Source organism: Mesoplodon densirostris, chromosome 10 (assembly GCF_025265405.1).
Source record: "Mesoplodon densirostris isolate mMesDen1 chromosome 10, mMesDen1 primary haplotype, whole genome shotgun sequence".
NCBI lineage: Eukaryota > Metazoa > Chordata > Mammalia > Artiodactyla > Ziphiidae > Mesoplodon > Mesoplodon densirostris.
In genome coordinates, this window is record NC_082670.1 from 14,088,574 (window position 1) to 14,303,916 (window position 215,343).

The 215,343-nt window shown below is 39.7% G+C and overlaps 1 protein-coding gene and 2 pseudogenes across 2 annotated transcripts; 2 read left to right on the top strand and 1 right to left on the bottom strand.

Annotated features, from left to right (window-relative positions):
• Positions 1 to 14,336: 14,336 nt before the first annotated feature.
• LOC132497832 (S-formylglutathione hydrolase-like) lies at positions 14,337 to 36,322 on the top strand (annotated as a pseudogene).
• Positions 36,323 to 45,121: 8,799 nt separating this feature from the next.
• Positions 45,122 to 182,504, top strand: CAP2 (cyclase associated actin cytoskeleton regulatory protein 2). Of its 2 annotated transcripts, XM_060110384.1 has the most exons (13): positions 45,123 to 45,519; positions 72,896 to 73,017; positions 76,547 to 76,647; positions 100,857 to 100,934; positions 144,110 to 144,253; positions 144,832 to 144,917; positions 152,493 to 152,598; positions 171,627 to 171,807; positions 172,895 to 173,070; positions 174,152 to 174,275; positions 174,368 to 174,450; positions 178,778 to 178,918; positions 182,039 to 182,504. In XM_060110384.1, exons 2-13 carry the CDS (start codon positions 72,897 to 72,899, stop codon positions 182,147 to 182,149), a joined length of 1,452 nt encoding a protein of 483 aa, XP_059966367.1. In that variant the 5' UTR covers positions 45,123 to 45,519; position 72,896; the 3' UTR covers positions 182,150 to 182,504. The 2 variants fall into 2 exon arrangements, with proteins under 2 accessions (XP_059966368.1, XP_059966367.1); XM_060110385.1 differs by lacking the exon at positions 72,896 to 73,017 and having other exon boundaries at positions 45,122 to 45,519.
• A 25,406-nt stretch (positions 182,505 to 207,910) lies between these two features.
• Positions 207,911 to 209,273, bottom strand: LOC132497118 (small ribosomal subunit protein uS2B-like; annotated as a pseudogene).
• Between the last annotated feature and the right edge of the window lie 6,070 nt (positions 209,274 to 215,343).

Below are 215,343 nucleotides of genomic sequence, written 5' to 3' on the forward strand. Positions count from 1 at the left end.
TAAAGCAGAGTATTTGAGTCCATGTGTTGGTGTGTGGTGTAAATAATTAAACCTGAATTGAATGTAGCATAAGGCAAAATTAGCTTAGATGAGACTTTGAATGCAGAGAGCTGTTTGCTTAATGATAATGCTTTACTGATGAGAAAATTAAAGCCTACGTAGAAGAGATGATTGGTCCCATGACATCATAAGAGTCAGTGAAGAAACTAGGCTTTCATTTTCCTAAATTGGTTCTCTTTCTATCATAACCAGAAGCCCCTTTGGAAAAAACAATACCACCACAATCACCACCTAGGTATTTACTTGATATTTATTTATAAAATACATATTCAAGGTAAAATTTGAAATAATAAAAAGGGACAAGCAAAATCCACCATCCCCATATCATGCCTCTACTTCATCTCCGGACAAGTAACCACTGTTGACACTTGCTTATGTATCTTCCAGAAATTTTCTATTCATGCACAAACATTTATATGTGATTTTTAAATACAAATTATGTGATATGTCATTTGCTTTTAAAATTTAAGAATATGTACAACAGAAATTAACACAATATTGTAAATCAACTATACTTCAATAACAAACAAACAAATAAATAAATAAATAGATTTAACAATATATCCTGAACATCTTTAGTATCAGCCTATGTGAACCTACGCCCTTGTTAGGCTACATGATATTCTACTATGAATACCACTGTTTATATAACTAGCTAGCTGTTATATGCATTTAAACATTTCATATATTTTAATATTACAAATGATGAAATATATCACCTACATGCTCAGACTCTCTGATTTATATCTCAAGCCCTGACCTCTCCTCCAGATTATTATACTATCTATCTACTTGGTATCTTCACTTTTAATATCAAATAGCTATCAAAACTGAAATGGTCAGAAAAGAGAATTTTTGTGTTCCCCCATCAAATTTTTCCTTTCCTAATCTTCTTCTTCTCAATTAATGACACCTCTATCCACCTAATAATACAGACTAAAATATTAGCAGTCATTCTTTTTTTTTTTTTTTTTGCGGTATGTGGGCCTCTCACTGTTGTGGCCTCCCCCGTTGCGGAGCACAGGCTCCGGACGCGCAGGCTCAGCGGCCATGGCTCACGGGCCCAGCCGCTCCGCGGCATATGGGATCCTCCCAGACCGGGGCACGAACCCGTATCCCCTGCATCGGCAGGCGGACTCTCAACCACTTGCGCCACCAGGGAGGCCCTAGCAGTCATTCTTATTCCTATCTTTTCTTCAACTGTTGTATCCGATTTCACATTGGCTCCAGCTCCAAAATAAATCATGAATTCAACCACTTTCCCTGACCTCCATTGCTGTTACTCTAGGCTAAGCTCTCATCATGCTTCACTTGATTCACTGCAATAGCCTCCTAGCTGGTTTCCCTTGACCCTTTTGGTCCATTCACATTCACCACAAAATAGCAAGAGTGATCTGTTGTTGTTTTTATTATCAAACAGAAATATATATTTATATGTGTATATATATGTGTATGTGTGTATATACATCCATAAAATTTAAATGAAATGAAATGCACAAATTTTAATTTTTCTGTTTTATGAGCTTTAATCCTATAAGATATAGAACATTAACATAATGCTGGAATGTTTTCTCATGACTCTTTAAAGTCAGTCCATGTCCCCTATCTCCAACTCTAGCGATATCAATTGTTCAGATTTTTTCCTCCTTAGGTAAGTTTAGCTTGTTCCAGAATTTCATATAAATAGAATCAACTGTGTTCTTTTGTGTGAATCTTCTTTCTTGAGATTTATTCATGTTGTTAAATGTATCATTAGTCTGTTCCTTTTTTTTTTTTTTTTTTTTTTTTTGTGGTACACAGGCCTCTCACTGTTGTGGCCTCTCCCGTTGCAGAGCACAGGCTCCAGACGCGCAGGCTCAGCAGCCATGGCTCACGGGCCCAGCCGCTCCGCGGCCTGTGGGGTCATCCCGGACCGGGACACGAACCCGTGTCCCCTGCATCGGTGGGCGGACTCTCAACCACTGCGCCACCAGGGAAGCCCAGTCTGTTCCATTTTATTGCTAGTTAGTATTCTATTGTATACATACACCACAATTTGTTTATCCATTCTTGGGTTAACGAACACTTGGGCTATTTCGAGTTTGGGGCTAAAGCTTCTATGAACATTTACATACAAGTCAATTTTTGGACGTATATTTTCATTTCTGTTGGGTAAAAACCTCAGGAGTAGAATTGCTGGGTTATAGGGTAGGATTAAACTAGGTTTTATAAGAAACAGCCAGACCATCTTCCAAAATTGTTATACTACTTTATACTCTCAGTAACAATGTATGGGAGTGCCTGCTTTCTCCTTCTGCACTGTGGTTTTATTTCTTGTTCACTCTTTAAGATCCAGCCTTTTGGGATCTGAGCTTTATCTAGGGGTTCCCTATAACACTCCCAGCTTGGGTGGACCCTAGACTTCATCTCCTTCTCTGTGCCCTGAGTATCGATCAAAACAGAGATTAAAGTTCACCAAAGCTGCAAACACCCTTAGGATAAAAGCCAGTTTCAGGCATGTACCAAGTAGGATTCCTAGTATCATTTCATTTTGGCATCTGCAAATTCCTTACTTATTTGCAAGATCCTGAAAGTGTTAAACATATAAAATTATCCAGAATTTTTAGTTGTTTTTAATAGGAGGGATTCATTTCGCATTTTAATCAGATTAGATTTCATTTAGGACATCTAGTCTGCCATGCTGTCATAATTGGAAGTCTCCAGAATGTGCTTTAAAAAATGTAAAGCAGATCACGTTACATTTCTGATTAAAATTTTCCAATGGTTTTGTATGGCACTTAGAACAAAACTTCAACTTCCTAAGTTGACCTTCAAGGCCCTAGGTTACATGACCTGTGCTTACTCCTGTGATTTCATCTTAAAACAGTACACTCCTGCTACATTGGCCTTCTTTCTGGTCCTCAGACACAGACAACTTTTCTCCATCTTAGGATATTGCTGATTCCTCCACCTGGCTACCTCTTTCATATCTTTAATATCTCAGAGAGACTTTTCCTGACTTTACCATCTGAAGTAGCCTCCCTCACTACAAATCACTCTTTATCCCCACAATCTTATGTTATTTTCTCATAGCTCTTATCACTATAAGAAATTGCATTATTATTTCCTTATTTATTTGTTTGTTGTCTGTCTTGCCCCGTTAGAGAATGTAAATTCCATGAGAGCAGAGACTGTATCTCTTTTGTTTCACTGCTGTTCTCCCAGTGCCTGAAATTGTACTGATAACCTAGAAGCACTTAGTGAAGAATAGTTAAATGAACAAATGAACTGGTCTGCAGGGTCTAACCTTTAACTATTTACTGTAAACGTAGCCGTGCCTAAGTATGTAAATATTAAATTTCCATTTAGAAAATAAACTACTTTCCTTTTATTTCTCCTTTACCTAGTGTTACTTGGATTCTTAAACAATTTACTATATGTGCGTATTATCTATGAATTGCAGGGGTATTCTTATATGTTAAATAAAGAAGATGTTGGTTTTCAAAGGGTTGAGAATCACTGTGCTACGAGCTCATGATTCCCTAGAGTCTAAGCACCAGACCCATATTTGTCCAGTATTCTACTGAACATCTTGTCCTTAGACACTGCATGGCATTCTAGACGTGTCCAAAGCAAATATCATCATCTGGCTTCACAAAACTTCCTCCCTGTGCTTGGTTCCTGAGTGCTACACTCTTGGTCACCATGCCCCCAGCCCCACCATCATTTAATTCATCAAAAGTATTATCTTTCTACCTCCTTGACATAACTAATGACTATCTATTCTTTTCCATCCCCATTTCCTTGCCTTAGTTTAAATGCTCATCATCTTACCCATGGAACCTTGAAACATTCTACTTTTGGGTCTTCTTGCAACCCTTCTATCACTCTTATTCATAGACTATATGAATATCAATCATATTATGGATATGGAATAAAAAAGAGGCTACTGTGCATGACATTGACCATATTACAAATTCACATTACACGACCATCTTTCTAACGTTTCAAATCTGATCACATCCCTGGCACCACATTGCCTGCCAAAATAAATCCATCCCCCTCGGCATGGTTATACTGCCCTGTGTTACCAGGCCCCATCTTAGTTCTTTAGCCTCTTCCCCAACTCCATCCATGTCCTATACTCCAGCCATACAGACCAAGTCTGCAGTTCTCAAGGCATGTTCTTATGCGTCTGAATGGATTTGGACATGTTTCCTCAGCCAGAGTCATTCCCGCCCCACCTCCTCTTATTTGCTGTTGATATCTATCATCATCCTCCAAAACTTAGCTCAGCCAATTGGTCCCACCATGGAGCTTTTCCGCATTTCACCAGGCTGGATTGCCTGGGCCTGAAATCTTCTCCTATATGTCCTTGAATCATCACACTTGCTGTGCTGTACTGTAACTCCTCATGTACATCCCCCAACTGTAATGCCAACTTCTCATAAAATCACAACCAGCCCCATGTTCATAAGAGACCAGACATAGGATTTCCCTGATGGTGCAGTGGTTAATAGTCTTCCTGCTAATTCAGGGGACATGAGTTCGAGCCCTGGTCCAGGAAGATCCCACATGCTGCGGAGCAACTAAGCCCGTGTGCCACAACTACTGAGCCTGCGCTCTACAGCCTGTGAGCCACAACTACTGAGCCTGCATGCCACAACTACTGAAGCCTGTGTGCCTAGAGCCCATGCTCTGCAACAAGAGAAGCCACCGCAATGAGAAGCCCACGCACCACAAGGAAAAGTAGCCCCCGCTCTCCTCAACTAGAGAAAGCCCGTGCACAGCAACGAAGACCCAACACAGCCAAAAATAAATTAATTAATTAATTTAAAAAAAAGAGACCAGACACATAAGAGATATGTAACAAACATTCCTTGAGTAGATTAATGAATCTTGCACTTGTATGGTATATTTCTTCTAAGGAATATCATTTCCAATGTCTGTTTTATGAGCTTGAATTAATATTTCCCCAAGGTACTTGAGGCTTCTTTTATACATCCTTAGATTGGAATTTAATTAAACCATACATAATATAATTACTGCATATCTGCCACAGGCAAAGCAATATGGGCTTGAATACAAACAAACAAAAGACAGAATCCATAGTGTTGTGAAGCTCACAATCTTATGAGGACATGATGGCCTCATAGAACTTTAGAGCTGGAAGAGATTTTTGCACTGTAATCCAACCCATCATTTTACAGGACAGGAAACTGAATGAGGAGCAGTCTGGAAAGCAGGTTGTAGTAGAATCAGACTAGAGCCAAACTTTCCTAGTGGGAAGAATACAACACACACACACACACACACACACACACACACACACACACACACAGAGGGAGAATGCTGTAAGTGCAGGAAACTTTCATATTTAGCCAGTAAATGACACCTATTTTAAAAATTGGAAATGCTAGTAAAGTGATGAGGCCGTTGTGTAGCCTCAGACAAGTAATTTAGACTCTGTGCCTCCATTTCCTCATTTATAAAATAGGGATAATAATGGCTACCTTCCGGAGTGTTGTGGGAATTATAAATGATGTATGTGAAACACTCGATCAGCTACGGATGCTTTGCAAGCAACGTAAAACCCAATCTACATCTTAAACAAATAAAAGGTTTTTAAATATATATTTTAAATGTATATTAAAAGTCTAGACAGAGGAATTTGCTGGCATTAATCCAGTGGAGGTGCATCCCTGAAAGTTTCTTGGCCTTTTCTTTATGTTTGTGGCCTCCTGGTGGCCACATAAGTGTTAAAGATCCTGACATCATGCCTGCATTCAAGACAGGAATGAGGGGGAAAGGAGAAAGGTCCTGCTGGACGTTTATCCCTTGTTATGGGGACAGCAAGCTCACCTAGAAACACCCAGCAGAATTCTGATTATCTCAATGCTATCATATCACCATCCCTTGTTAGACAAAAAGCTACAAAAGCAACTGCTTGGCTTTTAAGCATCTGTAGAAGGGATGTCAGGAGAAAGGGAGAGGGGAATAGCTTTTCAGCAGCCAAGGAACAAGACCTTCCACAGGAACCTACCATATGAGAAGCTTTCTAATGGGCAGTTATTGAAATTTTAAATGAACCTTCGAGGTTTGCTATGAATCTATGCAGTCGTCTTGATTTCTGTGCCCTAAAACAATGAACTTCTCATTCTAAAGAGTAAACAAGAAAGTACTGGCTGGCTTTGGTGTGTGGTCTGTGGCTCCACCATGCCACACCTTCTGCATTTCTTGAGATTGCCCTGGGATGATGGGGATTTGGTGACTTGCGTCATGAACTCCATTATTTTGTCATTAGCCTTCAAGGTAAAATTCAAATATTAAGCTGGTCTTTATTTTTAACATCTTGGATTTGGAGGTAGAGGAGATTAGTTGAAACCCCCAAAACACACTGAAGATTGTGAAGCAATGAAAATGTAAGTGGAAACATGAAGAATCAATGCGTTCTTTATCATCCTTAACAGCTTAAATAAAATGACTGACTATTCTCAGAGTCAAAAATAATTCAGGATTTAATTGGCAAGGGTATTTTAAGGTTCTGTCTTTTTCTATTTTTCTCCTGCCTTGGTGAAGCTATGAATTACGTTGCAGGCACTGAGCATCTTGAAATAGTAGTTACTAAGACAACGTCTTGAATTAAGAATTAATTGAATTTTTAAAAACTCCCCTCCATGCGCACACAAACATATTGGTATTGTGCTTCTCATTTTGCCTTTGCACAACATCTTCCTGAGAGGAGACTATATTCTTTAGATTCTGGAAGTTAACATTTTCACATCTCCATAAGTAAGTAGAGTCCTTTCAACATAACAGAGAATCTTTTTCCTAAAGGAAAGCTACTTACTATACAGAACGGAGTCATATTATATACTCAGTAGGTCTCCAGACTGGCTTCCACCAAATTATAGTAAATAGCTGCTATTATGTAAAAGTTGATTCCAGAGTTGCCATGATTATTTTTCAACAATGCCTGGGCTTGTTGACTGTTTGCTTTTCTTAATTTCTTGTGAGCACAAGGTTCCTCTAAAGTGGTAAACTATGCGCCTTGAATTTGAGCTATGTAAGAGCTGGCAGGTGCTACTGATGATATGAACTAAATATTCCAGCAGAATGTTTCCATTCTCTATGGAAACATAAGCCTTCCTGTAGACACGGAAGCTTAGGGGCAAAAGGCAAGAACACATGAGTCAACCTACTTAATGTTATTCATAGAGAATCAAAGCACAGATTAGGTAAGTCAGTTTCCCAGGACTGTAAGCTAGTGGCAGAGGTAAAACAAAATCCCAGGTCTTCATAAGCTTGAAACTCCTTCACACCTTTTTATGGAGATAATATGCCAATGGTCTTCTCCCCATCAGCTTCATTCCACACCTCCATGCTGGGTGTCAGCCACTGTACTAGGTGCTATGGATGCAAAAGGGATTGAGACATGATCTTGCCCTTAAAGAGCTCATAATCGTTAACATCTTTGAGAGGAATGAGAAAAATGGGAACGCCCTGATTTAAATAGAGTCATCTCTGCCCATATAAGAGAGGGAACAGCAGTGGTGGTAGTGATTTAAATTAAATGAAGCCTATTCTCTTACTGATTCTGTCTGCTCTAAAAAATCTTTCTCAAAAGGTCAGTTAATGGCTTTGTGTCCAGCAGAATGAGAAAACAAATCTTGGCTCAGCCTTTTACCTTTTCGCATCTCAATGTCTTTATAAATAAGGATGATGACAATGCTTAATCCCTAGACTTGTGACAATAATAACACAGAACCTCTAATGTGTGCATTAAGGGGAGAACTTACTATACACCAGGTGGCCTTCAGAGAATCTGATTTTCCTCTTATATTTATCCAGCCCCATTTTTCCTCCTTCAAACAATTTGCCCTTTGAGGCTACAAGAAAACTTTCCTCAGTACCCTTCCTTTTATGCCTCTTGGATCTGGTGACTCCCAAAACTGTTGGCAATGCAAAGCCCCTAGAAATTTACAAGAGTGACTGTGGGTTAGGGGTGGGGGTGGGGACAGCTGAGTAGGATGTGTGGAATGGGGAGATGGGAAGAGACTTGTAGCAGCAGCCACTGCAGACTCCTTAGCCATGATTGAAGTGTGGCTGCCAGACCTTCAATCCAAGCCAACTCTAGAGCAGCCGATTGAATATAGAGCCTTCAGCCCCAATGTTCAGGATTTCCACTCCATACTCATTTCTCACCCTCTGCCATATGGGTACCTAGAGGAGCTAGTTTAGCATGATTTAGGCAAATGTCATCCTCTACACTGGGAATAGTTGGAATCTTCCTAGGTTTTTAAAAAAATTATTATAAAATAATGATGGTTTTCTTTCTTGTAAAAAGAATACAAGTCATTTCTAAACATCAGAAAAAGAAAACTATTGAAATATAAACACTTAATATTTTGAAACTTGACCATCTTCTAAACACAAGCATGGCAGTGGATTGTTGAAAAAGGATTTGATGTGTGAATTTCAATATTTCACCACTGTTGCAGGAAAAATGCTTTTCTTAGCTTAAGCTTTTAAGTGTCACAATAATAATAAATATATTCAGAAAATTCATTTGCATCATTTCAGGTATCTTGATTGGTATGTATATTATTGGGTATATTTAGTATAATATGTATATTTTGTGCCCATAAATTTGGGAAACATAAGTGAATATACATATATCAAGGAATATTTGATCTGTAATTGTAGTAAATTAATACCTAATACTCTATGCTTTCTGGACATTGTGAAATACAAAACTAAATGCCCTCAAAGAGCTCAGAGTCTAGCTGGGGAAACAACCATTTCATTGCTGCCAGAAACTGACCTCATTGTCTTGCTAGCAGCTACGGACTGTGGTCCAAGATTCTAAAAAAAGACATCCCAACTCGCAAATCAACTCCAAGTTATAGAAGAAATACAGTTGCACATTTCAGTTCTCTTTCTCTTCTTTTTCTGTCTCTGGTGCTACCCCATCTACTGCCTACTCAAGGAGAAGTGTGTTGCTGAGACTCTGTCCTACTCACACATTAAAATGTAGGATGGAGGACATTTTTCACATGGGTCAAGCCATTTGGGTTTTTTAATTTTTAGATTATTCATAGAAATTTTTGCCCTGAATTACCTAAATATCTGCCTTAGTTCTTTAATTTTATAACTGTACTCATAGGATAAGATTGAGTCATATTCAAAAGAATGTTTGTTGATCTACTTATCTGGTACACCAGAAAAGAGAGCCATATTTATCCAAATCTGAGTTGCTTGGCAACTGCATCAGCTTTCCATTCTAGTTGTTTCCATTTCCAGCTGTGGATGGAGCTGTTACAGTGCAAGGATTGAGCTAACACTCACATATTCACAGGAGGCCTAGAACTAAGGCCAGCCTGAGCTATGCACTCAATAGAATCAATGCTTCTGGCATTTATAAGATAATAGGCTCCCAGATTTGAAAGGGGCCCAAAATGTTATTTAATCTAAGTGCCATCCTGTCTGTAACTTCACTGCTGAGCTCTGGACCAAGTGCTGCATGCACATCTGCCAAATTCACTGAACTATTAAACTCAAAACTTTTTTCAACAATGCATTAACATGCTTGAGTTTAAACAGATGGTGAGATTTCCAAATAATAACAATGTTTATATTTCAACATTTTTTGTTCTCTGATTTTCTTAAAAGGACATGCATTCTTTTTACAGTGAAGAAAACCATTATTGTTTATACCATCTTTGGACAGTTTTTACCCATAAAAATTCGTTCATAGACTGAGACAAAAATCTCTCTCTTAATTCTCCCCATTAAAGATAGTTTACCTGGGCTTCCCTGGTGGCGCAGTGGTTGAGAGTCTGCCTGCCGATGCAGGGGACACGGGTTCGTGCCCCAGTCCGGGAAGATCCCACATGCTGTGGAGCGGCTGGGCCCGTGAGCCACGGACGCTGAGCCTGCGCGTCCCGAGCCTGTGCTCCACAACGGGAGAGGCCACAACAGTGAGAGGCCCGCGTACCAAAAAAAAAAAAAAAAAAAAAAAACCCAAAAGATAGTTTACCTGTTGGTGCCTTATAGATCAAATCTAATTTCTATCCCATATGACAACCTAGCAACATTTTATCCTCATGTACCTTTTTCCTCCAGGCTAAATTCTCCTTTTCTTTTTTTTTTGTTTTTTTTTGTTTTTTTCTTTTTGCGGTATGTGGGCCTCTCACTGTTGTGGCCTCTCCCGTTGCGGAGCACAGGCTCCGGATGCGCAGGCCCAGCGGCCATGGCTCACGGGCCCAGCCGCTCCGCGGCATATGGGATCCTCCCAGACCGGGGCACGAACCCGTATCCCCTGCATCGGCAGGCGGACTCTTAACCACTGCGCCACCAGGGAGGCCCTCTCCTTTTCTTTAATCAAACCTCACACACATAGTGCCAAGTCCTTCATGATCTTGATCACTCATCTCTAAATTCAAACTAGTTTTCATATGTTGTTTTTAAACTGGGACTCTGAGAGTAGAACATAGACTTCCAGGAGTCACAGAGTAAATTGGGACCATGCCTTAACTTGACTTGATGCCATGCTTAGTTGATACCATGCTTCCAGTAAGGCAACTCAAAATTGCATGACCTAATTTTTTTTTCCCAAGGGATTTTTGCCCTGTCTTTTTAAGAGTCTTTGTGTACAGCTACCCTCAGTGGGATAGGGAGGGTGGGACGGAGGCTCAAGAGGGAGGGGATATGGGGATATATGTATACATAAAACTGATTCATTTTGTTGTACAGCAGAAACTAACACAACATTGTAAAGCAATTCTACTCCAATAAAGATGAAAAAAGAAAAAAATAATAAAATAAAATTTAAAAATAAAAACAAGTTTCCAATTTGATAAGCAAAAAAAAAAAAAAGAAAATTGCATGACCTGATTGATACGAATAACATTTGAAGTTCTAGGCTCTGGGGTTACACAGCAAAACATTTGTATTCCCATACATACAAGTATTATCCTCATTTTGCAGAGTAGGAAACTAACTCCCAAAGTGAACATATAATTCCCACCATTTATACACACACACACATAGAAAATGAGGTGTGGAAGAACACAGAGGTAACTACAATCAACAGTGTTTTCTGAGTGGCACAGAGACTTGGGAGTTTGGGAGGCTTCTTTTTTTTTTATTATATACCCTTTTTTTCTACCAAAAAATTAATCCAGTTTCAGTTATTATTTTTTTAATAAAAGTCTGATTCATTATGGTTTTAGTAGGGGGGAAAAGGATAATTGTGAAAGATTAAGGACATGAACTTAAATTTGTTACCTAAAAGAATAAAGACACATATAAGAGATTCTGAACTACGTTGCTGGTGTCTTTTGCATTAAATACAACATTAGTGTTCTCTTCGGGAACTGAGAGCTAGCACTGAACACCCTCAACCCTCATCCTCTTTTCCAAGGCATTACCTGGGGCTATGGTACAGTATATATAGATAGATAGATAGATAGATAGATAGATAGCGCTTTTTGTGTTGAAGCTCTTCCCATGTAAGACAGAGGAACTTGCTACATTTTTTTTTTTTTTTTTTGCGGTACACGGGCCTCTCGCTGTTGTGGCCTCTCCTGTTGCGGAGCACAGGCTCCGGACACGCGGGCTCAGAGGCCATGGCTCACGGGCCCAGCCGCTCCGCGGCATGTGGGATCTTCCCGGACCGGGGCACGAACCCGTGTCCCCTGCATCGGCAGGCGGACTCCCAACCACTGCGCCACCAGGGAAGCCCACCACATTCTTTTTAATACTTACATTGTATAGTTCTGCAGATGTACTATATCTGATTTAAGCAGCCTCCTGTTGATGGACATTTGTCTTGTTTCTAGCCTTCACAGTTGAGAGCAATTATTTTAACTTAATTAATTCAAAATATATAACATGTACCAAGTGCCAAGCTGTGTTCCAAGCACTTTACAAAAGTGAGCTCATTTAATCTCTAAAATAATCCATTGAGGTAGGCACTGATACTATCATCCCTGTTTTACAGATGCAAAAACAGAATAGAGCAATGAAGTGACCTGCCCCAGGTCACACAGCTGTAAAAGCCAGAGCTGGAATTCAAACCCAGGCTGTTCTGGCTAAGAATCCATCTTAATCTTTGATAGGCTTTGATTCCTCTCCATTGCTGCAACACAATTGTCTCTTCCTGAAGTAGATCGGTTGCTAGGCAGAAGGAATGAAAGATGCTTTTAGTAGCCAGCATTAGCATGTGAAAAAAAAAAAACTGAGAAGAGAAAAAATAGATGACAAAATACATCAAGAGCCACTTCCATTCCACTCTACCAGGCTTATTCCCAACAATTTCTGCAAAGCATTTTGAAAGGCAGACAGACCAAGCCCTCCCAAGTGATAAGTTCCCCTACAAGTATGAAGTCATTTCAACCAGACATTGAAGAAGTGGAAGTGACAGTCCAAAGATCATTAGGTTTTTTTTTTTTTTTTGAAGATGTTGGGGGTAGGAGTTTATTAATTAATTTATTTATTTTTGCTGTGTTGGGTCTTCTTTTCTGTGTGAGGGCTTTCTCTAGTTGTGGCAAGCAGGGGCCACTCTTCATCGCGGTGCGTGGGCCTCTAACTATCGCGGCCTTTCTTGTTGCGGAGCACAGGCTCCAGAAGCACAGGCTCAGTAGATGTGGCTCACAGGCCTAGTTGCTCCGCGACATGTGGGAATCCTCCCAGACCAGGGCTCGAACCCATGTCCCCTGCCTTAGCAGACAGATTCTCAACCACTGCACCACCAGGGAAGCCCCAGATCATTAGGTTTTAAACCCTGTAGAAAAACAGTACAGACACTAACACAATCTTGCATAAACCTTCATTGGAGTGCACAATTTTAAGTTAAGGGTAAACAGTCTAATTTAGATTTTTTAAAAGAAGAATTTGTCTCAAGAGATCTTTTTTTTTTTTAATCAGAGCTACAATTATAGCTTCTCAGTCAGAAGAGAAGTAATTCTGTTGTTCTGAAAAGCTCAAAAGCCAAAATGCACTCAATTCTTTTTCCCAGATGCAGCGCAATTGGTTCTCTGGTGCCAGTTTTTAAGTTTCTTAAAGATGACATTGCATGCTGCCAGTAGTAATACTATTTGAGTCATGATTATAAGTCTTGAGGGGAACCTTGTCAACGCTTTGGGTTTTAAACTTGACAAACTCCACCCTCCCATTCTCAAGTGGTAAATACAAAAAAATAACTGCCAGTTTCTTTTAGCACATACAACGTTAATTAGTTCACTGCTCTAATTTTACTTCTGGTCTTTGGTACAGCTGAAGCTTTGCTGGTATATTAGTAACGACATAAACGTTTGCACATCTTTGAAAGTTTGAGAATATGAATCACCTTGAGAGAAATAGCTTTGATCGGAACACAAGAGTTACACCTGAACAATTTCTTTGTTGTTGTTAATGGTGCTTGTAATGCAATTTGAACTTAAGAATGAAAAAAATTATAGAGAATAAATGAAGAGAGGGAGTTCATGCGAAGTATATGCAACTCTTGGTAATCAAAAGAGAAAAATTCAGAAAATGAATGGCTCATCTGGGAGATATGAATTAATTTGGTGTTCTGATAAAAGAAAAAACATAACATTTTCCAAGATTTAGAAGAATTAACAAATAAATTTCCAGAAATACTCAAAATCTTTGCAATGCTTCTTGGTATTTCCTTTGACAACCCCAGAGGCCAGACCCACCGAAGATTCAAAGTCTGCTGTGCCCCCAGCTTCCAGCTCCCAGTTCTGATGTGCCCCCATATCTGGTATCTCCCATTTGGCGTGGTCTCCTTACAAAAGGGAACCGTGAACCCTCAATGGCCATTTTAATCTGCTTCTGTTACCGACCCTCCTGAGTCAGTCCCCAACAAGGGTCCATCTGCCCCATGTCCTTGGAGCCAATAGAATGAGACCGAGTTTGGTTCAGAAGCAAAGAAAAGCTTTATTCTCTATCAAAAAACGGAGAGGTGGGCTTCCCTGGTGGCGCAGTGGTTGAGAGTCCGCCTGCCGATGCAGGGGACACGGCTTCGTGCCCCGGCCAGGGGGGATCCCACATGCCGCGGAGCGGGTAGGCCCGTGTGCCATGTCCGCGGGCCCTGCGCGTCCGGAGCCTGTGCGCCGCGGCGGGAGAGGCCACAGCAGTGAGAAGCCCGCGTACGGCAAAAAAACAAAAAACAAAAAAAATCGGAGAGGTGCGCGCTCACGCTCTAGAGAGCATGCTCTCCCCACAGGCTGTGGGCGGGGCTGCTTTATAGGGATCTCGTCTGCCGGGAGAGGGGCAGAGTTCTCGCGGGGATGGGCGCAGCTGCGCGGCTGACGCTCCAGACCGCAGTGCGGGGTGCAGCGTCTGTGCGCACGGCCTGCCGCTGCCATCTTGATTCCAGGCGTCGTGTTTACACACGGCCAGCTGAGCTGTGGAAAACACAGCCATTTCGCACTAGGAAATTTGGCCTGAAGTGCCGTGTGGAAGGCCTCTGTGCGCAGCACCCTGTAAGTGAAACGACTAAGAAAAAAAAAGGTTAGACTTTATTACCCAAATTCTGTTTTTATTTCCCAGGAATTGTTAATGGGCTTTGCTAATGACACTTACGCAAGTAAAAGATGAATCTTCACCATCCAAAAAATAGATGTAAACCATTGCTGTATGTATTTGGAATGAAATCAAACCTGAGAAGGCTATATCTACCTCAGAAATACTAAGAACTTTAGGTAGCCATAGGAATAATTATGTTTAATTTCATATCATCTATGTAGGAAAAATTGTGAAAGCCTTTGAAATGTACTGAAAGATTACTGGGGGTTTTCAGTGGAAAACTATGTTCAGTTTAGAGCACACTCTTTTGGATTATCTGGTTCTATGGGGCTCATGTCCTTCATTGCCTTTGTGCTATTTTACAACTGTAATTTGTAGATAATGAATCCAATGCAAATATTTTTGGGCAATAGTCCTGCAAATAAATTTCGGCTGGTGGAGAGACAATTGCTTTCTCTCCCTTATCCTGCAGACATAGCCAATTTTTGCCTCTATTTGCAGATTTATTTCATGATTTTCCTGTCTCCACCTCTTAAATTCTCCTTGAAACCAGCTGTAACGTCTTATTGGTTCCCTTATTAATTAATGAGTTAAATTCTTTGGTATTTGTTCATTTTAGATGTACTATATAAAAGTCATGATTTTCTCTTTTATGAAAATATTTTTAACGATTTAACAAATTGCTATATATTCCAATTTAATTAACTTTTAAAATTAGTTAAGCCATCACTTCATTTTGCAAGAGAACCTCTAGGTTCCATTTCCGAAGAAGAGAATATGGAAGTATGGCTATTCCCCCCAGCTCTGCTCATCATCCTTATCTTACAAGTCAGTTTTTTCCCATAATTTCATAAGATCTTTTGTTCCCCTTATAAATGTTTCATTCATCAACTTCCTCCGGGCCTTAATATAGGAAAACTCATCAAAGAAGAGACATTATAGCTATTCTGTTAGTGGAATAGGTTTCCTTTTTTTTTTTCCCCTTTTGTTGTTTTTGGTACTTTTTAATACATACTTTTTATATCAGTGCTATCCTTCTTTTTCTCTTTATTTTACAATGTCTAAGCCGACTGAGCCAGTGGAGTGCAACTAACTAATATTTATGTAGAAAGTATGTTTGTGACGGGACCCAAATTCAAGAAATGCCCCCAAGGAGGTCTTTAAGTTATATAGGTGTTGCATAATTTGTTCAGATTCTCCTGGTGCATAAATTAATGCTGAGAGTATTGAATATTTGAGAAAATAAAATCTGTAGCTTCCAGGAAATCTTTTAATGAATGAGTATCACAGTTCTTTCAGCAATAATTACTAAGGTCTTATATATTACGATAACCACACACACATATGCACTCATTCCCAAAGTACTGAAAAGGAAATATATATTTTTCATTGAACTTGATTTCAGTTTGAGACTTCCTTTAAAATTGCAATCAATATATCTTTGAAATAAGTGGAAACTTTTCCTGCTCCTGTATCAGGAACAGACAAACCAGCAGTTTGTAGTGATAGAATTTTATTAACAACTTAAAACTGTTCTTATGGAATCTACAGCTAAAGGGTCATAGAAGGGAGAGACTCAAGGCGGACTAGGAAGGTTAGGTTGGTTAACCCTAATAGTGAACCACGGTGCTCCTAGCATCCACAGCAGTCTCTGCAAGGGTTGAGAATCATGTTTATTTTTTTCTTTAATTTACTCTTTCAAAAAATCCAGAAATAGGAACTGTTGTCAACTCTGATCCTTAGGCTCCCCAGGAAACAGTATTCATGGGAATAAATAGACCCAAGAATGCTACTTATGTTTATAGATAAAGCAATTTAGTTTTAGTTTTATATTTACTAATGCTATAAATGACAGCACTGTCTATAATACTGTTTACTTAACAGCAAAGTGATGCTTTGCATAAAGAGTCCTCAGTTCTGCTGAGTCCCTTTCTGATCCTCCAAATAGTTCTGCTCCCCACCTGTAGGAAGTATAGAGTGGTATTTAAGAGTCAAGCCAGATCCCACCATTTACTTAATCATTTATTTCAGTCCCTATTTTGGAAAATGACTAATAATCGTGTCTGTATTAGAGGGCTGCTTCAAGGATTAAGAAAATTGATGTGTGTAAAACATGGTATCTGGGCTGCAGTAGGCACTCAATAAATGTTAGCAGTATAAAGGTCAAAGATTGACTCATAAACTGGTGTCGACAAAGGCGATCATCCAGGAACAATCCACTCCAATTAACAGGACTGCAGAAAGGAGCTCTCCGCTTTGAGATTTGGTGGGAGGTGGAAGACGGAGGGGGCAACCACCCCTGCACCCAGAGCACTTGTTAAAGGATCCTCTGAGGCTGTAGTTTTCAAAGCGGCTCACATATTTCTCTGATGGCGCTTCAGTATCCTCCAGGTGGTCTGTGAACGTCCTCCTAGATTTAAACACAAGTGAGAAGACTTTAAGAGAGAACCTCACTGCTCTAAATAAATTCAGGTCTCTCAACCCAGGTAAATTGCGCTCAGAAAACGGAGGCAACCAGCAGATGTATTTGTTAAATAATTATCAGTTGTTCATAAAAAATCTTGGAGCGGGGGCCTCCCTGGTGGCGCAAGTGGTTGAGAGTCCGCCTGCCGATGCAGGGGATACGGGTTCGTGCCCCGGTCTGGGAGGATCCCATATGCCGCGGAGCGGCTGGGCCCGTGAGCCATGGCCGCTGAGCCTGCGCGTCCGGAGCCTGCGCGTCCGGAGCCTGTGCTCCGCAACGGGGGAGGCCACAACAGTGAGAGGCCCGCATACCGCAAAAAAAAAAAAAAAAAAAAAAAATCTTGGAGCATGAAAGACATGCCAAAAGATTAGAGAAGGGGAAATATTATCTTTGTATTTATAATGGATGGATTCTGTGAATTATCAATTTATGCCTTTAGTAGAGATCCCAGACAAAATTCTAGGGAATGTTATTAAATAGTTTTTAAGTACTTGGGAGTAAAGGAGAAAGGGCAAACATTTTAAAGATTGATGATATTTTAGGGAGGAAAAGAAGATATAGAGCAGTTCTTATCAAACTTTAATGACCATGTGAATCACCTGGGAATCTTGCTGGCAAATTCTGATTGAGTGGTTGTAATTGGGCCTGAGAGTCTACATTTTCAAAAAGTTAATTTATTTGTTTTCGGCTGCGTTGGGTGTTTGCTGCTGGGTGGGGGGTTTCTCTAGTTGCGGCAAGCGGGGACTACTCTTTGTTGCCGTGTGCAGGCTTCTCATTGTAGTGGCTTCTCTTGTTGTGGAGCATGGGCTCTAGGTGCGCGGGCTTCAGTAGTTGTGGCATGCAGGCTCTAGAGCGCAGGCTCAGTAGTTGTAGTGCCCGGGCTTAGTTGCTCTGCGGCATGTGGGATCTTCCCGGACCAGGGCTTGAACCCATGTCCCCTACACTGGCAGACGGATTCTTAACCTCTGTGCCACCAGGGAAGTCCCGAGAGTCTACATTTTTAACAGAGTCCCAGAAGATGCCAGTTCTACTTGTCATAGGACCACGCTTGGCATAGCTAGCCTGTGGAGTACTATCACATACTCCTGAAAGAAATATAAATTGGAAAAAAATGTTTGTAGTATTCATTAGGATTTTTAAATAAAGACGCAGACGTAGAGAATGGACTTGAGGACATGGGGAAGGGGAAGGGTAAGCTGGGATGAAGTGAGATAGTGGCATGGACTTAAATACACTACCAAGTGTAAAATAGGTACCTAGTGGGAAGCAGCCGCATAGCACAGGGAGGTCTGCTCAGTGCTCTGTGACCACCTAGAGGGGTGGGGTAGGGAGGGTGGGAGGGAGACGCAAGAGGGAGGGGTATGGAGATATATGTATACATATAGCTGATTCACTTTATTATACAGCAGAAACTAACACAACATTGTAAAGCAATTATACTCCAGTAAAGATGTTTAAAAAAATGTGCATGTCTTTTAATATAGCAATTCCATTTCTGGGACTCTGTACTAATGAATTCTTTCTCATTTGTTTGAAGATAAAAAGATGTTCATAGCAGCATTGTGTATAAAAGCAAAAATTTGGCAACAACCTAAAGGTCCAACAAAAGGAGAGTAGTACAGTAAGTTGTGGTAAATTGAGGACTATTTTGAAGCCATTAAAGAGAGTGTGTACTGTCATGGAAGATCCTCAGTTTATTAAATGAGATAACATAGAGCACAATCCTATATATATTTTTAAGAAAGAAATATGTGTATCAATACATATACATGAAAATATATAAGAAAGTGTCTGAAAGGATCAATGTCAGTTTCACAGTGGTTTCCTCTGAGTAAAGGCATGGTACTAGAATAGGGGAGTGCAAAGGAAACTTTCAGTTTTCAGTCTTTTTCCTTCTATATTTTCTACACTTTAACAAAGAGAAGCATTTACAACCGTGTGACTGTTTTTAACAGAAAAGCAAGAGGTGGCCCGTGGAAGTTGCCACAGGCTCATCAGGGATATGTTCATGAATGAAGTCTTGAAAGAAAGCTTCTGTTTTCCTCCATTGCTCCTACTCCTCACCCCGCCTCTTACATCAGATGTGTGGGTTTTCCACACCAAGCAAGTCAGACATTAACTGCCTGGAGCTAGCACAGACCCCACGGGTTACAGGCTCAGCAAGACACTTTCCCCCACTTCAGATGCCAATTGCAAGTCCAGGCCTCCAGTACTTCTGACTTTAACTCAAGGGGCCCAAGACCCTCTCCTCAGGTTTGGTAATTTGCTAGGACAGCTCATAGAACTAAGGAAAGCAGTTTACTTACTGTTACTGGTTTATTACAAAGGATACAACTCAGGAACAGGCAGATGCAAAGATGCATAGCGCAAGATATGGGGAAGGGGTGCAGAGATTCCATGATCACCCTGGGTACATCACCCAGCACCTTGATGAGTTCACCAACCCAGAAACTCTCTGAACCCCTTCAGTTAAGATCTTTTACGGGGGCTTTATTACGTAGGAATAATTGATTAAATCATTGGCCATTAACGATCAACTCCAGCCCCTCTCCCCTCCCTGGAGGTCAGAAATTGCCAACTCTAGTCACCTGGTTGGTTCCCCTGCAACCAGCCCCCATCCTCACAAATTGACCGGGGCTTGTTATGAATAATAAAAGACACTCTTCCCTTTATTGCTTTGGAGCTGATTTCAGGAACTAGAGACAAACCCCAAATATTAAAACAAAAGATACTCCTACTGCTCTATTAGGAAGTTATCAATACAAGAGTTTTAGGAGCTCTGTGCCAAGAACTGGGGACAAAGACCAAATATATCTTTTTTATTACATCACAATGTCGTCATCAATGAATGGGATCCAAGGACTATGAAGTAGATTTGTAATTGTTAGAAACAACCAAATCCAGATCCCAATCACCATCGAGAGAGGTCTCTTGTGGTGTGTTTCAGAACTCTCTCTCGGCTCCTGTTTTAAAAATATACGTAGGGACTTCCCAGTGGTTAAGACTTCACCTTCCAGTGCAGGGGGTTCGATCTCTGGTCGGGGAGATAAGATCCCACATGCCTCGCAGCCAAAAAAACCAAAACATAAAACAGAAGCAATATTGTAACAAATTCAATGAAGACTTAAAAAAAAATGGTCCACATCAAAAAAAAAAATCTTAAAAAGTATATGTACCTGTGACCTTCATAGGAAAAGGAAAAAACACTTTATCAATTTTTCAAATGATGTGAGGCTAGAAAAATAGCTAATTCTTTTGGTGATAAAACCAGGAATTCAAAAATAACTCGACTATCTGGAAATGATCAAATCTAAGAAAATGAAATTGATTTGGGATAAACATAATGTCCTACCCTTAAATTAAAAAATCCAACAACACAAGTTAAAAATGGAGGAAACATGGTTTAATAAAATCTCATTTAAGAAGACAGGAATTTTTGCTGATTGACCCTCCAACTGATCTAAGAATATAATTTGGCTGCCACAGACATTTGATTACATAGTTGCAAGAAGGTTCTTCAAGATCCAAATTAGAACCAAAGAGGGGAACTTTCAACAAGATAAATCTCAGGTCAATATAAGGAAAATCTTTAGCCTGTCTAACAGTAAAATGGATTGTTTTGTGAGACTTGTATTCTCCATCCTTGGAGATGTTCCGGCAGAGACCAAGCTACCTCTTGCTCTAGATGAAGTAGAAAATCATCAGATAGACAACCTTTAAGACCAATTATAGAACTCTAAAAATGTATAATTTTATGACATGAATTAACAATTGACTTGAGATTTTTAACGTTTAAAAACAAGATGTGGTATCGTATCTTAAATATTCTTATTTGATCAATTCCATCAAAAATGATAGTCTTATAATCGGCATAGTAAGTACAATTGGTGTTCCAAGGGTTTTCTGTCTCACTGAATATGGCGCACAATTCTTTACTAAGGGTACCTCCGTAAATTCTCAACCTGAAAGAGATGATGAACATCTAGACTAGAACAATCTCATTGAAGATGAAATAGAATTGTGTGCCCGAAGCATATAGAATCCTTTGTGCTCAAATTCAGTCTCACCTCAAATTCAGTCTCATCTCAACCTGAAAGAGATGATGAACATCTAGTCTAGAACAATCTCATTGAAGATGAAATAGAATTGTGTGCCCGAAGCATATAGAATCCTTTGTGCTCAAATTCAGTCTCACCTCAAATTCAGTCTCATCTCAACCTGAAAGAGATGATGAACATCTAGTCTAGAACAATCTCATTGAAGATGAAATAGAATTGTGTGCCCGAAGCATATAGAATCCTTTGTGCTCAAATTCAGTCTCACCTCAAATTCAGTCTCATCTCAACCTGAAAGAGATGATGAACATCTAGTCTAGAACAATCTCATTGAAGATGAAATAGAATTGTGTGTCCGAAGCATATAGAATCCTTTGTGCTCAAATTCAGTCTCACCCCGGTGAGGGTGAGGGTGAGGGTGAGTAGAGCTCCTTTGCATTCCTTCCTCCTCTCTCCTAGCTGCAATCATGCAAGGGCACCTCGTGTCAAGGATGGCTGCTTTACCATTTGAGTTACTGGTAGTAGTGGTGCAGCAATTGCCCTGCCATATTTATACCCTCTGACAGTGGGTTTTGGTGATATTTAGGAAATAAAAGTCCTCACTCCTAGGCAATAATGTGAGCTTTCTGGCCAGAAGACTTCCGTGTTTCCCTTACACAAAACTACTGTGCCATGAATTTATTTTTTAACCATCCCCCCCAACCAAAAATGAAATTACCTCAGTATTTTCATGGCTTTATTTTTGTTGGCCATAAAATTGCTATTGGCTGCCTTGGTGTTTGTGTTGGCATCAGTGGGCACGCTGATGTCAAGTTAGGGAAGAAAATAAACCTTCAAAGGAAAAAACAAATTGACCCATTTTGGGGACTCATGTTGTATATGAGAGAAGAGGAATTTGTTTCTCTGTGTGTAATGTCATGCTAAAAATTGATGCAAGTGGGCAGAAGTATGCTCATAGTTGATTAACTGCTCTCCACGAAGACAAAGAAAACACTGATTTATATATAGCATTTGCCAGTTTCTATGGTGTAAATACTCCCATCATGGTTGATTTCAGTCTACCAAAATAGACCTCACTGAACTTGGGGTTGGAAAGAGATAGGCTAATAGGCTCTGAGTCAAGCAAGTCTCTTGAATTGGAAGTGGGGGAAAAAATTTATTTGGATATTTGGAGTAAAAAAAAAAATGCCTATAACATTTGACACCTATATTGAATCCTTCCTCATAAAAGATTTTACAGAGGTATTTTAGGTTGGTTTAGGCCTGGCACATTAAAGCCGTATTTGTTTCTTTTTCCTGTCCTTTTCCAACTATTTTGATCAGCTGTTTAAATTTGCTTTCTTACTAAAAAGTATTTTAATAATGAGAACTGCAGCTATTCTAATATTTATCTTGAGGTCCTTCCCATCATTGTGAAGTTTAATCTGTATTTTCATATCAAAGAAGAAACTTTAATAACAATTAAAACTATGTGGTTATAAGAAGAAACATAATTATATATCTTTAGAGTGATTCATATACCAGGGATACCCATTCTTGCATAAAATATATACGTAAATAGTTTGATCTCATTCAGTATAATGAAATCTATTATTAAGGTTGATATTCTTTGATGAAAAAGAAAATAGTGCCAGAAATTCTTGGCTGGATATCCTAATACCCATTCCCAATCCCTTTTCCTTCTCTTCCTGAAAACTAAAATGAACTCTTACCCAGATATCCTTGTAGCTAAGCTAGAAAATTTCATGTTTAACAGGTCTGTCTAATAGGATGTAACTTGAAGCCTACTTAGAGCTTATGGGAACAAAGGCATGGATACAACTTTCAGCATCCTCTTGCCTCCCCCACTTCTTTCTGAGTTTAATATGAATTAAATGCCTCAATGGCAGGCTATATTATGAGGCAACTAGCATGAGGATGAAAGCTACCATCATAAGGATAGCAAATTGGCAACGGAAAGAGATTAGATGAATTTTCACAACATGGTCAAACCATTGACTAGACCTGGAGTATATACCTCTAGATGTCTTGTTATATGAGAAAGCAGCCCTATCTTTTTATAGCTTCATGGAAGCATAATTTACATACCATAAAATTCACCTGCCATAAGTTACAATTCAATGAGTTTTAGTAAATTAGTGGAATTGTGTAACCATAATAATCCATTTCCCCCCAAGCTCACTTTCAATCATTCCCCATTGGTCCTTGGCAAACACTGACCAGCTTTCTGACTATAAACTTATCTTTTCTAGACATTTCATATAAATAGGATCATGCAATATGTAGTCTTTTGCATCTGGCTTCTTGCATTTACAATAATGTTTTTTTTTTTTTTTTTTTTTTTTTGCGGTACGCGGGCCTCTCACCACTGCAGCCTCTCCCGTTGCGGAGCACAGGCTCAGCGGCCATGGCTCACGGGCCCAGCCGCTCCGCAGCATGTGGGATCTTCCCGGACCGGGGCACGAACCCGTGTCCCCTGCATCGGTAGGTAGACTCTCAACCACTGCGCCACCAGGGGAGCCCCTGTCCATTTTTAATTGGGTTGTTTGTCTTCTCATTATACAATTGTAGGATCTCTTTGCAGATTCTAGGTACATGTCCTTTACCAGATATACAATTTACATATATTTCTCTGAGTCTGTGGCTTATCTTTTCACTTTCTTAATCTTGTCTTTTGAAGGACAAGTTTTTAATTTTAATGAAGTCCAATTTATCAATTTTTTCTTTTATAGTTTGTGCTCTTAGTGTCATGTCTGATTTAAAGAATTTATTTATTATTTATTTATTTATTTATTGGTTGCGTTGGGTCTTCATTGCTGCACGTGGGCTTTCTCTAGTTGCAGCAAGGGGGGGCCACTCTTCGTTGCGGTGTGCGGGCTTTTCATTATGGTGGCTTCTCTTGTTGCCGAGCACGGGCCCTAGGTGCGTGGGTTTCAGTAGTTGTGGCACGTGGGCTCAGTAGTTGTGGCTTGCGGACTCCAGAGCACATGCCCAGTAGTTGCTCTGCGGCATGTGGGGGATCTTCCCAGACCAGGGCTAGAACCCATGTCCCCTGCATTGGCAGGCGGATTCTTAACCACTGTGCTATCAGGGAAGCCCTGAATTCTTTGCTAACCCAGGGGCATGAAGATTTACTCTTATCCGCTTTTATTGAGGTTAAGCATTTTAGTTCTTTTAGCACTCAGGTTCCTTTGGAGCTAATTTTTGAGTATAGTGTGAGGTGAGATTCTATGTTGGTTATATCACTTACTTACTCAATATATTTCTTTTTTGCGTCTGAATATCCAATGGCCTCATCACTATTTGTTGAAAAGACTATCCTTTCTCTATTTAATTGTCTTGGCACGTTTGTTGAAAATCAGTTTACTACAAATGTAAGGATTTATGTTTAGACTCTCAATTCTATACCAATGATCTGTAACAGAGGTGGCAAAATATGGTCTGTGTGCCAAATACAGCTCACTACCTTTTTTCTGTTGTTAAAGTTTTATTGAACACAGCCATTCCCACGTGTTTACATCTTGTTTGAGCTACTTTTTTAGTATGATGGCAGAGTGCCGTCATTTGCAACAGAAACCAAAAAGTCTCAAATATTTACTATAGGGCACTTTATAAAGATTATTTGCTAACTCCTGATCTATATGTTTATCTCTCTGTCAGTACGATATTCTTGATCACTGTAGCTTTATAATAAGTCTTGAAATCAGGTAGTGTGAATCCTCCAACTTTGTTCTTCTTAATCAAAATTGTATTGCCTATACTAGGCACTTTGCATTTCCATATAAATTTTAGGATCAGCTCATCAGTTTCTGAAAAGTAGCATGCAAGATTTTGATAAGCGTTGTGTTGAATCTATAGATCAGTCTGGGGAGAACAACCATCTTGACAGTATTAAGTCTTCCGATCTGTGAAGATGGCATCTTTCCATTCATTAGATCTTTAATTTTTCTCAACAGTGCTTTTTACTTTTCAGTGTACGTGTGTTTGATTTCTTTTTGTTAAATGTATTTCTAAGTATTTTATTATTTGTGATGCTATTATAAATAAAACTTAATTTCATTTTCAGATTTTTTAATTGTCCCTATTGTTACAATTGTATAGATATACAATTGATTTTTGCATATTGATTTTGTATTCTGTGAACTAGCTAAAATAGTTTATTGCTTCTCATATGTTTTATGGATTTTTTAAGGATTTTCTACATACAGGCTCATGATATATGCAAATAAACAATTTTATTTCCTTCTTCCAAACCTGGACTGGATGCTTTTTTTTTTTTTTTTTAAACTTGTTACAGTGACTAGAACCTTCAATCTGATGTTGAATAAGCATGTTGAGAGTGGACATTGTGGCTTTTTTCCCTGATACTTGGGGGAAAGCTTTCAGTCTTTAACCATTAAGTATGGTTGTAGTTATAGGTTTTTCATAGATGTCCTTCATCAGGTTGTGGAAATTCCCTTCTATTCCTAGTTTAAATTTTTAAAATAATAAATGGATGTTGAATTTTTTCATATGCTTTTTCTGAAGCAATTGAGATAATCATGTAATTTTGGTTCCTTACTATTCTACTAATACAGTAGTCTATATTAATCCATCTTCAGTTGTCAAACCAACATTGCATTACTGGAACACACCACACTAGGAGGTGGTATATAAATTGTTATACATTCCTGAGTTAATTTTTCTAATATTTTATTAATGCTTTTTGCATGTATGTTCATGATATTGGCTAGTTTTCTTTTCTTGTGAGGTTTCTGTCTGTTTTGTTATCAGGGTAATACTGTCTCATAGAATGAGTTGAGAGGTGTTTCCTCCTCTGTTTTCTAAAAGTTGGTGAAAAACTGGTATCATTTTTAAATACTTAAATTCACCAATGAAACCAGCTAGACCTGAGCTTTTCTTTGTAAGATATTTCTAATTACCAATTCAGTTTCTCTTCTTGTTATAGGTATATTCAAATTTTCTATTTCTTCCTGAGTCTGTTTTCATAATTTGTGTCTCTCTACGATATTTTTCTGTTTCATCCAGGTTGTCTAATTTGTAGCTCTAATATTGTTTATAATAGTCCTTATAATCCTTTAAACTTTGATAGGGTCAGTAGTGATATCCCCTCTTTTGTTCCTGATTTTGGTAATTTGTGTCTTCTCTCTTATTTTCTTGGTCAGTCTATTTGTTTGTTCGTTTTATTGAACTTTTGGTTTAATCTATTTTCTTTATTTTTTATTTCTATTTCTGTGATTTTCATTCTAATCTTTATTATTCCCTTCCTTTTGCTTGCTGTAGGTTTAGTTTTCTTTTTGTAGTTTCTTGCATTGGAAGTTTAGGTTATAGATTTGAGAAATTTCTTCTTTTCTGAAATTAACACTGCTGTAGATTTGATGGTGTTCTTTAAGGAATTCAATTTAAAATTACTTACATGCAAAACTTATACTGGAGTGAAGTTGTTTGATAACAACTAATGTTGTTTAAATTACAAGTAAAGTCAAAATGTTTTGTTGACCTCCTTCTGGCAAAAGTTAAAACAAGAAAGAGGATCCCACAAGCCAATTTTCAGTGTGTCTATTTTCTGATCTTAAACTGTAAGAGAAGAATCTAATAGAATTCTATAAATGCCTTCTAAGGGATGAATATATTCTATTAAAATCATATGATTATAGTCTGATATCAACATTTGGTAGTACCTATCTGTTTAAAAGGACATTTTCAAAGATGAAATACAGAAAATCTCATTGCAGGTCAGTATTAACAGGTAAATATTTGCAATTTACTGTTATGATAGGAAACACTAAATTTAAACCTCAAACAAAATGGCATCCCCCCTAAAAGAAAATCCCCACATTCTTATTGCTAGACCGTATTACAAAAAAGTTCTCAATTATTGTAATTATATGTTGAATTTCATCAATAAAAATGTTTGAATTTTTTTCTTGTTATATACATACGTACACAATATCTTTGATTTTGTCTCTTAGACTGCAATACTATTTGGTTCCTTACAAAAAGTTTTCCAAACCCAGCAAATTAACATCTGATATCTGCCTAGCAAATTAAAGATTTACCCTCTTTGGAAGAAGATAACATCCCCAGAGCCTCTAGAATTTTTCATACATAGTATCTGGCATTCAAAAAAAAATTACTAGCCATTCCAAGCAATAGACATAAACAACTAAAAACTAGGAAAAAATGCAGATGGTAATAACAAAACTGGATGTGTTCCAGATACTGGAGTTACCAGGCAGGAATTTTATTCAGGCAAGAATTTTTTTTTTTTAAAGGTGAAAAGATGGAGAATTTCACTAGGTCATTGGCATATATGAGAAAATATACCAAACATCACAAAATCCAGAAAAAAAGCATACTACTTTTATTAATTTGTGACACATCGCCATAGTGCTTTTTTCCCCAAACTTTTGGGGCTGCTTACTCTTTTATGGCCTCTTTGCATAATAACAAGTCACATTACTATTTTATATGGAGACAATAGATATATTATTTAGTCTTTCCTTTAACATGTTGATCATTTGCTGAATTAGTAACAATTTGGGGTGCTTTTTCCTCAGAAAGCACCAGACTTTGTCAGGGTAAACTATGTGAGATATGCTAAAACAATCCAATATATTGGAACACATAAAATTTGACACCTGACGTAGACAGGGGTAGGTTTGTGTTCTATAAGTGAGTACATTTTCTATAAATGTTATTTTACACAATTCTCATCAGAAAAACATGCATGGTACATTTATAATTATATACACTGTGTTATTGAGTATATTCATGACAGAAGAGAACATTAGTTTTGGTCAGATATCAATGAGAATCACATCTTCAGTTTATAATTTTACATGTTTGATGTTTGGAAGAATTTTCCACAGGCTATTTTCAACTCTCTACATTTCAAATTTTGTTTCTCTTCCACCATACATGTTCTTCCAGTGTTGTATGAACTAATTCATGTTCATGTAGTGATACAGTCTCTGGTCCTGCATCTATGTATCATGAAGTGGGAGATTCAGCACAGTGGAGAGTAGGGATATTCCTAGAATCTCTTCTTATATCAGAACAGTTACCAATAAATTGACTATACATGAAAGTGACTATAAACCACATAATTATGCCCTTCTAAGCCTAAATTAAATGTAGCTCTAACTCAACTTCTCTTTGGCTAATTTCCAAAATTGGATGCAATCAATTCTGTCACCACTCAAATGAGGGAAGATACAGTGGAGGGAAAGTTGAGTGGAAAGAGACAATGGTCTTAACTTACTGAGTTGAAAATATCTTATTTTTGCAACATTTACAACAATAAATTTGTAAATAAAAATAAATTTTTATTTACAAAAATAGATTTCTTTGTGAACACATTGCTGGGACCCCCACCCAGGGCTTTGGAAGGGACCTAGGCAAATAGAGTGTTGTGAAGCTTAAGCTTTATTAGATAGAAGGATAAATGAGAAAAAAATAATAGTTATTAGGCACTGGAGATTTGGGAACTGAGAAAAATAGGGTGCAGGTATGAGAGAATATTTCCACTGTATGCCTTTTTATTATTTGGACATTTATATACCTATTAAAAATTAAAACGTTTTAATTGAGGCCAAATGTTATAAATTAGAAATGAGTGGCAATGACATTGAGCACTGAATACTGCCAGAAGCCTAACTTTCTGATAAAAAAAGGAAAAACATCAGGAACTGACAATGATTATGAATATAACAGTCTATCTAAGAACTCTTGAGGGCTGGCAATAAGCCCCAAACACTGAGCAAGTAGTGAGATAACCATTTCTCATCAACCCTCAGTCTCTCCCCTCTTCGAGGGCCTCTACAAATATTTTGCTGAGATGTAGCTAGGTATTGCATAATGTGATTTCATGTGTGCAAAAGCATGCTATTATAAATTCAGGAAGTGTAGAGTTCTAAGGTTGCGCTATAGCCCAAGCCACGTATGTCGATTGGGCACTTGAAATGTGGCAACTACAAATTGAGGTATGCTATAGGTATAAAATACATACAGTATTTCAAAGATTTAGTACAAATAATCTCAACTTTTTACTAAAAAATTAATTTGAATATATGTTGAAATAATATTTAGAATATATTGGGTTAAATAAATTATATTAAAACCAGTTTCGCCTTTTCTATCATTTAAAATGTGACTACTAGAAAAATTAAAATTACACGTGTTTCAACTTAAATTTCTATAGGATAGTGCTGCTCTAAAAGCACACTTTGCTTGCTCCTCCAGTTTGTAGGACTGCTGAGGATATAACTTGGCATACCTATGCCAGTTTTATCACTTTAAAAGAGAAAGTTAAATTTCAAAATATCAAGAGCTAAAAAACTTCCAGAATGAGAAAATTACATATCTATCACTACAATTGAATAGATCCATTGAAGTGTTATATAATCACATTGTTTCACAAGATTGAAATCGTCTCAAGAATTTTCTTTAAAGTAATAAGTAGTTTCTCCAAATAGTTCATTCTCGTTTTTTTAATTATGCCTCTCTAAAATATCTTCATTTCCATAAAATGAGAATGATGGACTTCCATAATCTTTAAAATTAATGTTATAAGGAAAAAGCTATAAGCAAGAAAAAAACACATACAAAAGAAATTACTCAGTTCTTCAATAGTCAAGATTATTTATTAAGGTAAATATTGTACTGGCTCATCCTTCAGTATCAGCCAGTCTACAGATCAAAACTTATGTGGGATGGTTCAACACGTGAAAATCAATTGGTGTAATACAGCACATTAACTGAATGAAAGAAAAATTATATGATTATCTCAATTGATGCAGAAAAAGCATTTGAAAAAATTCAGCACACTTTCATGATGAAAACACTCAACAAACTAGGAATAGAAGGAAACTACCTCAGCAACATAAAGGCCATATATGAAAACTAACAGCCAACATCATAGTCAAGGATAAAAGACTGAAAGTGTTTCCTCTAAGCTCAGGAACAAGCAAGGATACCCACTTTTGCCACTTCATTTCAACAAAGTACTGGAAGTTCTAGACAGAGCAATTAGGTAAGAAAAAGAAATAAAAGACATCCAAATTGAAAAGGAAGAAGTAAAATGATCTCTGTTCACAGATGACATGATCTCATATGTAGAAAACCCTAAAGATCACACACACACGCACACACAACTGTTAGAATTAATAATTTCAGCAAAGTTGTAGGATACAAAATCAACACTCAAAAATCAGTTGCATTTCTATACACCAACAATGAACAATCTAGAAAGATAATTACGAAAATAATTTCATTTGCTATAGCATCGATAATAATAAAATACTCAGTTATAAACTTAACCAAGGAGGTGAAAGACTTGTACACTAAAAACTACAAAATATTGCTGAAAGATATTAGAGAAGACAACAATAAATAGACATCCCATGTTCATGAATTGGAAAAATTAATATTGAGATGTCAATACTACCTGAATCGATCTACAGATTCAGTGTAATCCCTATCAAATTCCCAATGATAGCTTTTTCCAGGAATAGAAAAATTCATCCTAAACTTCATCTGGAATCTCAAGAAACCTAGAACAGTTAAAAAAAAATCTTGAGAAACACAGTGTTGGAAGTTTCACACTTCCTGGTTTCAAAACTTACTACAGCAAAGATACAATAATTAAAACAATGTGGTACTGGCATAAAGATAGACATAGATACTAGTAGAATAGAGCTGAGAGCCCAGAAATAAACCCTCACACATATGGTCAAATGATTTTCAACAGGAGTACCAAGACCATTCAATGGGGAAAGGACAGTTTTTTTCAAAAATGGTGCTGGGAAACTGTATAGCCACATGAAACAAAAAATGCTGTTAAACTTTTGCATTACTCCATATACAAAGATTAACTCAAAGCTTGCTAATTCTAGAATATTTTCATCAACCCCCAAAAGAAACCTCATACCCATTAACAATCATTCCCCATTTTGCTCTCCCGCTGGCAACCACCAATCAACTTTCTGCCTCTGTGGATTCCTATTCTGGACATTTCATATAAGTGAAATTATACAATATCTGGGCTTTTGTGTCTGGCTTCTTTCACTTAGCATAATATTTTCAAGGTTCATCCACACTGTATTTTGTGTCAGTACTTCATCTCTGAATATTATGTTGTATGGATATACCACATTTTGTTTATCCATTCATCCTTTGATAGATATTTAGGCTGTTTCCACCTTCTGGATATTATGAATAATGTTGCTAAGAAAATTAGCAAACAAGTTTTTATGAAACTATATGTTTTCATTTCTCTAGGAGTGGAGTGGCTGGATCATATGAAGAATCTGTGTTTAGCATTCTGTGGAACTACCATGTTTCCCAAAGTGACTGCATCATTTTACAGTCCCAGTAGAAATGTATAAAAGTTCCAACGTCCACACATCTTTACCACCACTTGTTATTGTCTGTCTTTTTTATTTTAGCCATCCTTGTGAGTGTGAAGTGGTAATTTTTTGTGATTTAATTTGCATTTCCCTATACAGTAGTGTCACTGAACATCTTTTCATGTACTTATTGGCCATTTGTATATCTTATTTAGAGAAATTGGCCATTTGTATATCTTATTTAGAGAAATGTCTACTCAATTTGGTTATTTTTATTTTGATTTGGGTTATTTGTCTTTTTATTGTTGAGTTGTCAGACTTATTTTTTTATCGAAGTATAGTTGATTTACAATGTTGTGTTAATTTCTGCTGCGCGGCAAAGTGATTCATTTATACGTATATATACATTCTTTTTTATATTCTATTCCATTATGGTTTATTACAGGATGTTGAATATAGTCCCTTGTGCTATACAGTAGGACTTGTTGTTTATCCATTCTATATATACCAGTTAGCATCTGCTAACTCCCAATCCCTCCCTCCCCCATCCCCCTCTCCCTATGCAACCACATGTCTATTCTCTATGTTTGTGAGTCTGTTTCTGTTTTGTAGACAGGTTCATTTGTGGCATATTTTAGATTCCACATGTAAGTGATATCATATGGTATTTGTCTTTCTCTTTGTGACTTCACTTAGTATGATAATTTCTAGGCCCATCCATGTTGCTGCAAATGACATTATTTCATTCTTTATTTATGGCTGAGTAGTATTCCATTGTATATATGTACCACATCTTCTTTAACCATTCATCTGTCAATGGACATTTAGATTGTTTCCATGTCTTGGCTATTATGAATGGTGCTGCTATGAACATAGGGGTGCATGTATCTTTTTGAATTAGAGTTTTGTCCAAATATATGCCCAGGAGTGGGATTGCTGGATCATATGGCAACTCTATTTTTAGTTTTCTGAGGAACCTCCATAGTGTTTTCTATAGTGGCTACCTAACTTACATTCCCACCAACAGTGTAGGTGGGTTCCTGTTTCTCCACACCCTCTTCAGCATTTATTATTTGTAGACTTCAGACGTCTTTATATATCTAGATACTAGACCTTTATCAGATATATGAGTTGCAAATATATTCTATTCTCTGAGTTGTCTTTTCATTTCTCAATAGCATTCTTTGAAGCACAAAACATTTGGATTTTGATGAAGTTTAATTTTTTTTTTTTGGTTGCTTGTGCTTTTGGCGTCATACCTAAGAAAACATTGCCTAATCTGACGTCTTAAAGATTTATGCTTATGAGTTCTTCTAATAGTTTTATAGCTTTATATATTATATTTTGGGTTTTGATCTATTTTGAGTTGCTTCTTGTATATCGTGTGAAGTGGAGGTCTAAATTCACACTTCTGCATATGTTTAGTTCCAGTTTCAAGTTTGTTGAAAAGACCATATTCTCTCTCTGTTGAATTGCGCTGTCACTCTTGTCACAAATCAATGAATCGTAAATGTAAAACTTTTTGTGGACTTTCTATTCTATCATTGGTCTATATATCTAGCCTTATGCCAGTACCATGTTATCTTTATTTCTGCCACTTTTTAGTGAAGTATTGAAATCAAGAAGTGTGCAAACTCCAACTCTGTGGTTTGTAAGATTGTTTTAGCTATTCTGAGTTGCAATTCTGTAAGAATTTTAGTATCAGCTTTTCAATCTCTAAAAACTAGACAGTTGGAATTCTGATAGGGATTATGTTGAATCCATAGATTTAATTGGGGAAATTGCCATCTTAACAATATTAAGTTTTTAAATCCATGAATATGGACTATCTTTTCATTTACTTAGATACTCTGTAATTTCTTTCAATAATGTTTTATAGTTTTCAGTATACAAATCTTATACTTCTTTTGCTAAATTTACTTCTAAATATTTTATTGTTTTTGATGCTATTATAAATAGAATTGTTTCCTTAATTTCATTGCTAGAAATAAAATAGATATTTTTGTATATTAATACTGTATCCTTCAACCTTGTTGAACTCATTTATTAGCTCTAATCATTTATGTGTGTGTATTTCTCAGGATGTTTTATATACATAATCATGTCATCTTCAAATGGAGATAGTTTTACTACTTCCTTTTCAATCTAGGTTTTTAAAATTGCATTATTGCTCTGATTATAACCTTCATTATAATAATGTTGAACAGAAATGGTCAGAACAGACATCTTTGTCTCTTTCTGATCTTAGAGAGAAAGCTTTCAGTCTTTCCCCATTAAGTATAATGGGAGCTGTGGTTTCTTGTAGATGTACTTTATCAAGTTGAGGAAGTTCCCTTCTATTCCTAGTTTGTTGTATGTTTTTATTATAAGGGGAGTTGGATTTAGTCTAATGCTTTTCCGGCATCTATGGAAAGGATCATGTGCTTTTTGTCCTTTGTTCTATTTATATGGTGTATTACATTGATTTTCTTATGTTGAACCAAGCTTGCATTCCTGGGATAAATCAACCAAGGTTATGTATGCTGTTAGATACAATTTACTATTTTTTTGTTGTTGTTGGGGATTTTTTAATCTATATTCACAAGGGATATTGGTCTGTAGATTTCTTGTTTGGGGGCTTTCTTTGTCTGCTGTTGGTGTCAGGTTAATACTGACTTCATAGAATGAGCTGAGAAATATTCTCTCCCCACCCTATTTTCTAAAAGAGTTTGTGAAGAATTTGTGTTATTTGTATTTGTATTTATCTGTATTTAAACTATTTGATAAAATTAATCATTGAAACCACCAGAAATTAAGCTTAATTTTCAGAGTTCTGAAATATTTTATTCTGAAAAATTTTCAAGTGTTCACATTGCTTTTATGGAGGAAAGGATTTTTGAAGGTCCTACTCTGCCATTGCCACTGGCATTCATTTCATTTTTTATTATGCTACAGAATCAGTTAACCAATGTCAAGTGTTTGAATTAGAAACCCACATTTCACATATTTAGTTCTAGATTTACTCCTCAAATTCCTAAAATATCATCCAAACCTCCTCAGTACTAAGATGACAAATGTACATTCCTTAGACATGGAGGTTTTCTCAAATGGAAATTTCTTTCTAGATTAAATTTCTTGAATCTTAAAGTGTGATGACTCTTTTCTAAATGTGTTACTTTTGTTACTTTTCATTTGAAAGCAAATTTTAAAAAACTTTTAAAACCATAAAACACTATATGAGATGATATTAACATCATCACCACTTATGTGATAGTCATTTCACTGCATCCTAGTTATATTGCTTTTATTTTTTTAAGAAAAATAGAACTTCACATTGGAGCTGAACTTAACAATCTGATTATCAATTTAGGGTCACCAATCAATGATCCAATCCATGTTTATTGACAGTAAGATAAAGCTCAGATGGACATTAAAATTTAAATATTCCTGAGTGACAGCATCCATTCACTTGACATAGATACCTATCTTTCTGTTGACCTCAGCAGTCTGAGTTTTAGCCTTCATCTCTGTGGCTTCCATTGCTGCAAAGTCTGCTCCCTGAATAAGACACGTATGAGCCAAATCTCTGAAATTACTCACAGTGGGAAAGGCATAGCTGTTCTGGAAAGGAGTTCTGATTCTGAGCTAAGATATTGCCATGTTTAGCCTCTCAATTTACCATTCTATTTTTCTCTTTTCTGAGTTCTTTTTACCTCCTGTCACCATTTTCTGACAATTCACTTTCCATGACTTTCTATAGGTTGAATTCTACCTCCTGTTCATCTTACCTTTGACAGTGCATAATTAAAAGGGATCTATTAATCACTTTAGTGATTAGTAAAAATTATAATAGCCACCTGTGTCTAGTGGCTACCATATTAGACAGAACAACTCTAGAACACTTGTTGCTAGAAATCTGTTTCATCTTCATTCTTTCCCTGTCTTATTGCTATTTTAGTTTTTCAGCCCTCACTGAAGGGTGACTGATAAAGATGATTCCTGGAAGTGGTAGTGGAGACTTCTGCTCTGGGAGTTGAAGCGGGTGGGGAGGGGGAGGGGAGCACACCTGAACTTTTAAAATCACACTTAGATGAACACCTCCATCATCAGAGAAAGTTCTTCTGGGCGGCACTGCTCTCTAGAGGGTTGCTGAAGTTGTTTGAACATGACAGGTTTGAACTAACGTGCAAAATGAAATTTGCTGTCTGCTTACTTCCAAAGCCAGGAACTGGAAGAGTTATTGAACTGTACTGGCTGCCTGTCTTAAAATACACAGAGCAAATGCTACAATGAATCAGCCATCCTGAAGCAGGGTCAAAACACAGCCTGGTCATCATTGCTCCAGACACCAGGGAAAGATGAGATCTGGGACCTTGGCACTCGGGCTGGATTTTATGTGGATAGTTGAAAAACTATCTACAGAATGTACTCTTACATAATGAATAAGCTTCCCTCACTGGTAAATGCCAATTTTCCAGTGGACCATGGAAAATTGGCTATTTTTTGCTACTCAGTGGGAGGCTGTGGTGCTCTTACTTGTGCTTTAAAGAACCCTGGAAAATGCAAATCTATGTCAGCATTTGCTCCAATTTGCCACCAGCTCTCTGTCTTTGGGTGGGTGGGTGGGAGGGCAAAAATCTCTCAATGGATATCTGAAATCAGAGCAAAATAAATGAAAAGCTTATGACGCTGGTGTTTTTAGTAAGTCTTATTCAGGTTCTGGTTAGACATGATCAAGGAGGTGTTGACTAAACATTTCAGCTGCACAGCTACTTCCTGACATCAGTTGTTTTTAGATTACAAGAGGGTTATGATTATAGTTACTTTTCTTTGCAATCTTTTTTAATGACCACATCAGACTTCAAGAAGGATTCCCGAATACAGGAAAAATCAGACACTAGAATCTTTTCTGAGTTATAGTAGTTAGACTAAAGAAAAATACAGTTATTCGATTTTAAAATGAGTTTTCATGACACTAAAAGAGTTTGATCGGGCTTCCCTGGTGGTGCAGTGGTTGAGAGTCTGCCTGCCGATGCAGGGGACACGGGTTTGTGCCCCAGTCCGAGAAGATCCTACATGCCGCGGTGCGGCTGGGCCTGTGGGCCATGGCCGCTGAGCCTGCACTTCCGGAGCCTGTGCTCTGCAGAGGGAGAGGCCACAACAGTGAGAGGCCCGCGTACCGCAAAAAAAATAAATAAATAAAAGAGAAAAGAAATAAAAGAGTTTGATCATGTAGTTGAAACATCTAAATACAAGAAAATACATAAAACAAGAAAAGTTCAAGTACATACCAATGATTGTAGAAGGCTTATCAAACATGTTTGAATGGCACCACACAATTATTCAGACTTTTCGGTAGTGACTTCTTTAACCATGTGAGCAGATTGGTCTTCTTTTACAGATCTCTCTGACACTTTTTATGACGTTGTAGTAAATCATTCGAGACTTGTCTGAAGATCACGTTTTGTTGAATGAAGAATGAATTTTCATTGCTACATCTGTGAGAAGTAAGAAATTCATCACTTTTTTCTCTGAAGTCAACTTAGAGTTAAGCCCCGCATCTTCTCCTTCCTCCTCATCATGTCAGAAACTGGAACTATAAACTATACTCCATTCTGTGCTGTAGAATCCTCCCCCTTCCTGTCTGTCACCCTCTCCCCACAGGTATTTGCAGAGGTTACATTGATCTTACTTCATCCACTATTATTTCATCACCACTGGGAGAGATTCACAAAATTATAGATACTTAGTCAAAAATGCAGAATTTCACCCATTAATGCTTTTATTATCCTTAAAAAATCGAAAATATAGCCCTTCTAGACTCTTTCCATTTAAATTCAGGACTACTTTCAGGGAGACCTGCCACATGGTCATGGGTGGTGGACGTGGAGCTTTTTATTTTTTTTATTTTATTTTATTTTATTTTATTTATTTATTTATTTTTTTCCTTTTTTTGCGGTATGCGGGCCTCTCACTGCTGTGGCCTCTCCCGCTGCGGAGCACAGGCTCCGGATGCGCAGGCCCAGCGGCCATGGCTCACGGGCCCAGCCGCTCCGCGGCATATGGGATCCTCCCAGATCGGGGCACGAACCCGTATCCCCTGCATCGGCAGGCGGACTCTCAACCACTGCGCCACCAGGGAGGCCCGGACGTGGAGCTTTTTATCCCAGGCATTGGTTCCACGTCCCCAAGACACCCACAGCCCAGCCAGCCAGGCCACCCTGGCACCACGGGCTGGTCCTAGCTCCGGCTTTGTCCGTTCTCTCTGCCCTGTACAGAGCCCCATGCCTTTCCTGCTACCGCTTCCAGGCCTCCCTCCATCCTCCATGCGTGCACTGCCAGATGGATCTACGAGTATCTTCGCCTTTCTCCTCTCTGTCACACACCTCCAGTGTCTCCAGCTTCCAACCCTATTGATTCTTGAAAAGTAGAAGCATGGACAAAGAGCCAACACTGAGCAAGGCCACAGCTCCTCAGTCAGAGCCTCCTCCCTTCCTCCCACCACTGGTCCACTATTCACTATTAACAGGTTCAACAGGACCCAGAGAATTTCTAAAATGGCAGAAAGTGAACAAAGTTATATTCTCTCTATATCATATAAAACCTGGTGGCCAGTGGTCCATGTGAGATATTCAAAAGGCAAGGCCAGTTATGCAAAAGCTAAAAGAATAATAACAACAACAAAAAGCTGAGTCTTTACTGTAGCTTCAGGGAGCACTGGTGGATGCAGGCAGAGGTACAACCCATGACCACCACCAGAAGCCCAGATGGTATAAACAAAAGTGTGCATGTTGACTGTCTTTCCTTAAGTCAGGAGTTTCCCTCTGCGTGATCAAGTTCTTGTGTTGGCAGCTGAGAAAGCCACTGACAGCTGGGGAGTTATTTTCTACTTTGGTCACAAGATGATGGAGATAATCTAGGGTGGGAAGTGTGGGGGAGAGGAGGAGGAGACAAATGCTGGCTCGTCTGACCAGAATTGGTAAGAAGGCTCATAGATCTTCCTTTCATGTAGATCAGACTCCTAAATAACTCCTGAGTCTACCCCTTACATTTGCTGAGAAGCAACCGGATCACATCAGCAAAACTCTTGAGGTGTCATAAAGAAGGATCAAGGTTTTAAATCAGCCTCTTTTTCTTTTCTTTTCTTTTCTTATTTTGGATCATTACAAAATATTTAATCTGGATTGTGTTGTTTCCAAAAAATGGAGGAATCCACAAAACTCAATAGAATACTATTTTCCAAGTGTGAGATCTAGCCGGGAAAATTATTTGAAGTTAATCCTTCCTGTTTTGTTGATGACTCTTGACCTAAAACAGGCAGAAACTTGGATAACTAGAGTTGTCCATTGTAAAATGTTTTTAGGTGCCCTGACTAGGAATATACCTGATTAGACGGAGTTATTGTTTTGGAATTTTCCACTTGCTGTCTTAGTGATTCCATGAAATTGCAGGTCAACCCACTTTTTATTTCATATGTATTAAACATACTCTGTATTTAATACATGCTAAGTATATAATACATATGTACAACATTAAATTCATGATAGACCACTGATTGTTATATTTACTGTTTAAAATTATTTTGAACAATGAAAGTTTCTTCTAGACAATACATATTTTCTAGGTGGTTCTCTAACTGAATGTTACGTGTCAAGCATTCAGTTCAACCAATATCAGTTGAGAGCCTTCTGTGCGCCAGGTGGGTGGTGGATGGATATTGTGTCATTTCCATCACTTAAAAGAGCGTTGTTAATTCTGGGTAAGTTCTAGGTAGACTTCTCCACATCCTTCAGTCTTTCTTTCTTCCCCATCGTTAGCTATTTCATCTTACAGCAATACTATATAAGTATTACTTTTGCTGTGATCAAATGAGAGAGGCAAGTGTGTTCCCCTTAAACATAATCTTAGTTTTTAAACTGAAATCTAATTCTCTATTTTAGCTATACATTTTGACTTTGCTTTTAACTTACAGCGACAAAGTATATCACATAGAAAACATGAAAAGAAATGAAAGAACATACAAATACTAGTGTGTCATGTTAGGATGAAATGATTATTTTTGTTCTGTATTTTCATTATTTTTTGTTTGTTTGTTTGTTTTGCCTGCACCGCGCGGCTTGTGGGATCTTAGATCCCCGAGCAGGGATCAAGCCTGGGCCCACGGCAGTGAAAGCACCGAGTTTTAACCACTGGACTGCCAGGGAATTCCCTATTTTCATTAGTTTTAAGATACTCCTTTCAAATGAAAGATAAATAAGTTTGCCTTATTACTAATAAACCCTTGTCTAACCATTGGTCTCAGGCAACTCACCTTCTCAGGCCTTCTTTACACTCAGAAGAATTAAATACCGTGTTGGCCCCTTTCTCTATACTCTTTCTGGATTCATATTGATACCACTAGGTCTCTTAAATTCTCTTGGATAATCTTTCTCCCTTAGACTGTCTCCAGACTTTGAATCTGGCTGTTATTAATTCTGTTTTTATTAATATGGCTGATTATTACAATTATTGGTTAATTTTAACTAATTATAATTAATCCTATTACTTCTCATATTAATTTTGTTTTCAAAGTCATCTTATTTCTTCCCAGTAATTAGAATTTTTAAAATATATATTAAACACCATGGGCAATGGTTTTATTTTCTATACTATTTCAGACACACTTGTCTCTTTCTCTGAGCTCTGACTTTAAATCTGGATTTGTTTCAGTAAGCAAACCAATGGAAACTACTTACTGACCATTGATTGCATGTCATGTTCTCCTTGGTTAGGGCCACTGTGTACAGCTGGGCAGGTGTCCCCGGCACAAGGGCACCTGGCCAACAGGTGAATGGAGGCTCTTTGTCAACATATGCCAAGAGGAAGAGACTATGGAAACTGATGAATTCATAAAAGTGCTAACAAAAAATTAAGATTAAAAAAAATTAATTACATGGGACTGAGTGAACTGATGAGGATGATAATAATTTTTGTGACTTTCTGTTTGAATTAAAAAAAAAAGACTATGGGCAGCACTTTCTTTAGCATTATATAATGACATAAAGTAAATTTGGACTATGGTCCTGCCATGAGGCATTTAAATATAGACAGGGGAGACTTGGAAAACAGAAAACGGGGGAAAAAATTTAAGAGTAATTTCTTTATATTGATATTTTAATGAATAAACAGTAAATTTATTCAAATTCCAAGGGATTCAGTGACAGAAGAGATGAATGTAGACTGGAGTATTTAGGTATAGCTCCAACAAATCAGTGGAATATAAAAAGAATCCTTAGGTTTAAGACCAGCAGTCTTATCTATTTCTAATGACATAAAATTTTCATGCAGGGACAGTTTTATCCACAAAGTGGATTATTAGAGACATGCCCAGTGGCCTGAATGGTGTCCACTAGCCCTTGTCATCTTCTCAAATACCTCTGAACCTTACCCCATTCCCCACCTCGGTGCCTGGGATTAGTGAATTATCCCTTTGAGTTAAAGTATGACCATCACAAGATGCCCTTTAAAAAGAGAAGATATTCCCAAAAGATTGAACATACCAAACATGATCTGCCTGGATAATTCTGTTCAGCAAGGCTGATCACACCTCTGTTCTGAAGAACCAAAGCCTCTGTTCACCTGAGCCTGAGATTCTGTCTTTGCGGAGGGACTTGGAAAGAAAAAGCAGGAAGGAGCCAGTTCTCTGTTTTGCACTTCCATAAAATCATTGATATCTCGGTCAATATTTTGACATAGATGACTCCAAAAAAATATGATAAAAGCTGTGGATCATCTCCTCAGATAAATGCACAAAACCTAAAACATAACACACGATTCATGGAGCTTACAGACTCCTGAAGCCTGTCTAGGGATCTCAGGTTAAGAATTCACTGAACAAATAAAAAGTGTCATTTTTAGTGTCTGCAGTGCTAGGGAAACTGGTATTGCTCACCTTTGCTTTCTTCCCTCTACAGTTCATCCACTCACCTTCCGTGCTCATCTTTCCCACCCCCCCACTCCCACCCCCATTTGTGGGTGGACAGAATTATCAAAATAATGACTGAGAATCCTCACCTTGGGCAACAGAGGGCTGTGTGCCGCTATCTCCAGTTTGTTTCCATGTGCCAGAGCTATGTAACCAAGAGCAAGGTGTAGCCAAAGGAGGCTGGGGCCATGTGCGGTGGTGGAGGAGAAGTGGGCAGTGGGGGTGGTGTTGCAAAGGTCATATCATGTGGCCAGCTCTGCCATACTTTGTAGCTGTCCCATCCAGTGAAAGCTCAGTATAATTCCTCCACGTCAGGGAAAATCAGACCACACAGTGTAGCCATCAAAGAATCCTCTCTCTTACGGATGCTGGGTCAGGACATACGGAAGTAAATCAGATAGAAATCTTTACTAAGGACCTTCACATGGCAAAAGTTTGGAATATTTTAAATTTGTTTTTAGAGCCTTTGACTTCTCGAGCACAAGCTTCCAATGAAGAGGAGGAGGGTCAGGATGCAAGAGCTGAGCTACCCCGGTTCCCTCTTTAAGAAGAAAGAATATAAAGGACTCATTCACGTGGTAAGTGCTCAGTCAGTTTTATCTACGATTATCATGCTCTGTTTGCTGAGAGTGTGGCATTCTCAGCACCCACAATGTGTGTATCAGCTGCTGATAAAATTACCATTGATAACTTTCCACTTGGGAATTATTGAAATGAAATGCCAACTCTCATGGGACATTGGTAACGTGTTCTTCAAAACTTTAACTCCTGAGAAGGCATGTTTGTGGAGGCATGTCATCATTCTCCTTTCCTCCTCATTGGCTGGGAGAAGCTCCAAAAAAAGGACACTGTGTTCATTGGCTGTTGCTGGTATGGTCTCTTACTGGAAAAGGTGAAAGGGGATTCAGGTAAAACAGCAAGGGGACTATAATCTGGTCTCAGTATCTCAGCAGTCATGAGGGTGGAATAGGCTTCACAGAGACCTGGGCCCCTAGCATAACTTCATTTAGGGCACAACTGAGAATCCAGGGACCCATTCTCTCTCCTTGCACCTCTTTGAGAAGCATGAACACTGCTTAGGAAGAGGGTATATTTGGGTTCGTTTGTTTCCATCCAATACATCCCTTTGGGGGAGAATTCTTCAGCAAGCCAGCTCAGAGATGGTTGGCCTCCTGCATGTCAGACTGCTCCGCAGGTGTGCGTAAAGCTCAGGAGCAGATTCTGGGAGAGGATCATGGAAGTCTGGATTTCACTTGATTCTTGTAGAAGCTTTATAGACTGTGAATTTCAAGGTCCTGAGTCACCTACTCTGTGTTGAGATCCTAGCAAAGCCCCTTCATATAAAATTGTCAATTTAAAAGTTTTACACTATAGTTTTACACTATAAGAAAGGTAGAACAGCACAACCATTCCAAAGATGGCCCCCCATCTCCCCCATGTGTCTACTGTGTTACCAGCTTTCTGGTACAGCCTGGCTGGTGGCAACTGGAATGTTATCCAGAGGGACAAAATCAATGGGGAGGAGGAGTCTCAGATGCAATGTAGAGGACCAAGGTGGAATAAGACAAGAATATTGTTAGCTTTGGCAACAAAGGGGACATTAGTTCAAATTAAGTGTAAGGAAAAGGTATAGAAGTTAACATGGCACCAGCCTCCTTGTACAGCAGATAATGAGATCGTCTGTTAAGGAGAAAGGCAAGGGTTTATGTGGGAATCTCAAGATCTGAAAAGATTTAGAAGAGCCCAGCATCTGTCCTCTTCTTTCCAACTCCACCACCTTCAGAACTAATCCTGTAGAAGAAAAATATCAATAAATATGTACTTAATGACTCTTCTCTGTGTCAGCCTCCAGAAAATAGCCTTGAACCGTTAAACAGAATTATCTTTGCTTTCTTGGAACTTTCAGGTCTAGTTGGAAAATATGGACGATAAATGCTAGAGAGTTGTGAGAAAGAAGAGTTCACTGAGGGGTAAGCCCCATTGGGCATCCGTCACATAGCAGACGGATGCTGTGTGAGATGGAATTAGTTAAGGGAAGAATTCAGGCACCGGCTTAAGACTCATTACTTTCCCCTCCAAACTAGTGAATTATTTCTTAGAGAATTTCCCTGTCTCCTATCTTTTTCCAATCCTAGAGAACATCACCAAATTAACTGTTATCATGATTCTGCTCCAAAACTGTCAACAATCCCCCAGTGCCTGCCCCTTAGGGTTCTAACAACTTAGGCTAAGATTGAAGGCCTCCATCTGCTGGGACCTATCCTTTCTTCCCAGATCTGGGTCCCACAGCTCTCCATTCCAGCAAAGCTCACCCACTGTCCTTCATACATGTCCCATCCTTTATCACCTCTCCATCTTTATCCCTGCTGTCCTTTCATCTTGAGTGCCCTTCCCCCACTGCCCATTCTTATTGTCATTTCTGCTTGAAGACTCAACTCTTACTTCCACCAGGATGCATTCTCTGGTCCCCAGCACTAGAAGCAACCTCCCTCTTCTGCACATCCACAAACTTTGTTCATATTTCTCTTAGGACATGTTTTATAGTCTTTCTTACACTGTAGTTATTTTTATACTCTCTTCATCTTCTTACTATCTTATAAACCTAAGGGGAGGATTTGTGCCTCATTCACCTTTATACTCCATAATACTTTATACTCCAGTGCAAAATATACTTAGCTGAAAGAAATGCTCTATTAATGATTGCTGAAGCTAATGCTAGAGAAAAATAAGTCATGTTAGACTGGATGCTTGGAAGTTTCCTTTGAACCTGTAAAAATTGGTTCTTACGGATATATTATTTTTTGCATCCCTGGAACATAAATGTATATATATAATTTCATGCATTCATTCTTCAGTATAAATGTATTAATTACCTACCAGATGCAAGGCATGTGCATGATAGGGACAGCACTGGCCCTGGATATTTGCAGTGTATGCATTCACTTAGCAGTGTTATCAATGACATAAGCAATGTCATTTTGTTTCCCTTTTTTCCAGACAAAGGGGAGCAGAGAGGCACTCCTCATCACCACTGTAGGACAAGAGCCATGTGTGATAGGAAAAACCTTCATTTAAGTTGTGACCTGTGGGGTTAGAATAAGCCTTGTAATGCACAGAACCAAATTACATGCAATCTAAACACTGACAGAGAATATTGGCTTTTTAGATACTCATCCTCGTGTTTGTTTGGAAATATTGCTTTAAGAAGTATCGATTACATCCCCCCTTCTCTCTTCTCTGTCATTATTTTCCTAGCATTCATTCAATGAAGAGCTTCAAGTCTACTTTTTCAGATGGAAATAAACTAATGAAAGTTGAAAATCAGTGTTTTCCTTCTAACAGTGTTAACAAAAAAGTAAAAATCTCCAACTTTGTAATTACAATCAACATATAAATAGGAATGGCCACAAATACGTACAATAAAAGTAAATTAATTGGTTTAGGGTACATTTATTTTTAAACAATCAGGTAATTTTTTTAAAAAGATGTATGTAAAATGCATTTAAAAATACATTTAAAAAATGTCGTTACAAAATATGAGCGCATCTCAACTTGATATCTAGCTAAAGTGTTGCTTGTCCACCTCCCTCTCCAGCCAGGACCTTTATCCCTATCCTGGGGTTGGGGAACACACAGGCCCGTCTCTTGCTTCTTAAGGACCCATCATTTCTCTGCACAAGTGTTTGAGGATCCAATCTGTGGCTCCTTCAGCCAGGAGCCTCCCGGATCTTTCCAGACTTCTTTGCAATGCTGCCTGATGCAGGAATTCATTTCTTTCAGAGCCTGCCGCCCTCTGCCTTCCTCATCTCCCTCTCTTTTCTCCCACGGCCCAGCTGCCCCTCCTTTCCTCCATCCCCCTCTCCTCTCCTCTCCTCTCCGCTCCCCTTTATTTCCACTCCCCACCCGCGGAGCTTGGCTCTCCTCCCTTCCTCTCTCTCCCTCTCTCTCCCCCTCGACTTGTCTGTATTTGGAGCTCCCGGAAGCCGCCGGCCACTCTCCCCAGGAGCGGCGTGACTGACACCGACTCCTACTCAGGGGGGAGGAGGAGGGGAGGAGGGCAGGCGGGAGGAGGGCGCGAGGGGCCGAGCAACGGATCGGCATCGCCCAGCACCAGACCGCAGGACCCCCAAGCAGGTAATCCGGAGCAGCCGGGCCGGGAGGGGCCGGCGGGCAGGTGCTGGGGGGCGCTCCGCGGCCGCGCTCGGAAGTTGCGCTCAGTGGGTGGGGTGCAGAGGGGCCGGGGCGGGCGGCGCACGAGGAATAAAGACCGGGCTGGTGCCTGAGGGCCCAGGATGCCGGGGACGCGGGCGAACTCGGGGCCTGGGTGCCGGGGACCCGGGCGCGGGCGGGCGGGCGCCCCATCTGGGTCAGCGCAGCGGCGCTCCCTGCCCCCGCCGCCTGCCCCGGCGCACGCTGGCCTGCCCGGAAGGCGGTGCGGGCGCGGAGCGGGCTTGGGGCTGGACGGACGGCCAAGGCCTTGCGGCCACGCTCCAGGCTGATCTAACTTTGGGGCTTCTCGCCAGTTTGGCTCTGAGCCTCAGAGGGGTGCAGGGTCGTTGGGGGGAGGGCTGTCATTGGACTGAATTTGACCCTAGCCAGGAAGTGCTGGAAAGGGACGGACCTGGCTTCTCTGCAGAAACTGACTTGAGGCCATGAGTCACTTTAAAAAAATGCGAAGGCCACTGAGGCATTGAGGGACAGCTCCGAAGAGGTCACCTCACAGCTAGGTCTCTGTCTCCTTTGGGTAGAGAGTTGTTTGTGGAAGTAGCCTCGTTGTCATCACTTTGGGGACTAATAATCACATATGCAAACGGCCTTGCCTTCATTGCCATCAGAGTGGTATCTGGCAACACAGATAGGTTTGCAAGTTTCAGCGATATTTGAATTGGTGCGTTCTCTAAAATGAGTGAATATGGGTGACTACATTTAGTATATTGAACTAGGATTAGGTCCAAACAGCCAAAGCGGAGATGAACACAGCAAAAAAGATCAAGAAGCTTTGATTACATGGTCATGGGAATGCAGAAGTTGCGGGACTTAAACCACCAAAGTTTATCTGAATTGTTTGCAGAGTACTATTTCTTTGCTGCTTATATAAGACTTCTTTTTTATTTAAGGAACATAGCTTAGAATTCTTGGTAAAATATCTACGACCACTTAATGTAAGATTCAACTGTGAAGTGATCTTTGGGGAAATTGTTCTTACAGTTACTAGAGTCTAATTAGACTGTAAGCCTCTTGAGGGCAAGGATGGGGTTTTGGGTAGTTTTTACTGCACCAAGAAGTATTTGACTCACAGCATGTAATAAGCAGGCAATAAAAGTTTGTTAAAATGATTAACCCAATAGTTTGAGTGTGGCTGGATCATGACTTTTTGAAGATACCACCTTATTTTACAAGGAAAGACTACTCTATGATCCCCAAATGTAAAAATCCTTAATAAAATTAGAATCGCAGTACTGTATAAATATTTATTAAAGAGAAAAAATTGACTGAGAAATCAAGAGGGTGACTGTCAAGGTGGTCTTGGCTAGTAGGAAATAGGGTTTTTGCTACTCATTGTAGAAGTGAGAAGTAATTTAACTTGTTGATATAGTAAGGTTTGGCAAACTTTTTGAGTAAAAGGCTGGATAGTAAACTTGTAGGTTTTCTTGGCTATGTGGTCTCTTTAGTAACTTCTCATCTGTGCTGTTGTAGCTTAAAAGCAGCCAAAGACAATACCTAAAGGAATGGTGTGGCTGTATTTCACTTTATTCATGGACACTGAAATTTGAAGTTCGTATAATTTTCAACAGCAATGAAGTAGTCTTCTTTTTTTTCAGGCATTAAAAATGTAAAATTCATTTTTAGCTTGGGAGAGGAGGAGGAGACACAAAAACAGGAGGGGAGAGGGGGCAGGTTTGTCCTGTTGTTAGTAGTTTGCTACTCCCCGCTACCATGTGGTAGAATTTGGAGAGGAACGTTTTGAAAGAATTAATGGGCCAGGTTCTCCAGGTGCCTAAGTCATACCCAGGCATTAAGTTAATGCCTTCAAGAGTAGCATTAGCTTATTCTGGGCATCACAGCATTTTGTTTTGTGTTAAATATTTCCTAACAGACATCTTTATTCATGAGGTTTTATTTATTTATTTATTTATTAACATCTTTATTGGAGTATAATTGCTTTACAATGGTGTGTTACTTTCTGTTTTATAACAAAGTGAATCAGTTATAGATATACACATGTTCCCATTTCTCTTCCCTCCTGTGTCTCCCTCCCTCCCAGCCTCCCTATCCTACCCCTCTAGGCGGTCACAAACCACCTAGCTGATCTCCCTCTGCTACGCGGCTGCTTCCTACTAGCTATCCACTTTACGCTGGGTAGTGTATACATGTCCATGCCTCTCTCTCACCTTGTCACAGCCTCCCCCTCCCCATATCCCAAGTCCATGCTCTAGTAGGTCTTTGTCTTTATTCCCATCTTACCCCTAGGTTCTTCATGACCTTTTTTTTTTCTTAGATTCCATATATATGTGTTAGCGTACGGTATTTGTTTTTCTCTTTCTGACTTACTTCACTCTGTATGACAGACTCTAGGTCCATCCACCTCACCACAAATAACTCAATTTCTTTTCTTTTTATGGCTGAGTAATATTCCATTGTATATATGTGCCACATCTTCTTTATCCATTCATCTGTTGATGGACACTTAGGTTGCTTCCATGTCCTGGCTATAGTAAATAGAGCTGCAATGAACGTTTTGGTACATGTCTCTTTTTGAATTATGGTTTTCTCAGGGTATGTGCCCAGTAGTGGGATTGCTGGGTCGTACGGTAGTTCTATTTTTAGTTTTTTAAGGAACCTCCCTACTGTTCTCCATAGTGGCTGTATCAATTTACATTCCCACCAAAAGTGCAAGAGGGTTCTCTTTTCTCCACACCCTCTCCAGCATTTATTGTTTCTAGATTTTTTGATGATGGCCATTCTGACCGGTGTGAGATGGTATCTCATTGTAGTTCTGATTTGCATTTCTCTAATGATTAATGATATTGAGCATTCTTTCATGTGTTTGTTGGCAATCTGTATATCTTGTTTGGAGAAATGTCTATTTAGGTCTTCTGCCCATTTTTGGATTGGGTTGTTTGTTTTTTTGTTATTGAGCTGCATGAGCTGCTTATAAATTTTGGAGGTTAATCCTTTGTCAGTTGCTTCATTTGAAAATATATTCTCCCATTCTGAGGGTTGTCTTTTGGTCTTGTTTATGGTTTCCTTTGCTGTGCAAAAGCTTTTAAGTTTCATAGGTCCCATGTGTTTATTTTTGATTTTATTTCCATTTCTCTAGGAGGTGGATCAAAAAGGATCTTGCTGTGATTTATGTCAGAGAGTGTTCTGCCTATGTTTTCCTCTAAGAGTTTGATAGTATCTGGCCTTACATTTAGGTCTTTAATCCATTTTGAGTTTATTTTTGTGTATGGTGTTAGGGAGTGTTCTAATTTCATACTTTTACATGTACCTGTCCAGTTTTCCCAGCACCACTTATTGAAGAGGCTGTCTTTTCTCCACTTTATATTCTTGCCTCCTTTATCACATATAAGGTGACGATATGTGCGTGGGTTTATCTCTGAGCTTTCTATCCTGTTCCATTGATCTGTATTTCTGTTTTTGTGCCAGTACCATACTGTCTTGATTACTGTACCTTTGTACTATAGTCTGAAGTCAGGGAGCCTGATTCCTCCAGCTCCATTTTTCGTTCTCAAGATTGCTTTGGCTATTCGGGGTCTTTTGTGTTTCCATACAAATTGTGAAATTGTTTGTTCTAGTTCTGTGAAAAATGCCAGTGGTAGTTTGATAGGGATTGCGTTGAATCTGTAGATTGCTATGGGTAGTAGAGTCATTTTCACAATGTTGATTCTTCCAATCCAAGAACATGGTATATCTCTCCATTTATTTGTATCATCTTTAATTTTTTTCATCAGTGTCTTATAATTTTCTGCATAGAGGTCTTTTGTCTCCTTAGGTAGGTTTATTCCTAGATATTTTATTCTTTTTGTTGCAGTGGTAAATGCGAGTGTTTTCTTGATTTCACTTTCAGATTTTTTATCATTAGTGTACAGGAATGCCAGAGATTTCTGTGCATTAATTTTGTATCCTGCTACTTTACCAAATTCATTGATTAGCTCTAGTAGTTTTCTGGTAGCATCTTTAGGATTCTCTATGTATAGTATCATGTCATCTGCAAACAGTGACAGCTTTACTTCTTCTTTTCCAATTTGGATTCCTTTTATTTCCTTTTCTTCTCTGATTGCTGTGGCTAAAACTTCCAAAACTATATTGAATAAGAGTGGTGAGAGTGGGCAACCTTGTCTTGTTCCTGATCCTAGTGGAAATGGTTTCAGTTTTCCACTATTGAGGACGATGTTGGCTGTGAGTTTGTCATGCATGGCCTTTATTATATTGAGGAAAGTTCCCTCCATGCCTACTTTCTGGAGGGTTTTTATCATAAACGGGTGTTGAATTTTGTTGAAAGCTTTCTCTGCATCTATTGAGATGACCATATGGTTTTTCTCCTTCAGTTTGTTAATATGATGTATCACATTGATTGATTTGCGTATATTGAAGAATCCTTGCATTCCTGGAATAAACCCCACTTGATCATGGTGTATGATCCTTTTAATGTGCTGTTGGGTTCTGTTTGCTAGTATTTTGTTGAGGATTTTTGCATTTATGTTCATCAGTGATATTGGCCTGTAGTTTTCTTTCTTTGTGACATCCTTGTCTGGTTTTGGTATCAGGGTGATGGTGGCCTCGTAGAATGAGTTTGGGAGTGTTCCTCCCTCTGCTGTATTCCTGAAGAGTTTGAGAAGGATAGGTGTTAGCTCTTCTCTAAATGTTTGATAGAATTCGCCTGTGAAGCCATCTGGTCCTGAGCTTTTGTTTGTTGGAAGACTTTTAATCACAGTTTCAATTTCAATGCTTGTGATTAGTTTGTTCATATTTTCTGTTTCTTCCTGGTTCAGTCTTGGCAGGTTGTGCATTTCTAAGAATTTGTCCATTTCTTCCAGGTTGTCCATTTTATTTGCATAGAGTTGCTTGTAGTAATCTCTCATGATCTTTTGTATTTCTGCAGTGTCAGTTGTTACTTCTCCTTTTTCATTTCTAATTCTATTGATTTGAGTCTTCTCCCTTTTTTTCTTGATGAGTCTGGCTAATGGTTTATCAATTTTTTTTAGTCTTCTCAAAGAACCAGCTTTTAGTTTTATTGATCTTTGCTATCATTGCCTTCATTTCTTTTTCATTTATTTCTGATCTGATCTTTATGATTTCTTTCCTTCTGCTAACTTTGGGGGTTTTTTTGTTCTTCTTTCTCTAATTGCTTTAGGTGCAAGGTTAGGTTTTTTATTTGAGATGTTTCCTGTTTCTTAAGGTAGGATTGTATTGCTATAAACTTCCCTCTTAGAACTGCTTTTGCTGCATCCCATAGGTTTTGGGTCGTCGTGTCTCTATTGTCATTTGTTTCTAGGTATTTTTTGATTTCCTCTTTGATTTCTTCAGTGATCACTTCGTTATTAAGTAGTGTATTGTTTAGCCTCCATGTGTTTGTAGTTTTTACAGATCTTTTCCTGTAATTGATATCTAGTCTCATAGCGTTGTTGTCAGAAAAGATACTTGATACAATTTCAGTTTTCTTAAATTTACCAAGGCTTGATTTGTGACCCAAGATATGATCTATCCTGGAGAATGTTCCATGAGCACTTGAGAAGAATGTGTATTCTGTTGTTTTTGGATGGAATGTCCTATAAATATCAATTAAGTTCATCTTGTTTAATGTATCATTTAAAGCTTGTGTTTCCTTGTTTATTTTCATTTTGGATGATCTGTCCATTGGTTTAAGTGGGGTGTTAAAGTCCCCTACTATGATTGTGTTACTGTCGATTTCCCCTTTTATAGCTGTTAGCATTTGCCTTATGTATTGAGGTGCTCCTATGTTGGGTGCATAAATATTTACAATTGTTATATCTTCTTCTTTGATGGATCCCTTGATCATTATGTAGTTTCCTGCTTTGTCTCTTCTAATAGTCTTTATTTTAAAGTCTGTTTTGTGTGATATGAGAATTGCTACTCCAGCTTTCTTTTGGTTTCCATTTGCATGGAATATCTTTTTCCATTCCCTCACTTTCAGTCTGTATGTGTCTCTAGTTCTGAAGTGGGTCTCTTGTAGACAGCATATATATGGGTCTTGTTTTTGTATCCATTCAGCCAGTCTGTGTCTTTTGGTGGGAGCATTTAATCCATTTATATTTAAGGTAATTATCGATATGTATATTCCTCTTCCCATTTTCTTAATTGTTTTGGGTTTGTTATTGTAGGTCTTTTCCTTCTCTTGTGTTTCTTGCCTAGAGAATTTCCTTTAGCATTTGTTGTAAAGCTGGTTTGGTGGTGCTGAACTCTCTCAGCTTTTGCTTGTCTGTAAAGTTTTTAATTTCTCCATCAAATCTGAATGAGATCCTTGCTGGGTAGAGTAATCTTGGTTGTAGGTTTTTCTCGTTCATCACTTTAAATATGTCCTGACAGTCCCTTCTGGACTGCAGAGTTTCTACTGAAAGATCAGCTGTTAACCTTATGGGGATTCCCTTTTGTGTTATTTGTTGTTTTTCCCTTGCTGCTTTTAATATGTTTTCTTTGTATTTAATTTTTGACAGTTTGATTAATATGTGTCTTGGCGTGTTTCTCCTTGGATTTATCCTGTATGGGACTCTCTGTGCTTCCTGGACTTGATTAACTATTTCCTTTCCCATATTAGGGAAGTTTTCAACTATAATCTCTTCAAATATTTTCTCAGTCCCTTTCTTTTTCTCTTCTTCTTCTGGAACCCCTATAATTCGAATGTTGGTGCATTTAATGTTGTCCCAGAGGTCTCTGAGACTGTCCTCAGTTCTTTTCATTCTTTTTCTGTATTCTGCTCTGCAGTAGTTATTTCCACTATTTTATCTTCCAGGTCACTTATCCGTTCTTCTGCCTCAGTTATTCTGCTATTGATCCCTTCTAGAGTATTTTTAATTCCAGTTATTGTGTTGTTCATTGTTGCTTGTTTCATCTTTAGTTCTTCTAGGTCCTTGTTAAATGTTTCTTGCATTTCCTCTATTCTATTTCCAAGATTTTGGATCATCTTTACTATCATTATTCTGAATTCTTTTTCAGGTAGACTGCCTATTTCCTCTTCATTTGTTAGGTCTGGTGGGTTTCATTTTGCTTATCTTACTGTGTTTGGGGTCTCCTTTTCGCAGGCTGCAGGTTTGTGGTTCCCGTTGATTTTGGTGTCTGTCCCCAGTGGCTAAGGTTGGTTCAGTGGGTTGTGTAGGTTTCCTGGTGGAGGCGACTGGTGCCTGTGTTCTGGTGGATCAGGCTGGATCTTTTCTTTCTGGTGGGCAGGTCCACGTCTGGTGGTGTGTTTTGGGTTGTCTGTGGCCTTATTATGATTTTAGGCAGCCTCTCTGCTAATGAGTGGGGTTGTGTTCCTGTCTTGCTAGTTGTTTGGCATAGGGTGTCCAGCACTGTAGCTTGCTGGTCGTTGAGTGAAGCTGGGTCTTGGTGTTGAGATGGAGATCTCTGGGAGATTTTCACCGTTTGATATTATGTGGAGCTGGGAGGTCTCTTGTGGACCAGTGTCCTGAATTTGGCTCTCCCACCTCAGTGGCACAGCCCTGACACCTGGCTAGAGCACCAAGAGTGTGTCCTACACACGGCTCAGATGTGTAGTACAGGGAACTCTACTCAGTACTCTGTAATGACCTACAAAGGAAAGGGTAAGAATTCTCTTCAGAAACCCTGCTAGCGTTGGAGGGTCTTCTGCCGAGGTGGGGGGCGGTTGAGGCTCACCGTGAAGACAAGGACACTGGCAGCACGAGGTTTTATTTTTAATTCATTAATTATGTAATATACATAATAATAATTTGCAAAGTTTATGTAAGCTAATAACATTATATTCAATGACCACCTGTAACCCTGTCACAGCTTTAAAAACTAGGGCATAAGAACTAGATAATTGTGAAAAGGTAACCCACAGAATGGGAGAAAATATTTAAAAATCCTATATCTGGTAAGGAACTTGTATCCAAAATATATGAAGAGTTCTTACAACTCAACAATAAAAAGATAATTAACCCAATATAAAAATGGTCAAGATATCTGAATGGCTATTTCTCCCAAGAATATATACACATGGCCAATAAGCATATGAAAAGATGTTCAATATCATTATTCATCAGAGAAATGCAAATCAAAACTACAGTGAGATACCACTTCACACCCACTAGGATGGCTAGAATCAAAAAGCCAGTTAATATGTGTTGGTGAAGATGTGAAGGAATTGGAACCCTTATACGTTGCTGGTGGGAATATCATCTGGTGCAGCTGCTTTGGAAAACAATTTGGCAGTTCCTCTAAAGTTAAACAGAGTTACCATATGATACAGCAGTTTCACTCTAAATATATATATCCAAGAGAAATGAAAGCATATGTCCACACAAAAACTATACACAAATGTTTATACTGACAACATTCATAACAACCAAAAGGTAGAAACAACCCAAATATTCATCAACTGATGAATGGATAAATATAATATGGTATATCCATACAATGGGATATTATTTGGCCATAAAAAGAATGAAATACTGATACATGCTACAACAAGTATGTACCTTGAAAACATTATTCTAAGTAAAAGAAGTTAGTCACAAAAGACCACACACTGTATGATTTTCTGTTCATATGGAAATATTCAGACCAGGGCAATGAATAGAGACAGAAAGTAGATTAGTGGTTTCTTAGGGATGGGGGTTGATGTGAGGGGTGGGTGGTGATAGTTAAAGGGTGTAGCATTTCTTTTTGAGCTGACAAAATGTACTAAAATTAACTGGTGATGGTTTTGAACATCGTCATATTGTACACTTCAAATGGGTGAATTGTATCATATGTGAGTTGTATGTCAATAAAACCGTTAAGGAAAATAAACAGAAGGCTAGAAAAAAAGAACTAGATTGTTACCTATACTGTTGTATCTTTCTTTATGCCCTTCTCCTATGCCATTCCTTGTGCCCCTCCCAACCCTGGATTTTGTGTTAACCATTACCCAATTTTATTGTAAAATAGTTTTATGACATATGTAAGTATTCGTACATAATTTTGTTTACCTTTGCTTGTTTTTTTTTGATTTATAAAAAGGGTATATATAACCTCACTTTTAAAAAACTCAAAATTAAGTTTTAAAGAATTATCCATATTGTTGTATGTAACTATATGTTATTTGTTGGCACATATTCCACAATTTATTTATCCATTCTCTTATTGTTGAGCATTAGGGTTGGTTCCCATGTTTTGCTGCTTTGGAGACTTTTTTTCCATGTGTCTTGACACATGTGCAAGTTCTTCTGTGTGAATGTGAATATACCATGTATTTTAATGACCCAAAAAAAAGTTGATTCTCCTTCTGACTTATACATTAATGGTATATCCCCAGCTTATTCATTCCCCCCAAACCACCAAGTGATTAGAACTGGTATCCTGACTTCTCATCCCATTTAAATTCTAGTTGTAATATCTATTTTCTCATGTCCTCAGAGGTGTGGAAAAATACTATTCTAAAATTTTACAACTGAATTTCACAGCAGCCTCACTTAACCCAGTCACTTACAGGCATCTTCATCCTCTTATGTCACCTGGATTTAGGATAGGACAGAGGACACCTTTATTAAATCCAAGGGATATTATTTTAAGCAAGGTACATAAGTGGTTACTAAATTTCACTAACATTTTTCTTTGTATGTGTATAGTACCGGGTGCTCTAGTGTTCCTTTTCTTTTTTTAAAAAAAGATTTATTTATTATTTTATTTATTTTTGGCTGCTTTGCGTCTTAGTTGCGGGCACGCGGGATCTTCACTGAGGCATGCAGCATCTTTCGTTGCAGCATGTGGGCTTTTCTCTAGTTGTGGCATGCAGGTTTTCTCTTCTCTAGTTGTGGCGCAGGCTCCAGGGTGCCTGGGCTCTGTAGTTACGGCGTGCGGGTTCCAGAGCATGTGGGCTTTGTAGTTTGCGGCATGCGGGCTTTCTAGTTGAGGCGCACGAGCTCAGTCGTTGTGGCACACAGGCTTAGTTGCCCCATGGCATGTGGGATCTTAGTTCCCTGACCAGGGATCAGACCCTCATCCCCTGCATTGTAAGGTGGATTCTTTACCACTGGACCACCAGGGAGGTCCCTGGTCTAGTGTTTCTAACATGATTTAGTTTTGTTATCCTGGTGAAAATAAGCCAATTGGAAATGCGGTGTTTTAGTCTCGGGCTCTTTCTAGGTCTGCCCTGATTCAGGCTATGAGCTTTTGCTGTTCATTCAGGAGATTTCTACTTGTACCTGGAATTGGGCAAGCACCCTAAGGTCAGAACAGGCCATTGTAAAAGAGTTTTAAAGTGTTTTTTTTTTTTTTTACTGTGGTAAAATATACATAACATAAAAAGTTATCGTTTTAACCATTTTAACATATACAATTAATTCAGTGGCATTAGGTACATTCACAAAGTTGTACAACCATCAGCACCATTCATCTCCAGAACTTTTTCATCATCCCAAACTGAAACTCTGTTCCCATTAACGATAACTCCCTGCTCCCCTCTTCCTCCAGCCCCTGGCAACCTCCATTCTACTATCTGTCTTTATGAATTTGCCTATTCTAGGTGCCTCATATAAGTGAAATCATGCAGTATTTGTTCTTTTGCCTGAGCTTTTATATCCAGGGGAATTCCATCTTGTTTTGTTTTTCTAAAGTATACCCTTTTCCCACTTATGGAAAACAAATTTTCTTTTACTGAGAAATTATGTAATAATTTATATTATTTCCCTTTCATTATACAGCCCTATATAGGAAGGGACATAGGAAGCTGTCTAAAACAAGAAGAAGAACTTTCAGTTGTTACGGATGTGACTTTCATCTTCCTTGTCTACTTAATTAGACATCTAATAATCCTCGCTTCTCATTGACCACTTAGCCAAAAGGAGAAGGTGTAATAGTCCCTAATTTAAAAAATTTTACACCTATGTGATGAATGGATGAATTAGGTAACCTTTGAGGTTCCTGATGGCTCCCAGCTTCCCAAAATTGAAAGGCCATTCTGCAATATAAAAGTCTAATCTAAAATAATTCTTGTTTTGTAAGAAGGGTATTAAAGAGCAGGAGAGTGGGAGACTGAAAGCAGAAGTGTGGTGGTCTAACTGGTAGTATTGGAGAGGAGGATGGTCCCAGAGGAGCTAGGTGCTTCTGCTCACCTCTGTCCAGGGGCAGAAAGCTCAGATATCTGGCATAGTGGGTAGGTTGATAGAAATGTCCATTTAATTAGTTGCTTGGCATTAGGTAGACTCAGTGCAGAAGTCTTTCCCCTGGCATCATCTTCTAGCATGAGAGAAGCAGTGGCGAGAGATTTTCGGGGGTACAGTGCAGGTTCACAAATATTTAGGCAAAATTTTTAGAGTTTGAGTATTGATCCTCCCTCTGTTTTCGTTTCTTATTTGTTTCTTAGTACTCTCATGGTGCCCTCTGACTGTTCAGAATTCCCACTGACTACCCTCTATTCCCTCTCCTTCCGCCCTGCTTCCAACGGCCTCTCTCTTCATTAGGACTCCTCCTTCTCAGTGTCTCTTATGAATGGAAGGTGGATGATTATCTAAATAAAGTTCTTCAGTAACTGAAACTTTAAAAAAGAAGTTTGTTAATGCAAATGAGTCTCTACGTATACAGAATTAGGGGTGAGGCTCATTTTTATGCTTCTTACTTTAGGCTGAGAGTCTTCAAACTGGGTGCATTTACTATATGCAAAGACTTCCCTAAGGTCCATGCACATGAGTGTTTAAAGAAAATAAATTCACAAATCTTCATCTTTCATAAGTGCTTTTTACCTAAGACTGATCTTCTAGAGAGTGGGTTTGTAATGGAGATGGAGTTTCCCTTTCACGCCTCCTTTTCTTTTACAGATCTGTGTTTTCTAAATCTTTGTTAAAACAAAACAAACAAACAAAACTAACCAACTGAAAATTCAATCTAATCAAATTGTAAACTGATTTTAAAGGATAAATTTTAAAAGACAATGAAGTCATGATTCTCATACATATAAAAAAATTAACATTTAAAAAAAATCTTAAAAAATGAGAGAGCGAGAAAGGTCTTACAATCAATTGAAAGGAGACCATTGATGGGAATGCTAAAATAAATTTGCTTAATAGATGTAAACAAGCTTCTTCCACAGTGGGAGAGGGAAGTCCAATGAAGTTCCACAGGATAAATTTATTTGCATGCCTATAGACAGTTATTACTTGCTTTACTGTCAGTTTTCTACAAGTTAACTTTTTAAGAATTTATTTACTTATTTGTTTTTGGCTGTGTCAGGTCTTAGTTGCAGCATGCAGGATCTTTCATTGCGGCATGCGGGCTTCTCTCTAGCTGTGGCACACGGGCTCCAGAGCACATGGGCTCTGTAGTTGTGGCACATGGGCTCACTAGTTGTGGCACGCAGGCTTAGTTGCCCCATGGCATATGGGATCTTAGTTCCCTCACCTGGGATCGAACCCAACATCCCCTGCATTGGAAGGCAGATTCCCAACCACTGGACCACCAGGGAAGTCCCTACAAGTTAACTTTGATCTCTACAGAGTTGTAAAACAGCCTGGTCATGGACAACAAATGGCTGAAATAACTCAGATGGATGAGTAGTTCGCATACTCACTAAGTTTCAGTCTTCCCCAATTTTTTCTTACACTGGTGATTTAAATGATTTTGATATTTCATCACCATGTGATGTTTAGAATATAACTCAAGGAGTTCAGAAAATTGAATGATATTTCTATTACAAAATTTCATCCATTTGCATCTCATTATGTGAACAGTTCCAGAATTTACATTGATAAAAACCAAAATTGAGAATCGATGTTCAAGCTTGACTCATTCTAGCAATAAGTATACTCATCCACATATGCATGAGATAACTGAAAAATAAAAGAGCTCAAAAGAGAGAGGTTTCCAATTAAAAAAAAGCTTTTTATCTACATCTACTAAATATTTGTCAACATTTGTAATATTTGTGTTGTTTTGATAAGTTCATTCTAATAAGAGTCGCAGTGGTAACAATTAGAAGAGCACTATTTTTACCATTGAATTTAAATAAATAAATAAATATATGCTTTTGATGCAGAAAAGTATGATAGGGTAATGAATAAAAGACATTAAATATGTAAAACTAGGATAAACTCTTATAAGGCAAAAAGAATGGAAATGTAAATTAAAGGAGAAATATAATCATGCAAAAATTTTTGACTGTCAGAGAGCAGCCTGTTTATGTATTCTTTTAAAAGGAATGATGATGAATTTCAATGGATGTATTTCAGCAAGTGATAAAATAGTTTTACTTTTACATGTCAATATTTACAGAGTACTGGAAATTACATTTTTCACAATAATAAACATTTTGGTGAAAGTTTTTACATGTCAACATAAAAATGTGCAAGAGGGATTTACAGATTTCTTTTAGGTTATATACAAGAAAGAATTTGAAAATCCCTTTGAGGCTCATCCTGCCTCTATTTTCTGACCAAAAATAAGAGTCTGATGTGACAAACCATTTCTGCAAGTTTAGTGTTGATAAATGAACCAGTTCATTGATGGATACAGTGAATCCTTGTTCTACTGGATTTAGAAAAGACATTTAAGAACTAAAGTTCGGGGCTTCCCTAGTGCCGGAGTGGTTAAGAATCCGCCTGCCAATGCAGGGGACACCAGTTCAAGCCCTGGTCCAGGAAAATCCCACATGCTGCGGACCAGCTAAGCCCATGCACTACAACTACTGAGCCTACGCTCTAGAGCCTGTGAGCCACAACTACTGAGCCTGTGTGCCACAACTACTGAAGCCTGTGCACCTAGAGCCCATGCTCCACAACAAGAGAAGTCACTGAAGTAAGCCCACGCACTGCAAGGAAGAGTAGCCCCCGCTCGCCACAACTAGAGAAAGCCCGCGTGCAGCAACGAAGACCCAATGCAGCCAAAAATAAAGAAGTAAATTTATTTAAAAAAAAAGAAAAGAACTAAAGTTCTTAATACTTGTGACAGCTCTCCAAAGAGAATGATAGCCCATCACATTTTATTTATTTCTTTTTAGGCAGTTATATCTTTACTCATCTTTCTTGTTCTTCCCTTGGAGGCAACTCACTGTAATACATTACGTGTTTATGTGTATAATAACCAGACAGATAGCACTCTTTGGATCTGTAAATGTATAGTTTTCACCAAGTTTGGGAAGTTTTTGGCCATTTTTTCTTCGAGTATGTTTCCTACCTCAGTCTCTTTGTCCTCTCCTGGAATTCCAGTGACATTAATATTAAACCTTTTAACGTTGTCCCACAGGCTTTTTAGGCTCTGTTCACTTTTTCCTTCAACCTTTTTTCTCTCTGTTCTTTAGACTGGATAATATCTACATAACTTTATTGACATTTTCCTTTGTCATCTCTGTTCTGCTATTGAACCCATCCCATGCATTTTTTACTGTTTATTGTATTTTTCAGTTCTAAAACATTCACTTGTTTATCTTTTATAGGTTTTCTGTCTCTGCTGAGAACTTCTGTCTTTCCATTCATTTCAAGAATGGTTACCGTTATTTCCTGGAGCATAGTTAAAACAGGTCCTATAAATCTATCGGATAGTTCCAACACCTGTGTCATCTTGGGGTTGGCATGTGTTAATTGTCTTTTCCTTTGAGGATTGATTACCTTTCCCTGGTCTCTTGCATGTTAGGTATTTTTTATTGAATTCTGGACATTTTGAGTATTATGCTGTGAGAATCAGGTCCTTATGAAATGCACAGTTTTTTATTTTACCACTCAATCAACCCAGTTCTGTCTTGCATTCTGTGGGCAGTGGTTCCAACATCATTTCATTTTTCAAAGTCTTTGCTCTGCTGCCTTGGGTCCCATGGAAGCACTATTTAGGGGTTAGCATGGGACTTGAGCAGTGGGGCTTGAGCAGAACTTACATTGTAGTTCAGTTCTCAAAGTCTTTGAATCTGTCCCACACATGCACAGCTCAGGGGCGAGACTGGGGTTTACTCTGGTTCATGCACAGCATCAAGGGACCCCCTTCTTTAGCTCTCTCCTCTCTGGAGTTCTTCCCACACTCTCCTGCCCCGTGAGCCTTTTTTTCCTGGTCTTCTGGCCAGAAAGACTGGGTTTCTTCTGAGGTTTTAGCTGCTCACGCTGCTGCAGTATGGTTTCCCCAAGATGGGGGCCATTCTCAGAGCAAAGCACTGAGAGAAAAGTAAGAGGGAAAAATGACAGGGATTCTGCCTACCCTCTTTGGATCACCAAGGTCCCTTTTCCCTGCTCCTCTGGCAATAAGACCAGGTTTTTCTTGGAGAAATTGTAGCTGTCTGTGCCGCTGCTTGCTCTTCTACCCTGCGTTCTGTGACTGCAGCCACTCTTGGAAAAGAAAAATGGAAAAAACAAAAAACAAAAACAAGAAAACAAACAACCCAGACTTCCCTTCACATTCTTCCACTTATAGGGACCCCCTTTCCAAGTCTTCTGGCTGAGAAGAAGAGGGTTCTCTTGGAGTTTTGTTGCTTGCACCCCCTGTGCAGTTCCAACCTCAAGTCAACTCTGAAGAGAAAAGAGGAGAAAGCCCAGAAATGCACTCCCAGATGGGTTCCTTTTTCAAGTTTTGATTGCCCTCCTCAATCCTCCTGCTGCTGTTTATTCTTCAGAGCCAGGAGTTTCCTCTTGCATTTTGAACACAGTTTAGAGGTAGGTGATAGTGAGCTTACTACTTCTGGACTGTCACTGGTAGCCCCTCCTCCTTCCCTATTCCCTTTCCCCTCTGTTTTCCCTGCACCCCACCATTCTTTCCTTTCTTCTTTGCCTTTTTTCTCTCTTTCCTCTTTACTTTGGGCTCCCAGGTCCAAAGAGCAAAAAAGAAGAACTTCTAGTCTTTTGGTGGTCCACAGCTCTAGTTGAAAACTCTGATTTCGTCACAAGTAATAAATCAAAGTTAAGTATGGAAGTAGACCCAGGAGGCTGGAGACACATGAAAAAGCAAGAAAAAAAAAAAAAGTGTTGAAGGAGAGCTCTTGGGCCAGATTCATCACCTGGCTCTTTGAAATCAAATGATCCCACTTGCATCTGTTGAAAATATCCAGGTATAAAATGGGCCCAGCACCTAAGAACTGATTCTCAGAGAGTTACTGGGTCTGTTATTCAGTTGTATGTGAATCCTACAATGAATGCTAGAATTTTGAGTTTAGAAGGAATTTCAGCAAACCTAGTGCCTTCATTATTCCAGAGAGACATGGCATTCTTAATGCAGAAATGACAGTTTAATAAAGTAAAACATTTCTAGTCATGTTACGAGAAACAACTGACTATATGAAATGATATCCCCTTTTATGCTTTCAATCAATAGTGTTTCTGCAGTCTATCTGCTCTATGGCATGGTCTTAGAAGTATAATGTTTGAGATGTTACCCTCATTGTGTTTGGGGGACAGGAGAGGTGGTAACACATGCAGTAACAGTTCACGGGTCGAGCACATAAATGAGATGTCACATTTATCACAGTGATAAATGCTGCGGAGCTTTCAGAGATAAATTATAAGAACGCTACCTGGGCATCACTTTGTAATTCACAAAGTTCACTTTATCACCTCCTTTAATCTTCCCAGGCATCCTGAGGAAGGTGTCATTATTATTAGGTAGAACTTCAGGTCCCTACTTGCAGCTGCCAGCTGTCATCTCATATCACTGTCTGCATTTCAAACTCAGATGTCGAGAACTGAGCTCCCATCTTCATTAGCTGCCTTCACTCCCTATCTCCATTTTTATTGGTACCACCCTATCCCGAAGCAAGACATCTAAGACATCCTACCTTCTCCATTTCCCTCTCAACCCCATTTAATCCTTTCTCAGATCTTGCCTAGTCTATACCTCAGATCTTCTTCAGTCCACTGTCACGTTCACGGTGAATTCCCAAGTCTCTTCCCAGCTTTATCTACCACTCGTTCTAACTACTCATCAATCCCTTGTTCCTTGTGCTTTCTTAGGTAGCTTCTGGCACATAGTGAATCCTCAATAAGTACTTTCTGGCTGTAATGCCTCCATATCTTTGCACGTGCTGGGCGTGGTCTCAGGAATGCCTTCCTTACCTTTCTTCTGAACACCACCTCCTCATCCTTTGAGATTTCGTTTAGCCTCCCTACTTCCCAGGGCTCAGTGAGTACACACCCTTCTTGACCCCCTGCACACATTCCCAGGTGCACCTGTAACGTTCCTGTGCAACTCTATTGTACTGTTTCCCAAAGCATGGGTCCTTGTACTCTGAAGTGTGCTTCTTAAAAATGTGTATTCCTGGGAATACCCAGAACTACTGAATTAGTATTGCTGGGAGTGGAGCCCAGGAATCTGCATTTAGGAGGCTCCATTTCTCCCCAGTGATTCTGACGCACAGAAGAGAGAGGAGCAGTGAGAACTGTGCTCTGTTCTGTCCCCTATCTTGGCCTGTACAGCTGGTTCCGGGAGCGAGGGGTGCGGCCATTCAGAGCAACCGCTGGTTAAGTTTAATTACCACCTGTGACTTCGTTGGGAGATAAGACTGGCAAAGTCCGTCAGACTTTACCGATTTTCAACCATATCTTTATAAAGAGGAACAGTACTTATTTTTATTTGTTTTTCATAACTTATTAAGGTACAATTTTGCATACCATACAGTCTGCCCATGTTCAGTGCACAATTCAATAATTACTAGTCCATACTGCAACTGCCACCACAATCCTATTTTAGATCATTTCCATCTCTTCAAATAGAAATTTTGTGCCCATTTGCAGTAACTCTCCATGCTTCTCCCCAGCCCTAGGCAACCACTAATCTACTTTCTGTCTCTATGCTTTTTCTAAATAGTCATATAAATGGAATCATAGAATACATGGTCTTCTGGTCTGGTTCTTTCACTTAGCATAGTGTTCTTGAGGTTCGTCCATGTGGTAGCATGTGTCTGTGCTTCATTCCTTTTTATTGATGAATAATATTCCACTGTATGGATAGAGACCACATTTTGTTTATTCATTCATCAGTTGATGGACATTTAGGTTGTTCCCATTGTGTGGGTGTGGGTGTGGGTGTAGGTGTGGCTATTGTGAACGATGCTGCCATGAACATTTGTGTACAAGTCTTTGTGTGTGTGGAAATATGCTTTTATTCCTATTGAGTAGGTAACTACAAGTGGAATGGCTGGACAGCATGGTAAATATGTGGTTAACTTTTTAAGGAACTTCCAACCTTTTCCCACAGCAGTTGCACCATTTTACATTCCCACCAGCAATGTAGAAAGGTTCCAGTTTCTTTACATCCTTACCAGCACTTGTTATTATCTGTATTTTTGGTTGCAGCCATTCTGGTGGGTATCCTCCCTTCACCTAGTGAATGTATGACCTGTTGGTTACAAAGAGAACAGGTAACCTAGTGGGCATCTCATCGTGGTTTTGATTTGCATTTCCCTGATGACTTGATGTTGAGCATCTTTACTGGCAGTGTTGGCTATTTGCATATGTTCTTTGGAAAAATATCTATTCAAATATTTTACCCATTTTTAAATTGGAGTACTTTTCTTCTTATTGAGTTTTAAGTGTTCTTGACGTATTCTAGATACAAGGTGAGCAATACTTTTACTTTATGGAGGGACAAAAGGTCCATGGAAACCCTGCTCAGGCTGTGGTAGCCTGGCCAGCAGGGACTCCATGGTTCTTCTTTTTCCAGTGCCAGGATGTGGCCCTTGAGGAACTCCTGGAAGCATCTCTTTGACCTCTGCCTCCTCCACGGCCTAAGCAAGAGCAAAAGGGCAGTGTGGGAGCACCGGAACAGAAAGAGTCCCCAGTAGCATAGGAGTGTAGAAAGGTGGTCAGAAGGGGGAAGGGATGGAGCTCCTTTTCAGTAAAGGGATCTTACCTCATATTTAGCTAAGGGAGTTCCCACTTCATGATGGGAATGTGACAGGGGTCTGTTCGGGTCCCAGTCAGCACTCAGAGTCTACAATTTTATGTCTTTGTCCTTACCCAGCCTCACCACCCCAAGTCAGGGCACAGCACCAGCCTTCAAGATATACTTAGATGTTCCCTGTGGTCTCAGATTCCACTGGACTCTCTTCTGCTGAAATAGCCCAGTCCCCTGTGTCCTGCTATCCTATAGGGCTGGCTGTCCCCAACAGCCAAACTGTCTGCTCCTCAAGGAAAGCATGGTCCTTGAGAATAGAGTCTGTGTCTCATCCACATGTGTAGCTCCAGCAGCCAGCACAGAACATGGCTCAAAACATATTTGCATACAGTTGTCTTAAGGCAGTGAATGAAGAAGAAGGAATGAGTTCATGTATTGGAAGTGAGAAAACTGATACTCAGACAGGTTAAGTGATCTGCCCAGAGTCACACGGGTTGTCAGTTAAGGGATTGGGTCTCAAATTAAGATTCTCTGATGCCAAAAATGCTTTTTCCACCACATCAAGCTATGAGTCGCAGCCTCTTATCATCAGAGATTCTAACTTAGAGGAAAAATATTTACACTACAAGACTGACCAGGGATGGTTCTGAGGAGTGATGCCAGCAGCATGGAGAGGGCAGATGGGATGAGGAGGTGATTTCTATATGTGGTTTGTTTATGTTACCCTTCTGTACTCTGCTCTTGATTTGATGGACATGACAGGAAGTAAATACCTCAAGGGGGGTTATCTCTGATTTGTGAGACAAGGGATGACCTCTTGGAGGGTTGGGATTCGGAAAATGGGTGCAGCAGTGCCTAGAAGGGCCCTGGAAGAAGTGGAAATGGCAGAACTGTGGCAGAGAAGAGGGATTGGGGGCCTTCCATTTGGGAAGGGGTGAGTTGTCTCTGTGACGGGCTCTTAGGAACCTGGTGAGGTGTAGAGCTGGGGTGAGGGCCTTTGAAAATCAAGATGAAGTTTGCTTTTTTCTCCGCAGTGGAACATAGATGCTTTATAGGAATCAGTTGTCTAATCAGGATCTCATATATATTTTCTCCAGTTCTGTGAAAAATTGAAAGTGTTCTTTTACTTGTATAACTCTCTGCTCTCTCCTATTCTGATTACAGTGTTTCAAAGCTCAGAGACTCTTGAAACTTCTTTGCAGTAAAAAAGAAAATGGTGGCTTTTTTTGCTATTTGTGAGAAGCGGGCACTAGAAATTCCTATAGGAAACTAAGGGAAAGATATGAAGGCGGGTACCTTGGCGATGTGAATGTGTCCCTTAGTGAAATAACTCCCTGGCTTGACTGAGCAGGACCTGCTTCCAGCCCCCTCCCACTACAGCTGGGCAGAATATGTATTTTAATCACTTTTGATTTTCTAGATTATGAGCATTTGCTTAGCAGATAGTGAGGAATAACTTAATGAATAAAACAGGCATATTCAATGAGCCAGTCAATGAACGAATGAATAAATACCATGGTTTGTTTCTTCTATACTGTATAATATTACCCTCATTAGTAATAGTGAATCACAGGATCACTCCCCCCAGTGATTGGTAGTTTCCAGAGAAAAGAAAGAAGGTAATTGATATAGTCTCAATAAAGACAAATAACAAACTAGGAAAGTCTGGTGTGATGATAGTTTAACAAATATTTTTGAATGTGGGTAGACTTATAGAGAAAGTCGTCCATTGTGATTATATTGTGCAGAGAGCTCACATATAAGCCAGCTGCCCCGCCTTACCATGAGACATTCTTCAATTTCCTGTCCTTCAGGTCTATTTTCTATGTAATCTTAGGCTTGTGATTTTTGGAATCGCTTGGATCTGGGTTTCCCTTACAGAACCAGGGGAGAAACTCACCACAATTATTTCTGTACCTTTGGCCTAGTGAGAACTTGAAACCAGCAACCTGGAAGACTTAGCTCTTTTATTAACCTGAAAATGTTACCAAAGGAGCATTTACCAGTTTTATGAATTTGCCATGGGAAATTTACAAAGCTCTTTGGACAATGTGGAGTTTTTAAAATTTTGAAATCCTAAAGAAAAAGGAGCTATGGAAAGCCCAAATGTTCACATTAGGGGGAGCAAGGGTGCTCTTTCAAATCACAGGAGGAAGCCACTGAGGGTTTCAGTGGGAAAAACTAATCTAGTGTCTCCTTTTATTTTTTTTTATTTTTAAATTTTTTAATAAATTTATTTATTTATTTGTTTTTATTTTTGGCTGTGTTGGGTCTTCATTGCTGTGCATGGGCTTTCTCTAGTTGCAGTGAGCGGGGGCTACTCTTCGTTGCGGTGCGTGGGCTTCTCATTGTCCTGGCTTCTCTTGTTGCAGAGCGTGGGCTGTAGAGCGCAGGGTCAGTAGTTGTGGTGCACGGGCTTAGTTGCTCCGCAGCATGTGGGATCTTCCTGGGCCAGTGCTTGAACCCGTGTCCCCTGCATTGGCAGGCGGATTCTTAACCACTGCGCCATCACGGAAGCCCTAGTATCTCCTTTTAAATGGAAATTTCTCCTGCGAAAATCTGGCTTTCCGCCTAATCTAGGATTATGCCGGTGAGTGGGCAGGTGAGGGGAAAGGCAGTGAGTGGTAGCCAATTAATTAGTCAATCAAAAAATATTTATAGAATTCTCCATGTGTGCGGCAGCATGCAGACTCAATGGGAGATACAAAGAAAGTAAGATACAGCCTCAGCCCATGAAAAGCTAGGACTGGTCTTCTTGGGAGGCAAGGTGTGCATGTGCTAGCAGAAAAGATGGCACGAGGCAGTATTTTAACTGGGCAGTCTGTCTTGTAGATACCAAGTGTGTAATACAAATAGGCTGTTATTCTGGGCTTATCACCATTTACTCTGTGCCATGGTGTGCCAACTGTTCAAAAGCAGCTATGAAAGCTGCTTTTATAACTGGTTAGACTGAGGAGTTAGGGCCTTAGCAGACCCCATATCACTGAGCATAAGATGGTTTGGTTGAGAAAGTATGAAGGATGAAGGAGTGTTTTTTTTTCCAAAAATGGCTCCACAGAGATTATGCTTGTGTCCTTCTCAGAGGACTATTTAAAAGTAAAAGAGTCATTATAAAAATGTTCAGGGGGGGAACTTTGTGACTACAAAATTACTAATTACCTAGCAAAATTTTTATTTTATAATAAACATTACACACGGACTTGAGAAAACTCTTTTAGAAATGTTGGAGGAATGAGTACATGGAAGAGGAAAGTGAAATGTTGAAAAAAATAATAATAAGGGTGTACTGACCTGAAGTTTTCAGCTAGTCATTTCCATTGGCCAGATCTAGATGATTGCTTAACGTTTCAAGTACACGAAAACTTGATGTAGTGGTATGTAGACCTAACTGTTCCCATAAGAGCAATGCAAGATGGGATATCTTCATGACAGTGGCTAACATGTTTGTCACTGACCACGTGCCAGATTTTTTATGTTTTTACATGCATATTTATAGCAATCCTATGTATAGGTAGTACAAAGCAAAACAAAATTAAGCTCTTTTCCCAAAGTCCCCTAGCTAGTAATTCCAAAGCCAGGACCCCTCTATACTACCCCAGTTAAATATAAGCAAAGCAATTGAGACCTTATAAAAAAGGTTTGAAAGTGTGGGGAACTCTCCCTTTCTGAAAACTGCTGTGAAAAAGGATAGAAATACTGTTTCTCTTCATGCTTTAAGTGTAGTCATTGGACATTGGACATAAAATTGGACAACGTTAGGGACTAAAATATCTGTAATTTAACAATGGGTTTTATAAGATGACCAGTGAAGCAAAAAGAAAAAAAATTTTTTTAAACAATAACAGCTACCTTTTTTCCTAGGAAATTGTTTCTAGAACACCTTATTATTACAAGACAGTATATGAGAAAATACTGATTGGCTATATTCTTATTGAAGTGTATGAAGTTTTTGTAAATGTATGCAGTTGATGTGAGAGAAGTTTGAATTCTAAATATTTAGAATGCTAACTTCTTTATTTGAAAAAAACAAACTTGTTTTATAAACTCACCCACAGACAAACAATATGCAATTGCCCGTTCTCCAATCTTTTCTACACTCTTGAAGATCACTTATAAGAAAATATTTGACCAACAACAAAACATATTACCTTGAAAGTTCAAAACACTGGGGATAAAGAGAAGATCCCCAAAACTGGGGATAAAGAGAAGATCTTCCAGAGAGGAAAACACAGGTTACATCTAAAGGTTGAAGAATCAGAATGGCTTTGAACTTCTCAACAGTTGCCTAGGAAGCTAGAAGAAAATGGAGTGAAGCCTTTTATTATTTAATTTTATTTATTTATTTATTTATTTTTGCGGTACGCAGGCCTCTCACTGTCGTGGCCTCTCCCGTTGCGGAGCACAGGCTCCGGACGCACAAGGCCCATCGGCCATGGCTCACGGGCCCAGCTGCTCCGTGGCATGTGGGATCCTCCCAGACCGGGGCACGAACCTGTGTCCCCTGCATTGGCAGGCAGACTCTCAACCACTGCGCCACCAGGGAAGCCCTGGAGTGAAGCCTTTTAAATTCTGAGGAAAATATCCGGCCTAGAATTCTACACTCAGCCAAACCAGCAGTCAAAATATAGATATTTTCAGACTTATAAGGTCTCAAAACAATTGACCTTTCATGTACCTTTTTTCAGAGGATAATACTCTTCCTGGTTGAAGTGCCCCAAGAAAGAGGATGATATAGAATCCAAGAAACAGGTGATCCCACACAGGAGGGAGGGCAGGTGGAGGCAGAGCCCAGATGACAGGCATGCAGCAGGCCTGCAGAGCAGTCTTGCAGTTGGAGTGATTCTCCAGGAGAGATGCCTCTGAGAAGAAAAAGCTAAGAGAATGCCAAACGTGTTTGGCCCTTTGGAAAGGAGACTTATACAACTGGGGGAAGAACTTGGAGATGAGTAATTACTTAAGTACAAAGAAAACTGAGAAGCTGAACGACATGGCTCTAGGAAAACAGGTTGTGCAAAACGTGGAAGACAATCGTAGCACACCTCATGACTCAGCTGTGAATAATCATAATTATGTTAACACTGATGATCGGTCACACAAAAATTGTGATATAACGCTGTTGGGAGGGGGGGACAAGAAGAAATATGCATTAATGTGCTGGTGGCGATTGGACAATAGAAAAGTATGCCCTCATGTTTTTGGTGGGAACTCAATGGATAATGCCTAAAACTGAAGAAAATAAGCAAGACAGAGATAGAACCATGCTATTCAGAGATAAGGAGGTAATTACTAAAAGAAACAGCTAAAATAATTGAACATGGTTGACTCTCAGACAAAGAATGAAAGGAGGCAGTCAGGGGACTGTTGTGTTTTTGTGATAAGCCTTGTAGAACTATTGACTCTGTAAATTCTGTGCATTCTTTGATTTAAAAAAAAACTTAAAAAATGAAAGGGGAAAATTCAAATAAAAAAATGACAAGGATGAGTTACACTTCCCATTAGAAAGAAACTCAAAATACTCAAAAATTAATACAGAACAAGGAATTAAGATTAATCTCAAAAATAATTTCCTAAAACATTAAAAAGAGAAAGTCATGAAATTCTATGTTCCTCTCCCTTTTTCTTTCCACCCATCCTCACACTCTGGTCAAATGTTTGTGTTTATTCTCGATTAGCTGTAGGTTATAGGGGAACCTCAGCTTGGGGTTGCCTTCTACTTGAATAGGACGACTAGGAAATCTGGAGGCCAAGTTTGAGCTGCATGATCTAACCCAGTCTCTTGATTCTCCTGCTGTGTATCTGGCTTCTCTTTGCTTCTCCTCAGATTCTTAGAATTTCTTACATCCAGCCATCCTGCCATATCCCCCTCCTCTGTTGGCTTCCTGATCCAAGCTCATCTGTCTGTCCACCTGGCCCTGACTCATTCCTTAGCCTGACCTTGCTGCCTACATTTGCTTTGACTGCCCTATCCATTTCCTCAGCCTAATTCTTCATTCCTGGCTCCCACCTCCTCATTCAAAGTTGGCTAAATCCACTTTGGAAAACCAAGGCGAATGGAACCGCCTGGGAAGAATTTGGAGAATCCACAGCTCTGTCCTTTCTTCATTCTTGAGAGCCTGGCTGGCAGCTGAGGGCACATGTGGGGGGAAGTGTGTGTGTGTGTGTGTGTGTGTGTGTGTGTGTGTGCATGTGGGGGGAAGTGTGTGTGTGTGTGTGTGTGTGTGTGTGTGTAGAAGAGGGCACAGCTGCCTTGGACTGTGTCATTTTCCCTGGGAATGCTAATGTGTATTTTTGATATCCTGGTATAGGCTTTCTTTTATTTGTTCTTCCGTGTCGCTTAGAAACTGTTCTAAAATTTAAAACCCAGAGGCATCTTTCCAACTTGCATGAGCTGTATTTTGACCTCTTAAGAGGCTGTTGCCAGACTTTAGCTCCTGGTGATTTTACATGAAGTGACATCTGATTCGCTTTTAGACTGCATTCCACCCCAATCTTCCCAGCCCTGCAGTTTATGGGCTCACTCCTGCTGTCTTTCAACATATGGAGCACTATTAGATAGTGTGAGTTTGAGTCTTGTCAGGGAGGCTGATTAAGCCACAGTCAGGGACAGCAGTCCTATGTGTGAAATGTACCAGGCCTTGCTGAACAGCTCTGGGAGTGGCTGGAGGTGGCTGGTGCTTCTCTGTTGGGGGACAGGGAGCTTGCTAACAAAGCAAACACATTTTTTTCTATCACGGGCTAGGTCTGTGGTGGTAACATTTGGCACGTTGAGTAACAGGGAACATAGATAACTGTGAACAGATGGGCAACTATTAAAAGATTTGAGGGGCTTTTATCATTTCTCAATTGGCCTTCACCTACCTACAGGATACCCAGTTCCCTTGTAAGATTACGTAAAGAATTCAATTAAATTTCTTCTTCCTTTTTTTTTTTTTTCAATTGCGATGGAAGCAGAAGCTCTGACGTTAAGAGGAAAAGAATAGATGAGAAACTTCTAATTTTGAATCCCCCTGGGATTAGATGCTGATTTCAGCTGCGCAGAGAACACTGCCCCATATTTTGAAAGAATAGCTGCTGGCAGTTTGAGAGGAGATGACTTTCCAAAATAGACAGTGAACTCCCCCATCCGTATCTGGTGACTATCTGACATTTGGACACAGAATTACAGAGCCATCCACATGTTTTGATATGTATAACCTTGCTTTTAAAAATGGCAATGGCAAGTCATTATTATGCTTAAGCTCAAAACTAGCGGAATACAAAATACAAAAGAGAAATGCATTACCTTGTTCCCAGCAGCAATAGAAAATATTTACACATCTTAGAGCAATAAAATTTCTCCATACTCTGGGGCAGTGTTGTCCCTGGTGCAGGAGCATGCTAGTCCTCTTTGGCTCAGAATATACTAGGAAAGTTTATAAGAGTGAAAAGGACTCTGGACACTGATTAAGATGAGGCATGTTTCCCTCTCTCTGGAGCAGCAGCCTGATTTGGCCCAAACCAGTCATAGGTTGGTATGGTCAGAGTTAGGATACCTGTACACTGGATCTCATGAACCTGGCCAAATTAGATTGGGTTCCATTCATCAGAGGTGGCCTTAGTAACATTACAATCGAGAGCCAATAATTTTAAAGTACTTGTCCTCAAGCTACTCAGTGTAGCTATCTATAATAAAATCTGTTTGGAAGCAGGAAGGATAGATACCCAGCCCCACTTTTATTCTCAGTCCCTTAGCTTCAAAACCCATTTATCCCAGCCAAGAGTGCTGGGTAAATGAAGATCCCTGTGTCCAAAAACAACCCCACCTAAGACTAAATTTTTTCTAGAAATAACTAGCAGCAAAATTTAAATTATTTTAAATTAAAACTTCCACCATTCAGAATAACTGTAATTTCATTCATCAACAAAAATGCTGGAACAAATTATAATTATAATAAGTAGAAGACAGCTCTTGGAGGGGCTGGTCTCTCTTGCCTGCTAAATGATGCAGTTTGATAAACTCATACTTCTGTGCTAGGCTCTTTGGTGTAAGGTAATTGAGTAAACAAGGATTATCAGTGGGTTTAGTGTCCCCTGGAGAATTATACTTTAACAGAAAGAATTATTGGAAATAGTTAAAATATGCTGTCACCATTTAGCACAAACGTTGGTAATATATGTTCAGAGCCTTTTAAGTAAATACTATGTATAAATTGTATCATAGAACAAAGAAGCATCCAAGGAGACGCTTGATCATGGTGTAAAGAGAATGAATATTTGTGTATTGCAATATGAGGCTTGTAAACATCGCTGAATTGAATAGAAAGTAAGCTCAATATAATTTGTTATTTTTTTTCTGCCCCAAGTTTTATGGGTTTTTGTTTTGAATTTCACCTGTTTTCCTGACATGTAGAAGTACTCTCTAGGTAATTAAAGCCATAGCCATTCTGAATAATTTCTGTTTTCCTTCTTGCTGATGTTAAGTTTAATGGTGTCAGCTTGCTAATCCTTCCTGATGCTCACATGGCCTCCATTTGTGCCGGTGTTTTCCTAGGATGGCAGAGATGCAGGGGCTTATGGAAAGACTGGAGCAGGCTGTTGGTCGACTGGAGTTGCTGTCTGCAGGGTTACACCGGCCTCCTGGGGACTGTGGGGAAATTAATGGTGTCAGCGGAGGTAGGGCCACAAACTGTTGTCATTACTGATCTCTATGTGGGTCACTTAATTTTGTCCCCATCATTTAGTTCTCATGAAATATTTCTATCAACTTTAACTCCCCTACTGCTTCCTTTATATGTGACCGTGACATTAACCAGATGCAAGCGATCCCTGAAAAAGAGAAAGAGAAAAGGAAAAAAGTCTCAACCCACAAGCCACAAAAATTTCCTGTATCTGCGCATGTTAAGAGCATAATCCATGAGCCAAATGTCATTATTCTTTTGTTTTAATGTTTATGCTGCTCTTCCACACTCAGTGACCAAATATATTATCTAAGTAATTATCAAAAAGAAACTAATGTTCCTTATTAGAATGTAAATTGGAAGGAATTATCATTCTGCACATTTTAATTTTAAAGAGAACAAGTCATTAAATTTAAGGACTGCAGTTTTAAAGGAAGAGAGTCTGATGTGAAGCCAAATATTACTTCGATGTAACATGACCACAGCACATTGTTTTACTTTTGCCTATTCCTTACCAAACACGTTTTTTAGATTATATGCTAATACCACACTTTTTTAAAAAGATTTTTAAAATTATGTGATCAAACATATAAAAAGTTAACTACTTCTTTAAAAAAAAATACCATGCATGGCCAGCTCTCTAAGTTATCTACAGTAATTTTTTCAACTTCTTCTTCTCTAAGGTTGCAGATTTAGCAAACAAAAATACAGGATATCCAGTTAAATTTGCATTTCAGATAAACTACATTCTTTTTTTTCTTTTTGATTAGAAGTGTGTTCCGAATACTGCGTGGGATATACTGCATGATACACACTTATTCAAAAATTTATTCACTATTTATTTGAAATTTAAAGTTAACTGGGCAATCTGTATTTAATTTGGCAACTCTATTCTTGTCTCACACACATTTCCTCCTTATCTGACCCATTTTGAATTTTGTCAGGCTTTTGGGGCTTGAGAAAAGCCTTGGGGAAGAGGGGGCTTCAAAAAGGCTTTCACCAGGCAAGAGCCACATTGGTGCTTCTAGAATTTCAGGCGTATTTGGAGCTGTGCCTTGTATTACGTGCCCTGGGACAAAAATTACTGTGTGAGCACAAATGCACAGGCTGGTTTTTTTTCTCCCCCGACTCTGAACATAATGCTTTGAATGCATTGAAAGGGGGTGTTGTTTAAAGGAAAGCTGCCAGGGGCCTGTAAATTTTTTCCACATCAAATGAGACATATCTATGATTTCATTTTAAGCCTCTTTTTGTTAACTATGGAGTTGGTATATGAGATTCAGTAGACTTTATTTGTAAGAAAATATTTTCATGTTCTCTTTAGTAACTTTGTTTCCTTATGCCTTTGGCATCAGGTGATCAAAAGACATTTCTCTGAGATTGCTGCCCACAAATATAAAGCCTGTGAATACATAAAGTTAAAATCCAACTCCCAGGAGACTGTGTAGTGTTCCTGAGTAAAAGGAAAAAAAAAAAACTCCAATAATTTGAACCTCACTTACATAAAGAGGTAAAGACACTTTGTACTTTCTTCAAAAAAAAAAAAAGAAAATTAATAAACTCAGCAAAATTGGAAGGCATATAATTAAATTACTTAAGTATTTAAACATATATTTTCTAATATAACAAATCATTCCAAACCAGTTATTAAAGTAAGTTATCTTAAAACAACTTAGCCAGCAATTTATGATCCTATTGATAATATGAAATGAAGAAGGATAATTAGTAAAATGTCTGAATGATATTCATCCTAAAACCTTTTACTTATCCTAAACAACATCACTTCCCGTTTCTTCTTAATTAGTCAGTTTTGGTGATTTCCTAAATTCTATTTTTAACAAATCCTTAAGGACAACCTCTCACCTTAAATGTAAACATCACCATTACAATGATGTTGTAACTAAAGTTAATTTTTTTTTAATTTAAAAAGAAACTTTTAGAAGGAACCCAATCCATTACAAATCCATAGTATGCACAGATCAAAGAACTGCCTTATGAGACTGTTGTTATGATGTGTTTTATAATGTGTTTTTCCCCAACCCTGACAATCAGGTGAGTTTGACTCAACAGTTGAAGAAATATTTTCATGCCTGCCAATTGACAAGCACTATGACAGGTGCAGGGGAATCTAAGATGAATTATACACAGTCCTAATCCTCCAGCATCTTTGGTCTCGATGCATTACTATTCAGGGCCTCAAGTGGTTTGACTAAGAGTTGCCCAAAGGATGCAGGCTGGGGAGAAAGACAAGTCATTAAAGGCTGCCCGGAGGAGGTGTGAGCAGAGCTGAGTGATGAAAGGCAATTGATATTCCCTTTTATCATTGTCCATTCTGCTATGTAGAGGCCTCCATCACGTTTGAAGAGCTTTCTCCCCCTTTAAACACCCAGCAGAGACCTCTCAGACCTCTCCCATGGCAACAAGCAGGTTTGTCTGTTTCCAAATGGATCCATAAGGAATCTTTGGGTTTACACCCCTTTTATGTTATAGGAGTTGGTACGTACTGCATTTTGAATAAGTCAGCTTCATTTGGATAAGTCAGCTTCAATATCCTGCTTAGAAGTTAGACCGTAGGTGCAGAGAACTGTAAACAACTGTTTCTGTCACTCTTTTGGAAGTGTTGAGTCAAACTCACCTGTGGAAATGGGCAAGTGGGAACCAGGGAAGAAGAAGGAAGCTTTATCCTACGCATTTATGAGCATGGATGTTCCTGTCCAGTATAAGAAAGGGACTCCTAAGTTTGGGTTTGGATTTTAATAGCCTGTACTGCTGAATTTCTCAATATTATCTTTCTCAATATTAGGGATATGCAATCAGGGACTTAGACAAAAATTTTTTTGTTAATTAAAAAGCAGGGAAAGAAATGCAGAGCACACCAGGTTGGGCCATTGTCAATTCAGCTTTTATAGTAATTTGGCAGATCAACATTCACTATGGATTAGCTCACCAGGCATTTTTATGCCCACCTTTGCTGTCTGTCCTCCCCTTGGGAAGTGAAGAAGGAACAAAATGTGTGAAATCAGCTTGCTTTTCCTACTTGCCCAGACTTCGTTATTACCTTCTAATTGTCCTGAATAATCTTGGTAACTATTTGCAAGGTGATTATAGCACCTGGACAGGTCGGTATAGAAGAACGTACACTGGCTTTGGATTCATAAGGCGTGTTCAGTTTTTGGATCTGCCACTTATTTGGTATAGAGCTTTTAACAAGTCATGTGTTCTGTTTGCGTCTTCATTTCCTCATCAGTCAAAGTGTGACAGTGCTACTTACCTCATAGGTTTGGGGGAGAATCAAATGAAATGATGTAGGTGAAAGTGCTTACTCTGAAGGATGAAAAATAGGAAAACACTGTTTTCTTGAGCCGTTGAGAAGTGTTTAATAAGTACATATTGGGTGAATGAATGACTTAGTGAATAGGAAGAGAACAATATGAATGGCATTAAACTTCCATACTACTTATGGCAAAGCAGTACCAGCTTTTCACTAAACTACCAGGGAATGACAGAATGTTCTTTTTCCAAAGGTATGGCACCCTCGGTGGAGGCCTTTGATAAGCTGATGAACAGCATGGTGGCTGAGTTTTTAAAGAAGAGTAGGATCCTGGCTGGTGACGTTGAGACTCACGTGAGTACTTTCCTCCCTCGTTCTCTGTGGAAAAGATGATTGCTATTAAAATTTTTTTAAAATAATGATCATAACAACGGTTGGTGAGGGAATGGAGAGATTGGGACCCTTGTGCACTGCTGGTGGGAATGTAGAAGGTGCAGCCAGCATGGAAGAGAATATGGCGATTCTGTAAAAAATTAAAAATGGAACTATCATATGGTCCATCAATTTTACTTCTAGATATATATACCCAAAAGAATTGAAAGCAAGATCTCAGAGATATTTGTATACCCATGTTCATAGTAGCATTATTCACAATAGCTGAAAGGTGGAAGCCACTCAAGTTTCTGTTGACAGATGAATGGATAAACAAAATGTGGTTTGTACATACAAAGGAATATTATTCAGCCGTAAAAAAGGAAATTCTGACACATACGAAAACATGGATGAACCTTGAGGACATTATGCTAAGTAAAAATAAGCCAGTCAGAAAAAGATGCTGTATGATTTCATTTATCTGAGGCATCTAGAGCAGTCAAACTCATAGAAACAGAAAGTAGAAGGGTGGTTGCCAGGGCCTAGGGAGAGGGAGAAAAATGGGAACTTGTTTAACAGGTACAGAGTTTTAGTTTTTCGATGCAAACTAAACTCCAGAAAGAATTCTGCGGATCTGATGCACAACAATGTGAATATACCTAACACCACTGAACTGTACACTTAAAAACGGTTAATATGGTACATTTTATGTTGTGTGTATTTTACCACAATTTAAAAAAAAATGCAGCCAGAGGAAAAGCAAAGTCATAGAATTCAATAATCTCTGGATTGGTAGAGACTTTTAATGATATCTAGGCCAGCCTCCCAGTTTTAAACACCTTTTATGCATTTTAAAATGTTTAGCATCCTCCCTGAGGCTAGTTGTTATTTGCATGCATTTTATGAAAATCTGAAGTAAAAGCCAAACCAATTAAAAACCTAAAAGAGATTTATGACCAGGTTTTTATTATTTATTTACCTTTGTTTCTTGCAAAGGATTGAATTCCACATCCATCTGCTTGTAGATTTCTCGGCAATGAGAGAGTTCCGGCAAAATCATTTTTAGTATAGACTCACGGAAAATCTGATTCTTGAATAAAGTTGTGGTTTCTGGTTAAAAACAAACAAACAAACAACAACAACAACAAAAGCATATAAAGGGATTCTCCTTCCCCAGTTAGACTTTATATGCAACCCTCAACACCAGTCTTCCAGGGGATCTAGTGACTCAGGTTATACCATTGGTTCCAGATTTGTAATTAAATAGGTGCTAATCTCATCACATTTGCAATGTGTTTGTTCACCACATCTAAGAAAAATGAAGATTCTTCTCATAGCCTCCATTTTTATTAAACATACCTGCTGAAATACTCATTGGCAAAAGAGAGGAAGCGCTGATGTACAAGAGTTCTAGAAAAGTCTGTGTAGTAAGACACATTCACTTCTAATGTGTCACAAAGCTCTAGAATTGCTCTGGTCTGTTCTTGAGCTTGATGTTTTTGTTTACAGAAACCTGGTCTGTCGTAAGGTAGTGGCTGAGCTTCTTATACTGAGTCATGATAGTACCTGAAGGCTAACATATAAAATGGAGTATTACCCCCAATACACTAAATGAGATTCTTGAATGATTAAAGAACAGTTTACTCTCTTGAACACTATTACAATAATTATTATATCACTATTATTACCATTAATATTGACATTATGCTTCTGAGGTACACAGTACATTATAATTCTTATTAGTAATAGCTCACATATTTCTATGTAATTTTTTTTTACTGGGGAATAATGAAGCCTGTAAATATGTATATTTAACTTTGCATTTAAAAAATTATAGGATTTGCATACTAAGTAAGTCTCTTCAAGTTACATAGTAAACGGTTCCTTTAAATTCCTTTTAGAACAAAGTGAGTTATAAATAAATGTAGCTTGCTTTATATTAAGTTTTTTCTTCTCTCCACTTATTAGCCTGAGAACAGTACGACTCAAAAGAAGGAATATTCTCAATAATGAATATGTAACGCTCAAAGAAATTTATGTTTTTCACTAATTACTTTTTTAAACAGGAAGGAAGGAAGGTGGGGAAAGAAAGAAGGAAGGAAGGAAAGAAAGAAGAGAAAGAGAGAAAAACACTTGTCTTCCGAAAATGTAGACTCTGGTTCTACAACACAAAGGAAAGTACAGGCAGCTATCATCCATCTGCCCATTACTTTAATACATTAAACAAGTAGTTTATTTTTTCTCTCTTATAGAACCATGTGTCACTGACATTAAGCTTGCAGCTGCTGACTCTCACATAAGCCAGAAGTGAGGGTTGAACTTTGTTCCAAGAACACACCTGTTGCCTAGGAAAAAAAACCCCCACATACCTGATTGTACAGTATGGAAATTTGAGAATGACACAAATGTGCATCATGTTAAATCCTGTCCCTCTGCTTAAAAGCTATTTCACAGATACTAATAATGAATAAGGGTAGCCGAGCTATGATTTAACGTCTGTCTTGATGTGTTGGCTGCTGGTTGGGCTTAATTTACTGAACACTCAGTAGTCTATTGACAGAACAGACCACAAAAAAGGGGAACTAATAGCTACGATTAGGAAGCTCTGCTGAACCGAAGAACATAACAGGTTTAGAAAAGATTAGATCTTGTAAAGCCTTCTTGTATGCAACATAAACCGAAGGGCTTATTTAAATTACCCTCCAACCCAGGAACACTGACACAGCTTGCGCCCTTTTTAAGAAATAATAAACAATGCATACTTTTATAATAGATGTTTAGGGTAAATATAGTCCTCAATGTCAAAGGAAAGGATCCCCTAGAAACTGGGCCTACAGAATTCTAAGCCCTTGGTCAGCCGTCATTTACCCTTAAATGGATGACTGTGATTTTTTTTTTTTTTTTTTTTTTTTTTTTTTTACAAAGCTGTCCTTTTGCTATTCATGGTATATGGAACTAATCTTGGGTCTATTTCTAAATGATTTGACAATCATGAAACAACTGCAAATCATATAGCTCTTCCTAACTCAAGCCCTTTTTGGAGATTTATAGAATTTACATTTTAATGTTTGTAAATGTCTGGAACGTGTATTTCTTATCATGATTAAAATTGATAAAAAATTAATATTCTTTTATTGTTCAATAAAAATGAGAGAATCACATTTTTAACAAAAGGGCAATGAAATTCAACAAGAAAGTATAACACGCTACACATGGTAGGGTTAAATCGCACTGCACAATATTATGTCCTTGAGTTCCTGGACTTTATAAAGGATGAACCTATTTAGACAATTATTATAGCTGTACTTTTGATGGGTCGTGATTACTCTTCTAGATGTTCCTAGGATTTGTTATATACTTAAATCATCTACAAAATATCTTGTTCATTTTATGCCATGCTGGTTGGGTGACCTGTCCAAAGGGTGGGAAAGTAAGAATGATCTCTTCTTGTTTGTATTTGGATTTTAGAGCTGGCTCTTACTTTTTATAGAATGACCTTAAACTAGTCCCTTACCCTTCTCAGTAATGAGACTGGACGACATCATTTTCAAGGGCTCTCAGAGCCCCTTTGAGTGACTCACCCGTTGTCTCATGTAAAAAGCATGAGGGAGTTACTCAGTTGCCAGATGAAGAGCTTGAGATAGAGCAGCATCATCACCATTAAAAAAAAAAAATCCTGAGCCATGCCAGGGAAAGTACCTCAATCATCTGAAACTTGCAAAACAAGCCAAAGGAAACATGTCAGAAAAAGGGTACACAGAGCACTAAGGACAGCATATCATCCTGCTTTATGATGACACAGCAAAAAATCAGACTCCTTCGTTTAAAGAGACCTTGTGGCCTCCATGAGTCTGTCCTTCTTGGTCTTACAGGTTGTCACTTCTTCCTTTACGTGGACCTATCTCTAGAATAAATAATGCAAAAATGTCTACATATTTATTTTACTATTTGTATCCATATTCTTCCTTGATTTTAGAAAACTTTTATGGGTAATTTGTACTCACTTAAAAAATGACCATTTGCATTTTTGGTGCTTTATAATCCAGGTCTATATAGAAACCCTCCTGTCCCCACCAAAAAAAAAACAAAAAAAATGATCAGAAGCACAAGTTTGGAGTCGACTCAATGAAACAGCCCATTCCGTACAGATCCTCCTCACTGTCCTGCTCGCCTTTGGCCAAGTTGGTCCTCCCATTAACGAGTTTCTTGCTGATAGCTTTAATCTGAACATTTATTTTTATTATAATTAGACATGAATACTTTGACACTCTCAAGTCCAGAGGATCTGTACATCTTTCACATTCTCCAGATGGCAGAGACAAAAAAAAATGACTTGTACAAAGAATTCTGCATCTAGATTTCATGAAACAGGCTTTATATCAGGGATCTTGCATCTTATAGTCTTGGCCAGTTATGTTAGAATTATTAGAGAAGGAAATACCTTATAAATCATCCATTCCAATATACATCCTCATTTTTTTCTTTTTTTAGAATTTATTATTATTTTTGGCTGCATTCGGTCTTCGTTCCTGCGTGTGGGCTTTCTCTAGTTGTGGCGAGCAGGAGCTACTCTTTGTTGCGGTGCGCGGGCTTCTCATTGTGGTGGCTTCTCTGGTTGCGGAGCACAGGCCCTGGGCATGCGGGCTCAGAAGCGCGTGGGCTTAGTTGTGGGATCTTCCTGGACCAGGGCTCGAACCTGTGTCCCTTGCATTGGCAGGCGGATAGTTAACCACTGCGCCACCAGGGAAGCCCCTCTTTTTCTTTCTTTGTCATTCTGCCTTCCTTACTCTCTCCCTCCCTCCCTCTCATCCTCCTTCCTTCCTTCCCTACCTTCTTTTCTTCGTTTCTCTCTCTTTTTTTTTTTTTTTTTTTGGCGGTACGCGGTCCTCTCACTGTTGTGGCCTCTCCCGTTGCGGAGCACAGGCTCCGGACGCTCAGGCTCAGCGGCCATGGCTCACGGGCCCAGCCGCTCCGCGGCATGTGGGATCTTCCCGGACCAGGGCACGAACCCGTGTCCCCTGCATCGGCAGGTGGACTCTCAACTACTGCGCCACCAGGGAAACCCCGTTTCTCTTTTTCTCTTTCTTTCTTCTTTTTCTCTTTCTTTCTTCAGAGAAGGAAACTACAACTTAGGTAGGAGATGTAGATGATGTGTTGAATGCAGCACCATGACCCTATGGCAGAGCCAGAAATCTGGTCTCCAAAGTCTCCATCCATGGTTTGGGAGATGCCAGGCTTGGACCCCCTGGGCTGCTGTCTTCCACTGCCTTTGTAGGCAACTGGATCGCTAGTGAGAAGCAGTGGCATTTATCTGCCACCTCTTCCTGCCCTCTGCACTCTACAGCTATTGCAGTTTGCCCTACGAAATTTCCACAATATATGGAAAGGTCATGACGAAGGTGGGCTCAGGCACAACGGGTGAGGAGAGGGTGGAACATCAGTGTGACTCCTGTCTTTCATGTGTCTCCTCAGAGTAGCACTGAGTGAGGTGACAGGGAGAACAGTGACCTCCAGGATGGATGAACTGTGTCCCTTGTGGGTCTTCGCTTCTCCCCCATCACACTAGCCTTGTCTCAGCCTGGTCATCACTCACTGTGCTGTTGACACCAAATTTGCAGAATTCATAAAGGTCACAGATAGATCCAGCTCTGTTATCATTTCTTCCCAAGAAGGTGGGGAATTTTTATTCTCAGCATTGAACACGTATTTTGCTATCCTACATAGGCGGTGACTCGCAGCCTATTCCTGTTAAGTCACCAGCCTTAGTCAGACATCCCTGTAACTGCTTTTTAACTTAAGGATGTTTGCTTTTAGAACATCTGATCCCTGTCTCTTCCCTTGAAAATTCTAGTTTCGTAGCACATTCAGAGCCTTGGAGAGGCTCTAAATAAGGAACTGGACTTGGAATCTAAGCATCTCTTGAAGGGCCACAGGCATCACTAACCTCCAGGATCTCCCTGTTTACTCCACCAAAAATAAGTTACCAGAGTATTTTGCTGAAACAATGAATTAGGTTCCATGAGTCTCTCGGGTTAAGATGAGATCTATGCTTTTCTTTCTGCTTCTTAAAGGAAACCTTCTAAGAAAGCCTATGGAATGCCTGTCCTGATTATCCTCTTCTGTTCTATGTTCACTGGCATTAGCAAAACTTCGGAAGAGCCGAAATATGCAGGGATGTGTTCTGAGCGTGCTCAGGCTGCTGTGGTTGAGGGTGAGCTATGTCACCCACCAGCTGGCCCCTCTGGGCCTACACCTGGGGAAAATTAGGTGATTGAGTCTCACGAGAATGGTGTTGCTCTACGTAAAAGCATAGCAAGAATCTGCAACTTAGTCTGTGTCAGGAGTTCCTGAGGGTGACCAGCAATTGTTCTCCAAACATTTTTCCCCTCAGAAATACCCATTCAGAAGATTGTTTCCCACATCAGAATTTAATCATGTTACCTAGTACTGCAAAATAGAGGCCCTTTTCCTTTTTTTTGCCTTTTTCTTTTTTTCCCCCTATATTTCCTTCTTTCTAAAACTATGCCAATAATGGGAACATTTGCTGTTGTTTTCTTTCTAGACTTCAGGATAATTGAATTGTTTGCCTGGAGGCTGCTTCAGCATCTAAAAATTAATACTTTGTCTAAAAGTAATGACCTGATTTCATTTAGATTATCTTGTTATTTCTGTTCAAGCAACCATCCCCACAGAACACACCACACACACACACAGACATGCCCACACACACATGTATATCCACTGTTCACCTAAGAATTCGTTATAATGCTGTATTAACTACACATAAGAAAAAACAGTCTTGGTCAAATATATGGGTGTTCTGACCCAAGAGTCACTCTAACTGTAGGATATGTGTTTTCAGATTTCTTAGTGTGCATGAGACAAGTACAAAATATGCTTTTTTACCATTTTTTTCCTTTCCAGTTGTATTTAGATTATGGTTTAACATGGTAAGTTTTAAAATATAACAGTTTATACATTTTATAACTCATTACCAGCCAATTCTTTTTAATATATCCAGCATAAGATGTTTTGGTGATGTAAAAAAAAAAAAGGGTATTCAATGAATTAATAATTTATCACTTATATGTGTTTGCAGTAGAAATCCTTTCCCTTTCAAAAAACACTTTGCAAAATAAATGTTTTAAATGTCAAGGTACTTGGAATGCTGATAGTTGACTTGCAATTGCTTTGGTTAAACAGCTTAATATACAGAATAGGTGGTCTGATTTATCCCTTTGGACCCACCTGTTGCGTGTTGGGATCTATATCAAGGTTCCAGAAATATGCTGTTTTCCTTTTGCCCTCTCAGCGTCTAGCATAGTAGGTGGTTAATAAATTTTTGCTAAATGAATGATTGAAAATGAATCAAATCCTGAACAAATTATTGAATCAATGAATAGATGAATGTACTGTGGCGGACAATTTGGATCAAGCAATATCCTAGATGAGGAGTTAAAAGACAATCAAGGCCAGGTTTTATGTCCTGAATTAGCAAGTGAAATATTGGAGAAACATAGATTCTATAGATTTTTGTTTATCATGTGTGTGCGCGCACACACACACACACACACACACACGTCCTGGTTTTGTAGCCCTGACAACGTATGTAGTACCCCCCTCATTCCCTTTATTCTCATTCCTCTTTTATAGTTGAGGAAAGTGAGCCATTGAAAGACTAGAGCTCTAAGGCACCTTAAGAAAGCTAGATAAGAATTCATAAGTAATAGGAAAATCCATCAGTATATTGACTTGTAGCCCAATAGAAATCTCATGAGTGCTATGTGTGACAGGATATTTTTGTGAACCTTACTGTAAGTATTTTAAACTGAAGGTCAGATTTAGAAAAGAAATAGGATTTTGTTTGGTTTTTCTGTTTGCATTGGGTTTTGGCATGTTGCTTTCCCCTTCAATCATTAACATTAAATTGATAGCCATTGGAGTCTAAAAGGACCTGTTGGGAAATTGAATTTTTGTCCAGGACTTCATGGCATATTTCCAATAACCAGCTCTCCCTGGTTTCAAGAGTCTTTAGTTTTATTTATATAATTTTAAATATCTGGGTGAAAAGTGAAAAATTCAGTAGATTGTCTCAATATGTCCAGTTCAGACAGTCCCAAATTTTAAATGGGGACTCCCACCCCAAAGTTCATCTGCAAGTTAGTTCTTAGAAACTTGGAAGACACTTGCCCACAGACTTAATGTAAGGGATGGGTGGTTCATTTTCTATGCAAAGATGCAGAAGAGTATTACTCCATGTGTAGTACACAGACCACCACCATCTGCAAATTGTGCTAATGGTCTGCTATGAGATGAGTACAAAAATGGTGAGTAAGACGTTGAAAACTTTTATAACAATCCAACGGAGTAATTTTAAGGCTGCTAAGTCTGGTAGTTTAAAAAACTTGGACTTATGCTTTGTGTGTCTGGTTTTTATTCATTTTTCTAGTAAGGCTCTTTTATTTATTTTACAAAACTATCAGTCTGTGATAGATGAGAAATTAAAAAGAAAATCTTCACCGAAGGTTTTTTGAGTAGCACTATGTAATGCAAAATGTTAGGAAAAACTCTTCCACTTTGCTTTTAGTTAAATGAAGCAGGAAAACAATAACGTTAAATGAAAAACAGTCATTTATTATGAATGCTGATACCTAGGCGAGTGTGAATTTAATTAGAGAAGGACTTAGAACTAGATAGGGATTTCTATGCAGATTATGCATACTTTCAGCTGATGTTGGGCCTGATTCCTTTTTTCTTTCTCTACCAAGCACAGGATTTTTCTTTTTCTTTATATGAGTGTATAATTACTCTCCTTTGATTATAAGAATAACTTTGGAATTGACAAATGGGACCCAAAAAAGGCAGGAAAAGAGATTTTCTAAGGATAATGGAGCAGGAATTGAAAGGAAAGGGTAAAGAGGTGATATATACACTTAAGAAAGATTTGCCTTATTGAAAATAAAGTCTGGAAGGATACTTATTGAATTTTTAGGGGGTAAACTTACCAAAAGCTTTTACTTCCTAAACATCCATGTCTTTGGAACTTTTTATAACAAGCATGTATAAACTGTTATCATCATCAGAAGGGGAAAGGAATATTTGGTATTTTAAGAAAAAAATCTTGGAATCGAGGTATTGCCTGGAAGGGATTTCACTGAGCAGCAAAAGACAAGTGAGAAAATGTGGGCACCAAGTGGTGTTGATCCCACACAGCTTGGCTGCAGGGTGACCTCGTGGTCAGGAGTCCAAGATGCCTGGGAATCCATAGGGATTCTGGGAACCAGCATTCAGCAAGGACTTTCCTAGGTTGAGTGTTCATAGTGAGATCTTAGTGTAGATGGATTGATGTTGGGTCTGTATGGTTGACAAATGAACAAAGTCTGGTTTGTAGCTAAATTTTATAGTCACTAGAGATCGACTTCATTTCCCTGCCTTATTTAAATTTTCTATATTAGTGACAGAGGCAGTTGTAAAGAAGGGGAAAGAGAACGAGCATTTATTGAGGACCTGCTATGTTAGGCACTTCGTGCAGCTGCCAACAAACATTGCTTTACTTGACTACTAGGAGAACCTGTTAAGGTACGTAAATTCGAGACAAAGAAGCCCAGTCTCAGTAAGGTTGGGTAACTTGCTTATAGCCATGCATTTAGAAATGAGCAGCATTGGATTCTGTCTAAGGCCTATCTGAAGATTTAAGCTCACAGTTTCTCTGCTATACCACACTGCTTTCCAGTACTTTCAGTCATTCATTATTTAGTGGTAGTTACTGAGCTTCTGGTGTAATAAAGGCCCTTCTACATGGGCACCCAGTGGCCTAGTCTTCAAGAGCCTATTACCTACTTGGAGACCCAAGGCATATACATATGCATGACAGTTAAATAAGAGTATGGCTTAAATAATACAGAATGAAAGGACAGTGCTTAGCATTACAGTGCATTCTAGAATAAGGAGTACTTGTTGCCTCTAATTTTTCTGATTCATTAGAGCAGCCAAGTATCCTTTACTTGTATAGACCCAAAATTCATCAACCATGAAGCAGTTCTGGCTTCCCGAGTCAAAAGATTTAGTTTAAACATGTTGATAAAATGCTTTAGATTCCTTAAGTGTTAGAAGAGCAAGTTAGAGAATTCGAAGAAGGGCCAACCTGCCGAGTGTTTTGTAGCTACCCAGTGATTGAATTTGAAGATGAAGTTTATTTCAGAGAATAGTTTTGTTCAGATTACAGACTTGTAACAATATTCTACCTGTCAGAAAAGCAAACAGATTTAAATATACAATAGTGTTTTCTTTTTTTTTTTTCCTAGTCCGATGCCTTAAGAAATACTCACCGTTATGGGCCTCCCTGGTGGCGCAAGTGGTTGAGAGTCCGCCTGCCGATGCAGGGGATGCGGGTTCGTGCCCCGGTCTGGGAGGATCCCATATGCCGCGGGGCGGCTGGGCCCGTGAGCCATGGCCGCTGGGCCTGCGCGTCCGGAGCCTGCGCGTCCGGAGCCTGTGCTCCGCAGCGGGGGAGGCCACAACAGTGAGAGGCCCGCATACCGCAAAAAAAAAAAAAAAAAAAAAAAAAAAAAGAAATACTCACCGTTTGTTTTATTTATTTATTTATTTGCCTGCATCTGGTCTTCGTTGCGGCATGCGGGCTTCTCTCTAATTATGGCATGTGGGTTTTCTCTCTCTAGGTGTGGCGTGTGGGCTCTGTAGTTTGCGGCACGCAGCCTCTCTAGTTGAGGCACCCAGGCTCAGTAGTTGTGGCGCGCGGGCTTAGTTGCCCTGCAGCATGTGGGATCTTAGTTCCCCGACCAGGGATCGAACCTGCATCCCCTGCATTGGAAGGGGGATTCTTCACCACTGGACCACCAGGGAAGTCCCAAGAAATACTCACTGGTTTTAATTATTTCAAATATTTCATTTTTTAAAATATAATTTACAATTAATTATTTAGAAAAGTTCTATGTTGGTTTTTTTTTTTTTTTTTTTTTTTGCGGTACGTGGGCCTCTCACTGTTGTGGCCTCTCCCCCTGCAGAGCACAGGCTCCGTATGCGCAGGCCCAGTGGCCATGGCTCACGGGCCCAGCTGCTCCGCGGCATGTGGGATCCTCCCGGACCGGGGCACGAACCCCTGTCTCCTGCATCGGCAGGCGGACTCTCAACCACTGCGCCACCAGGGAAGCCCCTATGTTGGGTTTTTTAAGTTACAGTGATTGGTTTTATATTACAGATTTTGACAACTTTCTACACATTCTATTTTTGTGGCCTGCTTGTTTAACTTAGACCATGTGCTCTGGGCCTCTTTCCATGTCAGTAAGTTGAGTTCTATACTATCACTTTTTAGTGACTACATAGTATTTCATTGTATGGTTACACCATAATTGATGTAAACAACCAAAATTGTATGTAGGGGAAATTATACGTACAAGAATGCAGAGCCGGGCCTCCCTGGTGGCGCAAGTGGTTGAGAGTCCGCCTGCCGATGCAGGGGATACGGGTTCGTGCCCCGGTCTGGGAGGATCCCATATGCCGCGGAGCGGCTGGGCCCGTGAGCCATGGCCGCTGAGCCTGCGCGTCCGGAGCCTGCGCGTCCGGAGCCTGTGCTCCGCAGCGGGGGAGGCCACAACAGTGAGAGGCCCGCATACCGCAAAAAAAAAAAAAAAAAAAAAAAGAATGCAGAGCCCAAACGTGGGTGAGATGAGTGAGGTCCTAGGGTGTGACTCTGAGAGGGCGCACACCTGGGCTCCCCACCAGCCTCACCTGGCCCCTTCCCAGCAAGGATGGTCATCTAGCGGTATTTATAATCATTTAAAAAATTAGTGATGTTTGACTTATTTTCAGTTTTTCCCCATTAGAAATGAAATTACAGTGCATGTCCTTGCACAAATACGATTTTATAATTGTACAATTACTCTCAAGGAAAATTCCGAGCATTGGAAGTGATAGGTCAATGGTAAATGCTCCCTAATATTTATTGTCCCCCCTGCCCTTCCTCCCCACCACACACATTGTACTGATTCATACCCTCAGTGTCTAAAAGTGCTTTAGGCTGTTTGGTGATAATTACAAACTAGGAAAATAAGAATTTTAGGGACACAGTGCATGATTTGAATGCACATTATTATTCATGGAATCAATTTTTTAAAAATACTTTGCCCTCCATTACACAAACAAGAAGATAAAAACAAAGCTATATGTCCTCCTATAAAACACTCTTTTTGCAAAAGAAGACCATTTATCAGTTCTACCTTTTATCTATTTGACATGCCAGGAAAATTGTTTAAATTGCTTCTTTGGGGCTGGATGTGACATGTTCTTGATGGGGTTGGTTGGGTGTTACTTTAATGGGAACTGATAATGCAGCTGAGCTGTATAATAGACGATTTCAGGCATGGATATAGAAAGGACACGTTGGAGCTGTTCCTTAGTGTCAGAACTGTGCACCATGGCTGCTGTAAATACTTATGTGAGCTGGAAGTTGTCAAGGCAACAGTCCTATTAATGAAGAATGAACCTCTTTTATTATCAGTGCCTGGATGATTTTTTTTTTATAAAATGTGCCTAGTAGTCTCACATTGACATTTTCAATCTACCTACTCATCTTTCCTTTCTAGGCTGCAAAACTATTTAGCTCTATTCAATAAGCATGCATCCTTTCTCTGCCAATGAATGTGGAATCACTGAAAAAAAAAATAGTCAACTGTAAGGGCAGTAAAAATACTAATTTATAACAGTTACCTAATATAAAATTATTGCCCTTTTGATATATGCTTTGGCTAAGGTAGAGCCTGAAATTGACAGGGACTTGGTTGGTATCTGAGCAGGCCAGAGTCTTTAAATTAACATGTCTTTATGATTTAATGGAGTACTGCCAACATATTTATAAGTAAGTGGAGTGTGACATGACTGCTTCCTTCTCCTGGTCAGACTGTAAATTTAGACTCCATTTTATTGTGTGCACACTGGATACTTTAAAAAAAAAAAAAAGCTGTGGTTGAATTGTAGGCTTTAGGTAACGCTGTTGTCTTGAAGAGCCAGAGAGACATGTTGAGAGGAACGATGGTTAGAAATGTCTGGGTATATTGTGCTTCCTGGGTTCTAGAGAGAAGGAAATCATTTCTTTAAAAAAAAAAAACTTTTCCTTTTTTTATGAGAGTACTTCTTGTGTTTTGTCAAGCTAACTAAATGGGAAAACTTACCTTTTCGATCATGGTTATCAGCAATCCATTCCTTTCAAAATCAGATGTTTGTTGTCTGTTCCACACAACTGGTACCTTGTTGCTCACAGTCACTAGTTGTTCTCTGGGTTCATGACTTGTTTCCCCTGATTTATACCTCGTAGCACCTAGCAACATAGTGGGTACTCAGAAATTACTTTCTGTTTATGAAATTAAATAATAATCTTCTATTGTATTCAGTCATATCTTTTAAATAATTTTTTTCTGATAATAAAATTTAAATATTTGATGTAGAATATTTGACAAATAAATGTATGAAGAAGAAAATAGAAACCACTCATAATCCCACTACTCAGAGTTAACCACCATTGATATCATGGCATATTTATTTCATCAGGACATTGTTCAAAGTCCTGTTTCCTCCTTGATAAGATAGAATCAACACTGATCTGTGCAGGTCATATGTATAAGGACAAGTGACACATGCCAAGAAGGGTACAGGTAGTCCAGGGGAGATATTAAGATGCTAATTGAAATTAAGGGGACAGTTGTAGTCCAAGCAAAACTTGGCCCTTTTCCAGTGTCACTGTGGCAATTCCAGGGTCAACAACAAGTAGCAGTCAATCTGATTTCTCATTTCTTAACTTCTATCTTTAGACTACATTACTGACAAAACAGATTTTGCCCTCAGAACAAGTTTTAGCACAAGCAGATGTACAATTTTCTTTGTTGATGGTAATCCTGGCTTGCTTCTTTGTGCCTTTTCCTATTGGCATATAGGGAAGAGAGAGCCATTTCCCAAACTTACGCAAAATAGGCAAAAGTCCATGGGAACTAAAGATGTCATATTGAAGAGACATTGTGTACTTGTATGTTTTATTCTTGGCAGTGATGGGCCAGTTTGGGTGTTGTTTTAGTCCCCTCCAAGCATCTCCAGATAAATATGATAAAAATAACAATAATAAGAACAGAGAATAAAGTCTCATGCACTGAGGATAAAAGCACCTTTAGAGAACTTTGCTATTTTTAACAGAAACAATCCAAGTAAAAATAGAATGTTTCTCATAGAGTCTCTTAGTGACCCCCTGTCATCACAGTCCCAGCATCCTTTCCACCAGATAAGCCCTTAAGACCCTCTCACATAGGTGTTCATAACACCTCCCCCCCCACACCTTATCCACAATCCTACATACACATATCAAAAGGCAGGTAATGGGGAAATGCTCTGTTACCAAAAGGATGAAGCTGGGATGGAAGTCCCAAAATGTCTGAAAATGGAAACAGAATAAGTTTTTTCTCATTAAAAAAAAAAAAAATGGAGAAAGGGCTTCCAGTTTCTGGTTCTGCATGTACGGAGCCTGGAAGTCACCACTCCATCCTAACAACAAGGAAAAAGCTGAACTCTGAGAAAGCAACTGTTCTTGGGTACATAAGGGAGGACACGGGGACAACTGCTGTCCCCCAAGATCAGAGAAACAGGTGAATACAAGGAGTTTTGGCTTAACGGAGCAGAGACTCATGAGTGAAACTGTCAAGGGAACCAGTGCTGGGGTAGGGAAACCTGAACTCTAGTTGACAAATTATTGGAAGTTCAGTGCAGACAACTCTAAGAGTTAAGAACTCCAGGGGGACCCAGTCACAGGGCCCCCCCACCACCACCATACTGTGAGATTTACGTCTAGAAACTCAACCAGGTTCCCACAGTAAATACTGGAGAAAAATCTCCTTGGGCTTCCGGCAGGGGGAAGGTGAAAGGAAGCATTTTGAAATAAGCCAGAGTACTGTGCTCTTAGTAAGGCCTGACCCCAGGGGAAACTGACTAACCAGAGCCTAACCTCGCAGGTTATTGTCAGGGCCTAACTGACCTGGAAAAGGGAAATGCTCAGTCCCACCTGGCTCCAGTCTTTCACATGGGAAAGGGAAATACCCAGGTCTGGCCCACTTTAGCCATCCTGTCCCATAAAAGGGGGAAGAAAGAAAATGAGTAACACTTGTAAAGTTCACACTCCAGAGACATAGACTTACTGAAATACTGAGACCCAGTCATAGGATTAAAGTATGCTTTCCCTCCCCTCATACCTCAACACCACATTACTAAAGTCCTATTTACAGCAGTTTCTTTTACCCAGTACATCATGTCCAGCTATCAAGAAAAGTACCAAAAGGAAAAAGACACAATTTGGAGACACAAAGCAAACATCAGAACCAGAACTGGCAGGGATGTTAGAATTATCAGACTGGAAATTTGAAACAACTATGATTTATATTCTAAGGGCAATAATGGATAAAGTAAAAAGCATGCATGAACAGATGAACAATATAAGCAGAGAGATGCAAATTCTAAGAAAGAACTAGAGAAATGCTAGAGATAAAAAACACTGTAACAAGCTCTGATTGAAGGGGGGATGGTAGAGAGAGGACTGGGGGCTGGGTGCAGACAGCAGGTGGCCTGTGCCCATCTTCCTTTTCTGTCCCCACTCAAGTCCCTGTGAGGGGACCTTCTCAGGGCACCATTTGAGTACCACTGTGGCAAAGGAAATCCATGTATTTTGAGTTGGACTGTGCCGTCAGGGACACCCATCCAGGATTGCATGTTTGACTGCACAATTACGAATGCCACATCACACATGGCAATCAGAGTTCTCTGGCAAACAGAGATGGACTTCTCTAAAAGGTGACCCAGACAAGAACAAGAGCTTTGGACAGTGTGGTTTTTTTTTTTTGGTGGTACGCGGGCCTCTCACTGCTGTGGCATCTCCCGTTGTGGAGCACAGGCTCCAGACGCGCAGTCTCAGCGGCCATGGCTCACGGGCCCAGCTGCTCCGCGGCATGTGGGATCTTCCCAGACCGGGGCACGAACCCCTGTCTCCTGCATCGGCAGGCGGACTCTCAACCACTGCGCCACCAGGGAAGCCCTGGACAGTGTTTTTTATCGCTAGCATTTCTCTGGTACTTTCTTAGAATTTGTATCCCTCTGCTTATATTGCTCATCTGTTCATGCATGCTTTTTTACTGTATAGCTGATTCACTTTGTTATAAAGCATAAACTAACCATTGTAAAGCAATTATACTCCAATGAAGATGTTAAAAATAAAAATAAATAAATAAAATAAAATTACACTGGCCAAAATGAAAAAACAACAACAACACTGTAACAGAAATGAAGAATGGCTTGGATAGGCTTATTAGTAGACTGGACACAGCTGAGGAAAGAACCTCTGAATTAGAGGATATATTAATAGGATCTTCATAAACAAAAAACAAAGAGAACAAAGACTGGGGAAGGACTGTGGGACAACTACAAAGGGTGTAACATCTGTATAATGGGAATACTAGAGGAAAAGAAAGGGAGAGAGGAACAGAAGATATTGAAACAATAACTGAGAATTTTCCCCCAAATTACTGTCAGACACCAAACCACAGATCCAGGAAGCTTAGAGAACACCAAGCAGCATAAATGCCAAACTATACCTCAGCATATCACTTTCAAATTACAGTAAATCACATTTTTCTCAAGCTCACATGCAACATTCACCAAGATAAATCACATTCTGTGACATAAAACACACCTTAATAAATTTAAAAGAATAGAAATCATATAATATCTGCCCTCAGACCACAGTGGAATAAACTGAATATCAATAACAGAAAGGTAACTGGAAAATCCCCAGTTATGTGGAGATTAAGCAACACACTTCTAAAGGACTCATAGGTCAAAGAAGAAATTTTAAAAATATTTTGAACTTAGGTATTAATTAGACTTATTGTGGTGATAATTTCACACTATATACAAATATTGAATTATTATGTCATACATCTGAAACTAATACAGTGTTACATGTCAGTTATACCTCAATTAAAAATATATTTTGAACTAAATAAAAGGGAAAATTTAGAGGATGCAGTGAAAGTGGTGTTGAAAGGGAAATTTATAGTATTGAATGAATATATTAGAAACAAAGATCTAAAATCAATAATCTAAGTTCTCACCTTAGGGAACTAGAAAAAGAAGAAAAGAAGAAGAATTAGAGCAAAAATCAATGAAATTGAAAACAGGAAATCAGTAGAGAAAAATCAACAAAATCAAAAGCTTGTTCTTTGAAAAGATCAATAAAATTGATAAGCCTCTAGCCAGGCTAATAACAAAAAAAGGAGAGGGCGACATCACTACAGATACCATGGAAACTAAAAGGATAATAAAAGAATACTATAAACAATTCTATGCCCACAAATTTGATAAGCTAGATGAAATAGACTAATTCCTTGAAAGGCGAATCTGCCAAAACTCATACGAGAAGAAACAAACAATCTGAATAGGCCTGTATCTATTTAAAAAATTGGATTAATAATGAATAACCTTCAAAAATAGAAAACACTAGGCCCAGATTTGTTCACTGGTGACTTTTATCAAACATTTAGGCAAGAAATTATACCAATTCTCTATAATCTCTTTCAGAGGATAGAAGCAGAGGGAATACTTTCTAAGTCATTCTATGAGGCTAGCATTACCCTAATACCAAAATAAAACAAAGACATAAGAAAACTACAGACCTGGGACTTCCCTGATGGCGCAGTGGTTAAGAATCTGCCTGCCAATGCAGGGGACACGGGTTCGAGCCTTGGTCCGGGAAGATGGCACATGCTGGGGAGCAACTAAGCCTGTGTGCCACAACTACTGAGCCTGTGTGCCACAACTACTGAAGCCCTCATGCCTAAAGCCCATGCTCCGCAACAAGAGAAGCCACTGCAATGAGAAGCCTGTGCACCGCAATGAAGAGTAGCCCACGTTTGCCACAACTAGAGAAAGCCCACACGCAGCAACGAGGACCAAATGCAGCCAAAAATAAATAAAATAAAATAAATACATTAAAAAAAAAACTACAGACCTGTATCTCTCATGAACATAGATGCAAAAATCTTCAACAAAATATTAGTTAATTAAATCCAAAAACGTATAAAAAGAATTATACACCATGATCAAATTGGGTTTATCCCAGGTATGCAAGATTAGTTCAATATTCAAAAATCAGTTAATGTAATCTATCACATCAGCAGACTAAAAAAGAAAAGTCATGTGAGCGCATCAATAGATGCAGAAAAAATATTTGACAAAATCCAACACTCAGGGGCTTCCCTGGGGGCGCAGTGGTTGAGAATCTGCCTGCCAGTGCAAGGGCACGCAGGTTCGAGCCCTGGTCCAGGAAGATCCCACATGCCATGGAGCAGCTAGGCCCGTATGCAGTGGCTGCTGAGCCTGCGCTCTGGAGCCCGTGAGCCACAACTGCTCACGCATGCCCTGGAGCCCGAGCTCTGCAGCGGGAGGGGCCACAGCAGTGAGAGGCCCTTGCACTGCGGAGAGGAGTGGCCCCCGCTCGCAGCAAGTAGAAGAAGCCTGCGCACAGCAACAAGGACCCAACACAGCCAATCAATCAATCAATAAATGAATGAATGAAAAAAAAGAAAGTATAACTTAAAAAAAAATCCAGCACCCATTCATGATAAAAACTCAGTAAACTAGGACTAGAGAGGAACTTTCTCAACTTATAAATGACTATCTGCAAGAAATCAACAGCTAATATCATACTTAATTGTGAGAAACTTGAAGCTTTCCCACTAGGATCAGGTACAAGGCAAGGACGTCCCCTCTCACCAATCCTAGAAATCTTTGCTAATGCAGTTAGGCAAGAAAAGAAATTAAAATGCACATAGATAAGAAAGGAAGATATAAAACTGTCTTTTATCACAGATGACATGATCTTTGTCTATGTAGAAAATTCAAAAGAATTGAGAAAAAACTCCTGGAACTAATTAAGTGATTATAGCAAGCAGCATTTGTTAGAATTCGTTAGAAATGTAAATACTTGGGCCCACCCAAACCTGCCGAATTTGAAACCCTGGGGGTGAGACATGACAATCTTTTAACAAACCCTCCAGGTGACTATAATGAAAACTCAAGGTTGAGAATTGCTGGTGTAAGTCTTCTTCATGGCCCTTTATATGTCAACACAGATGACTTCATAATCCAACTTTGTAGGGTCAGTGCTTATGTTTATGTCTACAAAATTAAGCATCTTCAATCTTGCTTTAAGCAAAATCGTGAAGTAGGTGAAACTTGTCTTTGGCATCCTATCACCTCTTTTTCTTAGCCCATTTTCCTGTCTTGCTTTCATCTATCAGGTCCCCTTTTACCTCTTCATTGGCTGAAACTCAAGGGACTTCTCCTTTAGGGTAGATTAGAGGGCCCTAAGGAATAAGATCTAAAAATACAATATCTCTAATTGTAAAATGTAGGACATTGGCAGACTCACTGGGGAGGAATGTGAAGATGGCATTGACAGTGACCTTCCCAGGGTCCCAAAATTGCACCTGATGAGCAGATGCCCATTCCCCTGACCTTCAGTCAGAGGAAGAGGATCCCCTTCCCTTGGCTGTCTGGCTGTCAAGAAGAGGGCTGATGCAGTTTCAGAAGATCTGGAAATGCCTTCAGCACAGGCACCCTGGCTGGATGCTTTTTGCATTTCCTCTAAGTATTTCCTGTACCCTTTCTCCCAGTTGCACCTGTTCATTTTGTCATCCACATGGTACTTTGTGGCCTGTAGCTTCCCAATGAAACAATGGAAAGCTTTGATGAATATTCAGAGATCAATTGAGCTTCCCCAGTGAGTCAGCTCTCTCCCAAGGGGATTAGATGGAAATAAGTCATACTAACTGGTGTCTGCTTGTCCCGAGGCTTGCTTTAAACTGATTACTGAAATTCATTCTCCTACTGTCTAGGACCACAGAACAAGATGGTCCACCAATCTATCTATCTAAAAACCCCAGTTGCCTAAGTGATAATTGCTAGAGTTCAAACAAAATGCACAGCCTTGCCTCTTACCCGAACTGTCCCTTTCCTCTCTGCACACACGTGCTCACAAGCAGATAGATGTGCATGTATACACACAAAGGTCACTGAGGCTCTCTGAGCCTGGCACATGTGTGATAAACTCAGCAAAAACCCTCAATTATTTGTTGTTACTGAAAATCCCTACGTTTGGCTTTTTCTTTCACAACGTTTTGAACTGCCTGAGTGAGCCAAATTCTCCCTTTCAAGTTATCAGAACTCAGCAGGTTCAGTGAAATTGCTCCTAAATAGGATGCTGCCTGGTTGAGGGGACTCATGGAACTTTCCAGAAGTAAGAAGCAGGTAGGTCAGAGTATGTCAAAGGTGGAATGAAAATCCTTTGAAACATGGACTGATGAAGTTAAAAATGAACATGGTTTAGTGTCTGCTAATCGTGCCCAGAGTTCTAGGGAGCTGAAAGAGGTGCACAGCTGAATCCTCAGAAAGATTTGTCTACATAAGCAAAGCGGTAGGGAGAGTTGAAGCAGATAGCTAGATATTCAACCATTCTGTGCTCCAACCTCCATCCCTGTTGTTGAGTGAAAGGCCATGTGGGGGGAGAGACTAATTAATGAAATTGGCCATCTTGGCTAATCAGACCCGCTGGAAAATTGTTCTGTCAGCAACAGGCTAAATGTTGTTTCTAGGGAAAGTAAAAAAGGCCAATGATAGTGTTCATCTTGGGATAACTACAAAATTACTGTTAATGCACCTCTGAGCTGCAGTTTTAACTGTAGAAGTCAGGCAATCCCAAATTACTGTTCCCGCAGCATCTATAATTCAGCTGACTCCACAAGGCTTGTTGTAGACGAGGACCATACTTCTGTATTATTGTTGTTGGGAGAAGTGCAGTTCTTTTATTTATATCCAAGCAGTGGAGAGTTTTATTTCATAATCTTCTTTTGGAAATGTCATTAGAGACTGACAAAAGTCCTTCTGATCCACTGAAAATACACATTTTGATGTATGGATAAACATTCATGTAGCTCAGAGCTTCACGTTCATAAGGTCATTGTAGCCTCCAGGACAGTAAAATGTGAAAATCCACTATCTCCCTAAGGAATATTCAGAACTTGAGATTTTGAGCAATATAATCCCAGCAATCAGGCTACCAGGACAAAGAGGAGATGGTGTACTCCAAAATGGAAAATATACCCTCATTTAAATATTCATAAGACTTAATCTGTTATGTTGATGGTGATGAATTTGTGATTTTAAATGTAAATGATCTAGAAACCTTGGTCTGCTTTCAAGCATTTTCTTGTCAGTAGGAAAAAAAACCCTTGGATGAAAAATAATGAGAAAAGTTGAGCACTCCCTTTCCCTGTCCCCTGTTCCATCAGGCCTTAGAAGGTTAGGAAGAACACTCTTGCTTGAAATGGAAAATAAACCAATCTCTCATATGGTGGCAAAAGACTCAAGGAATCACCCACATGGTGGCTAGAAATAGTGTGTCAGAGAGGAACAGAGCATGCAAAGGAAAAACATGGGCTTGCCCTCAAAGAAAATAAAACAATGAACAGAAACAGATTCCTCACTATGGCTTAATCTTATTAGACTCTTAGACTAATAAGTAACTTAAAACTTAATAAGAGTATAAGCATATTTTTTAAATAGCGTAAGGTGATAGAACAATAAGAATGAAGTGTAAAGGGAAATTGAAGTCTAACAAATAAAAACCAAAAACAACATTAATACAGAAATGAAATATAAATTAGAAATGTTCATGTATATGAGACCCTATTGAAAATCTGTTTACCAACAATAGAGAAAACTATTGATACAGTCACAGTAAATACAGATGACAGACAAGGAGATTAAAGGCAGAGAGAGGGAGAGAGAATCTAAATGATATGAAAACATTCAAGTATTATACAATATGAGGATAATAATTGGAGTCCCTGAGTAGAGAATCTAACAAATGGAACAAAAGATATTTTGAAAGATATAGTAATATAAGAAAATTTCCCATAAATGAAGAAAGGACCAAATCTATTCCAAGAAATATAACACAGAATGCTCAGAATGCAAACATAACTCAGTAAAGCCATTAAAATCCAAGGATAAAGACATAATTCTTCAGATGTCAAAATAGAAAAGTCAGTTTCCCACAAGGGAGAAACAAAATCAAGGTGGCTTAGATTTCTGCGTTGCCACATTCACTGCTATGCTGTCTGCGTACGGTAAGAGAGAGAGAGACCCAGGGATGTTATATCGAACCAAGATGTTGTTAAAATATATAGATGACAGGGAGACATGCTTGAGACTGAAGAACTTAAGCAACTTTAAGACCTTTTTGAAGAACATACTTGATAATGGGAGTCCAGCCAGTTAAAAAAATCAAAATAACTCAGAAATGGAGAAGTCATGGTAAAACAACTGGTGAGAACCACTAGGTAGGTTTAAATGTAGAACTAATTCTCAATAGCTATGGGAATTAATGTTACAGTAAAAATAATAACTAAAAAATATGAAAAATGGGGACCAGAGATAGAAAGAAGTGGGGAAGTCCTTATGTTCTCATCTTTCCCAATAAGGAGTCAATCAGTATTGTCTAAAATTATATCATGTATTAGTTTATAGTATAAACACATAATTATTCCAATTTCTTAATATTTTATATTTTTTAACTTAGAATCATCATTTAGGACATAATAATTATTACAGTGCAGAAACTTTCATTTGAAGCTTATCAATTCTTTCTTTCATTTTTAGTATTCAATTATAATTAAAATTGATACTTTTTATTTTAAAACATGGCACCTAGGGTGTGGTCCCATTTTACCAAAGTCCCTCTGCATATAGATCTTTAATGGTGCTGCCATGATGTTCATCTCTCATTAATAATGATTATTTCTAGGTTGTGAGGCATTTTTTAAAAACTTTAATCTTTGTACCTTATGGCACTAAAAAATTATTCTAAATCATTATGCTTTGTCTTATGAGAACAACTGTGTGAATTTTCCTAAAAACTAGAAAAAATGCCAAAACTGACTGATTGTGTGATATGAATATTTGGAATTATTTTCTTCTTGGTACTCTTCTGTAACTTTTTAAATTTAAAAAATTAAAGAATTAATTAATTAGTTAAGCATGGGTAGAGGGTAAGGATGAGGGAATATGGTACCATGTGTTTAAAGACATTCCTATCTGCTCAAGTCCTTTCTGGGGTGGGGTTGAGGCCAGGTAGCACTGAAATCTCCTTCAGATCAGTCTTACTGAACAGTGGTAGAAATCACTAGCTCTCCGTGAGCATGTCTTTTTTTTTTTTCCTTCTTTTTAAAATTTTGTATTTAAAAAATTTTTTTTGGAGTATATTTGATTTACAATGTTGTGTTAGTTTCAGGTGTACAGCAAAGTGAATCAGTTATACTTATACATATATCCTTGGTGAGCATATCTTTTATGGGGATGGCTTAAGGGACAATTTTCTTTCCACTAGAAGGTATGGAACAGATTGGGGCATGAAAGAGGACAGGAGAGACACCCTTTGGAAAACAATTGCACTTTGGGGCTCAAACTTTTCTTTAACAGCTTTGTTGAGATATAATTCACATATCATAACATTCACTCTTTTAAAGTATATGATTCAGAGATCTTTAGTATATTCACCAAGTTGTGAAACCATCACCACTGTCTAATTCCGAAACATTTTCATCACCCCCAAAAGAAGCTCCATACTCACTAGCAGTCACTGCCCATTCCTGCCTCCCACCAGCCCCTGGCAGTCACTACTCTACTTTCTGTCTCTGTAGATTGGCTTATTCTGGACATTTCATGTAAGCAGAGTCATACAAATGTGGTCTTTTGTGACTGGCTCCATTCACTCAGCATGTTTTTAAAGTTCCCCGTGTTGCAGCATAGATCAGCACTTCATTTCTTTTGAATGCAGAATAATATTCCATTGTATGGATATACCACATTTTGTTTATCCATTCATCAGTTGATGGACATTCTGGTTCTTTCTACTTCCTGGCTATTATGAATAGTGCTGCTATGAGCACTTATTTACACGTTTTTGTGTGGACATGCGTTTTCATTTTTCTTGGGTCTATACCTAGAGAGGGAACTGCTGGATCATGTGGTAATGCTCCATTTAGGAGCTCAAACAATTAAGCTTTCCTGTTCCTTTTTGTTCCCAGGCAGAGATGGTGCATAGTGCTTTCCAGGCCCAGCGAGCTTTCCTTCTGATGGCCTCTCAGTACCAGCAACCCCACGAGGTAAGAGTGTATCCTGAGAGCCAGGGCTGCCTGGGGAATGGGCAGTGTAAGGTAGAAAACAGGGAAGCAACGGAACCAGTTACTGTGAGAGACATCCCGAAAATGAGATGTATAGCACTGCAAGTTCTGTCCCTAATCCAGATCGTAGTATGAAACATTTCTAATGTCTTTATAACCTTATTATGGCCAAATTCATACTGCAACAATCAACATCACCAGTTTAAAAGGTCAATTTATTTATGTCATCTGTATCCTATTCTTTTTACTAGTCTCACAGCCATTTTATAATCAAGGAAGTATTTGCTACTAATTTTTAGTTCATACTTTGCGCTGCTTTGTTTTCAAAAACTGTTCACATCTATCCTCACCTGTAAATTCTATGTATGAATTTGATTAGTTCCTATTTAACAAATAGCATTGTTAGGCTCAGTGTGTAATGAATGAAATTATTCATTAAACAATAGATCTACTACCAGCATACCTTGTTAAATAAGAAAAAATAAGAATTGTTGTTTTGACTAAATATTCTGCATCTGAAGTTTGGTAACAACCATATAAATATAAAAGATAATTGAAATATAACACAATAGCTTAAATTTAATAGCTCACTTTAAATTCTAAAACAAACTCCTAAAGTTGAAAAAGTTGGGCTGAGAATCCTAGGAAGCTAGGATTTGACTTTCAGAGGGTGAAGCTCTGCTTCATAAAGAACCAAGACCTGGGACCTTACCCTCCCTGGAGCAGTAGGTCCCAGGCCCTCCTGTGGAATGCAGTCACCTGGAAAAGTTTTTCTAAATACCAGTGCCTAGATCTCGCTCCAAGAGGTTCTGGTTTAATTGGTCTGAGGAGTGGTCTTGGCCTTAAGAGGTTTATGGATTCCACAGGTGGTTCTAACTTGCAGCCAGGGACTTCCCTGGCGGTCCAATGGCTAAGACTCCGTACTTCCATTGCAGGGGGCACGGGTTCCATCCCTGGTTAGGGAACTAAGATCCCACATGCCGTGCAGTGCGGCCAAAAAAACAAAAACCAGGTAACTTGCAGCCAGAGCTGCCAACCCCCACCCTGGATGGATGTACCTTGTCCCTCGCGGGAAATGAGGAGTTAGCACACAGTCCAGGCAGGCAGCTTTGTAGGGATGGAGATACTCTGTGTTCCGTCGTGGATGCAGTCTCCTCCTTGGCTTTCTCAATCCCTGACTTTTTTCTCTTTGCAAAAGAGAACAGTGAAACTAGGAAATCACAGTGTGATACAGCCTTAGCCTACCTTTTCTGTGATTGAAGTGAGAGGAGAGGTGGCTTCATTGCATCATTGAGTCTCAGTTGGAGGAAGGAACCATTACTTTCCTGGCCGGTGCTCCACTCAATCCCTTTTCTAAGCACAGAACAAGAGGCCTCTCCATTGGCCGTGCACATAAAAGTCACTCATTAAATATTGGATGATAAATTGAGTGACTGAACAAATGAATGAATATGCTGGGACTGTGGCATCCCCAAATAAGCCATAGTCAGGGATACTGTGTGACTTAGCATGTGGCTATGCAGATTCTTGGGTGTAATATCTGGAGTTGCCCCTTCTTACTCTACTGCATTCTTGATGAAAGGGAGAGGAATGGATGTTTCAGGGGACTCATATCCAGGAAAGGCATTCGTTGGAAATGTTCCCTATAGCACTTACCACAGTACTGCAAGAGTAATAAGCCCCAGAAGATCAGTAGGCAAAAAAGAAGGCAGTTTTTTGATGCCCACCTCCCTTTCTGTGCCCTCCCTCTTAACCCAGAGCACTGTCCTAGTTGCTTCCACTCAATGGAAAAGCAGTCCACCAGGCCTAGACATTCCCAGTGTGCATTCTAGAAGATACATCAGAAAGATTATCATAAAATAGATTGTATCTTCTCATAGGAACAATGTTATAATTGTCCATGCCTTCCCCTCTTCTTTCAGGAGAATACTAACTCCTGTAATTTTAACTCTCATTGATATATGATAGTGGTCCCCAAACTTTAGCGTGTATGAGAATCGCCTGCAGGGTTGTTAAGACACAGATTGCTGGGCCCCACGTACAGAGTCTCTGATTCAGTAGGTCCTGGGTGAGGCCCAAGAATCTACATTTCTGAAAAGTTCCCATGTGATGGTGATGCTGCTAGGCCAGGGACTACACCCTAAGAGCCTCTGGTGTGTGGATGGCTCTCAAAGTTACGCCTCTAGCCGCCTCTAGATGACTACTTCTCAAACTCTGATCTTCATCTGAATCACCTGGAGATCTTGTTAAAGTGCAGCGTCTGGGTCAGTACATCTAGGATGGGGCCCAAGAGTCTACAGTTTTAACAAGCTCTGGGTGATGCTAATGCTACTGGTCTGTTGCTACATTTTGAGCAGCGAGACAGGCGTCCCCACCTGAAATCCCCACCAGCACAAAATCCCTTCATAGTCAAATAGCAAACTCATGTTCTTTTCTCCTAGCATGTCTATATCAAAGCGGACTGTGTTACGCTACGTTAACAAACATTTCCAAAATTTCAGTGACTTATAAGAGCAGAGGTTTATCTCTTGCTCACCCTACATTCCTATGTATGAAAGTAAGGTGACTTACTTTCTAGAGGATGTTAGTAAACAATTACTCATACAGTTATTTACTTAGAGTTATAATAGGACTCTGAGAGAAAATGGTAGAAAATGAATCTTTAAAAGGAATATCAGGCATTGGGAAGGGAAGATATTTTAAAGTAAGAGGACTTCCCGGGCCTCCCTGGTGGCGCAAGTGGTTGAGAGTCCGCCTGCCGATGCAGGGGATACGGGTTCGTGCCCCGGTCTGGGAGGATCCCATATGCCGCGGAGCGGCTGGGCCCGTGAGCCATGGCCGCTGAGCCTGCGCGTCCGGAGCCTGCGCGTCCGGAGCCTGTGCTCCGCAACGGGGGAGGCCACAACAGTGAGAGGCCCGCATACCGCAAAAAAAAAAAAAAAAAAAGAGGACTTCCCAAGGGGTACCTCCCATCATGCTAATGAAGGTGACCACTTATGCTGCGGAAGCATAAGGCAAGGCCAAACCAACATTAGTCACCTGTGGTCTGAGGGTTGTGTGTGTTAGATGCCCAGACTGGGGCTGAGCACCTGTCCAGCTGGAAGCTAACAACCTCCTAGAACATCTTGGAATCCACAGTGATGCAAGCATGCAATTAATCAGTCAACAAATATTTATCAAGTGCGTATTATGGGCCAGGCCCTCTAGGAGATGGGGCAGGGCTTGGGAAAACACATAGAGAGTATCAGATGGGAAGAGACCTTAGAAGGCATCTCTTGCAGCAATCTCAATTTGAAGATGAATCAGAAGAGGTTCAGAGAGAGGGTAACTGGTTTGCTCACTAGTCCCAAAGCTGGTGAATTGCCCCCCAGAACTCTCAGCCAGCATGCTTCACCACTACACAGCTGTCTCCAGTGCTCTTCACTGTTGCTTTAAGCCAGAGTGTCAGCCTTCAAAGAGATTAAATTTTGTAGAGGGTCACCATCAAAATGTAAAAGTATTTTATATTTACCAATTATGAGCAAACAGCCAATCAAGCAAGGTAAACCATTAGTACTACCGAAATTCGGGGAAGTAGGGATCTTGCAGACAAGGGTGATCAGGAAAGGCATCATGGAGGAGATAAAATGATAGTCCAAGAGCAGTAATGCAAGTGCTTCTGATGTAATTACACTAATATTAATAGTGTGGTGAATTTACTTAGCACAAACTCAAAAAAATAGTTTCCTGGATTAAATGTGTTTGGGAAAATCCCATACTCTGTTCACTGAAGAAGCATGTAAAATATTATTTAAACCTACATTTTCCCAGACTTATTTGACCATGGAGGCTTTTTGTAGAGGGATATCTGTTCGTGTCCTGTGGGAGGCTGGTGTACATTTCTTTTAAGTTGTTCTAAATGCTTGCTGGTCGTTGCTTTTGGTAGATTCTAACTATGAGCAGGGATTCTAAGACCACCTCCAAGAGCCCCACAGCCTAACGTACATACACGCCAAGTATAATCCTCTCCCCTTGAGTGTAGAGAATGAGCTGTGAATTTATGGGATATCGATCCTTTGATTAGGTTTATGATCAAGGATAGTCACTCCAGTGATTATGGAATGTCACGTAAGACTGTCATGGTGGCTCTAGAGAGATTCTCCTGCTGGCCTTGAACACATGAGCTACCACATTGTAAGAGGGCAGCCTCTAGAAGCTGAGAGGGACCCTCTGCTGACAGCCAGCAGTAAAACAGAGACTTCAGTCCCACAAGTGTACGAAATCAGATTCTGCCAATGACAGGGTGCACTTTGAAGGGGACCCAAAGCTCCAGATAGAAATGTAGCCTTGCCGACACCTTGATTTCAGCCCTGTGAGACCCTGAGCAGAGAATATAGCTTCACCTTGCCCAGAAGCTGTGAGATGGTAAATGTATATTGTTTTAAGCCACTAAGTTTGTGGTAATTCATTTTGCACCAATAGAGAACTCATCCAGATTGCCTTGATTCCCTCCTCCTTGCCAGACTCTAAAACAGTTAATGGGTTTTTTAAATAAGGCCGTGAGCCACAGACCAAAATGTGAAGCCACCCTACCATTTGCTTCTCCTTCGCTGTCCCCCACCCCCATTCCCCCACCTTCGCTCCTCCATTTATCCTGGAAGAAGTAAGGTAAGAGATTCGCCTGCAGCCCTGGTTGACAATGATGACAATCCAATTTCAAATTTCCTTTCTCATTTTGGACTAAGAAGCACGTTTCTTACATTCTCTGTTATGAAGGGTTTCAAATGTTTCAACCTTGACCCGTAGGAAAAAATGTATTTTATTTCATCACCCAGTTTCTCAAAACAACAGTTATCCTTATCATGTACAGTTCATTATGATATATTTCATCTAGTCCGTTCTATTGCTGTTCTTTTCTTCTTTTTTTAAAGACGGTTCATGACCCGCTGAATTGACTTCATGATGTACTAATGGGTCATCACATCTTGCACTTTGAAAGCACCCCTCTCATATTACAGACATATTACAACGCTCATGATATAGATCAACTTATAAAACATGTGCAGAACATGCTTTTCTTCTCTCCCCTTGTTGTAATTTATAAAAATGATCTTTGGGCAAAAGATTGTTCTAGTCCTTACAGTATCGTTGTTAAGAATTTTAGCAACAATTTCAAAAGCCTGTCTTTTCACAGTTGATAGAAGGAGTCTCACATGGCAAATGGCCAAGAAATCCCTCTTGTATACGTGCAGAATTTTTCAAGGGACCCGGGCGCACTCAACTCTTCATTTACGTTTATACCAGTTGGATCTAGGGAAAATAGGATATTTCTAATTCACAAGCATGTAAAGTGAAGTTCAGTGACACATTAATGACCTGGCCATGGGATCTAGACCTGGACCCATTACTTTACTCACCATCCAAAGTTCTTTTCACACTACACATAAAAAGAACTGCACTGCACAGTCATTTATAGGAGTTACATGGCCAAATAAAACTGTAGAAAGTGTTTAGTTAATTGGGAGAGGGGAAATGACTTCTCTTGGCATTGAGACATCTCATATCACCAGGGAGGGATGTGAAAGATAATCTTTAATCATCTCTACCATGAGTGGCCCCCAAAGTTTAGCCTGAGCTGAAAATGTAACTTCTACTGGACCAGTGCTTCTGAAGCCCTGGATGGGCATCACCCCCAAGGAAGGCTATCGCCAGGGGTTTTGGGAGGTCTTCCACCTGGGCCCCACCACCTCTAGCCCTGGTTAATTTTGGACAGGTAGGAAGCACCGGCGTGGTGGAGAACCATGTCTGTTGTGCCGTAAGTCAGAAGGCATTGCGTTCCTTCCTACACACACTTTCCATATTTTCTCCAACATGCCTTACGCTGCTAAGACTGGACAATGAAATTGTGTGTGTGTATGTGTGTTTGCATGGAATTAATGTGTACCGGTTTCTGACTAAAGGGAAGTTTGGTTTCCGACTAAAGGGAAGATAATTTATGGTCATTGACTGGTCTGTAGATTTTATTCTATTAAAACAAACTGGAAGGGCCTCCCTGGTGGCGCAACTGGTTAAGAGTCCGCCTGCCGATGCAGGGGATACGGGTTCGTGCCCCGGTCTGGGAGGATCCCATATGCCGCGGAGCGGCTGGGCCCGTGAGCCATGGCCGCTGGGCCTGCGCATCCGGAGCCTGTGCTCCGCAACGGGAGAGGCCACAACAGTGAGAGGCCCACATACCGCAAAAAGAAAAAAAAAAAAAAAAAAAAACTGGAAGTCTGAGTTTTTTATTCCTCCAGAAGTGACAGAAAGAGTTTCTACTACCCCTCCCTCTCCTTTTCTGTCTTTATTTGGGCTTGCATTTTAAGAGGAAATAGTGCCTTCCTGTGCATGGAGCAAGAATCTAAAACATTTTTTGTCCTTTCATTGTCTAAACAGTCGGAGAAATTAGAAGGGAAAGGAAGATGAGAGGCCCCTTCCGTCCATTCCTCCATCTAGTGATACGCATGCCCCAACACGGTGCTCTGTTCAGAGCACTCAGTAAGGGTTTTCTAAGGCATGGGGCAGTCATCCAATTTGTCGATAATTTATTGATCTTAAACTAAGCAAGAAAGCCTAGTTAAAAAAAAAAAAAAAGCCTAGTACCGTTAACCTTAGGACTTGAGCTAATTACATCGGTACACTGGTAGATCCAGATTACTCACGGGTTTATGCCCATATGTTTGAGATTTTCATAAAACGTATTAATTTGTGGGGGTGGTTAAGAGGAGAGACTCTGGACTTGGGCCTACCTGGATCTGAGTCCCAGATCTTCTGCTCATTAGCTCTGCTAATCCAAATGCAAGAAAAACAAATTCATTGGTGTCTCCTACATTTGAGAATCTTTTCTCTTTTTCTGGGTGACCACTGACAAACTAATCTGGTAAAGTCCACAAGACATTCCCACTGAGCCACTCTAACCTAACCAGCTTGTCAAGTTACTCACTTAGGAGAAGGCAGTTGAACACTCTTTGCCCATGTTTCCTTCCTTCCTTCCTTCCTTCCTTCCTTCCTTCCTTCCTTCCTTCCTTCAGCATGCAGGATCTTAGTTCCCCAACCAGGGGTTGAACCCATGCCCCCTGCAGTGGAAGCACAGAGCCTTAACCATTGAACTGCCAGGGAAGTCCCTCCTTTTTTTTTTTTGCGGTACGAGGGCCTCTCACTGCGGTGGCCTCTCCCGTTGTGGAGCACAGGCTCCGGACGCGCAGACTCAGCGGCCATGGCTCACGGGCCCAGCTGCCCCTCGGCATGTGGGATCTTCCCGGACCGGGGCACGAACCCGTGTCCCCTGCATCGGCAGGAGGACTCTCACCCACTGCGCCACCAGGGAAGCCCCCTCCTTATTTTTAAATAGGGATAATAGTTCCTCTCTCACAGAGTTATTGTGAGGATTGAATGAGAAAAAGCATGCAAGGGTCAGGTGACTGAGTAGGAGAATTCAGTGTTAGTCAGGGCGGTCCAGCTGCTTTAGGAAAAAGTCCCTAATTCTTAATGACTGAACATCGTAGACATTTATCTTCTTGCTCACCTAAGGTCTTCTCTGGTGTTTTTGGTTGACAGTCTTCCATATGGTCATTCAGGGAACCAGGCTTCCTCTATCTTTCAGCCCCTACCTGGCTCTAAGTCCTCAGCTATTGAATTGGGAAAGAGAACACAGGATCATTCCTGGGAAGGTTTTATGGGTCAGACCTGGAAGTGGCATGTGTCACCTCTACTTTCATTCAGTCTCTTGGACATTCCTAGCTGCAAGGGAGGTGGCAAATTTAATCAACCTGTACGCTGGGAAGGAGGAATTCACAGATTTGTTGAGCATGTCACCAATCTGCCAGAGTGGGTAATTTGGCTTGACTAAAATGAAGTCTTTCTCAGTGGAAATACCTTTCTAAACACTCAAGTGGGTTTTCCAGGCTAATCCCCAAATTCCCATCCAGAGAAAGACAAGAAAACTTTCAAATCTAGCTGTTGAATTTATTTTTATTGTTTTGGGATATATATAGAGAGATAGAGATATAGATGCATGTATATAGGTATCTCAGAGTTTCTTTTAATTAGAATGAGTTCATCCTTTTTTGCCTCTGTAATGTTTTACCGTAAGGTGAAAAATTATTGTCCCATATTTTAAAATGCCAAGCAAAGTAGTCATGTGACTTTGATCTCAGAGCATGCCTTGAGTAAATTAGGTTGTGCTAGTGGCAGGTCTGGAAATTGTAAAGGAATAGCAAACGAATGAACAAAGCCAAACTCCTAAGTGTTCCTTAAGTCCGTGCCCAGAAAATGTCACAGCGTAGCTCAGTCAGGATTGCTGAATCTTCTTGAAAGATTTGGCCATGATTAGTGCTGCCAAGTTCTCTTGTTAGGGGACATATGACAGGTAACATAATGCAATAAAATAACTCTGGCCCTAATGTAAAATGAAACACCTACTTTAAAAGATTGCCTTAAAGCTTTTTGTCTTCATACGCTATCAAGAAAATATTCTTTTGAGTAACTGCTATTAATTATATGTGCTGAGCGAGTATTTTTAATGGATTTTTAAATATGTAATTCTACATTTATCTGGAAAACAGGAAAATAAAACTGCAAGAAAAATAAAAATTAACAGGTTTTCATCTTTTGTGTCATGCTCAGTTATGTTTTCATTTAACAGTGGTATTTCCCAGTGGACAGAATTTCAAAAAGGAGTAGCACTTTACAATCTAACCAGTGACTCACTTTATGGCCTTTTCCAAATTAACTCTATATTTTCACTTCATAAATATGTATAAGTTTTGACTCATTAATATTGCTAAATGGGTGGTTCTCTTCATTACCAACCCAAAAGCACCCAAAGGCAATATACGCTTTTAATTTCTAGAGAAGAGATAGGCTTAAACCCAACTGAAACATCTGCTCAAATACAATCTATGAAGAGCAGGTAAAAGCTGGTTACATACAGATAACCTACAGGATTGAATTTTTTGTAACCAGCAGCTTCCTGAGTAGCATTTCATGTTATAGTTGGAGAAGTGAGGCAAAAAGAAGCCTTTGCTTTTCATATGAGCCTTTCCAGGGCCAGAACATTACCTTGGTAATTACACGCTGGCTCCTTATGAAGGCTGGTGTAGATGCTGGTTAATGAAGAATAAAGCACCCAGGAAGGAAGGAGAGGAAGAGGTTTGTATGATATCATCAGGGTCTGCTTGAGTTGACAGCCTGAAGCTACCCAGTCAGGGTAGCTGAATCCCAACAGGAAAGCTAATCATTAGTTTATCAGAATGCAGAGAGGAGGATAATCAGAAAAGAGGGTAATTCTGTCATTCTTCTGCCAGACTGTTTGCTTTAGCAACATAAAGCTGTGAATGAGCCCGTGAGCTGTGACCATGGGTTAGTAGCTTTGTAGGTATTTAGAAACCCAGGACTGTGGAGGCAGAATGGATTTGCTAAGACCCTGTCCTGTTGGACATCACTCATGGTGACTTTTTTTTTAATCTGATAAGGCACATTAGCTCATTTCTCTTTGTGTAAGACATGAATTAGATAATGAATGGCTTCCCAAAGGAAGTGAGGTGGTTATCACACACAGGGGATTTGGGGGATTATCTGAGGGGGTAAAGGTTAATAAAGAAGGATAATATCCATTGTTTTATCAACTATTTCATACTGAGTTTGTTATAATTCCAGACTGCCTTGATGGCAAATTCTACATAAAGGTTAGAACTACCTATATGTCTAGGGAATTTTTCATACTCCATTTAGTCAAGTGTTGGGATCACTTTGTATTTTTAATAAAATGACTTTCAACTCTTTCTCATTCTCCACTGTGAAGCTTCATATTTGCTTGCTAGACACTATAAATCTGATATTTCAAAATTGGTAGGGTGACATGTTTTTCTCTTGCGGCCTGATTCAAAAATTAATTTTAATAGTGGTCATTGACGTCGTTCAACAAATCTTTTTAAAAACCATACATATTTTGGCCTTTGGATTTGGTACTTGTTCATCATTTCAGTAGCCTTAATCTGAGTCCTCTTTGCAAGACATAGCTTCTATCATCTGTACAAAGCTGTATATGTGAAAATAGCAGACAGGGAGAAGGTAATTCCAGCTGACATTCCAGTCTGGATCCGTTGTCATAAATTACTTAGCAGAGGGCATGGTCCGTTACTTTTTATGGTCATGTTCTATATTTGTATGTGCTGTGGGTTGGATCACATGACAGAAGCATCATTTGATATTAGTGTTTATGTGCACCAACTAGTGAGGGCTGGATTTAAGCTTCACTGTGCAGCACTTTTAATTTGTATACTTAGCTCTTAATTGAAAATGCAGACACTCCCCTAAGTACTAAAATTACAAATAATCCAGAATAAATTTTACATAACTGTTTTTAGGAGAAGACAAACTACTGCATATCCTAACTAATTGAAATGCACTATGCCTTCCAGAGATTTTAAAACGTAAATTTTGAACATGAACAAGTCAACATCGCCAGAATAATAAAGACCCATACTCACCACTTTACATCATCCAGCCCCTCCTCTAAGTTGAACAAGAGAGTGTCTTACTACTGATGGCAGTTTCTTTTAATGAAGATACATTTCCCAAACTAATTGAGAGAAGAAAACACATGCGTGCCTTTTCCCCCGCTCTGCCTTCCACATTGCTTTTCCCACTGCAGCTGAAAATTTAGGTTTCTAGCAGCAAACACCTAGAGAATGGACGATTACATCTTTTCATAAACTAAACAGGAAAAAAGAATGTCAGGTTTTGGTGGATTAACTGCTGTGAGCATTAGTGTTTCTATATCTGGAATCACTTATTAGATAAATTTCCCTGTTGAGTAGTGACTTCAGATCTTTGTTAAACCCTGTTCACCTTACATACTCCAGCCTTCTTTAATTTCCTCAACTCTATTAATTTATTTCTCGGGGCTTTTTTTTTTTTTTTAACCAAACATTTATTGGATCCCTCCTGTATAGCAGTCACAGCATTTGGCATTTCTACATCTATCATTACCTCATTTGTATGAGAACATACTTTGGAAAAATAGGGTCTGGGTGATGTTACTTGTCATGATTCATATATTCCTGCACTTATCTTCGTTGTTACTGCCCTCACGCTACTACCACGACCACCATTTGAACTTTCCCACCCACTCTCCTCTCTTAAGGAACATATGCAGTATGCCTTCTGACGGTCTCTTTATAGCTTTGAACGTCCTCAGCACCTTTATGGTAGTTTCTGTCAAAACAAAAGTAACTTGTTTATGTGTTATTTTAGAAACATTCCACTGTTATTTTTTGTGCATGTTTTCCATCCCCTCAACAAGACTCTAAGAGCTTCCAGGAGCTTTATAGTTGATGTGTCTTTGCTTTTCACTGTGGTCTTAACTATATTTTATTTGATGTCAAGTTTGATAAAAAGACAAGCTCTGGCTCCTGACACTTTTGGTTGGTTTGAGGGATAAAAGCTGGGTTAATAGATTCCAGTGGCACAGGAAGGGAACAGAGGAACAGAGTGAAATGACATTTTTATTTAGTGATACTGTTATCTTTTACAAAAAAAAAAAAAAAGGAACTTGATATTTGGAGGTATGTTTGATACAGATTGAGATATCAATTGAGGTTATAACTGCTAAAATGTAAGTCACGGATCAGCCACATAGAATTAGTCTTGAGAGTGTATTCCTTATGGGGAAATTTGGAAAAGGGAAGGTCAGAGGAAGAACAAGTGGTGTGGGGTTAGTAAGGCATTTCATTTCAAGGATGCCGTTTCTCTTATGCACACTTTCACAAAACGAGTGCCTCTGAGGCTACCACAGAATGTTTCATTTTTGAATGTGTGGAGCGAATGACAAGAAATGATCACAGCCAGATTTGGGTGACAGATGTAGCTCAAGCATTCAATGATGTTAGAATATAGGTTCTGGGAAGAGTGTGCTGACTAAATTCACATGGGCTGTGGAGATCCAGCTGGCCTGATATTTAAATGCTGTTGAAAAATGTTCCAATTAGATGGTTTCTTCCCTATATGGAGTTTTCATGTAAATTGTGAAGAATGGTACTTTCTTGGGGTGGTGAAATTGTCGTGAGTGTCCAACACCAGCCCTCTGAAGCTGGTAATTTCACAGTTAGAGCCACAGCGACTGCGGTGCAGAAGAACTTCAGGCTTTCTTCCGCCTTTGTCCACTTGGGTTCTCTATACAGGATAATGGGCAGCACATCACCCAAATCAGATTTCAGTGATTCAAACAACAGGAGTACCATCATTTTCTTTGGCTGGATATCCTGTGGTTGAATGTGTTCAGGATTCCTCCTGGAAAGTCATAAATTGGATTCTGTTTTCCCACAGGAATAGGGATATAATTTGAAACTTCATGTTTTACCAACCCGACAGCAAATGAAGCACAGACAGGGCAAACTACACATCATAAAAACCAAGATACAACTAAAACATTATAATTATTTAAAACGGGGAAATGTGGCTCCACGTCCTGTAAAGTGGTTATAAATATGCTCTTCACTTTAATCATGAGTCGCTAATGAATTTTAACTGCATATGCCACACATAAAAAATCTATATTATAACTGACCAATCTGAAACTGACGATGGCTCTAGTAAATATTCATCGATAGTAATTTTACTTGACTTTTTTAGAATTTGAAGGATCTTTTTGCAGAGATGTACTGGATGATCCATTATCTTTGAAATATTTTTTGTGGGAAAATGAGAACACTTGCCTCTTTTCCTCTTTTGACAGGATTTCTCTGGTCTAGACAGAGACATTCAGAATCATTCTGTAATTCTCTAATACTGTACCTGAGATTGAATCATCCTTTTCAAAAATAGCAACCAAAGAATCACAGCATTCAGAGATCTTATCAAGGAGTGTGTTTGGGATGGGACTTTTTGTTCTGATCGTCCCAGTCAACTTTTCTTTGTTGATATTTGAAGATATATTTGGTACAGATTGAGGTATCCCCCTTTGCTGAGTCAGAGAGGAGCAATGGGAGGAAGGAGGGCGAAGAAGGATAACCATATCCCCTTTTTTATCAGTTAGAAGGGAGGGAGGAGGTTTTAAGCCAGGCATGTGGCTGTGCACCTGGGAGCTTTCTAGCACATGACCTCTCAAATCCACTCTGCTCTTGTTTTCTTCTTCGAGTCTTTGTCCATCATTTGCAGCCCCCAAGGCCCGGAAAGCGTTAGAAAGTAGGTGTTAATTCGTAAGAAGGCAGCAATAAAGGAGTGAAGCTGTGAAATACAGGGCTGCCCGTGCTGTTACAACACGTCATCAAACCACTTTCATTTCCTTTGACTTGTTATTAATATCTTTATTTCGAGTCAGGTTACCCTAAACTTCGTTGTTTTCCCTGGATCGATGGACTCCTTAAGCTCTTCAGTTGTCCCTGGCACTGCATTAATTTGCTTGTTGACTTAGGTTGTGAGTAATCCCTTCAATTACTGCCAGTCAGTACCAGGGAGGGATTAATATAATAGAATGTGATTATTCAGTACTTCTGAGCGATGAACACCCAGCCCTGTGTCCAGTGCCCATTGTAGGTGCTCAATAAGAGACGGAGTGAATTAACCATCTAAAACCGACAGAACCCCAGACATGCAGGATGGTTAAGCCCTTCTCCCCAGATCACTTATTAAATGAAGATCTGGGAACCTTCTCTTGCCTTTGTGTTTGTGGAAACAGACAGTACATGGAAAGTCAACCCCAATCACTTTTTGCAGTGAGAGAATCTCAGGGAGTCTGGAAGAGCAGAGTCTTCTCTCCGTACTTATGGGATAAATGTTCTCTGGCAGAAAGGAGATTCATACTCAACAAGACCATAGGAAGACCTTAGCATAACTACCTCCTGGCCTATGGGTTGGTTATAAAAACATATATTATTATTCCCACATAGATAAGGAATAAAGCACAGAAAGATTACTCATTTGGTATCCCTCAATAAGAGCAAAAGAGATTGAAAGCCAAGGTTTTCCAATCTGATTATGAATATATCACCTCAATCTCTCTTTCATTTGGCTTTTTGGTTCCTTTTTATTTTCTTAAAATGCTAATTAAACTGTGTTCTTCCTACCTGAACATCAAGATAACTGGCTTATAAGATCTCCCAATTTGTGGGTGTCACCACAGATTTCACCACTGAGCTTTTTATTGCTCTGAAGTGTTTTGTGTAGTTTTAGTCTTGTTTGTTTTTTTCTGTGTGGAACACTTACTTTACTAATGATGGGTCTTCAAGATGGATTTAGCTCATTTAAAAAGAGTACTTTTGCTGAAATTTCTATGACTTGCTCATTTTCTTGACTCTTCAAAGAGGATGAACATTGTTCCATTTTGTCCCTGTTTTTTTTTTGTTTGGTTTTTAAAAAAATGAGTTTAAGAAATTCTAAAGGAAATAACGTAAGGAACATTATGCTAGAATGACATATTATTTCACACCCTCCTCAGTTCTATGTCAAAGTATTTTTTTCTGTTTTTAACATAGAACATAATTAAATATTCACATTTTTTCATATCAACAAAATCCATATATTTGTAATTTTAATAGACATACTGTATTCCATAATTATGTATGACATGATTTGATTGGGCATTCATCTATTTCTGAGTTACTTTTAGTTAATCATAAATTCTTATGATCCATATCTTAATTTTTCTATTCTACAAAATATTTTAACCCGTACATGTAAAACATTATCTGTCTTAATAAAGCAGAATGAGTAGAGAGTTGCATCAAACAATAATCAGTCTTTATAAAGAACAAACCACCCTCCAATGTCCTCTGCTAAGCTTAGGGAGAAATCCTGAAGAGCTGGGGTGGAAGGATAGTTTCAAGAGGTGAAATTCTAAAAGAAATTTAAGGTACAGGGATTGGGCCATGGCTTGCCTCTTTTATTGATATTATTTATAAGAAAAAAAGTTTTACCTGTATGATATTGCTTAAATAGAATTCAGTTAATACTGTTTTTCTAATATTTGTGAATATTGTATTATATGTGTATGTTTATTCAATGTGACTGTCTCCCTTATGTGATAGATTTTGGTGCAAGACCTGTTTTTATTGAAAAGAAAATATTTTCAACTCTGCCATTTAGGTTCTCTCATATACCTGTTAGTTTCTCCTTAACTACTGCAATTTCCATTTTTGTCTCTATTCTTGGTTCAGCTTTATTTCTATGCTTTGTTCAGGCATGTCTTGAACAGTGTTTGTTATGCAATTACTAGTTTTATTTCTTCTTGCAATTTCCTCACTTTTCTCATATGTATTTTTTTATGTTGCTTGGGACATAAACAGTTACTGTTTTAGATAGATTGTGTCTGTAGCAATCCGATTGTCTGTTGCAATTGTGATAGTTGCAATCCCTCACTGCATTTTATTCAGGATCCTTTTTTTAATCTGATAGCATTATAAGTATCCTTGTTTGTTTGACCTCCTTCTAATTTCTTTGGAAACTTATCTAATCAATCATTCCCTTCTTTCTCCCTACTGACCCCTTCTGTTTAATCTGCAAACCAAATCAAGTTTCTCCTTTAAAAAAACAAACAAACAAGAATGGCTTCCTTGACCACCTACACCATCTCTTTCCTCCCCTTTACTGCCACACATCTTAAGAAGACTCTGTCCTCTCTCTCTGTCACTTCCCTGTCACTGTTCAGTCTCCTGTCATCTGTCTTCGCTCCTTATCGTTTTACCAGAAAAGACTTTCCCATTGCCATGGTATCTTCCTAATTGACCTCATTCCATTCAGCTTCCTTGAAGAATTTTTATCAATGACCGTCACTCTCCTCAAAGTTTATCCTTCCCTTGGGAATGAACTTTATTCTTTCTAAGTTCTCTGTTTCATTTAATTTCTTTCTCTGACTTCTCTTCCTTCCTCTACCATTTAAATGTATATATTCCTTCAATATTTCACTCTTTATCAGCCGAAGAGGACTTTCTCAAACATAGTCTCTCCCTGGTCCATTTCATCAGTGTCCCTGGTGGTATCAGTCACCCCTGTGCTAATGGTGCCAACTGTCCATCTCTAGATTCCAGGCCTTACTCCTTAGCCCTGGGTCTGGATTAACCCTGAGTGAGCCTCAAATGGACTTTATTTGGAGACACACAGACATCTCACCCAAACTCTGTTCTCCTTCCTGGTTCTTTCTCTCAATTGTTGGAACCCCGAACCACCCCGTCACCTAAGCTAGAAACTCTTTAAGTCTTTCTGACTTCTCCTTGTCCTTCACCCCTCATGTCTAACCAATCTCTGAGTCCTGACAGCACCCTGACCACAAGAATCTATGGGATCTAAAACCTTTGCTTCATTCCCAGGGCCCTAATGCAGAAAAAAGGAAAGGGTGAGAGAGAAGAAAGGAAGAAGGAAGGAAGGAAGGAAAAAAGAAAAAAGGAAGAGGGGAGGAAGGAGGAGAGGAGAATGAAGGAAGGGATGAAAGAAGGTGGGAAAAAGAAGGAAGGAGAGAGACAGAAAGAAGAGAAGAGAGAAAGAAAGGGAGAAGATGGACAAAAATCACCTGCTTTTTAAATTTTTTAAGTAAAGGTATTACAAGCATGCTTTTTAAAAAAACAAATAAAGAAAAGACATAAGAAGAAGGAAAAATCCCACCACTCACTGACAGACACTATAGGTTTAGCCTCTTACAACTGGTCTCTCTGCCTCAAAGCTCTCTCTCCTCCGATCTGTTCCCCATTCCCTCATCATAGGTACTGTTACAAAACAAAGTGAACGAACAGAAAACAAAATTAATCTGGAATCCTGCCATTGTTTCCCATGGCCTGTGCAATCAATTCTATAGACTCCATAGGATTACATTCAAGGCCCTTTGCAATGTATTGTTTCTGCATCTGAATCCTCTCCCCAGAACTCCACCCTGACAACAAATCCAGTATCCCCGTCACGCTGGAGGACCAAAGTTCTGGGAACATGAATGCTTTCATGCCTATGCATGAGCAAAGGAATGATGGCCCTGAAATGTCCATCCTTCTCTTCCTACTCCATACTTTTGTCATTCTAATAGTTATATCATATTCCATAATTTGATTAGCTATGCTTGGAAACACCAAGAGCTGCTTTCTTCAAGAGCTCAAGGTCTAATGAGGGCCAAAGATAAATCTAAATGGGGTACATTGTAATAAATGCTGAGCTGATGGGGGCTCCTAGGTAGCAGTCTTGAACACTGCCTGCAGGTTGGAGAAGTTGGAGACAGAGTCACAGAGAAGGGACCCCTTGAACCAAGTCTAGCAAGATAAGTAAGATTCAAGTGTGTGAAATTTCATCTAACAAATGGAAAAGCCCAGGTATCTCTGCTGTTGTATGTAAGTGGGTTAAATCTTGGACAGTTCTCTCCTATCCTATCTATCAAAATGATGTGGTGCTATATTTATTTTTTTAAACAACAGATTATTGAATTTTATTTTTTAATTCAATCAGTTACTTTGTGGTTTTAATAATAAGCAAGTTTAGGCTGTATACACTTACTCTTTGATTCGTTATTTGTCCTTAAGCCCAAGTAAACTTATCTTTAGTGTAGTCATTTACTGATTTCTCTTTTCATTTCTGTGTTTTCTGTGGTGGATTTTACACTCTTTATTTCTTTTCGAACTAGGCCAAAAGATAACCTTAAGTGTCCTATTTCTTAACATTTTAACATTAATGTATTTCAGAAAAATTTTTAATTGCTTCTATTTATTTCTATTATTAACTAAATAAAGTTCAATTCCCTTTCAGGAAACAAAAGCAGTCTTTTGTTCCCCTTCTACTATTCATTCTGTGTAGTTATTATCTGAGATCCTTTTGAGGTTCTGTTAATACCCAATAGTTATAAGAATTTATTTGCTAATTTGCCAACTGTTTTCATTATTAATGAAAGGATTATTAATTAATCCTTGCTTAATATTCTAATTCGTTTCTCAAAGAGGTCTTTAAATCTCCTACAGTGACATAATGGGTATGAGATTTTGTGACCCACTGTTTGTATTTTTAATTGGCCGATTATTTTAAGTCCTCTAAGCCTTTTTTTAATTTTTTAAAATAAATTTATTTATTTATTTTGGGTTTTTTGGCTGTATTGGGTCTTTGGTGCTGCGCACGGCCTTTCTCTAGCTGCAGTGAGCAGGGGCTACTCTTCGTTGCGGTGCGCGGGCTTCTCATTGCAGTGGCTTCTCTTGCTGCAGAGAACAGGCTCTAGGTTCGTGGACTTCAGTAGTTGAGACGCGGGCTCGGTAGTTGTGGCTCGCGGGCTCTGGAGTGCAGGCTCAGTAGTTGTGGGACATGGGCTCAGTTGCTCCACTACATGTGGGATCTTCCCGGACCAGGGCTCGAACCCATGTCCCCTGCATTGGCAGGCAGATTCTTAACCACTGCGCCACCAGGGAAGTTCCAAGTCCTCTAAGTCTTAGAACATTCTCCTCTGCCTTCAAAGAGTAAGGTGACCCTGGTCAAGTACTTTCTCTTGGCTTTGTCATAGTTTCTCCACCCAGCCCACTTCTCCAAAGTCTGAGAAGGGAAATCTAATTGCATTATTATCCTTACATCATTAAATTCCAACTTCCCTTATTTGTGATAGCTTTAAATCTTTGCCTTTGTCTTTTTTTTTTAAGTGGTAGAAAAGAATGTGAAGGGAAATTCAGACATGGGAAATAAATCATCCACCACTGAGTAGATTTATCTGGGTTCTCATGATGTCTGTGCCAAAGTTCTATTTCCATTCAGTAAATTTTCTGCTATCTCTGTTCCTAACTTTGTGCTCATCACAATCCTTTCCTGACTCCATTGGATTCCTACTCTTCAAAGCCTGAGATTCTTTATCCTATTTCCTAGGTGTATTTGTTTGCTAGGGCTGCCGTAACAAAATACCATAGACTGAGTGACTTAAATAACAGAAATTTATCGTCTCACAGTCTTAAAGGCTAGGAATCCAAAATTGAAGTGTTGGCAGGTCCATGCTCCTTCTGAAGTCTCCATGGAAGGATCTTTTCCAGGCCTCTCTCCTAGCTTCTGGTGATTTGCTCGCAATCTCTTGTACCCTTGTCGACACATCACCCTGACTGCTGTCTTTGTGTTCACATGGCATTCTTCTGGTGTGTGTGTCTCTGAGTCCAAATATCCCCTTTTCATAAGGACACCAGTCATAATGGATTAGGGACCCACCTTACTCCAGTATGACCTAATCTTACCTAATGACATCTATAACACCCCTCTTTCCATATAAGGTTACATTCTGAGGTGCTTGGTCTTAGGACTTTCAACATACGGATTTGGGGGAGACATAATTCAGTGGTTAATACTAGGTGTGTCAAGTACTCTTCCAATGTTATTATTTGTGTAATGCAGCCATAATTTGGGCCAGTTGTTTGAGCATATCATGGTAACACTAACCATCTGTGCTTCACCAAGTCTCCTCTTTGGGTTTTTCTTCCTTTATAATATTTGCAAGTTTTGCTCAGCTTCATATCACTCCATATTCCTCTGTAGCCATAACTATTTCTTCGGTCTCTCTTTGGAAGCTGTTGTTATTAGCTCATTCAGATGTGTTTGCGTGGATAGTCCCAGGTTCACATGGCTTTGCTCATTCCCTTTTAAGTTGCAGAACCGTTACATAGGACTCATGCTGTTAACTGGGGATTTTATTTGTTTGACTTATTTATTGTTTATGGAGTTTATCATATGTGTTTGTTGTATCTCGTTGTTTCTCTTTTTCAGGTCATTTTATTGGCAAGGGGGTTACCATCCCCCAAATTCCTTCTCAGGAGTCCAAGGTACATAACATACAGCTCTTTTCTTTAATTCTTTCTTTCCCTCCATTATTTCTTTTCTAATTCTTATAGACAGTTCTGTGAGAATCTTTGTGACTTCCTAAGATGTCACGTGTCCACATGTCAATGTGAAGGACATTGTTGGTGTGCAGGTGGCCACACTCCAAGGAGACATAACCAGCAGTTGACTAGCCCTACAGGGTGCTGAGAGGATAAGGTGCTGGCAAAGGACCCAGTTTGACTGGGATGCATTGTTACAGTGGGATGGAGATGGGCTTAGGCACACGTGCCGGAGAACCAAATACTAGCCCATAAAGGGAAGGGGTGAAAGGATGGACATTCAAACCTGCGTGGAGCCCCAGGACCCCTCCAAATAGCATTCTCGCACGTCCAGCTCCCACCTCGGGACCACAGAGCCCGTAGGAAGGCCGGCCTTAAAGGCCGTTGAGAGACCTTTCCCTGGTATTGCCAGCAATGTCATTTTCACATCAAGAACCACCAGCCCCTTGTTCAGTGATAAGACAAGTAGACCGTCCTCATAAACTAGGTACAAGAGGACCCCGGGAAGAAAACAGACGGGCGTGCCTTAGGAAATAGCCCTGTAGGTTCCCTGTTGTGTCTCTCCTGTATATCTTCTGGACACCTGCAGGTCACTTCTATTTGGAGTTACGTAAGTCCAGTGGGAAGAGGGGCCCCAGCAAGCATGGTGGGAAAAACGAATCCATTCCCTTGCCTGTGTCCTTGGGAGTGTGTCGTCTGCTAGTCTGAGATGAGAACCATTTTTGCAGACCAAAATCAAAGATGACTGATTCCATTCGTTTTCTTTCCAGAACTCTTCCCTGACAGTGAGGATGTTTATGGGTAGAGAAAGGTAGAAATGAATCATTTCTATACCACTTTCATGAGCCTGCTTCTGTGTATTCAATACTTGGATGCTCCTCCCCTCAGGCAAGCCCTTGGAATGAGCTCCCCTGTCGTGAATTGTTGGAACCCACAGCCTGGCTCAAATGACCAAGGGGTGCCTCTTTGTCAAACACACGCTGTGCATCTGGCGGCATCGCCGGGGGTAACCTGATAGGGCTCACAATTTTAATTTTAACCAAAAATACATCTGCCGGGTTCATTTCAGCTGACAGGATAAATATCGTATTTCTTTACCAGTTTGTAAACACCTTGCTTTTCATCTCAATCTAACATGTTTCCCTGGTGTTTTACAGATAGAAAAATCAAGTTGGAGCCATATGGGACTGAGCATGTGTGTTGTGTTTGTCAAGTGTGGGGGTAACTTTATATGGAACTGGGTCCCGTGCAAGCAACACATATGCATCTGACCAGGAGGTGTGGGTGTGGCGGCACCATAGAATTGTCTAGAGTAAGAAAACCCCATAGGAAGTATGGTTTTGAGACCACTCAGCAGCTGCCTATGGACAGCTGGAGTTGTCCCTGTTACAGATGAAGGATGGAGTGTGTCATTGTCTTGGGATCCACATCCCGTTGCTATTCTTAACCAAAGGTGGTTTTCTTTCACTGCTTTGAAAAATCATTCTTTATGATTTTCTACTGTGAAGATTCTTCTGAATGAATCCAAAATGCAAGGCACAAATGCTGGTTCCGATTTCTCTACTCACAATAATAGTGCCAATAGAGAAGGGACAGTACTTGTTTTGTGAAGTTGGGGGACTTCAATGGGGAAATCATTTGAGATAAGTAGACTGGCATATAGAAATAATTAAATAGATTTCCCAGTTCTGGGTTTTCCCCCCCAATCCTAATATAAATGGCACAAGTACTGATGACATTCTGTGTGAATATTTATGAGGGACCTTTTAATTTAAGGATCACAGAATTCTTTGATCACCTATTAATTTTCACAATGTCACGCTAGAGCGCATGGGTAATAATGTTATACTCCATCTACAGATGGAGAGATCAAAGCTCGCAGATGTTCAGTTACAGAACTTGCCAGAGACCTGCAGTGATCAGCTAGGCTCTTTCCAGCCCAGAGCACAAGCCTCTGGCTCCCAGTGCCACCCAGCTTTCCCCAGCCAGACTCAGTAACCAATGATACTCTGACCCAACAGAGCAAGTGTGCAGGTTCTAAGAATCAGGTCTAGGGCTAGCCCTGGGATACCATGGGAATGCTGGGTTTGGCCCTCACCCTCTCAGCACCCTCTTCCTGCAGGGCAAGCTCCTACCTCCCATCCACTCCTCCTTCTTCCTTGTTCAGTGCCTTATTGCTCTTGGTTGACTTCCACTGACTCTGGAAGAGGGTCAAATGATAACTAAAGGGGTTGTTAATTATTAATAAGGTCACAGTTTTCCAAAAAGTATATGCATTTTGAAAGGAAAATCTGAATGGCAGCCAGGTCTTCCCAGCCTTACCACGTTCTCCCTGTTTCAAATGCTGTTTGAAGTCGCCTTGAAACTACACTTCCATGCAGGCTCTGCCAGGCCTCCACACAGTGCAGGGGCTTCTGAGGGTGAGGAGGGAGGACGTGCATGTTCCCACCATCCACAGAGCCAGCATGCTGTGAACGCTTGAAAACCTGAACGTCCCTTATATCTGGCAAACTCCTGTGTTTGTGGCCAAATATATTCTAAGAACCAATATCATAGAAAAATCCTACAAAATGATGGGAAGTAAAACTCCAGGAATTTGTGAGTGTTGATAATTTAAATTTTTCAAGAGAAAAATACCGAGATACATAACTTATAATATTTAAGCATGCCCAGGGTATCATAAAAAGACTATAGGATTGCTTCTTATAAAAGAGCCCCAAATACCATCACATGGGATCATTATAACCTAGGGATTGGAAAACATTTGCTCTTACTGACTGTGACCGTAGCCCAAAGGCCAGCTGAAGTCACTCTTCCCCTGAAGGTTCAGGTAAGATGTGCGTGCATTCTCATTCTGCATCCTGTGGAAATAAATCCCGGGACACCTGGAAGTCCTTGTGTAGCGTGTTCTCATGGTCGCCTCTGGTTTCCAGGATGAGCCTCTGTGGATGGCATGGCCATCTCTGTTCTGCTTGTGGAATCCCGTGGTTTTCCTTGACTCCATTAGCAGAAGGCAGCTGCCATTTTAAATAGCATCCTCCAAACAAGGAGCCTTGGAATCATCCTCCGTGTGTCCCTCTGCCAGCACTTTTCATACTCCCCTCCTTCATCAGCTCAGCACTTGGTTGATGAGTGCCTACTAAGTGTCAGGTGCTCGAGATGAAGCAGAGGAGAAACAGGTCCATGCTTGTCCTGCGTTCCTCTAGATGCATCCCCGTCTCCCGGTAGCCCTTGCCACTGCCCGCCTCAGCCCCTCGTCAGACGCTATCAGTGCCCCCTACCTAACTGGCCTTACTGCCTCTGCTTGGTGCTTCCCTCTGCACCTCACTCTGACTCTCTCCTCTCCTCCCAGACTAGTTAGTCTTACCTCCTCTGCTTACAGTCCTGCCAGGGCTCTTTACTGAAATCCACATTCCTCAGCATTGCAGGTGCGGCCCCAAGAGCCCTTTCCTGTCTGTCTTGACAGCCTCCCCACCCAGAACACCAGCACAGGATCTGTATTCCACGGCATCCAAGAAAATTGGTTGTTTTCTGCACACCCTGACTTTTTATGCCTCTGTGCTTTTTGGGGGAGGGGAGAGATTTTTGTCTGCCGTTCTGTCAGCCTAGAATGCCCATTCCCCTCACATTTCTTCTCATCCTTAAAGATGAGCAAACATGGCCCCTCTGGATTGTCCCACCTGATGCCCAGCCCCCTCAGACCAGCCCCTCCCCCAACCCTCCTGAGACTCGGTCACACAGCACCGCTGGCCACTAACCATGTGTTCACGTGCCTGTCTCCTACATCTTGAGCAGCACAGGGCCAGGAATGTAGTCACTGTGATAAGTAATAGTGATTGTTCAATGAATTTTACACCCTGTTATTTAAAAAAATTCATGTTACAAGCCAACATTAATTCCGGAGAGAAACTGTTAAGCCCGCCTAAACCTCAGTTTCCTCTGCTGAAAAATGGAGACAGTAATACTTCATTTCAAAGTCATTGCAAGAATTAGCGTCCATCGTGGTAGAAACCGTAGTATCAGTCACATCGTGGCATCTCCCTGAAGAGTAATTTGTGTGAGTCACTCAAGTGTGCACTTTGAGTTACCACAGTTGACCTCACATTATACCCTCCAGAAGTGTAGGGAGGAAGGGGATTAGTGAATATGGAGCACCTGTTGCTTGACACCTGTGAGGTGGATATTATTCACTTGGTTAATAAGGGGCAGAATCAAGACTAGAACCCAGGAATGACCCTGTGCCCAGGTGTGCCCCCGCCATTCTTTTACTACAGGGTGACACGTCTTTTGCTTGTGGCCCACTCGTACAAACATAGAGAAAGTCTAGAAACTGATATTAATTCCAGAATTTATGAAACTGATGGCCGCTATGAGCCACAAGAGAAACTGCCTTTAAACAAATGAGCAACACAATATCTACTGTTTAGTACCAGTGCCATCCATCAACAGTGTGAAAGCTCTTGGAGTCCAGCATGGTGTCCACACCTCAGAGGTGATGCAGGTGTGCCTGACGTTGATTCGGGGCAGCCTCTCCCAAGGACTGTCCCTCGGTGCCCCAGAGACTGTCAGAGCTCCCCCTCTGTGCTCCAGCTAATCTAGTATATACCAGGAGCATGTGTGTAACTGGCCTGGGATTCTCAAGAAGAGGAGACCGAAGTTTCCATTGTAGGCTCGCACTTTTGACTCTGTATCATGGGCACTCTGCTCTCAGTTCTTTTATCCATTTTGATGTTCGAGCAGTAATTCCATTTTGTTGGCTATCAGTGGCATATCATTTCTTCAGTATCTGTGGTCAGTAAAATGTTCAGATAATTATGAAAATAATAGAAGCTCCCATTTCTCGGCTTCTGTTGTGTCAGATGTTATGCACATGTGATCTTATTTGGACATCATCATAACCTCACAGATGAGTGTTACTCCTTTTTTCTCCAACCCCCTCCAGTCCCCAACAAGGGTCCTCCTGCCTGGTGTCACTGATGCCAATAGAATGAGGCCGAGTGTGGTTCACAAGCAAAGGAAAGCTTTACTCTTTTTTTTTTTTTTTTTTTTTTTGGCCGTACGCGGGCCTCTCACTGTTGTGGCCTCTCCCGTTGCGGAGCACAGGCTCCGGACGTGCAGGCTCAGCAGCCATGGCTCACGGGCCCAGCCGCTCCGCGGCATGTGGGATCTTCCCGGACCGGGGCACGAACCCGTGTCCCCTGCATCGGCAGGTGGACTTTGAACCACTGCACCACCAGGGAAGCCCAGGAAAGCTTTACTCTTTGATCAAAGAGTGGAGAGGTGCGCACACGTGTTAGGGTTCTCGGTGGGAAGGGGATAGAGTTCGCCCTGCTCGTGGCTCCAGGTCCCAATGCGGACGCAACATCTCAGCTCGCGGCCCTGAGATGAGGTGTCCGCACAACCGTCTCGCACCAAGAACTCAGGTCTGCACACAGCACCCTGTGAGCAAGTGAAGCTAGACTAAGCACAAAGGGAAAAAAAGAAGGTTAGACTTTATTACCCAGATTCTATTTTTATTACCCGGGAATTATTAATGGGTTTTGCCGGTGACACTTTCATAGGCATCCTCTCTGGGGCTCAGAGAGGGGCGTTAGCCCCAACGCACATGAAAGATGTGGTTTAAACCCAGGTGTGTTCTACTCCAAAGTCAATTATGCCTATTTTTTCATTATGCCTAAGAATATCAGCTTTGAGAGTCAGACATACCTAGGTGGAAATCCCAGTTCTGGCCAGATAATCTTAATTAAGTCACTAAGTATTTTTTGACGTTGTTCCTTCATTCATAAAACAGGAATAATGATGCCAATCTTTCCAAGGTTTTGTGATGTTTAAATAACATATAGACTACAAAGTACAGTGTCTGATAATATAGTAGCCAATCAGTAATTCATTTCCTCCCTCCCCTTGAAACTGATTCTCAGAGGATACTCACCCCAAAGGGCTCATGCAGACTTTTGTGGGGTTCCTAACATGGCCTGCTGATGAGGACCAAATCCCATTGGCTTAGCTCCAGCCTGTCTCTATGTTTCCTCTGGGAGGAACGTTCAGTGTAGCAGGAGGAAGGAGAGAGTTTGGCCTTTTGGCCTCTCCTTTGCAGAATTATATTTTGTACTTTGCAACGCCAATGTGTGATGCTTCAAAGGTACAGCTTAGATATTCAGAGAAATCTTCTAAAACCAAACTATGGAAAATGTTTATATATTTTACCTCTCTGAAACTTACCAACTTCTCTTAAGATGTTGGCCAGTGTATTCATATTTTAATTTTTTTGTTTTGGGGTCACCATAAAAAAACAAGGAACTGGTGATATTTCATAAAGTAACTCTATGGGCTGGATAACAGAAGGACCCAGAGCTGACAAAAGATGCCTAAAATAAAAAACTAAGATTGGTAAGACATCACGTGATCAAATGGGGACTTGAAACTGCAGCTGGTGGCTTTTATTCTGTAATTCTAATCAGCAGCAAGCATATTTTCCTCTATCATGTGCCAAGGTCAAGAGTATCTGGAATTGAAAGTGAACTATATAGCCTGTGAGTGGCTGAATTCAGGTGAGACAGCTGGGGGGAAAGCAACTTTTATCCCCTTCTAGTTCCTGTTTTGCCCTCATGGATGCTCCATATTCCACTCTGATCAGCTGCTAGCATGTGACAGATGGGCTGGATCAAACAGAATGAACCAAATAATCCGTCAAATATTTCAGCCAGCCAAAAATTCTACTTAAGCCTTTTTACATTAATTAAAAACTGCCCAGCACCCCGATCCCTTTTTCCTGTTCTGCTCCTTCTTTCCAAGTATGATGTATTGATTATGTGTATTTGTTTGCTCTCTGTTCCCTGCTTGTAAACCCTACAGGAGAGGTCTTTCTTTTCTCACTGATATGTTCCATATACCTAGGATTATACCTGGCATATAATAGGTGTTCAATAAACATTTTAACAGATTATAGGAACAAAAAAAAAGCATGATGAGGTCGGGGTAAGTGGACACCGAGCCAAAAACAAAAGTTTATGAAGGAAAACAGAAGAGGAGGATGTAAAAGAAAATGTCTCATAATTTTGTTCACTTATGAATAAAAAAATACACATCAAAACAGGATAAAATATTGCCATCTTAGGTAGATAAGTTCATTTCTGCTACACAGATCACAACTGATTTCTCAGAAGGTTCATTTTTATTTATCACTTCAACATTAATTTGTTTATTCATTCACTCACCTGTTACGTGACAAGCATTGTATTTGGCATCAAAATGCAAGCTAGATCACCAACATACAGTCATATAAGATGACTGGGTCTACCCCAAATCAACTGTCTTAAACAGTGTGTCTCCATCCATTACCTCAATTAGTTAAAATATGGTACAGGCCTTCCCTGGTGGTCCAGTGGTTGAGAGTCCGCCTGCCGATGCAGGGGACACGGGTTCGTGCCCCGGTCTGAGAAGATCCCACATGCTGCGGAGCGGCTGGGCCCGTGAGCCATGGCCGCTGAGCCTGCGTGTCTGGAGCCTGTGCTCCACAACGGGAGAGGCCACAACAGTGAGAGGCCCACGTACAGAAAAAAAAAAAATATATGGTACAGATAAAGCCAGGTCCAAAGATTTGATATCTCCGTGGGCCAGCTAGTTTCAGGATAGAATGAGCAATCAGCCTGGCAAATTAACAAAAATAATTACCACCAACCACAGAATAAACTCATAATCCATGCTAGCTGTCTTCACAAATGTTTGCTGCTTGCCAGAGTGGATGACTCAGCACACGCCATCACCAGGAGAGAAACAGCAGAGAGCTCACTCCTTGCTGACTGGGGGCCAAAAGCACCATCCTCGTATCTGAGGAACAGCACATTTATCCATTGTGTTGCACTGAATTGAGAATGTGAGAAGATGCTCCCAAGCAGAGGCAAACTGTAGAGTGGAAACCAGAAAAAGACTCAGCTGGGGGGAAAAAGTTAAGGACAACAGCCACATTGCAGGTAATACAGTAGTGAATTGTGGCCCCTGGGAAAGGTTGCTTAAGGATAGATTAAACAGTGTGTCTGAATCTGAGCTCCTAGCCTTCCTGCTAAATCCTGTTCCTTCTGCAATGTCTCCTTCTCAAGTGATGGCAACTCCATCCTTCTATTCTCTCAGGTCAAAAACCAAAGAGTCGTTCTGGACTCCTCCTTTGCTCGGTAGCCCACCTCCAGTCCATAATCTACTTCTCACAATCTCCACTGCAGTCACTCTGGTCGCAGCTACCTTCATCTCTCATCCAAATCATTGCAAAGTCTCAAATATGATCTCCCTGCTTCCACCTTACCCCTTGCCCCCCTGACAATCTAGTCTCAATACTACAGCCTGAGTGATTCTCATAAAAGAAAATCATATCATGTCATTCTTCTGCTCAAAACCCTCTGGTGACTTCCATTTCATTCATTTCATTTATTCAGGACAAAAGCCAGAGTCCTCTCAACAGCCTTCATGGTCTGTGCCCCTGCTCCCTGCTGCTTCCTCTCCCACCTCGTACCCCACCACCTTCCCCCTCACTCATCCAGCTCCACTGGTCTGCTTGCCAGTCCTTGAACACCGGAGACACATTCCAGCCTTAGGACCTTTGCAACAGTTGTTTCCTCTTGCAGTGGTTGTATCTGCCTCCCCCAGATATCCACATGGCTAATGCCTCCTCCAATTATTTATTCAAATATCACCTTCTCAATGAGACTGACTCTGGCCCTATTTTATTTTATTTTATTTTATTTTTTTTAAAAAAACATCTTTATTGGAGTATAATTACTTTACAATGGTGTGTCAGTTTCTGCTGTATAACAAAGTGAATCAGCTATACGTATACATATATCCCCATATCCCTTCTCTCTTGCGTCTCCCTCCCACCCTCCCTATCCCACCCCTCTAGGTGGTCACAAAGCACTGAGCTGATCTCCCTGTGCTATGTGGCTGCTTCCTACTAGCTATCTGTGTTACATTTGGTAGTGTATATATGTCCATGCCACTCTCTCACTTCATCCCAGCTCACCCTTCCACCTCCCCGTGTCCTCAAGTCCATTCTCTACGTCTGCATCTTTATTCCTGTCCTGCCCCTAGTTTCTTCAGAACCTTTTTTTTTAGATTCCATATATATGTGTTAGCATATCATATTTGTTTTTTTCTTTCTGACTTACTTCACTCTGTATGACAGACTCTGGGTCCATCCACCTCACTACAAATAACTCAATTTCGTTTCTTTTTATGGCTGAGTTAATATTCCATTGTATATATGTGCCACACCTTCTTTATCCATTCATCTGTCGATGGACACTTAGGTTGCTTCCATGTCCTGGCTATTGTAAATAGAGCTGCAACGAACATTTTGGTACATGACTCTTTGAATTATGGTTTTCTCAGGGTATATGCCCAGTGGTGGGATTGCTGGGTTGTATGGTAGTTCTATTTTTAGTTTTTTAAGGAACCTCCATACTGTTCTCCATAGTGGCTGTATCAATTTACATTCCCACCAACAGTGCAAGAGGGATCCCTTTTCTCCACACCCTCTCCAGCATTTATTGTTTGTAGATGTTTTGATGATGGCCATTCTGACTGGTGTGAGGTGATACCTCATTGTAGTTTTGATTTGTATTTCTCTAATGATTAGTGATGTTGAGCATCCTTTCATGTGTTTGTTGGCAATCTGTATATCTTCTTTGGAGAAATGCCTGTTTAGGTCTTCTGCCCATTTTTGGATTGGGTTGTTTGTTTTTTTGATATTGAGCTGCATGAGCTGCTTGTAAATTTTGGAGATTAATCCTTTGTCAGTTGCTTCATTTGCAAATATTTTCTCCCATTCTGAGGGTTGTCTTTTCATCTTGTTTATGTTTTCCTTTGCTGTGCAAAAACTTTTAAGTTTCATTAGGTCCCATTTGTTTATTTTTGTTTTTATTTCCATTACTCTAGGAAGTGGGTCAAAAAGGCTCTTGCTGTGATTTATGTCATAGAGTACTCTGCCTATGTTTTCCTCTAAGAGTTTTATAGTGTCTGGTCTGGCCCTATTTTAAATTGAAACTCATCCCCCACATATATTTCTGATTCCCTTCACTTGACTTTTTTTTTCCCCCTTATGGCTTTTAACAACTAACATACCATTTAATTTAGTTATTAATTATGTTTACTGTCTGTCTCCTCCTGTGATCATTCATCTTATATGTCAACTTGCCCGGGCCATGGGATGCCCAGATATTTGGTCAAACGTTATTCTGGGTGTTGCTGTGAGCATGTTTTTGGATGAGATTAACATTTAAATCAGTAGACTGGATAAAGCACCCTCATGTGTGTGGGCCCCATCCGATGGGTTGAAGGCCTGAATAGAACAAAAAAGCTGACCCTCCCCTGAGTAAGGGAGAATTCCTCCTGCCTGACTGCCTTCAAACTGGGACATCAGCTTTTTCCTGCCTTTGGACTCAAACTGAACATCAGTTTTCTGGGTCTCAAGCCTGCTGGCTTTCAGATGGGAAAACTTAAACTCTCAGGTTTCCCGGGTCTCCAGCTTGCTGACTCACTGCAAATCTTGGGGACTTGTCAGCCCCCATAATCACATGAGCCAATTCCTTATAAAACTATATATGTAGTCACATCCTGTTGGTGCTGTTTCTATGGAAAACCCTGACTAATACACTCCCCACCCTACTTGGACAAAAGAGGGTGGGGACATAGGAGTCCTTATGTTGTTCACTGCTGTGAATTGCCTGTACTGTTTACTGCTGTACTCCACCTCTTCTGACCAGCCCTGGCGCATAGATGGCACTCAGTATATATTTGTTGAATAAATGAAGAAACAAGTGGACCAACAGGTAGCAATCTTTAGATATATCTTTAGAGATATGGTGACACAGTCATCTCCATTTTATTACATAGTCAAGCGCTATAGGCTTTATATCTAATGACTGAGCCAAAGATCAAAGAACGGTCTTCCTGCACGTGCCTCATAGAAAGGAATTCTGGATGTACGTCACGTTTTTTGCTAGCTTCACACATGCTGTTAGCCATGCTTTCCCTTTGGGGTCAATGTGAAAAACCAAGCACAGCAGCCTACTGGCACTGATCGGACTTTGAGTGAATGTGATCTATGGTACAAGGGAGCCTTACATCAGGAAAAGCTGTGGGACTCTTCTGGACTTGGAAGTAGTCAGAAATCCCTCTTGGGTAGTAAAGAAGCATCCCATGGCCATGGGGCAGCACAAAGAGAAAAGATAGCTCAAGACTTGAAGACTAAAGGCAAATAAATGTCATTAGCCATCAGTTTGCTCTGCAGAAGGAATACTGTGGCATTGTTTCTAAATGGTCTGCCTTTCCAAACACAAGGTTAGATGTGTGCAAGGAGAAAGAGAAAACAGAAGATAAGGACAAAGGAGAGGAAGGAGATTCTACTTGCCAGTGGTGATTAGGAGTGGGGGCAGGGCTGGCCAAAAAAAAGACTGACTGTGAGGCACCAACAGAAGATAGAACCTCAGTGCAGAGGGGGAGGGTTGTGCCAGCCATCCTGTCAGAGATGATTATAGCTCCTGAACACAGCAGCTCTGCGTGTGTGTGTGTGTGTGTGTGTGTGTGTGTGTGTGTTTTGGAAATGAGAGAGAAGAGACTTCTTTGCCTCCATTAAATGCCCTTGAAAGTGTTTCCATGGTAATGAGCAAGGATAACTGGAGAGCAAGAGGACAAATGAACACACGGTAAGCAGCCCAGCAGACCCCTGTGACTTCCTGAAGCCACTTCACAGGCTTCTGCTGGCAACCTTTCCCAGAGTCTGTTCCACAGAAAGCCAGTGGGGGGACGGGAGGGAGGTGTGAATAAAAGGTTCTGTGGGCAAAGAAACCTAGAGATATCAGGGTAAACAAGATAAATGGACTTCTTTAGTAACTCCTTTAGTATTCTGAGGTGGATCATGACTTGCCAAAAGGGAGATGTCATATGCAGAATTCCTTCAAACTCCATGGATCAGGAAGCACTGTTTGTCTTGAGCTGTTCACCAAACCAGGGCCGGGGCTCTGTCGGATGCACTGTGGGAAGCAGGGCTCTTGAGAACAGCGGACAGTAGAAGCTGAAAAAGGTTGTGGTAACCTTAAAAGAGAAAGCTCACTTCTGATTAAGGACGATTGGAGCTCTGTATCAGTAGCTTGGTACAATAATGGCAAATCCGCCCTGTGGGATGTCTTAAGACTTACAGAGCAGTTGTTGAAATTTTTTGCACCTTCTGAGGTTGAACTGGAAACTGTAGATTTACGTCATCTCAGCAATATTCTGCATAAATGAATCTCGAAGAGAAGATCTGGCCATCCCTCTACCATGGGCCACTTATCTAGGGGAAAGACAATGACCCCGTAAATGCAGTTGACTGCACAGGGATACTTCAAGTGATGACTTTGGTAGTTTAAACTGAGATTTATCATTAGAAAGTGGACAGAACTGGGGAAAACCAGTCAACATGGTGAATGGCATTCAGTTAATGCTCAAACGTTGGTAGACAAAAATGTATAGCACTTTGGGGAGGGGGAGAGAGAAATTAGGAGTTTGGGATCAGCAGATATAAACTACTGTATATAAAATAGGTAAACAACAAGTTCTTGCTCTATAGCACAGGGAACTGTATTCAATATCTTGTAATAACAATGGACAAGAAATGAAAAATAATATATCAATATATGTATAACTGAATCACTGCTGTACACCAGGAACCAACACAACATTGTAAATCAACTGTACTTCAATTTTTAAAAACTTAACAGCAGTTCAGATTTTTTTTCTATCTCAGAGGACTAATTTCTGATCACAGTATATTGTATTAGATTTTATAAAGCTGGTAAATTTGAATGGTTTTGGCAATTCTCTCCAACTTTAGAAATTGTTAGTGAAGTCCCTGTGCGTTTAAGTAAAAGCACAGTGAGATCTACTGTTCAGCTTTAATGTTCAGAATCCCATAAAGTAAAATTATAGGTGATTATAAAATGTATCACTGTCAGAAGCCACATAGTACCTACCGGAAGAGAGGGAAAGTTGATGTCTTTTCAGCTGTGTCCATAAAATAAGTTGAAACGATGACAAAGTACAAGATGAGATTCTTCTCAACCATCCAGTCTATTCTCTTATGCTGACTGTGGATAACCAGGTTAAGTTTTTGATTTTCAACTTAATTTCCCCTTCTGGTTTCTCTCTGCCATGATTTCGTATGTCTTTATTTGTCATTGCCCATTATTGACGCACTGCTTCCTTCCCGGATCTCAAATAATCTAGCTAATCCCATGTCCCTGCCATGAACCCAGCATTTTCTAGGAACCCATTTTGTCCAGTCCAGTCATACAGGAGAGAGACACTACAGCTTTGTATGTGTCCCACATACAGTCGTTAGCCAATACGTGAATGAGTGGAAAAGATGTATTTTCTCTGATTGGACTATTATCTTCCTGTACTATCAGTGAAATTCTCTTCCTATCAGAACAACTATAATGAAAACTATAACTCTCATTCTGAGGAGCAGTTGATGTTAAGTTTGTTCGTTTCTATCGTCTTCTGACCCCTCTTGTTGCAGTAAGATTCAGGAGATGAGATATTGTAAGGATACAAACTATTTGGGTTACTGTGTATACATGTAGATATCCATTGAACTTGACTTTTTATATCACATACCTACTATTCTGAGACAAGTCAAACATTGAGAGCTTAGAGAAAATTGTGGCCCATGTATCACATCAGCAGAACTGTGTTCTTGTCCTGATGAATAAATTTTAGGTTTTAGAGTGAGGGCTTCCCCAGATACTGCGCACAAAAACTAAAAATGATGACAGGTGGGGCTCACACTTGTGAACAGTGGCAAAGACAAAAAATAGGAAGTGGGAACTGACAAGGAAGTGTCCATTGTTCATTGGGTCAATGGCCCCAAAATCCTAAATAAGGCTTTGCATGATTCTGAGAGGTTTAAATATATTGATAAGCAACAGTGTAAATTGTTATCTGAATAGTTTTTAAAAATGACTTTGGAGAAGGCTCTTTAGCCTGTGGTTTGCTGAATCCTTTGGCAGAAAAGACTACACTAAAAATGCCCAATTTGCAACTGTTCTACCTTTATGAGAAAAATACAACAATTTGACATCAAGCTTCAGTGCTACCCCTGAGGTTCTATCTGAATAGTTCTGTGTCCCAGGCTCCAGACCTCTGCATTTCCAGCTGTTTTTTTGGCAAATGTCAGTAAAGGGATATCATAGGGATGATCCTGGGCCCCAATGCAATATTAAATTATGTTTCATGTATATGGGTGCTTGTCATTACTTTGTATGCTTTTCTGTTATGTCTGAAATAGTTTGTCTTTCAAATATTATTACTGGGAAAAAATGTGCTGATGAGTATAATGGGTTGTTGATAGATTTGTATTAAAAATTTAAGTAGGAGTTTATGCATGTTGGAAGGTTCTCTCATAAGTATCAGGACAATGCAGTTCATAATGGAAAGCAATTCATTCCTTTTACTCTTTAAGAATGATTTTTTTTTAAGATTTATTTTTTTATTTATTTTTGGATGCGTTGGGTCTTCATTGCTGAGCGTGGGCTTTCTCTAGCTGTGGTGAGTGGGGGCTACTCTTCGTTGCTGTGCACGGGCTTCTCATTGCAGTGGCTTCTCTTGTTGTGGAGCATGGGCTCTAGGCATGCGGGCTTCAGTAGTTGTGGCTCGTGGGCTTCAGTAGTTGTGGCTCGTGGGCTCTGGAGCGCGGCTCAGTAGTTGTGGCACATGGGCTTAGTTGCTCCGCGGCATGGGGAATCCTCCTGGACCAGGCCTTGAACCCATGTCTCCTGCATTGGCAGGCAGATTTTTAACCACTGCGCTACCAGGGAAGTCCCAAGAATGATTTTTTTTAAATTGACGTTTAGTTGATTTACGTTATATTATTTTCAGTGTACAATATAGTGATTAGATGTTTTTATAGATTATATTACATTTAAAGTTATTATAAAATACTGGCTGTATTCCCTGCACTGTACATTACATGCTTGTATCTTATTTATTTTATACGTAATAGTTTCTACCTCGTAATTCCCTTCCCCATCTTGCTCCTCCTCCCTTTCTCCCCTCTGGTAACTAGTATGTTCTCTGTATCTATGAGTCTGTTTCTGTTTCGTTATATTCATTCATTTCTAAATTTTTTAGATTCCATATATAAGTGAAAACATATAGTATTTGTCTTTCTCTGTCTGAATTATTTCTTTAAGCATAATACTCTCCAGGTCCATCCATGTTGTTGCAAATGGCAGAATTTAATTCTTTAAGAATGATTTTTAAGGAATAAAAGCAAAAAAAGCCTTTGGGATTCTTGAGTGTATTTCTGGTTTGTTTGTTTGGCCACACCATGCTGCATGTGGGATCTTAGTTCACTGACCAAGGATCGAACCCGTGACCCCTGCATTGGGAACGTGGGGTCTTAACCACTTGACTGCCCAGGAAGTCCCTTGAGTGTACTTTTTTTTTTTTTTTTTTTGCGGTACGCGGGCCTCTCACTGTTGTGGCCTCTCCCGTTGCGGGGCACAGACTCCGGATGCACAGGCTCAGCAGCCATGGCTCATGGGCCCAGCCGCTCCGCAGCATGTGGGATCTTCCCGGACTGGGGCACGTACCCGCGTCCCCCTGCATCGACAGGCGGACTCTCAACCACTGTGCCACCAGGGAAGCCCACCTTGAGTGTGCTTTTAAGAGAGTTTAACAATCATAAAATAAGACATATGTGGAATGTAAAGCCTTAAGAACATATAAAAATACATTCCAAGGGATTTGTCATAATGCAGTACAATGGCAGCTACCATAGCATCACGTACATTCATGGAGCTCAGTTAGTTTTATTTATTTAGATTGATTTCTGTGACAGTTTTGCAAATGTTTTAAATTTTCGAGTTGTCTTAAGTGTACAGATGTTTCTGAAAGTATTATCGTGAGGATATTCTGAAACCTCCAAAATGTTTCTGGACAGTGGAAAATTTTTATATTAGAGGAACAATGAAGGGAAATTAGAGAAATATCTACAATTGCACCAAAGCAAGTTAATGCAAATTAGCATTTCTGATAAAAAAAAGTTTGCTTTTGACTTAAAATGATGAAAATAATTGCTTCCTTTATTAGAATGTGCCCAAATGATATATTTTTAGAAGCAAACACTGTTCCTGATGTGGATAACCTTTGCCTGAAAAAATGTTAACTGTTCTTCTTCATCTGAATAATTTATTCTGATAATTTCTGAACATGTTTTCCTAGAGCTACTTCCCTAATGCTGAGAAAGTCTTAATATTATTTGATATCTATAAATTTAATAACACGTATATGAAATTTTTTCTACCATTGAAGGTACAAAACTGGTTAGTATGTTTTAAAACTTTTCCCTTCATTACAAAAGAAATGCATATACATATTAGAAAATTTAAAATATATGGATAAGGCAATACAGTTAAATAAAAACTTTGATGAGTATCTTTCCATATGTTTTCTGTGCTATATACTCATATGCACTCACATGGAATCAACTGGTAAAACTTTGTACAAAAACAACTAAGCCAAAGTAATAGTGGTTGATATTTGGTAGTATGGTTAGCTAAGATGTACTGCTTGACATAAGCTTTCTTAGAATTTTTTAATGAAGGTGGGAGTCAAATATTAAAAAGTCCAGTTTGTACTTTAATGCTATTAAGTTTGCCTGAGTTGTAACAGTAATGTCTTTGTAGTATTTGTACTTAAAACATCCTTTCTAAAAATGATAGTTTCAATGAACTTGCCAGTATACTGATGGGTTTTTATTTGTTTTTGTGCTTGCTTGTTTTAACTGAACTGCTTAAATTCAACTCTTATGATTATTCCTTATGGTCTTAACAGCCATTATTTTTAAAGTAATTATTATTTTTGAAGATATCTCTGATAATTACATCTACAAGAAAAAAATCACCATTTAGCAGTGTTTTTCTCCGTGTGGTAGAATTAAGGACGTTTATTGTTTACTTATATTTTTCCATCTTTATTTTCCAATGTTTCACAAAGAGCATGTAATCAGAAAAAGAAATTATTTTAAAAGAAATAATAGCAGATTGATCCATTTTCTACCTGATGTAGAAACTACACAAGAACCATGGATTCCAGAAATAACAAGCTTATTTCAATTTACTCAATGACACATCTTTGAGGTCAAACTCCCAGAATTTGTTCCATCCCTTACAAAACAGCATGAGTGGGAACTTGGTTTTCCTTTTTGGGTAAAGTTTCTACAGAGCTTGCTGATAAACTGAGATGAAGCTGATAATGGGTCTCAACTCTTCAGCTTTAAAGCAGAAACCAGGGTCATAAAGACATGGAGTCCTGAAATACTCTCCAAAGTACAGTCCCATTGAGCTAAGATAGTGCTTGGAAACACTTGCGGAAACGTGCAGTTTGCACATGCATCTTCTCCAGTTTGGCCATTTTGACCTTCTGTTAAAGCCACAGAAACCTGGGGAAGGGCAAGGGAGATTTTTCAGCTAACCTTCACATGAGTCTTAAAAAATGATTTTCTTTCAGGGAAAAGTCTCTCGGAATAAAAGAAACCTGAGTGATAAGTTAAAAAATAAATCTGGGTGAGGCCTATGTAAAATTGGCCAATTTAAAGTCATTCCAAAGCACACTAGCTTTTAGCTGTGTCTGAAAAGCTACCACCAATGCATACCATTGAAAAAAACCCAGGATGCCTCTGAAATTTATCTCCCATCAGTGGAAAGCCCTTTTGTAGCGTTAATTGACATCAGTGCAATTCAACCTGTATTTATTGAGTATGCTTAATACATGCTTAATACTTAAACAGGTGGAAGTTCCTCTAATAGCCCCCCACCACTCCACAATTCGCTTTTCCTCTGATATCCCACACGGCCAGCCTTGATGGAAATCACACCACAACTCGAATGTTCTCTCTGTGTTTTTGATTGCAGCTGTGAAAGTTCAGGATGAGCTGGAGGATGTAAGCCTCCTTTAAAGTACACAAGAAATCTATTGGCACAGAATAAAAGCTGTTGTACTTAGTCCTCTCAACATTACTTTTTTTTTTTTTAAATGAGGACAGTTCTTCACGCAATTGCCAAACTAAGGCAGAAGGAAACTTTCTCAGTCTTTTTGGTGCTTTCATCAGATAACCAATATAAAATATCTTCCAGAATACTCTGTCTCCTCAGACTTTAGAGTTTGTTCTTGGGAAGTTAGAGATAAACAAAGATGGCCTTAATAAATCTATCTAACATTGTAAATATACAGTTTCTGGTTCTTTTTCCCCTTGGGGCAATAGGCCAGATATCACTAACAATTCAGATATTCTGGCCTTTCTCAAAAATGTCATTACATCAAGAATATCATGGCTTAAAAAGAAATGAAATTGAGTTATTTGTAGTGAGGTGGATGGACCTAGAGTCTCTCTTACAGAATGAAGTAAGTCAGAAAGAGAAAACAAATACCATATGCTAACCATATATATGAAATCTAAAAAAAAAAATGGTTCTGATGAACCTAGGGGCAGGACAGGAATAAAGACGCAGATGTAGAGAATGGACTTGAAGACATGGAGTGGGGAGAAGGGGAAGCTGGGATGAAGTGAGAGAGTGGCATGGACATATATACACTACCCAATGTAAAATAGATAGCTAGTGGGAAGCAGCCACATAGCACAGGGAGATCAGCTCGGTGCTTTGTGACCACCTAGAGGGGTGGGATAGGGAGGAGGGAGGGAGGCGCAAGAGGGAGGGGATATGGGGATACATGTATATGTGTAGCTGATTCACTTTGTTATACAGCAGAAACTGACACAACATTGTAAAACAATTATACTCCAATAAAGATGTAAAGAAAAGAAAAGAATATCAATGGCTGAGCAAATCACTGGAGAAAATTAGGATGCTTTTTACTAGTGTTGCCATAATTAAAATCAGCTATCACCTGCCTTCGGGGAAAACCTATATAACGCACCTTTGATTGGATGTTGAATTTGGGCTAAAAAGAATCACTTGAAGGGGGAAGTGTTTCCCTTCTAAAGAGTGAAATTCCAGGGAGGGCATTTAAACCTGACTTTAGCAGTCATTCACCAAGAAAATGGAAGAGCTGTGTTTGGGGCAGGGACTGTTTAGAGGGGTTTTGTTTCTTTGTTGAGAGTTTGGGGGTGTTTGCTTTTCCTGTACTGTCATTACACCCTCATATTAGTTTGCCAATGTTGCCAGAACAAAGTACCACAGGCTGGGTGGCTTAAACAACAGAAATGTATATTCTCACAATTCTGGAGATTGGTAGTCCGAGATCAAGGTGTCAGTAGGGTTGGTTGCTTCTGAAGCTTCTCTCCTTGGCTTGTAGACGGCTGTCTTCACCCTGTGTCCTCACATGGTCTTCCCTTGTTAGTGTGTGCATCCTCCTCTCTTATAAGGACACCTGTCATATTGGTTTAGGGTCCACCCTCATGTCATTTTAACTGAAGCACCTCTTTAAAGACCCTGCCTCCAAGTACACTCACATTCTGAGGTCCTGGGGGTTAGGGCTTCAATATTTGAATTTGGGAAGGACACATTCAGCCCATAACAACCCTGATTTAGGGTCTTCCTGTCACACCTATGAGACCTTTCCTTTGTAATGGCCAGAGGGAAAATGAGAAGGTGGGAAGGTATTCATGAATTTTCCACAAGACCTGGCTAGCTTCTGCAGCAACCTTTCTTTGTTTTTCACCGCCTTCAGTATGGAAGAATTTTAAAAGTCCACTAACTTTGAAGGCATTATGCTAAGTGAAGTAAGTCAGAGAAAGACAAATACTGTATGATCTCACTTATATGTGGAATCTAGACAAACAAACAAAACTCCACCAAACTCAGAAAAAGAGATTTGTGGTTACCAGAACTGGGGGCTGGGGGGAAGGGGGAAATCAGAGGAAGCTGGTCATAAGGTATAAACATTCAGTTACAGATAAGTACTAGGGATGTACTGTACAGCATAACAACCATAGCTAACACTGCTATATGATATGTAGGAAGGTTGTTAAAAGAGTAGATCCTAAGAGTTCTCATCACAGGGGGAAACTCTTTTTTCCTTTTCTTTTTATTGTATCTATATCAGATGATGGATATTAATTAACTAAACCTATTGTAGTAATCATTTCACAGTATATGTAAATCAAACCATCATGCTGGTTTGATTTGTATATATTTACACCTTAAACTTATACAGTGATGTATGTCAATTATTTCTCAATAAAACAGGAAAAAAAAGTCCACTGAGAACTTTAAGAACGCTTTGCTTTCTTTCCCTGTATTTCTTTTTGTTTCTCCCAAACAAAAACATGCCTTCTCCATCTGCAGATCTCAGTTAGAAAATGTTTTCCCTGATTTTGCATGTCAGTGATAGGAAAGAGCTGGCCAGTGAATCTTGTCAATCAGAGATTTTTAAACTGGCAGATATCTTTGAGGTCTCCTGCTATTTGTCCAGCACTCACAATGTACCTGACTCCTTACCAAGCACAGACATGTTCTCTCATTTACTCCTTCTAACAGCCATGTGAAGTGAGTGCCATTATCAACAGTATTTTGGAGATGTGATCATGGAATCATAGACAAGTTTGGCCAGTTGTTTAAAGTTCTAGAGCTTAGTACACTGACTTGCAAGGACTTGAACCCAAGCAGTCTCATCCAGACCTGAGCCTTTACTCTCCCTTGCTGGGGAACTAAGATCCCACATGCGGCACGGTGTGGCCACAAAAAAAAAAAACCCAACCGTATACATGTAAATGCCCTCTGATATTTTCTATTCTCTTCCAGTTCCTTTTGTGTGTGTGTGTGTGTGGTACGCGGGCTTCTCACTGTTGTGGCCTCTCCCGTTGTGGAGCACAGGCTCCGGACGCGCAGGCTCAGCGGCCATGGCTCACGGGCCCAGCCACTCTGCGGCATGTGGGATCTTCCCGGACCGGGGCATGAACCCGTGTCCCCTGCATCGGCAGGCGGACTCCCAACCACTGCGCCACCAGGGAAGCCCTCAGTTACTTTTTTAAAATACTGATTGTGACCCACTTAGCTGAGTCTGTCAGAAACCTGAACTAGAAGACCTAATTTAGACACCCGTAACCCTAAAATCCTGTTAGCCTACGTGGATGTTTATTTGGAGCCTCTCTTATCTTAAATACACAGACTGTTTGTTTGAGGCAAATGAATATTATGTATTACAGAGAACATATTTTTTACCCCCAGTCTGAGCTAACTGAATAATAGTAATAATGATAGTCACTTAACGTTTATTGTGTCCATCCCATGTGCCAGAGGTTTAAGACGTCACCTCTCCTGTAGCCTATAAGCTGTAAGTATTATTATCTCTGATTTACAGATGAGAAGACCAAGGCTTTGGTTAAGTAGTTTGCTCAAGGCCTCATAAAGTGTCAGAGCAAAGATTTGAACCAAGGTCATTATAATTCCAAAGCCTTTATACATTTCTTTTAGGGGAGGGCATATACAGGGTCAAGAAGGAGAAGTGAGGGCTGGAAGCTACTGCAGCTGAGCATTATTTCTTCCCTAATGGTTTGCTGTCCCTGGCAGAAACACTGTCCTAAAGGATGTTAAACTACCATTGTAGTAGTGATTAAAATCTGCACCTGGGAGCTTTTCCAATTGCCCCCGAAACCCAGGCCACCCCCAGACCAGTTAAATCAGAGTCTCTGGGGGTGGGGCCCAGGCCTGGTTTGTTTGTGTGTTTTTTGTTTTTATTTTTAATTTATTTATTGCTGCGTTGGGTCTTCGTTGATGCACGCTGGCTTTCTTCAATTGCGTCGAGCGAGGGCTACTCTTTGTTGTGGTTTGTGGGCCTCATTGCGGTGGCTTCTCTTGTTGCAGAGCATGGGCTCTAGGCACGTGGGCTTCAGTAGTTGTGGCGCACAGGCTTAGCTGCTCTGCGGCATGTAGGATCTTCCCAGACCAGGGCTCGAGCCCGTGTCCCCTGCATTAACAGGCAGATTCTTAACCACTGTGCCACAGGGAAGCCCCCCAGGCCTGTTTTTGAAAGCTCCCAGGTGATTTCAATGTGTAGCCCAAGTTGAGAACCTTGAAGTTAAGTTAAGAACCTCTGAAGTCTTGGTTAAAGAAATTAAGGAGCTTTAAGGGGCTTTTCTATTTTAAAAGACTATGTAAAATACTGCCAAAACCTCTTCAACTGCTTTTACAAAGCTGAAGTACAAACTGTTGCTATTTCTTTGGAGAAAAAAAAAAAATCAGATAACTTGTATCTGCTCTTCCAAACCAAAGAAAGTCAAGAATGCTATGGGGAGATGCTACAAGCACCAATCTCTGTGATACTTCATAACTCAGCTCACATAATTTTAGAAGTGTTTTTATGTGACTAGAAAAGTCAGTTGTTGAATCAATTAATCAGAAGTGAGAGGGGTGGGACTTCCCTGGTGGCACAGTGGTTAAGAATCTGCCTGCCAATGCAGGGGACATGGGTTCGAGCCCTGGTCTGGGAAGATCCCACGTGCCACGAAGCAACTAAGACCATGTGCCAGAACTACTGAGCCTGTGCTACTGAGCCCCTGTGCCACAGCTACTGAAGCCCATACACCTAGAGCCCATGCTCTGCAACAAGAAAAGTCACCACAATGAGAAGCCCATGCACCGCAACAAAGAGTAGCCCCCGCTCACCGCACCTAGAGAAAGCCCGCGCACAGCAACTAAGACCCAATGCAGCCAAAAATAAATAAATAAATAAATAAATATTTAAAAAATAAAAAAGAAGTGAGAGGGGTGAGTAGCCATCAGCCAAGTTGTCTGAGGACAATGCTGAAAACCAAACCAGACTAAGGTTACTATAAATATTATAAGCTGTTACATTTTCGTACAGAGAGCCTCAGTGAAAGATTTCCACTTTTTCACATGGATTAGTAATTAAGGTAAAAACCCAGGACCCTTCCTCACGTCATTTTCCCACAGGAATAGGAAGATATCCTTTTACTAACTTCTACCTTTCCCGATTTTAGACACGTGTTATTCTAGGCTGTGATCTGTGCATTCCATTAGAAAATATAACTTGATCTACACTCAGTTTCACTGTGTTCCATGCAGCGGTCTCCAAAACGGGGACTGTATCGTACTGCTGCATTTTTTCCATGTCTCAGGAGACAGCATTAATAATGTAAGAAATCTGCACAATTTTCATACTTCAGAAAATGAAAATACAGTATGACCATAAGAAAAAAGTCTGCTGGATTCTGAAAGCCCCTGACAAATGACAAGTGCTGAGTAGCTCTGCTTAGGCCAGCGTGGGTGGAGGTGCTGTGCTTCCATTCTGTCCTCAGTAACAGTGCTCAATGTTTGCTTCCAGAACGATGTGGCTGCACTTCTGAAACCAATATCGGAAAAGATTCAGGAGATCCAAACTTTCAGAGAGAGAAACCGGGGGAGTAAAATGTTTAATCATCTCTCGGCCGTCAGCGAAAGCATCCCTGCCCTTGGGTGGATAGCTGTGGTGAGTCTGGCTGGAATGTTGCCCCTGCACCTTGTCAGGTTTGTGGAGTGTTTGGGAGAACTCATGGCTGCCTTCAGGCTCCTTCATCCTCCGCCTGTTACATGAAAGGAAGATTCCTTTCAGGCTGAATACATCAGCCCTTTCTTTTTTTTTTTTTTTTTTTTTTTTGCGGTATGCGGGCCTCTCACTGTTGTGGCCTCCCCCGTTGCGGAGCACAGGCTCCGGACGCGCAGGCTCCGGACGCGCAGGCTCAGCGGCCATGGCCCACGGGCCCAGCCACTCCGCGGCACATGGGATCCTCCCAGACCGGGGCACGAACCCGCATCCCCTGCATCGGCAGGCGGACTCTCAACCACTTGCGCCACCAGGGAGGCCCTACATCAGCCCTTTCTTACCCTTTTGAAGTTCAGGGCTTTGTATTCTGACATGTGGAAAGTGCTTCACTGATTTTACAGAGCAAGATTTGCCTCCAACTTTCAAGTCAACATCTGCATTGCTTCTCTTCTTCTTTAAGGCATTTTCTTTCTTATCCTGTTTTTTTTTCTTTCTATGCTTTGGTGATGGTCCTGTTCTCTCAGTCCCCCAAACCCGGTCCTTATGTCAAGGAGATGAATGATGCAGCCACCTTTTACACTAACAGGGTCTTAAAGGACTACAAACACAGGTACGTACCTTCTTTTATTGACCAAATTTTCAATTGATTGTTTGTTAGACATTTGTCCCCAAGCTTAATGTAGTTCATTACTGATTCCTTTCAAAGTCTAGTTTACTACAAACATTAAGGAAAAATCCCATCTTCCCAGGTAGAGCAAAGTGGAAAGTGAAATCAATGATCCAGATAATATGTGTGTTTTAGAAAGTCTGCCTCAGTTCTCTGGTAATGAATAAACTCTCCCCATGTGAATGCATGTCACTCTGTTATGTATCCCCACAATAATGAGAGAGATCCGTGATGGTTTGTGATGGACCAGCCCTAAATAGACAGACCTTTTACACTGATCAAAATAGAATTGGTGAGAGTTCCCTGGTGGCACAGTGGTTAGGAGTCCACCTGCCAGTACAGGGGACATGGGTTTGATCCCTGGTCTGGGAAGATCCCACATGCCACGGATCAACTAAGCCCATGCATCACAACTACTGAAGCCCACGTGCCCTAGAGCCTGTGCTCTGCAGCAAGAGAAGCCACTGTAATGAGAAGCCCATGTACAGCAAAGAAGAGTAGCCCCTGCTCTCTGCAACTAGAGAAAGCCCATGCGCAGCAACGAAGACCCAAGGCAGCCAAAAATAAATAAAATTTAAAAAAAAAAAGAATTGGTGGGTGAGGAGAGAAAGTAAACGGGGCTTAGGAAATGAAGTATAAATGAGGAACAGAGATGAGATGAGACAATAAACCAGGCCAATGAGAGGGAAACCAGAGATTGCATTAAGATGAAATACAGTTGGGTGGACAGAGAGACGTCTGTAAGAACAGCCGCCATTCAAAGTGCTGCTGAAAGTACAGATGAGACTGAACCAACAGGTTTTGCCTGGAGAGCCAGCTTAAAAGGACATTGCATTCTCCAGCACAAATAATAGATCCTAGAGAGCCGCAAACTGGGGCCAGAATTGGAAATGGGACTAAATGGGGAGAGGCCAGAGCTGAATAGACAGGAAGATATCTCTGAACTGCTGAAGGGGTGTCATGAGATCCCTCACCTCTGATGATGTCATGGCCTGCCTTGTCAATAGCTGGCAAGATGTGATGTGGCTGATGCTTCATCATGCAGGAAAGGAATGAGGTGAAAATAAGAGCAACAAAGTTCCACCCCCTGGGCACTGAGCTCAGAGTGAATCCCCCTCTGAGCCCTTAGGTGACGGGAATAGAAATGATCATCAGTCAGCAAATGCAGGGGTTCCTGCATTTCACTCACAGACCCAGACTGTCCAGATGAAAGGAAACTTGAGGACCTGAATAGTCTGGATAATTGCTTCAATTCACTTCTTTCTATTACTAACATAGATCTAAAAATATGAGCCAGAAGAACAGGTTTTAAGTAGGAAAAGAAGAAAACAACATTATAAGACAAATTTTGTATGGAATATAGAAAAATTGCACAGAATGTGTAAATAAATACCTCCTGTAGTCCCAGGTCATTGACCAATATTACATATTCAAAACTTGCATAACTATTTCTTCTATAGGTTGTTTTTGGTTTTAATAAACATTGAGTAGATACAGGAGAATATTTATAAATATATGTAAGATATAAAAATTACAATACAAAAAATACCCATACATCCAACAATCATTTTAAGAAATATGTACCAATACTTTCTTTTTTTTACTAAAAAATAACAGTCACACTCAGCAACCCACTCCTAGGTGTATTTCCAAAAGAAATGAAAACATGTCCACACAAAAGCTTGTACATGAATGTTCATAGCAGCATTATTTATAGTAGCCAAAATGTGCTACTGATGGATAGACAAATGAAGTGTATTTGTCCATCGACTGATGAATAGACAAATAAACTGTATATCCATACAATGGAATATTATTCAGCCATTTTTAAAAAAATGAAATATACAAGTAGCAGTATGGATGAGCCTTGAAAACATTGTGCTGAGTGAAAGAAGTCAGACACAAAAAAACACATATTGTATGATTCCATTTATATGAAATTCCAGAATAGGCAAATCCATAGAGACAGAAAATAGGTTAGCAGTTGTCTAGGGCTGGGGAAGTTGGGTGGAAATGTGAAGTAACTGCTAATGGGTGTAGGATTTCTTTTGGGGGTGATGAAAATGTTCTAAAACCACTGTGTTAATGACTGCACAATTTGAACTAAACTATTGAATTGTACACCTTAAATGGATGAATTGCCTGGGATGTGAATTATATTGCAATAGAGCAATTATACTAAACAAAATAAGACAAAAACCAGCTGCAGTGTTCCCCTCCCCTCATAGAGTTTAGTCATTCTATGTTAGCAAAACAGGTCTTAGAGCTTTTAGGAAGCGCAGCTTTCAAGACAGACTTCTGTCCACCTCTTTTCCTCCTGAGGTCTCTCCCACCCTAAGGAAACTTTGGTTAAATTACTGCTACTCAGTAACAGACTCCCTGCACCCAGAGAACCGTGTTTGAGGCAACTGTGCCCAATGATATAACTCCAAATGTTGCCACTTTGTGTTGGAGACTATAGAACTGTGCAGTATGAATGAGAAGAGGCAAAATGGGCATAGAGGGAACCTACCTCAACATAGTAAAGGCCATATATGACAAACCCACAGCAAACATCATACTAAATGGTGAAAAACTGAAAGCATTTCCACTAAGATCAGGAACAAGACAAGGATGTCCACTCTTGCCACTCTTATTCAGCATAGTTTTGAAAGTCTTAGCCACAGCAGTCAGGGAAGAAAAAGAAATAAAAGGAATACAAATTGGAAAAGAAGAAGTAAAACTGTCACTGTTTGCAGATGACATGATACTATACATAGAGAATCCTAAAGATGCCACCAGAAAACTACTAGGACTAATCAATGAATTTGGTAAGGTTGCAGGATACAAAATTAATGCACAGAAATCCCTGGCATTCCTATACACTAACAACGAAAAATCAGAAAGAGAAATTAAAGAAACAATCCCATTTGCCATTGCAACAAAAAGAATAAAATACCTAGGAATAAACCTACCTAAGGAGAAGAAAGACTTGTACTCAGAAAACTATAAAACACTGATGAAAGAAATCAAAGATGAAAAAAACAGATGGAGAAATATACCATGTTCTTGGATTTGAAGAATCAGTATTGTGAAAATGACTATACTACCCAAAGCAATCTACAGATTCAATGCAATCCCTATCAAACTACCAATGACATTCTTCACAGAATTAGAACAAAAAATTTTACAATTTGTATGGAAACACAAAAGACACAAAATAGCCAAAGCAATCTTGAGAAAGAAAAATGGAGCTGGATGAATCAGGCTCCCTGACTTCAAATTATACTGCAAAGCTACAGTAATCAAGACAGTCTGGTACTGGCACAAAAACAGAAATGTAGAACAATGGTACAGGATAGAAAGCCCAGAGATAAACCCACGCACCTATGGTCACCTAATTTATGACAAAGGAGGCAAGAACATACAGTGGGGAAAAGACAGCCCCTTCAATAAGTGGTGCTGGGAAAACTGAACAGCTACATGTAAAAGAATGAAATTAGAACACTCCCTAACACCATACACAAAAATAAACTCAAAATGGATTAAAGACCTAAATGTAAGACCAGAGACACTATAAAACTCTTAGGAGAAAACATAGGAAAAACACTCTTTGACATAAACCACAGGAAGATCTTTTTTGACCCACCTCCTAGAGTAATGAAAATGAAAACAAAAATAAACAAATGGGACCTAATGAAACATAAAAGCTTTTCACAGCAAAGGAAACCATAAACAAGACAAAAAGACAACCCTCAGAATGGGAGAAAATATTTGTAAATGAAACAACAGACAAAGGATTAATCTCCAAAAATACAACCAGCTCATGGAGTTCAATGTCAAAAAAACAAACAATTTGGTGGCGCCTCCCTGGTGGCGCAGTGGTTGGGAGTCCACCTGCCGATGCAGGGGATACGGGTTCATGCCCTGGTCTGGGAGGATCCCATATGCCGCGGAGCGGCTGGGCCCGTGAGCCGTGGCCGCTGAGCCTGCGCATCCGGAGCCTGTGCTCCGCAACGGGAGAGGCCACAACAGTGAGAGACCCGCATACCGCAAAAAACAAACAAACAAACAAACAAACAATTCAATTTAAAAATGGGCAGAAGACCTAAATAGACATTTCACCAAAGAAGACATACAGATGGCCAAGAGGCACATGAAAAGATGCTCAACATCACTAATTATTAGAGAAATTCAAATCAAACCTACAATGAGGTATCACTTCACACCAGTCAGAATGGCCATTATCAAAAAATCTAGAAGGAATAAATGCTAGAAAGGGTGTGGTGAAAAGAGAACCCTCCTGTACTGTTGGTGGGAATGTGAATTGATAACAACCACTATGGAGAACAGTATAGAGGTTCCTTAAAAAACTAAAACTAGAACTACCATATGACCCAGCGATCCCACTACTGGGTATATACCCTGAGAAAACCATAATTCAAAAAGAGACATGTACAACAGTGTTCATTGCAGTACTATTTACAATAGCCAGGACATGGAACCAACCTAAATGTCCATGGACAGATGCATGGATAAAGAAGATGTGGCACATATATACAATGGAATATTACTCAGCCATAAAAAGAAATGAAATGGAATTATTTGTAGTGAGATGGATGGACCCAGAGTCTGTCATACAGAGTGAAGTAAGTCAGAAAGAGAAAAACAAACAACTGTATGCTGGCATGTATATATGGAATCAAAAATAAAAACATAAAAAACGATACTGATGAACCTAGTGGCAGGGCAGGAATAAAAACATAGTCATAGAGAATGGACTTGAGGACACGGCGGGGGAGGGGGAAGCTGGGGTGAAGTGAGAGTAGCATTGACATATATACACTACCAAATGTAAAATAGTTAGCTAGTGGGAAGCAGAAGCATAGCACAGGGAGATCAGCTCGGTGCTTTGCCATGACCTAGAGAGTTGGGTTAGGGAGGGTGGGAGGGAGACGCAAGAGGGAGGGGATATGGGGATATATGTATGCACATGGCTGATTCACTTTGTTGTACAACAGAAACTAACACAGAATTGTGAAGCAATTATACTCCAATAAAGATCTATTAAAAAATTTTAAAAAGAAAAAAAAAGAAATGAAAGACAATCTGCTCTGCTCACATAAAAATAGCAGTTCAGGAAAGAACAAGCTTAAGTTGCAAAAATATGTCAGCATGAACAGCCCATGACGACTTCAACATCATAAAAGACCTCTTTACCTAGTCTTTTCTTGGAATATACAGAGGTGCCTATTCAAGATACCTAAGTCTCTGCCTTTTTGCATATCACCCTTGGAGGCCATTTTTGTTTTTATCTCAGTTCATCAGCTCCTGTCCTCCTCCCAGTCCCTACTTGAGTGTATCTTGGGCCCATGGGTGTGAGTGATTCTCCCCAGGTGGTAGTATAGCCAAGAGGGTTAGGAGTTCCACTTTTTTGTACATATACAAAGAGAGATAGTATTTGCTCCTCAATGTCGGCTATTAAGTAGAAAATGTACTTCTGACAGCATCAAGGACAATTCACTCAAACTTAATGGACCACCTGAAGAGTGTGTAATATGCTGGGGAAATGCAGCCACGGGTGTGGATTTATTCAGCTCACTTCCACAAGTAGCCAGACCAGTCCCAAGTCACTGGTGAGCTTCCAGGACCGATAACCCAAAGCAAGCACAGTACTCCACAACCACTCACTCAACACCCATTTATGGGCGCACCCAAGCTGGCTGTGTCTTCCTTCTGTGTGAACTCAGTGAGGGCTGTGGGGTGTTGCAGACTCATGGATGAGGCATCGCCAGTGAGGCAGACTTATTGCTGCCTACCTGACAGACAGGCACGTGGGTGGAGGAGGTGAAAGGCAGGCTTCCTTGTGGTTTACACAGAAGGGCTGTGGCCAGTGGACTCTGCATCTGTGCACCCTTTTCAACTGGCTCGACTGGTTGCTTGGCTCTTTTTCAATAAATGAATAGAGCAGGTTAATTATTTTGACTTTCTAGAGGTAAGACCTCTCTGAGTCATAATCATTGAGAGTCACACGTCCTTCCCATAGCTTCTTACAAGGGAAGTGGAACTGAGGCTGGGTTTGCAGCTCTGGAGGTATAGTTGAGTCCTTCTCAATTTGTTGTCTCTTAGAAACTGACTTCAGGTTAAAAGGCACCATATTGTTATGCCTTATTACAAGTTTTGCTAGAACTTTCTTCAAGTTAAAATCATACTGTAATAGTTAAAAATGAATTCGCCTATGCAGGTTTGGACTTCATCCTTTGTTAAACTTTTTAATAAAAGTGTACTGAACGTGCAGCCTGCTTTTTCTAGAATGCCTACAGACATGTGTGTTGTATGTACATACATATGCCTATGTATGTATTAAATGACCATATATATAAATATATGGGTTTGGGTTTTGATTGTAAGAGTGAAAAAGTGACAATGAAATATTTCATAGATTTGATCATTATAGTCAGTAAATCTAAAGATGTAGAACAAAATCACACTCATGTTTTTCCTCCTTGAGGGGCAGATAATTATGACTTCAGTTCCCCATTTCCCTTTTCTTAAATGGCATGACTTAATACAGTGGGATTCTAAACATGCTCGTGGTACTTAGAGCTTTTCAAGGAAAACAAAATATGTCCAGAGACAAGTCATTACTGACAAGAGCTTGAATAATAGAGATTTCCTTCCATGATTGTCTTCAGATTAATGGCCCAGGTTTGTGATTAAATTTTTGTTAACTGATATTTCATCATTTTCTCATTTACCACTACTTTATTCAAAGTAGGAAAAAAATGGGTGAGTGGAAATAATCCAAAGGAAGTGCAACTATTTTTGCCTACCTATAAATTTAATATTTCTAACAGTTCTCCCAATCCTGTATATTAATCCAGCTTTAAAAGTTGGATTAACATTTTACCACTTCTTGGTTCAGTAAAATTGGAATAAAAATACCAGTCATGCCCTGCCTGACTTGCATTTGTCCTTATGAGTATCAAATTGAAGTAATTTAAATGACTGTCCCTTTAGAAGTATTGAGTGTTACCCATTTGTAGGAAGTCATTTTTCTTACTATAGCAACTTCCCTTGTCAGCCCAAAATTCTCCAATTTGGTTACACTTTCAACCAAATAATTCCACAAATTATTAGAAAACAAACCAAAGACGTTTTCTTTTCTGTACCATTCTCCTGCCTGAAAGTGCATTGTTTTTCATTTTGCATCAGAAGCAGTACAGAGAGAAATGGTCTCCCCTCCATGTTCATCTCCCCGTGAGAGATGACACGAGGATGAACTGACTGAGTTTGGTGGATGCTCTCTCTGTGGGCCTCTCTGCTCTGCACTGGAGCTCAGGGCACTCAGCTCCTCTCAGGGGAGACCAGGACCACCATCCTTTCAAGGTTCTTTTCAGAATCAGTCCACACTGACTGGTCTAGAAAGACAGTTGTTCCAGAGTCATCTGGAGCCTTAGTTACTGGATTGCCATGTGCTCCCCAATGTTTTTAAATAGATCCTAAATCCACTCTCTTCCACTCTCTTTTATGACAAAGTGATTTACGCCATGTGGATTGGGTAAAGTCGTATTTGAACATATGGAGTGAGCTTCAAGCCTACATCAAGGAACACCACACTACAGGCCTTACTTGGAGCAAAACAGTAAGTACCCAGCCCTCTTCCACCTGAGTAACAAAAGGTCATAAAACTATTCATTCTTGGTAGCCTGGCAATTTTAGAATTTACCTCAAGGAAAGCATAAGATAAAATATACATGCAGAAGCTGCTTATGAAAATGCCATTGTCATAGGAAAGTCTGGAAACTGCCTATATGACACAGAAAAAGAAAATGGTTGAGTTGTCAGAAGAACCCAGTGAAATACTCTGGGGTCATTGCAATATCACATACGGTGGTTACATGGGAAATGATTTACCAGTCAGTGTGATAAAGTAGAATGCAAATGTTATGAGCACTAAGACGGCATATGTATTAAGAAACTGTGTGACTAAAATCAAAGGAAACAAGAAGATTTGAAAATAGTTATAATTTTAAGAAGATAGAATTATGAATAGAATGATTTTTAAATGTTTTAAATTTCCCTTTTGGCATTTTAAAATTTACGAAGTCATATGTTTCAATACTTCAGTAATCCTAGTGCTTTGAATGGTATCCTAGTCCTAGGATAAAATCCCACCTGTGTCTGTTCTGACTTGAATTCCCACATGAGATTCTAATACAACTGTTGCCCTCTTCTTCACCTTGTCTCTCCTGTCTTCCCCGTCTCACTGGCCCAGCACTACCAAACTACTTGTGGAATTCTGAACACATGCAGTGCTTAGACTGAACCAAATCAAAATGTCATTGTTTCAAAATTTGCAAGTCTCATATTGTTTAACCTTTATTGTGATGTCCTGAACATATATCGTGCTGTATGACCTGAGTTCCCTGGGGAACCCTCTTCCCCAAGACTCAGTTCCAACATCATCTCTTTAAGAAACTTCCACTGAGGGCAGTTCTCTGATGGTCCACTGGTTAGGACTTGGTGCTTTCACTGCCGTGGGCTTGGGTTCAATGCCTGGTCAGGGAACTAAGATCCTGCAAGCTACACAGCTTGGCCCAAAAAAGAAAAAAAAAGAAAGAAACTTCCATTGATCTCCGTTGGAGCCCCATCTGGTTTGATGGCTCTCCTCTATGCCTCCTTCGTATCTTCAGTATACCTTAGTCATATCCCTTTACATATAGAATTGTAATTTTTTGTGTGTTTTTGGAGCTCTCCCACTGGATTGGAAACTCATCTCTGTCTCCAGCCCCTCGCGTAGTGCCTGGCATGGAGTAAGTACTCAGTAAATAGTTTGAACTAAATCGTGAATTAAGGTACTCTTAGGATCGTCCCTGCTCTTTAAAATCTCTGCACTTGCTATAAAAAGGCTTCCCGTGGAAACTTCAGTCCATTAGAAATGAATGTTACCTTTCAGTTATCACAGTGGATGGTCTTACTAGAGTAAATGTTGAGAAGATGAAGTGGCATGTTTGTGAACTCAGTTTAAAGGTAGAGCCCTCACTCTCCCCACAGTCATAACCAGCAGCTAACCTTCACGCAGAACGTTGCTTTCAGTAGCATAGGCTTAATACCAAGGCAGAGTTTGTGATTTTTCAAAGCAGTGTAGGACTTCTACACTTGCTCCCCAACGCTTGTGGTACATATGTTAACCCTGACCTCTAAAGACTGATGCTTCTTTTTATTTTCTACTTTGTCTGTTTTCTCCATAAGAAATGCAAGATACAGTAAGTTGATTATTTTTCTTCTGCCCACAACATTATGATTCTGTAAAGAGAGTTCATAAACATTTGAAGGGTTTTAATATGGAAGGGTATGTGTGGAGGTAGGTGGGTCTTTGTGTAGACTAATTGGAATTATTTTTCATACATTTCAAATGAGATGCTGTTTTGTTATAGATCAATTTGTCATAAAGGAGAATTGTCACATGTTTGCCATGGAGATAGGACATCATGAGAAAACAAAACTAAACATCGGGGCTTCCCTGGTGGCACAGTGGTTGAGAGTCCACCTGCCTGCCGATGCAGGGGACACGGGTTCGTGCCCCCGTCCGGGGAAGATCCCACATGCCGCGGAGTGGCTGGGCCCGTGAGCCATGGCTGCTGAGCCTGTGCGTCCGGAGCCGTGCTCCACAACAGGAAAGGCCACAACAGTGAGAGGCCCACGCACCGCAAAAAAAAAAAAAACAAAAAAAACCAAAAAAAACCCCTAAACATCAAGAGTCCTTGGATGTCTTATTATTTCATGGTAGATAAATGAAAAAGGAATGAGAACCCATTTATGGAAAATAATCATGTCAACAGACATTGGCCTATTAAGTCTCCAATAGTGCCCATGGAAAATGAATAGAAAATTACTTTTTAAATGGTTTGAATACCTTTAATGCAATGTACAAAGCTGAGTAATTATGTTTTGAATATAAAAAAGAAGGATTGATTATTACAGATAAATAAATGTAGTTGTTTTCCTTTGCTCTAACACCTGTCTTTTCATCATGTTCGTTAGAAATATATGCTTTGTAACAATGAGTTTGAAACTTCTAAAGGCAACCCATAGTAAGAAATATATTTTACACACACATACACCCTTCTCACAATACTAAAACAAGTTTCACAAAACAATACTTTCTTTCACCACATGGAATGCATTCAGATATTTTCTTTTGTGTTTTACTTAATTTTTTTATAAAATCCTGGCTGAGACCTACTAAATGGATTTCATGATCCACTAGTGGGTCACATCCCACATTTTGAAAAACATGTTGTAAAACATAAATGTATATAAATATAAATATTTATTTATTTATATAAAATATAATCCTCACAGCATACATTAGGAGGTATGGATTGCCATGATAATAATGACATCTATTATTTATTGAGCACATGTTAGGATATGGGCAAATTCTATTTAAAATGGTAATCGTTATACAAAAGAGCATCTACTTCACTTCTTTCATGGAAAAGTAGTATGATAAAGTTTTGGCCAGATATTAAAAGTGAGGAATGATTATGTAAGAAAATGTTGGCTCAGTGATAACATCATATATACAAAATCTTTTGACAAACTTTAAGATACATGCATAGAAATATATTTCCTAATATTTTTATTTTCTTCTAAAGTTTGGGGTTAAAAAAAACTATTACAAAGTATATTATAAAAGTTTTAGTTTTTCATTTTAAATCTAAGTTAGTAAAAACTATATGAAAGATTCCAAAACATAATCCCTAGAATAAATCAAACTGATTTCTTCTCATTTACTATGGCCTGTTGACATACCAGCAAAACAACTCATAAACAATTACAGCCAGTATCACAGTGTTATTGCAAAGAAGATGGAAAAGGCTATTAGAATTATCTGATCAAATAGCTTTAGGGAGGAAAAAATAAATAAAAATCATTTCATTTATTTGCCCACTTATCACAAGTCTGCAAAACGTATGCAGAAAGGTGGGGTGTTGGCATTCATTGTCACTACAATATTCAGAAGTTTTAAGAAATGCATTCCATCTCAATGGACAAAGTCAAAAAGCTTATGGCGACTTAACATCTCAAGTATTTTGAGTAACCGTTGTTTTCTTCTATTTTCAAATTGGATTTTGAGATTTGAGCTCTATGGGGTGTTAGTGACCAACAGCATGCCGCTCTAGACTGAGTTTCCAAGCTCGCATTGCTCTGAGCAATGCTCTTTCCCTTGAGTTAACTGTTGGAACTGAACTTGCTGTTCCCACCTCCTAGCCTTTGTGTTCAGACTGCAGCTGCGCCAGGCAACTGTTGTGCCCTTCAGTTGTTCCACAAAATGTACATTTTTGAGGCCAGCAATTTTTCAGGACAGTGATTGGAGAGAGGGTCCGTGTGTGTGCACAAGTGTGCTGGCGTCGGGGTGGGTTCGTTTTTGGGGAGGAAGCAGCTGTGGAGTAATCTATCTGGAATTTCTTGTTACATTTACTGTGGTAAATGGAATCTTCTCATTCTGTCAGCTTTTTTTTCACATGACCATGGACTGGAAAGACTCTGTACCAGAAATGACTTGCAGTTTTCAGTTAGTTTAATTATTCGGAACCCTTTTCCATATTAATTTACATAGTTTCCTCAGCCCTGGGTTTCAAGTGCACTTTGTTGAATAAATTGATCTCTTGGCAGGAACCCAATAGAGACACTATTATTTATCATCCCTTGCAGTTGGTCGGATTTGTAATATTCGTTGGCAGTTCCTGCAAATCAGATAACTTAAGCTGAAAGACAGAGGCCTGATCTTTACGCTTACAGTGACCGCAATAACTGATCCTTTTTATGAATTGTCCAGATCAGCATTCCAACTTTTATTCTGTTCTCTGTAGATCTGGCCAGGAAAAGGTCATGAAGATAGTTCTATGAATAAGATACAGTGTGGTTGTTTTCTTAACTTTCTGGTGTGAAATTTCTTCACATATTTTTGTCCTTTTATGTGTCTTTCCAAATTAGTTTTGAGAACAGCCAGGGTATAATTATTTGTAGAATAGAATAAAACTACACATGGATGTGTATGAAGTCTTATGTTGTGGTGATGTAATTCTTTCTACTGATAATGTGGACTTTTAAAATCTATACACCAGTTGTCATCCATCCTAACCTCCCCTGAACCTCCAGTAAATGAAATCACTGGGAGTGGTCACAATTATAGACAAGGCGGGGTTTGATTTTTCTCAAAGCAGGACACTATGATCACTCCTTTTCCTCCAGGTAGATATTTCTTTTCAGCCTGTTTCTCAATGTAAAGGCCGAATGTCCATTAACAAAGCAAAAGTTTAACAGTTTGCTGGTGATCAAATTAAAACACAGCCAGAGGGTATCCTGACTCATAAATAATGTAGACTCTGTAGCACATGATTAAATATGTATGTCTCGTAAGTTTTCAAGTCTTCTGGCCTCTCTGGTTTCCTCTTGATTTTTACAAGCAAAAACTGTCCTCAATCTTTTATATCAAAATTTTCATTTAGAACTTGTACCAAATCTGTGCCTTAAGTTTATTAATCAAGGTGAATAGGTGAAACCTCAGCTGGTGTGTTGTTTGTCTAGACCACAAGCTCACTGAATACCTCTATGGGTCTACGGAGAGTGGGTCTCTCCAGTCTACCTGGCCATATCGGTGGTCAGTCTAGTCATCACTCCTGGATTTTTAGCTCCCTTTGGGGGCTTTGGGTAGCCAGTTCCTTTCGTTCTCCTCTGGAAGAGATCCAGACTGCTCAGAGGGAGTTAGGGGTGTCGTTGACTAACAAAGGAGCTCTAAACACACAGATAATGAAGTTAGGTTGGAAACAGCTCTGAGTTCAGCCTGAAGGAGACTACAGAAATTAAACAAACGTTGCTTAGGCGCCCACCTTCTATGCACCAGCTTCTCAGCAAGGTGCTGAGAATACAAAGATGGGTACGTGACACAGTAGACACAATTCCTGTCCACAGAAACTTACATTCTAGCTGAAGAACATAAAAAGGATACAACGTGATAGAATAGGGTGAATAGCATGCTAGAGGTAAGCAAAAGCACGATGCTTACATAGACCAGGAAGACATGGAAGGAATACCCGATCCTGTAGTACAGTGTGGTTCTTGGGCCAGCAGCAATCTGGAAACTTGTTAGAAACGCAGAATCTCAAACATCACCCCAGACCTCCTGAATCAGAACCTGCATTTTAACAAGATTTCCCCAGGTGATTTATATGCATATTAAAATTTGAAAAGCACTGCTCTAGTATAGTCATGCAGGACCAAAGGAGTCCAATTTGTGGGAGACTCAAGGAAGACCATTAGTTTTTACTCATTCATTTGTTTAGTAATTCATTTACTTAATAACCATTTATTGGATACCCACCTTGTACAAAGCACACACCAGACATTGTATTAATGCTACAGTTTCTGCCATCAAGCAGCAGGTTTTAATTACAATGCAAAAAAATAAATAACAATACAAGGCCATGTTGGAAAACAAACCTTGCTAATTAGACTTCTGGGTGGGCAGGAAGGGCAACAAAGGGCTACACTTGATATGAGTCTTGTTTTGTTTTGTTATGGTTTTTGGTTTTGTTTTGTTTTTATTGAAGTGTGGTCGATTTATAATTTTATATTAGTTTCAGGTGTACTGATTTGGGTCTTGAAGGACAGTAGGAGTTCCCTAGGCAGACAGTAAAGGAAAGGGCAGTTCTTAGCAGAGAATTCAGCAGAGAATTGGGCACAAAGGACATGAACTAAGTACTTCGAGAGAAAAGCTGTTAGTTTTGCAGAGCTGAACATGGCAAGAGATGAGGCCAGAAAGGCAAATTGGGGCCATATGGTGGAATCCTTATGTGTTATCCTAAGAAGATGGGTCCATATGTGGTGTGCAGGGTTTTTTCCTTCCCCACAGGCTTTTTTTTTTTAATTGAAATAGTTGATGTACAATATTATGGTAATTTCAGGTGTATTACATAGTGATTTGACCTTTGCATACATTATGAAATGTTCACCACGGTAAATCTAGTAACTATCATTTCCTAAAGTTATTACAATATTATTAACCATATTCCTTGTGCTGCATATCACATCCCTGTGGCTTATTTATTTTATAAGTAAGTTTGTACCTCTTAACCCTCTTCACTTATTTTGCCTACCACTATCCCCCTCCCCTCTGGCAACTACCCGTTTTTTTCTCTGTATCTATAAGTCTGTTTCATTTTGTTTTGTATGTTCGTTTGGTTGGTTTTTTAGATTCCACATATAAGTGAGATCGTATGGTATTTTTCTTACTCTAACTTATTTCACTTAGCATAATACCCTCTAGATCCATCCATGTTGTCACAAATGGCAAGATTTCATTTTTTTAATATTTATTTATTTATTATTTATTTTGGCTGTGCCGGGTCTTAGTTGTGGCATGCATGTGGGATCTAGTTCCCCGACCAGGGATCGAACCTGGACCCCCTGCCTTGGGAGTGTGGAGTCTTACCCACCGGACCACCAGGGAAGTCCCAAGATTTCATTTTTTATGGCTGAGTAATATTCCATCATATATACTTGATATCTTCTTCTTACCACATCTTCTTTACCCATTCACCTGTTGATGGACACTTAGGTTGCTTCCATATCTTGGCTATTGTAAATAATGGTGCATTGAACATAGGGGTACACCATAGGTTTTTAAGCAGAAAGTTACTCACTATAAATAATGATCTAGTGATTGTTGAGGATAAATGGAAAAGGGAAGAGACTAGAGGCCCTAATACATGTTAGGAGACTTTAGTGGATGCCAAGGATGAGATAATGAGTATGTGACCTTGAGTGTGACAATGGCAATGGAATGCAAGAGATGAAATGGACACTGAGTTGGAGGACAAAAAGAGAGAGAGAAATCAAATCTAAACAAAGTTTCCAATCTGGAAGTCTGGGAGAATAATAGTAACATCAATAAAAATAGGGATATCAACAGGAGGAGCTGGTAGAGAAGCAAGAAAAATATTCACCTGAGTTTTCACCATGTTGCATGTGAGGCACAGGTGAGATGTCCATCTAGATGGGGCGGTGGAGCAGGCAGGTGAAATGCAGGTCTGAAGTTCACTGAAGGGGGAGACCTAGAGATGATAGTTAAACAGAAGAGAAGATAGAAGAAAGAGAATATGATGAAGGCTAAAACCTGGGGGGACACTGTTACTTAAGAATGGAATAAATCAATCAAAGAGACAAAGACAAGAAAGAGGAGGGGACGTAAGAGCCGAGGGTCTCACAGCTCTAGAAACACTGGGTTGGCTGATCAGCTGTGACGATCTGGGGAGGGTGAGGTTAGAAAAAGGCTGCCAACATCTATCTTATTGACCTTTAGAATGCAATTTCTGAAGGGCTGGAGGTAGATGCAGTTTTACAGAATTATGGAACAAAAAGATTTTGTAATCTCTTCATTACTTACGGACCAGGTGTCTGACTTGATGGATTATTGCTTATAGCTTCAATTTCTGCCTTTTGAAGTTTGGGGGTTATTTGTGGGTTTTATTTTTACCTTTGCTACATCTTCAGTAGAGTAAGTGTAGGTCAGAAATAAATATCTACAATTTCATACACAGTAGTTTAGAGTTAGGTGTACTATGAAGCTGTAAGCAAGCTTTCTATATTTAGGACTATTTTTATTATCTCATAAATAGCTTTGAGTTTTATTGCTAGTTGATAAGAATACATAAATGTTTTTAGAGTATTCTCTCTGTAAATCACACAGTAGTGGCTTTTAAAACTGCCTAATTTAATGATGAAGATTATTTTATTTACTAGGACTTTTTTATAACAAAGAACTCAAACTCCCTAAACCTGGAGGCCAGCAAGTTAATAAATGTTCCTAATTTATTTAAACCATCACCTTGAGAATATTTTAATTAAGGTGTGTTCATTTAAAATTCTTTAAGGCGTAGTGTTGAAGGCAGTGGTGTAATTGGGGGTGTCCTGCTGACTACTCTCTCTTCCAACTCCTCTTAGGAAAGTCAGGAGGCTGTGGTTTAAAGGTGCAGGCAGAGGTGCTCCCCAGAGCAGAGCTGGGGTGCCTGGATAGGAGGAGACTTTGAACTCGGCGGTCAGTCCCAGCCCAGAGGGAGCCACAATGCCCCACCGCCACCCCGAGTTTTCATTCATCCCTGAGGTGCCACACCTCTGGGTCCAACCTCTTAACTCCCCTGGGGAATGCCTCAAAGCCTCCACTGCCTGAGGCTGAACCTCCCAGTAATTGCTGCCAGGGCTGTATGGCTTTATCCACCTCCCTGTCCCTCCCCACCTCCAGTGAGCAAGGCAATGGCAATTGAAATTTTGGGCCCATCCTTTTTAGGATACTAAGTGATAGCAAGTCTTCCTTCTTTACAAGTGAATTTTATCTTTTCAAATGGCCAAAAGCCATTGAGACCCTCTTTGGAGAAGGATTAATTCAAGTAATACTCTTTTCAGTCAAAAAGAGCAGAATACAAAGGCATGAGTGATTTCTTGGTATGTGTGTTTTTGTAAACAGGTCTGAAGGCAGTCCTCAAAGAAAGTTTTGAATACTGGTAGTTTTTTTTATTAAACAAGTGTGTCGCATCAGAAGCTAATGCTTTGAAAGACAGTACTTACGTGGATCTGTAAGTTCTTGTGTGATTGCTAACAATTCAGTTGCATTTATTTGTTGTAATGACAATGTTCACGTACCCTCCTCCTGGAATCCCCTTCCTCTTGCTTCCCTGTGTCAAATCTGACTCATCCATCCTTCAAGGTCTATTTCAAATGGTCTTCTCTCCCAGAAGCCTCTCTGACCTCCCTTGCTTATTACCATGCCCTTCCAAGCTGGAAGTTATCCTTTTCCTCCACAGAACGTCTGTAGTACTTCTTAGAATCTGTACTTCTTTTATGATGCTTAGCACTTTCTAGCTTATAAAGCAGTTACTTATTCATTTCGGTAACTATTTATGAAGCACCTACCACGTTTCAGGCACTGGGTGCATTACTGGTGACATTAAGATGAATGAGTGGCTCTTCAGAGCTCGGGCTCAAGACGTGACCAAACCCAAATTCACAGACAAATAATTACGATATAATGTGAAGTATCATAATAAGGTTGTTCCTAATAAGCCCTTGCAATAGAGAAACAGAAAATTTCCTAATTTCCTCTCAGGAGAGTTCCAGAAAACCTACAAAAAGAAGAGGACTTTGAGTTGAGCCTTGAAGGGTATGTAAGAGTTTTCCAGATAGTAAATTGGGGAAGAGCCTTCCAAAAACAAAGGCACAACCTGAGCAGAAACATGAAGGCTAAGAGCCAGTTGCCTGCTGTCAGGGAGAATGGAAGTGTCTTTTCTCTCCTCTGAGGCTGTGAGCTCGTTGAAAGCAGGGTTCTCTCTCATTCTGCATGGGATCTGTAGCAGTGACTGGTACAGGGCCTTAAGTAAAGACAATGTCCAAACACTTTTGCTAAATTGAACACAGTAATTGGTAATTGCGTTTCTTCACAGTGGAATTTCCAGAGGCTTATTCCACTAACTACAGATTGTGTTCATTGTTTAAGAGCCACGTAAATACTGTTCCTTTATTTCTTATATCAAATGATGGTAATGGAAATGTACAGTGCATTTTCTTACAGGCAATGGCAAATGCCTTCCCTGCACTTGTCCCTTGCCATCTGCATGCCCCTAATTCCCATTTGGTATAAACGCAGGAAATACAAGCTAATATTAGATTAAGTAAAAAGGTTTTCTTAAGAAGAGAAGGTGCAGATTGTCTTCTAAAGGTCAAACAAACCCTTCATAGAATATAACATAGAGCTACGTCCAGATTCATTGGTCCAGGTTGCACCCTTGATACACGCTGAGCTCATCACACTTTCCCAGACCTTTCCTGCAAAATTTGGAACTGAAATTGAGGCAAAAGTTACTTTGTCTTTAGTGCACCTCAGCTATAAACCTCAGGAGATGCTGATGCTTCTATTTTTTTATTTTTTCCTAAGTAAATAATGTAAATAATACAGAGCCAAATGTAAATCATCTTTATAACAGCTGTCATTTTGCCTCACTCCCCACCTCTGCCGTTTACCAAGTATGGATAATTTAAGAAATACAGTTCTTTCTCTATGATCCTAAAATCCAAAAGCAAAACAGAAACTTTAATTCAGTGATAGTTCAGATCTAGGCTTTGCTGGCCAAATGAAGTCACAGTCCAGATAATTCAAGCCACACATCACTCTTGGTCTTACAACTGTTGGCTATCTATAGTTTGTCCCTTTGATGGGTATATTCTGCTATCTTTAACTCTGGAAATTTTTCCCATGGAAAATTTAATTTTATCTTTCCTTTTTTTATGAGAAATTACATTTTCAAGCTGCCAATGCTGGCAGACAAGAAGAAAAAACAATCTGGGAATCCCAGGTTTGGTCCACAGAGCAATAGCAAAAAAAGGCCAAACCAATCATTAAAGCTACTTATGAAGGCAATTTATGCAAAATAGCTGGGTCACTTGAGCAAATTAGATTGTGTTCAACATATTCTCTGGAATCTGCTCTGAGGGCTTGGTCTGCTTTTATCAGACATCTCTGCTTTGGGCATGTAAAACAGGAATCACCACCTATGTTTTTTGAAGGGCCACATCCAGATCTATAAATTAGGAAACAATAAGCATAAAAACACTAAGTTACTGGTTTCCACAAACTGATATAGACTGTGTAAAGTATTCTCAGGCTGTTTTCCAATTTAAAGCTGTTTTTCCTTCTCTGAAGGGACTTTGTTTCTTGTTCTTTCTTCATCTACCGCCATATTTCACATCTCCAGATTATCAAAGGAATAACATACAGAGACCCCAGGAGGGTGGGGAGAATGGGGATGAGGAAACCATCAGAAGTTATTGGTGAGACCATGAGATTTGGGTTTTTCATTACCTTTCCTGTTGTACCTCTATCTTGGGCTAAGGGAGTTTGGTGTCTTGCCTCTGAAGAAAAGTGATCAAAATGGGCCTTACAAAAACAAACAAACAAACAAACAAAAATGGGCCTTACATTTCCTTCATAATTGTGGGACCATCTTTTTATTTTGACGGTATATAAGTACCCTTGGTATTTTTATGGAAACTTGAAATTTGAGTAGTATTCTGTTACCATAGATGAAATAGGAAATATTCCCTAAATTGACTTTTTAAAAATTATTAATAAACATATGCTTAAAATATTATATAGCTCTTCATTGTAATGTTTTTTAACAATTCTGTTTTCTTGGAAAGGCCCCCAGAAACTTTGTTTTCATTGGCAGAAGTCTAAAAATTATAAGAAGTGATAAAAATAAGAGAACAGAGATTAAAGTCACAAATTCACTTTGGTTTATACTCATGTTGTACAGGATGATTATCTGTTCGTTTATGTGCAATCTTTTTTCTTGAAAATGGTTGTCTGCCAATAAAAGTGTGATATAAATATGAATGTAAAATTTGTACGTACTTACAGAAATTGACAAATTTGGAAATGTATCAATTTCACCAAGTTCTTGATCTAAGTACACCTTTCAGAAAATAGAAACTAGTTTTGATATCTAAAATGTAAACAAAGCCTAAACCATGAATTTGTGAAGTATTTTTACTGCTATGAAAACTAGTTTATGTATATAGAAAGTTAGTCTTTAGTTCTGAAACTGTAGTTCCTTTTAATCCTTCCCTTCTTTTGTGGTATGTGAGAGGTTTATCATTATCCTATTTATATGCCGTGTTACATTAAGATCATTTGAGATTCTTCATCTTTAGAAAAACTAATAAACAGCATTGGCAAAAGGCTCAGTTGTAAAACACTGTGAAGTCCTATAGTTTTAGCAGGTTAAGGTAATAAGTCTAAGTGTATTTGTGACTGAAATGGCTTCGTGATCTTTAAACGCTTTATTTGTTTATTTATTTATTCATTCATTCATTCATTCATTCATTTATTTATCTTCGGCTGCGTTGGGTCTTTTTTGCTGCATGCAGGCTTTCCGTAGTTGTGGCAAGCAGAGACTACTCTTTGTTGCGGTGCAGTGGCTTCTCTTGTTGCGGAGCATGGACTCTAGGCGTGTGGGCTTCAGTAGTTGTGGCTCGCAGGCTCTAGAGCGCAGGCTCAGTAGTTGCGGTGCACGGGCTTAGTTGCTCCGCGGCATGTGGGATCTTCCTGGACTAGGGATCAAACCCGTGTCCCCTGCATTGGCAGGCAGATTCTTAACCACTGTCCCACCAGGGAAGTCCCTAAACACTTATAAAGTGTGTAATTGGGCACATGTAATGTACCTGGAAAGCATTAAGTGTAAGCCAGGTGTTTAATGGACCAGGGTGTCCCTGAGATGGACAGCAAAAGAGAGAACCTGACCAAGAAACTGAAGACAGCCATCTGTGTGTGTGCGTGAAGGGGAATTGAGGAGGTGGCCATAGGGAAAGGATGGGGGGTGGGCAAGAAACCCATAAACAGTGCCACTGCATGTCAGCTGTTTCATTTTGTAGCTTTATCTATGATCTCCACAAATACTTAAAGATGGTGGCTCAAAATATTACTATCACTAAGCTAGTTTTATAGAAGAAACATCATAACAAAAGCTCTGCTGTGAGGGACAGAATCCATCTGTTCCAAGAGACTGTCACAAGGGTGATTTTGATTTTCTTGGTCTCTGCCTTTTAAGAAATTGGGAAAAACACACACCAAGATGTAGGTTGCCAGGCCTGTTCTTAAAGTTGGAGATTAATGTTATGTGTATATACATTTCTCCCTCAGTCTCTCCTTATAAGACCTGTGTCCTCTACAGAGCATTCGATGGTGTGGCCCCAGCCTAAGTCATTCTCTGGCTCTCCTGACCCCACTGTCCTGAGGAGAGCTGGCCACACCCTCTGTGCTCCCAGTGTTCCTGTTCACATGACACACGACACATATCAAACTGCATCTGCAACTACTATTTTGTGCACTCGACACTCCCACTAGATTATGAGCTTCTTAACAAACAAGACATATGCCTACTTATTCATCATATACCCAGTTCCTTGCAAGGTAGCTCTAGGCAAATGTGGAATGGACAAACGAGCCTACTTATTCTAATTGACTTTCAGTCTATTAAAAAGGTTCTATTTAGACCAAATCATCTGCTACCCCTATTGCTGAATTTGAAAAATCTTAGACTTTAAAAGGTGAAAGTTGAAAATTCCCCAAAAATGTAACTCTTAAACAGAAAATCTTAGATGGAAAACTTTTCTTTGTAGCTGATTTTTTTTTTTTTTTTTGCCTAAACAGCTGTGTTTCACTTTTTTGCTTAATTTTGTCACAAAGACATAAAACCTCCATCTAAAAGTAGTCTATTAGTCTTACTTTCAACAGACCCAACAAAATGGAGAATTGGAGTCCCTTTTGCAGATTATTTAGATCCAAAGCTAGACTGTAGCTGAATTAACTGGATAACTAAGACAGTGGTATGGGCTGTGGGAGATAGAAGTGGTTGTTAATTACATGTGTCAAAACAATGTGGAGATTTGTTTAAGAACTAGAAATAGTTTCCCTTTCAGAATAAAACCTAAATTCCAAAGTTATAAAATGATAGGTAATTATTTCAAGTGACATTTAATGGAAAAAATTCTGATGCACATTAGTACATAAATATATTCCATGTAATACAGTTATAGAATTTTATATATATAGTATATATAACCAAAACATTATGAGTTTTCCACATGCCACATACAATGGTTTCATTATTTCATAGTTACAGTTCATATATTTAAAGGCAGAGGAAGCGGCTGTTCCCAGGACAGTTGAAATTAATTTAGAGAAAGGGATTTGCAGACGTTTTAAAAAGTCTTTGTGCCGCCTCTATCCCGACTCCAAAAAAAAAAAAAAAAAGTAAATAATCAAACATCTGCTCTCAAAATTAATCTTAATAGAGCTTTCAAAAGCAACATTTTTAGGTTTTGTGCTGTGTTCTTACAACATAAGTGAACGCTTGCACCCTAAATATGGCCACTTAAAATCATAAATGGCCTTCTTTTTTTTTTTTAAGTTGGAAACCATTGTTACAGTGGCTTTAATAAAATGTGTTTTTCATGGGCTTCCCTGGTGGCGCAGTGGTTGAGAGTCCGCCTGCCGATGCAGGGGACACGGGTTCGTGCCCCGATCCCGGAAGATCCCACATGCCGCGGAGCGGCTGGGCCCGCGAGCCATGGCCGCGGAGCCTGTGTGTCCGGAGCCTGTGCTCCGCAACGGGAGAGGCCACAGCAGTGAGAGGCCCGCGTACAGCAAAAAAAAATAAAATAAAATAAAATAAATAAATAAAATAAAATGTGTTTTTCAGTTGTTTCCAGTTTGGGGTCTAAGATACTTCAGACTCATTTCGTCAGGATAAGGTAGCGTCTTTAAAAAGCAGCTGTGTGGGGATCGCTGCTCCTTCACTCAGGTTAAACCTTTCCCCCTTCGACTTCCTTCATTTCGGCCCTCACCTCACCTTTACTTTCCAGTCTGTGTGACCTTGTGCAAGTCACAGGATATCATAATTCTGTAGGTCCTGAGTTTTTAGAAGTGTAATTCTACACTGAAGAAGTAAAATTGTTACAGTAAAACACACCATAAAAGATTGTTTTACTGGGCTTCCCTGGTGGCGCAGTGGTTGAGAGTCCGCCTACCGATGCAGGGGACATGGGTTCGTGCCCCAGTCTGGGAAGATCCCACATGCCGCGGAGCGGCTGGGCCCATGAGCCATGGCCGCTGAGCCTGCGCGCCTGGAGCCTGTGCTCTGCAACGGGAGAGGCCACAACAGTGAAAGGCCCGCGTACCGCAAAAAAAAAAAAAAAAAAGATTGTTTTATTAAGGGTTCTTTTAGAAGGACCGGAAATACTCAGATAATTTGTAAGGGAACGGCGTCTTTTATTAAGTGTCTTTTATTCTGTATGTGTAGATCTGACCCCATAGCCTGTATTCCAGGAAATGAATGCAGCCTGTAACCTAATTAAAGGTTATCCCCTGTGACTCTCCCAGGACCCTCTCAGGTTCCTGGTGCAGGCTCAGAGACAAAGTTGCCCACTGGAAGTTTCCATCTGTATCCCTACACGGCCTTAACTCACAGTGTGAGCTGGGCCAGATCTGCCCCCTTGCCAGTGCTCCTTTCCCGTCTTAGCTAGTCTTCCCACAGGGCCCATATCCCATTGAGAATAAGAAGCAGCAGATCCCTCAACAGGCAGCCGAGGTTGTAGGCTTGATCTGACCCACTACTTCTCATTCAGTCTAGACAACCTGGTGCATTACCTCTGCCATGAGATTTTTATCTAAGAATAAATCACACCCAGAGACAATGCCCTTAAATCTCCAGTCCCCCCGGTGGTGGGGGGGGGCAAGTCCCCATTCCAGAACAAGTTGGACACTAGGCAGGAAACTGAGATTTGGGTGTAAGTACCCCATAACTGGCACCAGTGGGTACTCAGGAAAAGTGAATAAGGCAAGAGTCCAGTTGCTAGAACACGGGCACAGAGTCAGAACAAACTAGCATCGAGGGTGACTTGATGCTGAGATGGCATGTCAGTACTCAAGACTTATATCCCCATGGGATCGAGCCTGGCTCCAGAGTTGGCCATAGGAGCCCAGTCAGCTGCTAAGGCATTAGAGGGAGGGGGCAAGGAGTAGTGGAGATAAAAATTAAATTATTACACCGCCTCCCAACACTCCATGTATATTTAAGCCAGAGGCCCAAGAGCAACACTACGTATGTGTAGGGTCGCCCATACCTCTGGTTAATTTGACTAGTGACTTTTTTTTTTTTTTTTTACGTCTGAATACAGCATAAAGGATTTCCCTGAAGAAGACTTTAGAATCAAGCAGATATGTGCTTGAATTATGTCCCTGCCATTTACTGGCCATTTAATATTGGGTCATACTTCCTGACTTCCTGCTTTTTTTTCTGTGAGAGGGGGATTTCAATCCTAGTAATGTGGTTGTGACGACTAAGATGAATCTCAGCACAAAGCGTGCAGTGGTTGTTCCCAAACTTGTGTGCACATTGGAATCACCTATAGGGAGCTTCAGAAAATGCCCATGTGCCGCCTCCCCCGGGTGTTCCTGCCATGTGGCCTAGGCTTGGGAACTTCTAACAGATCCCCAGATGATTTTGATGTTCGGACAACTTTGGGAACCCCTTGGCATAGAGCCTGTCCTACACCGAGCATTAAGTATCTGTTAGATGAGTGGAAACAACCAGTGCCTGGCGTGTACGAGCTTCTCCAGAATTCTTGGCTCCCTTCCCTTCCTTTCCCCTCTCCCCTCTGTTTCACCGGGGTACGTGAAGACAGTGTCGGGCTGTGATTCCAGTCGATGCGGCTGCCGCTCATACCAGGCACGTGAGGACGCAGAAAGCTCTGGTCCCACCTGCCTGCGGGAGGAGAAGAGGGGGCGAAGATAAGTTCATCATAAGGCGCAGCCCATGAGCGCCTGGTAAGGGACTCTCTGAGTTTGCTCTCGAGGACACTGTGTACGGTAAAGCCCCTGAGCACTGCTTGTCAAGTCACCCAGAAACTAGAGCCCAGGCATGTGCTCTCACTGGGGCTGATGCAGGAATGAGCCAGAACGCACAACGGATAAGCCAATGGCAGAGTTTCAGCTGGTCCTGAGTTCTCCTTTTTTTTTTGGCTTTTAGAGTCAACACTTGCTGCAGTAAATCCTTTGTTTGGTGTTCCTGGGTCAGCCATCTGAATGTATCAGAGTTCCAAGAAGTTGAATATGTGTCTTACTGGTTTCTGTCTTGGAGAGAGCCATTAAAGAATGAGTGCTGAGAGCTAGGGAACCGGCGTTGTCTCCCCTTTCCACAAAATAGGACAACTTTAAAGCTGCAGTGTTTCAGATGTGGGAGAGGAGCCTGGCCCTTCGCTGACTATTTGAGTTATTATGTGCTTGTGAGTAAAAGTAATATGTCGTGGCTCTGAGTGTCTGGAACTGGAATATTGTTTGATGTGCAAAGCTTATATTTTACACTTTGTGATTCAGAGCAAATGTTCAAATTTCACCCCAGTAACATAATAGGAAATATTTAAAATGCTAAAAAAAAAAAAATTGGTCAGTCTCAAGAACTGTGCAGTCATTTTCTACTTGACCCAAGAATCCTGATGGGGTCAGGCTGTTCTTCCTTATAAGCAAAAAAAAATTGCACAAATGATCATTTCAAGGAGATGAGACCTCCAGCCTACTCAGTTTTTAAGATGTGCATTCTCAGTAAGAGAAGAACCTTTTATTTTCTGGGTAATTGTACACTTAATAGGGATTGTATAAGTACTTTGAAAATAGTGTGGATTTTTTATTTTCAACAAAACTACCACAGATTAAAACTTCCTGATATTGACACTTTGTAATACTGCGTTGTTTATGAAAATAAGGATCTGCTGTCTTTGTTAATATTTAGCACTTACGTGATGTTTTACATATCGTATTTGGTATTGAAAATATATAAGCCTCAGGCACATTTTCATCACTCTCAATTTTTATAGTTTCCATTTTTTTACTTGAATTAACTTCTCATTCTTTATCATAGTCATACAGTTCTACTTCAGGGTTTAAAAGTAAAATGGTACATAATACAAGGTTATTGTATACATGTGCTTCTATCCTACTAGTTTTAAGCTCTGTGACAGCTTCGTCTATGGGGTCCTCTCAAAACATTGAAACAGGGGCCTCCCTGGTGGCGCAGTGGTTGAGAGTCCGCCTGCCGATGCAGGGGATACGGGTTCGTGCCCCGGTCTGGGAGGATCCCATATGCCGCGGAGCGGCTGGGCCCGTGAGCCATGGCCGCTGGGCCTGCGCATCCGGAGCCTGTGCTCCGCAACGGGGGAGGCCACAACAGTGAGAGGCCCGCGTACCGAAAAAAAAAAAAAAAAAAAACATTGAAACAAATCCCTCTATTGTCTATCACCTTTTACTGACATTTGAATGTGTTAGAACGTCATATTGAAAACAAAGATTGCACTTCACATAGCAGAGAAGAGAATAAGCATAGGTCTTGCTCAGGCAAAATACAATTTTCTCTAGTTTACTAACAGTCAGCATTAGATGAACCAAACCATCAGAAGCATCCTGGACCCTGATCACCTTCATGTTTGACAAGCATCCAGGTCACATGTGGTCCTCACTTGGCGTTCGGTTTGAGGCATGCATACTTGAAAAATGAGTTGCAGAGAGTTTCAGTATCTCTTTCTTTAGCTGCTCATAAAGCTAACCACTGAATATTTTTCCTCTCTCTCTCTCTCTCTCTTATTGGTGGTTGTAATTCCCAGTGTCCCCAGAAGAATCCTCTTACTAGCTGGACCTCTTTTTTCTTATGATTATCAATTGGCCAAAGCCCAGTTTCATTCATATCCTGAGCTTTGGACATGAACCTGTGAATATGGCTTTGTTTGCCTCTGAATTGGTAGTGTGAATCTGGCACATGCAGTTTCTACTGACAGGGCTATACAGCTATGTGATGCTCCGTGTTCCCAAGGCAAACCCCCACTTGGTCCCAGGTCTTCCCAAACAGACCCATGATGCACAGGTATACCCCTGGGTGCCCTTTGTGAATCTCGAACCCCACTCCCTCATTGGCAACAGGTTCTAAGTGATGTTGGCAGAATCCCAGCTCTCAGCAAGGATGTCATCTCAATAGAGTGCTTTCCGTCTTCTTTCTCCCACAGGGTCCAGTAGCATCAACTGCATCAGCGTTGTCTGTCCTCTCCCTTGGGCCTGGCCTTCCTCCACCACCACCTCCTCCAGGGCCACCTCCACTTTTTGAGAGTGAGGGCAGAAGAGAGGAGTCCTCTCCTTCACGCTCAGCTTTATTTGCACAGCTTAACCAAGGGGAAGCAATTACAAAAGGTGAGAAAACCAGACCTTGAGGCTGTCTCCCTCTGGCTTCAGGCACACAGATCCCTCAGAGCCCACGGTAATGGATACATCATTCCATCCCAGTCCCTACTACATGGAGAGCTGTGTGTTCTTCATCTCAAGGTAGATGGGCTCAGTGGGCTGTTGGGTGGATCAGAAAGAACTCAGAGATTCTAGGTTCTAAATGGACCACTGCACTGTATCACCACTTCAGCCCTTGATGCTTCAGCACCAGCTACAATCAAGGCATCAAAAACAAGTGAAATAAAAATGACAAATAATAGAACCTCTGTCCTCAGAGGCGTACGGGCTTGTCAGAGAATTATATCATTGAACTACCTTTGTGAATGGTTAATTTTTTTAATCATATACTTAATAAATTCATGTTGCCAAAAACTTTATGCAGATGTATTTTTGCTTTGCATGGGTAATAGGAATTATGGTATTAGTGTTCTTGTGTGCCATGCTGGGAGCTAAGAACCAAAATTTCTAACTATTTCTCTGGCTGCAACTGGCTGCATTGTCCCCTCATCCGCAAAGGAAGGGAATGGACTCATAACCCTTAAGTCGATTCCATACTCTGACCTATGCTTACTGAAATGCCCTAACTTTTTAGACTGTATCTAGGAAATGATTTAGCTATGACAGAAGTAAATCATGGAATCCTTTCTGGCGAGGGGGTTTACATTTTGCATAATTTTTATCTATTAGCTTGTCTCCTTCAAGAAGAGGTTCCTCAAGGGGAATTTCCTGACAGTCCAGTGGTTAGGACTCCAAGCTTCCACGGCAGGGGGCAAGGGTTCAATCCCTGGTCAGGGAACTAAAGTCCTGCAGCCCGTGTGGTGGAGCCAAAAAAAGAAAAAAAAAAAGAGGTTCCTCAAATTAAAAAATACTTACAGGGCTTCTGTTAACTCTAAACTTATGTAGGTCTCAGCCTCTGCATGCTGACCTTGAGAAAACACTCTACTGTTATGAAAATAGCATTACCTGTGCTGTTTACCTCATGTTGATACAAGAAGTTAGGGACATTTCCCTTTGCATAAAATGTAGGAAATGTGTCTATGTGTTACCTTCCCAGGGCTCCGGCATGTTACAGATGACCAGAAGACATACAAGAATCCCAGCCTCCGGGCTCACGGAGGACAAACTCCATCTCCTACCAAAAGCCACACTCCAGGCCCCAAGTCTCCCCAGTCTCATCCTCCTAAGAAACATGCTCCTGTGTTAGAGTTGGAAGGGAAGAAATGGAGAGTGGTGAGTGAAGCCCTTTGACTTTATTTCTGACATACTCCGATGAAAGGAACAATGGCTAAACTGTTTGCCAGTGTCTTAAGGATTTCCCAATGCAATGACAGAGGCAAAAGTCACTAGCTAGACTAGAAACCAGGGCCTTTCTGAATGCTTCCATAAATGTTTCTTGGTCTTCATTATTCTCATGCATTTTTTCTTCAACTTTTTAAAAATTATTTTTTAAATTGTGGTAAAGTACACATAACGCGAAATTTACTATCTTAACGTTTAAGTGCACAGTTCAGTGGCATTAGGTACATTCACAGTGTCGTGCAGCCATCCCCACCTTCCATCCACAGGACTCTTTCCGTCTGGTAAAATTGAAACTGTACCGCTTAAACAGTAATTCCCCATCCCCCCTCACGTCACCCCCGGGCAACCACCTTTCTACTTTCTGTCTCTATGAATTTGACTCCTCTTTCTGGAAGCTTTTAATCTGTGCCCCATTCTGATCTACTGTAGGATGTTTCATCCTATTCCACTGACCGAGGTGCTGATATAACCTACTGCGTCACCCACCACTTTCACTGTTGTCGGAGCAGGACAAAGACGCTTTGAATGTGGATGGAAGCTGGTGCCCCCTGCCAGTTCAGGGGCCTTCCCTAAAGATGGAGGAACAAAGTCCCCAGAAAGGTTGTCATGGTCTGAAAGTACACTGGGACTTAGACCACCGTTGTGACCCTTGCTAGTCTATTTGTCCAACTCCTGCTTGCAGATAGTGCTGCCGCATCAAGTCCAGACTCAGCGGCCAGACTCAACCAAAAGCCCTCACATCCCTGCTGCAGCCCCCGCCCACTAGCCAGCGTGCCTGATGCCTGACTGTTCACAAATTGACACCGACCCCCCTTCCAAGCAGCCGTTCCTCTCATTCCCAACATTACGGTGACAAAGTCAGACCTGCGGTTTGGTCTGTTAAGAAAATGGTTCCTAAAGGAAGAACATATTGAGAAGCTGTAACTGGTGAATGCTCCACAGTAATTTCAGCATGTGGTGGACTTAATTTATGCATCCTTATATTTAATATTTGCATATGTTTTAATTTTAGGAATACCAAGAGGACAGGAATGACCTTGTGATTTCAGAGACTGAACTGAGACAGGTGGCTTACATTTTCAAATGCAGCAAGTCTACTCTACAGATAAAAGGGAAAATAAATTCCATTACAATTGGTAGGGCAGAATTATGGGTCTGTACCTACTATGATAAGCTTCTTTGTATAAATATTCTGTATGAATTTAGTAGATTTTTTTTTTTTCCCTAGACAACTGTAAGAAGTTTGGCCTTGTGTTTGACAATGTGGTGGGCATTGTGGAAGTGATCAACTCCAAGGACATTCAGATGCAGGTAATTGACCCTTTCAGCCATTCCTGGACCCCACTACCTATGGCTTTGCCTAGACGTCCCCTCTGTTTACAAGGGGCCCTCCATGTCCACCTGTAAAACTCTCATTCTCTTTCCCTCTAGACACAGCTCTGTCTTCACCTCCTCTCTGAAGCCCTCTCTTACTTCTTGGACAGTGTTAATTCCCCCTTTTCAACCTCTTATAACACATCCTATCTTGCCCAGCAATTACTAGTTTACCATTTCTATTTCAAGAACAGCCAATTAATCTGTACAGCTCCAGAAATTTGCACAGTACCTGAACATAGTAGGTGTCCGGTAAATGTTTGGTGAATGGGTGATAGGAATGAATCAACTAATGAGTGAACCAAAATATTAAGAGATTCTCCTAGCATAATAGTACCATGCCGAAGAGAATTTATTTCCCTCAGGAAAAATTGATTCTGGGTAAAGTTTTTCTGAAGAGTCAATGAGATTATCAGAAAAACAACTTGGAAAGCAGGATTGCAATTGAATCTGCAAAACAGAAGAAAATCTGCACTGTCTTAGCAATATTTATTTAGCCAAATGGGATTTTATAATATGCCAAAAGCTAAATGACTTCTTACTTTGGCCAGCTATAACTACTATCTTTGATTACACCGTTTTCATATTGTTAATCACCCCTTATTATCTGATGTTTCCTGATAATGTTTGTTAAAATTGGCTTCTAGTTTTATAGACTGTTCTCTTTGGTTTTACTAGGCTTTTCACCACTGCCCCTTTTAACTAGAGTAGTACATTCAATAGTTGGCACATACATGGAGATGTATTTTAGGACCCTCCATGTGGGAAAAAAATATCTAATCTCTACCACATGCCATATTTAAAAGTAAAGTCTTAATTGTAAAAAGAAATACTTTTAAACTTTGAGAATAAAATACAAAAGAAAATCAGAGTAGGAAAGCAATTAGGGTCAAAAAGCACAAACTATAAAGAAAAGGACAGGTGAATCTAACCACATTAAAATTTATGTGTTCAACAGAAGACATCACATACAAAGCTGAAAGATGAGGCATGGATTGAAGAAAGATACTTGCAATGCAGATAATCAAAAAGGATTTATAACCAGAATTTATAAAGAACTTAACACAAATCAAGAGGAAGACTAACAACTCAGTAGAAAAATGGGCAAAGAATATCAGGGCAATTCAGAGAAGAAAAACTGAAGTATTTGATAAATATATGAACATATGCACAACCTGCCTAATAGAAAAAGAAATGCAGATTAATTAACTATATCTTCTTACACTCATCAGTTTTGAATTCAGGCTGTCCTTACTTTCCAAGGGGCATGTTAGCTGAAACGCATGCATATCGGAACTGTGCAACTTGAGGACTGCCTGTATATTAAAAAGTCTCACGGTACAAGCGTTGTTATGAGAACCCTGATACATCAGTGTTGGGAGAGTAAACTATTACACTCACTGTGCAGAGCAAATTGGCACCATCTAATAAAGTTAAAGGCAGTCATAGCCTGTAACCAAGCCATTTCACTCTTAGGTGTGTGCACTAAAGAAGCTCTAGTACAAATGTTGTTGAGACATGGAAAAATGTTTATTGCAGTATTATCCATAATGGCAGTAAAAACAAAAACAATTTAAATGTCCACCAGCTGGTAAATGAATAAATAAATCCACCTAATAGAATACTGTACAGAGGTTAAATAAATGAATGAACTACACTTACACGTATAAAAATAGGAAAATCTCAAAAGCAGCCTTGAGTGACAAAGGCATATTATAGAACAATAGGCACTGTATAATGTGTCCCTTTATATAAAGATCAAAAACATGCAAAACAATACGCACATTTTAAATATACTTATGAGGGCTCAAGTTCACCTTGCTCAAGAGACAAACCTGCTGTGAATTGTAAATACAAAATTCAGAAGAGCAGTTACATCTGTGGAGGGAAGGAAGGAGGACAGTGAGATGGTGGATGGTAGAGAGGGGGCTTCAACTGTATTGTAGGATGATCGTCCTAAAAAAAAGGCAAATGAGCCACAATGTTAAACTCTGATAAAGCTGTTTAACAGACATACATATATTTACATTTTTGTTATATTATTATTTGTATGCTTCTGTGTTTGAAATATACATTTTTAAGGCTATGGGCCTTAAAATAATCTGGAAGGATAAATCATGGTTATCTGTCCAAGAGGGATAGAAACTTGGCAGCGTGGTTCAGAAACAAGGGAGAGACATTTTACTGAACACTTCAAACTTCTGGATGTTCAAACCAAGTGAATGTCATTACCTATTTAAAACGTTTAATAAACTATTTTAAAAGGGCCTGGACACAATAAAGACAGAACGCAGGTTAGTGCAGGCTGCCTGGGGATGAGGACAGAGATTGGCTGTAAGTGGGCGTGAGGGATATTTGGGGGATGATGGAAATATTCTAAAACTGAATTGAAGTGATGATTGCACAAATTCACTAAATATCATTAAATTGTACACTTAAGGCAGGTGAATTTTATGTTTTCACATTTTACTTCAATAATGCTGTTAAAAAGATTGAAAGGACGAAAAGGGCACAGAGAAAAGTTCATATGATTTAGTTCAGTAATTCTGTTTTTTGGCAAACTATGCTAGAAAAATAGTACAAATTATGAGAGAGAGGAGACTAAGATATTATGTGGAAATTTTTTTAAACGTATAGAGAAAAAATTTAAGAAAAACAAAGAATACAGGTACATGTATTAAATGCTAGAGCATTGGCCTGGGCAAGGTCACATATCACCTGTCACTCAACAGAGGAGCTACTTTTTAGTCCAGTTCTCCTGATAAGAAACAACCTCTGTTCTCAAAATGTTTACAGACTACCAGGGAAAAAAGGCATGTACTGTATATAATTTAAGGAAACATTGACTAAAATTGATGTGGAAATGACAACTCTTATCCTCTCAGGGCTATTTAAAAAGTCTACTGCTTTTTAGATTTTCAGATACATAGATATTTTAGCATTTTATGTGCTAAATGTGCTATCCTCATGTGACCCCACTCTGTCATAAGTGAATCTCCTAAGACACACTGACAACTTACTTCTTTCCCTTTGCTTGCCTGGTATTCATACAGTTCTGGTCGCTATGGAAATGCTCTTCATCATTATAAAATAAACCTAGAAATTGCCAAAACATTACTGCTGACACATTCTTGATATATACATATAAGTATTATTTTATTTATGGCAAAGCCCTGTGCTTACCTGACCTTAAACTACCTCTGCCTTTTTTTTTTTTTTTTCTTTTGGCACTGGGGCTCAATTCCAACTTGGTGTCCAGTTTCTGTGGGGAGAGGAGAAAACAGAGAAGTGTGGTGACCTGGCTAGATTCCCCTAAGGAATTCTTTACATCACCTTCACCATCACAGGAGTTGCTCCTTTAATTTGCAACCCAGCCTTTTCTTCAGGGTGAAAGAGGAGATGTTGTTATCACTTCAATTACCATTACAAGAAGGAAACTTATGTAGTTGTAATATGGTCGTTGGGGGAATAGTCTGTGCCTGTAGAGATTTGGGGTGGGGGGGATGTCTGAAAACTGACTGTTTAAAAAAGAAATTTAAAACTGATCATAATGTTTATAGCACTTGATATTTGTAACAATACAAAGAACCACCTCCTCTTGTGTATGGTACTATTTACCTATACAGTGAGTAGCCTGAACCAAGTCTCCAGTTTTGGCTCCTGAAATGAATACATTTCAGAATACCTAGACACTCATTATCTCATTTAAGCTTCACATTCAGCCAGTGAGATTTTTATCTATCAAAGGACTTATGTGAAAAGAATTGTAGTGTTTCTTATTTATTCTTATTTAGATTCAGGAAAAATCTTCTCAATTACAGGATAATTTATTTACTCTTAGATGACAGTATTAGTGTGTGTTTCAATCCAAGTTTCCTAGAGATTTGTCAAAACTAAAATTTTAAGCACATGAAAGCAAATGCATCTTGTTTCTTTTATCATGAAATCAAATATATGTTTCAAATCCACTAACGGGGTTGTGAAACTTTTTCTGAACATTTAGTTGCTGTTTTCAAATTAGTCCCTTTATTTTGTGTCAGGAAAGAGACCCTGAGGTTTGAGAATCCCCTTGTGTGGTCCTTTCATTCTGTCCCCAAATGACACCTACTAATTCACCCTGGAGACTTTGTCATTCAGCTGGCCTCTCCAGCCCTAACCCAGCTATTCCTAACGCTTGGTTAGGCCTGTGGACTGTACTTATTTGGGGACATTGGAATTTCTGTTTATTTGCTTTGGCCCTAGATTTTTTTTTCTTCTATTTCAGGTGATGGGGAAAGTGCCAACAATTTCCATTAATAAGACAGAAGGCTGCCACATATACCTCAGTGAAGATGCATTAGACTGTGAGATTGTGAGTGCCAAGTCATCTGAAATGAATATACTTATCCCTCGGGATGGTGATTATGTAAGTACCTTTTAAAAGACTGTAAAGAATTTTTCATTATTAACATTCTTAGAGACTGATTAATCACCTCCCAACCTTTGAGTTTCCTTTGTAGAATAATTCACAGGCAGGAGAGGAATTCAGAGAGTGGCTTTTCACCTATCTGCTCCCCTGTTAGTTTCTTGACTATGCCCCGTCCTGGATTTGTGATTCTCAAAGCATTTTCCTAATAATTACCTTAATGGGCTAGCTCTTATCAAATAGTACACCAGGCATCTGAGTTCATATTATTTAGGACTAAATATTTTCCTTTGCTGTGGTGGAGGCAAACAGAAAAGAGGGAGAAATGCTTTGGGGGAAAAAAAGGAGGGAAAGGAGGTAATAATAAGTGGACCTATTTGTATAGGTATTCTTATGTCGGTGGTTCTCAAACCCAGCGTAAGAATCAGCTGGGAAGCTTGATGAAAATACCAGCTCCCAAACTTCACACCCAGAGGTTAGATTCAGCAGGCTTGGAGGGGGCCCAGAAATCTGTAGTTTTAATATACCCAGGTGATTCTGGTATTATCAGTCCATCCAGTGACCCTTCTAAGAAACGGTAGCCTAAGCCACCATGTATTTTCTTTGTCTCCTCTCCCCAGCAAAGCAGTTTCTAAAAGAAGCAAGCAGATATTCTCACACATTGAAAAGGAAATATAAATAAATACATTTTCTGCATCATGCAGTGTGATGGACTTGCTGGTTGTTGCCATTTGAAAGCAAGTTATTGCTTCCTATTAGTTGTTGCTTTTTTTTTTTTTTTTTGATGTGGACCCTTTTTAAGGTCTTTATTGAATTTGTTACAATAGTGCTTCTGTTTTACCTTCTGGATTTTTCACCGAGAGGCATATGGGATCTTAGCTCCCCAACCAGGAATCAAACCCACACCCCCTGCATTGGAAGGCGAAGTCTTAACGCCTGGACCTCCAGGGAAGTCCCTAGTTGTTGCTTCTTGAAAGTAGAGAAGTAAATCCAGAGATCATTCCCTCTGGTTCTAACTGCAAGGAAGCAGTGAACTGGGAAGGATGGGAGAAAACGTAACTTAGGCACACCTATGAAAGAGGACCCCCCATTAGCCTATGGGTCAATCACCAGCTGTCTACACTGCAGTCAGCACTCAGGTTAATCTCCTTAGGCAGACAACTAGATTGCTGCCATGTTCTTTCCCCACCTGCCAGTGAGCACTACCCAGGCACACACCACATATTTCAGTTCAGAATTCATTGTTTAAGTCTAAAAAAACAAAACTCCACAAGCATTGGGCCATGCTTCACTAGGTATCTGGACAGCCTAACCCTGAGCTAGAGGAGTATCTCCTCTTGGGCTCTCCACCTAAAAAAAAATACTGAAGAGCTAAAACCAATACAGAACAGCTTCAGAAGAGGAAAGCTAAAAATTAGGATGATTCCTGGCCTTTGCAGCTGTTTAAGCAGAAGGCTCAGCTTCATGGAAACTGGCTGGAACTGCTAAGAAAAGCAATGGGGGTTCGGACAAGCACTCCAGACTAATTAAACTAGAATCCCTGGATGTGGTATCCAGACATCTATATTTGTTAAAACTTCCCGGGTGATTCCAGTGTGGAGCCAAGATTGGGATCCACTGACCTAAAGGATGAGTATAGCTCAGAACCTGAGCTTTTATGCTGAAAACGTAAAGTCTCCCCTCTATAGGTGAATTATCTTGTGCCTTCAGTCCATGGCCCACTTCATGCATTTTCCAACTGGGGGTAGTAGGGAGCAATACAGAGGTCCTGCCACGGGCATTGTAATCTCGAAGTAGATGGTGGGGATGATTCATCCTGAAGGGAATCAGTCTCCCAGAGAAGGTCTGTCATCACATTACTATCATGTCACTCCCAAGAAAGACTGGGAACAACTGTAGTGCAGTTACCATCAAAGAGGTGCCTCCACTCTGGAGCATTCTCCACCTGGCTTGGTACTTAAGAGTAAACATCAAGCCTGGTTTATTCATCAAGAAGAGCCCCAGAAAGGATGTTAGACAGACACACACACACACAGACACACAGACACACACACACACACACTAGGTTTCTCAGACTGTGGCTTCCTTGCTTTCTCTTAAGACTATTGCAGATTTCACTCAAGGAGAATTCACCACTCATGATAGAAAGGCCCTTCCCTTTAAAGTAGTTAAATAAACAGCTTCTTCCAAAAGAAACAGCTGGACCCAACATCTAGGAAGATATGTGTTAGTGTGTGTATTCCAGCAGATGTGAAACATCACATCTCATCGACAGATGAGCACAGGCACCAGCTTGTCACACTGTGGTACAAGAAGTCCAGGGCTCAGGGGACCACTCCTCAGCTTCCTTTCCTGCCCTCTCCTGCAATGACTGAGGAATCACTCTCCGGGGAAAGGAGAGAGCCCAAACTAATTTTATTTGGGCTCTTCTGCATTTTTCTTTGTGTTTGTGTGTGTGTGTGTGTTTGTGTGTGTGTGTGTGTGTGTAGGGGTGTGGGTGGAAGGGGGGCATGTATTCCCCAATGGGAAGAGTAGGAAAGCAGGATGAAGGGCAACAAGTTTATATATAACTTGCAGCACATTTTTTTATTTCATCAGAGGGTAGACATAACGCCGGGATAAAGCCCTTATTCAGACTGGGGGCCAGCAGCCTTGGCATCCCCTTGGAACTTGTGGGAAATGCAAATTGTCACCCTCTTTCCCAGATCTACTGAATCAGAGTCTGCCTTTCAGCAAGATCCCCAGTGCATGTTTGAGTTTGGTGCAGAGTCAAGGGTAAAAAGTCTAAGGTTTGAACTTTGGCTGCTCAGAGGCTTGACCTCTCAGGCCTCTGTTTCCTGTAGATGGCATCTCAATAATATCTAGCTCGTAAAGTTCTTGCAGAGATTAACTGAGTTCACGTATATCTGGTGCTTAGCAGAATGCCTGGTTCTTAGTAAGTGCTGGCATCATTGAGGATGCTGGCAGGCAGTCACAGAGCTGACACATGACCATGCATCGCTCCCTGATGCAGGTTTGGGTTCCATAAAATGTCTTTGTCCATCACATGACACTAATCAGCCTTCCATCTGTTTGCAAAGCCTTGGTTTAAATAACTTTGTTCTTCTGGCCTTTTTCCAGAGAGAATTTCCCGTTCCTGAACAGTTCAAGACAGCATGGGATGGATCCAAGTTGGTCACTGAACCTGCAGAAATTATGGTTTCTGAGAGACCACCGAACCCCCTGACCTGAATCCCCCCCATCAAAAAAACAAACAAATAAAAGCAGCATTAAAGACCTAGAAGTTGCAGTAGCACCTACTGCTTTAGCTTTGGCCTCCAACAATTCTGTGCTATAGAAACAGCATAATTTCTGGCACGCCTTCGTGGGCATTTTGGAATATTTAACGTTTCTTCATGATTTGCCTTTGTGTGTGATTTGAGTTCCACATGATGACTTGTGAGCATTATACATTTAAAGGAAGAAAAAGAGAATTCTGTTCCCCTCATATCATTATCACAGTAGTTAAGAGGTAAAAATACTGCATGACTCACTTTTACACTTATGTTTAATTGCTAGTTGAAAAATAAAACCTTTGAGAATCTAAGATGTACATTTTTATCTTTTAGACAATTTCCATATATTTGGTAGTAGTATGCTCTAAAAAGTGTACGATTTTTGTTTTCTTCTTTTTACCACCTTTATCAGCATGAATACACTGTCAGCCTGAATACATGTTTTTAAAAAAACATAAGTTCCGTACTAAGAACCACATCCAGTTTCTTGGTCCTTGAAAAGATCTTTATTCCTTGCAGTTACCAAAAACCAAAAGTAAACTAATGATTTATCTTAAATACTTTTCTGCCATGTCACTTGGAAAACTTTTACTTTTCTGAGATTTTTATGCCAAAAGATTGATAGGAAAAAGCAGGGTGTTTTTTGCTCTATAATACCTCACAATTTTGCTCTAGGAACAAGCTCAGTTGTTATTTTCCAATTTTGAACCTGTGAAATATCAGATGCCTTGTAAGTGATGTCTTTAATGTTTTATTATAGACTTTCTTCTTTTCCACTTGCCAGACTCGCTAACCAGTCTCCAAAATGAAAATGAAAAAGCCATAGTTACATTACAACTTCTAAAACCTAAGGAATTGTTTGTTGGCTTGGCTTGCTGCTCCTGTTTTGCAGTGTTGGTAGTACATGCTTTTTCAACGGAAGAGTATAACTCTGATATTCCTTTCTATCTTTTTAGTACATAGTGCTGAAAACCTGCAACTTCTTGGATTACATGTAATGAATTCTAGTATAATGCTTGCAGACCCAATACAAGCATATATATTGTGCCTAGTACAGCCTTTGGAATACATCATTTCCATTTTTTAAATATCTTCTATAACCGTATAGTATTCAAATTACTAATGCTTGTGTACCACAGTTTTGCTAGAAAAGTTTTTGTGCATATGAAGAATGTTGTGGCTTTAGTAAATACCTTTTTTTCAACTGTAAACTTATTCTGAAATAAAGTAAAATTCTAATTGTTTAAATACTGTGATGAATTCAGGGTGTTAAAATTTTTTTCCTCTTTGATTTGCTCCTTGCTCGTATGTCAGCTTTAGGAAATTCAGCTGAGCCTTTCTAGTTGAATTAGAGAATTTATCCAGCATGCCATCAGCTTCCCTGAAGAATAGCTTCTTCTAGATAAATATCAGATAAAGCCATTTTCAGTTGGAAGAACTGTCAGAAAAGTCTAGAATCAAGTTTTTTTTAATATTGCATTAGTTTGAGGTGTACAGCATAGTGATTCAGTTATATTTTTTGCAGATTGTATTCCATTATAGGTTATTACAAGATATTGAATATAATTCCCTGTGCTATACAATAAATCCTTGTTGCTTATCTATTTTATGTATAGTAGTTTGTATCTGTTAATCCCATACTTCTAATTTATCCCTCCCCTGCACTCTCGCCTTTGGTAACCGTAAGTTTTCTATGTCTGTGAATCTGTTTGTGGTTTGCATATATCACTAGATTTCATTTGTATTATTTTTTATTTTAAGTTTTATTCATTTTATTTGTATACATATAAGTGATATATAGTATTTGTCTTTCTCTGACTTATTTCACTAAGCATAATATTCTCTAGGTCTATCCATGTTGCTGCAAATGGCAATATTTCATTTCTTTATGGCTGAGTAGTGTTCCATTGTATGTATATACCACATCTTCTTAAGCCAATCATCTATTGATGGGCACTTGGTTTGTTTCCATGTCTTGGCTATTGTAAATAGTGCTGCTATGAACATTGGGGTGCATGTATCTTTACAAATTAGAGTTTTTGTTTTTTTCCAGTTACATACTCAGGAGTGGGATTGCTGGATCATATGATGGTTCTATTTTTAGTTTTTTAAGGAACCTCCATACTGTTCTCCATAGTGGCTGCATCAATTTACATTCCCACCGACAGTGTAGGAGGATTCCCTTTTCTCCTCACCCTCTCCAGCATTTACTGTTTGTAGACTTTTTGATGATAGCCATTCTGACTGGTGTGAGGTGATACCACATTTTGGTTTTGATTTGCATTTCTCTAATAGTTAGAAATGTTGAGCATTTTTTCACATCTCTGCTGGCCATATGTATGTCTTCTTTGATGAAATGTCTATTTAGGTCTTCTGCCCATTTTTTGATTGGGTTGTTTGGAGGTTTTTTTTGATATTGAGTTGTATGAGCTGTTTGTATATTTTGGATATTAACTCCTTGTAGTTTGCATCATTTGCAAATATTTTCTGCCATTCCATAGGTCTTTTTGTTTGTTGATGGTTTCTTTGCTGTGCAGAAGCTTTTAAGTTTGATTAGGTTCCACATGTTTATTTTTGCTTTTATTTCTTTTGCCTTGGGAGATCTAAGAAAATATTGTTACATAATTATGTCAAAGAATGTTTTGCCTATGTTTTCTTCTAAGAGTTTAATGGTGTCATGTCTTATATTTAGGTCTTTAAACCATTTTGAGTTTATTTTTGTGTATGATGTGAGGGAATGTTCTAATTTCATTGATTTACATGTAGCTGTCCAGCTTTCCCAACACCACTTGTTATAGAGACTGTCTCCTTTGTCATAGATTAATTGATGGTAGGTGTATGGGTTTTTATTTCTGGGCTCTCTGTTCCATCCCGTTGACCTATATGTCTGTTTTTATGCCAATACCATGCTGTTTTTTTATAAGGTAAATTTATTATTTTTTTGACCAAAGTGCAATGAGTTTTAAATCTTCTTAGACAGCTATGAAAAAAAAGTATTCAAGGGCTTCCCTGGTGGCGCAGTGGTTGAGAGTCCGCCTGCTGATGCAGGGGACACGAGTTCATGCCCCGGTCCGGGAAGATCCCACATGCCGCAGAGCGGCTGGGCCAGTGAGCCATGGCCGCTGAGCCTGCACGTCTGGAGCCTGTGCTCCACAACGGGAGAGGCCACAACAGTGAGAGGCCCATGTATGGCAAAAAAAAAAAAAAAAAAAAAAAAATTAAAATAAAATACAAATGGAAAATTTAATGATTAGATTTCTTCTACCATGCTGTTTTTATTACTGTAGCTTTGTAGTATAATCTGAAGTCTGGAAAGGTTATACCTCCCACTCTGTTCTTTTTTCCCAGGATTGCTTTGGCAATTCTGGGTCTTTGGGGCTTCCATATAAATTTTAAGATTATTTGTTCTAGTTTTGTGGAAAATGCTGTGGGTATTTTGATAGGGATTGCATTAAATCTGTAGATTGCTTTGCGTAGTATTGTCATTTTAACAATATTAATTCTTTTAATCCAAAAGCACAAATTATCTTTCCATTTCTTTGAATCTTCTTCAGTTTCTTTTGTCAGTATTTTATAGTTTTCAGCATATAGGTCTTTCACCTCCTTGGTTAAGTTTATTCCTAGGTACTTTTTTTTACATGATTTTAGACAGGATTTTTTTTTACCTTCTCTTTCTGATATTTCATTATTAGTGTAAAGAAATGCAACAGATTTCTTATTAATCTTCTATACTACTACCTTGCTGAATTCACTTATTCTAGTAGTTTTTTTGTGGAGGCTTTAGGGTTCTCTACATAGAATATCATGTCATCTGCAAACAGTGACAGTTAGAATCCAATTTTATAATTCAAGGCCTCTTCACTGAGAAAATCCCCTTCACTGATCTTTGTTAATGTAAACATCCCAGAAAATAAATGTTTATAAATGTAATAGAGTATTATATATACTATATAATTAAATATATAATATAAATAACTTTTAGAATAAATTTATAAATTTCTAGAGGAAAAAAATTTAAGTGGCAAGAAAAGACTTTTAAAAACTGCTATATACCGATTACGTAGTAATAATTTTATAATGAGAAATAAGTTCACTCAAAATTCTTGGAATCTCTGAACCAGCTTTGGACTTGGCATCAGCCTTTCACAATACTTCATTGAAGATATTGAAAATCTGCATTTGAGGTTCACAGAATTATTTTGCCAGCCTTGATGCTTTAAATCACCTACTGGCTTTTTGAGTAGGTTGGATTTATTGAAAAAGAAAAAGAGGAAAAAAAACAAAACCTTTGGCAATGTATAGGAAAACAATTACCAAAGACAACACTGCATTTCCAATATGTTTTTTCTTGTACTTTGTTGAATTCCAGTGTTACCAGTGCTATGACCTAATAAATATTGTCAAAGGAGTAAGAAATACATACTTTGCAGAATTGCATGTTGTACACATTCACAAAAAGTCAAAACAAAAATATGTCAGAAAAATTAAATGCCAAGGGTCTCCTATCTCTCTTTACTTTGTAATAATACAAAGTATCATTTTATATGATCAAAATGATGAAATAATCCAAAAGAGTCCTTGCTGCCTTGAAAATCTTTTCCTTGATAATACTGTCTCCATTAGCTAATCTGTTACTGATAGACTTGCTTTCACAGCAAGATGTCTTGAAGTGAGTAGTCAGTACTAACCACTTCTCCTTATCTATGAAAATTATTTCTAGAACTGGTAGGAAATACACTTAGTTTTATTTACTCTTTCATTCATTGAAAATATCTACCTCAACTTCCTAGAATCTAGACGTGTTTATCAAGGGAATCCCCTCATTTTAAAGATAAAAAGCTGAGGTCCAGTGACATTAACTTGTGTAAAGACAAGCAGCTGGTTAGAGATAGAGCAAGGAGTGGAGTGCGTGAGCATGCACACACACACACACACACACACACCTTTTTATCACTCTTGTAATGCGGCTTCTAGTCTCACCAAGTTTCAGAAACTCTCAAAGGTCATTAAATCCAGTGGCTTTATCTCATTCCTCATCCATTGAGATTCTTGATGCTTCTTGTTTCTCATTAAACTTCCTTTGATTTTGTGATACACAATAGACTTCTCTGACTCTTGTCCCTTCTACCTTCCCCCCTGTCTCAAATGCTCATTCCTCTCCTTTAACTTCATCTATCACCTCTATGTAGATGACTCTCCAATTCAAATCCATCTCCCAGGAATCTTTTCTTTTTTTTTTTTTAATTTTGGGCTGCATTGGGTCTTTGTTGCTGCACATGGGCTTTCTCTAGTTTTGGTGAGCAGCGTCTACTGTTCGTTGCAGTGGCTTCTAGCGGAGCATGGACTGTAGGTGCGTGGGCTTCAGTAGTTGTGGCACGCGGCTCAGTAGTTGTGCATGGGCTTAGTCGCTCTGTGGCATGTGGAATCTTCCAGGACCAGGGCTCAAACCTGTGTCCCCTGCATTGGCAGGTGGATTCTTAACCACTGCGCCACCAGGGAAGTCCCTTCCCAGATTCTTAACTCCAAGTGTCCACAGAGTATTTCAACCTGCCTGTCCCAACTTCATTCAACGTGGCTAAAATTAATGCACATTGCCCACACATACCATATTTTCCTCATCTGCATTTCTAGTTTCAGTCATAGCCTCCTCATACCTTTCATCATAGATGTAAAATCAACTCTTTCCTGTGATAGGAAACAGTGAAATAGAACCAGGATCTGGAGGGAACCATGTCTTGAACATGTTTAGCTCAGGGCATCTTTGTGACACTTAATTGGAAATGGAGAATAGGTGGTTGGATATGGGTCTGGAGTCTTTTCATTGTTTCTGATACCAAATCCTTAAGAATGATTTCAAAAGTATAAATTTTTAAATGACTTTGATTAAACATGTTCCTTTCAAAATTATTTTAAACCATTGGCACTTTCTGCATCACTTGAGATACAGATATAATTTTAAAGACTTTAATTGCCTCAGCTGAGAAAAGCTGATTTTATAGTCTTTCACGGATTTCTTTTGCAAGTTTAACCATTTTAATGTTTCTGTATATGATGAAGCTTATATTTCTGCTACAAGCGAAAAATAAACCAACTCAGATTAGCCTTTGGTAATTCATCCATATTTCTCCAAATGTTTTTTTGTTCCTGTACTGTCTAGTAACGTGGCAAAGAATAGGTAACTAATGAAAGATAATGTTTGCCTGTTGGTAGAGAATTTTTTTCAGGTTTCCCTCCAGTACAAGGTACTTATATTTAAAGATAATTTTTGCTTAAAACTACAAATTTGAATATTTGAGTTCTAAGTCAACTTTTATTTTATTATCTTGCTTTTTAGGATCATCATAGTTAAGAAATGATACTTCATGCTGAAATGAAGATCCAGATGAAAGAAATACATCATTGACCACACTTAGTAAACCATGATACTAATTATTAAATTTCATTCACCAATATCACAAGGGTTGTTTCATTAAAATTCAATTAGTAATTTTCCATGGTGTCAGTAATTCATTTTAGAAACTAATCAGAAGGTACACGTTTAAAATTTTTTTGTTATTTTTAATAACTATGGCCTCATTTCAACTCATAAGCTTATAATAGGAAGTCTTCCCATGAACGTAACAGTTCTGTAGATTTGTTTGGTAAGATGAGATCTGTTTGGGAAGTCATGGTCCCTATAGGGCATAATCATGCCCACATATAATGAATGGTACACGTTCCTAGCAGGGATGAGCTAATGACACATGTTCCCCAGCAGCCTTCCCTGCATGCAGCTGATATTATGACACCCCGTGCTTCAGGTATTCCTCTTCAGCTTAAAAGCTATAGAGAAAATATCAGAGTTAGGAAGATGCAGACAGTCAGTTCCGGGGGAGCAATTGTCTTCTGCAATCAAACATGATAAAATCTGTGATCCTTTATGTATATTTAAAGACATCATCCTGTAGCATTACTAAAGGTTGTTTAGAGGTCCAGAGAAATATTGTACAAGAACCATGTGTCGTATGTGTCTTCAGGAAAATGATACAAGTTTATGGCAATAAGATATTTAAAGGAGTTGTAAGTTGTATATATTCTCCATATCCAGGGATAGAGAAAAGTTGGATAAAAAAAAAACAGGAGTTTCCTCCACCATTATGAATCTCACTTCTTTAGCTCTGACTGTAATGGCAAATCAAAACAGATCTTTATATTTATCTAACTAACTTAGGCAAAAAGACATTAATTGTATATGCCTATTGAAAAAAATAGTATTTGAAAACCTAAGGTATCCAAATTACCCATCCAAATTACCTGATTAAGTGGTCAATATTTTACTGTAGGGCCTCCCTGGTGGCGCAGTGGTTGAGAGTCCGCCTGCCGATGCAGGGGATACGGGTTCGTGTCCCGGTCTGGGAGGATCCCATATGCCGCGGAGCGGCTGGGCCCGTGAGCCATGGCCGCTGGGCCTGTGCGTCCGGAGCCTGTGCTCCGCAACGGGAGGGGCCACAACAGTGAGAGGCCCACATACCGCAAAAAGGAAAAAAAAAAAAAAAAAAAAAAAAAATATTTTACTGTATGCTCATTCACAGGTCATGTGTAATTGTCTGAATAAAAAGAATATTTTAATATAAGCCCATTCAGTGGATGTGGAATTGAGGGAGTGATGTCCCATCATTAACAACTAAAATCTGGTTCTCTAGAGAGTTATCAAAATGTTCTCTCCTTTGTTAGCATCTAAAATAATTACACCAACAATATCATCTACATTCTGCAGGCTGTTTCTACCAACTGGCTAGACAACTATTTTCTCAAGTTAAATTAATTCCATACTCTTTAGTTTACAGAAATAAGTCTCTTCATCTACCAGACAGACATATTTCCAGTAGAATTTATCTCCAGGGGAAAAAAGTTCACACTTCATTAACTCTTCAAAAAAGTAAAATAAGTCTTGCATTAATCAGAAAGAACCTTGGTGGGGAATCAGAAGATATGGTTTTCATTCTGGATCAGCCACAAACCAGAGATGTGCCCATTTGACAAATGCCTGTGACACCTTTAAAGACATGTAATTCTTTTAAAATGAGATCAGTGTGTTAAAATGTTTTTCAAATATGATTAAACAAATATACAACAAAACTGCCTGTGGCAGAGTCACTAGTTGTCCACCAAGATCTATTCTTCTTTCCTTACTAGGCTGCATTTCCCAGTCTCCACTGCAGTCTGTTGGCCATGTGACTAGATGCTCCTTGAGGGAATGTAAGTATTAAGTAACGTAAATCCCACTTCAGGACTTAGTCTTTTAAGAGAGCATATTTTCTCATGTTCCCTTTCCCTTCCACCAGCCAGATCCTGGATGTGGCAACCAGCCTCAATCATGCAGATGACAATATGCTCTTGTTATGCAAGAATAACAAGTTAGAAGGAGCCTGGGTCCCTAAGTTACAATATGGAAGACAGCCACTCACTGACCTGACCTGCTTTAGGTAGTTACATGGGAAATAAAATTACCTTGTGATTAAACTGTTACATATTTGGATTTAGTTATCAGAGAAGGCTAGTCTACCAAAACTAATATGCTATCCAGAAACCCCTGATTTACTGATTCAGTCATTAGAAATACTTTTAAAGAGTTTGAAAGATGTGCAGAGTACGTTAAGTAAAATGAGCATGTATCAGAAAAACATTGTAAGAACATTTTTATTAAAGTGTATGTAATTAAAAGAACTATATTTGTATGTAAAGATGTAAATATATATTTGATGAGAGACAGTTTAGTATAGTGGTTGAGAGCGTGGATCCTAGTTTTATCACTTACTGGCTGTATGATTTGGGAGGAAAAAAATCAGTTAACTTCTTTACACTTTGGTTTGTTCACCTTTAATATAGCTATGATAATGATAGTACTTAGCTGTTGGGTTGTTTTAGGGAGTAAATAAATATACTCGTAGCACACAGTACAGGTCATAGAAGCTTTAGTTACTATTAATATCATCATCATTATAGCATAGAGAAAAATATAGAAAGATACACACTAAAATGGCAACAAAGGCTATATTCAGAGTATGGGGTTGGAGGAAAGAATCCACTTTCGATTCTTCTTATTGTTTGAATTTGTCAGAGTAAACATGAGCATTTGGTTATTAAATTTCTCATAATTCTTACTGATTACTAAACATCCAATAATTTTAAAAATATATTCAAAAGAAGAGAATTACCTTTTCATCAATTTATTTTATCTGATTCAGATATAGATTTTCATTTCAAAAGAGTATACATGAAGAAAATGTTTTATAATCAACTTGAAAAACATAGTCTGAATGGCAAAATCAAATGATATTTTTAAATGTTTATTTTACAGAAAGAGTGTTAAAATCTAACAGCAGAAGTGTTTAGAACCTAGTGATTTCAATTCAGCAAATTAAACATTTTTTAAGTACTTCTATGTAATTGGTACTAAGGATACAAGGGGCAAGAGTCATGGTCCCTGCTTTGAGCAAAATTATAGTTTGAAGAATTCTTTAGAGAAACTTATGTTTTCAATTTCTTAAAAAAATTTTAAATTTTTTAAAATTTAATTATTTAATTATTTTAAATTTAAAAAATTATTTTAAAGATAAATGCATACTTTCTAAAACACTAGAAAAGAGAAAACACAAAAAATAATTATATAAGGAGACAATAAATGCCATCTCAGAGCAGCAAAAAAAATAATTATATACAAAGTACAGAAAATAAAAGGAAGAATGAAATAGTAAAGATAGAGCAAGAGAAAAAATAGACCAAAGATAGTATAAAAATAGGTATAAATGTGATAAATTATATCATGAGAATAGAAAAACTTGATTCAACAATTACACTGTTTTTAAAAGTCAGATCTAAAACAAAGCATCTCAAAATATTACAGCTAAAAGGATAGGCAAAGGGATATTAACTAAATGCAAACAAGAAAGCAGGAGTCACAATACTAATAATATATATAATACAATAAAATTCAAAGTAAATATATTAAACAGAACAATAAAGTTTATTTTATAATGAAGGATGTAATTAACACTGAAAATACAACTCTCAGAAAAACTGTGTATGTTTTAGTTTTTATTGCTGCATAACACATTACTACAAACTTAATGGCCATTACTATCTCTAGTTTATGCAGTCTGAAGTCAGCATGATGTATTTGAGTGCTCTGGTCAGGGTCTCACAGACCGAAATCAAATCAAGATGCCAGTCAGTCTGTTCTCATCTAGTGTTCATCTAAGGCTTGGGGTCCTCTTCCAAGTTCATTCAGGTTATTAGTAGAATTCAATCCCTTGAGGTTGTAAGACTGAGGTTCTCTTACTGGATATTGTCTTCTTGAGTTAATTTTGGCAATCTATCTTTCCTAGGAAATAATCCATTTCTTCTGGGTTTTCAAATTTGTTGGAATGAAATTGAACATCATATTCTGTTTATTTTTTTAATTGTTTCAGTATTATAAATTATATGTTCTTTCCCATTCTTAATGTCCTATAGCTATAATTTCTTCTTTTTTCTTAATTAACATTGCCAGAATTTTATGTATTGTTTTTTCCTAAAGAACTAGTTATTGGATTTGTTGACAAGTTATACTATCATTCTACTTTCTAATCTTTTAATTTTTGATGACTAGCTCATTTCTTTTGATTGTTTTACTCTTATAAATAATCCTACAGGAAATATGCTTGACTTGCATCTTTTTACCCTAGTGCTCTTATGTCTATAAGGTAGATTCCTAAAAGGGGGATTAAAGAGTCACAAGTCTGATATTTTTTAATGTTGATGGATGCTGCCAAATTGTCCTTTTACAAAGTTGTGCAGACTTACATTTCCACAAACTGTGAGTGAACCTGTTTCTCCATACCTCATCAACACTGGGTACCATCAGTCTTATTAATGTTTCTGGTCCAATAGGCTAAAACATGGCCTATTTATGCACGGAACTGATGGGGTGGGAGTGGGGCAGGCTAGTGTATAAAAAGCAGGTACGTTATCATGGTTAGCCAGTGAGAATAAATTGAGCCAGGGTATTAAATTTAGAAAAGAGTATACAGGTCAACAAAACTCTATGATAAGAGAAAATGGAGAAGAAACCAGCAGAATTGTGGAATTTTTCATTCTTTTGACTGCAAGAGTGAGGGGGACCAAGAACAGAGTGGGCACTGGATGAAGTTGATTTGAAGTTTCAGTTAATGTCCTACATGTTACAACTCCAGACTGGCCTGGCAGGGGACCCTGCGTTATCATAATGATAAGAAAAAATCATGTAAATAAATAATAATGGGGTCTTGGAAGGAGCCCAGGAAGAAGCGTGGTAGGATGTGCCAAGGTCAAGGAGGAAATTCCAAGGGGAGAATCTGAGTTAGGAAGATGAGGACTAGATTGACCTGTGTGCTCAAAAGGTTCCGTGGCTTTTCCCCCTGGATTGGTTGCTTCCGGTATTGTTAAATAAAGGAGCAGCCGACAGAGGCAAATCAATCCTTTTCACATTCATTATGATGTACCAACACTCGATAGCTTAAAATATTTGTTCTTTGTCTTTCTTAACAGCTTTCCATTGCTGACTGGACCAAAGCCAAACTCAGCCTCCTTCCTTGACCTTTCTGCAAATCCTGACACTTTCCAACATCTCACCAGGGCTCTCTCTTTCTGGCCTCTTTCCTCCCTTATGTCATAGTCATTTTCTTCATACACCCTACTTATTTTCAGCTTTTTATCTCATGCTATACCTACCTAAAAAGCTTTCATCTCACCCCCAATGCTCATATTTCACAAGTAAGATCTAATCCTAACCTAAAATAGTCTTTCCTTTTACTGGAATTTCCTGGGCTCTATATGTATATGTATATGTATATGTAACTCAAAGCTAGTCAACATACATAACGTGAAGCTAGTCAATAGTCCTTGGTTTCTGTTAGGATAAAACGGAGAAGACTGGATGGATGACTTTTAAGATTCTCAGATTCTGAAGGCGGGTTTGGGGAGTGCGGTGGTTCTTAGCTTTGGAAATTCCTCCACCTACTGGTTGTCTGAAGTCAGTTTACGCTGAGATTGATGTTGCTTTATGAGTCCGCCCATTTTCAAGAATAGCATGTGCCTCTAGTGAATGCTGACACATTTATATGTCACTTTGAATTCCTAAAATAAAAAAGTCTGTTTTGAAGAAAATGTATTCTTATGATATACAATATTTTAAAACAGATGATAAATTTCTTAATGCTCTTTGACAACCACTGGCGGGCAGAAAAACATAGCGACTCACTCCACGTTTGACTAGAGGTGGAAAAGATGCCTTATTTTATGTGTATTTCTAAAAGTTAGAAATCAAATTATCTTAAAATTTAATCTTGTATTTGGTGCATTGGACATCTTTTCAGATGAAACCTATGGCAGTGGTTATACTTTTTTTTTCAAATTGTTTTCTATCAATGTATCAGATCAGACAAACCTTTATTCTAAAGTACACTTTAAAAAGCAATTTGCCATCAGGTGTGGGTTTGTCAATATTACTAATAAGAAGAGTTGAAATATGTTGATAAGTTAAATATCACTAAAAATTAGAGAAATCAACACTAAAACCACAGATTCATAGCTGCCTGATTTTTAGGAACTCTCTTTTCAGTTATCTTAGCAAAACGCAGCTTCAAACATGGCTTAAAATTATTAGCTATTTCCCTAACACCTCTCTTCCAAAATAAACTCCCAGAAGTTTAGTATACAATTACTATGTCTACTTCCTCACCTTCCATTCCCTCTTCAATCAGGCTTTCACCCTTCACCTCAAGAAACTACTCAGGTAAAGCCATCAGTGACCTCTTAATGGCTGAATCCTATTAAGGTTCTTTAGTTAGAAGGATCATAAACCAGCACTTGCTAACTTACACGTCAGAGGAACTTACTGGAAGGATATCACAGTCTCTGAAATTAAAGAAAAATGTGTAGGTAGGAAGAGCTAATCAACCATCTTATCAGGGATCTCTCCTGGATCACTTGGTTCAAGTTTCCAAGTCCCAGGTCAGCACATCCAATTTGATGAGCTTGGGTCACACACCAATCCCATGGCTTAGAATGACAGAGCAGAATGCCCTGAAAGTTCTACCACAGCTGCACATGTTGAGAGAAGGGTTATTCAGTAAGAGGAAGTTGGGGTGCTCTTATCAAAAGAGGGAAAATGAGGTAGGATGGTCAATAAAAATGCCCACCACAGTTTTCACCCTCCTTAATTTATTTATGGTTTTGACACCAGGTAGAGTCTTTTTTTTTTTTTTTGCAGTACGCGGGCCTCTCACTGTTGCGGCTTCTCCCGTTGTGGAGCACAGGCTCCGGACGCGCAGGCTCAGTGGCCATGGCTCACGGGCCCAGCCGCTCCGTGGCATATGGGATCTTCCCGGACCAGGGCACGAACCCGTGTCCCCTGCATCGGCAGGCGGACTCTCAACCACTGCGCCAGCAGAGAAGCCCCGTAGAGTCCTTTTTTATGGAAAATCTTTCCTGGCATTCAATCCTAGTTTCCTTTCCACCTCACTAGCTATTCTTCTCAGTCTTTTTGTCTTCTTCTTCAATATTTCCCTGGTCTTTGTCCTTGGTTTTCTTTTCATTTCATAGAGTTTTCCATCTAGTCGTCACTCCAAGGACCACCTGTCAATGGTTATGACTCCTCAATCTGTATCTTTACAGACAATATATTCAACAGCCAGTACCCCTTGGCTATCTCACAGGCACCTTACTGCTCCTCCCTTCCGCCACCTTGCACTTCCTTCTGCCATCTCTCATTTCCATGAAGGGCATCACAGTCCATTCACTCAGGCACCCAAGTCAGAAACTATGTGATGCTTCTCTCTCTATCTCCCCAGATCCATTCAGTCATCAAATTTAGCAAATTGGGCTTCCTTAATTTCACTCCAATGCCCCCCTTCCTTTACAGCCCCATCACTAGTGACTTGGTTCAAGGTTCTCTTCATCTTATCTAGACTATGGCCTCCCAACTGGAGTCCCAGTCTCCAATTTGGCACCTCTCCACCCCATCTTCCACACGACTACCAGAGAGATATTTATAAAACACAAATATGACCAGGTTTATCTTCCTAATTAAAAGTCTTCAACAGCTCACACAGAACCAAGATGGCGGAGTAGAAGGACGTGCTCTCACTCCCTCTTGTGAGAACGCCAGAGTCACGGCTAGCTGCTGGACAATCATCGACAGGTGGACACTGGAGCTCACTGGAAAGGGTACCCCACATCCAAAGGCAAAGGAGAAGCCACAATGAGACGGTACGAGGGGCGCAATCACAGTAAAATCAAATCCCATAACTGCTGGGTGGGTGACTCACAGACAGGAGAACACTTATACCACAGAAGTCCACCCACTGGAGTGAAGGTTCTAAGTCCCATGTCAGGCCTCCCAAACCGGGGGTCCAGCAATGGGAGGAGGAATTACTAGAGAATCAAACTTTGAAGGCTAGTGGGATTTGACTGCAGGACTTCCACAGGACTGGGGGAAACAGAGACTCCACTCTTGGAGGGCACACACAAAGTAGTGTGTGCATCGGGACCCAGGGGAAGGAGCAGTGATCCCAGGGGAAACTGAGCCAGACCTACCTGCTAGTGTTGGAGGGTCACCTGCAGAGGCAGGGGGTGGCTGTGGCTCACCGTGGGGACGAGGACACTGGCAGCGGAGGTTCTGGGGATGCTCCTTGGCGTGAGCCCTCCCACAGTCTGTCATTAGCCCCACCAAAGAGCCCAGGTAGGCTCCAGTGTTGGATTGCCTCAGGCCAAACAACCAACAGGGAGGAAACCCAGCCCCACCCATCAGCAGTCAAGAGGATTAAAGTTTTACTGAGCTCTGCACACCAGAGCAACAGTCAGCTCTACCCACCACCAGTCCCTCCCATCAGGAAACTTACACAAGCCTCTTAGATAGCCTCATCCACCAGAGGGCAGACAGCAGAAGCAAGAACTACAATCCTGCAGCCTGTGGAACAAAAACCACATTCACAGACAGATAGACAAGATGAAAAGACAGAGGGCTATGTACCAGATGAAGGAACAAGATAAAACCCGAGAAAAACAACTAAATGAAGTGGAGATAGGCAACCTTCCAGAAAAAGAATTCAGAATAATGATAGTGAAGATGATCCAGGACCTCGGAAAAAGAATGGAGGCAAAGATCGAGAAAATGCAAGAAATGTTTAACAAAGACCTAGAAGAATTAAAGAACAAACAAACAGAGATAACTGAATACAATAACTGAAATGAAAACTACACTAGAAGGAATCAAGAGCAGAATAACTAAGGCAGAAGAACGGATAAGTGACCTGGAAGACAGAATGGTGGAATTCACTGCTGTGGAACAGAATAAAGAAAAAAGAATGAAAAGAAATGAAGACAGCCTAAGAGACCTCTGGGACAACATTAAACGCAACAACATTCGCATTATAGGGGTCCCAGAAGGAGAAAAGAGAGAGAAAGGACCAGAGAAAATATTTGAAGAGATTATAGTCGAAAACTTCCCTAACATGGGAAAGGAAATCGCCACCCAAGTCCAGGAAGCACAGCGAGTCCCATACAGGATAAACCCAAGGAGAAACAATGCCAAGACACATAGTAACCAAATTGGCAAAAATTAAAGACAAAGAAAAATTATTGAAAGCATCAAGGGAAGAACGACAAATACCATACAAGGGAACTCCCATAAGGTTAACAGCTGATTTCTCAGCAGAAACTCTACAAGCCAGAAGGGAGTGGCATGATATACTTAAAGTGGTGAAAGGGAAGAACCTACAACCAAGATTACTCTACCCGGAAAGGATCTCATTCAGATTCAATGGAGAAATCAAAAGCTTTACAGAGAAGCAAAAGCTAGGACAATTCAGCACCACCAAACCCGCTCTACAAAAAATGCTAAAGGAACTTCTCTAAGTGGGAAACACAAGAGAAGAAAAGGACCTACAAAAACAAATCCAAAACAGTTAAGAAAATGGTCATAGGAACATACATATCGATAATTACCTTAAACGTGAATGGATTAAATGCTCCAACCAAAAGACACAGGCTTGCTGAATGGATACAAAAACAAGACCCATATATATGCTGTCTACAAGAGACCCATTTCAGACCTAGGGACACATACAGACTGAAAGTGAGGGGATGGAAAAAGATATTCCAAGCAAATGGAAATCAAAAGAAAGCTGGAGTAGCAATACTCATATCAGATAAAATAGACATTAAAATAAAGAATGTTAGAAGAGACAAAGAAGGACACTACATGATGATCAAGGGATCAATCCAGAAAGAAGATGTGACAATTATAAATATATATGCACCCAACATAGGAGCACCTCAATACATAAGGCGACTGCTAACAGCTATAAAAGAGGAAATCAACAGTAACACAATAATAGTAGGGGACTTTAACACCTCACTTACACCAATGGAGAGATCATCCAAAATGAAAATAAATAAGGAAACAGAAGCTTTAAATGACACAATAGGCCAGATAGATTTAATTGATGTTTATAGGACATTTCATCCAGAAACAGCAGATTACACTGTCTTCTCAAGTGCGCACAGAACATTCTCCAGGAGAGATCACATCTAGGGTCACAAATCAAGCCTCAGTAAATTTAAGAAAATTGACATCATATCAAGCATCTTTTCTGACCACAACACTATGAGATTAGAAATGAATTACAGGGGAAAAAACATAAAAAATACAAACACATGGAAGCTAAACAATACGTTATGAAATAACCAAGAGATCACTGAAGAAATCAAAGAGGAAATCAAAAAATACCTAGAGATAAATGACAATGAAAACACGACGATCCAAAACCTATGGGATGCAACAAAAGCAGTTCTAAGAGGGAAGTTTATAGCTATACAAGCCTACCTCAAGAAACAAGAAAAATCTCAAATAAACAACCTAACCTTACACCTAAAGGAGCTAAGAAGAACAAAACCCAAAGTTAGCAGAAGGAAAAAAATCATCAAGATCAGAGCAGAAATAAATGAAATAGAAATGAAGACAACAATAGCAATGATCAATAAAACTAAAAGCTGGTTCTTTGAGAAGATAAACAAAATTGGTAAACCGTTAGCCAGACTCAACAAGAAAAAGAGGGAGAGGACTCAAATCAATAATATTAGAAATGAAAAAGGAGAAGTTACAACAGACACCGCAGAAATACAAAGCATCCTAAGAGACTACTACAAGCAACTCTATGCCAATAAAATGGACAACCTGAAAGAAATGGACAAATTCTTAGAAAGGTATAACCTTCCAAGACTGAACCAGGAAGAAATAGAAAATATGAACAGACCAATCACAAGTAATGAAATTGAAACTGTGATTAAAAATCTTCCAACAGACAAAAGTCCAGGACCAGATGGCTTCACCAAACATTTAGAGAAGAGCTAACACCCATCCTTTTCAAACTCTTCCAAAAAATTGCAGAGGCAGAAACACTCCCAAACTCATTCTATGAGGCCACCATCACCCTGATACCAAAACCAGACAAAGATACTACAAAAAAAGAAAATTACAGACCAATATCACTGATGAATATAGATGCAAAAATCCTCAACAAAATACTAGCAAGCAGAATCCAACAACACATTAAAAGGATCATACACCATGATCAAGTGGGATTTGTCCCAGGGATGTAAGGATTCTTCAATATATGCAAATCAATCAATGTGATACACCATATTAACAAACTGAAGAATAAAAACATATGATCATCTCACTAGATGCAGAAAAAGCTTTTGACAAAATTCAACACCCATTTATGATTAAAAACTCTCCAGAAAGTGGGCATAGAGGGAGCCTACCTCAACATAATAAAGGCCATATATGACAAACCCACAGCAAACATCATTCTCAATGGTGAAAAACTGAAAGCATTTCGTCTAAGACCAGGAACAACACAGGGATGTCCACTCTCACCACTATTATTCAACATAGTTTTGGAAGTCCTAGCCACAGCAATCAGAGACGAAAAAGAAATAAAAGAATACAAATTGGAAAAGAAGAAGTAAAACTGTCACTGTTTGCAGATGACAAGATACTATACATAGAGAATCCTAAAAATGCCACCAGAAAACTACTACAGCTAATCAATGAATTTGGTAATGTTGCAGGATACAAAATTAGTGCACAGAAATCTCTTGCCTTCCTATAAACTAATGATGAAAAATCTGAAAGAGAAATTAAGGAAACACTCCCATGTACCACTGCAACAAAAAGAATAGAATACCTAGGGAGACAAAAGACCTGTATGCAGAAAAGTATAAGACACTGATGGAAGAAATTAAAGATGATACCAACAGATGGAGAGCTATTCCATGTTCTTGGATTGGAAGAATCAATATTGTGAAAGTGACTATACTACCCAAAGCAATCTACAGATTCAATGCAATCCCTATCAAATTACCAATGGCATTTTTTACAGAACTAGAACAAAAATCTTAAAATTTGTATGGAGACACAAAAGACCCCGAATAACCAAAGCAGTCTTGAGGGAAAAAAACGGAGCTGGAGGAATCAGGCTCCCTGACTTCAGACTATACTACAAAGCTACAGTAATCAAGACAATATGGTACTGGCACAAAAACAGAAACATAGATCAATGGAACAAGATAGAAAGCCCAGAGATAAACCCACACACCGATGGTCAACTAATCTATGACAAAGGAGGCAAGGATATACAATGGAGAAAAGACAGTCTCTTCAATAAGTGGTGCTGGGAAAACTGGACAGCTACATGTAAAAGAATGAAATTAGAACACTCCCTAACACCATACACAAAAATAAACTCAAAATGGATTAGAGACCTAAATGTAAGACCAGACACTATAAAACTCTTAGAGGAAAACATAGGAAGAACACTCTGACATAAATCACAGGAAGATCTTTTTTGATCCACCTCCTAGAGTAATGGAAATAAAAACAAAAATAAACAAATGGGACCTGATAAAACTTAAAAGCTTTTGCACAGCAAAGGAAACCATAAACAAGACGAAAAGACAACCCTCAGAATGGGAGAAAATATTTGCTAATGAAGCAACTGACAAAGGATTAATCTCCAAAATATATAAACAGCTCATGCAGCTCAATATTAAAGAAACAAACAACCCAATCCAAAAACGGGCAGAAGACCTAAATAGACATTTCTCCAAAGAAGACATATAGATGGCCAAGAAGCAAATAAAAAGCTGCTCAACATCACTAATTATTAGAGAAATGCAAATCAAAACTACAATGAGGTATTACCTCACACCGGTTAGAATGGGCATCATCAGAAAATCTACAAACAACAAATGCTGGAGAGGGTGTGGAGAAAAGGGAACCCTCTTGTACTGTTGGTGGGAATGTAAATTATACAGCCACTATGGAGAACAGTATGGAGGTTCCTTAAAAAACTAAAAATAGAATTACCATATGATCCAGCAATCCCACTACTGGGCATATACCCAGAAAAAACCATAATTCAAAAAAACACATGTACCCCAATGTTCATTGCAGCACTATTTACAATAGCCAGGTCATGGAAGCAACCTAAATGCCCATAGACAGATGAATCAATAAAGAAGTTGTGGTACATATATACAATGGAATATTACTCAGCCATAGAAAGGAATGAAATTGGGTCATTTGTTGAGATGTGGATGGATCTAGAGACTGTCATACAGAGTGAAGTAAGTCAGAAAGAGAAAAACAAATATCGTATATTAACGCATTTATATGGAACCCAGAAAAATGGTACAGATGAACCGGTTTGCAGGGCAGAAGTTGAGACACAGATGTAGAGAATAAATGTGTGGACACCAAGGGGGGAAAGCCGTGGGGGGGTGGGGATGGTGTGATGAATTGGGCGATTGGGATTGACTTGTATACACTGATGTGTATAAAATTGATGACTAATAAGAAGCTACTGTATAAAAAAGTAAATAAAATAAAATTCAAAAATTAAAAAAAGGATAATAAGGGAATATTATGAAAAGTAAAACATTAGGCTAATAAATTAAACAACTTAGAAAAAAAATTGACAAATTCCTTGAAAAACACAACTTACCAAAACTAATAAAATGAATTAGAAAACTTGAATATCTACTAAAGATATTAATTCATTATCAAAAACCTTCCCCAAAGACCGCTCCAAGCCCAGATCATTTTGCTGATGAATTCTATCAAATACTCTGCAAAATTCTATCAGACACAATACCAAAGAAGATAAAGGAATAGCTAACAAGCCCACAAAAATATGTGTGATATAATTAGTCTTCAGGGGAATGCAGATCAAAATCCCATGAAGTGATATTACTTCATACACATTGGAATGGTTAAATGTAAAAAGACATTGTGACATCAAATGCTGGCAAGTATCTGGAGCCACCAGAACTTTCATACATTGCTTGTGCACTACTACCCCTCTGGAAAATTTTCTGGCACTTTCTTACAAAGTTAAAAATAAACCTATTCTATGACCCATAAATTCCACTTCTGGATATTTGCCCAAGATAAATGAAAACATATGATCATGAAAATACTTGCACAAGAATGTCTACAGGAGCTTTTTTTGTTTGTTTGTTTTTTGCGGTACGCGGGCCTCTTACTCTTGTGGCCTCTCCCATTGCGGAGCACAGGCTCCGGATGCGCAGGCTCAGCAGCCATGGCTCACGGGCCCAGCCACTCCGTGGCATGTGGGATCTTCCTGGACCGGGGCACGAACCCGTGTCCCCTGCATCGGCAGGCGGACTCTCAACCACTGCACCACCAGGGAAGCCCTACAGGAGCTTTTTAAAAATTGGGTACAAACTTTCAGTTATAAGATAAATACATTCTGAGGATCTAATGTACAGCATGTTAACTATAGTTAATAATGTGGAATTGTGCACTTGAAATTTGCTGAGAGTAGACTGTATGTGTTCTCAGCACACACATGAAAAAGAGTTTACTATGTGAGCTGATGGCTGTTAATTGACTTGAATTTGGTAATCATTTCATAATGCATATGTACATCAAATCATCAAGTTATACACTTTAAGTATAAAAATTTTATTTGTCAATTACTCCTCCATAAAGGTGAAAAAAATAAATAAAAATTAATAGTTCCAAATTGGAAACAAATGAATGTCCTTCAACAAGAAATCAGAAAAAAATACAGTTTATTTGTACATTGGAATGGTGCTTAGCAACAGAAAGGGAACAAATTACTAATAAATCACAACACTGATGAATCTCACAGACATCATGTTGATGGAAGAAAACAAGATACAAGATGTAATTCCATTTGCGTGAAGTTCAAGAACAAGCAAAAGTAAACCTATGTTGACTTGCCTCTCTGGGCATGGAGGATTGACTGAGAAGGGGCACGAGCAGCAGTTTGCTGGAAAACTGGCTCTCGGGGGCCGGGGGACAGGGGGGAATCTCTGGTTTGTAGTATTTGCTGATTTCCCATCATGGCCCTCTTTAACATAACAGCAGGATATGGGGATGAGATATCTGGAATTGCCTGTGTGGGAGCTATCTCCTGCACACCACTGGACCCAGGAGACTTTTCTGGGTTGACATGCTTTGTACTTTGACTGGGGTGGTAATTACTTTGGTGTACACAGTTGCCTAAACTCACTGCACCGTATAATAAAGACCTGCATATTTCACTGTAAAAAAAAAAAAAAAAGTCTTCAACAGCTTCTGTTGTCTACAGGGTAAAGTCCAAACTCCCTCCTAAGGGATAAAAACCCTTCATAATCCAGCCCGTCCCTACTTTTCCAGATTTACCCTTACTCCAGACCATAGTATCAGCTTAGCTCTCTGCACGATTTTAGTCTTGTTCCTCCCTCTCCCTGGAGTAACCTTCCCTACGATGTCCTTATAATAAATAACTTTATGACTCAACTCAGCTCAAAATCACCTCCTATATAAAGCCCTCTGGATCCACACTTCTTGCAGGTAGAACAGACAGTTGTGCAAGACTAGAGTTCTAGAGATTTGCTGTACAACATCGGGCTTATAGTTAACAATATTGTATCGTACACTTACGATGTTCAGAGGGTAGATCTCACGTTAAGTGTTCTTCACACACACACACACACACACACACACACACACACACACACAAGCTGTCACTACACAACCAAACACTAGCTGTTCTCTCCCTCTGCTCCCAAACCTCAGATGTCAGAGTAAGAAGGGTTAGGTAAAAATATAAAGCCTATTTTCTGTGATCTTGTTACATATTAACTAAAAATATCAAATGTGTTTAAAGTAAAATTTTCTAGTTTGGATCTGAAATTCAAAATATTTAATAACAATTACAGAAGAAGAAATAAAATGGCCCCCTTGATACTTTATGTGTATAACTCTGTGCTGCCTTCTATTGCAGTTATATTGTTGAGGTTTCCACATGTGTGATCTATACAGAGACCTGGTCACCTTGGATGGGGATTCATCTTTTCCAGCATTGATCACCTCGGGAAGAGGATTTGCTGGACTCCGGTAAGGTATCAAAGATTCTGTCTTTCTCTTGACTGATTATCTGGATTTAGAGGCAGATACAACATTGCCTATAACTGTGTAGGAAATGAATTGGAGCAGGTCAAGACTAGAGAACCCTGGAGGCCGGGAGGCCATTGTAGGCAGTGTTGTAGCGTCTACACTAAAATTGATGATGGGAATTCCCTGGCGGTCCAGTGGTTAGGACTCGGTGCTTTCACTGCCTGGGCCAGTTTCTATCCCTGGTGGGGGGACTAAGACCCCACCACACTCTATGAGGCTCGGCCAAAAAAATAAAGTTGATGATAACCTGCTTTAGAGTAATACAGAGATGAATTCATTGGAGAATTTCAAAATAAATGTTTTTTGATTAAGTGATAAAGTCCCACAGTTCAAGCACCCTCTCACCCTTTTCCTTATAACCTAGTTTCCATCCCCCTCAGTAGATAACCATATTATTTCCTATTTGTCCTTCCAGAGGTTTTGTCAACATACATAAAGTCATTGCAATATATATATATATATATATATATAATTTTGTTCCTTTCTTATTTTACACAAATGACAGCACACCACACATGCTATTTTGCACCTTGTTTTTGCAACTTAATCTGGAGAGATGGGTATAATTTATCTGGGGGACATCAGTGCATGAAGAGTTTCCTCATTTTTATTATAGCTACATAGCACTGTATAGAATAGCTGCATCACTGTAGATTTTACCAGTCCCCATTGATGGACATTTAGTTTCCAATCAATAATGCTACAACCTTGTATATGTCATTTTGTCTGCATGCAAATAACTGTAGGGTACATTGCTATAAGTGAAAATCCTGAGTTAAAGGGTATATACATTTCTAATTATGACCAATATTGTTAAATTCTCCTATATCGAGATTTTACCAATTCACACCACCAACAAACTTTAGCGTGCAACTGGAGGTCTTATTAAAACACAGCTTGGTGGGGTCCGGGCCCAGAGTCTCTGATTCAGAAGGTCTGATGTGGGACCCAAGAGTTTGCATTTCTAACAAGTTCCCAGGTGGTGTTGCTATTGTTTGCTGGTCCAGGAACCAGACTTTGAAAACCACTGTAACAAAATGACTGGGCTGCCACTGCACCATGGAACTATCCTCTCAAAGTCAGCAATGTCCTCGACAATGTCGTGGTCTTTCCTCCATCTTCCTTTTCCTTGACTTTTCTGCTATATTTTAAACGTTTTCCTTTTTTTGAATCTTCTCTTCCTATTTGACTCTGTTAATGTTCTTTCCCGCTGTTGTTGTCTTGTTCTTTCAGCGACTTCCCTGCCACTTAACTGGTCCAGGCTCCATTTATTGACCCACAACTTTTCACCCCTAGAAAGCTCACTCCTTCTCAAGAGTAGGAACACAGAGAGAAAGTAAAGGCTGAAGCAATCTTTTGATCCTAACAGGAATGCTTGTGTTGCTGAGAGAATCCAGATCCTGATGGCATTACTTGAATCCTCTCTATTTAGCCATACCTGAAGCCAGCCCCTCCCTTCCTTTTTTTCTTTCTTTGCCATCAGAGTAATAGATATAGTTTAAAAAAATCAAACTGTAGAAGAAAACTGGAAATACTCTGACCCACCTTTCCCCACTGCGGACCCCATTCTGCTCCCTGGAAGCAGGCTTGTTGCTGTGGAGGGAGTGCACTGCGTAACCCTTGCAGGTGCATTTACAGCACAGACATTATCTTCTTGCAAATGGCAATGATTTTTTGTCTGTTTGTTTGTTTTTTTTTGTTTTTCCTTTTTGGCCGCATTGCGTGGCATGCAGAACTTCCCCAACCAGGGATCGAACCCCCAGCCCCCATGGAGTCTTAACCACTGGACCACAAGGGAAGTCCGATAGTGTTTTTGGTTTTGCTTTTACAAAATCAAGATATTAAAATAACGTTCTTACAGGTTTATGTGTCTTGGAGAAGGGGAGCCTTCACTCAGTTCCCACAAAGGTGACCCTATGTACCTTCCATTCTTTTAGCTATTTCATCGGACGTTTGCTTCTGTATTTGAAAATTTTTTATTGCAGTATAGTTGATTTACAGTGTTGTGTTAATCACTACTGTACAGAAAAGTGATTCAGTTATACATACATATACATTCCTTTTTTATATTCTTTTCCATTATGGTTTATTGTAGGATATTGAATATAGTTCTCTGTGCTATACAGTTGGACCTTGTTATTTATCCATTCTACATATAAAAGCTTACATCTGCTCACCCCAACCTCCCACTGCATCCCTCCTCCAATCCCCTCCCTCTTGGCAACCACCAGTCTGTTCTCTATGTCCATGATTCTGTTTCTGTTTTGTAGACAGGTTCATTTGTGGCATATTTTAGATTCCACTTATAAGTGATAACATATGGTATTTGTCCTCTTTCTAACTTCCTTCATTTAGTATGATAATCTCTAGGTCCAACCATGTTGCTGCAAATGGCATTATTTTGTTCTTTTTTATGGCTGAGTAGTATTCCATTGTATATAAACACCACATCTTCTTTATCCATTCATCTGTTGATGGACATTTAGGTTGTTTCCATGTCTTAGCTATTGTGAGTAGTGCTGCCATGAACATAAGGATGCATGTATCTTTTCGAATTATAGTTCTGTCTGGGTATATGCCCAGGAGTGGGATTGCTGGATCATATGGTAACTCTATTTTTAGTTTTCTGAGGAACATCCATACTGTTCTCCATAGTGGCTGCACCAACTTACATTCCCACCAACAATGTAGGAGGGTCCCCTTTTCTACACCCTGTACAGCATTTGTTATTTATAGATTTTTTAATGATGGCCATTCTGATTGGTGTGATGTGGTACCTCATTGCTTCCATATTTCTAAAGAATATGTTTACTTTGATTTTTTTATATATCAGTTTTAGATGTCAACTATTGACTTCTATTAATAAGGAGATCAGCATTTAGCCGACTTATCTCTTCCCCCACTTCCTCTATTCTCTCTCTTCCTCTGTTCTCTCATAGTAAATCCATCACAAATTTTGGTTAAAATAATAGTATTGATATTATTATGACTCTGTAAATATTATTCAATGATAAGCCAAGTAGTAATTATGATGAATGTTTCCTTTCCTGGGCCTTTTTTTTTTTTTTTTTTTGCTTTTCTGTTATTTAACTGTTTATTTTCCCTCACCCTTATTTCCCTTTCCTATTTAAGAAATAGTCTTAAGCTGGTCTGTAGAACAGCTTAAGACCCCTCAGTGGTTGCTCCTTCCCATTCAGTGGTCTGAGTGGTGGGAGCTGCAGACCAGTCTTTGGTGGCCAGCTGAGCGCTCCAGTCACGGGGGCACCTGTGCTCCTTCAGGCCAGTCTGTGACCTCAGGTTGAGTAGCAGTGAATTCAGGATCTGGAGGGGTCCATTCCCCCTGAAATTCCCCCTGGGCCCCAGCCTTTTCAGCAGCAGCCTGGTCTTCCTTTTCACTCTCCTCAGGATCTCTGTAGAAGTAGTGATCAGGCCTGACCTCCCAGGGGTGGTCACAGGACATGGTGCCGTACATGTGCAGAACTTCCTGAAGCAGCATCCACTACATCAGACCAGCTGAGTGGCTTCTCCTGCTGGTGCGTGGTGCGGCCGTGTCCACACAGCACAGAGGAGTGTCTGTTATACAGAGCAGTGGTAGGCAGGTTAGCATAAGACGTCTCTGTGAGAGGCTGGGGGTCAACCCTGGGATCAGAAACCACCAGAAGTCAGAGAGCCACTCGCATCTGGCCAGTGAAGGTCCCAGGAGTGAAGCAGCCAGGAAGAGGAGCGGCCCCAGTGGCAGCGGCAAACCTCAGCACAGCTCACCGGCTGGTATCCCGGGAGTATTTCACGTGACACTGACCCCAGCCAGGTTTTCAATGGCAACAACAGCAAAAGCTGCCAGGAGAAGCTTCTCCCAGGTTCTCTTCAGGTTTATGATGTAGGTGCCATCACTTTTTGCAGATAGGAAACCATAGGTAATGTATTTAATGAGTTAAATACATTTCATCTGCCTTCACTATTTTAATTGCATGTCCTCCAAGCGGCAGGTAGCCTAACTTGGAGTCAGCTGTGTCTAGTTCCATCTGAGCTGATTAAAACTGGTTAGGACCACCCACCCTCCAACAGGGCGTGCACGAGCGCCCACTAGGTGACCTTTGACATCAGAGGGCTGAAGACTCCACCCTCAGATTGTGCTGAGTGCCTCCTCATTGGATCGTGGGGAGGCCTGCAGCTTATTACGCGTGAGCAGAACGACGATTACCGCACCTTTTTCCAATCACCTTTCCCCACTCTCCTCACACCTCAGACCGCCCTGCTCCCCTTCAGGGAGGCGGCTTTGAGATTTGTCCTCCCGTATCCTCGTACCCTCACTTGGTTGCCCTGTGAATAACCCCTCTCTTGGCTGCAAACTGCAGTGTCTCAGCGTTTCGGCTTGCTGCACATCCCGCAAAAGGAACCCGATTCGATAACAGATGCTGTATTCCATTTGAAAGTCAAGGTTGATGCCACCAAGGTAGGTTCCCGCTGCACGGAATTTGAGGACACCCTCCTCCTTCATTTTCAGGCTATCAGGGGCTCTGGACATCGTGATAGTTTCCTTTTGAGTTAGGATGGGAACTCAGAACAATGCCATATGGACCCCTTTTTGGGTAACAGAAAGGCTTGCTTTTCCCAATATTAATGATTGCCTTTCTTCTAAAAATTTGTTTGGTTTTCTGTATACCTATCCAACTATTTTTTAAATTGTCAAATACTCATCAATATTATTCTCCGCAATTCGTATTTATAGATTTCACTTTTGTTTGGGGGACTTCTTTCTACACTTATTTTTATATACTAATAGGTTTCAGGTGAGAGTGATAAGCTGCTAAACCAAACTTTTTGCTCTTGGCCTCCAAATGGCAACATATAGAAGGCTTTCTCTGGGACCATTCAGTTTCTCAAAAGAATAATACTCCAGTATCTAGTTTAGGAGGCATGGCTTTGGCTGATGGAATTTCAAAAAGAGGAATGGGAAAAAAATGGGGGATAAGGGGTCACTATTCAGCATACAGATTTTTACTCATCAGCTTCCTGTAAGCACTTTCCACTTCCCAAGGTACCTTATACCTCCAAGTTCTGAGCCTCTCCTCAAATCAGTGACCTACTGTCTTGCAAAACTGCAGCCACCTTGTCGGTTTATAACTATACCTTTGTTTCACTTCAGTGGTGTTTTGGAAAGAAAATGAGTGAATGTGGTCAATTCACTATGCTTTTCCAGACTCTCTTTCTCAAATTCATTTAACGCAGGAATTATATTCTTTCAGGATCTAATTTACTCAAAGTCATTTCTTTTTGCATCTCATTCCTTGCTTTTGAGTTCCATTTCCCTCTTACTAAAGTATCCCCTTTAGAGTTTAGGTGTTTGAGTGGAAAATTCTCCATTTTTGTCACTTTCATTAACAGCTTGGTTAAAATGTTTCATTAACATCTTGGTTAATAAACAGATGGTTTATTACAAGGTGAACATACTTCTATTCGTTTCCCAAATCAAGAGTTTCATCAGTCACACCAGAAGCCTGTGTTCTCCATTCCAATGACAAACCCCCTGCTTCCCCCAAAAGTAATCACTATCTTGACTTTGATAGTCACCACTTTAAAAAATGTCTTTAAGTGTACCTCTAGACACTATAATTTAGTCTTACTCTTTAATTTGATGTCTTTTAAAAAATACTTTATTGAAGTATAGTTGATTTATAATGTGTTAATTTCTACTGTACAGCAAAATGATTCAGTTAGACATATATATATATATTCTTTTTCGTATTCTTTTCCATTATGGTTTATCACAGGATATTGAATACAGTTCCCTTTGCTATACAGTCAGACACTGTTGTTTATCCATCCTACATACATAATAGTTTGCATCTGCTCGTCCCAAACTCCCGGTCCTTCCCTCCCCTACACACCCTTCCCCTTGGCAACCACAAGGGGGAGTAGTATTCCATTGTGTATATGTACCACATCTTCGTCCACTCATCTGTCAATGGACATTTAGGTTGTTTCCATGTCTTGGCTATTGTGAACAGTGCTGCTATGAACATTTGGGTGCATGTTTCTTTTTGAATTATAGCTTTGTCCAGATATATGCCCAGGAGTGGAATATCTGGGTCATATGGTAACTCTATTTTTAGCCTTTTGAGGAACCTCCATACTGTTTTCCATAGTGGTTGCACCCATTTACATTCCCACCAACAGTATAGGAGGGTTTCCTTTTCTCTGCACCCTGTCCAGAATTTCATATATGTAGACTTTTTAATAATGGCCATTCTGACCCGTGTGAGATGGTACCTCCTTGTAGTTTTGATTTGCATTTCTCTAATAATTAGTGACGTTAAGCATCTTTTCATGTGCCTGTTGGCCATCTGTATGTCTTCTTTGGGAAAATGTCTATTTAGGTTTTCTGCCCATTTTTTTATTGGGTTGTTTGTTTTTTGATAGTGAGTTATATGGGCTCTTTTAATATTTTGGAAATTAAGCCCTTGTCAGTCGCATCATTTGCAAATATTTTCCCCCAGCCTGTAGGTTGTCTTTTCATTTAATTTACGGTTTCCTTTGCTGTGCAAAAGCTTGTAAGTTTGATTAGGTCCCATTTTTAAATTTTGGTTTCTATTTCTATTGCCTTGGGAGACTGACCTAAGAAAACATTGGTACGATCTATGTCAGAGAATGTTTTGCCTATGCTCTCTTCTAGGAGTTTTCTGGTGTCGTGTCTGATATTTAAGTCTTTAAGCCATTTCGAGTTTATTTTTGTGTATGGTGGGAGGAGGGTGTGTTCTAATGTCATTGATTTACATGCGGCTGTCCAACTTTTCCAACACCACTTGCTGAAGAGACTATCTCTTCTCCTTTGTGTATTCTTGCCTCCTTTGTCAAAGTAATTGACTACAGGTGTGTGTGTTTGTTTGGGGGCTCTCTATTCTGTTCCATTTATCCATATGTCTGTTTTTGTGCCAACACCATGCTGTTTTGGTTACTGTAAGCTTTGTAATATTGTCTGAAGTCTGGGAGGGTTATGCCTCCTGCTTTTTTCTTTTTCCTCAGGATTGCTTTGGCGAATCTGGGTCTTTTATGGTTCCATATAAGTTTTAGGATTATTTTTTCTAGATCTATGAAAAATGTCATAGGTAATTTGGTAAGAATCACACTAAATCTGTAGATTGCTTTGGGTAGTATGGCCATTTCAACAATATTAATTCTTCCAATACAAGAGCACAGGATATCTTTCCATTTCTTTGAGTAATCTTCAATTTCCTTTATTAATATTTTATAGTTCTCAGCATATAAGTCTTTCACCTCCTTGGTCAGGTTTACTCCTAAGTATTTTATTTTTTGACGCGATTTTAAAAGGGATTGGTTTTTTACATTCCCTTTCTGATATTTCATTGTTAATGTAAAGAAATGCAACCGATTTCTGTATGTTAACCTTGTATACTCCTACCTTGCTGAATTCGTTTATCAGTTCTAGTAGTTTCTGTGTGGCGTCTTAGGGTTTTCTATATATCGTATCCTGTCATCTGCATATAATGACAAATTTACCTCTTCCCTTCCAATGTGGATGCCTTTTATTTCTTTTCCTGATTGCTGTGGCTAGGACTTCCAATACTATGTTGAATAGAAGTGGTGACAGTGGGCATCCTTGTTACAGATTTTAGTGTCCTGAAAATATTAGTCTAACTGTTCTAATGTATCATTTAGGATAATTTGATGTCTTTTAAGTATCCTTTAATCTAATGGTTCTCCCCCTTCTTTTTCTTACAATTTATCTGTTGAACTCAGCTGTCTGATTGCAGGGCTCCCCACAGTCTGGATTTTGCAGACTGCACACTCATGGTGTTTTCAATGTGTCTTTGTCCTCTCTTTCCTGTAAATTGGCAGTTGATCAGATTCAGGTTTAATCCCTTTGGTAAGACTACATTATTATCATGAATTTATGTATTTAAATTTATTTAATGGGTTTCAGTCCATTCTAATTATTTCCCTTATTGAAACTCAAGTTGTCCCATCTTTGGCCAATGCGGAGCCTCTTCAAGTTGGCTCCTGGGTCCTTTGGACATGACCCTAGAAGTCTTTAATAGTTCCTCTGCTCTTCAGTATGTCAAGATATTTTATGCTCATTCTATACATTTCCTGCCCCAGATCTAGAATCACCCATTTCTCCAAGTAGCCTTTGTTTCTTCAAGTGGGACTTGGTATTTCAAAACCACACTCCAAATGGTAAGAATGAGCACTGCTACTGAAAAGATGCAGGAAACTAGATAGATAGTTCATACTAATGATAATTACTCATTTTACCCCATATTACACATACATTCTCAAAATACTAATATTGCCACCATCAATATACTGAAAAGTTAAATTTTTGCCGGTGCTCCTCCCAAACTCCTTTCCAGTTTTACAGTAATTTTGTACCAATATTTCAGAATACAAATCCATCTCAGATTATACTTTTTGTGGCTCTCAGCTCCAAATCTTTGCTTGCTGTGCAATAATGGAGCTGAACTCTGTAAATACTTCTCCCATATCAGCTGGTTTAATGTTAGGCTTTGTTAGCAGAAGGTACTGTTGCAAGGAGAGGGCGGGGCCGGAGTAGGGGCAGGGAGGCACTGGAGGAGGAAGAGGCTTCTCTTTCTGATTCTCCTGTACTTATCTCCTTCGGCTCCTGCAGAGTGTGTGGTTCCTTTCAGCGGTGCCCAGTAGCCAACAACAAGCGGCAGCTTCCCAGGGCAGCTTCCCCCAGTTCACCGTTTTGTTTTTGTTTTTGCGGTACGTGGGCCTCCCACTGTTGTGGCCTCTCCCGTTGCGGAGCACAGGCCCCAGACGCGCAGGGTCAGCGGCCATGGCTCACGGGCCCAGCCGCTCCGCGGCATGTGGGATCTTCCCGGACTGGGGCACGAACCTGTGTCCCCTGCATCAGCGGGCGGACTCTCAACCACTGCGCCACCAGGGAAGCCCCAGTACACCGTTTTAGATGGCTTCATGGAGTGGTGTGCTGCTGGTATAGCACCTTCCTGTAAGTGGCTTCTCTGGGCACTCTGCGGTGAATTCTGATACAGGCACCTTGCTGTGGCTAGTTCTCCAAGAACTCCAGAGAGGATTTCTAACGGGGCGCACTGAGGCCACAGCAGGGAGCCACAGTCATGCCCTCTCCAACAAGGAGGTGGATGGGGCATGGGGGCAAGGGTGCTTCTTGGCCATTCTAAGGGTGTTTCTTCGCCATCCTATTTCAGTTCAGGAGTGGTGGCTGTTCCCTGTATCTACTGTTCCTATATGGTAAGAATTCTCTTTGCCTTTTGCTCGTCAGCCTCCCTTTATTCCAATTCCATTAATATTCTTCATAGTGAATGTCCTCTGTTCAAATTATTGTGAAGTTTCTATCTCTTGACTGGACCCTGACTGAAACAAAGCCTCATTTAGTCTTGGTTCTACAAGTAATATTGAAAGTTTCACTGTCTTTCTGTCACTGTCAGTAATTTTGGTTGCCGAGCTTCACCCCTCAGGAAGGACTCAAGTAACATTCTGAGTTCTTTCATTTTGATAACCAATAGGTTTTTATACTTTAAAGTCAGTTTTGCTGGATACAGGGTACTTGGTTCTCATTTTCTTTCTTTGAATATTTTAAATGTTTCACCATTTTCTCCTCACATAAAGTGTTAATGTTGAAGTCTTATGGTAATCCAATTTTCTCTCATAAATTTTTTTTGGCCTAAATGACCATTTTTCAAAATGTAAAGTCTAGTAATTTTACTGACTAGAATACATCTTGTTCATGCTCAGTGCTTTCAGGCGCACAGTATACTCTTTCAGTGTGAGGTTTCGAATATATATATAAATGTATATATGAATATATATGTGAATATATATAAATAGAATATATGTATTTTACTTCAGGAAAAGTTCTCTTGAATTATGCATCATATTCTGTTAGCTGGCTTTGGTTTTCTTTATCAAGAACTCTTAATCCATACACTGGATCTTCTTTACCTATCTTCAATATTTATCTTTTCTCTAAAATCATTTCTGTTTCTATATTTATTTAAAATCTCATTTTCAAATTCTAGTTCTCTTGGGCACCATCTGTATTTACTCCTGTGTTCCTTCTAGTTCAGTATTTTCTGAAACCACTTTTTCTCTTCTAATTCTTTACCAAGTTGTTACTTTATTTCTGAGGTTTTTTTAATTTTGATTTTTTTTTTTTTTTTTTTTTTTTTTGGCCGCATCATGCAGGACCTTAGTTCCCTGACCAGGGATGGAACCCGTGCACCCTGCATTGGGAGCATGGAGTCTTAACCACTGGACCACCAGGGAAGTCCCTATTCTGATTTTTCTTTCATGTCTTATATAATTTTCTTAATATCTTCACAGTTTATATCTGATTTTTTCCGGCATTAACACTATGCAATTTTGCATTTGTGGTTTGATCCCACACTTGTATTTTGGGGTTTGTGGAGTAATCTGTTACCTAGTTTAGTTGTAAATGTTGCCCCATGCATTTTTGTTTTCACTATACAGTCTGTTTTGATGTGGTGATTCATGGAGATTCAAGATTCATGTACTGCCCTCTTTCCAGAATCCATTTATATTTTTGACTCATGAATACTTCCCTTTTTCTATCC

Bases quoted from the DNA above. Each gene is read 5' to 3' on its own strand.
- CAP2 (XM_060110384.1), top strand. From the start codon at position 72,897: ATGGCAGAGATGCAGGGGCTTATGGAAAGACTGGAGCAGGCTGTTGGT. The intron at 152,599-171,626 runs GTAAGTACCCAG...TTTCTCCCACAG, and splicing joins GCCTTACTTGGAGCAAAACA to GGTCCAGTAGCATCAACTGC. The intron at 171,808-172,894 runs GTGAGAAAACCA...TTACCTTCCCAG, and splicing joins AGGGGAAGCAATTACAAAAG to GGCTCCGGCATGTTACAGAT.